Raw genomic sequence first — 288,358 nt, 5'->3', positions numbered from 1 at the left:
CTTAACAGCCTCTGTGTCCTGTATACAGTCCATCCCTCAGTGCAACGTTTCCAAGAAAGTTTCCAGCTGCTCGCTATTGGTGGAGCCACCGTGATGTTCATGTGGTTCCAGGTCACGTCAGTCTGACGGGAAATGAGGCTGCTGACGCTGCTGCCGAGGCTGCAGTCCTACCTCGGTCCGCTAACTCTTCCATCGCTTCTGATGGTAACCTTGTTTCCCTCTGTAGGTAGGTGGTGTCACTTTGGCTTCACCACTGGTCTCTCTTCTCTTCAAGGGAAAAATCTCCGGGGAATCAAACCTCTCCCAGTGGCTTGGTCAACCTCATCTCGGCCCCCTTGCGAGATGAGATGGCTTAGTTAGGTTGTGTGTTGGGCATTGTCGTTTTAGCCATCGCACTTCGTTATGCGGTGATCACCCGCCACCTAGTGCTCCTTGTCGTCAACCTTGCCGGTTCTCCAGTTTCTGATGGAATGCTCTTTTTTAGCCATTTACGTTCTAATTTATGTTTGCCGTCTGAGTTGTCGGTTGTTTTAGCGAAGAACGCGCAGGTTGCCAACTTTTTATCCGTGGCAGGAATGTGGCGAAGGATATTAAATCTTTGCTTAGGGACCTCCGCTTTCTCTACAGCGTATTTTGTGGATCTTTCCCCATGAGAAAGTCCTTGTTTGATTAGGCTTAACGTGAAGTCGTTTTTAAGTTATTTACTTCTTGATGATCTAAGGTTATGACAAGAGTGGTTATGTGCTTAGTTGTTTTTGCGCCCTAAAACAAACCAAAAAATCGTAGAGTTACCAAACTGAAGAGACGTTGTTTGCTACGTTTTTCTACTCTTCCCAATTGTCACGGACATTTCCACTAGAATTAATATTGGGTGACTTAACAAGGAGTGACAGGTTGTTTCAGTGTCCATCTAAGCAGGAAAGTATGTGTACAATCCCCTTAAAACACATTTGCTTGGAAAATGGAAATGTCAACAGCATGGTCATGACGAATATGTAGAAGTAAGACCAACACCGGATAATCGAGAATAGTGAAAAGAACATCCTATTTCTCGTTAGTACGAAAAACACGTCCAGTACTTGACAGAACCACTTTCAGCCCGAACTATACACTCCACGAACTGCCATTAAAAGCTTCATTAGTGGTTGGGGCACTCCACGCTTAGCGTCATTCGAAAAGCGGAAAAACCGCAACTCGTCGGACCACAGTACACGCTTACAGGCAGCTTCTATCGAGTTTCTTGTTGTTCGGCCCATTGGAAGCATGCAGCTCGATGCTCTGCTGTAAACAATGGCCATTTACGAAGTGTCCCACTCCTGACGACGCTAGGAGACTCTTTCAGATGGATTTGCAATCATTGACAGCAACAGTTTCTGACGCGTTAGAAAAGGTTTATATCTGACAAATCATCAAAATTGTCACCGGTTGCTGTCTGGATAGTTTTACGACCAGTGTTCTCACGCCTCGTACAAGGACAACTCGCATTGTTTCACCAACTAATAGGCTACTTCATTACCGGTGAGGTCATTGGCACGACAACTTCTTTCTGGCATTCCTTCAAGCCTTGACGCTGACTCATCCTACGGTGATGGCTACATACAACCGATTGGCACATACACTGGTGGGCCGAAAGTTTTGACGGGTGTGTTGGTCAGCCTCTGGATCTCGATACAGCAGCAATTCTGCGTAACAGTGATTCTGAAAGTCCTTCGTGAACTTCCGGAGGTATCTGGCACCAGATCACGTGACTCTCGTAAATTACGCGCCAGTAATTTGGGGGCGCGGAGCTGGCACCCGAAAGCGTCCCACATGTGTCCCAGCAGGTTCATATGAAGCGAAATGTACGCCAAATCAACAGAATGCGTTCAGTATTACCTTTAAACCACTGTAGTACGATCCTGGTCTTGTGACACTGACACCTCATCACTGTCAGATGTAAAGTAAGTTGGCGACCGACATTCTGCCACATCCACTGGCTGCCGTACATTTACCCTTGTTGGACTAGTGTATACGCAGCTTGACGTATTTCTGTTGGTACAGCGAACTACAGCAAGTGTAAACCACCCACTGCCAGCTGCTCCCGTGGCGACGTCAAGTGAAAAGTTGATTCGACAACCACGAAAGAACATAGGTCCATTCAGAATAACGGACTGTGTGGTCCCATTGGACGTGGCCACGGGAGCAGCTGGCAGTGGGTGGTTTACACTTGCTGTAGTTCGCTGTGAAAATGCTTCCCTTCCTGGACTCGAAGCCTTCGCAGATCGAGATGTCATCATCTACAAGATTTGGCATTGTGGAATAGATCCGAAGAACGCTAGTAGACCTAGTATTATGCCTTTCACTCTGTATACCCGATCCTGTAGAAAAGTTAGTAATGACGAAAAGATACATGTATGGATTAAAGGACTTGGTGTACTTGCTGAAAATGTAACTCTAACTGGAGATGTAACATTGTATTATAATTATTGATAAAGTGTAATCTTTGACTCCTGTAGCCGGGGGCGTCAGCCGACAACCGCTAGATGTACATCTGGTAATCGGGGGCTCAAGGGTGCAACAGTTTGAAAAAATTCGACAGCATAGTTCCGCACTGCCCGCTGAGCGCCTTGCAAGCTCGTTACGCAACCCGCCTGGCTCGGCGCTAGGCAGGGGCACCAGCAGACGCGCGCTGTCAGTGAGACTACAGCGCGCGTACGGGATAACGCTCTCCCGCTGGTGCGCTGGTGCACGTTATCCCGTTCGCCCGCTTATATGATCCCGTGCCGACTGCGATCTGTCGCTAAGTCAAAATGGTTACATGTTGGGTTCGTCTGCTGTAGATTCCCATTTCCAACAATGTGAGCTCAGAATGTGCGAAAAACTTGTGCCTGCACCAGCACTGAATTTATCACATGTGCCACAGACCACCATATGCTTTGCTTTACAGAACCAGGAAGCCTCCGACCCCCACGTTTCGTGATGAGGTGTGGACGTGCAGCATCTTGTTGCCTATTCGTGGCTGCACCGTCCTGTAACAACTTTCCATACCTGCTCACAACAGAAGCATACGAACAAGAGACCACTGTCTCCGAGATTCTCCTTACGACGCGCCAGGCAACACAATCTGCCCTTTTTCAAAGTCGCTTATGTCAGTGTATTTTCCCATTTGTGGCCCATATCGTCCCTAGAATGATTCTCCAGTAGGTTTGGTCCACTTACATACTTTCCTTACCGCTCCATGTACCTCAACGCCGCCACGCGGCAATAAATCCTGCCGTGAGTAGTAGTCATTACGTTTTGGTTCACCAGTGCATGTATGCACCACTCCACAGGATATTGCAAAACGTACCAATGTTTCCGTAACTATTGCAAGTGGACTTATAGGGGGGTGTTGTTTCTTAATACTGTTACTAGGTACTTTGTATTGAATGCGTGCATATACAGAGTGATTAAAAACAGTCTGAAAAATCTGTAAACGTGTTACAGAATACATTGTGTTGGGAAAAATATTTAAGATCAAATTTCGATAGTTGCCCTTCTTCCAATTTAATTATCATTGAAGTTAACCAGCCAGGGCGTTGGGAGCGCACATCAAGAAGCCTGGCAGAGGCGGTCTTGCAAACGTGTTCTTCATTTGATTAGGTGTAACTGAAAAAAAGACACACACACGGTACCATTATACGGCAGCGAGTTCGATCCTACTACCGTTCAGTGTCTAACTTCCGTATCATCGTCTTGTTTGGTTTGACAATACCATATGAAGAACACATTTGGCAACACTGACCAGTCAGCGAACCATTTTCGTACATTTTCATACGAATTCAAGCATTGTTCCGCGAGGGCGTGGCCCAGTGATAGATCATTATCGGACGGAGCTAAGTCTAGAAATAAGCCACATGCCTTAGTATTTCCCAAATAAAGGCCTCGATCGTTTCCCTGACTCGTTTAGCTGTGTGTGATGGGTGTTATCATGGAGAAATATTACTTTATCTTGCCTTTTTCCATGTTCCGGTAGTTTTTCACGTAATGCATGATTTAAATCGATTATTTGATGTTGGTAACGATGAATGTTAACCGTTTCACCAGGTTTTACCAGCTCATAGTAGATGACATTCTTCTGATCCCACCAAACACACAGCATTCTCTTCTTTCCAAAGCGATTTGGTCTCGCAGTGGATGTCGATAGTTTGCCTGGATTCACTCATGATTTACGACGCTTAGGATTCTCAAAATATATCCATTTTTCATCACTTGTCACTATTCGATGGAGAAACGACTTTCTATTTTATCTGGCGAGCAGCATTTAACAAGTGGTCTTTCGATTTACTTTCTGCACTTCATTCAGTTCATGCGGAGCCCATTTTTCCACTTTCTGTACCTTTCCCATAGCTTTCAACCGAAGACAAACCACTTTCTGCGTCTCATTCAATTGTTCGAGTTTGAGTATCACGTTAATCCAATAAGGCCTCCAAATCGCTGTCTTCGAACTTTTACGGTGGTTTCCCGCCCTCATCATTTCTCCCGTCAAAATGGCCACTTTTCAGTTTAACCGCTCGAAACACCGTGTTTTCCCGAGAACATGTTCGCCGAAAGTTTCGACAAGCATTCGATGCGATTCTGCAGCAGTTTTCTTCAAAAGACAGAAGATAACCAATGCTGTCTGCAAATCGTAGTTCGTAGTCACAAAACTCGAATCGTTTACCGATTTGAAAGAGATACCGATGTATTCGTCGTCAGCCATTACAGGAAGCAGATGGCTCTGTAGACGCGGTCTCATGGGCGCTACACAGACGGCTAGCACCATCTACGGAGAAATTCCGGTTTCATACTTCGACACCTAGTACAAGCTATTCAGAACGTTTCTGACCATCGTTTAAGTCAAAACTGTCTGAATTTACTGAAACAAGTGCGTGAGGGAATACGTGTCTTTCTTCAGTATTGAATCAGCTGTGTTGTTTGTACTTAGAGCGCCGTAATAAGCATTGTTATTCAATGGTCTGTGTATTATGTCCTCCCTGCTGTGTGGTAAGTGCTTCAAAAGCGTTTCTCAATAATTTTGGAGAGAATTTATTTCGATTTCCGCTTTCAGTTTGGTAACGCCCGCCGGCCGAGATGGCCGAGCGGTTCTAGGCGCTAGTCTGGAACCACGCGACCGCTACGGTCCTACGATCGAATCCTACCTCTGGCATTGATGTGTGTGATGTCCTTAGGCTAGTTAGGTTTAAGTAGTTCTAAGTTCTAGGGGACTGATGACCTCAGACGTTAAGTCCCATAGTGCTCAGAGCCATTTGGTAACTCCCTCTGCAACAATCAGGAAGACAGTTCTAGCCGTCAGTCCGATTCTAGCTAAATAAGGTTTATAAACTTTCTTAGCGAAGTGATAAATTTGAAGGTGCGTTAACGTGCTGCAGGATAAATTTACTTTGGCATAGAAGAAGTGACCACGACTCCCCGTACGCCATGATTAATGCAGTTTCGTTTCATACCACACGTTCATATTTAACTGGGCAAATGGTCAAACGAATGCCCATATTTGCCATTTCATTATTTCCGCAAGTCGTTAACCGTAAATGCTGAATTTTTCCTTTTGTTTCTTGCTTCTGCTCGCGCACCGACCGAGGCGACGCAATGTTGAGATACTGGAATTCCATTCCGGAGGGCGGCGGTTCATATCCACGTACGATCTGCAAGATTTAGGTTCCCCATTATTTTCCTAAATAGCTTAAGGCGAATGCGCTCGTGGTTTCTTGGAAAAAGGTCACGGCCCGTTTCTTTCTCCTCTATTTACCAATACGGCTTTGAGCTCAGAGTAACTATTTACCGGTTAACGATATGGAAAATTCTTGTTCTGCCTCCCCCCCCACCCCTTGTTCTGCTGGTGTAGGAGATGTGGTGGCGTACAACTCGACAGAGGTTTAATCCCCCGAGTTAAGTCACAAAACCCTACAACGAATCTTATCGGGCATTAAAACAGTCCGTCTCTAATGGCCTCGTTGTCGACGGGACGTTAAACACTAATCTCCTCCTCCATTAAAACAGTATACTGTTTTTGACATAGCCGCGTAGTGGGAAAATTAATCTCGGCGACCCCAGTGGAGTTACCGAATTTCCACCTTTACCGTCACGTTATTTCTCTTTTCGTGATAACCTACAACACAAAACACACGCATGTACTGCTAACCGTCACTGACTGAGTTTATCTTACTTCATCATAGACCCAGTGGTCGTACGGCTAGGTTTGCAACACTTGGAAGCGCCGACGCTTGGTTCTTGTATCTCGGTAGTTGTGATGCGCGGTGGCAGGACGCCGTCTTTTGTGTGGCACGGCGTATATATATATGGTGGTCCATGTGATAGTTGCGGGCCAAATATCTCACGAAATAAGCGTCAAACGAAAATACTACAAAGAACGAAACTCGTCTAGCTTGAAGTGGGAAACCAGATGGCGCTATGGTTGGCCCGCTAGATGGCACTGTCATAGGTCAAACGGATATCAACTGCGTTTTTTTAAAAATAGGACCCCCATTTTATTCGTGTAGTACGTAAACAAATATGAATGTTTTAGTTGGACCACTTTTTCCGCTTTGTGATAGATGGTGCTGTAATAGTCACAAACGTATAAGTACGTGGTATCACGCAACATTCCGCCAGTGCGGACGGCATTTGCTTCGTGATACATTATCCGTGTTAAAATGGACCGTTTATCAATTGCGGGAAAGGTCGATATCGTGTTGATGTAGGGCTATTGCGATCAAAATGCCCAACGGGCGTGTGCTATGCATGCTCCTCGGTATCCTGGACGACATCATTCAAGTGTCCGGACCGTTCGCCGGGTAGTTACGTTATTTACGGAAACAGGAAGTGTTCAGCAACATGTGAAACGTCAACCACAACCTACAGCAAACGATGATGCCCAAGTAGGTGTTTTAGCTGCTGTCGCGGCTAATCCACCATCAGTAGCAGACAAATTGCGCGAGAATTTTGAATCTCAAAAACGTCGGCTTTGAGAATGCTACATCAACATCGATTGCACCCGTACCATATTTCTATGAACTAGGAATTGCATGGCGACGACTTTGAACGTCGTGGACAGTTCTGCCACTGGCCACAAGAGAAATTACGGGACGATTGCACGCGTTCTATTCAGCGATGAAGCGTCATTCACCAGCAGGGGAACGTAAACCGGCATAATATTCACTATTAGGCAACGGAAAATCGACGATGGCTGCGACAAGTGGAACATCGTTGACCTTGGCGGTTTAATGTATGGTGCGGCATTATGGGAGGAAGGATAATTGGTCCCCATTTTATCGATGACAATCTAAATGGTGCAATGCATGCTGATTACCTACGTAATATTCTACCAATGTTACTACAAGATGTTTCAGTGCATGACAGAATGGGGATGTACTTCCAATATGATGGATGTCCGGCACATAGCCCACGTGCGGTTGATTTCTTTCTGTGAGGAAAGTTGAAGGATTGATGGATATTTGCTATCGTGATCCGCCGACAACGCCTGACAACATGCGTCAGCGCATTGTCAATGCATGTGCGAACATTACAAAAGGCGAACTACTCGCTGTTGAGAGGAATGTCGTTACACGTATTGCCAAATGCATGAGGTTGACGGACTTTTTATTTTGAGCATTTATTGCATTAATGTGGTATTTACAGGTAACCACGCTGTAACAGACGTTCTCAGAAATCATAAGTTCACAAAGGTACATGTATCACATTGGAACAACCGAAATAAAATGTTCAAACGTGCCTACGTTCTGTATTTTAATTTAATAAACCTACCTGTTACCTTTAATTTAATAAACATACCTGTTACCAACTGTTCGTCAAAAATTGTGAGCCATATGTTTGTGACTATTACAGTGCCATATATCACAAAGCGAAAAAAGTGGTCCAAGTAAAACAATAATATTTCCTTACTACACGAATATATAATAAAAAAACGGGGGCACCTATTTTAAAGGAAACGCAGTTGATATCAGTTTGACCTATGGCAGCACCATCTAGCGGGCCAACCATAGCGCCATCAGGTTTCCCCCTTCAAGCAAGACGAGTTTCGTTCTTTGTAGTTTTTTCGTTTGATGCTTATTTCGTGAGATATTTGGCCCGGACACGATGAATGGACCACCCTGTATATATTTCTTATGTGTGTGTGTGTGTGTGTGTGTGTGTGTGTGTGTGTGTGTGTGTGTGTGTGTGTATTGGACGAGGGAAGAAGGCGGTGTCCAGAGCCGGAGCAGTAAGAGGAAGGCGGCCGTCGGAATTTACGGTGAGCGGTGGTAACTTCGGGATTCGTAGCGGGGATCCGAAGAGCTGTTATCCGACAAACTGACAGATTGACGGAGATGCCTTGCCTGATACTGTGATTCCTGAGGACTCCGGTGGATGGCGCTGCCCCAGCGTCAAACGGCTTTGCCAGCTGCTGGATGAAAAGCCATCTGGAACTCACAGAGTGGTACTACTGACGGCGCGGAAAATAAGGTGTCTTGCTCATTGAGCAATGCCAGACGTGACGCAGGCTCGCAAAAGATGCAATTACCGTAGCACGTCTCAGTCAAGACTCTAAGACAGGTGTTTACAGGGAACGCATACGTGAATCTTATCAGGCTTACATTGTCTTTGATGCAACATTACACTACGTTTGCCGTTTCCCACGTATCCCGTGGAGAAGGGTCTCCTGGGCGTTGAAACAAAAATCTACATTTTGTTGGAGTGTAAAATCATTAGCGTAACGAAATATTGTGTTATAAAATTATCTAAAACGTTATTTTAAAATTTTATGGCAAGTTGCACTTCAGTGGAGTATAAGAACTTCCGCTGCAGAAAGAAGACCATTTTACCTAGTACACATTTAATACGCTCTGGCAGATTCTTGAGTACATGTGTATACATGTAATTGACTCCTTTTACTTTTAATGTGCATTATTTGGTATTTTACAGGTTTACAATGATGGGGAAATACAGCTGTTGGTAACAACAAATGTCGTTAATGAAATATATATTCAATTCCACAAAAAATGAGTCCTGAAACAATCACTGAATTAATTGCGTAGGCTTCCGCGGCCAGAGTCAGTCGACATTAAAGTTCTGTGGTTATAAAACTACTGCTGGAGAAAACCCAACGTTTCGGCCACGGTTGCAGCAGTCTTCTTCTGGGTCTATGCGCCTTGATTGGTGGTCACCCTCGAATGAGAAGATGGTTCCTGTTTACCAACTGCTGGACGTCGGCCGAGCGGCGGCAGTTGCTCGCTGGTAGTGCTCATGCCTCGTGTTGACAGCGCGGTCTGTTGGGCTCTGATTGCTGGCAGCCAAGATGGGGCGAGCCTGAGTGGCACATAACACAAGAGGCAATAGACAACAGAGGTTACGCCCTCCCTCCACCGCAATAACCTATTAAAATAAAGTTCCCTCTCCTTCTTCCTTAAGTGACGAAGGAAACGAACTATCTTTCTAAAATTATGACGTAATGGCATGCGCAGTGAACAGTAATAACAAAATATAAGGGACTCTGCATAGCTAGATCGCACCTGTACACCGAGAAGAAGGCCGCTGCAATCGTGGCCGAAATGTTGGTTTTTCTCCAGCAGTAGTTTTATACATTATGACGCGGTACCATACCCAGAAAACTTTCATGTCGAATCACTGAATTAGTTTGTCAAATTTTAAATTGCCTACAATGGAATTCATGCTGTGGCGGCTGTTTTATGTAACATTAGGTAATTATTGCCTGGATAATGTCACCTTCAGCAAAACATAGTCCGCACAGATCAACAGATTAAACTGTCTTCCCCTGCTGGTTTTCTTTCCTTTTCTTTTTTTTCCGGAGGCATACGGATGACTTCTGGTATCGTAGGTCAGATATTCCTATTCGGCCCCACTTGAGACAACTTACAAAAAAAGTCGTACTTCGCGCCAGCGTGGCCACGAAGAAAGTTTTAATCACATGGCTCGTTTTCCTTTAATTTCGCCCTGTTTTGGGACATTTTTAATAATGTGCTTGACGACTGTCAAAACTGTTCTAACCTTATCATCCGATGGTCCAATACTTAAACAACGTATCGGTGCGTGCAGAATTCCGAGAAAAATTGATTTTGTAGGTAAAATTTGCGGATGAAGTTTTCCAACTCATTTAATACGCATACAACTGCCGCTTGACGGGGGTCGTTAGATTCGTAATTTACTTTTTGTCTGAAGCTAAGCTGTGACTGGATTTTATATCATCTGAATACAACGGTGGACGAAATAGTCCCTAGAACGTTTCCACATGTGTGGGAAATATCTAGGAAAAATCTCAGTCTTATGACACGTGCTATAGATGTAGCTGATATAAGATGTTAATTCTACGTAGTTTCCGAACTATCATTGTGATTTATCTACAGTCATAAACATTTAAAACATTTTACTTCTTGTGTTTCGCTGTTCGACTATAGTATTTTTCCTTCGGTGTCTTGCGGACTTCTGTAGGATGTATTGAATTTTACGTATCGAGCCTCGTGGAACTTGAATGATAATCATTATGCCCTGAATCATGAGGTGCTGTTTCAAGGTTTTCGATAGTTGCCCTTTTAGTTAGAGGATTGGTACTACTTCTTATTTATTTACTTGTACGTGTATGATTAAAAAAAAAAAAGTTTTCATCTCCTGACAATGCAGATGGAAGATATGTGTATTGCAAAATATAGGTGTGTACTAGCTCCAAGCGAGCGGTTCTGGGCGCTTTAGCCTGGAACCGCGTGACTGCTACGGTCGCAGGTTCGAATGCTGCCTCGGACATTGATGTGTGTGATGTCCTTAGGTTAGTTAGGTTTAAGTAGTTCTAAGTTCTAGGGGACTGATGACCTCAGATGTTAAGTCCCATAGTGCTCAGAGCCATTTGAACCTAGCTCCTAGCGAGATACTTAAAAAAGATATATGAAATACTTTCGAACATTTTGAATTTCGTGTCTCATTGGAAAATATTCATTTTCATGGTGACTCGGAGTTACTGCTCACGATTTGGCATCAGGAAAAGCGCAAATCTTTTAATAAACTGAAAAACGTTTCTAGAAATGTCGTCTGGAGTGTGTGAAATCTATTTAAACATTTGGTAATAATCCATTACCTCTTGAGGTTTATTTTCAGCAATCGTGGTTCACGTTGCGTCCAATGCAATTTTTGCTTCCATATAGGACATCTGAAACGCTAGTTCATCCTAAACCAATACTTTCGGATAAGCAACCATCGGGCAGAAATTAATATTTCTGGTGGTACCAGGTGTTGAATGGATAGTCGTTTTTGTAAACCGTCTGTTTCTGCATTTACCTTGGTGACACTACTTTGGAAAACAATACTTTCGTGTGTGATTTGTTCATGGTGGATATATCTTTCCCATGCGATTGGATTAAGACTTTTGTGTATGAAACCCCGCTGGAAACTGAACGTGAACCCGTTGGTAAGGTCTTAGCTCCCTCTCTCATTGTACAAACGACGACCAAGAGATCCGAGAGAAAGCGTCACAATATTAAATACCCTTGTAATGAATCTACTCAGGTTGATGCTCCTCACTTTGAACAGCTGATAAGAATGTAAGTTGCTTATGATAATAGAAATCTAGATATTGACTCCCGACCAAAAGTTTCTTTATTTTAAAGTGCTCACTTTGGAATATCCTACCATTTTTATGATTTTTAAACTTAATGATTGGGCATGCTGTATATTTAAGACGTAAATACCGTTAATACTAGTTGACAGTATGGTTTATTACAGGCATCACATGCTGTCTCTCATTGTAATGTTATATCCTTGTATACTTAATTAGTTCACAAAGTATTAACTATATTCCATCTTTACGTCAATTTAAGAAAATAAGACAATTCTGTTTCTACAGACCTGAAAATGGTAGATGTCGACTGAAACCTATTATTTTGTAAAATATCTTGTGATTGTGCTGCATGACGCTTTTTTTAATTTCTTTGCGAATCGTGGTTTTTGTCTCCACTGTGATATAACTCTAGTAAATACAGGGTGGGACAAATACAAGTGGCACGGAGAACAAAGTTCCAGGGTACAAAGAAACACAGCACAGGAAAGTAAATACAGTACTAACCTCACTATAGCCGATGTTGAAAGTGACCACCAGTTATCTATTGGCACATTTGGGCCCTGGTCAGCAAACTGCGGAAGGCAGATCGAAGCGGGACCTGCTGCTGTCTCGTATGAAATGATCTGCTGCTATTCTTGAAGACCATGAGGGTTGTTGCAATATACCTTAGACTTGAGGGTTCCCCACGCAAAGTAATGGCACACTGACTCATCAGGTGAGCTGGGTGTCCAACTAGGTCCGCGACGAGACTGACGTTTGCTAACAATTCCGTCAGGCGTGAAGATTGTGCAAATGTGCTCCAAGCTTCTTCCGACTGTATGGGTAGTTGCTCCATGTTGTTGGAAGTAAGTGTAGATCTTTCCCTCCTCCGTTAATGCTGCCAGAAATGGTTGTTGTTGTTGTGGTCTTCAGTCCTGAGACTGGTTTGATGCAGCTCTCCATGCTACTCTATCCTGTGCAAGCCTCTTCATCTCCCACTACGTACTGCAACCTACATCCTTCTGAATCTGCTTAGTGTATTGATCTCTTGGTCTCCCTCTACGATTTTTACCCTCCACGCTGCCCTCCAATACTAAATTGGTGATCCCTTGATGCCTCAGAACATGTCCAACCAACCAACCGACCCCTTCTTCTGGTCAAGTTGTGCCACAAACTTCTCTTCTCCCCAGTCCTGTTCAATACTTCCTCATTAGTTATGTGATCTACCCATTTAATCTTCAGCATTCTTCTGTAGCACCACATTTCGAAAGCTTCTATTCTCTTCTTGTCGAAACTATTTATCGTCCATGTCTCACTTCCATACATGGCTACACTCCATACAAATACATTCAGAAATGACTTCCTGACACTTAAATCTATACTCGATGTTAACAAATTTCTCTTCTTCAGAAACGCTTTCCTTGCCATTGCCAGTCTACATTTTATATCCTCTCTACTTCGACCATCATCAGTTATTTTGCTCCCCAAATAGCAAAACTCCTTTACTACTTTAAGTGTCTCATTTCCTAGTCTAATTCCCTCAGCATCACCCGACTTAATTCGACTACATTCCATTATCCTCGTTTTGCTTTTGTTGATGTTCATCTTATATCCTCCTTTCAAGACACTGTCCATTCCATTCAACTGATTTTCCAAGTCCTTTGCTGTCTCTGACAGAATTACAATGTCATCGGCGAACCTTAAGGTTTTTATTTCTTCTCCATGGATTTTAATACCTACTCCGAACTTGTCTTTTTTTTTCCTTTAATGCTTGCTCAATATACAGATTGAATAACATCGGGGAGAGGCTACAACCCTGTCTTACTCCCTTCCCAACCACTGCTTCTCTTTCATGTCCGCCGGCCCAAGTGGCCGTGCGGTTAAAGGCGCTGCAGTCTGGAACCGCAAGACCGCTACGTTCGCAGGTTCGAATCCTGCCTCGGGCATGGATGTTTGTAATGTCCTTAGGTTCGTTAGGTTTAACTAGTCCTAAGTTCTAGGGGACTAATGTCCTCAGCAGTTGAGTCCCATAGTGCTCAGAGCCATTTTCTTTCATGTCCCTCGACTCTTATAACTGCCTTCTGGTTTCTGTACAAATTGTAAATAGCCTTTCGCTCCCTATATTTTACCCCTGCCACCGTTAGAATTTCAAAGAGAGTATTCCAGTCAACATTGTCAAAAGCTTTCTCTAAGTCTACAAATGCTAGAAACGTAGGTTTGCCTTTCCTTAATCTTTCTTCTAAGAGAAGTCGTAAGGTCAGTATTGCCTCACGTGCTCCAGTGTTTCTACGGAATCCAAACTGATCTTCCCCGAGGTCGGTTTCTACTAGTTTTTCCATTCGTCTGTAAAGAATGGTAATCCAATCGTATGCGCTCGTCCGAACCGCTTTTATTTGTCCCAACCTGTGTACATATCACTTGTACACAACTGTAATCACCACGTAATTCACGCTCCTGAAATAAACCGATTTCAGCTATATATGAAATTTTACAAGAGCACGGCCGGTTTTGTGACCGGAAATCACATCTTCAGATGTACCTCTACAAGATAGGAAACGTGCTTTCGACATTATGATAAAGAAAACGTACCTATTCTAATAACCAGTGACGACAACCAATATGAAACATTCACACATCAGAAAAACATTTACGCCCTGACACTGGAAGGAGGGGGACACAAGCTTCTCAAAATAAAATATTGCTACTCGCAATAACCAGGGCGCCATAGTTAAAAATTGGCCAGTTGAAAAACTGATGAGTTAAAACTCGTTTACCTGCAGTGAAAAGAACGGGAGAAGGAAAGAATAAAAGATAAAAAGCCCCAGCTACCAACATTGAAAACTCGTGGTTGAAAAAACTCGCTTCGTCCCGGGAAGCGGCGGACAGCAGTCCTACAACCGCCTCGCCGTGCAGGGTTCAGTGTGCTCATGAGTGTCAAGGATGACACTAGCGCCAGTACACACACAGTGGAGAAAGTTACATTTTGGCGCATATCCAAACGTCATGGGAATGACTGAGGCCCCTGTTACGCACTATAAATACATAAACTATAAAATACTTCCGGGCAAAAATCGTTAAAACCAATTAGACCTGACGCAAAAGGCATATAACAATAAGGCGAAAATCCATACCGAAGCAGTCAAACAACTACTGCATTATGTCCCTGAAATGCAATCAAAGGTCGGCAGTACTAACGTGTGAATATATCATATTGGTTTTCATAGAGCATAGACTGTTAGGATAGGTACCTGTTTTTTTTCTTTTTTTCACCATAATATCGATTGCATGATTCCTATACTGTAAATGTACACCTGAAGATTTGATCTGATATCACGAAACCGGTCGTGTTCCTGTAAAAGTTCATATACAGTGTAACGGTAACATCGGTCGCCCTAAACGGCGATCGATGCGTTATACCTCTACTAGGAAATTTTGGGAAGTTGTGACCGTGAGATAACCTAATGGAAATAGAACAATTAAACTGGGGTTCGTTTTCGAAACACTCCAGCACAGTATAACTAACAGTAAAGAGATGGGTCAGGAATAGGCTTCCTCCCAGCACAAAAGCAAGTTGTAGCATTACATATCGGTCGCCAGTCTAATTAGGCATTCTTGTGTCAAGAAATCTAATAAAGCAGAAGGGAGTGTTGGGGTTAACCTAACCTTCCTTGACACACACCCTAAACTCTTTCTTTATATCTGTTCACACTACAACACAGTAATGTAACCTAGCAAACAAATGTATTGCTAACTGGGAAGTGAGACAAACAAATGGCCAATGAAATAGTAAACAGCAACATATGCCTCTCAACAATACGTACCTTAAATGAACTAGATGCAGCAGTTTATAGATTCAACACACATGAAACTAGTAGCAATACTAAACAGGGAAGAGCATGAAATGATTCTGATTTAAATCACGGGGTCTGTCAATGATCAAGCTCTACTACAGGGTCTCTGTGCCTGTGCATTAACCACCTGGTATTAGAATAGCAAGCACTGTAAATATTCCCTCTTAAACTCAGTTTGGAGCAATTAAACACAATGCAAGTCTAACTACACTGGCTATGATGGAACCTTTGCTTGCCTCCTTAAGTAAATAGCCTAGTATAGAGGACCCTTAAACTTTCATCGTTTGAAGAACCGTACACATTAACAAACTACACCAGTATGTATGAGAAATGGTAAGTATTCCTACATTTAATTTATTTATTGAGTAAAGCACAATAAACTGTATCTATTTGAATGAAAAATGAGCTCTGATAAGCAATCTTTTAACTTACTCCAAATATAATTGCCTGTGCAAATATCATCACAACATTAAATTCAAGTTCAACCACTTTCTCGTGAAATGAGCACTGATAAACTTTGTAATTCTGATCAAAGTGGATAAATGCAACAATTAATATCTTTTTCATTACAAATTAAATTTACTATTTTCATGCAGCTTTTCAGGCAAGGTACATTGTTTGATAAAATAACAGCAGATTGATTTAAAATTGTACTGGATGTGGAATATTTCCCAAATTATAAAACTGAATTTTAAACACTATAACTCCACTCATTAGAAAGCAATCAAAATTATTTTTATAACTGCCGAATAAGTCTTTCCATAATAAATTAGGATACTCGGAATTAAATTCACTATGGTAGGATTCCTGTCCAGGTTTGTGATTTGGAATAATGACAGGTGTAAGATAGTTTTTAGCAACTCCACGATTATTATTAAAATCAACCGAATTTCAAAAATACCTGGTCCATTTTCAGAGTGCCAAATATAAACAGTTTAGTGGAAGGCTGACCCACAAGCATAACACGGATTACTTCAGCTGTGGTTGCCCTCAACAGGAAACTATTTGTTCCGTGTAATTGTTTTGCTCCATATTCACTGATATGAAAGTTTACCGCGTCGTACCTTGTAGCGAACGTAGAAATACACAATAAATCGAGCTATTTGATTCATTGATATTCCAAAAGAGTACGTGCTGACATGTATTTAACTCTAATGATGGAAAAGGACCTTTACTTAAAGAGTTGAAGTAAAAATGTACGGTTTTTTATAGTTGGAGTATTTCTGTGAACTCCGTGGCTACTGTCCGGATTAACGGTGTGGAAAAAAGTTGCAATAAGCAATAATTCCTTTTCACAAACTTTCTTTGCCTCGTCTAACGGATCTCTAATTAGTATCCATCACGATACCGAAGCGTTGGTATTTGTCTCGCTCTCCTGTGATGTTCTGACTCCAGGAAAGAATGGTTGGTTGGTTGGGTGGGGAAGGAGACCAGACAGCGTGGTCATCGGTCTCATCGAATTAGGGAAGGATGGGGAAGGAAGTCGGCCGTGTCCAGGAAAGACTTAATGCGCTATTTGGTTTGTAAATTCGTTGGAAAGCTATACAAATCGAACAAATGTTGGGACATTGAGTACTGCTGTTGGTATATCAATACCAAAATTCCTTGAAATTGTCAAAATGTCGAGGAAGAGCAATGGAAAAAGAACTGCAGCCATTTGATGGCAGGTATCTCCAGAAAATAATTTTAAAGGGGAGATTAAGGCTTCATCAAAACACTAGGCGCTGGCTGTGGATCGCGTTAATAATCCTTAAAAGTTAACGTAGTGTGTAGAACGCTATACTGATAGATTTTAATGTAAAGGTTTTAAATATGTAATTTTGGGATGAGTATGCGATGACGGATGGAGTCAGTTCTTTGACGACAAGTTTCATCGCCACTAGTGAAACCGTTTCTGCCCTGTGTAGGTTGTAAACCGACGTTGCCGCACTGATATGCTCCTCCGTGTCTGCGTTGTAGCCTGAATAGGTTCTGGTGACAGCGGTGGTGCACAAGTGGCAGGCGATACATGACTCGACCTTCTTCGGATGACTGGGAAGATTTTGTAAAGTTTCTGATCATTACCAGATGAGTTCAGTAGCTTTATCAAGTATCGACTAGTCAGCGCCTCCGTTGGTTGTTAATATCTGGAGTTTGTCCGTCTTGCTTGTCTTCAGTCAGTATGAGCCAGCGAATTAGATAATATCTATTGGGAATATGTCTGAAATTACAAGAGGCGACTGTGCTGAGTCTGCTCTGCTTCAGCAAGCAAATAATTATGTGTGTAAAATCAGGATGCCAATAACGAAAGAAATGCAAAGAAAGAGGGTGTGTTAAGACACTAAAGGTGCATATGGCGTCACCGGATTTCATATCTCAGTTCCGTTATCCAGATTCAATATCGCTTAAATAAAATGACGTAATAGTTCCTTTGAACAGCTAAGGGACGGAAAATCGATCAAACCCCTAGCAATCATAGCTTGTACTCCGTCTCCGTTACCATCGTTATCGACAGAACATTGAAATCTAATTTTCCTTCCTTCCGTCTGAAAGATGGCTGTGTCTCAACACCTCCATTTCCTGAAAGTGTATTTTACTTTTCCTTTTAGAGTCTGTCAGATTTCGTTCGATCCAATTTCAGTATATTGATACAATCTCTTTCACATCCTCTTTGCTCTACCACTCTCATTCGTAGGTCTTTAGCGAGTAGGTCTGCTCTCGACCAACAGCAATTTATTTATTTATTTATTTATTTATTTACGTGTCTGTTTCCATAGGACCAAATTGAGGAGCAAATCTTGAAGGTCAATTAACGTGTCAGGACATAAATGTAATAACAGACAAAATGAAATGTTTATGAACCCAAAACAAGTCAGACTATAAGTTTAACTAAACGCAATCAACAACATAACAAAGGAATCAGCTTAATTTTTCAAGGAAATCCTCGCCAGAATAGAAGGAGTGACCCATAATTAAAGTCTTCAGTTTCGATTTGAAAGCGCGTGGATTACTGCTAAGATTTTTGAATTCTTGTGGTAGCTTATAGAAAATGGATGCAGCAGTATACTGCAAACCTTTCTGCACAAGGAAGTACGAACCAAATACAGACTGGATTTTTGCCTAGTATTAAATGAGTGAAAGCTGATAATTCTTGGGAATAAGCTGATATTGCTAACAAGAAAGGATATATATATTGAGATGCCAATGTTAGAATACGCAGACTGGTGGACAGGGGAAGACAAGAGGTTCGCAAAATTACACCACTTATTGTCCGAACCGCCACTTACTGAGCCAAAAATATCCTTTGAGAATGGGAAGAATTACCCCAAAATATAATACCATATGGGTATAAGTGAATGAAAATAAGCAAAGTAGAGTAATTTTGTGTCGAACAATTACTTACTTCTGATACCGTTCTAATAGTAAAAATGGCAGCATTAAGTCTTTGAACAAGATCCTGAACATGGGCTTTCCACGACAGTTTACAATATATCTGAACACCTAGAAATTTGAACTGTTCAGTTTCACAAATCATATACCCATTCTCTGAAATTAAAACGTCGGGTTTTGTTGAATTGTGTGTCAGAAACAGGAAACACTAAGTCTTACTGTGATTTAGCGTTAGTTTATTTTCTACAAGCCGTGGACTTAAGTCATGAACTTCACTATTAGAAACAGAGCCAATGTTACATACAAAATCCCTTACTACCAAGCTAGTGTCATCAGCAAACAGAAATATTTTAGAATTACCTGTAATACTAGAGGGCATATCATTTATATAAAAAAGAAACGGGAGTGGCCCCAACACTGATTCCTGGGGCACTCCACTTTTGATCGTGCCCCACTGGGACCACACGTCACAGCCATTCTCAACGACCTTTTGCTGTATGTTGTTAAAGTAAGAGGTGCAGCTATTGTGAGGTACTCCCCGTATTCCATAATGATCCAACTTCTGGAGCAAATTTTGTGATCAACACAATCAAACGCCTTAGTTAAATCAAAAAATATATCTAGTATTCGAAACCTTTTGTTAAATCCATCCAGAACCTCACAGAGAAAAGAGAATACAGCATTTTCAGTTGTTGAAGGACTTCTAAAGCCGAACTGTACATCTGATAGCGAATTATTTAATATATAATGATCACTCATCCATACGCACACACTCTTTTCAATAGCTTTGGGAAACACTGATGGCATAGAAGTAGGTCTAAAATTGTCTACATTATCCCTTTGTCCCTTTTTATAAAGTGGCTTTACCGGTGAGTACCTCAATCGTTCAGGAAACTGACCATTCTTCAAGGAAAAATTAGAAAAATGACTAAATACAGGGTTAACATGTGCAGCACAGTACTCTAATATTCTGCTAGGCACTCCGTCATATCCATGAGAGTCCTTAATCGTCAGTGATTTAATTATTGACTCAGTCTCTCTCCTGTCAGTATCACAGAGGAGTATTTCAGACATCAGTGTCGGAAAGGCATTTTCAAGACAGTTATACAATTCCCTGTAGAAACGAAGTTTTTATTTAATTCACCAGCAATGCCCAGAAAAAATTGTTAAATACTGTACATATACCTGACTTATAAATAACAGTAATATTTTTACTACGAACTGACTTTATATCGTCGACCTGGTGCTGCTGATCAGCACTTCCTTCACAGCTGACCACCTGGTTTTAATTTTATCCTTTGAACTAGCTTTTATTTTTGCTTACCTCTTACCCTTTGCCTTCCTAGTAACACATTTAAGCACCTTACAGTACTGTATGTAATGGACTACTGTAGCTTGATTCTGACTACTAACATATTGATATAACTCCCGCTTATTTCTACATAATATCATCATCCCACTAATCAGCCACCCAGGCTGAATTTACTGCAATCGTTCGCTCGCTGTAAGCCACGATACTTCGTTGTTTGAAGAGAATTATCCATTCTGCTAGTGCGATGTGGTTCCGGGTCTGAATTGGAGATTTATATTCGAGGCTACGCAATTTTTGAGGAGGACATCGATTTGTCTCGCGCAGATCTATGCTGCTGAACGGATACTACAGTGTACAGGAAATCTGGTAAGTCTGATTCAGTTTATATAAAGTGACGTTTAGTTTTGCACGTGTGACTGGATGGCAACGCTCTTTCGTGTCATTCCGCGTGTAGGTTTCCGGCCGCGCGTTTCCGCGCAACGCCAGCGGTGTAGATACGCTGCCAATTCAGAATTTCTTGAAATCTGGTTATCACAAACTAATTTGTTCAATTCTTGATGCGATAAATTCAAATACGATACCCCTCATGAAGGGTAAAGGTTAATTTTCTCAAAGATTTGTGATTATTTATTTCGTGAATGATGTTACGTCTGCATGTAGACCGAATACTTGGAATTATAGGTTAAAATGTACTGATGGGGTTGTACAGTTGGTTCCTGTGCGCTGCAGGCAGTGTAGTGTCGGTTAAAGTCCGCTCGCACAATTTTATTTTACCGAGATGCCAGTCATACTTTGTATACAGTCCATTTAGAAATGCCACGCTAGTTGGCAGTCGTCTTGTTTTGTTGTATATAGAGTAACTGCTGGAGTCGTAGTCACTGTGGTAATTAAATCTGCCGCGACTGATCTATGATTGTGACACAATGCTAATAAACAGAAATTTCATTCATCCTAGTTGGATTACAGGAAGCGGGGAAGGTATGGCTATGCACTCTGTACTGTGTGAAGGCATTGCTAATTTTTTTTTTCATGATTTTCTTTGGATTTCTATTCTTTTTCTTTTGTTCATATGGGCATTTCTAAATGTGATTATGTAACATTCTACTGTGGTTTTTAAATGTAAAGATGTAATTGTGATTATTTCGTTTGCCAATGGATAAATATGTTTCTTGTTTTGTACCTGTGGTAAAGTTTCTAAAGTTCTCTTTTGGAATATTATTAATTGTGAAAAATGCAGTCAAGAACATTTATAAAGGTTTATGTAATTTACGATAACGATATAACATCTATAGACAGGGGACAGCGATAGTGATATCGAGAGTTGAAAGGTTGTTGCGTAGTAGAGGGGATGCTGGATGGCGTGTCTGTGAAGCGTGCGCGGGAAAAATAGTACTGTGTTCCATGAAAAGCATACGTAATTGTATGGACAGTGATACCGAACTATCAGATTGTTAATTCTCTTTACTGCTGCGGTAGGTAATGCCATCACCGGTGCACTTTAAGAGCAAATAAACCGGACTGTGAAAGTGCCGCTAACATTACTTTGTTGTGGCCGACACGAACTGTGCCTTTATTCGAATGAACTTTGCTGGTATTGGTTTTGGGTGGTGGAACTGTTGTATATCACATTCTATCAAGCCATGAAAGTGAAGACTAATTAACTGTGCAATATAAATGGCTTTCAGTGATTTTGTCGAAGTTTGAAATGCGAGAACAGAGTGGACATTGTTTACGGAGTGCTTCACATACATGAACAATTCTATGAACTGTGTATTTGTGGCTAAGACTATATGAATGTGACGAACTGTGTAATTACGGACGATAGCGTCACGGACAGTGCATAAAGTGTAAAAACGAGCGATGTCTACGTCATGTACTTTGAAAGAGAGGACATGTCAACAACGTTCGTAAACTGGCGTCTTGTGGTTTGTTAATCACCACGGGGTTAATGATACAGCTGTGCCGGAACTTTATTTACGTTTCCCGGAGAAGATTAACCAGCGGAACTGTCTGTGTCCTGCTCTCATCGTCGTAACCCGCCGACATCGTGCTCCCTAACGCAACGCTTCGTATGCAACAAAATGTTAAGGGATTTCGCTGAACGCTATCCCCTGACCTAGAAACTTTCTTTATCTATTAAAAGTATAAGAATTACAGACTCTGTTTAATTAAGTTCTTTGTTTAGTTTGTTTGCTTTCTGCTAACGAAAATAAAATTACAATCGGTGAATTAAAAGTTGTCTGGTAGTCATTGTTAACACCAGTAAATATAAACTTCTTCCTCTCATTACGACTAATTTTCCTTGCATGTTAAAATTATTGTAGTTATTTTATGTAGTTTTATGTATTGTTATGAGACTAGATATATGACAGTAACTAATAAGAGTATTTTGTCGCGAAATATGGCTTCGCGCGAAAATTACGGCGACTGCCATAATTGCTTGCGTTCTGACCAAAAATGTAAAAGCTGCCATTCCCGTATTGGTGCTTTTAATGACGTGAGTGGGAATTATAAATGTCAGCTGTCAAATCACGTAGTGACTCTTTACCCAGCAATAAAAGTTTTTTTTTTATATTGTATTGCTACGAGTTGAAGTATGAGGAGACACTGGTTATACTCAAAAGTGGGTGGATGTATGGTGAAACCCCCCAGTGTTCATGCGATTGTTAACAGTATTGTGTGTGATTCACGAAATTTTGTCACTTTTTCTAATTCTTTTGAAGTTTCAGAGAATATATACACAATTTTGTCGGTTCAGGTTAATTTCAGAGCAGTTTCTCGTGAATATTAGAGTTTTCAGTTCATAAGTGGGATCGTGACCAATTGAGATGTATAACAAAGAGTGTGGTTTTCCATCCAGAATTTTGGATGACTTCACAGTTCAGATTTTGATAATGCATGCTGTTAAGTGACTCGTGGTGGCACTGCCTCCCTGAGATGTTACAGTAGTATACACGACAGGAATTTAACGCTTGATCATTTTCTTAGCCCATTGTTTTCTGTATTTCGTATTTATATCCACAGAGCTGAGGAGACTGCCTCATTGCACTTCTGGATGCTACAAGCAACACATGTTCAAAGTATTCAATGGTACTTAAGAGCTAATTCAGTCATGTACTGTAGGAAGTATTAAGGTGCGCACTATGGAGCCAGGTGGCGCTCCGGGGCGGAGAGATGAGCGAAGCGAAAGCTCTGTATCCAAGCACTGTAACGGCTTCCTTCTGCATTTGTATTGCAAACGCGGCTGAGAGCTATGTGTAATGTGACATTACTTATGTTTGCATGTAAGCGATTTGTTTTAAATTCATGCATTTACTTGTACTGAAAATTGGCAGAAATATTGGTATATTCTAGTGTTGCCCAAGTGAACTGCTAAGTTTAAATTACGGTTTCTTCACTGGACGGTTGTTTCGAAGGGTGTACATGACCTATTATTTACTAGTGGGTTCACTGCTGTTACTTTGGTAACGTGTATGCTATTTAAGCTTAATTTGCCTGCTTTTTAGTTCTGAAATTTTACGTGTAGCATGCTGCGCAGCATTTCAGGTCATGCTGATGTAAATTTGTGACATTGCTAATATTTCAGTGGAAAATATACAGGGTGAGTCACTAACACTTGCCACCAAAAATAACTCCGAAAGTATGATAGGAGCTGAAAAATTTACGGGACAAAAGTCGTACGGGACATCGGGGTCGCGTCAGAGATATAAAGGTAAACTTTTTTTTTTTTTTTAATGAGATGCTATAGTTTGGTACTTCTTTTCTGATAGTGACTATCGAGACGAATCCAGTGGTGTGTAACAGTAAGGTCTTTGAAATTCAACGATGGTCACAAAGGTGGCATGAGCGTCCATTTACAGAAGGTGTTCGAAGTGATGAGCATTGGTATCAATGCAGTGCTGCAATCTTCTTATCATGGACTGAGTGGTATTCCTTATCACATGGGCACTTATCGAAGCACATGCTGTGACAATTCTCTCTCACACATCTTCAGGTGTATTTGAAACTTCTTTATAAACAATGTCTTTTACGAGTCCCAACAAGAAAGAAATCCAGAGGCGTCAGGTCAGGCGAACGAGCCGGCCACGACACATCTCCTCCGCGTCCAATCCAACGATTTGGGAACTGTCTCTGCAACTCATTTCTAGCCATCAGCGAAAAATGTTCCGGACACCCATCGTATTGATACCACAGTCTGTTCCTTGTTCCTAAAGGTATTTCTTCCAATAACAGACCTAATGTTTCTCGCAGGAATGTGGTGTACTTCCTACCATCAAGATTTACTTCGTCGAAATAGGGGCCTATAATACTGTCCTCCAGAATCCCACACCATACATTCTGGTGTTTTTTTGGTGTCCAACTTGCCGCAGCCAACATGGATTTTCAGCTGCCCAATAATGCACGTTATGCAAATTAACATCTCTGCAGTTAGTGAATGTAGCCTCGTCAATAAATAAAATCAAATTAATAAACGTGTCATCCCTCTGCATCTGAAGTTGAGCCCGTCGGTGGGATTCAGTGCGACGCATACAATCCATACCGGTTAATTCTTGGTGGAGACTGATACGGTGAGGATGATATTTATGGCGATGCAGAACACGAACAACACTACTCTGGCTCGTGCCAGATTCCCTTGCGATTTGACGAGAACTAACACAAGGATCTCGAACCACCGTGGCAAGAGTACCAGTTTCCGTCTCCTTGTTAGTAACTTTCCTTTGCCGGATATGGTTCCGATGCGTTAAGAATCCAGTTGTTCTCAATGTATCTCACACATATTTAAATCTACGACGTATATGGTGAGTAAGTTGAGGATACCTTTCAGCATATAAGTCTCTGACTCTCACTGAATTTCGTTGGCGTTCTCCGTAAATCAGAAGCATATCGACTTGTTCTTCAAAGGAATACATCATTCACATTCTCTTGATTCGTTGATACTAGTCTTACCGTTCCTATTAGCGTTGTATTGCGAAACCGACGCATAGTGTTTACATGTCAATAGCACGTTAGAGGGATAGGACGTATTCGGCGAATATTTACTATTTGCACGATATACGAGATGGAATTGTCAGAGCATGTGCTTCGATAAGTGCTGAAGTGATAAGCATTACCAGTCAATCCATGATAAGAAGATTACAGCACTGCATTGATACCAATGGTCATATCTTCGAACACCTTCTGTAAATGGACGTTCATGCCACATTTTTGACCTTCGTTGACCTACAAAGGCCAGCCGCTATCAGAAAATAAGTACCAAACTATAGCATCCCATTAAAAAAAAAGTTGACCTTCATATGCCTGATACGACCCCACTTAGCAACAAAAAATTTTGTGCTGTACGTGTCCCTTCACGTTTCCACTTCAGTATCACATCGGAAACAGTGGACCTAAGGATGTTCAAGAGTGTGAAAATCTCGCGGGCAGACGTATGGCACAAGTGTCACCCAATCACCTGACCACGTTTGAAGTCCGTGAGTTCCACAGAGCACCTCATTCTGCCTTCTGACGATGCCTAATGACTACTGAGGTCGCTGATTGGAGTACCTGGAAGTAGGTGGTAGCACAATGCACCTAATATGAAAACCGTATGTTTTTGGAGATGTCGGGATACTTTTGATCACATAATGTACTGGAGGAGCTGGTAAACGCCCTAAGGCGTCTCGGCCAGCGATCCCAGACTACTCTGATGTCCGCCACTTTGCCACCAGACGGCTAAGCGTCTTGTCTTAGCTACATGCTACGAAGTTCTAATAATACTCTAAGAATAAGGGAAAAAACATATCCAAAACAATGTCTGAGTGGCAATGATTTGGAAGTACAATTCAAGAATTTCAAATCAACCACATTGGCTTATAACATCCTATTCCATCTGATGCGTTTCGAAAGAGAGAGGTCGCTTCTTCAAAGAAAACAACATAAGGGTCATATTACCTCATAGAATAAAACGAGGTCGGTTCGTAAACTTAAAACTTAAAACGAACAGAACAGTCCGTGGAAGATGTCTTCGCTTATTTCTCTTTGCAGTCTTGACAGACATTTTCAGCGATGGTATCAAAGAGTGTTGAAAGTCGAATGACAACTGACAGCAGTTTCAGACTCCATCAACCGGAAATTGTCGTGTGGTGTAACGTGTAAGTTGCAGATCAGTGCAGCAGCGAACTAGGAAAATACAGGAAACGCAAGAAACGGACCACCGCTCGAAACTTAATAAACTTCTTCGTCAACCTAATTGAAAGTGTTAAAGGGATCAGTCCTGCTCGCGGCGTCGAAGTGGATGTTCCTCAGGAGGCGTTCCGCAGGGCTACGACAAAGCAAAGAGAGCTCGAGTTGTATCTGGAGAGGTGGGGCCAGCGGCGGTGGAGGCGGATCCCGAAAAGAAGCGAGCGCCCGCCTGCCGTCTCCGGCAACAAAGGATTCCTTCTCCTCTCCTCTGGCGGCAGAGGTCAGGCAGTCGATAACAGCGTTAGTGGCGCCGCGGCCGCCGCTATATACGGCTCTCTCCCACTGCTGCTGCTGCTCCGCGGCCAAGATGGATGGCCTCGCAGGGCTTTATTCGAATAATGCCGTTCCCCCTCCTCTCCCTCTTCCTCGTGTCTAGCAGGCTTTCAGAGTTACGCTGCGTCCGTGTTGTTGCTGTAGTCTGTTGACTATGCGTGTTTCCCCAGATCAAGCGGTCGTATGTTTACGTCGAAAAATGGGCGCAATTGTACAATTTGCTTTCATGGAGACTAATAGTCTCTTCGCGCATTAACAACTCTATGTAGGCCACTTTGTCTATTTGCTAGTGTTTCGCAACAAATACTGGAAGCGTTCTATAAAGTAAGATAAACACAGAAATGAGTAATAGCTTGAAGGATCATAAACCAACTTACACAACTGTTCACTACGATTTTTCTCGGGTCGTTCAAAAATGATTGAAACTGCAGTTTGTTTGTGCTCACAGGAACCATTACGGTGTCAACGAAAGCGTACAATATTACGGTACTGCAGACCAATGTCTCTGCCATTTTGTCATCGCTCTATAAGCTTCCGTACTTTCATAGCAAAATATTCTTCGGGGGTATCCTGGCGCCATTGGTGAACAACTATATTAAGTTCGTCATTGGCGGTGAAGTTCTTTCCACGCTTGACATATTTCATTGTTTTGAATAGGGCATAGTCGCTAGGAGCCAGATCTGACGAATACGGAAGACGTGGTGGCACAGTGAACCAGAGTTCATGTATGGTGGCACTGGGCGGGCGACTTGCATGTGGTTGCGCATTGTCGTGTTGAAGCACGACGCTACGGCCCCGTTTTCTGGGCTGCATTGTTGAATATGCCGGCGCAGCTGATGGAGCGAACTGCAGTATCGATCACTGTAGAGCAGGGGCAGCCAAGATTTCGGCTCGTAGGCCGTGACCGTCACGACTGCCAAAGAACTCAGCCTTGCTTCACGTTACTCCTATCGCCACGCTACGCTGTCTGAACGCGAGGAGCGGGAAGAGGGGGAAACTGTGAGCGCGCAACATTTAGATGGCAGTGCAGTCGTTCTGGATACTACTTGGTTTTATATTTCACAATTCTCGACAACACAGACACAAAACAAATTTTCTGCGTTATTTAATTACTCTTGGCGCACTAAAAACATAATGTACAAACTGTCGCTATACTGACAGACGCGGGAAATATATCAGTTTCGTACTCAAGTTGTCACGTAATCGTGACTATGTAATTTCATAATGGGAAAAAGTCTTTCACACAAATATTTCGATCGAAATGTTAAAATAATTCTGCAGTCTCATTATGGAGACTTGGAAACTCTACCTAAGGAAAGCAATGTATACTTCCTGTATAGCTTTAAGGTAAAAATGATTTGTCATTAAACCTGTTTCACAGAGGAGACTGCACTTTGGTCCCCTCTCTAGATTGTCTCGCAGATGACAAAATGGTAGGTATCGAAATAGGTGACAGAGGGCTAGAAAAACAATTCAAATCGCTCAAAAGAGGAAAGGCCGCTGGACCAGGTAGGATACCAGTTCGATTTTACACAGAGTACGCGAAGGATCTTGCCCCCTTCTTGCAGCGGTGTACCACAGGTGTCTAGAAGAGCGTCGCGTTCCAAAGGATTGGAAAAGGGCACAGGTCATCCCCGTTTTCAAGAAGGGACGTCAAACAGATGCGCAGAACTATAGACCTACATCTCTAATGTCGATCAGTTGTAGAATTTTGGAGTATAATGACTTTTCCGGAGACTAGAAATCTACTCTGTAGGAATCAGCGTGGGCTTCGAAAAAGACGATCGTGTGAAACCCAGCTCGTGCTACTCGTCCACGAGGCTCAGAGGGCCATAGACACGGGTTCCCAGGTAGATGCTGTGTTTCTTGACTTCCGCAAGGCGTTTGATACAGTTCCCCACAGTCGTTTAATGAACAAAGTAAGAGCATATGGACTATCAGACCAATTGTGTGATTGCATTGAAGAGTTCCTAGACGACAGAACGCAGCATGTCGTTCTCAATGGAGAGAAGTCTTCCGAAGTAATAGTGATTTCAGGTGTGCCGCGGGGGAGTGTCGTAGGACCGTTGCTATTTACAATATACACTCCTGGAAATGGAAAAAAGAACACATTGACACCGGTGTGTCAGACCCACCATACTTGCTCCGGACACTGCGAGAGGGCTGTACAAGCAATGATCACACGCACGGCACAGCGGACACACCAGGAACCGCGGTGTTGGCCGTCGAATGGCGCTAGCTGCGCAGCATTTGTGCACCGCCGCCGTCAGTGTCAGCCAGTTTGCCGTGGCATACGGAGCTCCATCGCAGTCTTTAACACTGGTAGCATGCCGCGACAGCGTGGATGTGAACCGTATGTGCAGTTGACGGACTTTGAGCGAGGGCGTATAGTGGGCATGTGGGAGGCCGGGTGGACGTACCGCCAAATTGCTCAACACGTGGGGCGTGAGGTCTCCACAGTACATCGATGTTGTCGCCAGTGGTCGGCGGAAGGTGCATGTGCCCGTCGACCTGGGACCGGACCGCAGCGACGCACGGATGCACGCCAAGACCGTAGGATCCTACGCAGTGCCGTAGGGGACCGCACCGCCACTTCCCAGCAAATTAGGGACACTGTTGCTCCTGGGGTATCGGCGAGGACCATTCGCAACCGTCTCCATGAAGCTGGGCTACGGTCCCGCACACCGTTAGGCCGTCTTCCGCTCACGCCCCAACATCGTGCAGCCTGCCTCCAGTGGTGTCGCGACAGGCGTGAATGGAGGGACGAATGGAGACGTGTCGTCTTCAGCGATGAGAGTCGCTTCTGCCTTGGTGCCAATGATGGTCGTACGCGTGTTTGGCGCCGTGCAGGTGAGCGCCACAATCAGGACTGCATACGACCGAGGCACACAGGGCCAACACCCGGCATCATGGTGTGGGGAGCGATCTCCTACACTGGCCGTACACCACTGGTGATCGTCGAGGGGACACTGAATAGTGCACGGTACATCCAAATCGTCATCGAACCCATCGTTCTACCATTCCTAGACCGGCAAGGGAACTTGCTGTCCGAACAGGACAATGCACGTCCGCATGTATCCCGTGCCACCCAACGTGCTCTAGAAGGTGTAAGTCAACTATCCTGACCAGCAAGATCTCCGGATCTGTCCCCCATTGAGCATGTTTGGGACTGGATGAAGCGTCGTCTCACGCGGTCTGCACGTCCAGCACGAACGCTGGTCCAACTGAGGCGCCAGGTGAAAATGGCATGGCAAGCCGTTCCACAGGACTACATCCAGCATCTCTACGATCGTCTCCATGGGAGAATAGCAGCCTGCATTGCTGCGAAAGGTGGATATACACTGTACTAGTGCCGACATTGTGTATGCTCTGTTGCCTGTGTCTATGTGCCTGTGGTTCTGTCAGTGTGATCATGTGATGTATCTGACCCCAGGAATGTGTCAATAAAGTTTCCCCTTACTGGGACAATGAATTCACGGTGTTCTTATTTCAATTTCCAGGAGTGTATATAAATGACCTTGTGGATAACATCGGAAGTTCACTGAGGCTTTCTTCGGATGATGCTGTAGTATATCGTGAGGTTGTAACAATGGAAAATTGAACTGAAATGCAGGAGGATCTACAACGAATTGACGCATGGTGCAGGGAATGGCAATTGAATCTCAATGTAGACCTGTGTAGTGTGCTGCGAATACGTATAAAGAAAGGTCCTTTATCATTTAGCTACAATATAGCAGGTCAGCTACTGGAACCAGTTAATTCCATAAATTATCTGCGAGTACGCATTAGAAGTGATTTAAAATGGAATGACCATATAAAATTAATCGTCGATAAAGCAGATGCCAGACTGAGATTCATTGGAAGACTCATAAGGAAATGCAATCCGAAAGCGAAGGAAGTAGGTTACAGTACACTTGTTCGCCCACTGCTTGAATACTGCTCGCGGATGTGGGATGCGTACCAGATGGGGTTGAGAGAAGAGATACAGAAGATCCAACGGAAAGCAGCGCGCTTCGTTACAGGATCATTTAGTAATCGCGAAAGCGTTACGGAAATGATAGATAACCTCCAGCGGAAGACACTGCAAGAGAGACACTTAGTAGCTCGGTACGGGTTTTTGCTGAAGTTTCGAGAACATACCTTCACCGAGGAGTCAAGCAGTATAATGCTCCCTCCAACGTATATCTCGCGAAGAGACCATGAGGATAAAATCAGAGAGATTAGAGCCCACACAGAGGCATACCGACAATCTTTCTTTCCACGTACAATACGAGACTGGAATAGAAGGGAGAACCGATAGTGGTACTCAAAGTACCCTCCGCCACGCACCGTCAGGTGGCTTGCGGAGTATGGATGTAGATGTAGATGTAGAAATGACGTTGCAGGTCAATGTGTTATATCGGCACATTCACAGTGGCGCTTTCAACAGAAACAGCAAATGATCTGGAAAACAGTACGGAAACAGATTTAAGATTGACAGTGTCCCCCAAATCTATATAAAACTATCCCTGTAATTCTTTCAAGGCCACGATGAATTCTTTAAACCTCGCATTCTCTTTAATGCCAGTGAGCTTACAGAACTGGACCACTTTGTCAGAGAGTGTCCCTTCTACAATGCGGTTTTCTTTGTAAATGCATCCCCATCATATAAGAATGTAGTAAAAATTCGAAGTATGCAGTCCATTCCGGATCTAATTTTCCTTTCTGAACTCCTTTTTCCTATATAAATTCAACAACAGCGAGTTTTAAATCGAAAAACTATTCCGATCATGCCCCTTGACTTAATCAACGTATTTCGCTATATTATAAGAAGCTTCCATACTCTTTGTTCAGTTCCATTGAAAACGGTTGAGCCTGCCAATGGAATAATGAGTGCGGCTTCAGCAATTTTACTATTCATATCACCGATTTATTCATGAGATCTGGGTCTGCAAATTTAGCACAAAGTGTTTTTTAAGTACATTACAATGAATCCCATCTGTTGATCATTGCAATTTTTTGCTCTTTCATTGTCGATCAAATCTTTAAATTCTTTCTGCATGGTATTGCTACGTCGTTTCATAGAAAGCGTGAAGTGTGTGTCGCTTAAGCAAATTGGTAATTCTCATTCCTCTCCCCCGTCATTCCCATTCATTTTAACGTCTTGTTACGACAGATCGCTCGACTGACTCTTTTTGTGCGAACAGCCACTGGACCTGTGGACGTCCTTTACACCACGAACAAACAGCAAAGCTTGAGCAATGCTAACAGCACGAGCCTTCCGAGCTCGGAGAGTTGTGCCGACCGAAAAATGCCGCATCGCAATGTAAAGTCGGACCGTACCAGGTACTTCCGAGAAGGACCGAGCGAACCCGAGAGACAGGCCGTGCGTTGACCCAGCCTCGGGCCGCACACGCTACACGCGTTAAGTATGGCACGCCATGCACGGCCTGCTGTGGAGCGTCGTATTGGGAGGTAGGTAATCCCACCAGCAGTATCTCTTCCTGACCCCAGAGCACAGTCGCCGTATGATGGTTAAAACGCTTCTGGGTATGGTACCACGTCATTGTATAAAATATGTTAATTGCAGACTGTAAAGCCAATGTTTCAAACGTATTACACCGGCCTTCCTCAGAGCAAGACTGGTTTTAGTAGAGGACAGCTGTCTCTATTTATTGGAGACGATCGGTGTCATTACTTCATATATGTGAAATTTTATTGGTCCTAGAGTAAGATGGAGTAGTCATGCTGAAAGGAGGGTAGAGAGGAAACTTTTCTCCAGCTAGTCGATTGCCACTCATTGGCGACAGTCTGCAAATCTTCGTTTCTGGTGGGCATGTTTTCTTCCTGGTATGTGCCGAAATATATAATGGTAGTCACTATACAGCTGCTTTGTTTAGGCTGTCGCGATCGTGTCCGCGAAGTGTACGCGACCCATAGGACAGGGATAGCCGGAAGCGAGGACACCGGAAGTTTGTTCAAAAATGGTTCAAATGGCTCTGAGCACTATGGGACTTAACTTCTGTGGTCATCAGTCCCCTAGAACTGAGAACTACTTAAACCTAACTAACCTAAGGACATCACACACATCCATGCCCGAGGCAGGATTCGAACCTGCGACCGTAGCGGTCACGCGGTTCCAGACTGGAGCGCCTTTAACCGCTTGGCCACACCAGCCGGCCCGGAAGTTTGTAGCAGTCCTCTCTATGAGTGTTCTCAAGCTGCTTAATAATTTCAGAGAAATAGTATCGGCAACAATTGAGTGATTTATATCAAATAAACTAACAAACGACGGAGCTGATCCCCCCTTGGTACAACAAGCGGGTTAGAACACTGTTGCAGAAACAACGAATCAAACATGCCAAATTTAAACAGACGCAAAATCCCCAGATTGGCGATCCTTTACAGAAGCTCGAAATTTAGCGCGGAGTTCAATGCGAGACGCCTATAACAGTTTCCACAACGAAACTTTGTCACGAAACCTGGCAGAAAATCCAAAGAGATTCTGGTTGTATGTGAAGTATGTTAGCGGCAAGAAACAATCAATGCCTTTTCTGCACGATAACAATGGAGATACTACCGAAGACAGTGCTGCCAAAGCAGAGTTACTGAACACAGTCTTCCGAAATGCCTTCACAAAAGAAGACGAAGTAAATATTCCAGAATTCGAATCGAGAACAGCTGACAACATGAGTAACGTAGAAGTAAATATCCTTGGAGTAGTGAAGCAACTCAAACCACGTAATAAAACCCCAAGTCTTCTGGTCCAGACTGTATATCACTTAAGTTCCTTTCCAAGTATGTTGATACATTAGCTCCATATTTAACAATCATATACAACCGTTTGCTCGACGAAAGATCCGTACCCAAAGACTGGAAAGTTTCACAGGTCACACCAATATTCAAGAAAGGTAGTAGGAATAATCCACCAAATTGTAGGCCCATATCGTTAACGTCGACATGCAGCAGGATTTTTGAACATATATTGTGTTCGAACATTATGAATTACCTCGAAGGAAACGGTCTATTGACACACAGTCAACATGGGTTTAGAAAACATCGTTCCTGTGAAACACAACTAGCTCTTTATTCGCATGAAGTGACAAGGGATTTCAGATCGATTCCGTATTCCTGGATTTCCGGAAGGCTTTTGACACTGTACCACACAAGCGGCTCGTAGTGAAATTGCGTGCTTATGGAATTTCGTCTTAGTTATGTGACTGGATTTGTGATTTAGTTTGAGGGAGTTTGTAGTAATTGACGAAAAGTCATCGAGTAAAACGGAAGTGATTTCAGGCGTTCCCCAAGGTAATGTTTTAGGCCCTTTGCTGTTCGTTATTTATATGAACGATTTGGGAGACAATCTGAGCAGCTGTCTTCGGTTGTTTGCAGATGACGCTGTCGTTTATCGACTAATAAAGTCATTAGAAGATCAAAACAAACTGCAAAACGATTTAGAAAAAATATTGGAATGGTGCTAAAAGTGGCAGTTGACCCTAAATAACGAAAAGTGTGAGGTCATCCACATGAGTGCTAAAAGGAACTCGTTAGACTTCGGTTGCACGATAAATCAGTTTAATCTAAAAGCCGTAAATTCAACTAAATACCTAGGTATTACAATTACGAACAACTTAAATTGGAAACAACACATAGAAAATGTTGTGGGGAAGGCTAACCAAAGGCTGCGTTTTATTGGCAGGACACCTAGAAAATGTAACAGACCTACTAAGGAGACTGCCTACACTACGCTTGTCCGTCCTCTTTTAGAATACTGCTGCGCGGTGTGGGATCCTTACCAGATAGGACTGACGGAATGCATCGAAAAAGTTCAAAGAAAGGCAGCACGTTTTGTATTATCGCAAAATATGGGAGAGATTGTCACAGAAATGATACAAGATTTTGGCTGGAAATCATTCCTTGCGACGGAATCTTCTCACGAAATTCCAATCACCAACTTTCTCCTCGGAATGCGAAATATTTTATTGACACCGACCAACATAGGGAGGAAAGATCTCCACGATAAAATAAGGGAAATCAGAGTTCGTAAGGGAAGATATAGGTGTTCAATCATTCCGCGCGCTATACGAGATTGGAATAATAGAGAATTGTGAAGGTGGTACGATGAACCCTTTGCCAGGCACTTGAATGTGATTTGCATAGTATCCATGTAGATGTAGATGTAGAATCGCCTTTCGAATTTTGCGTTGACTCGTCCACTACTCTTTCGCGAGCCCACGGACTTCCTGGAACAAGATACGCTGTCCACAGTCACAGAGGTGCTCCGCTATCGCCGATTTATTTTACTGTGCTGCGCACTTGTTTCTCCACGAATTGTCCCGGTCGTTCCTTCCTGGGACGCGGGTTCCGAGTACGATTTCACTCCATAGACGCCGACTGATGTAGCCGAGCGGTTCTGGGCGCTTCAGTATGGAACCGCGCGACGTCTACGGTCGCGGGTTCGAATCCTGCCTCGGGCATGGATGTGTGTGATGTCCTTAGGTTAGTTAGGTTTAAGTAGTTCTAAGTTCTAGGGGACTGATGACCCCCAGATGTTAAGTCCCATAGTGCTCAGAGCCATTTGAACCATTTGAACTCCATAGACAGGCCTTTCTTTTCAGGAGTGTTCAAATGCCTGTGAGCACTATGGGGCTTAACTACTGAGGTCATCAGTCCCCTAGAACTTAGAACTACTTAAACCTAACCAACCTAAGGACATCACATACATCCATGCCCGAGGAAGGATTCGAACCTGCGACCGTAGTGGTCGCGCGGTTTCAGACTGTAGCGCCTAGAACCGCTCGGCCACCCCGGCCAGCTTTTCAGGAGTTTCGTGGAAGAACCATGACTCGTCGACGGTGACCAGATGCTCAGAGAACTACGCTGGATTTGTACTGTACCGTTGCACCATCTGTTGTCATATCTCCTACTCTTCCGGTTTTGTGCCATCTTTAGCGAATGGGGCATGTGTGCACGCACCTTATTCGTCTTCAGATCTTCTTGGATGATGGTGTGGAGGTTTCCCCGTGATGGACCAGTTGTCCTCTCTAACTCATCAAACATTAGTTGCGAAGTGATTGATATGATGGTCATTGTTTGGTTTACGTGCAGCTGCTGGACGCCGTGTGCTTTTGCGTTTGTCAGCGCGGTCCCTGCAGTCCCCAACTCCGATACCCAACGAAACACGCATCTGCGACTTTGTACTGTATGTTCGTAAACGGCTACTAACCTAACCTCTTGTTGATGACGGGGGGGGGAGGGGGGGGGGAGTCACTGCTTCCCTTCAGAGAAACCACACTGTCCAGTTGCACGTATTTGTCTGCTTGCCGCGTGGGATTAGCCGAGCGGTCTAAGGCGCTGCTGTCATGGATTGTGCGGCCGATCCTGGCGGAGGTTCGAGTCTTCCCTCGGGCATGGGTGTGTGTGTAAGCTTAGGGACTAATGACCTTGACACACACATTTTTTTTTCTTTTTTTTTTTGTCTGGTTACATGTTGCCTTATCTATGTCTACCAGCGCACTCGCAAGTCGAAACTTATGCTGCCGCAATGCACATCCTGCGGGACACAGATAAACCGTGAGGTGGTGCTACAAAGTATTACAGTCCACCTTCACTCAAACGCCGACAGGCATTTTAAAAACAGCTACTCTGAAGTAGCTATAATGTTGACCAAAGAAAATTAACATATTAAGTGAAGCCGTCTTCAACACAAAGGTTGGTCTGAACATATTACTGATTTACATTCCTCCAACTTTAATCTGACTTCATCATAATCATCTTTTCTATCAGTGTATATCTTAGGTCGCTGGGGTAACAAAGAGTGCCTTGTGTTCCAAGTCACCGAACAGATCCACATATTTATAGCCCTCCAACACTTATTTCAATATGTTACCGTATTACGGAACATGTTGTAGGGACAAGCATTACGTTTTACGGAACGAAACCTATATAAAAAAGTCATTTTGCTTTCCGCAGACAGAAATCTTATAAATATCAGCTCTCTCTGTTTGTCTATGAAGTCCAGAGCACGATAGACGACGGCGTCCGTATTGATGCCAATGCTGCCTGACTTACAGAAAGGATACGTTATAGTTCCGCACTGCTGTTTACTCCGTTTATCACGTCGTCCTTAAGGGCAGGAAATCGACAGTGGTAAAAATGATTCCGGAAGCATCACCAGGGAGTGCGATAAGGCCGTTACTATTTACAGTATATACACTGACGGAAAGAATCCCAGCTTCGAGATATAATTGATGTAGAGTAATAAAATTTCGGGAATATGTGTGTTTAGTTGACCTTCATATTCCTGACGTGACCCCACTTAGCAACAAAAAACCAGCGTCATATTATGGCCTCCGTTGTCCCAAGCAACATTTGTCCCACAAACTTTTCAGCTACCATCATACTTACAGAGTTATTCTAGGTGGCGATAGTTAGTAACTCACCCTGTATTTAAGTGATAAGCGTTGCTAGTTCACTGGCTTACACTGTAAGCGAGAGAAAAGCCATTATATATGTGAAATACTAGTACACTGATAACCCGTGTAACCAGCAAATTGTTGAACAAGCATACAAACCTGGTCGATCAAAACAGGGACGTTGGAGTTGTCATCTGATGATGTCACACACATGCTCGATTGGAGACAGATCTGGCGATCGAGTAGACCAAGGCAACATGTCGACACTCTGTGCAGTATGTTGGGTTACAACAGCGGTATGCAGGCGAGCGTTATCCTGATGGAAACTACCCCCTGAAACGCTGTTCATGAGAGCCAGCACAACATGTCGAATCACTAGACTGATGTACAAATTTGCAATCGGGATGCGTGGGATAGCCACCAGAATACTCCTGCTGTCGTACGAAATCGCTGCCCAGACCATAACACCAGGTGTAGATCCAGCGTGTCTAGGCCACACAGAGATTAGTTGCAGGCTTTCTGCTGGCCTCCTTCTAACCAACACACAGCCGTCACTGGCACCGATGAAGAACCAGCGTTCAGCAGAATACACAACAGGTCTCCACAGTGCCCTCCAGTGAGCTCTTGCTTGACAGTACTGAACTCGCAAACGGCGATGGCTTGGGTTCAATGTAATGCACGCTGCAGGGCGTCTGGCTCGGATTTGTCATTCAAGTAATACATTTGTCATTGTAGTGCCACCTGTAGTGCAATGCGCCACAGCCATACGCTGATATGGCAGTCTTCCCTCTCGGTAGTGCTACGTGACGGTTCAGAGTATTGACTAACATCAGCTAACTACGTAGAATATCATTTGTAATTGACGATCATGACCGCTACAGTGCATATTTGAACCATACCTTATTTGCATCATCATAATGGCGCTACTAGTGCCACTCTTATGCGACTGGAGAGAAGTAGGAATAACGTCTTCTTGCAGATGTAGAAACACGCCTACCAACATCCGTTTATCTCGCACAACTCCTTCTTAACATGGGGATTTTTTTCTCCGTCAGTGTAGGAACGATAAAGTCTGAAGCTCCATGAGACTATTTGCAGACGCGCTATTTACAGGAAGGTCGCAAAACCACAAGACTAGCGAAACGCAGGAGGACCTGCGGAGGACTCATACTTTCTTCAGGGGCAGTTGACCTTGAATAAAAATTAGTGTAATATACTGGACATAAGCAGGCGAGTAGACAACATTCCATTAGAACTATTGACAGCTTTGGGAGAGCCAGTCCTGACAAAACTCTACCATCTGGTGAGCAAGATGTATGAGACGGGAGAAATACCCTCAGACTTCAAGAAGAATATAATAATTCCAATCCCAAAGAAAGTAGGTGTTGACAGATCAGTTTAATAAGCCACAGCTGCAAAATACTAACACGAATTTCTTACAGACGAATGGAAAAACTGGTAGAAGCCGACCTCGGGGAAGATCAGTTGGGATTCCGTAGAAATGTTGGAACACGTGAGGCAATACTGACCCTACGACTTATCTTAGAAGATAGATTAAGGAAAGGCAAACCTACGTTTCTAGCATTTGTAGACTTAGAGAAAGCTTTTGACAATGTTGACTGGAATACTCTTTCAAATTCTGAAGGTGGCAGGGGTAAAATACAGGGAGCGAAAGGCTATTTACAATTTGTACAAAACCCAGATGGCAGTTATAAGAGTCGGGGACATGAAAAGGAAGCAGGGGTTGGGAAGGGAGTGAGGCAGCGTTGTAGCCCATCCCCGATGTTATTAAATCTGTATACTGAGTAAGCAGTAAAGGAAACAAAAGGAAAATTTGGAGTAGGAATTAAAATCCATAGAGAAGAAATAAAAACTTTGAGGTTCGCCGATGACATTGTAAGTCTGTCAGAGACAGCAAAGGACCTGGAAGAGCATCTGAACGGAATGGACATGGTCTTGAAAGGAGGATATAAGATGAACATCAACAAGGGCAAAACGAGAATAATGGAATGAAGTCGATTTAAATCGGATGATGCTGCGGGAATTAGATCAGGAAATGAGACCCTTAAAGTAGTAAATGAGTATTGCTATTTGGGGAGCAAAAAACTGATGATGGTCCAAGTAGAGAGGATATAAAATGTAGACTGGCAATGGCAAACAAAGCATTTCTGAAGAAGAGAAATTTGTTAACATTGAGTATAGATTTAAGTGTCAGGAAGTCGTTTCTGAAATTATTTGTATGGAGTGTAGCCATGTATGGAAGTGAAACATGGATGGTAAATAGTTTAGACATGAAGAGGATAGAAGCTTTCGAAATGTGGTGCTACAGAAGAATGCTGAAGATTAGATGGTTAGATCACATAACTAATGATGAAGTATTGACTAGAATTGGAGAGAAGTTAAATTTGTGGCACAACTTGACTAGAAGAGGGGATCGGTTTTTTAGGGCATTTCTGAGGCATCAAGGGATCACCAATTTAGTATTGGAGGGCAGCGTGGAGGGTAAAAATCGCAGAGGGAGACCAAGAGATCAATACACTAAGCAGATTCAGAAGGATGTAGGTTGCAGTAGGTACTGGGAGATGAAGAGGCTTGCACAGGATGCCGTAGCTTGGAGAGCTGCATCAAACCAGTCTCTGGACTGAAGAACACAACAACAACAACAACAACAACAAGCAGGCGAAAGGATACGCTGCTGTTCGATGACACTGAAAACAGTGACTACCCTGCAATATCTAGGAATAACCATCTGGAGCGACCTAAAGTGGAGTGACAACATAAAATAAATTGTATTACAAAAAAGGGGCCATTCGGGGAATCTTAAGGAAATGGAATTTTTCCACAAAAGAAATTGTTTACAAAATATTTTTTGGACCCGTTCTTGGGCACCGCTCGTCAGTTTAGAAACCTGAGAACAATGCATAAGTACAAGATTTAGAGAATATCCAACTAAGAGCGCCACGATTCCTCGCGGCATCGTTTACTCCGTGTGGAAACGCTATGGATATGCTCAAGAACTCCAATAGCTGACGCTACTAAAGAGACATTGTGCTTCAAGGAAAGGTTGACTGTCGAAATTCCGAAGGAGTACGTTCCAAGAAGAGTCAAGCAAGATATTAATTCCACCGGCATAAACGGTCAGGACGAGAACGCGAACTCATAGTCTACGGAAGTAAAATTACAGTCACTCGACCCAAGTACCGCTCACGAATGAAACAGGGAAGGGTGGAAAGATGGTGTGATGAAAGAAGAACTCTCCATTACACGCTGTTGGGCTGCCTGCGGAGTACACAGGGTACCAGAGCTAGAGATATACTCAAACATTTGTTTATATTTCGATACCTATAAAGGTTTATAACTTTATTTGCCCAACACTGCAAGCAGGAGCTCAAACATTTTTATGCGTAATACTACAGTTCAATGTAGGCAGCGTTGTAGCTCGGCAGGTACATGATGTCCCTTGACATACTTTTTTTTCCCTGTCTGCCGTAATAGTCTTAATTGGTACCCTTCTTTAGTGACCAAAAATAACATTCTATCAACATAAATGATAGGAACGTTCCCGTCCATTCATGTCTAACTACTATCAGCAAGAACTATAACATACAATGATTGTAGAATTTCCTCAGGAGCTTGGTTTTGAAAATCCTATTTTATTGCTTTTGCTCCCATACCAGTTGTGTTCAACTACTATAAACACAAAAACCAACCTAACAATACTGTAACTCCATTGTTATTTGGAACAAACTTCCTTTTTAATATGTTAATGCACCTTATTTTAGTCGTATATAATTGATATTCGGGCCTATTTTCAATCTTTTTCTGTTGGTTGTTCCAGTAAACGTGCACTACAAAAATATATCTAAGTACACCCTCGGCAAACCACTGTAGAGTTCGAGCCGGAGTGTACAATGAACAAATGCTAGACGTTCCCTATTCTGTTTCACTTGCATATGGGGCGAAGAAAATCTTATTGCATGCACGCCTTTAACCTTTATTTTATGTTTACTGTCCTTATACGATGCGCGCGATGGAGGCAGTAGAATCGTTTTGAAATCTGTCGTAAATTCTAATTATATTCGTTTCATCAAAAGCGTTTCGCCAAAAATCTTCTTTCCCCCATCTAAGCTCATGGAGCATTTACATAGCAATATCGTAATGATCGAACTGATTGGCAATAAATACGGAAGGACACCTCTTCTTCTGTGTGTTTTAAATCCAGCCTGGTGTGATGATACCTAGCGTTAGCAGTCCTAAAGAACTGGTCGCCTAAGTTCTGTGCACGGCCTCGTTTATAGCTGTGCTAATCATTTCCCAAACCCTCCAAATAACCTGTGTTCGCTCTCCGCCTTCCCAAATATTGATATTGTATATTCGATCCATTCATGTCGATCCGCGACATTAAGCCTAAATATTTAATCAAAGTGGCAGATTCAAGCATCCTACCTTTAACACTTTTTTATGTCCCCCACCATGACTTGGTGCCCGTAACAACCTCTTCACGTTAGTGTAGCGCTTATACATACTTATACATAACGTCCTCAGTTATTTATTGTCTGTTTTTTAATCGATTTGAGCCTCCTATGGACCATTTAAGTAGCTACTCCTGCTTTAACCTCCAATTTATACAATAATTTTTCATTCAATCAGGGTGCTGTTGTTTCCTGACTTTTGACCACTTTGTTCTAGGTTTCCTTTTCTGTTTTCTCCTGCATCTCTCTTCAGAATTTCATGTTCCCAGTATTCATGTGTTTCATAAAACATTTTATTTCTTAGAGCTACTTACACCAATGGGATTTCTTCCAGACGAAATGTTCCAATATCCTCTTGCATATCTCCTTTTCATTCATTCAAATCAGATGGCATTAAAGCGTCAATCCACGTTTTCTCCTCATTACTGGTTTTATTACTGTGACATAGTACCCCAATACTGTTTGAGAGACACAGATCTCTTACTATACACATGTTTAATCAACTGAAGGGCAATTTCCATCATCCTTCCCTTAAACTTTTTAGCTTCGCCATTAGGGTCATTTCTCTACATTTGTTCACCAACATACTTACATTTATAGACCCTTTGAATTTTTCCGTAATCGGCGTTCAAGCATTCTGGAGCATGTTTTATATTTTTGTATGTATTTGAAGATCTCTCTTTTCCTGCTTTTTTTTTTAAGAAAAATATTGATGTCTCTTGTTGCCACTGCTGTGTCTCCGGACAGTATGTAAAATCGTTGGCAAAATCTAAACCCTGAATTCAGATTTTTGATTTTATAATCCAGTTGCGGCTGTTGACTTACACCACCCCCTTCTTTTTTATATCTTCTCCCCATTCTCGAAACATTTTTTCAGGAACGTAACTGAAAAAGCACGTGGTAGACCATCTTGTGTAACACTTGTTTGCACTCGAAAACTTAAGCTATCTCTACTAAAAATTTAACTTAATGTTTTGTGTGTAGTCGTGTTTGTTGAATTATGTTCTTGTTTTATCATCCACACCAAACATTCTAATATTTTAAACAAAAAGGTTCTGTGACCAGAGATGTATACCTGTTTGAAGTCCACAAATGGAGCGTCGTAGGGCACGCGTCTTGCTACTCTGATTCCAATTATTACTTAAGACTCAGAATTTGCTCAATACATAACCTTCTGTTCCGAAATCTACCTTGTTACTCCCCGTTCTTGCCGTCCACCTGTTTCTCTTCGCCATGAAGTAGTGCTTTGGAAAGTATGTTGCACGTAAGTAGTTTCATTGATTGTGCTCTGTAGTTGTTGGGGTCAGTGTTATCCACAGTTATGTGTAAAGAGTGAATGGGTGTTCACTTCCGATTGTATATATTTTCTTCTGATAGTCATACACCCGATTCCTTAAAGCGCCGTTCTCTCATGTACAAAACATATTCAAACTTCTCAATTACTTTACAAATGAGTTAATGTGTTAAATATTTGACGTTAACTATGCAGCCAAGAAAAACTTTAGAAAACGTTTGAAATTATGTTAAAAATTTGTTGGAAGTTGCTAAGTGCTCTCATAAAATAATGAATGAGTATATTCTGAGTAATTTGTGATCTGTTTTAAGGAAAAGCTAGTTTCTCACGCATCTCATTGTGTATCACGTCATATCTCACGAAGTACAGTGCTGTCACATTAATGTGACTACCGCCTATGTTCGATTTCAACGCCCACTAACCACTCACAGACTGCACGTGGCAGCACTAACAGTGGAGGGTACAAAATGGTGTCGGGGTACGCGGATAACAGAGCAGTCGATCTCGTAATACGGAAATAGAGCGATCTATCTGATTTCTAAAAGCGCATGATCATTGGCTTTTGGGCAAAAGATGGAAGCATTTTCGAAACGGCCAAGACTGTAAAGCGTTCGAGCGCCGCGGTAGTTAAAGTGTACCGTGCCTGGAAAAATGATGCTGTCCGAAAGCGATGCCGAGATAATTGTCATAGATGACAGGGTTGACGAAGGCTGTGGAGATATGTATATATGCAACGGTTGGGCAACTGACCGCCGAGATGAATTAGGCGGCTACCAGCAGTGCCTCGACAACGACCGTCAGCGAACGTTCCAGGCACCTCGTTCATGCTCCCATGATCACTGCTGTTCATCGACTACGAATGCTGTACTTTGCACGCCAGGATCTCCATTGGACGTCCACTGAGTGGCGACAGGCCTTTTCAGATGGATCACGTTTTATCCTCCATCAGCGTGAAATGTCTAAAAAGCATACTCCCTGAAACAATCGTCGGGAATGCCCAGGCCAGAGGAGGGAGTCTTATAGTCTGGAAAATGTTAGCGTGCTAGTACTTTGGTGATCAAGTCATTCTGGACGTCATAATGGATCAACCAAATAGACGAGTCCACCCCATCATGCAGTTTGTTTCCCCTCGGCACGAAATTGTCTACCACCAGGACAATGCAACGTGTCACACAGCTTGCAGGGTACGTGAGTGGTTCGAAGAGCACCAGAATGAGTTTACCGTACTCCTCTTGCCACCAAATTCCCAGGATTTACACGCACTCCACAATCTGTGGGACGACCTGTGATCGGACTTTTCTCCGCATGGAGCCTCAACCGCTACTGGCACGCCACTGGAGTCGGCATGGTTCCCCATCCCTGTCTGTGTCTTCCAGAACCTCACTGAGTCACTCCCTGCACGTCTTGCAGCGGTAAGCGCTGCGAATGGTGGTTATTCAGGCTTTTGATAGGTGGTCTCATTAATGTGACTGGACAGTATATTTGTCATACAATAATTATGCAGTTACTTTCAGTAGTATAAAGAGTGTCCCCGAAAAGCTGCGACGTATTTCGAGTGTTTGTAGAGGATGTCTTGAGGAACAAATCGATGATACGAAACCGTGTCCAGAAACGTCATCCAGCGACGCTACAGAGTCTCGAAGTAATAGACGCATTACGCATCACGTATAAATTGTTCCTTGTTTACTAGCCCCATTCGCAAGACAAAAAATGGTTCAAATGGCTCTGAGCACTATGGGACTTAACTGCTGAGGTCATCAGTCCCCTAGAACTACCTAAACCTAACTAACCTAAGGACATCACACACCCATGCCCGAGGCAGGATTCGAACCTGATACCATAGCGGTCGCGCGGTTCCAGACTGAAGCGCCTAGAACCGCTCGACCACTAGGCCGGCATTAGCAAGACATTATGCAGGCGGTATCCTATATAGGCTGTCCAGGAAAAGTTGCAACAAACTTCGAGGCGTTCTAGAGGGTGTCTTGAAGAGCAAATCAAGAACTGGAAACCGTGTCCGGAAACGTTATCCAACGACGCTACAGAGCGTCGAAGTTTGTTGGCGCCACCGCCAGCCACTAGGCAACTCGTCTGGCAGCAAATGTGACTCTCTGCGCTGACGTACCGTAGGCGGAACGTCTCGCAATGATGTGTGTTATTCAGTGATCGCGACTGATGCCTTGATCACCAGTGAGAAAATGGAGGAGCTAGCTACTGTGTAGACAGGCTTTGTCTCTTATGAATTTCGGACATGGGTTTCAATATGCGTTGTATTTTTCTCCCGTATACCAAGAAACACTGGAAATTCTAGAGAGTTCTAGGAGAAACAAAAGCTGCGGATGGAAACTCGTGTCCGTAACCGTCTATTACTGGATGAACAGCGATGATGTACTAGACGAGTAGACGATAATCTTTTTTTCCTTTAATCGTTTTGGGCAGGGGGTGTGGGGGTCGTGTCATCAAGAAGAGGTTTCATAAAAGTTTGAAATTACGCGTTAAGTTGTAGAAATTTATTTTATCAACTTATGTGCTACCAGTTTCGGCATTACACTGATGCCATCTTCAGGCCCCACACGTCATAGTCGTAAAACCGCTATACACGGAAAGAGCCATATAACTGGAACCGTGAATCAAATCGCTATGCAACAGCTCTTCGTGGCCCGGCGACACGGACTGAAGCGGTTTGCTAACATCAATGTGTCTCTTTGACTAACACATGCCAGCAATACATGCCATCCGTTGTCCCACGGTCCATAATGGATCAACGAAGAGAAGTGCTATACCGGCGATCTCCGCAAAAGCAGTCGACAACCCTTCGGACAGCTCTGGCCCGCGTGCAGCCTACATGGCCCCTGCACACCTCAGCGTCGCGGAATCGCTCTATCACAGTAACGGACGGACATAGGCGGCGTTACTACCAGAGGCCGCCACTTCCGAGGGACCTATTCCCGTCTGCCACAAACGTAACCAGAAAACAGTGCCACGAGTATTCCGCCGCCGGCCGCTATGAAGATCGGCGCCGGATCTGCCCAACTCAGTTCTTCCGGCTTTGGGAGCTTCTCTTAGCCTCCGGGGAGGTTATAACACTATCGTCCGCTACTGCTACACCATAACCTCGAAGCTGGAGGCAGTTTGCAAAACAGAATTATTTTGTTAGAGTAATTATGGTATAAAGCAACAGAGCAGTGTTACCCTCTGGGAGGAATTTTGTTATGTTGACCGTGTTGCACCTAACGGAGGTGGCTTATCGGAAAAGAAAGTCAGAATTACGTAAATATTTGAACAGTAACAAACAAAATTTTGCCTATCTGCACTGTTTAACTGATAAAGAAAACGGTCGCCAGCCTAACTAGGCAAGAGAATGATTAACATTCTCGTTCAAGAAAATAGTTCTTAGTAACTTTAACGGATAAACACAACCTATACTTTGTCACACGCGAGTGCAATGAACTCTGACACATACATATGTTTTAGGATTGAAGCTAACAACTGGAGCAGCACAAACTATTTGCAAAATTATAAGAGATACCGAAACACCCTATTACTTTCAGGCTTTAAGGGAATTATGGTTTTTATAATTAGTGGTCTTCCCATTACTTGTTACCCAGCATTAATACAATAGACGAACTGTGGATCCTGTTATATTATTAATATGCACTTCCTATACACAAGAGAGACATACACTTAACAAACATGAATATATAACGTTTCACAACTGCGGTTTTCCACTTTTACTACAGCGAAACACAATGTTGACAAAATTGCAAAAAACTGACTCACCTTTTTGAATTTACTACAGATATCAAGGTGATCATTTGCTAAGCAAAACTTTAGAAGCCTCAGTCTTAAGAACTTTTAATCTTGCAGTTGGCAACAGCACTTTAATAAGCAGTTTTAATAGGAAATTTATTTTCAGCAAACAACATTTACTTTAACTTACTCTCTTGCCACATTAACTTTAACTTACTTTTTACTAAGTTCAAGAGGCATTAATTAGCATAACATTGGTCATAAATGTTCTTTCAGTAGGGACACTCGGTAATTACTTTAGTTCAAACGGAGAGGAACCTGAGAGGTGTTATGATAAGGAGGAAAATCAAGGTAGGTACATAAATTCAGATATAAATTACCTTATATTTGAGTACATTAGCACATCCATTAAGCTGATCATTCACTCTACATCATTATAGTATTACGTTACAGTGATTGCGCAACGTGATGGCAACTGCTTGTTGGTAGGTGGATTCGCAGACAGAATTGCTGGACTCTGTCATTTCTTGGTGGCGACGACAGATACAAATTCCATAATAGTTCCAGCTATTTATCCATCCATCCGAGGCATTGGAAAGCGGCAGGAAAAGCCTCTCTCGGAACCATCAGGATATGCAACATTTACATGACAGTGCACAGTTTGGTAGCTCGTCCCCGACTCGTAGCTCGTCCCCGACTGACTATCAGTTCCACCTTTTCTACATAGGCCAGTCACAATTTGCGCGCGCTACACAGTTCCGTTCCCGAGGGGAACCACAACTACTTTTACATACAGAATAACTAAGAATCCTAAGTGAGAATCAGCAGTTTACATAACAGCAACCAAATACATTAAATAAAACAGAATATTTGCACATATTGACATTTCTACCAAAAATTATTCACACAAAATTACAATCATATACAGTAAGTTTTCTTCCCTCCAAATGGGACAAAGCATTTAAACGACAATATACTACACCACATAGAATCACGCCATGACTCAAAGTTTTTAGAAAGAAAGGAGTATATAGTTTTGTTTTATCTATTCAAACAAACACATTTACAGAAGCACAGCAATGTAACATTAAATGAAATAAAAGCAAAATAAATCAGTACAGCATTAGAGCTATGGTGTTACACATACCCCATGTTTCGTTGAAGTTTCCCGTCAGGGATACTTCAAGGAAACATCCATAACACCTAGGTGGTGTTGGCTGCAAAAAAATTTATTCCATCTATCTTCAGTTGGGACAAAAAGTACACATTACAGATATACAGTATATAATCTAACAACTTCATACATTTCTTCCCAAAAACATCCCCAAAATAAAGCATTTACAGTAATTTTCATTTTCACACTGGTTTAAGGAAACTAATTTTTATCATGACACTAGATATCTTTAAGCATGTTCATTTCATACTCATACAGTTCAAATAACAGACAGACAGTACACAAAATAATCTTCACATCAGTAAAATAGGTATAGCTTTCAAATAAAATAAAAAAAGTAAACACATATACAAGAGCACAACACATTTTAACTTAACATAACAGAAATTTGCCTTTCAATATTTTTAAAGCAATGTAACTATTCAGAGACACACAAGCATAATCATGATCACAGTACATTTTACAAGGTTCGGCAATTAATGAAATATTGTAAAATTCAGTTTGCATCCACATATGCACAAATATTTACACAAACAGCTATAAGAACCTTTTCGAACTGACTCTGTAACTACAAAACTAACTTTTAATTTTTTTTAAACTAATTAACTTTAAAGCTGCTCTTCATTATTAGCAGTCCAAAATGTTTGTTGCACATAAACACATTAACATATTCACATCCTATCTTTAATCATCACTGCAGTGTTTTAAAACAAGGCAGTCCAAAACTTTAAGTAATTTCAAAAAAAACCGTGTCTCGAAAACATCTACATCCATTTGAATAAGAATGCATATATATTTTATAATAACTTTTCACTGACTCCATTAAGAATAGTCAGTTCATAACACATTGACCAATAAACCTAACTAAGTTCACTGCTTGCCTCAGCACTAGCTGTCCATGTTTCACATTTTGCCCATTATTGGTTTGGCAGTCTTTGTATGTAAACATTTAGACACAAAAACACAATTTAGATTAAGAACAAATAAAGAGCCACATTCTTAAATTAATACACTGCCCCATCCTCTAGGTTTGGCAGTTTGTGGCCACTTATCAACTTCTTGCCCCACAATGGAAAATCCTTTGGTTACTGCTCACACAGTTTATTTGGTAGCCCTCAACTTCAGGACTTCAGAATTTTTATTCTTTTGTCTTGTTTTGCTGCCCAACAACATATTTTTGAGCAGTTTATTGCCATCATTTCCAGGTTTTTCATCATTGTCACATATTTGTTACCAATTGCATTAATGGTATAAAACATAAAACCTTCAACTTTGAAACAGTAATTAGACACTGGTAATATTAAATTTTTCTTTACATCATGACAAAATCAGGCAATATACACATCATTAGTCGAGTAAATTTTAAATAAGATTTTTGGTATACTGACAATGTTCAGGAGTTATTTGAGAGTCACAGATTTGTGGTTTTTCGCCCCACTTTTTTATCAGTAATATTCCTTTTAAAGTCAATATTCAGTTTAATTGCACATTTAGGTTATCAAATACGTCAAGATCAGAACGATAACTTTAAATCCTATTGCAAGTGATTTCTGCCTACTTATACTCACTAGTCAGGTATCTCTCCTCAGTTTTCAACACACATACAGTTTCTCAACACCATATTTGCCCCTATTTTCAAAAAAAACATTTACATTCAGTCATATTATAGTATTCATTTACCTTGTTTTCAGTATTCTTACCTTTCCTCATCCATATTTATCTTTCCAATTACTTTTCCAATACATTTTTCCTTTACAATACTCACTACACTTTCATTATTCTTGGTCATTTTCTAGTTTACCAAATTTAATTATTCATTTACTTGTCCTCAAACAACACAGATCTTACACTATTTCTACCTTTTTTGTTTACTCTGATAGAGAAGAAGGAAAGAAGATAGTAAAAGTTCTGAATGATGAAGAGGAAGGTTGGCAGCACGAAAAGAAACGGAAGTACTACTGGCAACGACTCGGGTCCCTGGTGCTCGTCAGGCACCTGACAATGCAAAGAGTGCATGCCCCCTGAGGGTAGTACATTTCGTTCATCACTGGTTTCTGTGGACATACAATTTCAGGTCAACTATATTTCTAACTCCTAAAGGCTTCCTTGACCTAGGGTACATAAGAAAATAAGCATTTGCATGTGGAGTTCCTTGCACTTCAAAAGGCCCATTGTAAATGTATTTGAATTTAGAAATTTCATTATTAATTTCGCTAGATTTTTCATGGGTCTTCACTAAAAGCTTAAATTTAGTTGTTTTGAGGTTATTATCATGCCTTTTAGATCTAGTGGCCGCTTTCTCTTTCATTCTTTTCATAACTAACTCTTTTTTCTCATGCAAGTTAATTCCTACAATAGGTGGGAATTGCAAGATCTCTTCAATAATACTTTTACTTTTACAGTCCAATAGAATTTCTTCAGGGGTAAAACCGGTGGTTTCATGGTATAAGGTGTTCATGGATTTTTCAAAGTCACTTACAAATCTTCCCCAAGCCTTATGGTTATGGTGACAGTAGGTTCTACCTAACCTTCCTAATTCACGCATATATCTTTCGACAGGGTTACTAGCCGGGTGGTAAGCTGAAATATATTTAACTTGAACATCATGTTGCTTCATGCCTTCCTTCCAGATTTTTGAGATAAACTGTGGTCCATTATCAGACAAAACTGCTTTAGGTTTACCAATGGTGTTAAAATACTCAGTCATCTTGCTAAAGACTGCTTTAGCAGTGGCTTCCCTAATTGGATATAATTTAATAAATTTGGAGAACACTTCCAACACTACAACAATGTAAGACCAATTACCTGAGGTTTTAGATAAAGGACCATACAAATCCACTGACAGTAATTCTAATGTGCCCTCTGGTACTGTATTCTGCATAAAACCTTGATTTACTCTATTTGTTACTTTTGCTCTCTGACATACATCACAAGATCTTATTCTCTCAGTAATTTTCTTAGTAGCACCTACATTAATCGCAACCACATCAGTTAACTTTTCAATACACTTCTTGGGACCACAATGCCCTAAGGCAAGATGAAAATAATCAATCACTTCAGTCCAATACACCTTCCATTCTTCAGTGCTGGTATTCTTTCTCCTATATAAAATACCATTAAATATCTTGTAAAATCTACTGATTTGTGGGTAATTAGGGTTACTGAAATTAACTTTCACTGACTTTTATATTTCATCCTCATTCTGGTGGAACCTCATGCTTTTACAAATTTGCTCTATTCTTTTCCTACCTGCAACCTCCTTAATATATCTTATATGAAATTTCCCATCTTCATTACATTCCCTTGGTAAGTTGTTCATACCCTCAGGCAACCGTGATGAAGCGTCACTACCTTTAATATATAATATCTCATAATCAAACTGTTGTAAGTACAGGGCCCATCGACTCAACCTGCCGGTAAACAGTCGACAGTTTTTCAAAAAGGTTAATGCCGTGTGGTCTGTATGAATTATAGTTTTATGTCCCCATAAATAATTCCTAAATTTCTTTAATCCCCAAATGATTGCCAAGGCCTCTTTCTCTGAAATAGTATAGTTTTTCTCATATTTAGTTAAAGTTCTACTAGCAAAAGCAATGGTCTAATGTCCTGTTTCCCCAGATTCTGTGTTTTCCTGAAATATTTCAACACCAATACCATAAGCACTACTGTCTGTAATCATGTGGAATGGCTCACTTAAAACTGGATGATGTAAAATGTTTTCCCTTACTAACGCAGTTTTTAAATTTTCAAAATCTTTCTGACATTTAGATGTCCAAACATTTTGTTGTTGTTGTTGTGGTATTCAGTCCTGAGACTGGTTTGATGCAGCTCTCCATGCTACTCTATCCTGTGCAAGCTTTTTCATCTCCCAGTACCTACTGCAACCTACATCCTTCTGAATCTGCTTAGTGTATTCATCTCTTGGTCTCCCTCTACGATTTTTACCCTCCACGCTGCCCTCCAATAATAAATTGGTGATCCCTTGATGCCTCAGAACATGTCCTACCAACCGATCCCTTCTTCTGGTCAAGTTGTGCCACAAACTTCTCTTCTCCCCAATCCTATTCAATACTTCCTCATTAGTTATGTGATCTACCCATCTAATCTTCAGCATTCTTCTGTAGCACCACATTTCGAAAGCTTCTATTCTCTTCTTGTCCAAACTATTTATCGTCCATGTTTCACTTCCATACATGGCTACACTCCATACGAATACTTTCAGAAATGACTTCCTGACACTTAAATCAATACTGGATGTTAACAAATTTCTCTTCTTCAGAAACGCTTTCCTTTCCATTGCCAGTCTACATTTTATATCCTCTCTACTTCGACCATCATCAGTTATTTTGCTCCCCAAATAGCAAAACTCCTTTAATACTTTAAGTGCCTCATTTCCTAATCTAATTCCCTCAGCATCACCCGACTTAATTAGACTACATTCCATTATCCTTGTTTTGCTTTTGTTGATGTTCATCTTATATCCTCCTTTCAAGACACTGTCCATTCCATTCAACTGCTCTTCCAAGTCCTTTGCTGTCTCTGACAGAATTACAATGTCATCGGCGAACCTCAAAGTTTTTATTTCTTCTCCATGGATTTTAATGCCTACTCCGAACTTTTCTTTTGTTTCCTTTATTGCTTGCTCAATACACAGATTGAATAACATCGGGGATAGGCTACAACCCTGTCTCACTCCCTTCCCAACCACTGCTTCCCTTTCATGTCCCTCGATTATTATGACTGCCATCAGCTTTCTGTACAAATTGTAAATAGCCTTTCGCTCCCTGTATTTTACCCCTGCCACATTTAGAATTTGAAAGAGAGTATTCCAGTCAATATTGTCAAAAGCTTTCTCTAAGTCTACAAATGCTAGAAACGTAGGTTTGCCTTTCCTTAATATTTCTTCTAAGATAAGTCGTAAGGTCAGTATTGCCTCATGTGTTCCAGTGTTTCTACGGAATCCAAACTGATCTTCCCCGAGGTTGGCTTCTACTAGTTTTCCCATTCGTCTGTATGGATTCGTGTTAGTATTTTGCAGCTGTGACTTATTAAGCTGATAGTTCGGTAATTTTCACATCTGTCAACACCTGCTTTCTTTGGGATTGGAATTATGATATTCTTCTTGAAGTCTGAGGATATATCGCCTGTTTCATACATCTTGCTCACCAGATGGTAGAGTTTTGTCAGGACTGGCTCTCCCACGGCCGTCAGTAGTTCCAATGGAATATTGTCTACTCCGGGGGCCTTGTTTCGACTCAGGTCTTTCAGTGCTCTGTCAAACTCTTCACGCAGTATCATATCTCCCATTTCACCTTCATCTACATCCTCTTCCATTTCCATAATATTGTCCTCCAGTACATCGCCCTTGTATAGACCCTCTATATACTCCTTCCACCTTTCTGCTTTCCCTTCTTTGCTTAGAACTGGGTTTCCATCTGAGCTCTTGATATTCATACAAGTCGTTCTCTTATCTCCAAAGGTCTCTTTAATTTTCCTGTAGGCGGTATCTATCTTACCCCTAGTGAGATAGGCATCTACATCCTTACATTTGTCCTCTAGCCATCCCTGCTTAGCCATTTTGCACTTCCTGTCGATCTCATTTTTGAGACGTTTGTATTCCTTTTTGCCTGTTTCACTTACTGCATTTTTATATTTTCTCCTTTCATCAATTAAATTCAATATTTCTTCTGTTACCCAAGGATTTCTACTAGCCCTCGTCTTTTTACCTTCTTGATCCTCTGCTGCCTTCATCCCTCAAAGCTACCCATTCTTCTTCTACTGCATTTATGTCCCCCATTCCTGTCAATTGCTCCCTTATGCTCTCCCTGAATCTCTGTACAATCTCTAGTTCTTTCAGTTTATCCAGGTCCCATCTCCTTAAATTCCCACCTTTTTGCAGTTTCTTCAGTTTTAATCTACAGGTCATAACCAATAGATTGTGGTCAGAGTCCACATCTGCCCCTGGAAATGTCTTACAATTTAAAACCTGGTTCCTAAATCTCTGTCTTACCATTATATAATCTATCTGATACCTTTTAGTATCTCCAGGGTTCTTCCATGTATACAACATTCTTTCATGATTCTTAAACCAAATGTTAGTTATGATTATGTTGTGCTCTGTGCAAAATTCCACCAGGCGGCTTCCTCTTTCATTTCTGTCCCCCAATCCATATTCACCTACTATGTTTCCTTCTCTCCCTTTTCCTACACTCGAATTCCAGTCACCCATGACTATTAAGTTTTCGTCTCCCTTCACAATCTGAATAATTTCTTTTATTTCATCATGCATTTCTTCAATTTCTTCGTCATCTGCAGAGCTAGTTGGCATATAAACTTGTACTACTGTAGTAGGTGTGGGCTTCGTATCTATCTTGGCCACAATAATGCGTTCACTATGCTGTTTGTAGTAGCTTACCCGCATTCCTATTTTCCTATTCATTATTAAACCTACTCCTGCATTACCCCTATTTGATTTTGTGTTTATAACCCTGTAATCACCTGACCAGAAGTCTTGTTCCTCCTGCCACCGAACTTCACTAATTCCCACTATATCTAACTTCAACCTATCCATTTCCCTTTTTAAATTTTCTAACCTACCTGCCCGATTAAGGGATCTGACATTCCACGCTCCGATCCGTAGAATGCCAGTTTTCTTTCTCCTGATAACGACATCCTCTTGAGTAGTCCCCCCCCCCCCCCCCCCCCATGAACCATGGACCTTGCCGTTGGTGGGGAGGCTTGCGTGCCTCAGTAGGCGTGAGTAGTCCCCCCGGAGATCCAAACATATACACTATTTTTCTTCAACAAGCTATTCAAATGTGGGCTGTTGAAAGCTTGCCCCTTCGCAAATTTGCGGTAAAACCCACAAAGACCTAAAAATGCTTTCAACTGTTTCCTGTTCTTTGGAGGAGGGCACTTTTCAATAGCATTAAGCTTTTCTGGGTCTTTGCCAATCCCAGATGTGGTTATTATGTGTCCTAAAAATTTAATTTCTTGTCTCACAAATTCACACTTTTTTTAACTTTAAAGTGATGCTCCCTGCATGAAGAGCAATAAGGGTTTTGTTTAACAGGTCACAATGTTCTTCCCAGTTATCAGTAGCAATCAATAGGTCATCCACATATACAGTCAATCTGGCACAAAGTTCTTTTCCTAACACAGAATCCAAAGCCCTAATGAAAACAGAAACAGAGGTATTTAAACCAAATGGTACAACTTCGTATTGGTAACACTTTCCTGCAAACAAAAAAGCTGTATATTTCCTAGAATATTTGTGCAATGGGATTTGCCAAAATCCATCAGTGAGGTCTAAACTAGTTAGATATTTTACATTATGGAACTTTTGTAATAAATCGTCTAAATTTTCAGGTCTGTCCACTTCTCTCCTGACAATTTTGTTCAGTGTCCGTGCATCAATGACTACTCTTACGCCTTTATCCTTCTTATTGACTATAATAAGTGGACTATTGTATTCACTATTGCTTCTCTCTATTACTCCCCATTCCAACATTTTATCAATTTCAGCTTGTACTGCTTCTTTCTTAGCTACAGGTATAGGATATGGCCTGACAAAGAATGGTTCATGCTCCAGGACATCCATTCGGTATTCAAAGTTATTTACGACACTTGGTTTATCAGAGAACACTTCCTTGTTATGATCTAAGATATTAAATAAATCCTCTTTCTGTTCATATGAGGTTTGTTGGATAACATCAACAATTTCCCTGAAGCTGTCAATTTTTTGATCATACTGCAATAAATCTTTTACATGGTATATTTCATATAGTTGGGACAAACCATCATTTTCAGATTCAATTTTTAACAATGTAGGTTCTACATTAGCATCTTGGACCTGGTTGTCACCTTCAAATTTAATTTCTATTGTGTTGGTTTCTCTATTAATCTTAACAGTTCCACTACCACAATCTAAAATTACCTTTTCCTTGTCTAGCCAGTTAATACCTAGAATCAATTCCGCACTTAATTCAAATCATGTTCAAATTTTCGACTTCCTATTTCAAAATCCATCAATACTTGTTTTTGAATGGGCTTGCTGGACCTACCAGTAGCTCCTATAATTTTTACTCCACTCACAGACATTATTACTAGTCCTGGTTTACATGAAATAAGACCAAAGAAAGATTCTGATATGGCACTGATTTGGGATCCTGTGTCTAAAAGCACTTGCAGCTCAGTGTTATAAACATTTACAGGTATTGTAGTTTGTTTAATAATTCTGTGACCCTTTTCCTCCTGTTCTTCCATAACAGATCCTGCTCAACCATAATGTCTTTCCAGGTGGCTTTTTGGGTTTGTGGACTTCTACATCTTTACAGATTTTCAACAATTCACGTTCTACTTTATTTATATCTGGAGGTTCTTTAGGTTTCTGTAAATCTATTTCTTTCATTACATTAAGTAAAGCCTGCCCTAATATAGTGTCATCTGGCCGCTCTTTCGGTTTTGTTTCAGTTACGCATTCCGGATTTTGTTTCGAACAGATGTCATTAACTTTTTCGTAACCTCTTTCTGTAAAGGTATAATTATGTTTGTCGACCTCCGAAAACTCATCTGTATCTGAATCTGTAGTCTCTCCTTCGTCTGAGCTATCACTAGGTTCTATTTCGTTATCAGATTCGAGCAGGAAAGCAACTTTTAAACAGTGAGGCAGATTATCATTAGATGTTTCAGCCAATTCGTTTTTCGACTCCTCTTCTACACAATGCATATCGTTTGGACACTCAGGCACTTCAGCTGTATCACTTTGAACGATTTCAGCCTTAACTTCATACTTAGTATAATCGTCATATACTTCGATAACCTTCATTTCCTTTTCCCCTTTATCATTCTCAGGTAATCGTGCGAAATTCATACTAGACCCTTCTGCATTAGAATCACAGAGCACCTTTCCATCAACAATAATTTCACCTGCACTGCTTATAATGTCATGATTACTAACGTCCTCCTCTACATCATTTTCACCTATTATTAATTGTGCACACGTCTTTTGCTTGGCATATTCTACCTCCCTTTCCTCTTTATTCATCATAACCTCTCCCACCTCTACGTCTTTTATCTCACAAACATCAGTAACAGTACAAATATTTTCCTTTTCACTCGCCTTTTCTGGCTCCCTTTCTTTCTTTAATAATGTCTCTTCGCACGATTCCGATACTGAGTTATCTTTATCATATAACATACTAACTTTATTTTCGTTTTTACATTCGTCTATTGCTGAAACCGACCAACGGAAGTGTCCGATCCCGCCTCTTCTGTTCCTCTCTACGGCAGCCATCTTGTTCTGACGTCTGCCATTTGTGTGTGCTGCCAAGTGCAATGTACGGTGCCCCAGCAAGCGCTGCCCCGAGCACAAACAGTCTCGTGACTTCGCACTGGGAAAGCCACTATGTATCACTCCGCGCCCGTCTTCTATAGGCGCGTCCTTAACAGTCCTGCCCCGTATTTTACATCTTTCCTTCTCGGATTTATGAATTGACCCCTTTTCTTTGGGCCCAAAACCGGTTTCCGTGTGAATCCGGCCCGTAACAAACGCGGTTTTCAGTTTTCCATTTCGTTTCTATTTTGGAAATTCCGCACAATGTATCCTCTACCGCGGGTAGTATAATTTCCCCTGCCTCTCGCACGACCTCTTTGAATCGTGTTTACACGATATCTATCGTTTTCAGGTCGTTCGTTTTGGTCATTACTTTCCCGCGAATAATTGTTGTTATTATCGGGACGGGACTCGAGATTTCTTCGCCAGTGATCTTCATCCTCTACCCTTTCCAGAAACGCAGAAAAACTTCTATGGGTATTCCCAACATATCGTTTAGAATCCTCAGGCAGTTTCTGCCAAAGAACCCAAACGATCTCGGCTTCAGTTCTTCTTGCTTTTAGGTTTATTAGTTTTCTATACCACGATTCGCAAAACTCTTTCATGGTTTGCCTACCCCTGGTATCGTATAGCCTGGCCACTAGAAACTCACGCCACAACTGGTCTTGTTTTTGTTCTGACCAGTACTCGTCAATAAATTTTTGTTTAAAGTTTTCAAAAGACATCTGGTTAGTATCCAGATTCAACCCCCACCTTTTTGCTTCTCCCGTTAAGGCACTGATTACAACATTAATTTTTTCCTGGTCAGATAAATATTCAGGAAAGTTCCTTTCGCAATTCTCTACAAAATCAAGAGGGTGCCATCCGTTATGCCTCTTTGCAGGGTCGAATTTTTCCTCGCCCTCTAATATTTTGCTGAAAGGGATCCTTTCTGTAAAATGTGTAGGTCCAGTTTGTATTTTTCTTTCCGAGTCATACATTTTGTCTTCGATTTGTGAAGTGTTATGGTCACACTTCTTTTCGCAATTAACAATCTGTTTGGTTAGTTCCCTACTTTTTTCTGTTACAGACTGTTTAATATGTGCAAATTCCGCGTTACATTCTGTTTGTATTTCGGATTTAATACCGAATACCTTTTCGTCTACTTTAGTACTGACTAAGGGTTCTATTTGATCTTGTATTTTAATTACTTCTGTGTCAAATATTTCGTTAATGTCATCAATTTGTCCCTGTATGTTGGCAATATTGCCATTGATGACAGTAATTTCGCTTTTGAGGTTTTTAATTTCATTACTCACACTGTCAACTTTTACATCAACCTTCTCAATCTGTTTACTAAGATTGTTACCTTGCTCTTGCATTTGTTTACTAATATCACTACACTGTGTTGCAATTAGCTGCCTTTGTGCTGCAATTTGCGTCTTGATATTGTCATTTTCTGCTGCATTTTGCTGTCCCTGTGCTGCAATTTGCGCCTTAATATTGTCATTTTGCGCAGACAGTATCCTAAGCAAATCAGTCAGATCTAGTGTCTTTTCACTTTTACATTCTACTGCATTTTCGTGTTCAAATCCTACACCCCTTTCTGTTATTGGTGATTCAAAAATATCCCTCGATTCATTTGCATAGCCACTGTCTTCAACAACATCGCCCATATAGTCTTGCTTAGTACGCGCGACATACATAGCTTCGATCTGTTCATTGATGTACGCGTGGTATTGTACGTAATTTAACTCGCGCGTAATGCCATCTGTTGGTGTGCTGCCTGAACTACTTTCGATTGCATTCTGTTCTCGCTTGTTTAGATTTACTTCTAGTTTCCTGTCCATTTTAGCTATTATTAAGTACTGATACCTTTTATTTTCAATTTAAACTGAACTTTCACTATCCGGTCTGTCAAATGATGCACAGGTTCGCGCCGCTGGACGTTTTATGTTCACTCTATGTTTGTAAAATGATAACTACTTATATTTTTTTCTTGAACTGAACAACCTCCTGTCACGCGGCGCCACGTATAACACTATCGTCCGCTACTGCTATACCATAACCTCGAAGCTGGAGGCAGTTTGCAAAACAGAATTATTTTGCTAGCGTAATTATGGTATAAAGCAACAGAGCAGTGTTACCCTCTGGGAGGAATTTTGCTATGTTGACCGTGTTGCACCTAACGGAGGTGGCTTATCGGAAAAGAAAGTCAGAATTACGTAAATATTTGAACAGTAACAAACAAAATTTTGCCTATCTGCACTGTTTAACTGATAAAGAAAACGGTCGCCAGCCTAACTAGGCAAGAGAATGATTAACATTCTCGTTCAAGAAAATAGTTCTTAGTAACTTTAACGGATAAACACAACCTATACTTTGTCACACGCGAGTGCAATGAACTCTGACACATACATATGTTTTAGAATTGAAGCTAACAACTGGAGCAGCACAAACTATTTGCAAAATTATAAGAGATACCGAAACACCCTATTATTTTCAGGCGACGACAGATACAAATTCCATAATAGTTCCAGCTATTTACCCATCCATCCGAGGCATTGGAAAGCGGCAGGAAAAGCCTCTCTCGGAACCATCACGATATGCAACATTTACATGACAGTGCACAGTTTGGTAGCTCGTCCACGACTTGTAGCTCGTCCCCGACTCACTATCAGTTCCACCTTTTCTACATAGGCCAGCCACAATTTGCGCGCGCTACACAGTTCCGTTCCCGAGGGGAACCACAACAACTTTTACATACAGAATAACTAAGAATCCTAAGTGAGGATCAGCAGTTTACATAACAGCAACCAAATACATTAAATAAAACAGAATATTTGCACATATTGACATTTCTACCAAAAATTATTCACACAAAATTACAATCATATACAGTAAGTTTTGTTCCCTCCAAATGGGACAAAGCATTTAAACGACAATATACTACACCGCATAGAATCACACCATGACTCAAAGTTTTTAGAAAGAAAGGAGTATACAGTTTTGTTTTATCTATTCAAACAAACACATTTACAGAAGCACAGCAATGTAACGTTAAATGAAATAAAAGCAAAATAAATCAGTACAGCATTAGAGCTATGGTGTTACAAGGTGTTATTCAACCCATCGTTTCAGGACAAAGTCCATCGTAGGGGCCGACGTCGCTGTATTCAGCATTCTTCGTTGTTTCCCTTTTTTCAATCGAACCGCATTCAGGATATATACTTTTCTGTTCCTAGGCTGATGTTATTCACGACAGTTTCATGAGACTCAGAATATTTCCCATACAAGTGTATTTCTCTATGAAGATCTTAACTGTGTTACTTTGTCTGACTCTGGAATCACCTTGCTGTCAAGTCTGCATATCTGTGAGACACTGTAATTGTGATTTTGTTATTATTATCGATGCAGACATTTTATTTCCTTAGTTAATAAACTTTTCTAAACCATGATCACTGTCTCCTTGTGTCGATGTGAGCGACACATCACTAAGTGCTATCAGTTTCTCAAATGTTGTATGAATATAGATAGTCTGAGTAATTTGCAAACAGTGAGTTAGACTGCCTCAAGACCTTTACACAGTTCTAACTATAATGCTTGTGATGTTAAACCTCTAACGTAACGTGATTTCTCTTAATAATTAGATTATAATAGCCTTTTAAATTTTTAGTTTCGGTAAATAATGATAAGAAATATTGTTCAAATGTGTGTGAAATCCTATGGGACCTAACTGCTAAGGTCATCAGTCCGTAAGCTTACACACTACTCAACCTAAATTATCCTAAGGACAGACACACACACCCATGCCCAAGGGAGGACTCGAAGATCCTCCGGGACCAGCCGCACAGTCCATGACTGCAGCGCTAAGAAATATTGAAAACAATTTTTTGTTGCCTCTGGAAGTCGTTAGATAAGCAGCCTCTAACTAAGACTGGAAACTCCGGAGGTACGCCACCAGACTCTTGGTTTCTACACACAGAGTTCAATAATCTTTTATTTCCCACTCCCCAACGATTTCAGAAAACCCGAAGGAATTTTATCTTAGCTTACGTGTTGTCTAATAGCAAGACTTCCAAATGTAGTGTGTTTTCTGCATCCTCAATGCAATGGGCCATTGATAGTTCATCCGTCGACAGGGACAGTTTTGCATCGAACAGAGAAGAGGACGCCATGGATGCTATTCCCCGTTGTCTTAGAATACTGCCGGCTGGAGTGGCCGAGCGGTTCTAGGCGCTTCAGTCTGGAACCCTGCGACCGCCACGGTCGCAGGTTCGAATCCTGCCTCAGGCATGGTTTTGTGTGATGTCCTTAGATAAGTTAAGTTTAAGTGGTTCTAAGTTCTTGGGGACTGATGACCTCATATGTTAAGTCTCATAGTCCTCAGAGCCATTTGAACCATATTAGAATACTATCCCTTCTTCTTGTCAATGCTTTCCGTATATTCCTTTGCTCGCCGATTCTGGGGATAATTTCCGCTCTTATTGTTCACTCTTGGTACTTTTACAAATTGTACATCACTCGTCTCTCCCCATAGCTGACCTTTATTTTTATTTCAAATATCGTGTACCATTTTACACTGTCGAACCTTTTTTTCCAGGTCGACAAATCCTACGAACGCGTCTTGATTTTTCTTCAGTCTTGTTTCCACTATCAGCTGCAACGTCAGAATTGCCTCTGTGATGCCTTTATCTTTTCTAAACCCAAACTGATCGTCATCTAACAGAACTTCATTTTATTTCCATTTTGCTGTGTATTATTCTTAGCAGCAACTTAGATGCATCAGCCGTTAAGCTGACTGTGCCATAATTCTCGCTATTGTCGGCTCTAGCAGTCTTCGGAATTTTGTGGATGATATTGCATCCGAAAGTCTGATGCTGTATCGCCAGTCTGACGTATTCCACACATCAATATGATTAATCGTTTTGTTGCCTCTTTCCCCAACGATTTTAGATTTCAATGGAATGTTATCTATCCCTTCTACCTTATTTGATTTCAAGTCTTCCAAAGCTCTTTCTCTCCAACTTCTATGACTGCCCCTTTTTGAGATGTCCATTCCTCTTTAATTGAACTGACTACTGAACTATTCACTATCGCAGTATCTACAGCCTCAGAGAACTTCAAACGTATGTCTTCATCACATTCATGAACTTACGTTTATCTACAATGTATGCAATTGGACGTTCATTGCGTCAACTAGAATAGCACAAATGTATCTTAATTATGGCCTGCTTTAGGGCAACCCTTGGAAGTGGGTTTAATCAGCAAGCGTAACGGGGGTCATGAGGTAGCTTACGTTGCTAGGTGACCAACCAATACCTGCATGTGCCTCTCGCCACATGATGTAGGGTGGAGTGTTTGCACTGTGCACGTTAGCAAGTACACTCCACAGCTGATCAGTGCAGAAGTGTCCTTCCCTCAGATAAGTCTCCAGGCAGAACGTGACAGCGGCTGTGTGTCTCATACGTAGAGACACAAATTTTCACGTGATTCAACGTGGGATTGGCAGTGCGTAGCTGCAAACAGACAAAATAATAATTCTTATGGAAGTCTTCAATTTAGTACAACACCTTTTTTAAATTTAATTTCAGTACTTAACTAACGTGACTTCAGTGTAGATCCACTGAAAATATACCACTTTTTATATAAAATTTTGACTCTTGGCTGATTACTAACGCGACCTGACGTTAATTGATGATACACTAAAAAGTAGGAGGGACGTTCGTAGCGGAACGAGTAATATAAGGGAATGCAAAAATTATCATCAAATACTCAAAGCTCCTAGAACGATCTGAAAACTTATTTCCACTCTGTCTTACAGAGATAATGCATTCTATGGGGTAGTGAACCCCACGTTGTATAGTCTAACACCTATTCGCAAATATTCAGGATTAGCAGGAATTCTTGAAGTCCTCAGCAGTACAGACCTGTGTTACACTTGTTGTATAGTGAATGCAAAGATGTTAAAACCATTCCTGCAGGTGAGAGCATGTCTGAATAAAGATTTCTCTGAAGGCAGAATGCGTTCAGTAAATTGCGCTGGCATCAGCTATTAGTTTCAATAATAATAGGTGATTACGTGGGAAAACCCAAGAAAACCCAAGAAAATCATAATAAAGTATAAATTGTAACACAATGGAAAATGACTAAAGATAATCTGACGTGACTCTAAATTCCTATTACCCAAAGAGACAGCAGAATTAAATTTCGAGATTACATATGTCCTCGGACCACGTGGTTTACAAGATGGCAAAGCATCAAAAACAGAAGAAAGGAATTTCACAGAATTAGTAATTCCCGTAATAGTACTAAATAAGTGGAATAATAACGTGTATTGTGACGTACATTCACGGGTGAATAAATGAAAAACCACTATCAACCCTGCAACATGAAACAAACTCCCACGCTTTGAACTATAACTTCAACCGCAGTCACAAAGAAAGCACGTGAATAATGCTGACAATTCTGTGAAAGAAATATTGCGCCAAACCAGGCTTGCAAGCTAAGTTCTAATTATAACTTCCCGTACGTTGCAACTCAGAAATTGCCACCGAAATGGAACATTAGACAAGTCGTCTAATTAGGGCCATGAAAAGTGCAGGCAGCATCCATACGTTGCATCTAACACCAGAGGTCCCGCACAAACACGAGGTCCTTTTGTCTTGCCGTGCATACCGGCACGCTAGGTCAGATCTTAACAACGCTGACCCAGGATTAGTCATTCAATTAACGTCTGCAAATACAATGTATTCATAAATTTTCAGTATGCAGCCAAGGTTCGTGGCATTCCGAGCAGACAAAACCCTTCCATAGAGTGTCTCCGCAACTCGCCAACGATTTATAACTCGTGTAGAGATAAGTGATGTGAAAGAAGTTTTCCAATGAACTGCTTTCAGCTTCGACCTACTATACGACTACTGCACAGACCTCTTCTATAATAAACTGTTGTGTAAATGGTGATTCCAGCTTCACACTCTGACTTTCAAGCCTTAGTCTGCTTCCAGAACCGCATCACAAAGAGAATGGCACCCTATGACGCCCCCAAAGACAATCATTAGCAACTATTCTGTGCACTAAATTCTTTCTCCGCAACAATGTTAATTGTGAGTGAGCTGCGTAAGACGGAACACCAAGCTTCAAGATAATGAAATATAGATTTCGGTGAATGACGGTTCACAGATAGCCAAAAAATGTTGTTAAACAAGTTTTGACGACATTCGAAAGCTCTTTAGGAGATGAGCACATTGATACGCATGCTGGTGTCGAAACTATTGGCAAAATCGTCTGAAAAACGTGTAAAAATTGAAAACAAATGTGGTCGGAATTCGCTGTTGTGGTTTAAACACCAAAAATCGGTGCTTTCATGCCAGGCACATTAGTTACGTACAGCTAGAAGATTTCGGGTGCCTTGTTTTGATATTTAAGAAAGGTGTTCCAACACCAGTATCTACAGGCTATGGGAAAAATATAGCAGAACAGTGAACTAGTATTTCATTGGGGAGAATGAATTGGGAAAGCTAAAAAGTGTTAGATGAGGCTCTACCATGGAGCTGTAAATTATGTAGCCGAGATTAGAAAAATGGTGGAACAGGGGAAAAAGATTTGCTCCCTCCAGGCAGAATAAGAAATGGCATATTTTGATTTAGGTAGGTTGAACGGGGAAAGAACCAGTGGAAGCTGGAAGAAGGTGAAATGAAACAGGGAAAAGGAGAACACGCCAGAAATCGCATTTAAAATTCCGGTTAGCAACTAATTTGACTTGTTACTTAAAATAGGGGAAGAGCCTCAACCAGTTTTTGAGCGTAATAGGGCGTATCAGACTCGTAGCAACGACCTTAACGCTTAGTCGATAGAAAAGTAACATAGAAAGAAAACTGACTTGCTATTAGGAGGTAGTCGCTGAAGAGGTGTACGCCAGTTGCCACAGGAAAAACTAGGCGTAGAATACCATGTCACAAGCATCGTGAATTCTACCGTCAAGCTTGGCCAGGTGACAGAGAATTTAGGAGCCTTATGTACAGGTTTTGTTATTTTTGTAGAAGGGACAGGAGACAGCCTGGCTAACAACTTAAAATATAGCATTTGAGATGACCTGGAGAAAACAGGAACAGCAATAGCTCACATTCGTGTGGGCTTTGTCGAAGTTTTGCAGTGACATGACCTGCCGTAGGTTAACACGGCTTAGCCGCGCGAACGAAGAATTTTTCGAGTTGCTTTTGATTGAAACAAAGTCTCATATCTGTGCCATGGCTGTTACGCAATTGGGAGATGGGGATACATGAGCCATGGTTTGCACCTAAATAGGAGGGAGAAGGAAAGTATAAGGTGGGGGCCACAAGCGCACAAGACTAAATCCCTGTGATTACTAGAATCAAAGGGGCACATTTTTTAGGTTAGATACAGGTTACAGACAGAATTGAAAGAAATTAGAACAGACCATAATAAGTTCAACAGTTTCCAGGAATATAAAGTAAATTTATTTCATTAAAACATTAGATGGTTGGAAAACAAGATAGATGAGCTTATTCCACACCTAGAAGATGTGGGCAATTCTTTATGGATATACGTTATGTGCCTTTCTCAACACCATGTAAACACAGGGATAGAGAAGTTAAGTATCAAGTTTCATAGACTTGTATCATTTTCGTGTACAATTAATATGGAAAAAGGAGGAGTTGAAACATACCTAAAAGTTGGACACGAAGTCAAAAATATTGAAAAAAATAGTTTTCGTGTTGAACTGAGCCTAGAAGTATGTTCTTGTGAGTTGTTAGTGCAGAATACTTCTGTGATTAATTGTAACAGTCTACAGATCCCCTCTAGGAAACTTTCAGCTGTTTATGAGAAATATGGATGCACTATTGAAGTACCTGTCAGACAAGAAGAAACATTTAGTTCTCTGTGAAGAATTCAGTGTACATTCCTTTAAAGATACGAACAGAGAAAATCGACTAGAATTATTATTTTGGTGTTTCAATCTAATGTCAGCAGTCAACTTTCCAACTCATGAGCAGCAAAATAGTAGGACACAGACTGAGAACATTTTTATAGACAGAGTTCAGACTGGAATAAATTATGTATACACAGCTGGTAATGGTCTATCTGATCATGACACACAATTAATGGAGATGAACAATACAGAATCTTACAGCGCAGAGGTAGCTCATACTAAACAGGGAGGCTTATTAATGAGAACAGGATACAGTGTCTTAAGGTAAGAGGGGTGGTTTTGGATAAGGTATGTGTAGAAAGAGGTGCTAATGTCAGATTCAGTTGATTCCATTGCAAATTTGTGTCAGTATTTGAAAGTTGCTTCCCCAAAATGTGTTCATAAGATCCATTAAAAAATCTAATAAGCCTCGGACAACTAAGTGAATTAAAATCTCATGTAAGAGGAAGAGGGCAATTTATGAAAAGGCCAGAGTAAGTCAAGATCCAATATTACTTGCATACTACAAAAAATACTGTAGTATTTTAAGAAAAGTCATTAACATTTCCAGAAGTATGCAGGTCCTGATAGAAATAAATAACGCAGATAATAAGATTAAAAGTATGAGTATATGAGACATTGTCAAGTGGAAGACACAGTAACTTGCCACTGTACAAGAATCAAAAATCAAACTAAATTTTAGTGTTGTGTACTTTTAAAAATCACTTTCTAAACGTAGCAGCATATATAGGATCAAATGTTTCAGTTAAAGAACCAATTGAATATATTAAAAATGCCATTCCACAAAAATTTAAGCATCAACATCCTTCACTGAAATTAACACAATTATAAAATTATGAAAAACAAAAGCTCTTCCGGAGTGAATGTTATTTCAATTAATAAGTAATGTCCTTAGCGACGTATGCAGCCCATCACTGGCACAGAAAGTTTTCTCCAGACAGGTTAAAATATGCAATTATTGTACCACTTCACAAGAAAGGTGACAATACAGACTTGAACAATTATTTTCCAATTTCCTTCCTTTTTCCAAAATATTCGGAAAAATAATGTACTCAAGAGTAGTAGCACACATAACTGTAAACAATTTATTTTTGTTAAACTGAAAATGCTATTTATACCTTCACTCACTCATAGTGCAAGCCATAAATAATAATATATCGCCTATTCGTATTTCTTGTAATTCCTCCAAGGCTTTCTACTTTGTAGATCACGATATTTTCTCAGAAATCCTCAAGTTTTATGGAACCGATGGCTCTAAACATAGTTGAGGGGAATTACACTCGACAAACAGAGTGCAAAAGGTTGTGCTGGATAATTCAGACAACGTCAAAAATGTAGAAACTTTTGGTGACTGCAGCAAAATTCCAAAGCAAGGCATACAGGGTACAATTTTGGGTCCATGTGTGAATGACTTCCCATGTTATATCGAACACCAAAACTGGTACTTTTTGCAGACTGTACTAATGATGTAATAAATCCTATTAGAGACAAACCAACAGAACAGTTAGTAAAAGATATTTGCCAAGTAATTATTAACTGGTTCTCTGAAAATAGAATCTCCTTAAATGCTGAAGAACAGCACACTACATTCAACTCTGTACAAGGAATAGAGTCGTAACAATAAAGCAGAATGCCCCAAACTTTTGAGTGTACATATTGCTGAAAACTTCAACAAGAAGACGCATATTACTGAGCTTCTCAAACTATAAGTTCAGTTCCTTTTGCTCTTCGTATAATTTCTAGTCTTGGAAACAAACATATCAATATCCTGACATATTTTGCACGTCTCCACTCAATAGTGTCGTACAGAATAATTTTCTGAGGTAACTCATCACTTAGAAAAAAAGTACTAATTGCACAAAATCGAGCACTAAGAATACTTTGTGGTGTTCACCCATTGATGTCAGGTAGCCATCTCTTCAAGGAATTAGGCTTTTAACTGTGCTTTCACAATACATATTTTCGCTAGTGAGTCAAATAAACTCCATCACAGTTTGAGAAGAACAGTGATGTACATAGCTACAAAACTAGAGGAAATGATGGGCTTTGTTACTCATTCTTAGAACTGTCGGTGGTTGAGAGAGGAGTTCAGTAACATGCAGCAATAAAAAATTTTTGATAATTTTCCTAATAGTATAAAATGTCTGACAGGTAGCGGACCAATGTTTACATCTCATTTAAAATCATTTCCTGGACAACTGTTCCATTGGTAAAATTCTACTTAAGTGTAGTTTTTGAAGTGTAGTTGTATGAGTAGGAGTAAAATGCTAATGTATTCATTAGCATTAATCATGTTTACAAGTCCTGTAAACTGACTCGTTCCACATTATTTCGGTAAAAGATTCGTTCAAATGACCTATGGAACATGTAAATAACTAATTAACAGGGATTATCTCATACACTCTACATGTCATTTCAAGATCTATCTGTAGTCTCCTAACGAATATTGTCCCCTTAAAACATGTTTTCTTCGTTATGTCAGTTGAAAATACGGTTACATTTATAATAATCTTTTGGATGGTGTAGCTATTGTTATTTTGTGCTTGAGAAGAAGAACTGTTGAGGAATTCCGTCTTTTGCAAGAAACCATTTCATACTTTTATTTTTCTCCAGACATGTTTCAGCACAATACGTGTTTCTTTCTCACACGAATCTATTAACTGTATGTACTGGTAGCTTTAAATCTACAAGACATTCTACTGCTTATCATGAGTTTTGATGTTGTGGTCGTTTCCCTTGCTGTGTAGCGTGAAAACACTTACTTGTTTTGCTGCTGTCATTCTACACGCATTTCGTATAATTTGTCAGTCAAGCACGAAGTTTCTGCCACCATTTCACGTTTTATTATACACTGAAAAGCCAAAGAAACTGGTACACCTGCCTAATATCATGTAGGGCCCCCGCGAACACGCTGAAGTGCCGCAACACGATGTGGCATAGACTCGACTAACGTCTGAAGTAGTACTGAAAGGAACTGACACCATGAAACCTGCAGGGCTGTCCATAAATTCGAAAGAGTACGAGGCAGTGGAGAGCTCTTATGAAGAGCACGTTGCAAGGCATCTCAGATATGCTCAATAATCTTCATGTCCGGGGAGTCTGGTGGTCAGCGGAGGTGTTTAAACTCAGGAGAGTGTTCATTTAGCAATTATGGACTTGTGGGGTGTCGCATTGTCGTGCTGGAATTGCCCAAGTCCGTCGGAATGAACAATGGACATGAATGGATGCAGGTGATCAGACAGGATGCTTACGTATTTGTCACAAGCCAGTGTCGTATCTAGACGTATCAGGGGTCCCATATCATTCCAACTTCACACGCCCCACACCATTACAGAGCCATCACCAGCTTGAACAGTCCATGGATTGATAAGGTTGTATCCATACCCGTCTACGTCCATCTGCTCGTCCGACCAAGCAACATGTTTCCAGTCATCAACAATCCACTGTCGGTGTTGACGGGCCCAGACGAGGCGTTAAGCTTTGTGTCGTGCAGTCATCAAAGGTACACGAGTGGGCCTTTGGCTCCAAATGCCCATATCGATGATGTTTCGTTGAATGTTTGGCACGCCGACACTTGTTGATGACCCAGCACTGAAATCTGTTGCAATTTGCGGAGGGGTGGCGCTTTTGTCACGCTGAACGATTCTCTTCAGTCGTCGTTGGTGCGGTTCTTATATGATCTCTTTCCGGCAGCATCGATGCGGGATTCCTGATATTCAAGGTACACTAGTGGTCGTAAGGGAAAATCCCCACTTCATCGCTTTTTCGAAGATACTGTGTCCCGTCGCTCGTTTGCCGACTATAACACCACGTTCAAACTGACTTAAATCTTGATAATCTGCCATTGTGGCACCAGTAACTGAATCTAAGATCTGCGACAGAGACTTCTTGTGTTAGCCGCGCGGGATTAGCCGAGCGATATGGGGCGCTACAGTCATTGACTGTGCAGCTGGTCCCGGTGGAGGTTCGAGTCCTCCCTCGGGCATGGGTGTGTGTGTGTGTTTGTCCTTAGGATAATACAGGTTAAGTAGTATGTAAGCATAGGGACTGATGACCTTAGCAGTTAAGTCCCATAAGATTTCACAAACATTTGAACATTTTTGAACTTGTGCTACATAGGCGTTGCCGACCATAGCGCCGTATTCTGCCTGTTTATAGATCTCTGTATCTGAATACGCATGTCTATACCAGGTTTTCTTTCTTTTCTTTTTCGCTTCAGTGTTGCTGTAACTTTTTTCCAATTTAGAACCAGCATGCAAAGATTTTAACCTCATTCTCCCTAGAAATGTGTCCAGAGCATTAGTAACTCCACCACCAAGCTCGGCGAGTTGTGCAACGTTGTACAAACTTTCCATGTTGGTGCATAACATCCGCAAAGCGCATAGTATGGGAGGAAAATGACACTGGTATACGCTGGACGTTAGCTTGCTGAGTACGGATCTAGATGCAGATAGGCACTCTAACGTAGTGTTGGGTGTGATCCGCCGTGTGGTTCACATTCACAGCATCGACCTACATTTGCCTCAAACACACGTGGCGAATTCTGGCAGCCTGCCGGACACCGCAGCACGTCCCACCTGTCTCCAGAGACCGCGGTTGGTTGGTTTCCCCCTGAGCCCGCAACACCGCATGCTGGCAGCCACCCACCTGCTTTAAGGTGGGGGCAGCGGCTGCCCACCTGCTTTAATGCGACAAGTCAGGAGCAGTTCATCTGATTTAATGCGGCAGTCAGCCCCCTGAACAAGTTCGTACCGAGCGAGGTGGCGCAGTAGTTATCACACTGGACCCTCATTACTGTGGACGACAATTCAAATCCTCGCCCAGACATGCAGAATTAGGTTGTAAGTCATTTTCTTACATGCTTTCAGGCAAACGTCGCAACGATTCCTTTGAAAAGGGCACGGCCGATTTCTTTTCCCATCCTTTCGTAATTCGAAGTGTGTTCCGTCAGCAGTGACCTGCCTGTCGAGGGGATGTTAAGATTTTATCTTCATTCCTTCAACAAGTTCGTCTCTGGCGATCGAATTTATCCCTGGTGCAGTTTCAAACTGCACCCTCTCTCTTGTAGCGCATGGCTTTCATCATACTTTCCTGTACAATGATACGGGACTGTGCCCGAGCATAAAGCGTTGGGACCTGCAAACATAGCATTGGAAGTTCCAAGTAGAATTCAGTGCTTCGATACAAATAGCGTTAAACGATTTCCCGATAGAGTATCTTCGGAAATTCAAATTATACATATATTTATTATTAGACATGTAGTAGACCCTTTGTGGATCGCGTCAAGATTCTACAGTTCTTCCTGCGGTTTTTCCATGAGACCTTCATTTTCTCACTCATGGCTTTCTTTCTTTCATCTGTCCACTTTGAATCGTTCTTTTGGCACTTGTCTCTGGCTGGAATTCCCACTTGCCTGTTTTGCTTCTGTATATTTTACGGTCTGCAGTGTCCTAAATGGTGAGTTGAACATCAGTAAGGTCTCTTCGTACTTGTTCGACCCATGTCATACATTTTAGGTTTTCAGTCGCTGTGAGTATCTGGCGTGTTAGTTTATACTGTATGTGTTCATAGAATTTAAGGCGTCTTTTTCTAATGTCAGCAGCAATATTTGAAATTTCCTCTGTAGTTTTGTTGGTTTGTACTTTTTCGTGGTCCAAGGGTTTTCCTAATGATCTTTCATTCTTCTTTTTGTAGAACGTGTAGCAGCATCCTGTTATGAAGCGACACGGTTTCTGCTGCGCATAGCACCTCGGGTTAAATGACAGTGCCGTAAGGCCCCATTTTTGCACGCATGGACACGCACTTTTTGTTGTTAAGTTGGTGCGTTCTACCGTAGGCTCCCTTTAGTTTCTGTGCTCGAGTTTTTCTGTAGTTCAGCGAGTTCGAAAATTTCTCCCAGGTATTTAAAATGTAGAACTCTGTTTATTCATCCATATTTTTGGTGAGATCCTGTATGTTTAAGAGTGCACACATAAATTCCGTTTTCTCAAAGGAAATTTGCAAGCCAACTTTCTCGGCGCATTCCTTGAGTATTTATATGTCATGTATTGCATTTTGTTCATTGTCTGTCAAGATATCAAGCTCATCAGCAAAGGTTAGGCAGGTGACTTCAGTTTCCCTTCCAATCTTCACTGGTTTCCATAGGCCACGATTTCTAAGCTCACTCTCACATTCCATTATGACCTTGTTCATAGTGACATTGAACAGAATTGGAGACAGTCCCTCGCCTTGTCTTCTGATCTCAAAATCTTCCGAGATTTCCCCCATGAATTTTACTTTAGAGGTTGTGTTGAAGAGTGGCTGTTCAATGAGCTTACTTGTTTTCTGGTCAAGTTCGAGTTCTATTAAGGCGCTGACAAAGGATTTACGGTCGACTGAGTCTTGAAGTCGACGAATGTACAGTCTTAGAAATAAAAACTGACCGCCGGCCGGCCGCCACAGAGACTAAGTCCGAGTCGTTCACTTAAGGTGGCCAATAAAACTGACCGCCCCTGACAACTCTAAGTCCGGCCATCTGCACAATCTGGCAACATTGTAAGATGCGGAAGTGTTAGGAGGAAGTGTTGTCTACTCCCTAGATAATATGGAGGAAGTGGGTCCGTGGTCTTGCGGTAATCGTCGTGCATTCTAAACTTAGAGACGCATGTTAGCGTCCAACTAATTTCTTTTTTTTTTTTAACATTTCGGTCTAAAGTTATGAGTCTGATTGAACATCGAAGACAATTCGCTTAACATTCTACCCACCCGCAATAATAAGTATTCCAGAAACAATTCCACAGGACAGCTCGTGGCTGCGTCGCGATCATAACAGCTTACGCTCGGGCGTTTCCTCGCGCTGCAGCGGCTACCGGCCACCGGCCAGACGCCACCCGCCGCCTGAAATACGGCGCCGCCCATGTGAAGGCGGCGCCACGCTATCAGTGTATGTAGCAATGCCATTTTCGAATCTGAAGTTCTAGTTATCATCTTGCAGTTAAGCATTGGATTTTGCATACTTGAAAATCATGAACTACAGTTAAGCATTGTAAAATTCAGTCGCAAGTGGAAAAAGGTGTAACATCTGCCACACAACGTTTACTTTTATTATAACAGAGGGGTGAATGTAGAGGAGGCAACTAGAAAGATTTGAACTGTGTTTGGAGCGAGTGCTTTTGGGAAAAATACGCCAGAAAAAGATGTTCTTGTTTCAACAAAGATCGTTTTGGCATGATTGATTTTCCACATTAAGGAAGTCTCGACTATTGATATATGTGACAGATTACCATTTTTCCATCATGCGACATTTGCATTCAACAGGCAAAGTTCAGAAGTCTGGTGTAGGAGTACTGCATGCTCTAATTCGAAACAACAAAAATCAACGGAGTGACTATTATTGAACGTCATCAGGTCGTTCATTGAGCATTCCTATGCAGTACTGTTACTGGTGACGTGTTATGATGCCTTCATCGTTAACTTCCTAAGAAGAAATGAAAGGCTGAGCCCCACCAAAAGACGTAGACTAGAGCAAAGAGTAGTGTGAACATAATATTTTACATCTGATAGCTCCAAAAGTGTGTTTTGGACTACGAATTCTGCCTCAGGGGGTGTGTGCAACACAGCTGGAATTTGTTGTCAACAACTGAGACACCTTTCGGTCGCAGTGTAAGAACGTCGAGCAACAAAACTACATCACCTGTGCTACTACATGATAACTCACTCTGTTGATTTGAGAAAGAAAACTATCCAGGAGATTGATAGGAAAGTCGTCTCTCAGACACTTGAATTGATGGGGAAGTCCTCTCTAAAGCACTAGTCCCTCTCGTCATATATTCGTAAAATGTTACCTTTCCCGTTCTTGATCGATTAACCGTCAAGGCAATTCATTTCTAGACGAAAATACTCTTAAAACTACCATGGTTTAATGACATCGTTAAAACAAGTAGGTTTCTACGGGCGTAGAATTTGTAAACAACTGTAGCATTGTCAGATTATTTTAGATATCGCGAATGAAAATTCAGCTGCTGATTAATTTCTCTTTGATGATTACTGTTGCGTTTAGTAAACTAATGGAAAATGCAAATAAAATATTCACTGTACTAATACAAATTAAATTCAGCTTACTACAGAAACATCACGACGGCAGTCTATCTTAAGTGTCTGTAAGACGATTGAGCCTATTTTAACACGAATTAGTAGGATATTACCGACTTTTGACTTCGAAAAGATCTGTATTTACTTCATTTCCTGTATCATTCGCAAGTATTATGGAAATGTGGCACTTCATAGATAAAATTATGTATTCACAACAACAACAAAATGTCGGCAGAAAACAAAAGTGGCATTATGAAATTGGCAGTACCGTAAGGTTTTCGCTCTGACACTAAGGGTTACTGTAAGTAGCAAGACGAATCTTGCTCGAGCGTTATCTTACGATTCCCTTATTGAGTTTGTATCTGCCCGCTTGTAGCTCAGCTACAAAAGAATAAAAAATCTGGCTTTCAGCGAGTCTCGAAAGGCGAACGAAAGCAGCTTGTACCTGGTAGCCAAGCATGTTACCTGGGAATTGGTTTTTTCCTAAAGTGGGAAGACATCCTTTTGTGGTTGAATTGTTGGCAAAAGTCAGTCAGACGTGTGCCGTTGGTCTAAGCGTTTCGGTATGTTGAATTTGTACCAATGGTTTTTCTACAGGGTTTTCTGTTCCAAATAGAGTGTTGAAGTCTCCCATTAGTATTTTCACGACATCTTGGTGAATTTTGCTCATAGTATTTTCGAGTGTGTTCCAGAATTTTTCGACATTTTTGGTGTTTTTCTTATTTTCGATGTTGGTGGGAGCATGTGCATTGATGAGTGAATATTTTTTACTGGGGCTCTGAATGAGCGTAGTCATAAGTCGATTGTTGATGGGTGTGATTTCTTTGACAGGGTTAATGATAGTTCGAGAAAAGCAATGCCGAAGATTGGTACGTCTTTCGCTACCTTTTGTTGCATTTTGCTCTTGAAGATGCAATGGTTTCCGTAATGCAAGGTTTCACTGTCAGTTAGTCGTGGTTCGTGAAGAGCAAGGATGATAATTTTTTGTTAGTCGATTTCTTTTGTGAGATTATATAGTTTTCGTGCTTGGATCAATGTGTGGATGTTTAGTTATTAAAAAAAAAGTTCTTATCTGTGTGAAATCTTATGGGATCAGCGAATAAATCTCTCGAGAATTATGGAATTTATGTTTCATTCGTCTTAATTGTATGGAACCAAGACTTCGAAGGAGTGTTTGCCTTTATTTTACCATAATATTTCCCTTTATTGCGTATCGATGATTGATATTTGTCCTCGCATTGGTGCCTCCTTCTTCTACAGGGTGGTCTATTGATAGCGGCCGGGCCAAATAGCTCCCGAAATAAGCATCAAACGAAAAAACTACAAACAACGAAACTCGTCTAGCCGGAAGGGAGAAACCAAATGGCACTATGGTTAGCCTGCTAGATGGCGCTGCCACAGGTCAAACCGATATCAACTGCGTTTTTTTAAATAGGAAACCCCATTTTTTATTACATATTCGTGTAGTACGTAAAGAAATATGAATGTTTTAGTTGGACCACTTTTTTCGCTTTGGGATAGTTGGCGCTGTGATAGTCACAAACGTATAAGTACGTAGTATCACTTAACATTCCGCCAGTGCCGACGGTATTTGCTTCTTGATACATTACCCGTGTTAAAATGGACCGTTTACCAATTGCAGAAAAGGTCGATATCGTGTTGATGTATGCTGCTCGGTATCCTGGACGACATCATCCAAGTGTCCGGACCGTTAGCCGGATAGTTACGTTATTTAAGGAAACAGGAAGTGTTCAGCCACATGTGAAACGTCAACCACGATCTGCAACAAATGATGATGCCAAAGTAGGTGTTTTAGTTGCTGTCCCGGCTAATCAGCACATCAGTAGCAGACAAACTGCGCTAAGATCTGGAATCTCAAAAACGTCGGTGTTGAGAATGCTACATCAATATCGATTGCAACCGTACCATATTTCTATGCACCAGGAATTGCTTGGCGACGACTTTGAACGTCTCGTACAGTTCTGCCACTGGGCACAAGAGAAATTACGGGACGATGACAGATTTTTTGCACGCGTTCTATTTAGCGACGAAGCGTCATTCACCAACAGCGGTAGCGTAAACCGCCATAATATGCATTACTGTACAACGGAAAATCCACGATGGCTGCGACAACATGATGGATGTCCGGCACATTGCTCGCGTGCGGTTGAAGCGCTACTGAACAGCATATTTCATGACAGGTGGATTGGTCGTCGAAGCACTATACCATGGCCCGCACGTTCACCGGATCTGACGTCCCCGGATTTCTCTCTGTGGGAAAAGTTGAAGGATATTTGCTATCGTGATCCACCGACAACGCCTGACAATGTGTGTCAGCGCATTGTCAATGCATGTGAGAACATTAAGGAAGGCGAACTACTCGCTGTTGAGAGGAATGTCGTTACACGTATTGCCAAATGCAATGGGGTTTACGAACATCATTTTGAGCATTTATTTCATTAATGTGGTATTTACAGGTAGTCACGCTGTAACAGCGTGAGTTCTCAGAAATGATAAGTTCACAAAGATACATGTATCACATTGGAAAATCGGAAATAAAATGTTCAAACGTACCTACGTTCTGTATTTTAATTTAAGAAACCTACCTGTTACCAACTGTTCGTGTAAAATTGTGACCCATATGTTTGTGACTATTACAGCGCCATCTATCACAAAGCGAAAAAAGTAGTCCAACTAAAACATTAATATTTCTTTACGTACTACACGATTGTTTATTAAAATATCTGGGTTCCTATTTTTAAAAAAACAAAAAAAAACGCAGTTGATGCCCGTTTGACTTATGGCTGCGCCCTCTAGCGGGCCAACCATAGCGGCATCTGATTTCCCCCTTCTAGTTAGACAAGTTTCGTTCTTTGTAGTTTTTTCGTTTGACGCTTATTTCGTGAGATATTTGGCCTTGTCACGATCAGCGGACCACCCTGTATATAGTGCATTCTTCACGACTGATGACAGTAATAAGATATTTTAAAAAGTGCCGCTTTCGGTTTTCGCTACGTCATCGCCCATTTAATTATATTTAATGTTAGTGAGTCCTTTGATCAGTATATATATATATATATATATATATATATATAGAGAGAGAGAGAGAGAGAGAGAGAGAGAGAGAGAGAGAGAGAGAGAATACTTCAGGAGGACTCGCCGTCCGGTTTAAGGCTTTTTTCTGCCCGGGGACTGGGTGTTTGTGTTTTCCTCATCATTTCATCATCATCATTTGTGAGAGCGACTAGACTGGATTGTGAGAAGAAAATGGACTGTGTAATAATTGGGACTTCGTACGGGCGCTGATGATTGCGCTGTTGAGCGCCCTAAAAACCAATCATCATCATCAGGAGGTCCCTTGCGATATTTATTACCACTTCCAAAATTAAACTACCACATGTCACACTTCCATTAAACTTAATTTGATGGTAATAACGGCATAAATTCATTAACCGTTTAAGGAACCACACTAAATCAAACATAGTACAATAAATTTTAGTACATCAATTAGTTAATGTAACTTATGATCGCCGGGACGGTGGTGCTTCTAAAATTCCAGAGCAGTGTCTCCAGCTGAATGCGCCTCTAGCCTTTCCTAGAAGCCCAGTACTCATAAAATTGCAACGGCCCTTCTATTTCACTTGTAAGACCGAACCAGCATTACTGTCGCCTTTCCTGTCCCAACATTCAAGACCGGGAGCCAGTATTTGTCATATAAGGGGGCTCACCTGCAACAGCGACATACAGCGCACACCAGCTGATAGCGCGTTAGGCCCTTTCTTCCTAAACACTATAAGAGAAGAACCAGTGTTCCGACTGACTATACAATTGTGTTTCAACACTTCCATCAACCAAATTTGTGCAAACACATTATGCTTAAGTAAATCGCCATTATAGCCGCTCTAGAGAAATTTATATTCAATGCGGCAATCTTCTGTTATAGCTTTGATTTGCAACATACACACATTATACATCTGCTCTCCTGTCTTACATAGTGCAGCTTAAGAGCACCGCGTGCATCACACGTAAATACACCACACGAGAGTAACTACCACACACCCGGTGACAACAAGCAGGTACACACTAAATCTTGCTCTGAGTCATGGATCCTTCAGAGAATACGTCTGCTATTCCCAAAGGAATTTTACGAATGCCGATACGAGGCAGCCTTGAGTCCCATCCAGTAAAGGATCTGATAAGCCGGCAAACCCTGTTCAAGCATAACAATAACAGCGAACTAACAACCTCAGAATTATACTTCTAGTGACCACACTTTTGCTACAGCTTCATATTGGTCTAGTAGTAGTAGTTCAGAATACAAGTTAAGAATCCAAGTGCACTTCCACATCATAAATTTTCTTTGAAGGTGCACATACCATTAAATCCATGCTACATTTCCCTCACTTCATCGCAGGAGGATACAAATTTCCTCAGGTACTTCAAACACAGCGGAACTGCAGGCTTCTCACTTGAAAAATTGGTCCCTGGCCATCGTTGCAGCTCAGTCCTCGGCAAACACATCCACTGCTGCCGTCACTCGGTGGTCCCGCATCCAACTGCCAGTGCCGCCTGCTTTCTCAACCCCTCTCGCAATCGACTCTGAAAACAAATCGAGCCATACTCGCTATCCATTAGCAAACTCGTGCCAACCGAGTGTAACAGTTTTACAAAAATACGGTGCAGTATCTTTGTCAACACTTTTTAGGTATCTTGATTGCATTTCACGTTTCACACGTTGCAACAGTGTTACTGTTCTTGATGTTTTATTGTTAATCGTCCGTGAACAAATTCCTCGGGACGTACACAAAAGACGGTACGAAGTGATGCTAGGCAGAGGTGGGTAACACGAAATGTGCCGGCTTGAAACGTTTTGTTCGATGAAAAACTGGAAACAGACTGTGATGACGTAGGCAAACGTCCACAACCTCGTAACACGGTGATATCGAGACTATATTCCTTAATGTGCTGGACAGGTTTCACATCTTGAAATAGCTTGGAACTCTGCGACCCAGTACTTGGAGCCGGCGTGCAAGACGTGTCAACAAGTTTAAGATGAACTGTAATAAAAGAGGTTGTCTTCATAGAAAGTGTTAGTCCTGATCGGAAAGGTACCACCGTCGTCTTTCACAAATTGGAAAATGGAAATTTGTGGTAAGGTCTTATGGGACCAGAGTGCTGAGGTCATCGGTCCCTAAGCTTACCCACTACTTAATCTAACTTAATCTAACTTAAACTAATTTGCGCTCAGGACGACACACAAACACCCATGCCCGAGGGAGGACTCGAACCTCCGACAAGGGGAAGCCGCGCGGACCATGACGAGACGTCTTATATCGCGCGGACCGTCTTCCACACTTGATGGGGTTATTCAGTACTGTAGTAACACTTCTATACAATAAATATTAATCACAAGTAGCCTTTTGGAATGAACAATGTGAAATAAATAGCCGCCGGCAAGTTGTTTACATTTTTCAGATACAGAAATGTTTTTTTTTTTTTTAAACATTTCGATATTAAAAGCACAAAACCGATCAAACCGGCGAGCTATGCCGAATTTAATGTTTGGCATAAATCAACGAAGCGTTATGCAAATTGCGGCACGTTTTACTGCCAAACAAATTTATTCATAAATAACACCAAAAGCGGATTGCCTCTTATCTATTGCTGTAGCACAGCGACCGTTCCGAGGTCTCGTGCTGCAGCGCGTGAATCATTCAGCACGTCCTGCTTCCGACAGTTCCATTTCCTCCACGTGCATTTCTCGTTATCCTTAACGGCTGAGGAGGTAATTAACAGGCATTCTGTTTTTTAAGGCGACAATATCTATTACGGTGGCTCGCGTTTCTTTTGCTTAACTACTGATTCTTCATTCGTAGCAGTGACATACACCACCTCTAAGTCGGTGTTTGTCTGGGATTCACATATAAATACACCATCGTAATACATTAATAATGATACTGATGTTTCAGAGAACGACCTGTACAGTCGAATAAAATTTCTGTTTCTCAAGATGGATATTAAGAAAGATGTTTAAAATTAAAGATTTTTTTATTTCTTATACTCTATTTAATCTTACAAGCCAAGCACATAATGACTTTTGCTGTCACTCCAAGTAATATTCTCAAATCAGAAACAGTGGTCTGAGGAAAAAATGGCTCTGAGCACTATGGGACTCAACTGCTGAGGGCATTAGTCCCCTAGAACATAGAACTAGTTAAACCTAACTAACCTAAGGACATCACACACATCCATGCCCGAGGCAGGATTCGAACCTTCGGCCGTAGCGGTCTCACGATTCCAGACTGTAGCGCCTAGAACCGCTCGGCCACCCCGGCCGGCGGTCTGAGGAAAGCTTGAATGATTTTGATGTATACGAAAGTCTTGCAACGTCTTCACCACAGCTCCCTAAAAATCAGTCATTCCTTGATAAAAACTGCTTCATATTTTGCATGTAATCAAAAACTCCCAAAGTTTTCACTTTTACCGTGATTATGTGTTGATATACTATTTGTGGCCAACAGGAAGTGCAGACCATAAATTTGGAAATATGTATCATAAATGCAGCATGTTCAACTTACCCAAACTAACTTTACCCGCGTTCATAAATTAAAATGATTTGTAAATAGTTACTCATCCTTAAGACTGTCTGTCAGAAGTGGAAACAACGAACAGAAAAATATTTCAGCAACATTTCCCTATAGTCAGAAACTCGTTTGCTGAACAGTCCAGTCTTAACTTCATGGCGTTACCACGTCTCCAGTCACGTCACACAGGTATTGACATCCAGCAGACCTCAGCCACTCCTGTGCCAAAGTTCACCAGAAGGCAATTGCTGTTCGTTCTGGAGATGTAATAATTGGTTGCAGACCCTCACAGTAAGAAACATTTTGATGAATGGAGGGATCCATGTGGTTCCCAAGTCGTGCAGCGACCGTAAACCATAAAATTACCAAATGTGTAGCAACTAGTCGCAAAATCATGTTTTATTTATTCACTTTTGCAAATCGATTTCAACCGATTAACAGCAATCATCGGTGCTTTCAACCCATATTTGCCCTGAGTAGTAATACTGTCTTAAGCAGAGGTCAAACATAAAGCGACTTTACGTTTGATCTCTGCTTAAGACAGTATTTTAAGAGTACGAAGTGGACAGAATTCTTAAGGGATCAGGGGATCAAGCACATATTGAAATCCATCTTTAACCCACAAGCAAGCCCTGTGGAAATAATTTTTCGGGAGTACAATACATTCATGAGGACATACGCTGCAACTAAGCATACGAAGAGGAGTGAGTACCACAACATCTTTTAGCAAATATATAAGAGCTTGCATCGTGGTGCACCAGGTTTTACACCAGCGGAGTTAATGGTTTGACCATGCAGAGAGAAATGAATGGCTTGAACCCATACCTCAGCTAACGAGAACTGAAAGTCACGAGGAAAATATAAAAGAGGCACTGGGGGCCTCGAATCTTGGACCGATGACCGTTGGAGTCTGGTCCCTTTAATCCCACAAGCCTTCAATCAGCAGGCGGCTCTCAGAAAACGACGATATGAATGACAATTAAAAAAGGAGCAACAATATCGCGAAGGAGACCTCGTATTGTGAAAGGCGCACCCAAAAGCATCAGCGATAAAGAAAGTAAACCGAAAATAGCAAATAATCTACACTAGATCGTACAAAATATTAAGAATTCCAAATAAAGGATGCTATATTCTGGGGTATCCCGACTCAGGAAAGATACTCAGGTCATACCCACACCACGACTTAAAATTGTACATACAGACAAAGATAGACACTTGAGGAAGAGAACATTTGTTCTTGACTTGTAATGCACATGGTAAATAGTTTAGTAAGTAAGAAACTTTTTGTTCATGTGGCAATATCATTGATATTTGTGTAGTTTTAGGATAAGATATGGTGGTAATAAGACCTTCAGTCTGATAGATGAACTTGATTTCGAAACAAGAGGAAGAAGCAAGAAATAAATTGCATTGAAGGTATAATTAAAAGACAGTTGTCAGTTTTGTGTGTATACACTAATATAAGAATTTTTTGTGCATTTTTTGTGAGTAACCAATTTTAGTAAATAAAATGTGATTTAATATTATGTGATCAAGAACTTGCCAGATTACATGAGAAATAATAATGTGGAATAGTGACTAATAATTGATTTCTCGGTGTGTGAATATAAACAAGCATATTATGATTACTTAAGACACCATATGATAGCTCAGCCACGTAATTGCATGCGTCCAAGGGGCGCTATTGAGAACTAAAGAGAGCATGTCATGTAGAGAAAGTAACTTCATGGCACCAAGTTTAAGGTTGAGGCCTATCAGGAAATGAAGCGTGCGAAAACATGGACTGTATCCATGACGTTGAGACCTGATCTTAGGGTGTGTATCTGTGATGCATGGCTCATAACACACATGTAACTGCCTGAGGATCGGTAGTCCAGATGGTCCAAGGTCTACTTTCGGCACGAAAGGTTGAGGACAGTTGATGACAAAATCTTATAAATAACATAAAATCCTAATGTGGACAAAATGTTAATGTCATGACTTGTCAAACTAAAATTGTAATGTCAATCTTAACAGGATAAATAATGTTTCAATAGACAGCATATGTGAAACAATGTCAGTTATAGAAGCATCAGTGTGTGCTACGCACGGAAAAAAAATCTAGCAAATGCATCAAGACTGTGTCAATGTGTATTTTGTTTATCAGTTAACAATTTAAGGAGAAAATGACTCTACAATTGAAGTTTGACGACTGACATAGTAAGACATAGCAGATAAGATAAGCGAATGACAAAGGAAAGATAGTTCATGCATCGAGCGCAAGAGTCCATGGAATAACATGTCCATTGTAGTTCTATCTCTTCTTCTTTGGCGTACTTGTCGTTTATTTATAAAATTTATCCTAATATTTAGTTTAAATTTTTTTAAACCCAAGTCCACCCAGGATAAACAATGCAATAGCCCCCTGGTAAGGCTAGCACAAAAGGATGTATTAGGACCAGACATACCACACTACTGTTCAGTTCTTCCACACGATTGTACATGCATGTTTATTCAGCTAGTTTCTAAAATTAGTTTGCGCATATTATCATTTAAAATGCGTGTTTTCTGAAATGGTTAGGGAGAGCAAGTATAATCCCCTTATTTGTGTGACAGAAGTTTCAGTGCGGAAAAATGTTGACTAATCTCACCGGAAAACGACTTATGTTAACCCCCTCCCATTCGGGTTCACGGGCATGGGAAAACCGGGAGTCGTTATCAAGCGTAACTTCGAAACTGCCTCTCTGCGGCATCTAGCTTTCCAAAAGTCAAACTAATCGTCGCCTAACACATCCTCAAGTATTTTTCCCATTATTCTACTTTATATTCTTGTCAGAAACTTGCGTGCTTCAGCTAATTATGAGACAGTTTTGGCTGCCTTAGGGGTTGTGTGAATTATGTTTTTCCAAAAATCTTCACTCTCATACGTGCTATAGACCAACTCGAATGGTCGTTTGGCTCGCACTTCCCCAACTGATTTGAGAAATTCTAAGGGAATTTTATCTGTGTCTTCTGTCTTATTTGAATGTGTGATCCTGGTGAGGCCTTACAATCCTGTATCTGACTTTGGAATCTCTGCGTGACTATGATTTACTCTAGCTGTTATTTTCCCATGTCTTGGGGCCTCATCCAGGTACACATTCCACTAGTGTGATTTTTGAACTGTGTATTCGTTACTACTACCTGAAACTTATTGCATAACTCAATCTTTATTGTCTCTCTTTCCTTCTCAAATTAATCCCATACTCAGGAAATGAGCACAGGACATCAGACGTAGACATCTTGCATCGCAGTTCTAAGTAAAGTTCCAGAAGAGATGTGGTTTGCCGTTGTCTTCCTCCGACCTGTTAGGAAGTATCAAGTGTTTACCATTGTCGTGTGGATGACTGCGATGTGTGCCTGTACAGCGTAATGTTGAGTTTTGTGTTGTTACGGGTTAAGGGAAAAGAGAAGGTGAAACCAGATGCCAGGATATAGCCTACTGCTCTCGAACAGCACCATGCGACAGGAGGATCAACATCAACAGCGTCACATGCCCGCACTTCATGAGACACTGTGGAAAACTTCGGAATTTTCCCCTTGCCGACCAAATGCTGGCAGTGAAAGTTTTCAACCACCAGGACTCGAACCGACTTACCTCCAAGACGAGCGCTTTCGCACAGGCTACGGAGGTGGGGAACATTCGTGCTTTTAAGCCCCCTACTCACCCGTAATTCTTTCTTATACTTCTTTTCCTACAATCGCGTTCTAACTACCCCTTCCCCCCCCCCCCCCACCCATGAATAACACACTGAAGTACCAGTAAAATATGATCCCATATTATATATCTTTATCTTCCACTTGTAACTTTAACACGTATGCCTTCTTGTTGGAGTTGGTTTGCTGTACGTTGTGATGAGGACATCTCTGCAACTGAAATCTTCACATTAACTCTCTCTTACGTACCTTCTACGGCTGAAAGCAAGGGGAAACTACAGCCGTAATTTTTCCCGAGGGCATGCAGCGTCTCAAAAATGAGATCGACAGGAAGTGCAAAATGGCTAAGCAGGGATGGCTAGAGGACAAATGTAAGGATGTAGAGGCCTATCTCACTAGGGGTAAGATAGATACTGCCTACAGGAAAATTAAAGAGACCTTTGGAGATAAGAGAACGACTTGTATGAATATCAAGAGCTCAGATGGAAACCCAGTTCTAAGCAAAGAATGGAAAGCAGAAAGGTGGAAGGAGTATATAGAGGGTCTATACAAGGGCGATGTACTTGAGGACAATATTATGGAAATGGAAGAGGATGTAGCTGAAGATGAAATGGGAGATGTGATACTGCGTGAAGAGTTTGACACACCACTGAAAGACCTGAGTCGAAACAAGGCCCCCGGAGTAGACAACATTTTATTGGAACTACTGCCGGCCTTGGGAGAGCCAGTCCTGACAAAACTCTACCATCTGGTGAGCAAGATGTATGAAACAGGCGAAATACCCTCAGATTTCAAGAAGAATATAATAATTCCAATCCCAAAGAAAGCAGGTGTTGACAGATGTGAAAATTACCGAACTATCAGTTTAATAAGTCACAGCTGCAAAATACTAACACGAATTCTTTACAGACGAATGGAAAAACTAGTAGAAGCCAACCTCGGGGAAGATCAGTTTGGATTCCGTAGAAACACTGGAACACATGAGGCAATACTGACCTTACGGCGTAATCTTAGAAGAAAGAATAAGGAAAGGCAAACCTACGTTTCTAGCATTTGTAGACTTAGAGAAAGCTTTTGACAATGTTGACTGGAATACTCTCTTTCAAATTCTAAAGGTGGCAGGGGTAAAATACAGGGAGCGAAAGGCTATTTACAATTTGTACAGAAACCAGATGGCAGTTATAAGAGTCGAGGGGCAAGAAAGGGAAGCAGTGGTTGGGAAAGGAGTGAGACAGGGTTGCAGCCTCTCCCCGATGTTATTCAATCTGTATATTGAGCAAGCAGTAAAGGAAACAAAAGAAAAATTCGGAGTAGGTATTAAAATTCATGGAGAAGGAATAAAAACTTTGAGGTTCGCCGATGACATCGTAATTCTGTCAGAGACAGCAAAGGACTTGGAAGAGCAATTGAATGGAATGGACAGTGACCTGAAAGGAGGATATAAGATGAACATCAACAAAAGCAAAACAAGGATAATGGAATGTAGTCTAATTAAGTCGGGTGATGCTGAGGGAATTAGATTAGGAAATGAGGCACTTAAAGTAGTAAAGGAGTTTTGCTATTTGGGGAGCAAAATAACTGATGATGGTCGAAGTAGAGAGGATATAAAATGTAGGCTGGCAAAAGCAAGGAAAGCGTTTCTGAAGAAGAGAAATTTGTTAACATCCAGTATTGATTTAAGTGTCAGGAAGTCATTTCTGAAAGTATTCGTATGGAGTGTAGCCATGTATGGAAGTGAAACATGGACGATAAATAGTTTGGACAAGAAGAGAATAGAAGCTTTCGAAATGTGGTGCTACAGAAGAATGCTGAAGATTAGATGGGTAGATCACATAACTAATGAGGAAGTATTGAATAGGATTGGGGAGAAGAGAAGTTTGTGGCACAACTTGACCAGAAGAATGGATCGGTTGGTAGGACATGTTCTGAGGCATCAAGGGATCACCAATTTAGTATTGGAGGGCAGCGTGGAGGTTAAAAATCGTAGAGGGAGACCAAGAGATGAATACACTAAGCAAATTCAGAAGGATGTAGGTTGCAGTAGGTACTGGGCGATGAAAAAGCTTGCGCAGGATAGAGTAGCATGGAGAGCTGCATCAAACCAGTCTCAGGACTGAAGACCACAACAACAACACGTACCTTCTTGTCCGAAACGAATGCTACTCCTGCTGTATCATTTTGTATTGCTGTTGATATTACCTTATATTCGTCTGAACGGAAATCTTGATCCTCTTTCCATTTACGTTCGCTGCCCCCCCCCCCCTCCCCCCCCTTCCCTGCACTGCATCTAGACTGCGCATTTGCTTTTCTCCTTTCACATTTTCTACCTTCCTTGCCACAATCAAACTTCTTATATTCCATGCTCCGACTAGAAGAAAGTTATCATTTCATTAGTTACTTAATCTTTTCATCAATGCCACCTCTTCTGTAGTTCCCACGTGGAGATCCGAATGAGAACCTAATCTGGAATCTTTCACCACTGGAGAGATCATCATGACACTTTTTTGGCCACATTCCACATGTTCTGTGAATTCTTATTATGCATCTTTAATGCAGTGGTTCCCATTGCCTTCTGCATCTGTTGATCGTCGCTGATTCTTCCGCCTTTTAAGAGTAGTTTTCTACGCCAAGGGCTCACTGGACTCGCCTTCGGGAGGATGACGGTTCAAACCCGTCTCCGGCCATCCTGATTTAGGTTTTCCGTGATTTTTCACGAAAATGTCGGGATGGTTCCTTTGAAGGGCACGGCCAGTTTCCTTTCCCATCCTTCCCTAATCCGAGCTTGCGCTCCGTCTCTAATGACCCCGTTGTCGACGAGACGTTAAACACTATTCTCCTCCTCCCCCTCCTCCTCCTCCCCCACGCCAAGGGTAAGAGGTTGCCCTGAAACTCTGTTCGCTACTTCACCCTCTTTTACAAGGGAATTGACAATGCTGGTAGTCTTCGACCGCCGTTGGTAATGATTTTCGTTCAAATTTTAAACAGCGGCTTGGATCGAACCAAATATACAGAGCTTTTAATTAGTAATCGCTTTATACTCCTACAAGCGGACAGCGTATGCAGTTATTGTGAATTGTATTGTATCACAATGATACAGATATTTTTAGAGCTGACCATAGCAGTATATACGTAATCGCATGTCCCTTCAATTCTCACGTAAGAGTTTCCTGTCTCGTGGCGTCGCATCTCGAATTCTCTTTACCCCTTAGTCTGCCGTGCAGGGATGCTTTTGCATTTGCATATGCAGCCTCACCAAACGTAGTTTCTTGTGCCACTCGTAATGTTCTTTATGGTGGCGGCAGCTGTTTATTGAATAGATGGCGCTGCTGCTGCAGTCTATTTTCGCTTCTTCGGAATGTCAGTGCATAAAATTCCCTGGCTTTACACTGCAACAAGAATCAGCGCCTTTACGTGGCACTGTGGATCTTGCAGGAAGGCCCATAAAAGTTAGGACTTTACAGTACAGTGTAACTATGTGTGAATCTGCACTCGTAATCGCGAAAAATTACGATCAAGTCAACCTTTGGCCGTCGTGGCTTTGTTTCTCTCTTGTTCTGCAAAGTGCTCTGGAACCGGTTGTTCCTTCAACAAGTCGATGAACTCGTTAACGTAACGAGCTCATTTCAGACATGAAAATTCTAAGAAGAGGAAATAAGGATAAACTTGTGGTCCTCCGCCAGCCAGAGCCGTATAATATGGTTATCTCCTCTCTTGGGTGATTTTCTTTCTAACGAAATTATGACTTCGCCAACAGTTACAGGTTTCTCGGTGGGTCAACTTTATTGTCACGATGTAAGCTTTGGTGGATACGAAACTTCCTGGCAGATTAAAACTGTGTGCCGGACCGAGACTCGAACTCGGGATAATTTTGTGTTGGCTCTCGGTATGAAGTATCTACCGTACATTTCCCTGAACTGCTGAGTGCGTTGCTCGTATATCTTGTTAATGCTGTCGAGAAGCACTTTCATTCGGCCACCCTCTCCAACGAGAGTCGTAGTAATGTGAAATGCGGGCTAGGTACCCATGACTGCTACAACCAGATATTTTGGTAATTCCATAAAGGAGCGTGTTACATATCATTGATGTATATAGATTCCTGTGTGTTATGTGTTCAGTCCAACGCGGGGAAAAGATTCGTGTAAATGCTACCACGTGGACGCTGTTTTACCTCTATGCACCGATTTTGTCTACAATCACGCCCACCCAGCGAACAGTTATCTCTCTCACTCTCACTCACTCTCTCTCTTTCTCTCTCTCTCTCTCTCTCTCTTTCTCTCTCCCTCCATGTGTGTGTGTGTGTGTGTGTGTGTGTGTGTGTGTGTGTGTGTGTGTGTGTGTGTGTGTATGGGTGGGTGGGTGGGTGTGGATAATCCTGCACCTTCCATTCTGCGTAAAACACTTTGACAGGGTCAGGTGAGTTTGAATTTTGTGGTGAATGTGCCCGTGAGCAGTGCTCGTCTTTCACAGCTATCTCTTTCCTTTGTACAGGAATGAAAAAAATAACTTTGGTCCCAGAACATAGTGAAAAGAGCTGACGTTGATAAAAACTATGAATTTAAGGAATGTTTGTGAATGCGTCTCGAATATACTTAAAATTCTTAGAATGTTTTCCAATGTACTATAAGCGAGAATGTGATGTTACGGGACGAACTATCTCGAATATTTTGAAAATGTGTTGTTCTATAAATTTAGACTGTAAGAGTATGTTAGGACAAGTTCTATTCATTTATATTTACGTTAATAATGAGTGAAAACCCTATAGTAACCGTTGCGGCTACTCTTGGCAAAGCCAAAAATTCCGAGTACTGTGTTTCTTCACCGGTTCTACTTCACCAACGTACATTTCTAAGCACAGCTTCTTCATCATGTCTTCAGTTGGTTATCGAAGGACCTCCCTTGCGGTTTCAACAAGCAAGAACGCGTACCTGTGAATTTCACTCATTTATGTTAAATGTAAAAGCACAATGAAATAACTTCCAGAAGTTGTTTGCACTACTGTATGAACATACACAGCTTTGAAAGCATCATCTTTTCTCATTGACCTTGTTATAAAATGTACAAATATGTCACACTGTTCCTTACATGATTATCAAAAGTATGTGTCTTGTGACTCATTCGCGTAACATACTATCAGAGTCTAATTCGTGTAATGTTAACTAGCCAACTACGTAAATTTCCCAAGAAAGGGGTACGGTGCCTGTTACATCAATATAAGAATAATTTAGTTATTTCGTCTCTACATGTGCCTCAGAATACGCTGCGGGAGCTACATTCGACACCCATTGTGACCATTGCATCTCTCAAGAACATTTACAACTTGCGTTACTGGTCGAACTAAATAGCTGTCAAATAATGATCTATTTTTGGTTTAACATATCAGTTACCAATGAGTTTTTATAGATTTTCAAGTTAAAACTTCAAAATATTTGGTTCACCTTGGGGCAGTGTAGCGCCACTAAAGGACGAGAAACCATCAACTTAGCAAAAGAGTCTCCCAGTATCCACTTGAAAATGGTGGGTTATTATGAATTTTAAATAGTATTTCTGTACGAGTAAAGATGGTGAAATTATTTCTGTAGCACGGCAAGCTCTTACTACGTAACAAGCAAGTACGACACAGTGTAGTGCAGTAAACCGGTTCGGAGCGATGCTAATTGTAATTTTGACAAGTGTGGACTCGGTTACGGAGGAAGGGCCAAGTTAGAAGATAAGTAGAGGAAGTCCTCCTAAGCAACAATACCTAGTCATAATGGAATTTAATCGGAATATGTGGGATAGTATTTAACAGCATATGAACAGGTAAGTTGGTGTGTGGGTGAGAGTGTGTTGGGTGTTGAGGGCGGAAGGGGGAAAGGAGGGGGGGGGGGGGGAAGGTTACGTACATCTCTGATCAGTACTGGTTAACGTATTCCGTTAGCTTGAAACAACTTGTAGTTGAAGACTGTGTAAATGACCATGAGGGACTCCTCAACAATTTCATTAAAACCATGCCACATAGCTCAGAAGCTGAATTTATTGTTAGTGATAAACTTACAGTTTATTGGCAGATGCTGGCTTCTCTGGATCTAAGATCGTTATCGCAGGCGAGATGAATAATGACAATAAACTCAAATACTAAGAGCCTGTAGACGCAAATTTCGTTGGAAAAATTCTTGGGCAATAAGTCTGTACGAAAAAACCTACTGAAACATGCATTTTTGACAAATAAAATTTTGTTATTCTCGGAATATTTGTCAAAACGACTATATACAGGGTGGTGAGTAACAGTCTGAGAAGTATATAAGGTGTTGCATGATGATTTGTGCTGAGAAATAATTATTAACGAAAAAATTGTCTATGTTGCGCAGTTTCCAAGTTAATTAGCATTACAGTTATTCAGGCCGTTGCGCGCGCAAATTCGAGCGGCCAGCCAGATACGATTAGTCAGTTGTTCACTTATCGTAGATGGTAGTGCACGAGACTGCTCAGTCTTTATGTCTGGTTCGATCCTTAATACCGGCCCGTGTCCAGTTTTTATGTCGCTCTCTTGTTCGGTTTCAGGAAACCAAACGAAGAACACGTTTGACGACACCGTCCCTGGCGGGGCGCTTGAATTTATGCTTGCAAGGGCCTGACTGGCTAACTTCAGGGCTAATTAACTTGAAAACGTAGCAAGATTTCTAATTTTTTTCTTGATAATTATTTCTCAGCACAACCTAAATTGCAACACTCTTACAATCTTTTCAGATTATTTCTGACGACCCACTATAATTCCGTTTATCTCACTGTTGCAGGTGATCATTGTCAGTATGTTTAAATGTAAACAACAAAATGATTTCGGATCAGCTGTAGGTCTTCCGTGGATTGAAGTCTGGTTTTTCAGCAAACTGTGGTCTTCGAATATGAGAGACTCACCGGTACCTGCACATGTACTCATAGTTTCTAAAAGTGCGTTGATAGCGAGCATATTTACGACTAAGTGCGGCCACTATAGTGCCACCGTCAATTCTGTTTCTATGTGGCTGCAATAGGCGACAACGTTGCTGATGTAGAACGTTGTTACAGGTAGTTGCCGAGGTATGGTTTTGCTGGTTTTGTCAGCCAACGGTAGAGAATATTTCCTATGGCCATTCGGTGCCCAGTCTCTAGGGGCAACCCTTTCAATCGCAGCCTTGGTTGCATTTTGCACGCCGGTAATGCAGCAGTGCCAAGTCACGTAATCAGAAACACAAAACAGTATATTTTCCTTCGCGCCGGGTAGGAAGGTGGGGCTAGTAAGGACACTCAATTTCTTTACTATACAGGGTGGTCCATTGATAGTGACCGGGCCAAATATCTCACGAAATAAGCATCAAACGAAAAAACTACAAAGAACGAAACTCGTCCAGCTTGAAGGGGGGAGCCAGATGGGCTGTGGTTGGCCTGCTAGATGGCGCTGCCATAGGTCAAACGGATATCAACTGCATTTTTTAAAATATGAACCCCCATTTCTTATTACATATTCGTGTTGTACGTAAAGAAATATGAATGTTTTAGTTGGACCACTTTTTTCGCTTTGTGATAGATGGCATTGTAATAGTCACGAACGTATAAGTACATGGTATCACGTAACATTCCACCAGTGCCGACGGTATTTGCTTCGTGATACATTACCCGCGTTAAAATGGACCGTTTACCAATTGCGGAAAAGGTCGATATCGTGTTGATGTATGGCCATTGTGATCAAAATGCCCAACGAGCTTGTGCCATTTACGCTGCTCGGTATCCTGGACGACATCATCCAAGTGTCCGAACCGTTTGCCGGGTAGTTGCGTTGTTTAAGGAAACAGGATGTGTTCAGCCACATGTGCAATGTCAATCATGACCTGCAACAAATGATGATGCCCAAGTGGGTGTTTTAGCTGCTGTCGCGGCTAATCCGCACATCAGTGGCAGACAAATTGCGCGAGAATCGGGAATCTCAAAAACGTCGCTGTTGAGAAAGCTACAGCAACATCGATTGCACCCGTACCATATTGCTATGCATCAGGAATTGCTTGGCGACGACTTTGAACGTCGTGTACAGTTCTTCCACTGGGCACAAGAGAAATTACGGGACGATGACAGATTTTTTGCACGCGTTCTATTTAGCGACGAAGCGTCATTCACCAACAGCGGCAACGTAAACCGGCATAATATGCACTATTGGGCAACGGAAAATCCACGATGGCTGCGACAAGTGGAACATCAGCGACCTTGGCGGTTTAATGTATTGTGCGGCATTATGGGAATAAGGATAAGTGGCCCCCATTTTGTCGATGGCAATCTAAATGGTGCAATGTATGCTGATTTCCTACGTAATGTTCTACCGATGTTACTGCAAGATGTTTCACTGCATGACAGAATGGCAATGTACATCCAACATGATGGATGTTCGGCACATAGCTCGCATGTGGTTGAAGCGATATTGAATAGCATATTTCATGACAGGTGGATTGGTTGTTCACCGGATCTGACGTCCCCGGATTTCATTCTGCGGCGAACGTTGAAGGATATTTGCTATCGTGATCCACCGACAACGCCTGACAACATGCGTGAGCGCATTGTCAATGCATGTGCGAACATTACGGAAGGCGAACTGCTCGCTGTTAAGAGGAATGTCGTTACACGTATTGCCAAATGCATTGAGGTTGACGGACATTATTTTGAGCATTTATTGCATTAATGTGGTATTTACAGGTAATCGCAGCATGCGTTCTCAGAAATGATAAGTTCACAAAGATACATGTGTCACATTGGAACAACCGAAATAAAATGTTGAAACGTACCTACGTCCTGTATTGTAATTTAGAAAACCTACCTGTTACCAACTGTTCGTCTAAATTTGTGAGCCATATGTTTCTGACTATTACAGCGCCATCTATCAAAAAGCGGAAAAAGTGGTCCAACTAAAATACTCATATTTCTTTATGTACTACACGAATATGTAATAAAAATGGGGCTTCCTTTTTTAAAAAAACTCAGTTGGCATCCGTTTGACCTATGGCAGTGTCATCTAGTGGGCCAACCATAGCGGCATTTGGATTCCACCTTCAAGCTAGACAAGTTTCGTTCTTCGTAGTTTTTTCGTTTGACGCTTATTTCGTGAGATATTTGACCCGGTCACGATCAATGGACCACTCTGTATACAAGACTGTAAGTGGGCGAACGGGAGAAACATGATTAAACGTCATTCGTTGAGCTGCGGCCGGTACTAAGCACCGAAGCCAATATATGCCAAGATCGTGGTCTGTAAATGGGCGTATTGGCTGCTACCATCATAATATAAGATCTGCAACAGTGAACACTTACTGTATTCTACAAAACTCCTTACGACCTTTACACTTCTAATAATTCATCACGTGTGTTTCCTTACTCATGGACAGCAACTTGCCAAGTATGCCTTTTGAGGTACATTACTTTTCACGTCCTATGACTCTCATGATAAAAATGTTTCGCGTTTATTAGGAGTAAATTCAAATTTCTCTCGTTGTGTTGTTGAATGACTGTAAAATATTAACATAAATATTTCTTTTCCATTTTATACTTATTCCTCTTGTTATAGCTAACTTTTCTTCCTGTGGAAAGGAAAATAGAGAGCCACGCTTACTTCCACAAATATAGCTCGCTTTCACCCGTTTCGTGGCGGTACTGTTGTCTGTGAAAACACTTCTCCCTGTAAATGTACTGCAGCGAACAATGCCGGGCAACAGTATCCGGCACTGTTGACCAATATGTGACTCCCATTACATGGCACTTTTAGCCGGCAACATTCCAGGGGGCTCTGTTGTTGCCAACATGATATTTCTGTGGCTCGTATAAAAGTATGTTAATAAGTGGCTATAATGCTCTTTGTGTGAGGGATTGTCACTGGGGCTGATTTTTCGCACTGTGGGCTGTTGCAGGCATGAGCAGTCCGGAGGCGACGGCCGTTCTCGCTGCCTCGCCATGCGGACGTCCGCCTCAGCGCTCATGGTGAGTGCCGGCACCACAGCTCTCTGCACGACTGCCTTTTTAACTGCTACCACTAAGTCTGCTTTAAAACTGCAGCATCATGTAGCGTTCTAAGCGGCTGGCAAAGCAAACAGTTATCGTTTCAACGCAGCCGCTCCAAGAAGGTAAGCTGTAATGCTATTTACTTTACTGGCCATTAAAATTGCTACACCAAGAAGAAAAGCAGGTGATAAATGGGTATTCAATGATCAAATATATTATACTAGAACTGACATGTGATTACATTTTGACGCAATTTGGGTGCATAGATCCTGAGAAATCAGTACCCAGAGCAACCACCTCTGGACGTAACAACGGCCTTGATACGCCTCGGCATTGAGTAAAACAGAGCTTGGATGGCGTGTACAGGTACAGCTGCCCAAGTAGCTTCGACACGATACCACAATTCATCAAGAGTAGTGACTGGCGTATTGTGACGAGCCAGTTGCTCGGCCACCATTGACCAGTCGTTTTAAATTGGTGCGAGATCTGGAGAATGTACTAGCCAGGGCAGCAGTCGAACATTTTCTGTATCCAGAAAGGCACGTACAGGACCTGCAACATGCGGTCGTGCATTATTCTGCTGAAATGTAGGGTTTCGCAGGGACCGAATGAAGGGTGGAGCCACGGGTCGTAACACATCTGAAATATAACTTCCAATGTTCAAAGTGCCGTTAATGCGAACAAGAGGTGACCTAGACGTGTAACCAATGGCACCCCATACCATCACGCCGGGTGATACACCAGTATGGCAATGACGAATACACGCTACCAATGTGCGTTCACCGCGATGTCGCCAAACACGGATGCGACCGTCATGATGTTGTAAACAGAACCTGGACTCATCCGAAAAAATGACGATTTGCCATTTGTGCAGCCAGGTTCGTCGTTGAGTACACCATCGCAGGCGCTCCTGTCTGTGATGCAGCGTCGAAGGTAGCCGCAGCCACGATCTCCGAGCTGAGAGTCCATACTGCTGCAAACGTGGTCGAACTGTTCGTGCAGATGGTTGTTGTCCTGCAAACGTCCCCATCTGTTGACTCAGGGATCGAGACGTGGCTGCACGATCCGTTACAGGCATGCGGATAAGATGCCTGTCATCTCGACTGATAGTGATGCGAGGCCGTTCGGATCCGGCACGGTGTGCCGTATTACACTCCTGAACCCACTGATTCCATATTCTGCTAACAGTCATTGGATCTCGACCAACGTGAGCAGCAATGTCGCGATACGATAAACCCCAATCGCGATAGACTACAATCCGACCTTTATCAAAGTCGGAAACGTGATGGTACGCATTTCTCCTCCTTACATGAGGCATCACAACAACGTTTCACCAGGCAACGCCGGTCAACTGCTGTTTGTGTATGAGAAATCAGTTGTAAACTTTACTCATGTCAGCACGTTGTAGGTGTCGCCACCGGCGCCAACCTTGTGTGAATGCTCTGAAAAGCTAATCACTTGCATATCACAGCATCTTCTTCCCGTTGGTTAAATTTCGCGTCTGTAGCACAGCATCTTCATGGTGTAGCAATTTTAATGGCCAGTGGTGTACATTCAGTCTATCAGGAAACATTACTGAGCGAGTTTCCTATCCAGAAACTGCGTCTGGACGTTAAGTGTGAGAAGCTCGTGTTATGTCTTGTTTAAGAACAAGAAACGTCTAACAATGCTTGTCAGGAAACAGGCAGGTTTTAACCTTCCGCGATATTGCTGCTTGCATTGATTGGTATCCCACGACTTCCGTGGAGGTATGGACTCGATGGGTTCAGGAGGAACATATTGAACCCGATACATTATCTCAAAGGCCCCACGCGACTATCGGTCGAGAGGACAGTCATTGTTTGCTTGGATGTTGAGGATCGTGCAGCCACGTCGTGCACACTAAGTATGGAGAAGGTATTGTCTGCAGCAAGACAAGTATCCTCAATAAATTCGGGAGCAATATGGATTCTTAGCACTGCGAACAGTGTTGCGGCTTTCCTTGACATGGCAGAAGAGTAATGCGCGCCAGCTTTTGTGGGACCAACAACAACACTGCAAACGTTGTTTCCAGACCAGTTCCGGTTCTGAATACCGAATCATGAAGAGATTCCAATGTGGACGAATGTTTGCATCACCACGATGTGCCATCATGGTATGCAGTGCTAATGAGTACACAACACGATCACCTCTCGGTCACAAGTCGGTACTGTGGACAGCAGGCGTCACATTTCTGAAGTGTTATGCCTGGTGCCAGTCCTCTATCTTCGAAGTCTCCTTTTAGCTGACCTACATCGGTACAGAGCGTTTTCGACTATTAACCTTACCACAAAATTCTTCAGGTATTATCTGATCATGGGTCTGCGAGAGATTGGCACGCCACTACTCTCCAGCCTCTTAATTGGGTTTTGGGGCAGTGCCGAAACAGCAGGGTGTGACGTAACCGTATCTCTCATCGAAGCTCAGTTATACTGGATGCCCAATAAGGTTAGACATATTCTTGCTGCCACAGGTAGCAGCTCTGTGAATTACCCAAATCAAATACAACTCCGATCATTTATCGTTCTTATTGTATACTTACACGCACAACAACTAGAGCTTCGTTATTTCGCACTTGCCCTGGTGTTGCAGTTTCAGTGGCCAACAGTGTGTTGACACCAGTTCGGGAAGCACGTCCCAGTTTGAATCTGGAAGACAACATCTTAATATACAGGGTGTTTGAAATACCTTGCATCAAACATCTGCAGGGGAAAGATAACTTCACGGGAACAACTTTTGTCAGTGACAAAATGCTCGATAAACACTTCTCGGAGACGCTAGACGTCTTTTTATTGAATTCGCCGGTCCTAGGACGACGAGAATTCCCTGGGCTCTACTAACCAGAGCCGCCCGGGGTGGCCGAGCGCTTCTAGGCGCTACAGTCTGGAACCGCGCGACCGCTACGGTCGCAGGTTCGAATCCTGCCTCGGGCGTGGATGTGTGTGATGTCTTTAGGTTTGTTAGGTTTAAGTAGTTCTAGGGGACTGATGACCTCAGAAGTTAAGTCCCATAGTGCTCAGAGCCATTAGAACCATTTCTTACTAACCAGATGTGGTGCATCTGCATACTACCCACGCCAATAAATTGATAGATTTCCAACCATTAAACCATAAGAAAGAGTGTCTGTAGATAGAGAAAGGTGAAATGAAGAACTTTTTCATTTTGTTCGACCTTTCCCGTTTCAAGCAGATCAGATGATTGGGTTCTAGGTACCACACACTACACGCTGCAGAGTGCTTTTTTCCTGCCACCTCTAAGGAGCACAGCCATTACTAAAAGACGTGTAGCATCGCCGGGAAGTGTCAGCGAATATTTTGTGGTGAAGAAAAGGTGATCTATCACCACTAGACTTTTGATCCAAAGATTTTCAAACACGCTGTGAAAGTACGTCAAATAATACAGGCTCATAAAATATTTCTTAATCTCACGCACAACAACTGCCCTCACCTCTATAAAAAGAAGATACAGGCATGTGGTCAACGTTGATATCGATGGATAAATGCTTTCTTTGCTTTGAGAATTTAAATTATCTTTAAATAGTTTACTCGATAACTGACTGATTTTCTGTAAGCCACGGGGAGCTGCTACACTGTCCCTACTTCAGTCAGTAGCGGGAAGAATTGAAATTTTGACTGTAACAAATACCGATGCAGCTCTCCTCTTAATGTTATGGATTGTCCCGTCACCGAAGCAAGATCGCAGCAGGTGTCATATCTCCCAGTGTTTAGAACTAACCAGAGGAGCTAGTACAAAGACGGGAAAGTGTGCTGGAACTATATGTACTATATCTATGTTAGTTAGCTATATTGCACCAACATACACACGCAGTTCAGGGCTCTTGGTCCTCTGTCATCATTTACAGAAGGTATGATCGGAGAGACGAGTGACAGCAAAAGCAGTTCCTCACCCCTCAGTAGAGAAGTATGTGGCTGTGATAGGCCTCTCGCTGTTCAATGCGCTCGCCCCAGGTGTAGATGGAAGGCCTGGGATGGCGACTGGCGGCAACGTGGCACAGGAGACTCGTTCCGCCGACTGATTCTTCGTCTTTGTCTTTTGGACAGGTTTATACAACAACCCAGATTTTTTTTCACGTTTACACTCTTTACTAGTGTATTTTGAGACATTTAGTAGAGTGTCCAAACAAGTGGAAGGCGACCTTTTGCGACTTTTTCCATGGCGATGATACCATAATAAGAAGGTATAAAAGATATATTTTCGGGACAGGGTGGCCTTGTCCTTTCGCGGAGGAACTACGCAGTATTTTTCTCTCTAGCCTTTATCCCTACAACTGGCAGCTTCTGAAAAAGTATACAGACAGCTAGACGTGCAATGTTGGCACCTTTTCCCCGTGTGCCTTGCCGTATTGGATAGTGGAAATCTGGTCAGTAGATAAATGAATGAATGTCCCCACTTTGCCAATTTTCCTTTTTTTGAGTCTTTTGACTGGTTTGATGCGGCCCACCACGAATTCCTCTCCTGTACCAACCTATTCATCCCGGAGTAGAGCTTGTAACCAACATCCTCAATTATCTGCTGGATGTATTCCAATCTCTGTCTTCCTCTACAGTTTTTGCCCTCTACAGCTCCCTCTAGTACCATAGAAGTTATTCCCCGATGTCCTAACAGAAATCCTATCTGACCATTCAACTTGTCCACAGCGCCAATTCTTGATAGAGCGTATCGAACCTAACTGATATCAGGCGTCTCTGTCGATTGTGCACTTAATATCGCTATCCAGGCAACATCTTGCTTATTATGATAAGCAAAACTCCGTTTCCTACTGTCACTGGGGACCGTAGGAAACACACACCTGGCTGTCTTCCTGCTGACAGACTTTTATCTAAAAACAGGGGCAAAATTGAATAAAGTCCATCTGGTTCCTTCCAGTTACGATTCTGCTGGTTCAACTGCTGACACACGTCTCTGACGTTAAAACGATATAAACAGTGATGCTGTGCCGGTGAAATTATTTTTGAAAGTGAAGGAAGTACTGTTACAGTTGTACAGTGCGCCTGAAAAGATTAATACGCTACGTCTGGGAAGGTCCTTTCAAGCTGCCTAAAATTGATCTGACTAACATAATCTGAAACTATTCAGCCTAAAGGGAAAATTTAAAGTCTAATTGTTGAAGTAATGTACCTTCCATCGTTTGGTATAACGTGAAATACAGTGTAATATTGCAGCATGTAGCCGAAATAATCAAAGACAATGGACGACGCACTGACGTCAGCAGCTGTTTCCAGGGAAATCGCTCACTATATTGTCGTATGGCTATAAAAGAAGCAGCGCTGGATATTTCACACTAGAGACTCGCAGGCACGGAAGTGGGAGAACAGCCTGTAGTGGTATACAACCAATCCAAGAGTTCATCGTATCGTTAGCTTCTAGTAGTGTGCAACGAAGCCAAGAGGACATTGAATCATTGGCTTCTAGTAGTGTGCAACGAAGCCAAGAGGACATCGCATCGTTGGCTTCTAGTAGTGTGCAACGAAGCCAAGAGGACATTGAATCATTGGCTTCTAGTAGTGTGCAACGAAGCCAAGAGGACATCGCATCATTGGCTTCTAGTAGTGTGCAACGAAGCCAAGAGGACATCGCATCGTTGGCTTCTAGTAGCGTGCAACGAAGCCAAGAGGACATTGAATCATTGGCTTCTAGTAGTGTGCAACGAAGCCAAGAGGACATCGCATCGTTGGTTTCTAGTAGTGTGCAACGAAGCCAAGAGGACATTGAATCATTGGCTTCTAGTAGTGTGCAACGAATCATTAGCTTCTAGTAGTGTGCAACGAAGCCAAGAGGACATCGCATCATTGGCTTCTAGTAGTGTGCAACGAAGCCAAGAGGACATCGCATCGTTGGCTTCTAGTAGTGTGCAACGAAGCCAAGAGGGAATCGCATAGTCACAATGAAGAGAGAAGAGATTTTGCAAAAGTCGAAAGAAGCACTAAAGCTAACGCAGATGGTGATGTCGAAGCGAGGACATTGAATCATTGGCTTCTAGTAGTGTGCAACGAAGCCAAGAGGACATCGCATCATTGGCTTCTAGTAGTGTGCAACGAAGCCAAGAGGACATCGCATCGTTGGCTTCTAGTAGTGTGCAACGAAGCCAAGAGGGAATCGCATAGTCACAATGAAGAGAGAAGAGATTTTGCAAAAGTCGAAAGAAGCACTAAAGCTAACGCCGATGGTGATGTCGAAGCAGTGTGCAGAAGTTCCTCAGGTAAGTAATTACCAATGGCATTTCGCAATATAGGAGCTCCCATGTCCTGCTACAAACTCATTCTAATTCCGTGGCCCGTTTGCAGATAGACGCCACTGCCGTGTATTCGCCGGTTGGAGCGGAGATGTTGGCTGACTTAACTGCTCGGGGAAGACGCTGCAACATCGTCAGTCGTGGACAGCCAGGTTCACTGAGAATACAAGATGCGACGGCATCGAGCGTGTTCGTCGTGGATGGAGCCTCTCGAGTTCCCGTGGATCCTATGCCCAACTTCCTGAAGGTGCTACCGTTGCTGACGGAGTCCTCGCTTCAGCTGTAATAAACCGAATGTTACCATGTTGCTTATCAAATAAATGCAATAAAACCGAACACTGCTTCTTGAGTTCATTAAACGTTCTCAGCACATTCATCTGACGCATTGAGATTATGGTAAAAATGAATACTGGCACTTGCGATGTCTGACTTTCACAACGGATGTATGTCTGGAATTCCACAGCCAGCGAGTTTCACACGATGCAAATGTTATAAAGAAAACTGAGCGTAGACCACCAAAAGTTTCATAAGCATTACGTGAAAAAACTTGTAGCCGAAAGTCGGCGCTTATATTCCATGGTGGCATATGATAATAACCTTTCCTCTTAAAAGTTAAGCTAATTGCTTGCCTATCCAAAAGAATTTGTTGCCTGACTACAGGCAGTGGGTTCGACCCCATTTCTCCAGGATAGGCGAACTGCCTACTTTGTAAAATTGTCTACCAGCAAGATTGCACGATCTGACCGACTGACAAACATCTAAAGCAACTGCCCCAGAAAGCTGGAAGCTACATCGTTGCTCTCTTCAGTGACATATCCTGTAATCGGAACTGTCCAAAGACATGGAAACAAGACGAGACAGTGGTTACTACAAATACAGGCAATTACCTGAGACTGCCAAAGATTTATCGACCAGTCGGCCTACTGTTGGCGGCATCATTTCAGTGTGAGTGCGTGTACCTCTTGAGAGTACTGTGGCACGTGCAAGCAAGCGAGCATAGTGCACGAGGGACGCTCATAACGTATTACTTACCATCTCGAAAATGTAAAGAAACGTAATAAACTTGTTTGGTTGTAGGTGCATTGTCCTGACACCGGTAGAATAGCTAAAATGAAGTGGCTCTGCCCATCTCCACCCTAGAAAATGTTTCGAAGTGACAAAGTTTTATGTCTAGCCATTCGTTATCTTCCAGTACACGGTGATGACCGTACAGAAGCCCTCAAATTTCCAATGTTTTCTTTCATTTAGTTTGTGTACTACACTTGGCTTCTTTTGAAGATTCCTTTAAATCCTTCATTCTTCAGGTTCTAATTATGGAGACAGTGGATTAGCTTGTGCGGTGCTGGTCGCACTATGTGGAAGTGCCCGGGTTTGGTGATTGAGGGACGCGGCGATTCTCACAAATACGCGCATTTTCAAACGGAGTGCCATACCCCCTGTTCCATTTCGGGCTTCGGTTCGGAGATTCCACAATCTATAAACTCTGCGGTTCCTAGAGGACTCAGTGAACGCAACGAAACTCTAAGAAGTCTTCGAGGCATTCTGACAGCACGTCTCACATACTATTCACTGCGCGTGAGGTTCGTGTGTCACACGTCCTTCTCTGGGTAACCCGTATTGAAGAACTTTTCACGATCGTATCCGGAATGGATCTGCATTAGTACTGGTTTATTATAAGAATCTGTGCTTAAGACGACAAACTACGCTTTTATCACCACAGAGTGTATATGTGCAGACGATACGGCGATCTTGAGACGGGTAACAGATTCCTGGTGTCCGCCGATCTCTCAAAATGTAACGCATTTGGTTGCCCTATAATAACATACCTTATTTTGACTGACTGTTATTTGTATAGTGATTCGATGGCATTAAATGGTTTGGCTCCCTATTTGAGTGAAGAATGGAAGAGTGTAGGATTTGTCTTACATATTTGTGGTGTCACAAATTGCTAGGTGGTAGCCTTTAAATCGGCCGCGGTCCGTTAGTATACGTCGGACCCGCGTGTCGCCACTGTCAGTGATTGCAGACCGAGAGCCACCACACGGCAGGTCTAGAGAGACTTCCTAGCACTCGCCCCAGTTGTACAGCCGACTTTGCTAGCGATGCTACACTGACAATTACGCTCTCATTTGCCGAGACGATAGTTAGCATAGCCTTCAGCTACGTCATTTGCTACGACCTAGCAAGGCGCCATTACCAGTTTATATTGATATTGTTATTAATGTACCGTCAAGAGCGATGTACACCAATTATGGATTAAAGTTAACTATTTCACCAAATGCATCCGTTTTTCTAAGTTCTCAAATACTTGTCCTGTTCCAGACCTCACGCCAGCCTGCGTGAGCTTAAACGCGTGCATTTCGGCCTCCTCTAGCAACACGGTGTTGGCTCTTCTGCCAACACTACAATATTCGTAACGGATGAGGAGGCACCCACAAGTCAGTTATGGGAGCAGATTTTACTGACTGAGAGGTTGAGTTCCTTCCGTATCTTCTATTTGTGGTCAGCCACACCCGTGGAAAGCTTTACCGGTTGTATCCAAATGCTCTTCATTTTGTAAATAATATTTTATGTTATGACTGCCAAAATTTAATTTAATTGTGTTGGCATTTGCTCCAGCTCTTGAGACGTCATGCAAACCATCATTCCGACTTTAAATTTCGATCAGAATGAACGCATTGCAAATACGAGGGGCGTTCAGAAAGTAAGCTCCGATCGGTCGCGAAATGGAAACGACTATGAAAATCCGATAAAGCTTTGCACAGATGTGTTGGGTAGTGTCTCTAGTATAACCCCAGTTAGCATCACGTCGCTCTTCTCATTTCTGAGCTCGCAGTGAGTGCGTAAAGATGTCTAGAAAATAGTGTCTGCCGCCAAGTACGAGGGCCTGGTGAGAAATTTCGCCTGAAGCTATGCAGCTAACATTACATAACTGTCGTGCTGTTTCTTCTTCAAGACAATTCTCAGCCGCATTCTGCAGGGGCAATGAAGATGCTCCTGCATCGTTTTCAAATGGAAATGTGAGATTACCCACAATACAGTCCGCAATTGTCTCCCCCTGAGTTTCATCTCTGGTCACATGAACCGCTGTCTTTGAAGACAACATTTTGACACAGACAACGAGGTGTAGACCAGCGTGGAGAATTGGCGGAAAGCACTGGCGGCTGCCTTCTATGATGAGGCTATTGAAAAGTTGGTACAACGCTATGACAAAAGTCTAAGTCAGAACGGCGACTACGTAGAGAAGTAGCTGAAAGGTGTAGCTAATTGTTACAAGTAAAACATTTCTGATGTTCACTGTGGTTTCAGTTTGGCAATCAATCGGAGATTACTTTCTGAACAGGCCTCGTAATTTTGTAGATTCCTGGAAGGTTACAACTCTGTACCTGATCTGGACTCCAGCCAAGGACCTCTGCCTGTCCCGTGCTAGTGCCCTGTCTACTGACCTCTCCAAGCACGGCTCACTACCCGCCCTCACAGCCTTGCTTCCACCAGTATCTCTTCTCCTGCGTCACTGTAGGCTCTCTTAGTTGGCAGTATTGTCAAACCTTATTCAGGACAAATTATTTAGCTATTTGAAAAACGAAACGTTTTTTGTGTTTTAGGCTCAGTTGTTCAATATGAAACGTCCCCTTTTGAAAAATTATACATGACTGTGTTTAAACTGACACACAATATTTTTAGCGCAACGCAATCTGACTTTCAAAAATCCCTAAAAAAGAATGGCCCTGACTAACATTAAACTATACCTTTCACAAATCACTTACCTCACAAAAATCTTCGTTACTCAAGCTACAGCAATACAGCGAGCGCCACTACTGCCAGCTAAATAAAAGATTCAAACTACCGAAGGCACTAACTACTGATATGCATAGTTAGCAAATGAAAGATTTTGATAGAGAACAAACAATGTATTTACCTTACTAGTGTTCAAAAGTCATAATATATATAGCAATTCATGACAACCAGTCTTACAAATTTCAAAACTCCCCCATCTCTCTCCCCACATCCACCACTGTTGGCGGCTCACCTCCACCTGCCGAACGCTATGCGCTGTTGACATCCAGCTGCCCAACACTACAATAGCAGACAACAATGCAAACTAGCCACAGATTGCACACAGCACAGCCAGTGATTTTCATACAGAGCGCTACGTGGCGTGACCAATAAGAAAACCTAAACAGCCTACTTACAAATATAGTTTTTAACCGAAAACAGTATTAACTGAGTCAGTTTCGGTAATGGTGAGCGTCTGCTCTATCATTATCACTCTTCCAAAAGTGATATTACCACAAAAAGTCACAAAAAGTCCTAACTTATTTCCATATTACTGGACCACTGTAACGTTATCTTTGACGAAAGTCCCCTTCGGTAAGTACATAATCAAATCGATGAGCCCGTAAACAGTCGTCGTCATCGTCACCATCATCATCACCAGTACGCAAGGTATTACTGCTCGCCCAATTTCATGAGTCCTGAAGTGGCGCCAGGGTTTCAATGCAGACAAAAACCCCACTATCAGCCAGCGGTAGATATCGGCAAACCTACAGCCAGTCCCCATTTGTGGAAGTACATTGCCAAGGAATACACTGCGCATTACCTTAGAGGCTTATCGCCGTAGACCGATCCTGCCTTGGAGGCGGTTAAGTGGGAGATGTGTCTCAGAGCTGGATAGTGACACATAGTGACGCGAGACTGGACGCGCACGTAGTTTATGTATCAGCCGATAAAGGACAATATGGGATAGGGGACTGATTTAGTTTCGATTGTGCCTACTAGAGTGCACTAAAGTAACAGAATGTTTCTCATAAACTGTTCTAATATTTTCATTAAGTGTTATTATGTCTTTTTGTGTAGGTAAAATGTTATAAATGTGTTTTAGCAGTATGAATGATGCGTGAGTGTGGTTTAAGGTTAATATGAATATAATTGTTTAACGAGTTATGTAGTGGGATTTAGTGTGGGAACATTTCGAAGAAGTGTGGATGTGGACAAAAGGGATTTTTGTAGAATAGATTTGTAAAGTAAGTTTATGGTAAAGGGAAAGTTAATTCAGGTATAAATAACAATAGTAAATAACTTTATGAATAAATAAAACTTCAGCATATTAGATAATTAAGTCGGTAAAAAGTGCAGTCGTTAGGTTTACTACTTTGCGATTAGTTATTGGTGAAAAGCGCGGACTGACGCGGGAGAATGTTGTTTTGCCATTGGCTGTTGAGTAAACTGACCAATGATAGAGCGATATTCTTCGCGCGCCTTTCTCTGCCGGTAGAGAAGACTTAGAGTATTCTAGGGAGCCTAGCCATGAAACAGTTCGGACGTGTGTAGTAGTAGTTCCGATGGAAATGGTAAGTTTCCGGATCTAGCAGTGTTTCATACATCAAAAGTGTGGTAAAGTGACGGCATAATTATTCCGATGAGTGTGTAGAAATTTCGGAATTTTTAAGTGAATTTTGTGACGAGGAAAGACATAAATTCCGCGTGGCGTATTGAGCGGGTCGGTGGCTAAAAACTGTGACTGCATTACGTACCGACAGACTTAATATTTGGCGAGCATTCTCATTCAAAAACAATCCGTATTTTTGTAGCTATTACGTTTTCGGCAAATGCAACACCATAAACTTGCTAACGTGAGTGTAAAGTATTGTGAGTCACTGTGTTAAGACTAGCACGGGCTTGGCAGTGATACTTGTTCACCTAAGTTTCTTAATATATTAAAGAAGGAAAAAATTTCCAACCTTTCATTTCGTGTGAAAACTTTCTCACAAAACGTAGATTTAGTGACTTTAATTGCAGCCTGGTTCACGTCGAGGTACAGTAGGTTTCGCTCGGCTTCCCTACTGATGACCTGCTGAGACAATGTTCACAGGTAGGTGAAGGTTCGTCGTAAAGGGACGGAAAGAACCGCGCCGCCGCACCTTGACGTCTAGTCAGACACTCAAGTATGTGGCTCCATTACGTTCAGGAACTGTGGGGGACGGCACAAGATCGTGTCAACCGACTCTGCTGTCTAACGTTGTATCAAGCTTAGGAGAACCCCTCGGCTTTGCCCTGGGGGCACAGCCTGCCGAACTTGTAAATCCTCCAGGTGAGTCGAAAGAGAGAACACGGAGCGTCAACCAAGAACTGGCCTTACGTCGTTATGGTATCGTCAAAGCTTAAGCTTAAGCGCTTAATTACCTTCCATGACTATTACGTCGAGTACCTCGCAGCTTCTCTAAATCAGTTCACGAAAACAGGAGCTGATTTGTTTCAGAATATTATTCCGATTAAATAGGGTGATCATTGGTATAAATCAGAAGCTCTTCTTTGGGAAACAGTGTACGTGTTAATGTAATAATAACCTTATAAGAATTTAACGTGCTACATGTTCTGCAGTCGACAGCGGGATACCATTGTTATGCAAATGCTTATATGAATATATATTTCAAATTGTAAACGGGAATTTTATTAAAGCCGGCCGCGGTGGTCTAGCGGTTCAGGCGCTCAGTCCGGAACCGCGCGACTACTGCGGTCGCAGGTTCGAATCCTGCCTCGGGCATGGATGTGTGTGATGTCCTTAGGTTAATTAGGTTTAAGTAGTTCTAAGTTCTAGGGGACTGATGACCACAGATGTTAAGTCCCATAGTGCTCAGAGCCATTTGAACCAATTTTATTAAAACGTCACACATGCTATCCCGTAGCTACAGGAGCGAAAAAGAAAATGGCACAACCCATTGATTTAGTGGAGTCTCGTGTGGTAAATTCGTCTTATGCAGTTGAACTGTGTAAATTCTGCAACAGTCTGTACTGAGTAGGTGGAAGTATACAGCACCAGTTTACGGTCGTTATGACACAGTGGTGAGGTAGACAGAGCCTTTCAGCGGGATCAGTCAGGCCCGAATGAAGAAGGGCGAAGTAGCACAGTATCTCTCTGCGAAGAACTGGGGATCGCCACGGAAGGGGAGGCCCATGTCCTCAAACACAGCAGCATCGCAATACAAACGATAATGGAAAAAGTGTAAAATTAGTCAGAGATCAGTTTTGAACGTCTTCATTGACAACAACATTCGCCTCCCACTGAGTTCCACTACCGCCACACACTTATTCATTTTGCACTAGAGACTGTGACAGATGCTGTTTCCTTCGGCTATCAAATTTTGTCTCACTCACTGTATTCTCCTGTTATGTCACCTATGACATTGTATCACTAGTAGCTGTTGCTTTTCCTGTTCCACTCGCAAGTAGAGCGAGAGAAAAACATCTATATACTTGCCTCCGCCTCCTTGCGAGTCTTAGTCTCTCCTACCTCATCTCAGACGTCCTGCCGTAAAATGGATAAGATGCAGTCAAATGAAATCAAGCAGATGGAAGAAAGTATGCAACTGTTCATCATTTCGAAAGTAATCGCCCGTTCTGCTAAAATATCTTTCCCACAGTGAGACAAGACGGTCAGTGACGGAATATTCACTTTTTCCATTAACGGTTCGATTGCGATACGCCGGCCTTCAAATAAAAAGCTCCTCCATATCTCTGGTAATTCTCAGTTCTTCACAGAGAGTTAGTATGCCACTTCGCCCTTCGTCGGTCAGACTTGTCTGATAACACTAAAGGTGTCCGTGCCACCTGACCACTGTAGCATAGCGATGGTGAACTGTTGCCGTGTACTTCTATTAACTCAGTATGGACAGTTGCGGCGTGCTTTCCATTCAGCTGCTGGAAACGAATTACTACGCAGTTCTCAACTTTACCACTAGGTTGCGCCATTTGCTTTTTGGCTGCTGCAGCTATGGGGTTGTGATGCGGAGATTTCAGTGTGTAGTGGCACTACAGATGTTTAACAGCAAACAAACAAATAAAATACTTTTTTTGAGAAATAATTAAATCGTCGTGACTACCCCACGTAGGTAAATTGTACGGCGTTTTAATAGAATAACTTTAATGTTGGTGCCCTAATATCATCCTTTTCATTTTTTCCTGATGGGTGAGTTTCAGTACTATTAAAAGTTACGCTAAGTGTGTGTATGTGTGTGAGTGAGTAACTTGACTCTAAAAAACACTTCAAAACTCGCAGGACGGTCGCGAATTATTTCGAGTGCTACTACGATCTATCCAGCAGTTACTTTCACAGTCACTCGATTTCTATACGGGAGGACTGTTAATGCCCCCTGATGTCTTTGTGTTTGGCAGAAAAATAACCTCTTGATCCTTTCTTTATTAAAACCAAAAGTTACACCGTAACCATAACAACAGAACAAAAGAAACAAAGATATAATCTTATAATGTCACGGAACACGGCCGCACATAGAATGAACATAAATATCTGGTGCATTGACACCACAAAAACAGAATGAAGCCACAAAAAAAAAGAAAGAAAAGAAAATACAACAAGCTCTCTGCTGTCAACACTCCCACTCTTTCTTTACTGAGCTTCTTTTGAGATCATTGATAGAGCTCTCCTGTTTGATATGAATTTGTCTCTAGTTAAAGATTTTGTGAATAAGGCTGCCAACTGTTCATCAGAATAAACATAACAGACTTCAGTCTCACTATTTTCAACATGTTCACGTATATAATGGTATTTAATGTCAATGTGCTTGGTGTGTTTGTGATGTTCTGTGTTTTTAATCAGGCGAATAGCACTTTGATTGTCAACATGGAGTGTTGTTGGTTTGTCTAACTGAAAACCAAGTTCGCTGAGAAAACCATGGAACCAAACAACTTCAGTAGCAGCATCCGAAGCTTCTATGTATTCGGTCTCCATAGTTGATCTGCTTACACATTTCTGCCGACGTGAACATCATGTCACAGGCCCGCCTGCTAACAAGCTCAAATAGCCTGTTGTTGACCGACGAGTGTCACAGTCGTCAGCAAAGTCAGCATCTGAGTAGACCACCCGTCCAGTAGACTCAGCTTTGTACCTTATGGGCAAGTCCCTGGTACCCTGTAGATACTTCATAATCTTTTTAACACCATTCCAATGATCGAGACCCGGAATATGTAAAATCTTACGTACCATTCTCACAGCGAGCGTGATATCTGGCCATGAGACAGCTACTGCAAACATTAAGCTGGCGACTGCCTGCTAGTAGGGCTTGATTTCCATCTTCTTTACCTCATGTTGGTTTGCAGAGGACTGCCCACTGTGCAACATGGTTCCAACATCAAAAGGAGTGGAGTTCGGCTTTGAATCATCCGTGTTGAACTTCTGAAGTGAACAATTGATGTATCTTTGCTGGCCTATATAGATTTCTGTTGTAGAAGGGCTGTGTACAATTTCCAATCCACAAAAGTATTTTCAATTGCCCATAGTAATTTCAAACATTGATCCCAGTGCTGTCCAAATATTTTCCAGTATTTTGGGAGACTTATAAATAAGCAAGCCATCAGCCAGAGAAAGTACCAGATAAACATCAGTGCCATCTGTTAAAATGTGGAAAACACATTTGTCTGCATTCAGTTGCACAAAGCCGAACAGTGTCAGAAACTGTACAAATGTTTGATTCCAACAACATGGTGACTGTTTGGGTCCATATAGACTCTTCTTCAGTTTGCAAACATTATTTGGGCCTTCTGCAACAAAACCTTTTAGTTGCTCCGTGTAAACTTCTTCTTTCAAATCCCCATTCAGCAATGCAGTCTTAACATCAAACTGCCTAATTTCTATATCTCGTGAAGCTACTATGGCTAATAAAACTCTGATACATATCGGACCCCAGGAGAGAAAGTCACTTCATAATCAATTCCTTCTCGGTGTGAATAACCTTTTGCACATAATCTAACTTTAAAGCGTTCAATTTTTCCCTCAGAATACTGCTTCACACTATAGACCCAGATACTTCCAACGGCCTTGCGGTTGCGTGGTAATGGTACTAAATCCCAAGTTTTGCTGTTCTTCAGGGATGTCATTTCCTCTTCCATTGCTTGTTTCCACTTTTGGTGACTCTTTCGGAGCCATTGCTTCTTGAGAAGTTTGAAGTTCAAAGATAATAGCAGAACAAGCTATATGGTTCAAATGGCTCTGAGCACTATGGGACTTAACATCTGAGCTCATCAGTCCCCTAGAACTTAGAACTACTTAAACCTAACTAACCTAAAGTCGTCACACACACCCATGCCCAAGGCAGGATTCGAACCTGCCACCGTAGCAGTCGCGCGGTTCCGGACTGAAGCGCCTAGAACCGCTCGGCCAAACAAGCTATATCTTGGTCCCGAAAACGAGCAGGTCCTCGCAGATTAGACCGATCTCTCAGATTCATTCTTTGAATTTCTTTCATTTGTTCATCAGAATCATCCTCTTCAGATTCCTCTATATCATCTTTTTAATTTTCTTTCCTTTTTTCACCTGCATCATCCTCTTCAGATTACTCTTGAACATCTTCTGCAGCATGGTCTAAATAAATAGCTCTGAGCACTATGGGACTTAACATCTATGGTCATCAGTCCCCTAGAACTTAGAACTACTTAAACCTAACTAACCTAAGGACATCACACAACACCCAGTCATCACGAGGCAGAGAAAATCCCTGACCCCGCCGGGAATCGAACCCGGGAACCCGGGCGCGGGAAACGAGAACGCTACCGCACGACCACGAGCTGCGAACAAGCATGGTCTCCCGGGTAAAATTCTTTGTTCTGTTTTTAAGCTATGGGTTTCTTCTTCTTTGAAAGAGACATTGGAGGAGACTGTAATTTTCTTTGACTGAGGATTGTAGAGGCGATAATTGGTACTATACCCATCATAGCCAGCCATGATCAATTTCTTTGATTCACTATCCAATTTTGAACTAAATTTTTCAGGAACTTGTACGTATGCTGCTGATCCAAACTTCCTCATATGTACAAAATTGTTAAAGCTTTCGTGGCCACTTGTTGACAAACAGCCTATTGGCTTCTGTCTCGGGTTCTTCGTCCGACGTTCATCTAATGATTTTACTGACGTTTCGCCAGCACGAGTGGCTGGCATTGTCAAAGCTTCACCCTCCATTGCCGGTGACCTAAAGGAGGAGGTTTTCCAAACCATTTTTCATATGGCGTAACATTGTCATTTGCTTTACATGCTCGGCGATTTAAGATATACGCAGCACAGCTTACTGCATCTGCCCACAATTCGTGAGACAAGTCAGTACTTAATAACATACTGGGTGCACACTCAGCAATGGACCTGTTTTCTCGTTCAATCCGGCCTTTCTGTTGTGGTGTATAGGGACTTGTTTTCTCATGTATTATACCATTTTGTTGAAATCTTCAAATTCCATATTTATGAATGCAGTTCCATTGTCACTTGTCAGAACTTTGATTCTGTTTCCAGTTTGTCTTTCAATCAGTCTCTGAAATTCCAAAAACACAGGGAAAGTATCATGCTTACTTTTAAGAAAATACACGAATCTCTATGAATTGCAGTCATCGTTGAAAACTATGTACAGTTGTGCACTTCCAAGAGATGGTTTTCTTATCCATCCACTCAAATCTACATGAATAAATTCACCAGGAGCGTTCGATCTTGATTCCAAATTTGAATTAAAAGATTTTCTTTTCATCTTGCTACACTGACACGGTCCACAAGGAAGATTCTCAACTTTCTTCATATTGAAACCAGGTATTAAATTTAGATTAGTCATATTCTTGGGACCACTGAAATTAAGGTGCCCATGTCTCTCATGCCAGATCATGGTGAAATTCAGGGATGCAGGATTTGCCTGTAGTACATCTGGACGTTCAAACAACATTTGATAACACTGAGTGTCCATCTTAATTCCTGCTGCAATTAGACCTGAATTGCGAACTTCCATTCTCTTGTCGTCAAAAATAACTTTCATTGCTTTTTTTGTGACTGCTCCTACTGAAAATAAATTTTTCTTTAGTTTAAGAATATATAACGTGTTTTCCAAAGTACGAGGTTGCGATTTACCCTCAACTAATGACAATACTTCAATTGATCCAATGCCTTCTGCTTTGACGATTGAGCTGTCTCCAATTTGAACAAATGAGTCACCCGACTGAATTGGCTTAAATATGTTGAACCACTTTTGTGTGACGTCATATGTTTTGACGCAGCACTGTTAGCTAACAAAATGTTTACGCAACCTGGAGCATAAACATACGCATTTTCTGCACTCAAAGCTTGGTGCTCAGACGTAGCAGTTTTCGTATTAAGTTTTGCTAAAAGTTTTCTGCACTCAGATTTGAAATGTCCCTTTTTGTGACAGTAATAACATTCAACGTCTTTTCTACTGACCATGTTAGACGCACTGCTGTTACCGGTATTTGAACTGAACTTGCGTGTTCTGTCCACATTAACTGCTGCGAAGGCTGTTGAGCTTTCATCACATTGTTAAAGTTTTTGTTCTTCTTTGAATAACCTTAAAGTCAAATTATCGAACGTTTGTTGATCTTTATCACACGAGTCCTAGGCAGTTGAAAAAGCTGCGAACTTTGCTGGCGGACTTCCCAAAATTTTAGCCATTTTGTCAGCTTCTGTAACAGGTTCCCCAACATCAGCTAATGCTTGTTCCAAGGACTCAGCCTGACCGATGTATTGTGGGATTGTGTCTGTTAGTGACAATCTGTATTAAAGAAATTTCTGCCTCAAGGCCATTTTATTAACTGCGGATCGCTGTTCATGAATAGTCTTTAGTATGGCCCACATTTCCGCTGCATTTGTACACTTCATAACCTATTGTAATTGGTCAAATTCCATCGCAGTAGATAGTAGGAGCATCGCCTTCGCATTTAAGTTGTCGCAAACGGTTTGACTCTCACCAGCTTCATTTGGCCTCGGTTTCCCCTCGACGATATCGAGCACTTTTTCAGCACGAAATTAATTTGCAACTGATGTTTCTACAGCTGGAAATTTTTACCGTCAAGTTTCTGGATATTGTACGATTTCAATTTATCCACCTTGTTGTAGGCTGAATGAAAGCCACACTTACAATACTCAATTCAAAACGAAAACGAGCATTTCCCCCCAATAGACCAGGGCCATACGGCGGTTTCAGAACTTGAGCATCACGGTTCACGCGAATAAAACTCTGATAAAAGCAATGAATTCACTGAAAAGAAACAAATACCGTATGTATTCGTTTGCCAGGGACCATAACCTGAAGTCTTTAATTGTGTTTGACAGAAAAACACAGAGCGAAATATGGCATATTGGAGTAAAAATAACTTATTGCACCTTTTTTTATTGCAACCAAAAGTTACACCATAACCGTAACAACAGAACAAAAAAAAACAAAGATATAATTTTATAATGTCACGGAACACGACCGAACACAGAATGAACATAAATATCTGTTGCACTCACACCACGAAAACAGAAAATGAAACCACAAAAAAACCTCAATGCACCAAGTTCACTGCTGTTAAGACCTCCATCGATAGAAATCCAGTCGTCTGGCGATCGTGCCGAACAGGGAACTGATCAGCCAATATCTATCCACTTGTCCTGGAAAATGTCACTGCAGTTCTGATATTGCAGCTCAGAGAACAGTCTTGCTTAGACATTGTGACTCGGACGTCTATCTTGCTTAGCGATATGGTTTCTCCTGTGTTTAGAGGCACATTTTCCAGAAGAGCATGAGAGATGTATACTGGTCGTATCTAAAATACACCAGGGGCAACACGCAGTCAATACCTTCACTGCGTGATAGCGAGGGTACCCTTACTGATGACAGTGCCGTCAAAACGGGATACTAAACACGGTTTTCCGAAATCGCTTGACCAAAAAAACGAATTAAATATTTCGGAATTAGAATGAAGGACAACTGCCCACATGAATCACTTAGAAATAGATGTCCTCGGTGTAGTGAAGCAGGTTAAATCGCGTAATAAAGGGAAGTACTCTGCTCCAGACTGCACACCACTCAGATTCCTTTCAGAATATGCACTTACTATAGTTCCATACGTAGTAGTCATATATAGAGCTAGGATTTTTGCATATTTGCATGAGAGTGCATATAAATGCATATTTAAGGGGTAATTGCATATGTAAATAACTTTTGCATATTTAAGCATATATTTTACTTTTACAGCAATGATTCTTGAAATACAAGTATTTCATCACAATAGTTTAAGAAGAAGAGTAAGATCTGAGCAAATTTCTCTTTTATTGCTCTGTTTGTGTAGAATTACTTCTCTTTACAAATCCATAAAAGGGCGCCTAAAAATGAAGCGTACATAGCAATCAGCAATGAGCGGTTCCCGTACTATAAAAATATGTCTCTCGACAGCGCAACAAGCTAGGGTTGTTCGTGTGGCATTACGCGTTTTGTAGCCCGCTAAAGAAAACGAAGAAAAGCTCCTGGTGATAGTTACAGATGCAGGAACATATATGATAAAGGCTGCTAAAGATTTGCAGGTATTTTACGTAACTTGTTTAGCACATGCTCTTCACCGACTGGCTGAAGAAATTCCAGCGTATTTTCCAGAAGTAAATGCCTTAATTTCCTCTGTGATAAAAGTATTTGTGAAGGCGCCATCAAGAGTAAAATTATTTACTGAAATGATGCCAGGTATTCGTTTACCCCCACAGCCGATCATCACGACGTGGGGGATCATGGATAGAAGCAGCTCTTTATTACAGTGAGCATTTAGAAGACGTGAAAATGGTGCTGGACGTGATGGACAGAAACGAAGCAGGAAGTATCCCAGCTGCAATTAGTGCTTGCAGGGAGGAGAGTCTCCAGAGTAAATTAGTGTTTATTAGGACCTATTTCAGTAAGTTCCTAGCCACAATCACACGTTTGGAAGAAAAAGCAATGCCTCTATTTTCTGCCCTTGAGGTCTACGAAACAGCTGTCGTCGGAGACATACCAAGAGAAATATGAAAGTGTCTACGCAACATAATTGAGAAAACTGAAGCAAGGAATCCAGGTTTAATGTTTCTTCGGGATGTGAATAAGGTGTTAAAAGGAGAATCTGAAAAACAGCTTAATGGTTATTCTGTAAGTGACATAGCCTCTTTTCGGTACTGTCCTGTGACTTCGTGTGATGAAGAGGGATCTTTCTCTTTGCATAAAAACATTTTAAGTGACAGAAGGAAATCATTTCTTCCAGAAAACTGTGAAAAATATTTGATTGTTTATTGCAATAAAAGCAACTGATGCTAAAATAGACTAATAGAAAGAGACAAACATACAGTAATAAACACTAACTTTGTTAATTAATGTTTTAAGAATAATTGTATAATCAGATTACTTTAGGAGGATTAAAAGATGTGAGAAAGTTGCAATAATGAATTTTATTTATTATGTATATTTAAAAGTTGTTAGAGCATATTTATCAGATTTTTAATGCATAGATGAATGCATGTATTCAAACTTTTCAGTGCAGATAAACCCAAGCACTAGTCATATACAACTGCTCGTTCGCCAAAAGATACATAAAGTGTGCTGGCGTTAACTATCATCAGTACGCCGTTCGGCAAAGACGTAGCAAGAAGATCGATAGCAGGCGCTGGATCTAGCCCGCCCGTCAGGAGAGAGGCCAAAGACAGACTCGCAAGCAACACGCCGCCAACGTCCTCTCGACCGCAAGTATTTAGATGGCCGCCTCTGACCGTAGATCTCAGTCGTAGTCACTAGCTCACTGTGAGCCTCAGTCTGAGTCACTCGTGCAGCCACTCACTCACTAGCTCAGTCACTGGCGCACTAACTCGCACTCCAGTTTGGCGTCTGTCATTCATCGAATAGCTGTACTTATAGTTTATCAGCAGTGATGCTGACGTGGGTTATCACATATGGACCCTCTTAAAGATAAGCAGCTTCATATTTATGTAAATAAAGGGCCCTATTAATACATGTATGCAGTTATGTTGAAGATAGAGGACACTGGCCACCTAAGAACATCCTCTCCCTTGATCCCTACAGTACAAAACTCTACAGTGACGACGAAGAAACAAAATAAAGAACGGAAAATTGCACACATCACGCCAAAACCTAAGAAAAGAAATACGATTAATCTCCTGAACTACATATTTTTTCCAAAATATATCGATGCTTATCAGCAATACCTTTTTCACAGATGTATCGATGTATTGACATCGAAATGGCACTATCAGGTGCCGATATATATATTTAATTTAATTTTATATTTTTTTTTAAATTTATGATAAAGATTTGAAGTTGTGCTTTTGAAATTGCAGTAGAACGTAATTTTACTTTCACTGCTTGAAGTAATCTTACTACTTTTGGGTTTTCATCGCGTCCAGTCTTTCTTTGTGACTGTTATAAGCAACTATAGATGGCATAAAGAAGAAGTCCAATTGCACTGGGGGCTGGCGGAGTGAATGGAATAACAAGATACCCGACGTGAAGAAACAGCACACCTGTATGTTATTTCTTCACATCGGCATTCTTCAGAAACAGTTGCTGAAACTGATTAACAAAAATCTAAATGACAGGATTGGTCTTTGCGGTGGGTGGAGACTTGTGAGGGAAATGCTGACGTAATCGGCGCTTGATGCTACCCACAGGAACAGCAAGCAGTTTGAACACTACAACTGCAAGGTCACTGGCATTTCAGAAATGAAAAAACAGGGAAGTCGACATGAAGTTTCGAGACAAATCCGATATGTGACGAAAGCGAACGATCTTTTATTGTGCCACTTACCTGCAGTTACCATTTTAACAAACCGGTTATTGCCAAGCGTGAACGTGCATCCATTTCCTTTCAATTGCTGCTCTAAAGGACATAAGCAGGCTGCTAGCTTTTTGATGCACAGAATATCTAATAATAAATAAATACTTAAATCTGCAGCTGTAACACTGGCAGTTTAATATCTACAATGTGCAGCCGATATTTTATTAAGGTACGTCGATATTGTTTCCGACGATATATCGATAATTATTTTGGATTTATTGAGGCCGGTAACGACACTTTTTTAAAATATCGATACACTGGATGACCCATATTTTTAAATATAGCAACAGTCCTAGTTGGAGTATAATGAATCATCTTAAAGAAAACGATTTACTGAGAAACAGTCAACGCGGATTGAGAAAATATCAGTCTCGTGAAACTCTTCTATCTCTTTAGTCTCAGGAACTAATGAGGGCTAGCGATAGTGGATACCAAATTGGTTCCACATATTTGGATTTCCAGAAGGTTTTTCGCACCGTTCCTCACAAGCGACTTTCCGTCAAATTACGTGCCTACGAAGTACCGTCTCTGTTTTGCGACTGGAATCGTGGTTTCCTGTCACGAGGGTCACAGTTCGTAGTAACTGAGCGAACGTCATGGCGTAAAACAAAAGCAATATCTGTGGCTCCAGAAGCAAGTATCTCTGTAAACGACTTACAAGTCAATCAGAGCACCCATCTTAGATTGTTTGCAGATGGTGCCGTCACGTATCGTCCAGTAAAGACATCAGATGGTCAAAATTAATTGCAAAATGATTTACACAATATATCTGTTTGGTGTTAAAAATTGCAACTGAATGAAATATTGAATACTGTGAAGTCATCCTCGTGAACACTGAAAGGAATCCGCTACATTTCGGTTAAACGATAAATCAAGCAGCTCTAAATGTGGTAAATTCAACTGAACATTTAGAGTTTACAATTACGAACAAGTAAAATTGGAATGATCACATAAATAATTTTGTAAGGTAAGTGAATCCAAGGCTACGATTTATAGGCAGAACACATTGAAGATTCAAGAGATCCTACTCAATGGATTCCTATACTACGCTCTTCCGACCTAGTCTGGAGTACTGCTGCATGGTATGGGATCCGCATCAGATAGGATCGACGGAGGACATCGGAAATGTTCAAACGAAAGCAGCTCACTTTGTATCATTGCGACGATATGCAAAATAGAGTGAAAGATTAAAACAAAGGTGTTTTTCGCTTTGGCAGAAATTTCTCAATAAATTTCAACAATTAACTTTATCCTCAGAGTGTGCAAATACTTTGTTTGTACCCAACTGCATTGAGTTTTTTTTTTTTCTTTATTGTGTTTCAATTCCCCATCTGGGCGGGCTGGCAGCAGCATATGCGCTGCTCTTCAGCCGAAAGGCATAGAACAAACAATAGCAGACATTTAAAAATAACAAAGGAGAGAATATGGTGAACATAGATATAAAAGAGGGGGAACATCATGGAAGGCAATAGACAAAAAAACAGGGTGACCGTAAAATGGAGATAAAAAACTGTGAAAACTGTTTAAAAGTAGCACACACAAAAAGCCACACACTGCGACAATTAAAAGAACAAAAGGCACAGTATGACTGGAGCATAAAAGGTATCGACGGATGGCGTAGCACATAACAAACTCAGACGGCGAACCTCAAGGCAGTACACAATTAAAATCACACCTCTTGATGCACAGGAGAAACAGCACTAAACACAACACTGATGTAACACACTGACGATGATCAAAACAGAGGATCTGCCAGGCGCAAGGAGATGAGGGAGACTGGAAGAAGGGAGGGAGGGGAAGAGATGGGGGAGAGGAGCGGGGGGCGCGCTGAAGAGGGCCAGGTAGGTAGGGATGTGGGAAGGAAAGAGGCAAGTATGGGGTGCAGGGTCCCAGGCCAGGGGAGGGGAGGGAGGAGGAAAATCCGCTCTGAGAGAAGGAGGGAAGAGGAAAAAGGGGGCCCTGGGGAGGGGGGGGGGAACAAGGCCACGTTATAGTTGGATGGAAGGGTAGATGTCACGGCGAAGTTCGTCATCTGGGAGGGGGAGGCGTTGGAAAGTGCCCTGATGAAGGAGATGGAGGGTGTGGAGGTGGAGAGAGGGAGGGATACAGCGATAGAGGTGCGGCAACGGCAGGGGGTGGAGAGGAAGCAGGAAACCAGAGGGTGGGGGAGATCAAGCCTGCGGACAATGTAAAGGATGCAGAGATGTTGGAGGAACAGGAGGAGGTGGGGGAAGGGGATCAGTTCATACAGGAGCCGTGTGGGGGAAGGAAGGCGGATATGGAAGGCAAGGCAGAGCGCATGGCGTTCAAGGATTTGGAGGGCCTTGTAAAAGCGGGTGGGGGCGGAGATCCAGGCAACGCTGGCATAACAGAGGATAGGACAGATGAGGGATTTGTAGGTGTGGGGGATGGTAGAAGGATGCAATCCCCATGTCCGGCCAGATAGGAGTTTCAGAAGGTGGAGGCGGGAATGGGCTTTCTGCTGGACGGTCTAAGGTCTGCATAGAGCTCATATGAGAAGATTTAAGTGTTCATACTTCCTGCGGGTTCTTCGAGAGTGGAGCGGTAAAGAAATAACATGAACACGCTTACAAACTTTCATTTATGTCACACAGCTCTTTCTCGGTGTTGCGATTTTTTTTCTCGTCAGGGTATAGGGCAGCCCATTGATAGTGAACGGGTCAAATATCTCACGAAATAAGCATCAAACGAAAAAACTAAAAACAACGAAACTCGTCTAGCTTGAAGGGCGAAACCAAATGGCGCTATGGTTGGCCTGCTAGATGGCGCTGCCACAGGCCAAACGGATATCAACTGCGTTTTTTAAAAAGGAACCCCAATTTTTATTACATATTCGTGTAGTACGTAAAGAAATATGAATGTTTTAGTTGGACCACTATTTTCGCTTTGTGATAGATGGCGCTGTAATAGTCACAAACGTATAAGTACGTGGTATCACGTAACATTCCGCCAGTGCGGCCGGTATTTGCTTCGTGATACGTTACCCGTTTTAAAATGGACCGTTTACCAATTGCGGAAAAGGTCGATATCGTGTTGATGTGTAGCTATTGTAATCAAAATGCCCAATGGGCGTGTGCTATGAAAGCTGCTCGGTATCCTGGACAACATCATCCAAGTGTCTGGACCGTTCGCCGGACAGTTACGTTATTTAAGGAAACAGGAAGTGTTCAGCCACATGCGAAACGTCAACCATGACCTTCAGCAAATGATGATGCCCAAGTAGGTGTTTTAGCTGCTGTCGCGGCTAATCCACACATCAGTAGCAGACAAATTGCGCCAGAATCGGGAATCTCAAAAACGTCGGTGTTGAGAATGCTACATCAACATCGGTTGCACCCGTACCATATTTCTCTTCACCAGGAATTGCATGGCGACGACTTTGAACGTCGTGTACAGTTCTGCCACTGGGCACAAGAGAAATTACGGGACGATGACAGATTTTTTGCACGCCTTCTATTTAGCGAAGAAGCGTCATTCAGCAACAGCGGTAACGTAAACTGGCATACTATGCACTATTGGGCAACGGAAAACCCATCATGGCTGCGACAAGTGGAACATAAGCGACCTTGGCGGGTTAATGTATGGTGCGGCACTATGGGAAGAAGGATAATTGGCCCCCATGTTATCGATGGCAATCTAAATGGTGCAATGTATGCTGATTTACTTCGTAATGTTCTACCGATGTTACTACAAGATGTTTCACTGCATGACAGAATGCGATGTACTTCCAACATGATGGATGTCCGGCACATAGCTCGCGTGCCGTTGAAGCGTTATTGAATAGCATATTGCATGACAGGTGGATTGGTCGTCGAAGCACCATACCATGGCCCGCACGTTCACCGTTTCTGACGTCCCCGGATTTCTTTCTATGGGGAAAGTTAAAGGATATTTGCTATCGTGATCCACTGACAACGCCTGACAACATGCATCAGCGCATTGTCAATGCATGTAAGAACATTAAGGAAGGCGAACTACTGGCTGTTGAGAGGAATGTCGTTACATGTATTGCCAAATGCATTGAGGTTGACAGACTTCATTTTGTGCATTTGTTACATTAATGTGGTATTTGCAGGTAATCACGCTGTAACAGCATGCGTTCTCAGAAATGATAAGTCCACAAAGGTATATGTATCACATTGGAACAACCGAAATAAAATGTTCACACGTACCTACGTTCTGCATTTTAATTTAAAAAACCTACCTGTTATCAACTGTTCGTGTAAAATTGTGAGCCATATGTTTGTGACTATTACAGCGCCATGTATCACAAAGCGAAAAAAGTGGTCCAACTAAAACATTCATATTTCTTTACGTACTACACGAATATGTAATAAAAATGGTGGTTCCTATTTTTAAAAAAACTGAGTTGATATCCGTTTGACCTATGGCAGCGCCAACTAGCGGACCAACCGTAGCGCCATCTGGTTTCCCCCTTCAAGCGAGACAAGTTTCGTTGTTTGTAGTTTTTTCGTTTGACGCTTATTTCGTGAGATATTTGACCCGGTCACGATCATTGGACCACCCTATATATATATATATAAATATATATATATATATCGCTCTCAGTGCACCAAGGGTATAGAGCGCAGACACCTGTAGGTTGCTAGGACGGTGTTGTGGATCTGTAGCGTCTTTTACGCTGGTCCATAGCCTAAAATGTTCCAAAACGTTTCGCATGAAAACGAGATTTTTCCGAGGCTCATACCTCTGGTTCTGGTGGTGACAGAATAGTAAGATAAAGTGTTTTCGAGAGACCTTAGGCTAGGGACAATTTTTATACCCAACAGAAGGATCACCTTAGTGTCACTCTCGTACACTACCGTGCAATGTCGTAATTTGAACATTATACACTTCATCTTCGGCAAATGGAGCAAATCGGTTGGTAACTTTTGCATTACATTTGACCTGTAGCGTGTGTTTTGCACCCATGGTCTAGGGGTAGCATCTTTGACAAATAATCAAAATGTCCTAGTTTTCGGTTCGAATACAGCCACTCCTTAAATTTCGAATAAAAGTCATCAGCAGTGGCGGACGACGACTTCCGACATAAGTAGTCGCACATATTCTACCAACGGCCTTGTCAAATAAGGTGGAGGAGCGGACAAATGCCAAGGGCTCTCTCTTGCCCTAGGGGTTGGAAACTGCCCTTGAAAGGCGGAACTACCAGTAGTGATCAACGGCCTGAGGATGCAGAAGGCAATGATACCAATGTATTAAAGAACATAACGTGTTTCCACAAGATATGTGGCTGCAAATGAAAGAAAAGGTGTCACGGCGCTCTCTCCACTGGAAAAAGATTTCGGACTGGTCCCCCATCCGGATCTCCTTCCTGGATTGCACGACTCGACGGGGGAGTCATTCAGGTAGTCGTCAAATCTTCCACATAGGCCGGGGTCGTGAAATAATTGTACGACAGAAACAGTGTTGTTTTTGCACAACTCAAGACTCTTAAGCTAAAATAAACATTTTAAACTACAAAGGGTACAACATTTCCACTTCTAAAACAACATGAAAATACGTATGTGCACATATTTATATACATTTTGATAATTCGTTGATGATTTTCAGAGATTCTGCAATATCCTAGGAGATTTGCTCTGTTTTATTGAGGGACGGGAGTTCCTTGTAATCACACAACACATGAAGTGCTTGGACAACGTCACGTGCTACGGAGATTTACATTGCGCACAGACTGTGTCTGTATTAAGTTTGCATTTTGTGTTCATTTCATTTACATCATTTGAAATTTCATAATGTCGCCGCGTAGGCAACAGCCTGTCTCGACAATCAAGCCTGCATTGAATAACTGGGATTGTTGTAAGGTTCGCGCAGCTCAGACGCAACGAACAGTTTGTTGGTACTAGCGTAAAGTGGATAACGTGCTCGCGCGATCGCGTTTTTATGGTATGCTTTGCAGGACCTAGGAAGAACCACCCACTCGTACTAAACCTTCAGAAATGTCTTAGTTTAGCCGGTGGGTCTATAGATGATGGTATAAGGGGTGTACACTATGACTAGCCACGCTTTCCCACCCGAGTTTCGCGATAATTCAGCTAGTCCGTCCCTGAACTGACTTAGTGAGCGGCCGCGTAGGAATTCTTACAACCTGTTACGTGGTGATGCTCTCTAGTTTTATGTCCCCTTGCAGAGCCGTAGCATTGACGTCGGATTCTGAAAGTGGAATACTACTGTCTGTGTTTTACGTAATGAAGCGAGAAGAAGTTTCTTTGTGCAAATAACTTTTACACATTATGCCACTATGGTGCGTTTATTTAAGAAACACCGTAAAATGAACTTGTTCACGCTGATTATAAACTAACTATTAACTGTACGAGAGCAGTCAGTGTGCTCCCTGCCGCCGTTGGATAAGCAGCTGCAGCAGCAAGTCGTATACTCCTAGCTCACTCATTTGTTACATAGTTTAATTCTTAATTTCTTTGCGTGTTTTTGGTACTTGCATTGTTTAATTCATAAATTTTGGGCGTATTATAGTATTTGAGAGTTGTAGCATCGCGTTTTAGTACCTGAATAGTGTAAAATCGCGTAGTCTCCTTCCGCCGCCGAGCAGTGTGTCAGCAGTGCGCAAGTAGCAGATTTACTGCATTTACTAGGCAGTCTTGTATTTTAATAACCGTTTAAATTTTGTGTCGATTTGTTTGCGCTCTCTGTAGATTAGTTCAGACGTTCTTTGCACAAAAGTTTTTAGCATGGATAGGGACTGCAACTGCTGTGTTCGGATGCAGGCTGAGTTGGCATCCCTTCGCTCCCAGCTTCAGGCAGTGTTGGCTTCGGTCACACAGCTTGAGGCTGTTGCCAATGGGCATCACTGTGGGGGTCCGGATGGGGGTTTGTCGGGGACGGCCAGCTCGTCCCACGCATCCCCCGATCGGACTAAGACTGTGGTTGCCCGGGATACTGCCCGCATTGAGGCTGATCCCTCACCTGTGGTAGAGTGGGAGGTCGTCTCAAGGTGTGGCAGGGGGCGAAAGTCATTCCGGAGGGCTGAACGGAAGGCCTCTCCAGTTTGTCTGACGAACCGGTTTTCTGGCTCTGTCTCAGGCTGATACTGATCTTCGGCCTGACATGGCTGCTTGTCCTGTTCCAGAGGTTGCCCCTCAGTCTGTAAGATCCGGGCGGTCGCAGAGGGTGGGCTTACTGTTAGTTGGGAGCTCCAACGTCAGGCGCGTAATGGGGCTCCTTAGGGAAATGGCAGCAAGAGAGGGGAAGAAAACCAGTGTGCACTCCATGTGCATACCGGGGGGAGTCATTCCAGATGTGGAAAGGGTCCTTCCGGATGCCATGAAGGGTACGGGGTGCACACATCTGCAGGTGGTCGCTCATGTCGGCACTAATGATGTGTGTCGCTATGGATCGGAGGAAATCCTCTCTGGCTTTCGGCGGCTATCTGATTTGGTGAAGACTGCCAGTCTCGCTAGCGGGATGAAAGCAGAGCTCACCATCTGCAGCATCGTCGACAGGACTGACTGCGGACCTTTGGTACAGAGCCGAGTGGAGGGTCTGAATCAGAGGCTGAGACGGTTCTGCGACCGTGTGGGCTGCAGATTCCTCGACTTGGGCCACAGGGTGGTGGGGTTTCGGGTTCCGCTGGATAGGTCAGGACTCCACTACACGCAGCAAGCGGCTACACTGGTAGCAGGGGTTGTGTGGCGTGGACTGGGCGGTTTTTTAGGTTAGATGGTATTGGGCAAGTACAGAAAGGGCAACAGCCTCAACGGGTGTGGGGCAAAGTCAGGACATGCGGGGACCAAGCAGCAATCGGTATTGTAATTGTAAACGGTCGAAGCTGCGTTGGTAAAGTACCAGAACTTCAAGCACTGATAGAAAGCACCGAAGCTGAAACCGTTAGAGGTACAGAAAGCTGGCTGAAGCCAGAGATAAATTCTGCCGAAATTTTTACAAAGGTACAGACGGTGTTTAGAAAGGATAGATTGCATGCAACCGGTGGTGGAGTGTTCGTCGCTGTTAGTAGTAGTTTATCCTGTAGTGAAGCAGAAGTGAATAGTTCCTGTGAATTATTATGGGTGGAGGTTACACTCAACAACCGAGCTAGATTAATAATTGGCTCCTTTTACCGACCTCCCGACTCAGCAGCATTAGTGGCAGAACAACTGAGAGAAAATTTGGAATACATTTCACATAAATTTTCTCAGCATGTTATAGTCTTAGGTGGAGATTTCAATTTACCAGATATAGACTGGGACACTCAGATGTTTAGGACGGGTGGTAGGGACAGAGCATCGAGTGACATTATACTGAGTGCACTATCCGAAAATTACCTCGAGCAATTAAACAGAGAACCGACTCTTGGAGATAACATCTTGGACCTACTGATAACAAACAGACCCGAACTTTTCGACTCTGTATGTGCAGAACAGGGAATCGGTGATCATAAGGCCGTTGCAGCATCCCTGAATATGGAAGTTAATAGGAATATAAAAAAGGGGAGGAAGGTTTATCTATTTAGCAAGAGTAATAGAAGGCAGATTTCAGACTACTTAACAGATCAAAACGAAAATTTCTGTTCCGACACTGACAATGTTGAGTGTTTGTGGAAAAAGTTCAAGGCAATCGTGAAATGCGTTTTAGACAGGTACGTGCCGAGTAAAACTGTGAGGGACGGGAAAAACCCATCGTGGTACAAAACAAAGTTAGGAAACTACTGCGAAAGCAAAGAGAGCTTAACTCCACGTTTAAACGCAGCCAAAACCTCTCAGACAAACAGAAGCTAAACGATGTCAAAGTTAGCGTAAGGAGGGCTATGCGTGAAGCGATCAGTGAATTCGAAAGTAAAATTCTATGTACCGACTTGACAGAAAATCCTAGGAAGTTATGGTCTTACGTTAAATCAGTAAGTGGCTCGAAACAGCATATCCACACGCTCCGGGATGATGATGGCATTGAAACAGAGGATGACACGCGTAAAGCTGAAATACTAAACACCTTTTTCCAAAGCTGTTTCACAGAGAAAGACTTCTCTAAATCCTCGCACAAACGAAAAAATGGCTGACATCGAAATAAGTGTCCAAGGAATAGAAAAGCAACTGGAATCACTCAACAGAGGAAAGTCCACTGGACCTGACGGGATACCAGTTCGATTCTACACAGAATACGCGAAAGAACTTGCCCCCCTTCTAACAGCCGTGTACCGCAAGTCTCTAGAGGAACGGAAGATTCCAAATGATTGGAAAAGAGCGCAGGTAGTCCCAGTCTTCAAGAAGGGTCGTCGAGCAGATGCGCAAAACTATAGACCTATATCTCTGACGTCAATCTGTTGTAGAATTTTAGAACTTGTTTTTTGCTCAAGTATCATGTCGTTTTAGGAAACCCAGAATCTACTCTGTAGGAATCAACATGGATTCCGGAAACAGCAATCGTGTGAGACCCAACTCGCTTTATTTGTTCATGAGACCCAGAAAATATTAGATACAGGCTCCCAGGTAGATGCTATTTTTCTTGACTTCCGGAAGGCGTTCGATACAGTTCCGCACTGTCGCCTGATAAACAAAGTAAGAGCCTACGGAATATCAGACCAGCTGTGTGGCTGGATTGAAGAGTTTTTAGCAAACAGGACACCGCATGTTGTTATCAATGGAGAGACGTCTACAGACGTTAAAGTAACTTATTGCGTGCCACAGGGGAGTGTTATGGGACCATTGCTTTTCACAATATATATAAATGACCTAGTAGATAGTGTCGCAAGTTCCGTGCGGCTTTTCGCGGATGATGCTGTAGTATACAGAGAAGTTGCAGCATTAGAAAATTGTAGCGAAATGCAGGAAGATATGCAGCGGATAGGCACTTGGTGCAGGGAGTGGCAACTGACCCTTAACATAGACAAATGTAATGTATTGCGAATACATAGAAAGAAGAATCCTTTATTGTATGATTATATGATAGCGGAACAAACACTGGTAGCAGTTACTTCTGTAAAATATCTCGGAGTATGCGTGCGGAACGATTTGAAGTGGAATGATCATATAAAATTAATTGTTGGTAAGGCGGGTACCAGGTTGAGATTCATTGCGAGACTCCTAAGAAAATGTAGTCCATCAACAAAGGAGGTGGCTTACAAAACACTCGTTCGACCTATACTTGAGTATTGATCATCAGTGTGGGATCCGTACCAGATCGGTTTGACGGAGGAGATAGAGAAGATCCAAAGAAGAGCGGCGCGTTTTGTCACAGGGTTATTTGGTAACCGTGATAGCGTTACGGAGATGTTTAACAAACTCAAGTGGCAGACTCTGCAAGAGAGGCGCTCTGCATCGCGGTGTAGCATGCTCGCCAGGTTTCGAATGGGTGCGTTTCTGGATGAGGTATCGAATATGTTGCTTCCCCCTACTTATACCTCCCGAGGAGATCACGAATGTAAAATTAGAGAGATTAGAGCGCGCACGGAGGCTTTCAGACAGTCGTTCTTCCCTCGAACCATACGCGACTGGAACAGGAAAGGGAGGTAATGACAGTGGCACGTAAAGTGCCCTCCGCCACACACCGTTGGGTGGCTTGCGGAGTATAAATGTAGATGTAGATGTAGATGATCTACGGCAAGACTAGATCGAAAGGCATCCTGTCAACAACTGCGCATAGTCTGTAACTTGAGCGTACAATCAGTATAGTCCGTATAAGACCGTACCTCTTCGGTATTGCCAAAGTGTCCACTTATTAATATCAACGTTTCCTGACATAGTAAAATTACTGAAAGATAGTATTTATGACCCGTGGACTTCTCCTAGTGTCTGACTGTCAACAGCCAACTTTTGTTAGCAAATATTTATTAATAACAATAACATGATGTGCGCCAGAATAAGTGTACTTTCCGTATGTATCTCTTTTCTGACGTCACGAGCCATTTCTGCATCAGCACCTCATCTCATTGGCTCTGAAAGCGCCAGACGGACAACCACCTGAGCTAGCTAGTGTGGAAACATACCACTCGCTGCTTACTCCGTACGTACTGCAGCACTGATATATTCATTTCACGTATTTGAAACAGCAGAACTGGAAATAAAGTAAAATGCATTCTTACCTGCAAATAAGGAGTATCTTACACACCCACTTCGGTAATTTGGAAAAGCTGTCTCTCTATTCTTAGGAGCAACCTTTGCACCAAAGGTCAATTTATTTTGAGCCAGTTGTTTTACATAGCCTTTTTCTTTTCAAATATAATTCTGTAAGTCTGACAGAAATCTTTAAATTGCAAAATCTACTGGTTTATGAAATCTTGCTTGCACCTACTCAAACATTTTTTATACCTTCCAATTGCCGGCCGCTGTGGCCGAGCCGTTCTAAGCGCTTCAGTCAGGAACCGGGCTGCTGCTGCGGTCGCACGTTCGAATCCTGCCTCAGGCATGGATGTGTGTGATGTTCTTAGGTTAGTTAGGTTTAAGTAGTTCTAAGTCTAGGGGACTGATGACCTCAGATGTGAAGTCCCATAGTGCTTAGAGCTATACCTTCCAATTATTTGCATTTAGATAATCTTTGAGTTTTGACTACCATACTCTCCTAAATTTTAACCACCAGAGTTCTTTCAAAATATCACATTACTATACATCAACAAAACATATTATAGAAAATATTTCAAGTAGCCTCACAAAGACAAATAAACATTATCTTATGAATCATTTATCAAGCACATAAAATTTGTTTAGGAAATATCACATAGTTCAATTTGTTTAACAGAAATCTAGAAAAATTATTCCAAACGTTTAGTTCACGTTTTCAGGCAGCTAGTTGGCTGTCGTACAAGAGTCTATTGCACCATAATTTTCCACAATCTTCCTAGATATACAAGATATACAAAACACACAACGCGTTTCATAAAACCACACGGGAATTTTTTTCTTTCTACACTGCTATGGCGTTTTGCTGGGCACCATTGAAAGGACTCTGAACCAACATAGCAATAATAAATTACATTTCCCAAACACTGAAATGTTTCTTGTAACTAACTCTACGGGCTCTGTCAAAAGTGGCCAAAATTCAAAACTTCCTGTTAACTACTGTCTTCATGACTAGTGAATTCTTTTCAAATATTAAGTTTAATTTTAATAATTAACAGCCTCAGTTGCACCGTTTACGTAGAATTTCCCTTTGTTTCAGTCGGGATAACCAAACCTTGTTCAGAATAACAGTGACTACCGTTTGTCCATAGTGGACGTCGTCAAGCTAAAACTACAAATCCATAAATTATCGTCGACAGTACAGCACTCGTGGCTGCCGCATCGCGGTCGCGAAGTGGGGCATGGCAATTCCATATAAGTTTCAAGCTAATAATTCATGAAAAATTATTTTCCTTTAATTACTTTATTCTTTACTGAATTGGTTCTTTAATAAAACTATTAACTCTTGGTATTAAACTATTTAGGTTTACATTGTTGTCTTACCTACACTTCCTAGAGGGTCGCTATGTTTACCAATGTCGTGGTCGTGACGTGTCTCAGCTTACTTACGTCAGCCACGTCACATAGTCACCTGGGTCGGCTACTCCAGCCTCCACCTGTGTGACCGCCTTAATGACCTTACAGACGTCACGATACGCCACCCACCTCGTCCTCTCTAGGTTCTTTCAGCACCTACCTTTTGTTTAAAAATAAGTAAGCTGGACATACGTTATTTCAAAATACTTCGAACTACTTTCTCCCTCAGCATTTTAATAGAACTACTATTTACACTGCATTTCATGGCCATGTCTGTGCCTTTCACAATGTATATTCTTTCTTACTAGAGAGATATTCAATCTCGTAACTGATTCCTAACTCTTTCATACCCATCTTCATGGGATTCAAAGACTGATGAAACCTGCACATACATACAAGGTGTCCCACTCAAACCTCCCTGATTTCAAATACCCAGGAAAATAAAACCATAGTAGATACGATAATGAAAAATGCACCACATTGTAGAGAATCTCAAAGAATTTATTTATTTATCATCAATACACCACTATATGTGAACCATTTGTAGCATGAAGAATATCTAGTCTATATTCAGTTTCTTCTAAAGTTCTTTGTAACATTTCCTCTGTAATTGTTGCAATCGCATTAGTGATACGATGTCGCAACGTAGGAATACCGTCCACTTTGGTCGCATACACGCGGTCCTTCACGAATACCCACGTGAAGGAGTCAAGCGGCGTAATGTCGGGTAATCGTGTTGGCCAGGTAATGGGTCCGCCGCGTTCGATCCAACGATTGGGAAATTTCCTATCCAGGAACTTTTGAACAGCCGTTGACCAATAAGGCGGAGCTCCATCTTGTTCAGAAATGATCTTGGGTTGCAAGTCTTGTACCTGAGGGTACACAAACTGCTCCAACATGTCCAGATACACTGACACATTCACTGTTTGTTCCGCAAAGAAGAACGGTCCAACAATCCTGTCGTGCATTAGCCCGCACCGGACATATAGTTTAGGGCTATCACGAACATGTTCAATGACAACGTGCGGATTTTTCGAACCCCAAATCCGAACATTATGCCTATTAACCCTTCTTGATAGAAAGGTTGCCTCATCTGAGAATAAACATCTTTCCAGGAAGCTGGCATCCATATCAATATGCTGCAGCATATACGCAGCAAATTATTGTTGGCGTGGATGGTCGTTCGGCATCAGATGCTGCAGAACTTGCACTTTGTAAGCACACATCCGAATACTCTGGTGTTTCGGAACACTTCCTGTTGCCAGAAACTTCCTATATCATTCCTTAAATGTTTTCACATCAGTTGGGTCACATTCATACACACTGCATGGGGGCTTAATTAAAAAGAAAAGACTAACATTAATGAATAAATGCAATAATTTTAGTAGCTGTGTGACCGGTTACGAAGTCTCGTAACCGGTTAGCCCTGACTAGTATTAGCACACAATCTGACTGCATAAAATAAAAATAATGAATGACAAGGAATTTCCATTAGCACAATTGATTAATTATGTCCCCTGCAACTATAAAAGCTACGAAACAACGAAGCGCAAGTGTAACTGTTCTGTGTGTGGTAGTGTGACTCAACACGCATGTATCTGGCTCGGTTCTTTCTCAATACGACAAAATATTTTAAACACCATTTACAATGAACTAATTGAAAAACCTGAAATACTATAATTGCACATAGAAACCAGAATTACAAGTCTACTAAATGAACACGAGCCAGATGCCTTGTTGACTGTACCTGTGAGCAAGAGGCATCGTCATTAAAGAAAACTGTAATACCTTTTTACCTCATTATATATTTACGAAAATTTTCCATTACGCCAGCATCATAAATCAAATGCCCATCTCCTCAAATACACTCTGACAATTGCAACTTCTTCCATCTATACATTACACCATCCGAACAGCATCTACTCTCTCACCCAACAGAACAACAACTGCCCTCGACATCCTCTTAACTACAACTGCCAGTGGAGGCGGCGGAATAATAATCTTCGGCGTAATTTCTGGCGCTGTGACTCAGTGAAGCCACCTTTCAACATGACGATAATTTCTTTGCACAGTAACCGGCGATTTTGTTTCTACACACTACTGGTTGCGCGCGCTGCTGTGGAGTCGCCTTTTTCACTTCATACGGCCATGCTGCACTCTGGCGACGATACTTGGCACTTCTGAAGTGGGAATATAAATTTTTTGAGATGTTCTACAATGTGATGCATTTTTCACTGTCGTATCTACTGTGGTTTTTCTCTCCTGGGTCCTTAAAATTAGGGAGGATTGAGTGGGACATCCTGTATAGCTTTTATATCCAAATTTTCAAGGAATTCTTCTAAGGTTTTGATAAAAACAGGAACCCATTATCACTCACTATTTGTTCAGGTCTGCATACTGTATGCACATAACCTTACCCTAATTTGTTATTACATTTCTGGTACATTTTATCATAGAGTACAATCTTAAAATTTTAGAAAACACATCCATTATTATCAACAAATATTTAAAACCTTTTGTGGTGGTTGGGAGAGGCTCAAACAAACTGGCTGCAGCTAGCTCACCTACCTCTTTACTGCTGGTTGTAGGTGTTTTCGTTTTCTGACACTTTTCAAGTCTTTCTAGTATTTTCCTGTCCCACTTTACCATGTTTTTAAAAATGCAAGTTTCTTTCAATTTTCCCATACACGTTTTTGGTCCAAAATGACCATTGGTCATGTGTATATACTACATGAACTCCTCAATGGTATGTTCAGGTGAACATAACTTAGAATCTTGCCGCACTAAATACGCCTTTTTCCAACTAATAATTTTCGTTTATTTTGGGATCGTGATTTTCTTCCCCTCTTTTGCTTTACCGTAGGCAAACTCGGATCTGTTTCTTGCTCCGTTTTGATATTTCTCAAGATCTTTCGAGCCTCACGTTGGTGCTCTACCCCTTTCATGTAAAATAAACGTATTTCGCTTGGCCCTCATTCACTCTGTTCCCATGGTCCCATTCCTAGTGCCAGTCACGACAATACATCTGCCGCCACGTTGCCCTTTATTTCTTGTTCCTTGGTGGTGGGGACCCCATGATAGGTTCTAGTTCAGCAGGATTCGGTCTAATACCTTCTGCCGATACAACATGCCCCAAGGACTGTATTCTGAATTTGGATTTGAGTATGTTAATTGTAATGTTACCGCTTTCAAAGGCCTTCAGTGCTTCCTCCGATATTAGAATGTGTTCCTGCTATTTGTTGGCTGCATTTAAAATGTCGTCAATGTACGGAGTGCTTGTAGATAAGAGCTCCTCTCCAAGTGTGGAATCTAAGGCCCTTATAAGTGCGGCTACTGAAATATTTAGTCCCAATGGCAGTACCTTGAACCGGTAACGTCTGAACTTATACAGGGTGATTTTTTCCGCCATGTACAAACTCCAACGACTGATCGATGAGAGGATACGGAACAAAAGAGGTGTCATGAACTTACGACTGGAAACGCATGGTTTCCCTGCTAGAGACCATTTATTCAATCATACGTTGTTACAGAGACTGCAGTCTAATATGTGCTGTATCATGGGCCCACAGTTACAGTATGTAATCAGAATGAGATTTTCACTCTGCAGCGGAGTGTGCGCTGATATGAAACTTCCTGGCAGATTAAAACTGTGTGCCCGACCGAGACTCGAACTCGGGACCTTTGCCTTTCGCGGGCAAGTGCTCTACCAACTGAGCTACCGAAGCACGACTCACGCCCGGAACTCTTCTGTAAAGTTTGGAAGGTAGGAGACGAGGTACTGGCAGAAGTAAAGCTGTGAGTTCCGGGCGTGAGTCGTGCTTGGGTAGCTCAGTTGGTAGAGCACTTGCCCGCGAAAGGCAAAGGTCCCGAGTTCGAGTCTCGGTCGGGCACACAGTTTTAATCTGCCAGGAAGTTTCAGTTACAGTATGTGTTGAAAATGGTTTCCATGTGCCTCAACGCAACCGTGTACGCGCCGTAGCATGTTGTCTCACACTTTCACATCAGCCAGGCTGCACCGGAACAGTGTCAAAGGCAGCATGAATACGCTGCCCTAATATCTCCACACCTGGAATGGGCTCTGCATACACGATACTCCTGAGATCGCCCCATAACCAGAAATCGCAAGAGTTGATATCCGGTAGAGTAACAGGGCAGACAACTGGACACCCTCGTCTGATTCATAGACCAGGAAAGACGCGATTGAAATGCGTCCGGATGTTAACGGCGAATTGAGCTGAAGCACCATCTTGTAGCAACCGCATAACGCTTCGAATCATCAATGCACTTCTTCCAGCAGGGGAAGCAAAGTCACCCACTAGAAACGCCGATAGTTCTGGCCTGTTAGGCGACGTGGATGGAAGATTGGTCACAAAATACGGTCGCCAATCATCCCGGCTCACACATTCCGGCTGTACCGATGCTGACGTTTCGCTGTCACCATATCATGGGGATTCTGATTACTGTCCCACAGATGACTGTTATGAAAGTTGAAGATACCACTCTGCGTAAAGGCGGCCTCATCTGTGAATAGCAAGGATGACACAAATCCCAAAATCATGGTTGCCTGGTGAAGAAACAAGTGAAAAACTGTTCTCGATGTGGGAAATCTGTCTCTAGTAAGCCCTGTACACACTGTAAGTGACAATTGTCATGGAGAATGTTCCACACGGTCGTCTGGCTTAGCCTGCAATGGCGGACCAACTGCCTGGTATTGACATGGCGGTCGCCTTCCACAGTCTTAATCACATTTTCCTCCAAGTCTGGTCTCCGAACACTTCGGGTACTTCCTTCATGATTTCCTGCTTTCTGAAACGACCCTGTCTCAGACAAACGCGGCGAAACACTGTTACAAACATTGACTGCTGTGGCTGTTGTCAGCGGGGATAGGTCTCCCAATACAACCTTGCTGTCCGCTGTCCGTTGCCATTTGCCTTTCCGTAAGTAAACACCACGTCGACAAGCTCTAGATTCGTATATAGGACCATTGCGTACAACGCTGTATCACAGCCACTACAAGGTGAGTCAGCAAGAGAAGTGAATCAGACGCAACATTACCAAATACTAAGACAGGAGAGGGTGGTAGGGCACAACGTATGAGGAACAGCACCACCCTCTAGGAAGACACCACGCAGACTGTAACTGTGGCTGCTTGGTACAGCGCGTATTATATCGCAGTCTCTGTAACAAATTGTGGTTGAATAAATGGTCTCTAGCATGGAAACCATGCATTCCCGGACATAAGTTCATTAAATCTTTTTTGTTCCATATACTCTCGTAGATAAATCGCAAGAGTTTGTACACGTTGAAAAAAATCTCCCTGTACCTGAAAGATGTGAATTTCCTACAATTTCTAGCCAACTTTATATGCCGATAGCAATCAGTCAGATCCAGAACAGCTAACTTACTAGCGCCCTAAAATTTCTGCAGTAATCCCTCTAAAGTTTCTGGTCTATCGTTCTCAGTGTCTATTTCTCCGGCGTCCAACGTAAATCGTACTGAACCCTGCTTTTTGGTAATGTAAACTAGTGGGTTACTGTACTGTCTGGGTAATCTTTCTATAACCTAAAGAGACAACATCCTGGATATTTCTCTACGTATGGCCCCCCTTCTTTTTATACTAGTATTAAATGTAGTCTCAACTTTAAAGGCTGATGTGCCTTGACTTTAAACTCTTCAGGTTCTCCCTTCATTAATCCTGGTTTGTCAGAAAACACCTCTTCATATTTTAACAACACTTCTTCTAGCGCTCTTTTTCCCGTCTGTATCAATAACACTAGCATTCTCTACATTTTTCCTTTCTTATTGCAAATAGGCCATCTGAGGACCACGTTCCAATTTCATTTCTTCGTTCTTTGTTCTTTTCCCCTCTTTTCTTCCACTATGCTTTCTTCTGTTCACAACGTTTATTCTTTCTGTCTTCAAACCATTTTGAACCAGTCTTTTTAGCTACCCTGTCTTTGGATCCTTCCATTTTGAATACATTTCCCGAAAGATTTCTCTGTTGTTTAAACCTTCATTTACTGTCTCTGAACCAACCTCACTCCGATTGTGATTCATTTTCCTTTGTAGAATGTCTTCCTCTGTACCTACTTCCCACTGAAAACACTTACGCATTGATTTTAGGTAGTACTTATCCTGCAATTTCCCTTTGTCTAACCATGTTACTGAATTTAATTTCTCTCTGAATACCGTTTACCGCTAGGGCCATACCATCGTTTCCTAAATTCATAACTGCTGCATGGTCCACCAACAAATGTGTCCCTACTATCAATCGAATACAAAGATTTGGGCGGCCATACCACTAACCTCCAATAAAATTCCTTGAACATCTACCTCAAATAACAGTTGATTCTTCATTTTCTAATTTTTTCCTCCTACGGCACCTGTAACTGTAGCTCCTTGTAACGACAATACTGGTCCTTCACTTCTACCTCTTGTTTGGTCATAGGACCCCTCTGCTAAGCACATAAATCTCTAACCGTATGAGTAACAGCAACTGCTTTAATTCCATTAATTTCCTCATCTACAGCCAGTTTATATTCCTATGTGCTATCTATTTCATCTTCTTCAAAAATAACTTCTCTAATAGCTCCAGGAGTTTCCCTTATCAACCTCTTCATAGTCAATGGTCCGTCACTTACCTGAGCTTGCATTCGGGCGTCACATAAACTGCTTTCTGTTTCCCCTTTCATGGTCTCCCCCTCCTCAGTTTCTTTCTGTCCTGTCATCATTACGTCTCTCATTTTGCTCTTTAAATCACCAGTTTCTACGATTGTTATTACCTCCTCGGTTCCAAACTCCTCTGTCGCACCCACTGTCATGCCTCTCGCCATGTCTCCCATTCTGATTTCTCTTATGTTCCCTCTGCTCATTATGGTTTCTGTTTTGTTCTCTGAAATTACCACTTTCTCTCTGACTTGAATTTACTCGTCTCCAGCCATTACTGGATGTTTCCTCTCCTGAAATTGCATCCAACTGGTCGAAAGCTTGTAAAATATCTTCTGTTTCCTTTTGCGACATCCATATTAATTTTTCCTGGACACCCGCTGATTGTTTGGCAAATATTACAGCAATAAGGTCTTCCTCATTACATGGGTTATCTGAATACAAGTTGTTCTTGCAGAAACTCTGAAAATAATCTTTACAGCTTTCAGACCCACTGCCTAAGAAATTTCTCCTCTGAAAAATGCTGTTTTTAATATTGCATTGAGTACTGTCAAATCAGAACTTGTCTAAGAACTTTTTAATAAATTCCTCATACGTTTTACTTGATTCAACATCTCACATTCACCATGAGCGAGCATCTCCTTCCATTTTACTTGTAACACATCCTATTTTCCTCCTATCATCCCATTTTTCTATTAATATACGTTGGAACTGTTTCACTTTTGCCAAAAAATTACGTAAAGTACAAACTTTCAAATAGTAGTCTTCATTTGTATTGTTCCCAGTATTATTGACAACAAAAATATCTTTTACTTTTGAATGTAATTTCTTTTCAACCTTTTCAGCAACCTTTGTTAGTAAAATCATTGACCTCTTTCTGAATACTAGCTACATTTATTAATATCTCTTTAGCATTTGTGTCTTCAGAAGATATTCTGTTAGATAAAGCTATCTCAGTTTCCTTTACTTTTTTTATTTACATTGGAGATCGACACATTGCATTTTTTAGTCTCCTTACCAAACTTGTGATGTAAAATTTTAACATTCTGCTGTAATTCTTCAACAATTTACTGTGATTTACTACGGCTACCTCCCGAGTAGTGATATTTTCAAAATTTTAAGGCAATGCCTGCTACTCATTGATTATATTCTCAATTTTTTCATTTACCAGTTTGAAAGTTTGGTTGGTATCCCTAATACATTTATCAAACCTATCAGCTGTTTTCTTGTTTATTTGTTTCATAATTTTTTTTCAACTGTTCTTTAGTGTCTCTAGCACTTTCCTCTGTTCTATTATTACTAGCTTCAAGTTTTTAGTTATTTGCTTTTAGTTTCTTGTTAGTTTCCAGAGCAGTTTCTTATATTTTCTTGTTAGTCTTTTCCCTTTTCTGGTTTATTTGTTTAATTTCCCTAGCACTTTCCTCTGATTTACTCATCATAGTTGAAAACATAGCTTACATATTAAATTCTGAAACATTAATTTTGTGAGGTTCATTTTCTGTCCTTTTATTTTCCTTATCCACTGTGTGTGTGTGTGTGGTATCTAAGGTATTTATTGGGACTTTCTGCCATCGTTACGTTAGGTTAGGTATTGTAGTATATTCTTAGAGTCATCCTTTAAAGCCGGTTCTTGAAACTCTATAACATACTTTCTCAAGATAATTTACGTCTATGTTCAAGAGTCTTCCAGTTCGGTTCTTTCACTGTCTCTGTAACGCTCTCCTACGTGCCAAACAGACCTGTGGCCATTCGTACCGCTCTTCTCTGTGTACGTTCCATATCTCCTGTCAGTCGTATTTGGTATAAATCCCACACATTTGAGCAATATTCTAGAACTGGCCGCACAAGTGACTTGTAAGCAATCTCCTTTGTAGACTGACAGAACTTCCCCAGTATTCTATCAATAAACCGAAGTCTGCCACCTGCTTTACCCGTGAATGAACCTATGTGATCATTCCACTTCATTTCCCTACGAATTTCTGAGTTGACTGATTCCAACAGTGACTCATTGATGTTAAAGCCAATAGATACTACTGTTTTCCATTTTGTGGAGTGCACAATTTTACATTTCTGAACATTTAAAGCAAGTTGCCAATCTTTGCACCACTTCTAAATCTTATCAAGATCAAGGTTAATAAAAATCTCAGAGTGTGTTGGTCACAAAATACCTTAATCTGTTTTCCGTGAACGTAACAACTGAACTTCTTAGACGGTGGTATTAGGACCAGTGTTTCTGACGCGGTAACAGGATATCCACGCTACCACACTGAAACGGATCTGCTAGCAAAATCAATAATTTTTAATCTTACTGTCCCTTTCAGGCATTTGAAATAGACATGCACCGATTCCAGAAAAGAATGCGTCATTGGCAATGCAAAAACTGAAACTTCTGTTAGGGTTACACAGCATTTCTACTAAAGCATTCTTTATCCCATGTAAATCTGCTTGAGATTTTTCTGACCAGCGCCATGCGGCATTCCTCTTTGATAGACCCGACGATGCTGGACTGTTAAGTGACTGTCCAGGAACAAAACCACGAAAAAACTAACAAATCCCAAGAAAACCTTTCACCTTCCATTTTATACTCGGAGCGGTACACTTTTCACTGCACTAATCAGGATCAGGTGGAGTTCGTGCAAAATGTATGAAATGACCCAAAAAGATTTGTTTTCCAACGACCAAACTTTAATCTCTACAAGTTATCTCTGACTCCAGCCGGTGAAAATTTAAGTAATGTTCGATCCAGTAATTCAAGGTGTTCTTCCCGTGCAGTAGTTGCAACCAAGATGTCATCAACATATGGTGTTACCTTGTCCAGGATATCTGGTCCGAGAACTGTGTCTAGTGCAGTAATAAATACAGCCGAACTCACGTAACGTCCAAACAGTAAAACACTAAACTGATAACTTCTGTCAGTGTGGACAAAAGTTATATACTTCCAAGGCTCATTTGACAATAAGACCTGCCAGTAAGAACAGTAGAGACGTAGGCCAGTCAAATAGCGTACTGCATGAAATTTTTGTAATTGTTCTTCCAGAACTTCTGGTTCCGTGGGGACTGGTGGAATTATTTTAGTAATAGCAGACACATCCAAAACGAGGCGTTCTTGGCCATTATGTTTATTTACCGTGAGTAACGGACTACAGTACCGTGAGTGTCATGGTTCAGTTACTCAGTTACTTTCCATTGAAGCATTTGCCTTACTTCTTGATCAAGAGCCTCTCGCTTCGTCCATGGAATGGAGTAAGATTTATGGCAAAATATGTCATGTGGCATCACGCCCACCTGGTATACATACATATTTATCACGCCAGTTTTCTCCTCAATTTGGAAAGGGCTTAAAATAAATATACAGTATATAATGGAATAGTCGAACCAGTTATGTGGAGATATGCGATTTCCTTTACAGCATGCTACTATCTATTCATTCTTATTTGCCGATGTCAGATACTGAAAGCATAAGGTGGAGAGGATGTGAAATTTATGATAAGGATGTTAACGGAAGCATTTGAACGAGGCGAGCTTAGAATAAATATGAGCAAAACCGAATGTCTAGTAGTGGGAGGCGTTGGAAGGGATGTAGTACTGCCGCAGGGAACTATTACAGTTGTAAAGCGGTTTAAATATTTGGGATCCATTATCCATTTCTTGGGAAGCTGTGAAGCAGACGTGGAACGCTGGATCCATCAGGCAAGAGAAGCAATTAAAATGCTAAATGTAGTTCCGTGGAGCCGGGAAATATCAAAAGAAACAAGGAGGAGGATTCTGCAAACAGTTGTGGAAAGTATACTAACGTACAGTGTAGAAGGATGTCTCTGGTGGAGCTGCAGAGAAGCAGAGTACAGGCAGTAAAGATGGATGGACAGTCTGGATATGCAGAACAGAGTGGAGAAGGAATGAGGACGTTAGGGAGATTGTGGGTATGGAACAACCAGTTGTGCAACGAATTGAGAATAGAGCTCTATAATAGAAAGCAAGCACAGTGGCAAAAAGCAGGAGGAAGATTGGACGGCCAAGATTAACCTTGAGATCGGGAGTGATTGGAATGATGAGGAAGAGAAACCTGAAAGAGGAAGAATGCCATTGTGAAAACTATTGGAGGGAAACGCAGGGCCGGCCAGAATGGCCGTGTGGTTGTAGGCGCTACAGTCTGGAACCGAGCGACCGCTGCGGTCACAGGTTCGAATCGTGCCTCGGACATGGATGTGTGTGATGTCCTTAGGTTAGTTAGGTTTAATTAGTTCTAAGTTCTAGGCGACTGATGACCTCAGAAGTTAAGTCGCATAGTGCTCAGAGCCATTTGAACCATTTTGAAACGCTGGGCAGCAGCTGAAGAGTGGAGAAACCCTTAAAAGTAAGTAGCTTTTCCTCAAACACACGTAAGTACTTTTAAGTATCATACTTTCGATTCTTAAATCTAATAAAGGTTATGTAGCCATATAAGATGATTCAGTTATCTTTTCCGGTTTACGTGCATTGTTATTGTCATTTTCACCATCGTGAGAAAGATACTGAGTTATTGCCACGGGATTTAGTTGAACCCTTTAGAAAACAGAAATGTAAGAAATGGAGCGCTGGCTAGATAGCATCCACTTACGCAGTTCAGGGCCCTTGGCCCTCTGCGATCAAGATGTGGAAGATATGAGAGGAACAGCAAAAGAGTGCAAATGCGGTTTCTCACCCTCTAGTAGAGAAGTGTGTGGTTGTCACAGATGTCCGGCTGCTTGCTGCGCTGTCCCGACCTTGAGGTAGGCCTGAGACGGCTACAGGCGGAAACGCGACGTGGGCGGCCCCTTCCGTCGACACTCAGGTTCGCATTCTGTCTGACTGGGAGTGGTTTATATAAGAACCCAGACCCTATGCCATGTTAACATTCCTTTCTGTTTTATATTTTGAAACGTTTAATAATGTGTCCGTTCTCTTCTAAAGTGGAGGCCACCTTTCGTTGCCCAAGTAACATTACTCTTTTTTGTGATCATGCCGTAGTAATAAGATACACATATTACTGTTTCTAGACGCAGGATGGCCTCGTCCTTCCGAGGAGGTACCCTGGTGGAGAAACCAAGGAGTATTTTTCTCTCTAACCCTTATCCTTCCCACTGGAAGCTAAAGAAAGAGGATATATGCAGCTATATTTGCCTTGTAGGCCCTGTGTTCCCCGGCTGTTCTGCCTTCACTAGGACACCAATTTGATGCTTTAATGCGGAATAGATTTACGTTGGAAAGAAAATTAACTCCAGTTTTGGCCACTAGGTGAAAATGTGGAGCTATGAATGCAAAAAAGGCGTACAGACATGTTTTCCTGTGTAGTGGTTCAGGAACAGGACATGGATAGAAAAGGTCAAATGGAAAGGCGTAATGTTGATTTTATTATTGACCGCTGCTTACACAGTTTGTTCATGTGAGCACCGGAAAAGTCGGCAGCACTCTACATCTTTAAAACGACGAGTTAAACTATTGCTCGCAGCAGTTCCGATGGAGCCTCAGTAACGTGTTTCTTTATACTGGCCTTCAGATCACGTATAGACCGAACGTGTCCCTGGTAAACGCGTCCTTATAGATATACCAGAGCCACAAGCCACGTGGATTCAGATCACGTGGTCTTGCAGGCCAGGCATCTGATAAACAGATTAGATTAGATAAGATTAAATTAGATTAGTTTTTCGTTCCATAGATCCATGCTGAGGAGATCCTCGTGGATGTGGAACATGTGAACTTTTTTTTTTTTTTAGCTGAAATAACAATACTAATAGTATGAATATATACAATACATCATTTGTTTCTATTAAAAAATTCGTCAATGGAGTAGAAGGAGTTGGCCGCTAGTAAGTCTTTCAGGCTCCTTTTAAATTGATCTTTATTTGTAACTAAATTTTTTATTTTTGCTGGCAAATTATTGAAGATGAGTGTTCCTGAGTAGTGGACCCATTTTTGAACTAAAGTAAGTGCTTTTAAGTCTTTGTGCAGATCATTTTTGTTCCTGGTATTGTATGTATGAACTGAGCTGTTTGTTGGAAAAAGAGATATATTATTTAGGACAAATTTCATTAAGGAGTAAATATAATGAGAGGCAGTGGTTAGTATACCCAGTTCTTTGAAGAGGTTTCTACATGACGTCCGTGAATTCACTCAACAAATAATACGTATTACACGCTTTTGGACTCTGAAAACTTTTGTTTGACTTGAAGAGTTGCCCCAAAATATTATACCGTATGACATTATGGAATGAAAGTAGGCAAAGTATGCAAGCTTTTTCATTTTTATGTCGCCTATGTCTGCTAACACTCAAATTGCAAATACAGATTTGTTAAGCCGTTTCTGCAGTTCTGTGGTGTGCTCCTCCCAACTGAATTTATTATCAAGTTGTAATCCCAGGAATTTAAGACTGTCAACCTCTTCTATCTGCTCTTCTTCATACTTTATGCATATGCTGGGTGGAAACCTCTTACAGGTTCTGAATTGCATGTAGTGAGTCTTTTCAAAGTTTAATGTGAATGAGTTGGCTCGACATACTATTTATTGCAATACTTGTGTCATCTGCAAACAAAACGAACTATGCTTCTGGCAGTGTAACTGATGAGAGATCATTAATGTACATAAGAAAAAGCAATGACCCTAAGATGGATCCTTGTGGGACACCACATGTAATTTCTTCCCATTCTGATGATGACTGATGACTTAATTCACTAGTCCCTTGTCCTGACACCCTTTGTTTCCTGTTAGCTAGGTATGACTTGAACCATTTTGCAGCACTGCCCGTGACACCATAGAATTCTAATTTATTTAAAATGATGATGTGGTTCACACAATCAAATGCCTTTGACAAATCACAGAAAATACCTGCTGCTTGTAATTTGTTATTTAATGAATTAAGTACATTTTCACTGTAGGTGTAAATAGCCTTCTCGATATCAGAACCCTTCAGAAATCCAAACTGTGTTCTTGATAATATGTTGTTTGTGGTCAGATGATTTAGAACCTGCCTGTACATTATTTTTTCTAAAATTTTTGAGAATGCTGGCAAAAGTGAAATCGGTCTGTAGTTTGATGGTATCTCTTTCCACACAGATGCGCTCTTCCAAAGTAGGAACCACTTTCTGCACAAGGAGGGTTCACCTGCAGGCATCACAGTGCACATGACAGGCCCTCTGGGTGTGTTTCCTTCACAGAGGAATGGACCGAGAATGAAGGTTCTTGTGAATCAACACTACACAGTCACATATGGCAAGTTAAGCGGCTCTCCATGCACAACACGTGATTCAACAGTACCCAAAATTCGGCAGTTGTAGTGTAAAATGTGCCTAGTCACTCCACTCAGTAGTGCCGGCCACATGTTGTCAACTCGATACGTGTCAAAAAACCGAAGAGCAAATTCAGAACGTTGCTGCGGACCGTGAGGTTGCACTTGCCCACCGTCTGGATCTTGTAATGGTCACAGATTAAAATAGAGCGCAAAACTTTCTGTAGTGTTGATCATGGCATCCACATTTCTCGTGACACTGCCCGAGCACTAGCACGACCCGGGACAAGTGTTGCAAGGTCAGTTACATCAACAGCAACCTCGTCAATATTTTTCATCGATATAGGACGCCTTCCTCTTACGGGTGCTACGAGGTTAATCCAAAAAGTAAGGTCTCTTATTTTTTTATAAGTACATAGATCGGTTTATTTCTACAATGGTTTAATCAGTTCACAACTTTAACATTTAGCTATTATTCGACATAATCACCATTTCTGTCGATTCATTTTTGTAGACGCTGTGGCAGTTTTTGTATGCCTATGTCATACCAGCTCACCGTTATGCTGTTCAGAAAGTTATGAACCTTTATCTTTAACCTCGTCGTCGAAGCTGAATCGCTTTCCGGCCAAATGTTCTTTTAACCTAGGGAACAGGTGATAGTCACTGGGCGCCAAGTTGTGACTATAGGGTGGGTGGGTGATTATGTTCCACTGGAACTGTTGCAGGAGAACAACGGTTTGCCGAGCGATGTGTGGGCGAGCGTTGTCATGGAGAATGTGTAAGCCCTTGCTCAACATTCCTCTTCTCCAGTTTTGAATTGCATGTTTGAGTTTTTTCAGAGTCTTAGAGTACCTGTCAGTGTTAATTGTGGTCCCAGCGATTCAACTCTGACGACGAGGTGAAAGAAGAGGTTCGTAAGTTTCTGAACAGCAGTGAACTGGTTCACCCTTGTTGCCGAGTTTTATCATCATCATCTTTAAACCATTTAATGACATCGGGCCTCTCCTCAGACCTTATAGTCAGCGAAACTCTCTCAGTTCAACACTGTAATTGATGCCGTTGACGTAAAACTGTTACACTAATAGTGAACAGTCTCTCTTCTCGAGAGACACCCTGTCCACTCACGTTACGGCATGTCAAATGACAGCATGCATCTCATAACTTCATACAAACAATGTACAGCGTCAGGTTTGCACCTGACTGCCCCAAGTGAACTATTTTTTTTTTCCAGCGCAAATCGCTTTCCCATTAGCGCTTTATCATATCTACCAATTTTTGGTGCCATACAATAATTACAGCCTACACTGGATCCCCGTGAGTAGCTGCACTTTAATTACAAATACCCGGTATGTAGGTTTGGCACAGGCTGTTGCTTATTCCAATTACACCAAGGTCCCGATAATAACATAACGTAGATTGTATCAGTCTCAGTCAAACGAAGAAACAATTCACCAAACCAAAATATGGTATGATACTGTATTTTATGTCTTTTGGTACGATGTTTGTGCATCTACATACAGACTGTGAGCATACATACTACCTTTTCGTTGCAGTAGAGATTACATGTTGACGTCTCCATACTGTTCCTTACACGCGAAAGAATAGAACGGAATTTTTGTGAGATATATAACTAGGACATATGATGCTATTTCTTTCCCATCTGAATCCATCCACAATTTATGTCATTCTTATTACTAGGGGATTGAAAATGTTCTAGGTGGAGAAATTAACAAACTAGAAATAAAATAAAGTGTTTATTTCGAACAAACATCCTAAGGCTGAAAACTCATTTATCGTTCCTCAAATGAAATGTAATGCGGTCGTGCAGTAAAGCATAAAGGATGCGGAGGAAGAGAGTTCCGCTCAAAATCTAGCGTCCATTCCGAACAACGGTACATATCCCCTACACCGTGATGCGCGAAGATGGTTGGCGAAGATGTACTTGGAATGAACATGGAATGGGGCCGGCTTCTATCCAGGGACGAATGAAGGATACATCTGATGATAGTCGTAGAGGTTTATAGAGGCAGGAAAGTACCAGTGAATGTGTCTCACATGTAGTAGGTCCAGCAGAAAGACTGGTAGGCGATTTTTGGAGCTACTGTCAAGTACGGTTGTTTGTCGCCTCTCATCGCTGCCGGCGTGAATGTCAGGGCTGTACATCAACGGGACATGGCCGTCCAATGTAATATCTCAACCAACAGTCGATGTTTCGGCAACAGGTTTGTCTTTGGTATGGCTCTGAGCACTATGGGACTTAACATCTGTGGTCGTCAGTCCCCTAGAACTTAGAACTACTTAAACCTAACTAACCTAAGGACATCACACACATCCATGCCCGATGCACGATTCGAACCTGCGACCGTAGCAGTCACACGGTTCCAGACTGAAACGCCTAGAACCGCACGGCCACACCGGCCGGCCACGTTTGTCTTCCAATATGATAATATACGAGCACAATGCGCTCACTTTGGGAAGAGCTTCCTCCAGAAGGCATGAGTCAGCCGAAGGGAATAACGGCACCTGGTATTTATTGAGGTACATCCGGTAAAGAATGGTTGGGACTTGTTCACACTTTTAGTGCGTCGCCGCAAGAACTCCCCTCATACACTAGATGACAGGTAAAAGGGAAACGAAGTTCTGATTCACATCATAAACAAAGAGTGGAACAAACTTTAGCGCCGACGTCTCCACCACAACGTCCACAGCAAACCAAGAAGAATTAAAGTACGTTACAATGCAGGTGTAGGGTATTTAATGTTACTTGTCATTCTGCAGCTGATTTTGATTCCTTAAATGTGCAGAGATGTACGCTATCGAGAAGACTGGCTATTTTTGGATATTGTTTTGTTTTTATTTCACGGTAAAGGTATTTTTGTTATAGTTACGTAAATCTTATTCTGTTATTCCTCTTTCCACTTCAACACAATACTCGTTCGTGGGTATTCAAATGGTAGACGACTTCTCTTAGTGGTTTATAGTGTCAACTACAACTTTAAGCGACTTACACATGAAGGGAAACCGATGTTCTGTTTCTCATTATAAACGAAATGCGTAATTATAATGCTAACCTAAAAATATACACAGCGATCAGAGATTTTTGCGATGAGATAATCTTTCCAATTGCTAAACACAACTAACAGTATTTCCAGAAGCGCAGGCCTCACAGACTATACCTGTTAGCGCGTATCGTACCACCCGGGTTTGAGGTTGCTCTATCGATTGTTTCCATAAAATCACTATTCAGGCAACATTTTGTGTATAATGAGAACCAAAATGACGTCGCGAGAGACTCCTCCGGCTCTCTTCCTGCTGACTGACTCCATCCACACAAAACGGGGGCAAAGTTCAATACACCTTCAGAAATTTCAAGAAATGTTATTTAACAAATAATCAAAAAGGTTATGTGCTGCCCGGAAAAATGTTGCTTAATGAAAGTAAACAGCGAGTAAAAATCGAGATTGTGTTGAAATTTCAGAAATCAGCGACACAGACTTTTCATATGGGATGAGAACCGTATGGAGATGAGAGTGTAATGCGTACTATTCCTGTCTTCGAACTGCATAAAAGTCTTTCAGCAGGCAGGAGCTCTGTAGATCATCATGATCAACAAAACTGGAGGCACTTGTCAATAATCGACAAGTACATTATGAAAATTCCAGAAGCAACATGTGAAGTACTGAGTTTGAATGCAAGTGGTATTGCGTACATTTTGCGTGTGTGTAGAGAAGATGGTCGACACACATCTGCATCTAACAGAGCAGTTTACGAATATCGCGACGAAAAATGCTGATAAACAGGAAAAAAGGGGTGTATTCTGGTCTTTCTGAATGAACTAAGTAAGGGACAAGCTTTTAAAGCAGTATCTCTTATTATAGATGATAACACGTAGATTTTTGTGTGTGGCCCAGAAACCAAGAGGCTTCAGAACTCTTTATATTTTCTATAAGCGAATAAATATAGATATATCCGTCCACATTTCGTGTAGGATCGTCTTTCACAAGATGTAGTTCACTGAGTCACGAGAGGACAGACGCTGAAAAACAAGGGAACTGTTATATTCATCAGCTGAAACCAAAGCAGTTTGGCATACTTACAGATTACTGATTCGTTCGTACTTTAGGAAGTGCTTAGAGAGTAGTACAGAGAGGAAAAGATGGTCAGTTGTTTCCTTCATGAAGCTTCTGAATGATGCGACCAAGGCTGACCAATAATAGGGCTTGAACCCATACCAGGACAGGCAGCCTGAGTAAAGAAGACAGGTTAGCTCCGCTAAGCAGGGTAAAAATCAAGGGAAAATCAGCGTAAATCTCAACGTCTGGCCCACAAGTTACTCATCAGTGCAAAGCCTAAAACGGAAAACTACAGCGACCGTGTCCTTAATGGAGCAGTTCCGACATTCACCTCATATGGCTACGGGAAGCCATGAAACAACAAAATACGTATATCCATCTTGTTCCTTCCGGTTTCGATTATCCTGGTTCAGCTGCTGACACACGTCTTAGGTTAAAAATATATGTACAGTGGGGTTGTGCAAGTGGAATTCTTTCTGAAAGGGACGGAAGTACTCGTACAGCTTTGAAGAGTGCCTGAAAAGAATAACACGCGACGTCTGGTAAGGCGTTTTCGGGCTGCCTAAAATTGATCTGACGAACATAATCTCAAAGTATTCAGTGTTAGTGAAAAATTTAGAACCTAATGGTTGAAGTAATGTACCTTTCATCGTTTGGTAGGCCGTGAAACACAGTGTATTATTGTAGCATGTAGCCGAAACATTCATCAACAATAGACAAAGCAATGACGTCAGAAGTCGTTTCCAGGGAAATCACTCAATGTATTGTCGTACAGCTATAAAAGAGAAAGCGCTGGACGTTTTACACTAGAGACTCGCAGGCATAGAGATGGGAGGACAGCCTGTGGTAGTGTACAACCAAGCGAAGAGGGCATCGCATCGTTAGCTTTTAGTAGTGTACAAGGAAGCGAAGAGGGCATCGCGTCGTTGGATTCTAGTAGTGTACAACCAAGCCAAGAGAACATCGCGTCGTTGGATTCTAGTAGTGTACAACCAAGCCAAGAGAACATCGCGTCGTTGGATTCTAGTAGTGTACAACCAAGCCAAGAGGGCATCGCGTCGTTGGATTCTAGTAGTGTACAACCAAGCCAAGAGAACATCGCGTCGTTGGATTCTAGTAGTGTACAAGGAAGCGAAGAGGGCATCGCGTCGTTGGATTCTAGTAGTGTACAACCAAGCCAAGAGGGCATCGCGTCGTTGGATTCTAGTAGTGTACAACCAAGCCAAGAGGACATCGCGTCGTTGGATTCTAGTAGTGTACGAGGAAGCCAAGAGAACATCGCGTCGTTGGATTCTAGTAGTGTTCAACCAAGCCAAGAGAACATCGCGTCGTTGGATTCTAGTAGTGTACAACCAAGCCAAGAGAACATCGCGTCTTTGGATTTTAGTAGTGTACAAGGAAGCGAAGAGGACATCGCGTCGTTGAATTCTAGTAGTGTACAACGAAGCCAAGAGGGCAACGCGTCGTTGGATTCTAGTAGTGCACAAGGAAGCCAAGAGAACACCGCATCGTTGCCAAAGAGGGGAACGCTAACCCAGAGGGCAATGTCGATGCAGTGTGCAGAAGATCCTCAGGTATGTACCGATGTTATTTGGCCACATAGGAGCTCCCATCTGCTGTTACAAACTCATTCCATGACACGTTTGCCAATCGACAACAGTGCTTTGCAATCGCAGGTTGGAGCGGAGATGCTGGCCTCAAGTCGCGCTAACTTTGCTGGGGGAAGACGCTGCACCTTCGTCGGTCGTGGACAGCCAGGTTCGTTGAGTACACAAGCTGCGACGGCACCTTGCTGGGGGAAGACGCTGCACCTTCGTCAGTCGTAGACAGCCAGGTTCGTTGAGTACACAAGCTGCGACGGCACCGGGCGTGTTCGTCGTGGACGGGGCCTCTGGAGCTCCTGGCTATCCTCTGCCCAACTTCCTGATGGCGCTACCGTTGCTGACGGAGTCTTAGATTCAGCTGCAATAAATCGAATGTTACCATGTTGCTTATCAAATAAATGCAATAAAACTGAATACTGAATCTTGAGTTTAAGTTTCTCAGTACACATTTATCTGACATACTAAAGATTCTCAGTACAGATTTAGCTGACGCACTGAGAGTGTGATAAAAGTGGATACTGATTCTTGAGGTTTTTGTAAACGCAGTACAGATTTAGCTGACACATTGAGAGAGTGATAAAGGTGAATACTGATTATAACGTACTGAATACAGATTTATCTGAAGTAATAAAAACTGTCACCAAGGATGTACGTCAGGGACTGCACAGCAGGCGAGTTTCACACGATAACGAATGTTATAAGGAAAGCATCACGCTGTATTTGCCTGTCGAACTGAGCCTAAGCCAACAAAACTTTCATAGGAATTACCTGAAAAAAAAAATTGGCGCTTATGTTCTATGTTGGCATGCGATAGTACTCTTTCCTCTTATATGTTAAGCTAACTGCGAGTTTCACACGATAACGAATGTTATAAGGAAAGCGTCACGCTGTATTTGCCTGTCGAACTGAGCCTAAGCCAACAAAACTTTCATAGGAATTACCTGAAAAAAAAATTGGCGCTTATGTTCTATGTTGGCATGCGATAGTACTCTTTCCTCTTATATGTTAAGCTTACTGCATGGAGAACCAAACGCACGTATTGCCTAAACAGGCGAAGGGGTCGGCTCCATTACACGAGAATAGATGGAATACCAGCTTTGTAACACTGTTTACCAGGACCCGACCGACTTACAAACTAGCATCTAAAGCAGCTGCATCAGATAGGTGGATGCCACATCGTAGCTCTCTTCAGTGACATACCACGAACTGGAATCTGTCCAAATCATGAAAACATGATGAGGTAACGGTTATTCTAAAGACAGACAAATATCCGAGACTCCTGAAGATTTATCGACTGATCAGACTACTGCCCGCGGCCGCAATTCAGATTGAGAGGGTAGTACTTAGAGAGATTTCAATGCCATGTGTAAAGCAGCTAGCAGGCAGTGCACGAGAGAAATTCGTAATGTACTGATTACCACCTCGAGGGCGTAAAAGATATATCATTAACCTTTTGTTCGTTTGTAGGTAGGCCTACTTGGTAGTGACTGACATGGGAATCCCCGAGCAACACTACCGTAGCCGGTAGAAAAGCCAAAATAAAATGGCGCTGCCCGTCTCCAGTTTAACAGATGTTTCGAAGTAATGAAATTTTATGTCTACGCAGTCGAAATCATTGTAGAGAATTCATTAGTATACCTTGGTTGTGTAAAAAGTCTGCAAGCTTCTGAATTATTTTCCATTTAGTTTAATTAGTGATTTATGCTCTACATTTGGTTTAGTTCTCACGATTCCTTTAACTTCTTCATTCTTCAGACTCTGATTATCGTGTCAGCGGATTTGTTTATTCGGTATTGGCGCTATGGTGTCCAAGTGCCTGGATGTGGTGATTCGTGGTCGCCGCGAGTCTCATAAAACTATCATATACAAACGGAACGTCATTCCCTGAGTATTATTTTGTGTTTTGGCACGGACAATCCAAGATGAACAATCTCTGCGGTTCATGGAAGATACTATGGCGTCTTCTGCCAGCACTTCTCCCGCACTTTTTACTCCCGGTAAGGGTCGTATCCCACATCTCCTTTCTTGCAGCGTTCTTATATGATGCTATAAAAGTAGGTCACTCTTAAGGTGCACGTACATTTACTGTTATTTGCTATACTTTGCCGTTATTGTGTTGCTGCAATACATTTCTTAAAAGAAGCGTAGAAAGGGACGAAGACTGTCTAAAAACGGAAAGAAATTAACTGCGATGTTTTCCACTGTATGATTTTAACGCCTCAGAAACCACGCTTCAAATACCGTCTAAAACGAACTAATTACTAGGAATATGATTCTAGAAAAAAAAGGTTCAAATGGCTCTGAGCACAATGGGACTTAACATCGGAGGTCATCAGTCTCCTAGAACTTAGAACTACTTAAACCTAACTGACCCAAGAACATCACAGACACCCATGCCCTACATTTCATATTATGCAAAACGCCATCCAGAGGGCAGACATTTATTTCGTTGTAATATTCTCACGGAACGTCCGCAAGAGTGACTTCAAACGGGTGAGTTCCTCCACGTGTCCACATATGGGGTCCGAACCTCTGCACCGTTTAGATAACCTCGCAGCGACTGTAAATCGCTTCAAATTTACTTTCCTTATACAACTGTTGGTGTCAAAGTATGAAGGGTAGAATTGTCGGTTTTAGAGTGTATTAATTTTGTACGTATTAATTTTAGTGAAAGCTTGTATGAAAAAGTAAATAACATTTTTTTTTAAATCGGCGCACATGCTGTGGCTGAAAATGAGCATAATGGTCTATTACAAAAATACACTGTCTGACAAAACATTGATTCGCTCAGAAGACACGGCCAAATTCATAAAAGGTGGTGGTGTAAGTGACAATGCACAGATATTGAATTTTGACAGTACTGTTCTGCTGAAAATCCTAAAATGATAAATAGCTGTCCGGAATTATTTTCCTATGGAGTTCTGAAAAATGCTTTAAGCTGTCGAAAAATTTCTATATCTAGAGACTGACTTGCAGTATTAGTTCCGCTTAGAATCCTCATTTTATCAGCCTTTTCATCATCCTCCTAAGGACAGAGGTGTTATAACGTACAGGTCAAATTACATTCTACACCTTATAAGAAGCCCTTTCTGATGTGTTCTTGAAACTTATTGTTTCCTAGTTGATTACAAAATATTTGCAACTAAACAGACTTTTTTTTATAATTTTATCGTTGAGGTTCCTGAAGAAAGATACAAATCTGCGGAAATGGTAATCCATTGATAATTATCATTGGAATTGTTGTATACGAATGTGCCATAGCGTTCACCGACCGCTTATTTTCACTCAAAATTATAAAAGCACGGCTTTCACGCAGTTCCTACACGAAATCTGACTGCTTGGCTTTGTACACAGCATTTTAGGGGTTACAAGAAGCTTCGTCTTACTTCAGATACGAAATAATCACATGTAATTTTTCTTTCAACCTTTCGCGAGTTACAATTTGGTGCGTATTTCGTAGTTCGTGTAAATGTTTCTTCCATTTATACAATTCGTGTTCAGATTTTACTGACCTAAACGGGCTTTGCACACTGCTTGGAAGGTATGCCATTTTTTTTCTGGACTGTAATGAGAACAATAATCATCGTCCGAACCGCAATTCACAGAAGTGTCAGAGTTATTTCCTCTTACTACCAACCATTCCTCTATTTCTAACGATATGTCGACATCATTCGAATGAGTGTTCAAGAAATTAACTAGTAAATTATACACATGTAACTCTTCAGTAGACATAGGTAATTTCGAGTGTATCCCATGTTCTTTATATTTTATCTTTGCAAATTTGAAAACATTAACTGAATCCACATTACTGCGAAACTCTGGAATCTGCACAAAGACAAATGCTATTAGCAAGCATATATACAAAGACAACCGAAAGAAAATTAATTCAGCATTATCTCCATTAGTAACACTTAGCGATACTGCAAAGACAACTGCTAATTATTACTGATATTAAATGAGTTGCAAATTCGAATGAAAAGTAGCTGAACAAAAGAGTCAGAACAGCTATTAACGAGAACTAAAATTCGCTTTACAGATTACGATGAAATTTGCGATGCGAATGTAAAGTAACTCGCTCCATATTATTGTAATCTATCGTGCAATATGATCCATGGAACATGTAACGAACTAACTAACTAACCAACTGGCTAAAGATCGCGTTGTATCATGTTCTCTGTTTACCGACGCATCGCCAACCAAGGTTATGCATATGCCATGTTTCGTACGGACTGTCTACTACAGCTACGGCAGGGGTGTACATTTTTTCACCCACCTGGTGAGCTGCGAACTTGGCAATTTTCAACTTTTTTTTTAACTGCTTGCAGTGTGTCTTAACATCTGTAATTTTGACATAATGTTTCTTTCAGTGTTTTATTCCCTTATAAAAAATTTCGTGGCAAGTTTCAACATGTCGAATTGAACCGCTCCCTTGCTAATTTCAAATAATTAGGAATTACACCAATCCTGTTTGATAAATCATAAAATTAGGGAAACAAAACCAATTTTTTAGAGTCTCAGAAAAAAACTAGCGACACAAAGTCTAATAAAATTCAGATTGGTTTATAAAGCTGTTGCTGACACGTGTGTTAAATATTAAGAAGGTCACGCGCAACTGTAAGAGATTGTATCCAAGAGTTCCCAGGTACAGTAAAACTAGCATGTCGTACCATGACAGTAGAATCTGCTTTTTAAGTCCGACTTGTGAGTTATATTTAGACTTATAGTTTACGTTGTTCGAAGTACAATAAAGGCAGTTTTGTGATTTTTACCAACGTAAAATTTATGGGAAATGCCTTTCTCTGATTTTGACAGCGACGAATTGATAGCTACATAAAGGATGCGGTTAACGTAGGTCGTGTTTTCGTATCCGCTTGGAAGGACCTGCGGTAATCAACGGAACTTTATTGGATGTGCAGCTGATCAGTCACTTCTAAAATCGTTTGAAACTATTAATTCGAAAGACGTAGGATGTTACAGGATTAGAAAAAATTATTGGTGCAGACTTTGTAGACCACCGAACTGCAACGTGGTGTTGGAGACTTTGTAAATCTCTGCGTGCAGTGTAGTGCGTTGGCCGCTCGGGGTAGCCAAGCAGTCTGAGGCGTCTTGTCACGGTCCGCACGGCTTCCCCCGCGAGAGGTTCGAGTCCTCTCTCGGGCATGGGTGTGTCTGTCGTCCTTAGCGGAAGTTAATTTAAGTTATATTAAGTGATGTGTAAGCTTATGGACTGATGACCTCAGCAGTTTGGTCCCTTAAGACCTTACCACAAATTTCGAATGTTGTAGTGCGTTTAATGAATTTATGAGTGTTTCTTGAAATATGACGAGTAATCGCATCATTAGATCAATTTTTCAAAGTATCAGAACCTCTAATCGGGTGTTGCAACGTGTGTGTGACCATCTCTTATGACTAGACACGCTCTTCGTTAGCCCGTTCTCTACGCAAATTACAGAGTCGCACCCTCCGTTTAATTTATGATCTACAGAACCTAACAGTTTACTGACTAAAATTGCACCCAATTAACGATCCCTTATAATGAGACAGATTTGAAAAACATGTAAGAAAACTAAGAACAATTTTTGGTTTCTAAAATTTAGCAGATTTGCTAATGCCCACTACCTACCAGTTTTCACGGTAAGGGTTTTCTAAACACTTCGTTTGTTACAGATTCTTAATTGCCTTTTCTGTTCGGAGGAGCCGGAGACTGTGACGTTCAAGACACGAGTAGTGGGCAGTCGGTATGCGCAGGTCATAGTTAGCAGAAGTTCGTAGAGCGTGGACGTTATTAGTATATAGTAGTGTTTGTGGCTAGTGATAGTAGTTTCCAGAGGCTCCTGCTGGAGCCAAAAATGTGTAGAAATCTTAACGACGCGAGTAGAAAGGAAGGCGATGCAATGTTTACCGTGGTTAAATGTAATCCTTTATTGTGGAAGTATGGACAATAATCGTGGCGTACAGTAGACTGTTGCGTGTCATGAGCATAGCATTATGTGTCAGAATAATCATTATCTTTATGGTGCCAAATTCTGTCCAATGGGCACATCAGATCCCCAAAATGATTCAAATGGCTCTGAGCACTATGGGACTTAACTGCTGAGGTCATCAGTTCCCTAGAACTTAGAACTACTTAAACCTAACTAAAGTAAGCACATCACACACATCCATTCCCGAGGCAGGATTCGAACCTGTGACCGTAGCGGTCGCGCGGTTACGGACTGTAGCGCCTAGAGCCGCTCGGCTACCCCAGCCAGCTCAGATCGTCAAAAAACCGAACTGGTTGGAGGGGTCGGCCCATAATGCCTCAAACGTTCTCAGTTGGTGAGAGATCCGCATACCTTGCTGAACAAGGTAGGGTTTGGTAAGTACGAAGACAAGCAATAGAAACTGTCGCTTTGTGCGATCGGGCATTACCTTGCTGAAATTTAAGCGCAAAGTGGTTTGATATGAATGGCATGAAGACGGGGCGTAGAATGTCGTCAGGTTGGTATCCAACCACTGTCCAGAGCGTCTGCAGACACGTCTTCGGCATGGAATTCCATTGACTGGAGTAGAAGTGTCGTCAGTGATGAGTCGGGCTTCGAAGTGAGCCCAAATGTCCTGTGAAGACGTGTCAGGAGACTTGCTTTCCAACCCGTGCCTTTCCCAACACGGTCGCCGGTGTCTCCCCAATTAAGCACGTTTTGAGCATTACGGGCAGGATCCTCCAACCGGCTCGGGATTTTGACGATCAAAAGCGCCAGTCGGACAGAATTTGGCGTGATATCCCTCATGGGACAGCCAAGAATTCTGTCAATCAATACCAATGTAACTGCATGCAGAAGGACCAAAGGTTGACCAACGTGATATTGACTAGCTCAGTTTGTGAAGCTCTCGTATCAACTGATTTTCGTCCCATTCGGATAACTCCTTCGTGGTGCGTCATTTTATTTCTTATTTTATTTTATTTTTTTGTCTTATACTGTATGTTAGTGCTTTATCTGCCCACATAATTTTTTGATACTGCTGTCGTTCTAATTTTCGGTTGACCAGTGGTCCACTTCTTAGTTTTCTACTAGGCTGTGTTCATCATTGTAGTTCAATTTGACAAAAAAAGTGGCTTATACTGACATAACCGCAATCAGTGTTCCCATGACAAGCTTTTTAGGCCTTGCTAAGTGTTTTTTATTTCAGTTATTGTGGATGAACACAAATTTACGGCATCTTAAGCTGGCCAGACGATATTTGAGGTTTACGAATAACACGACTCTCCAGTATACAACTTTTGATGTAAGATATTGTTTTCAAAACATGATTTGTAGCTCAGAGGGATTTTAAAAAGTTTCTTAAATTTCCAACAGGTGGCCGTTTCTCCATAAATCCAGTCTAGCGTCTGCAACACGCCACGCTGTAATTAGTGTGCGCTTTCATAATCTTTAAAAAAATTGGAAAGGTAAAACTATTAGTCTGGTATGATAAGGAAGCTACTTGAGGCTCCCTGAACTGGGAATCACTGATTACGTCGCAGCGCGCCAGGCGCTCTGCAACCCTTTCACACTGGTACACACGGTAGGAGGTTTGGAAGCGAGGTGTTTGCTGAAAGACGAGCGACCCCGGTAAGCGGAAATGGCGGTGTTTGCATGGAACATTGGCGCGCCCCCGGCTCTTGGAGGCAATCGGGCCGTCCGCCCGTCCAATCAGGCGCCGGCCCACAATTTCCGCCGTATTGACGCACCGGGGGGCCCGTGACCGCGCCGTTTGTGGCCAGCCGGTCGGTCACCAGCTGTTTCCCCATAGGGTCGCCCCGGCGGAGAGGACTTCTCCGCCAGCGGCGTACGTCACGCTTTCACCGAAACCCTTTGCAACTCCCCAACACACCGACACGTGAAATCACAGTAAGAAAGTGATCGTAATCCTAACTCAGGAATGAGGAAATCGATCCCGAAGTACGATCAAAACGAGATATGTACCTCTAATGCCGAAAAGCTTACAATCGTTTCTCCCAGACAATTAAACTTATGTAGTGCAAATCACGGGGTATCAGTCTGTTAGAAGTGCTAACAATTGTTGTCATTACTTGTTCTGCCGAACGTAAGCCTTGACACGATTGCTTCCCCTGTCCTTCTGCCTTCTCCTACTCTCGTCATTTCCATGTAGCATACACTTCCTTTAATGTCACCCCGTATCTTCTCTTTCCTTTCATTTATTTCCAACTCACTAACCCATCAAATGCATTAACCGTCAAACATCCCCGTCGCAACATGTGACCAAGCAAATTCTTCTTTCCAGAATGAAATTTTCACTCTGCAGTGGAGTGTGCGTTGGTGCCAAACTTCCTGGCAGATTAAAACTGTACCGGACCGAGACTCGAACTCGAGGCCTTTGTCTTTCGCTGGCAAGTGCTCTACCATCTGAGCTACCCAGGCACGACTTACAACCCGTCCTTACAGCTTTCATTCCGCCAGTACGCCGTCTCCTACTTTGCAAACTTCACAGAATATTTCCTGCAGACCATGCAAGCTGTGAGGACGGGTCGTGACTCTTGCTTGGGTAGCTTAGATGATAGGCAGAGGTCCAGAGATCGAGTCTGGGTCCGACGCAGAGTTTTAATCTGCCAGCAAGTTTCAAATTCTTCTTTCTTTCTCTCCAAACAGTCTTTTTCATTCCCCTATTCATTCCGCACCTCTCGATTAGCCACTCTCTGTAGACAACTAACCCTTTCTGTCCTCCTCGATACCACACCCTACAGTCTTCCACCCTCCTTTCGTCCTCTCTTCTCAATGTACGTGTCTCAGTTGTGGATTATAGTACTACATAGCAGACAAACTACATTTCCATCAGCATTTTATCTAGCTTTCCACATAATAGTTTTCCTTTCCATTGAAAGCTTCCTCAGCTACCGCAATTCGAGCTTTGACTTCCTGGTAGCTCCTCAGTTCTTCCGTTATTACCTTCCTAGATACTTGAAAGCTGTTACTTTGCTAATTATAATTTTTCCTAACTTAATGTTACCTGTTTTACATTCTTAGCCAGTGACCTATCATTAGTGCTCTCTAATCGGCAAATAAATAAAACAGAACGAAATAATTGTTAGAAATCAATATGGCCGCTAGCCTGCAACGGACAATTAGAATGTGTACCTAATTATTTGTCCCAGGAACGTTCCTCGTAATTTAGACATACACATACGTTTGCTATTACGTAAATCGGTCGCAAAACCAAAACGAAAATTTCTCTGATAACAGTTAAGTTACTCTGATTCAAAGAAGCACACTACCTGCGAGATATAGAAAATAAGCAACTACCAAAGTTTTAACTGTAATTACTATGAATATACGACAGCACAAAACGCGCCGCGACGCAACCACTTACGGATAATTGACAGGAAGTCACCGAGTGAAACCAAAGTGATATCAGGGGTTTCCCAAAAGAGTGTTGTAATCCCGATTCTGTTCCTAACCCTTATAAACGATATAGAAGACAGTCTGAGCAGCCTCTTAGATTGTTTGAAGATGATACTGTCGCATGTACTTAAACATCAAATATTCAAGACGGACTGCCAAAAGAATTAGGTAAGATATCTGCATGGTACGGAAACTACCAACTGGCGCTAACACTAAAAACGGTGAAGTGATCCACGTGAGTACTAAAAAGAATTCCGTTACATATATTTACGCTATAAACAACTCAAATTTAAAGGTTATAGCTTGAACTCGATACCTAGTGATTACAATTACAAGCACCCTAAACTGGAACCATCGCACACAAAATAATGTGGGGAAAGCGATCAAAGACTGCGTTTTACTTGCAGAAAACTTAGAATATCCAACAGGTCTGCGAAAGAAACAGCCTACAGTACGGTTGTACGTCGTCATTTGGAATACCGCTGCGTGGCATGGGATCGATACCAGATAGAAGGACACTGAAAAAGTTCAAGGAATCAGAGTACATTTTGTAGTATCGCGAAACAGGGAAGAGGGCGACATGGTAATCCGAAACATTATAATCGCTGCCCACCGCGAAGTTGGATGCCGCGTGATGACGATGCAAGCACGTGACGCGCTAGTATGCAGCCGCAGCAGAGATATATGGGGACAACCATAGCTGAAAAAGTGGAAAGCCACTGAGGTAAGCGACTTTGTCAAAGGACAGCCTATTTTTACGCAAAGCCTTTGAACGGGTATCTCGAAAACGGTGAACCTGGTCGAATGTTCACATGCTACCGCCGTGAGCATCTACGGAAAGAGGTAGGAGGACAGTGAAACTACCACTAGGAGCTAAATTATTAGACGTCCGCGACTCTTCACAGAACGTGCTCGGGCGATCTGTGGCATCTCTGCCAAAAGAGCACAATGCTGGCGTTTCGGAGCACACTGTTCATTGTACACTGTTGAACTTGGAGCTCCGCAGCAGACCACCCTTACGTGTTCACATGCGGACCCAACCACATCATCAATTACGATTGCAGTGGGCACGGGACCGTCGAAGTTCGATCGTGGATCAATGGATACGTGTCGGCTTTTCGGGATAATCGCATTTTTGCTACGCTAGGTCGATGGTCGTCTCCACAAACGCCGTCATCGATGTGCACGGTGGCTTGAAACGTACCAGAGCGCCCCGGACCGAGGCTGGTATTATGCTACGGCAGACATTCTCCAGCCCTTGCGTGTAATCTGTGATAGTAACCGCAGACACGCTGACAGCTGCGAACCATCTGCATCCCTTCATGCTTGATGTCGTCCTCGACGGTGATGTCATCTTTCAGCAGCACTATTGTCCGCGTCTCGGAGCCAGAACCAAGCTACTATGATTTGAGGAGCATTGTAGCGAACTGAAGTTCATGTATCGGGGACCAAATTTACCTGATGCAAATCCTGTGGCACCCTTCTGGGTTACTATCGGGCACCATCAGCACGTACGCAAATCATTGGCTCATTATTTAGGCGAATTACGTCACCTGTGCGTAGACATCTAATGCCACATACTTCCACAAACTTACTAACAAACTGTCGAATCTGTGATACGCAGAATCAATGCTGTATTTCGTTCCAAAGACGGACAGGAAAGCTTCTATGCAAATGGTCATACTGTTTTGTCTCATCAGTGTATGTTTTTCATTTCAACGAGATCTTTTCACGAAATTTCAATCGCCAGTATTCTCCTGATATGAAAAAATATTTCGTTGACTCTCACGTACATATGGAGAAAAGACCGTCGAAATAAAACGAGAGCAATCAGATATCGTGCGGAAAATACGAGAATGGAACGATCAAGAACAGTCTGAAAGTGGTTTCATGTACTTCTTCGACACTTAACTGTGAATTGCAGAATAATAATGTAAATGTAGACGTAGACCGGTACAGGTCACCACAACCTACTCTGATCAAATTATTAAAATAATTGTCTGAATAAGGCATGAAACAATAGGGCATACTAAATGGTAAATTGACGCCAAAAACATGCGTTGAAACCCACACCGAGATAAAAATCAATAAAACAATAGATGAAGTAAATAAGCCAGGAATTATAAAAGAAATTGTGCCAGAATAAATGTAAGAAAACTAATTAAAGTTGTTTTACTAACCATGTTCCAGATATAAGACTGTAAGTCTTTAGCAAGCAATTTAATCATAGAGCCAGCTCAGTGAGCAAGAAAATTACGGTCAAATTACCGTGCAAACCAATTTAGGGCGCAATATAATAGATTTTCATGCTATTCCATTAACTCAGTGACACTCGGTTGTAATTTGATATAGATACAGGATTTTTTACGAGGTGATCATGTGTACAATATCAGACACTAACTGCGAAATTATAGTTATAATAATCCCACTGTGTTATTATCACGTTGTCAATACATGCCCCCACGCCGAGTACGGTAATATTCTGCCTGCAACTTTCCCAGGCAACACCTGGCTCCTTGCGGCCCACGGAGATGTTTTTTAACGCGAATACTGCTCGATTCGTGATTATTCCAAAGCGCTCTTCACTCAGCGGTGAGTGCTGCGTGTCTCTAGCCCAATTTCTAATAACAATGGAAAAGCATCGACACCGGCCTCGTGCATCCCTTTTATTCTCTAAGGAGGGATCTTTGGAAAACCACCTACTTGTAACAGGCTTTTTTTTATACAATTCTAAGCCCTGACAGGTTACAGTAAACATATATTTATAAAAATGTTACAAATGTAAAACACAGCATGAAGTACTTGCGTAATCACTTAATCAGTTTTACGACGTTGGTTTATAAGCAGTATTTACATCCAGCATACACTTGCGAAAATTGGAAAAAATGTATTACTTGTATTGTCAACTGCATTGGTTCTTAACACTGTGTCTTTTATTGCATCGAAGGTACAGTGTTATCGACAGCATCCTACAAATGCTCGACTGGATTAAGATTGGCTAAGCTCGAGAGCCGATGAATTCAATGTAGTATTTATCAGGTCACCTGCGTACAACTAATAGCGGTGTCATGTCGCATTGTCCTGCTGGAATAAGACATGCACAATTAAACCAGAAATAGCTGCCTATGGTCCGCAAGCATATCAGCACAATGTTCATTTGTCAATGTCTCAAGCAACTGGACAACAGGACGTAACTGCGACCATCTCTGCACAGCCCGGACAACCACTGAGCACCTCCCATCTGTTCACAACCTAGTTGACACCCAAGATCTATAGCTTCATGGGGCATACCTTACTCTCTCAGGTACCCAGCAACTCGATACAACTGAAACCGTGGTTCATCGGACCATGCTACAGACCAGCAGTGTTCCATCGTCCAGTGACGATATTCAAGTGGCCATGTCAGACGCTCTCTTATGTCCACATGCCAGCAAACGGACTCTAGGCAGTCGTCGGCTGCTGAAACTACATGCACCGCATTGTCTCCATACAATCCTGTTATAAATGGCTTTCTTAAGCCCCATATTCCTACTACGGCGATCTCAAACCACAGTAGATCGTTGAGGGCCCTATACGGTTTTGCTGAGTCAATGTGAGGTCTGTACATCAGGGGCTTTTCTTTTCCTTCTTTTTTTCATTTTTTCCGTGACGCTGGCTGGTTTGACAGGTCCCTTTCTTCGTCACTTCGTCATATCACTAAAATATTCTGGAGTATTTGAAAAATAAATTCCAATATCTTTCTTCCTCTGTATTTTTATGTCATGTGGCATCCTCTAGTACCTTGGCAAATGAAAATTAATCCCTAATGTCCTACGATATGACTATCATACTTTTCCTCCTTCTAGTCAGTGTTTTCCATATATTCCTTTCACTTCTGACGCTGTGACTTCTGAAGACCATTTAATTTTTCACATATTTCTGTAACACCACATCTCAAATGTTTCGTCTCTTCTTTGCAGTTTCCAATCAGTTCCTGAATGAGTATCGTATAATGCTATGCTCCAGACTCACATTCACATAAATTCCGTCGTTAAATTCATACATTGGATGTTAGTAGACTTCTTTTAGGGAATAATGCTCTCTTTGACTGAGCAACACTGCTTTACATATCCTGCTTTCTTTGTCCTTTTGCCGGATAGTAGAATCCCTTCACTTCGTCAACGACGTAGTTCCTAATTTCAGTGTTAAGTTTATCTCTAATCTCATTTATGCTACTGGTCAACACTTACCTGTTTCTTTCGTTTACTTCCAATTCACAATCTGTGGCCAATAAAGCTTTCATTCGCTTTAACAGGTCATGAAATTCTTATTCATTGTCATGGGAGATACCTGTGTCTTAATCTAACCTTATTGTTTATATCCTGTCACCCAGATTTGTAATACTACTTGTGAGCGTTGATTTAATTTTTTTCTTGCATCTTCGATATGCGCTCTTTTTAATCCTATTACGTCGCTGTTGACATTCGAACCTTATTGCTTCCTCGTGATTCCTAAACATCTATCTTACTCGGCGACTTTCCCTGAAGCAGGTACCAGTCGCAGATTTCCCGTCCAACAGCTTCCAAAGGCAACAAAACTTTGATTTTCAATATTTCGCGCAATTATTGACTGAATTTAAAAATTTAAGACTCTGTCCTGCATCTTATGTTAAAGGTTTGGCGCAATAAGATGAGTACAACAGTTAGAAACTATCTGTCTGTCTTGGGGAAGCGCGTAAATTTGCGTACTTTATTCATCCAGTATCTGAGAATGAGAGCTCTTAGCGAATTCCAACAAACTTTACACATAATTTCGAAACTTTAGGAAAGATTTCCCGCTGAGAACGTTGCTCCGCCCTAGAAAACGATGAAACGAAAACAGTTTATTACCTACTACTTTTTTGCTGTTTATGCAGAACAACTTTAGCTCAGAAATGGCATTTTTATTCATTACTTCTTTAATACCGACTGTATTCGCAACACAGTTTGTAGGCAGTACACACGTCTACCACCAACTGTACCTGCAAAATTATATCATTGTAGGTCACATACTTCAAGAGCTATGACGTCATAAACATTGAGGTGAGTGAGAAACTTTATTTTGCTTGAAATGGAGCCAAATTAAAATTATCTACATTATATTCATTCAGTGTTTCATTATGAATGCACTTAGCGACTTTCAATAAACTTTAAGCATAATTTCAAACATTTTATAAGCTTTTTCTCGCTTACATGAATAACGCAAAATATTTAACACATTACCTCGTGTGTAAAGTAATCAGATGTTTGAATCTGTTTTATACATAGAAGTTCCATTCTTTAAAGAATAGGCCTTTTAATGGTATTGTTCATTAAAATGGTCAAATGTGTGTGAAGTCTTATGAGACTTAGCTGCTAAGATCATCAGTCCCTAAGCTTACACACTACTTAACCTAAATTATCCTAATGACAAACACACACACCCATGCCCGCGGGAGGACTCGAACCTCCGCTTGGAGCAGCCGCACAGTCCATGACTGCAGCGCCTCTGACTTCTCGGCTAATCCCGCGCGGCTATTGTGCATTACTCGTCTTTGTCTATAGCTCACAAGTTTCTGTGAGAGTTTAAAAAAAACCTTGCACAATTTTACGTTATCGAATGCTTATTTTAATTCGACAAATTCTATTAACGTCTGTTATTTTCTGTGTTAACCATCAAGCACCTCATCTGACATACCTGTGCTCACACCATAAATCACATCATCAGACATGCCTGAGTTTACGGATGTAGAATCATTCTCCCTGCAGTATGAAAGATCCATGCTAGAAACTGTCCAGGAACCCGAATACCTGTGTACTCTTTGATATTTTATGAACCCCCGCGTCTTGACCGATAATCACCCAACACTCAAAGTTGATTATCCCACAAGAGAGAAAACGACCGTCAAGGTTTCAGAGTAACTTAATTGTCTTTTAACGTACGATAAATTCAGCCCAACTCATGAAACAGTGGCTATCGTCCCTCCTCCCCCCCCCCCCTCCCCACCCCCACCCCCCATCAGATCACTTTCACGTCCCGTGATCGAAACCACTTTACTGCTTATAATTACTTTATTTTTTCATTTATCTATCCACGGCCATGGAAGGTTACTACATGAAAGTTTCTTATCAACTTTGGCGATACGTGGACGCTATATTAACTGTAAAATTACAACTTGGCTGAGCAATTAGTGTCTTACATTTATAATATAATATAGGTGTTATGGTATTTTCAGGCGTTACAGTTTTTTTTAAATTCTAATGTTCTCATATTTCATTCTTATACCAGTTCTTCATTCTTACATTTTATTCTTACGTCTATTTCTCGGGAAGATTTCGCCCATTCTCTTGGATGATACCGATCGGAGAAACATTCGAAACATGGAAATTCCGAACAATAAGATTATCGCGCGAGTGCAGGTTTGCCACAGGGACATTTCTTCGTATGAATCTCGTCGTTAACATTACTGAAAATTTTGTGAGTTGGCAATAATATCACGGCAACCACGTATAGGGGATCACTTTTCCAAAAACTAGCATTTGCAATTGATTATGAATCAAAATACATCACAGGATTTCACCGAAAACAATTGAAGTAATTTTGCTATTAATTTACCTTTTCTTTCCTTTTTTTTCATTCGCCATACAGTAAGTAAACGTATAAGGACAACGTGATTTCAGAATGCATCGTAAAACATTCGTGTATTAATCTTCTGTGAAAATGGATGGGTAAATGTAAAAAAAAAATAAGAAAGTAATAATGGGTTTCAAACACGGGGTACAAAAGTGTAAAGCCGCGAGGATAGTCATTGTGCCAATGCTTAAGTTGAACTGCGTACTAGCCAAAATGCACATAAAGTACCTCGCTTATTTTGACTCCGCTTCCATCGAGCGAGGTTTCTGGGAAATCGGATTATGGCACTTCCCGTGTTCTCCTCGTAACTTTTTTTTTTTTTTAGAAGATACTAGTGACGAAAAGCTATGCAACATTTTTATTTGTCCCTAGATCACGTAACTTCATTTCCCGCCTGTGGAACTTTTAGCCAAGCCTCCAGGTTACGCTGTTGTATTTGCAATGTCCTCAATACGCTACAAGCATCAGTCGTGGTCAGACCAGTGTTCTCCGTAGCTGTGAGTGTATTATGTCGGATCCAAGTGAATTCGAGCATGAGGACATTGTTGGTACCCGTACAGTGGGTGCTTCAGTAATGAAGGTAGCTGATGTTTTCGTGTTTCAAGAGGCACCGTACTGAAGATTTGTATCGAATAAGTGTAAGCGGGAAAACAGCAACTCCTAATTCAGAACGCGGACCAAAGCGTGTGTTGAGTGATCGTGACAGACGGTCGTGGAAGAAGATTGTGACGAAAAATAAGACAACAGCTGCAAAAGTCACTGCAGTTCTGAATGTTACAATCGCAAATGCCGCCAGGACCAAAATGATCCAAAGGGGGCGCCACAAGCTGGGAAATGTAGTGTGAGCTGGAATTTCAAAACCGCACATCGATAATGCAAACGCGCGTAACAGGAAAACGTGGTGTCGAAGCCACGAAACATGGTGGGTGAAGTCAAGGAAGATGGTCATTTGCCCTGATGACTCTTGGTCCATACTATTTCCAACATCTTGTCGACTATATGCTACAAAAGTGAAGCATGGCGGGGGTTCGGTGATGATTTGGCAGCCATAACGTCGTATTCCATGAACCTCATAGGTGCTACGTAAAGTCGCATTACTGCCAAATATTATGTGACCAGTTTAGCTGATCAGGCCCACCCTAGGATCCATCCTCCGGTAACTAGTCACCAGATACCAATGTTATTGAGCCTTTGTGGACTACTTTGGAGAGAAAGGAGCATGATCGCTATTTAGCTTCATTATCTTTTCCTGAAATTGCCGCTACTTTGCAGGAAGAGTGGTGTAAGACTCCACTGAGATCTGTACCTTTATGTATCCTTTCGAGACGACTGGAAGCTGTTCGGAGTGCCAACGGGCCTCCTAGGTCGTATTAAGCATCGTAATGTGTTGTGTTTGTGGTCTTGCCGTATTTTTCTCCACCCCTGTATTTTCGCTGCTGAAGCTAGTTATGCGTAAAACAGGGTGGAACACGGCTTACGCCGGCTACAGCTGGCGATCTGTAGTCATGAAAAGCCATAGGTGATTAGTTCAGACATTGACAACGAGCGCCTACTTACTTCCCTCTAACGTTGATAATATCGCACAACCATACGAAAAGTAGATGGAACCAGCGAATAAACAGTTAGACGTTCTCAAAAGTCGCTGTTGTGCATATTACGGCAGGTGGGACACCATGCAGAGAAAGGTGAGAATCAAGTATCTACCCAAAAGGCGAAGTAGCAACATTCAGACAATAAATATCACATTCATCATATGAGCATATGTGTTAAGAGGCAGCATTATGAACAATAGAAAGATCTACTTCGCGAAATCTTCACAGCTTTTGTCACGCAGTCGTGGAATGCTAGTCTAGCAAGGAAACATTGAGAAAATTGTTCCGCCTGTAGGATCTGAATTTAAAATGTGCGAGAATAAGCCAAATGTGTGAACGAGATGAAAGTTTCAAAAGAAGGCATACTACGTTAGATTTTTACTAAACAAAATGAAGCGTCAGAATTAAAGTGACTGTTCATATATTTAGACAAAACATGATAAGTGTCTTGACAGTGATGTAGTGGGAGGATTATTGTCTGCAGCTACATATACAGCTACATGATTACGCTGCCATTCACACTTTAAGTGTTTGGCGGTTCCTGAAACCGCCTTCAGATTGTTTTTCTGCCGTTCCACTCTCCAATCGCGACTGGGAAAAATGAATACTTCAGTCCTTCTGTTAAAGCTCTGATTTCTCTTATTTTATCACGATGAACAATTCTCCCCAACTAGGTTCTCATTCAGAGGAGAAAGTTGATAAGTTTTATTTCGAGGAAAAAAAGAATGTCGCCGCAACGAGAAACACCTTTGTTTTAACGATACACACAGCCACTCGCTTATCATATCCGTGACACTACCTCCCCTATTTAGCGATGACACAAAACGAGCTATTCTTCCTTGGACTTTTTCGAAGTCCTCCATCAGTCCAATATCGTAAGGATACGATTCGCCGTAGCAGTACTCTAGCAGAGGACGGATAAGCTTACTGCAAGCACTCTGTTTAGTGAATTTGCCGCATCTTCTATGTATTCTGCCAATAAAACGCAGCCTTTGGTTCGCCTTACCCACAACCTTATCTATTTTATCGTTCCAGTTTACATTTCGTCACTGTAATTACTAGGTATTTAGTTGAATTGACAGCCTTTAGATTTGTGTGATTTGTTGTGTAACCAAAATTTAACGGATAGTTATGTGGATGACGTCATATGTTTCATTATTTAGGGGCAGTTGTCATTTTTCGTATCATAGAAAAATATGATAGAAAAAAATGGTCCAAACCATTTTATAATTTGTTTTAATCTTCTGATGACATTGCTAAATGGTAAATAACTTTATGATCTGCAAATATTATAAAACGGCTGCTGAGATTGTCTCGTAAACCGTTTTTATAGATTAGGAATAGTAGATGGCCTACAACACTTCCTTGGAGAACACCATATCACTTCGATTTTACTCGAAGCCTCTCCGCCAGTTTCTACGAACTTTTACGTTTCACAGTTGCAGAACTGATACAGTACTCTGTGGGCAGACAATCTGATCGGAAGCCGCTTGTCAGGAAAGGTACCAAAGGCCTTCTGCAAATGTAGAAGCTTCCTCTATCGATAGCACGCGTCACTTCTTGCGATTAAAGAGTTAGTTGTGTTGCACACCAGCGATATATTCTGTATCAGTGTTGACAATGTGCCAATGCACCATTTTCTTCGAGGAAATTCATAATGTTCGAACACACGATATGTTTCAAAATCATGCTGCATATCGACGTCAGTGATATGCACCCATAATACAGCGGATTAGCCTTATTTCCTTTCTTGTGTATCGTCGTGATCCGTTCAACTTCATAGCTTTTACGTACGGATTTTTCGTTGAGCGAGCGGTTGTACATGATTGCCCATATGGATATATTATATCAGTATACGTGAAAGGAATCTAATTTTTATATGATATCCACGGGAAGACTTGCCTTTATTAAGTGATTTAAGTGTTTTCACTATGTCAAAGATATCTACATGTAAGTTAATGTTGTTGGTAGCTGTTCATGCCAAGGAAAATTGCCAATCAATGTTGAATTGTTGTTGCGCGCAGGGAGTTGGAGATATGTTTCGTGTGACAGCACTTCAATTCAGAGAACACACTCCTCTCCATCCGAAAAGGCCTGGGAAGGCCCAACGGTACCGACCGGCTGCCGTGTCATCCTCAGCCTACTGGCATCACTGGATGCGGATGTGGGGGGACAGGGGGTGGGGGGGGGGGGGGCATGTGGTCAGCACACCGCTTTCACGGAGCCGCTACTTTTCAGTCCAGTAGCTCCTCGGTTTGCCACACAAGGGCTGAGTGCATCCCACTTGCCAACAGCACTCGCCAGAACGGATGGTCACCCATCCAAGTACTAGCCCAGCCCGACAGCGCTTAACTTCGGCGATCTGACGGGAACCGTTATTATCACTGAGGCAAGGACGTTGGCTCTGAGAACAGTGGATTGTACAAAATTGCTCCCTCCTCTCGACGGCTCTCGAGCGTAAACATGAAGTTGCCGCCACCATGGCAAAATTCTTTATCTGTGAACTTAAAAAAAGGGCAGGAGATTAGAATTAAACGTACCATAGGCGAGGGGGCCTCTCGATGAGTTCGGAAGGGGGAGAAGGACGCAAAAGATAATTGATTATTTCGATTTCGAAGGCGCCATCCCGACATTTGCCTTAAGTAGGACACGAAAACCCTAGGTCTGGATTCGTGAACGGGGTTTTGCACTGTTTCCCTACCGAAATGCTGGTACAGACTCTTACCTCACTACTGCCCAACCCCGATCTACACACAAAACGCAGTATCAAAGGGGATTCCATCAGAAGGAGAAGTGGCATCCGGCGTGCCTTAGGAAAGTGTGAAACACGATTCATTTACTTTAGTTCCGTACAAATGGGTGATATATGACACTTCCCATAATACCTTGTATTAGGTTTTGGGCAAGTTGCATTCGTGTATGGAGCGTGGGAAGAATGATACATTATCTGCATACTTAGTGACCCTACGCGGCTTCGCTACGTACTGACGAGTTTATAAATTATGTACAAAAGTCTTTTTCATGAATCGGTCTATGTGTTAGTGAAAACAGTATAAAATGCCTACAGTAGTTCTTGAAGTTAGGCTTCACATACAGACAGACAAACGCGGCATGGGACTTTAATTTATAATGTGTTGCGAAGTCCGCGCTGTTCACTAGTCTAATCTTGTCTTCGCAATCTCTATGGAAGAGATACGTTCGAAATTTTAGCATTCTTCTGGATTACTCACTTAATACAGGTTCTCAAGATTTGATAAGTAGGATTCACGGGTCACGTGGCGTCGCCAGTTCAGATTTTTCAATACGTCAGTGACGCTCTACCGTGAATTGGCGGACGCCTGTAGATAGGCACCAATCATACAGCGAACAAGGAAGAAACGGTATCAAGAACTTATGAATATACTTAAAAAGGAAAATGGAATAAGTATGATAACTGTAGATACATAAGTTTTATAGTGACACCCTATAACAAATATGCTAGAACTGATTGGTAATAGACTCCTTTGAGAAGAACAGAATGGTGTAAGACAAGGGTACAATTGATCATCGGTTTTATTTAACATATAAGATGATTTCGTGATGATGTTACCAACTTTCAGAGATGATGGAATAGAGTAGATGTATCTATTTCAGGTAAGGGGCACTGCTCTGGAAACTACCAAGTAGAAAGTCATAAGCGAAAATTGTTGTGGTACCTCTTCCAGTGAAATAAATGTACGAGTACTGTTGTTGCTACGATTTTAGGGGGGGAAATTTTCAGAGGTCGTAGCATGGCCCAAAAAAGGAATAAAAGTCTAGTCAACATGGCCTCTAAAATACATTACTGAAAAGCTATGAGCGCTTGTTCACCTTTGATACTGTAAAACACATTTCTTCTACTACAAGCTCCTTGGATTCCAAATTGGTGGAGGAGGTAGTATGGACCACACAAAGAAAAAAAGTCCGGTAAATATGGGCTCTACAATTCATACCTTTACAGCTGTAAGCACATATTCATCTTCGCTACTGTGAAACTCATTGCTTCTGGTGAACAAGTGGTAATGGGTCTTAAAATATGCGCTTTAAAGCCTATGGCTCTGAGCACTATGGGACTTAACATCTGAGGTCATCAGTCTCCTAGAACTTGGAACTAGTTAAACCTAACCAACCTAAGGAAATCACACACATCCATGCCCAAGGCAGGATTCGAACCTGCGACCGTAGCGGTCGCGCGGTTCCAGACTGAAGCGCCTAGAACCGCTCGGCCACGCCGGCCGGTTTGAAAGCCTATTTGCAGTGGACTCTTTTCTTGTTTAATCCGTACTAACACCTCTGAAAGCAGAGTATCCTTTGCAACAACAGTAATGATATGCGTATTCCACTGTCAGAGGTATCAGAACGATTTTCGTTTATAACTTACAAGTCGGTCGTTTCCAGAGCAGGCTCCTCTATTTGAAAGTAGTACATTTACCCAGTTCCCTCAGCCCTGAAAGTTTGTAACATTATTACGGAATAAATTTGTGTACATAAACGGCATTTTCAGAAGTTAGAAACAAGAAGTACATCGTGGGTTACAGATATAACGGTATGAAACCATAGATACCTGTCTTTTTGCAGATGATCAGTTAATTGCATTTGGCGATGAACGGAAATTACTATGTGCTATACGTACGTTGCACCTACTTGACAAAGAATACAACATGGAAACTTCATTTAATAAAACTAAGGGAATGGCATTTAATGGAGCTGTGCCAATGAAGTCAGAAACTATTATAACAGAAAAACAGAACAAGTTAACAGCTTTCATTACTACGAAACCATATAAGTTATCATAATAGCAGAAATATAGACGACAAGCTTCATTTGTTTCAGTATATATGTGGTACTACTAACAGAAAGTCGAAAAACGTAATCAGAAAAGAAAAAGAATAAAGTCGTATAAAACTATGACTGAGGCGTCTCACTATTGAAGGGGAACTTGGTTTCTCACAAAGAAGGGAAAGTGGAAAATAGAGGCAGCTGAAATGAGATATCTAAGAACAGTAAAAGCTGCACATACCACGACCGGATTAAGAACGAACAATTTAGGGAAAAACTGTTGTTGCAGAAATAATGACTACACCTCCATAGAAAACAGAAGACTAATTGCAGCAGTGAAATTTCCTGTGACGCATACACGAATAGAACGGGAAGAAAATGTAACATGTGGTATCATGGTATATACCTTCTGAGCCGTGTGCGGCTCGCGTTCATGCCGTTTGTTCTTTGGCATTTTGTCACATCTAGTGGCGGCTTGTTTCTTCCTTACTTACTGGCGTCAGGAAATTGCTGGCTTGCCTCCTTGAGTGGCAGCAGCAGCGCTTATCGATACTAGTACTGTCGTACTATCTTTGGTGTGACCGCTAGTATTTCCGGTTGGTGGTGGTGTGTGTGGTAGTCAGTCAGTTGGGACGGAGCAGCGAGGAAGTCTCCAAGGCGCGAGGCCAGCCCGAGACCGCTGGCAGCGTGCACGCACTGTTGTATCGTGAGCCGCTAGCTGCGAGAGCTACAGGCTTCGTTGTTCACCGAACCTGGACGCTGGAGATGAGTGATCAGTTAACCAGTTATTAAACCTCAACTATTGTGACATCTCTTCGTTCATTTACGGGTTGTTACTTCCTGGGCCATTCGGGCTAGCAGCAACATATGATGTTGGAGTCAGCGATATCTTGCAGCCGTGTTCCTATATTGTGATCAATTATTAAACTGACTGTTACTTGCCAGTGAAGTGCACCAGCGATATTTTCTGCCCTGTGGCCGTTAACACTCCAGTTACCTGCCCTCTTCGTTAGAGTAGTTTTCCGGCAGTGTGCATTTTCTCATCGTGCTGATGTTGTCTGGCACGGCGTATAGTTCGACAGACTTTTAAGTTGTTTGGTTCATATTTTGCTTAGATTGGTTATTGTTCCCTAGGCTGTTTTTAAACGCCAATTTCTGAAGACGTAATGCTGTTCGTATCCTCGTCATCGGCCGATATTTTCCATCATTGTACCGTTGGTCGGACGGAAGGGAACTGGTTAAATTGTTGGTCGGTCCTTGGCTTGTCCCTAGCTTGGGTTGCCAACCGATTATTTAACTTCAACTCTTGGGTGCCTGTCTCACCATACCTACGTTTGAGCTACCTTCTGAGGCCGACCCTTAGAACACTTTTGAGCACCACTTGTTCTGTTTGTTTTAGATTGTGATTTTTATTTTAGTTTGAAGTATCAAGCGAGGCCTTTGGCCGTGTATTAATTCAGTTCTTTTTAAATTTTACATAAAGGCCTTCAGTCATGTTAAATTAAAATTTTGAAGATTGATATTATTTTAAAAAAACATTTTTCCTTAAAATTTGTTCTATCTGAAATTGTTTGTAATCCGAGCCCTAAGCCGTTGGTTTACCGATTTGTTATTTGTGGCCTTCAGCTGAGAATTTACGTGAACCCCTTTTAATAAGGCTTTCAGCCGTGTGTATTCTTCAAAGGAAAGTTTTTTTACAAGAAGGAAGGGGTTTATTTTGAATTGTTAGTCTAACTTGTTGTTCAGGCCTTCAGCCATTGTTTCAAATTTGTTTGTGGCCGTGCAATAAGTTAATATTTCCTTAATTAGGCTTTCGGCCGTTCTGTTGTAAGTTTAAAAAAGAAATTTCTTAGTTATAAAAAATCATTTATTTGTGTTTTAATTATAGTTGTCCTTCGGACACTAATTGTTTTAATTGCATTTTTTTAATTTTTTCCTTCTGTTTTTAGTTGCTTTTCATTTCTAAGCCAGGCCTTCAGCCGTTCTTGTTTTTCGTGCGGTTTCGGGCCTTCAGCCCAGAAAGACTCTCAAGTTTTCTTTAACTAGGCCTTCAGCCGTATTGCCTCATTGTGATATTTTAAAGTAATGTGTAAATAAGTGGTTATTAGAAAAATAAAGTTGTGTGTTTGAATGTGCATCTCACAGTAACTGTTTACGGCCCCATCCACAATCGTAACCTTACCCTGTGCGCTCTCTGAGTGCCTACCAGCCAGGTTTCACCTTCTGCCATGCATTTCACAGTGATATGAAGAGTACATATGTAGATGTACGAGGGGTGTTCAATAAGTAATGCAACTCTATTTTTCTGAAAACAGGTTGGTTTTATCCATTATACCAACGTACCATATTGTTCCGCAGATCCGAAACCCTGTTTCGTTACACAGTCTCCATTCAATACTACGGCCTTTTGCCAGCTTACTGGGAGAGCATGTATGCCCGCACGATACCACGCCACTGGCCGACGTCGGACCTACGCACTGTTGTATAAATAAGTCTCTCCTCCCAACCCCCCGAACATCAAGATACTGCTTCCCACCGAGTGCATCCTTCATTGAGTCAAACAGATAGAAGGTGCGCATCATTGCTATAGGGATGACGAGGAAGAGCAGTCCAATGCCTTTTTTGGAGCTCCCCGCGGGTTTGCAGGTTGTGTGAGGTCTTCCGTTATGGTGAGGGAGAAGTTCGTATGTACTTTTTGAGTTGACGAACACGCTGAAGTCGTTTCCTGAGGATAGCACACTACACGACGGAGTTGGTCGTTGCAAAATGGCGGAGGATATCAAACAGAATATCCCCTTTAGAATCACAGAAGATAGTCGCCATGGCTTTACCGGCTCAAAGTGCGGCTTTGAATATTTTCTTCGCAGAAGAAGTGGTGTGGCACCACACAGTGGATTGCCGTTTTTTTTCCTGTTCGAAGTGATGAATCCATGTTTTATCGCCTATCGCGATTTTCAACAAAAAATTGTCACGATCAGCCTCAAGCAGTTTCGCACAGACGGTCCTTCACTGCTCTTTATGGTCGTCTATTAGGTGGCCAGGAATCTAGCGGGAGCACACCTTTTAGGACTCCAACTGGTCAACAAGGGCGTTAGTGCTAACTAGCTCCATTTGACCTCTGAGGTGGTTGGTTGTGATCCACCAATCACTTCCAATGGGTGTGTCCTCACGCTCCAACATAGCATGAGTCAAAGCTGCGCGGGAAATCAGAATGGTTTGCACGACCTTGTTTCGGTGATAACAGATGCCCCGCCCAACGAATCACTGTGCTTTTGCCCGAGGCAGGATTCGAACCTGCGACGGTAGCAGCCGCGCTGTTCCGGACTGAAGCGCCTAGAACCGCTCGACCACAGCGGTCGGCTGCGCTGATACGAAACTTCCTGTTACATTAAAACGCCGGCCGGAGTGGCCGAGCGGTTCTGGGCGCTACAGTCTGGAACTGCGCGACCGCTACGGTTGCAGGTTCGAATCCTGACTCGGGCATGGATGTGTGTGATGTCCTTACGTTAGTTGGGTTTAAGTACTTCTAAGTTCTAGGGGACTGATGTCCTCAGAATTTAAGTTCCATACTGCTCAGAGACATTTAGACTGTGTACTGGACCGAGACATGAACTCGGGAGTTTTGCCTTTTGCGGGCAGGTACTCGAGGTACTGGAGGAAGTAAAGCTGTGAGGACGGGCCGCGAGTCGTGTTTGGGATAGCTAACTCGGTTGAGCAATTACCCGCGAGAAGCAAAGGTCACGAGTTCGAGTCTCAGTCCGGCACAGTTTTTATCTGCCAGGTAGGTTCATATCAGCGCACTCTCCACTGCAAACTGAAAATTTCAGTCTGGTATCGTGCTTTTTGTCATTGCCCAATCTCCATAGACATTCTGCAAGCGCCCCTGAATATCTGCGTTGCTCTCGGTTTCCACCAAAAGAAATTCAACGACAGCTCTCTGCTTCGCATTCACTTCCGTTAGAGACGCCATTTTGAAAACTGTTTACGGCGGCACCACCAGTCAGAACTTCATTAAACTATAGGGGCTGAAGAGTCAATATTCCATAATGCCCCGCAGATTAGTCGGTATATTTTAACCGAAACTGAACCAGTAAACAATGCATTGCATTACTTACTGGAAGCCATTCGTAGAAGTAGGACAAATCTATAACATTTGTTTTTTGTAGCTTGTTTGACTTTTTCCAGTCAAGTGACTGTATTGCCTTGATCGCTTTCACTACGCGAAGCGTTGATTTCAACAAGGCAGCTGTTCATGAGATACGCGGTGAGACGTCGCCAGTGAGCTGCTAGGGCTTCTCGCATCTGCCGCTGCTGGGCTCTGTTCTTTCTGGCGCCGGGGGCAGCCCACAGAAGACCCGACCACGCCAGAGCAGGCCGGGGCAGGCCAGGCCAGGTGATTTACGGTCGGGCTGCGCTCCCACGCCGCGGCACAGTGTAATTGTTATCGACCGACCCCGCCGCCGCCGTCGCCGCCGCAAAGCCGGCAGAGCACTCCGGCTCGTGCATACGAGAAGAGCAAGGGCTGACCCTGCCGTTAGCTTCCCATGTCAGCACCCAGGCTGCAGTTCCCGTACCGCTACCATGCCAATACTGCTATCATCGAGATCGTCACTCATCTCTCTCTCTCCCTCTGGGAACAAATTCACAACAAATAAGTCCGTCCGATTTCTTACCTTTTCTCTGGATCCATTTTTATAAAGGCCAATTCGCACTGCCCGTCACGTCACGTCACGTAAAAACATTCTGCAATGCATTTCAAATGTTGGCATCCACATTGGTTGTCACGTCACGTCACGTCATATCATAATATCGCCAAGTTTTCCCGCGAAGGAAGTTTTGACAGCTGTCATTATCATCTGTCTTTCATCACGTGATCACCAAGCTTATTTCTTCACGATACACAGCCATTTACATCTACGTATACGTGATTACTCTGCTATTCACAATAAAGTGCCTGGCAGAGGGTTCAATGAACCACCTTCCAGCTGTCTCTCTACCGTTCCACTCCCGAACGGCGCACGGGAGAAACGAACACTTAATTTTTCTGTGCGAGCCCTGATTTCTTTTAAATTATCGTGATGATCATTTCTCCCTATGTAGGTGGATGCCAACAGAGTGTTTCCGCAATCGGATGAGATAACTGGTGATTGAAATTTCATGAGAAATTCCAGTCGCAACGATGAACGCCTTTGTTTTAATGATTACCACTCCAATTTACGTATCATGTCTGTGGCACTATCTCCCCTATTTCGCGGTAATACCAAACGAGCTGCCCTTCTTTGTACTTTTTCGATGTCATCCGTCAGTCCCGCCTGATGTGGATCCCACACCGCACAGCAATACTCCAAATAGGGCGGACAAGCGAGTCGTGTTTGGGATAGCTAACTTAGCAATCTTTTTACTAGACCTGTTGCACCTACTAAGTGTTCTGCCAATGAATCGCAGTCTTTGGTTTGCTCTACCCGCAACATTATCCATGTGATCGTTCCAGTTTAGGTTATTTGTAATTGTAAACCATAAGTACTTAGTTGAATTTACAGCCTTCAGATTTGTGTGACTTATCGCGTAATCGAAATTTAGCGGATTTCTTTTAGTACTCATGTGAGTAACTTCACACTTTTCTCTATTCAGGGACTGTTGCCACTTTCCGCACCATACAGATATCTTATCTAAATCATCTGCAAATAATCTAAGACGGCTATTCAGATTGTCTCCTATGTCGTTAATATAGATCAGGAACAACAGAGGGCCTATAACAATTCCTTGGGGAATACCGGATATTACTTTTATTTTACTCGATGACCTTCCGTCTATTGCTACGAACTGTGACCTTTCTGACAGGATATCACGAATCTAGTCGCACAACAGAGGCTATATTCCATAGGCACGCAGTTTGATTAGAAGACGCTTGTGAGGAACAGTGTCGAAAGCGTTCTGGAAATCTAAAAATATGGAACCAATTTGACATCTTCTGTCGATGGCACTCATTACTTCATGAGTATAAAGAGCTAGTTGTGTTTCCCAGCAAGAACGATATTTTCTGAATCCGTGCTGACTATGTGTCAATCTGTCGTTCTCTTCGAGGTACTTCATAATGTTCGAATACAGTATATGTTCCAAAACCCTACTGCAAATCGATGTTACTGATGTGGGTCTGTAATTCAGCGGATTACTCCTACTCCCCTTTTTGGGTATTGGTGTGACCTGAGCAAGTTTCCAGTCTTTAGGTACGGATCTTTCTGTGAGCTAGCGATTGTATATAATTGCTAAATATGGAGGTATTGTATCAGCATACTCTGAGAGGAACCTGACTCGTATACAATCTGGACCGGAGATCTTGGCTATAGTAAGTGATTTAAGCTGCTTTGTTACACCGAGGATATCTATCTCTATGTTTCTCATCTTGGCAGTTGTTCTTGATTGGAATTCAGGAATATTTATTTCGTCTTCTTTGATGAAGGCGTTTCGGAAAACCGTGTTTAATAACTCTGCTTTATTGCCACTGTCATCAGTGATTTCACCGTTGTTATTGGGAGGAGATGGTATTGATTGTGTCTTGCTACTGGTGTGCTTTATGTATAACCAGAATCTCTTCTGGTCTTCTGCCAGAATTTATGTGTGGAAATTATTAAAAGCGCTCGCATTGATGTACGCTCTATGTTTCGAATATCTGCCAAACTTTGCCACTGTTTGGTATTTTGCGTTACTTTAAATTTGACATGCTTTTTTCGCTGCTTCTGCAACAGCGATCTGACCCTTTCGTGTGCCATGGGGGATCATCACCATCACTTACTAATTAATAAATTAATCAATTGCTGGCGATACAATCTCTTTGAAATCATTCCACAACTTTTGTACGCTTACATGATCAATCGGAAGGAGTGTACCATGCAGTCATCCCCCCATTTCGTTTTGCAGTGGTTTCCGTGATTGATATCAGTTGTTATTATAAGTCTTTGTTGTTCATTACTTTTCTTATTTGTTATAAATTGTGTCGTATAATTACACTCCTGGAAATTGAAATACGAACACCGTGAATTCATTGTCCCAGGAAGGGGAAACTTTATTGACACATTCCTGGGGTCAGATACATCACATGATCACACTGACAGAACCACAGGCACATAGACACAGGCAACAGAGCATGCACAATGTCGGCACTAGTACAGTGTATATCCACCTTTCGCAGCAATGCAGGCTGCTATTCTCCCATGGAGACGATCGTAGAGATGCTGGATGTAATCCTGTGGAACGGCTTGCCATGCCATTTCCACCTGGCGCCTCAGTTTGTAACCTCCCCCCTCACTTATCGACCTTAATGACAGTGAAAAATTAAACCGCGTGTACCTAATGGAAATTTGGGAAAAGCAATCGTCACCGAAGTTAATCTATCGGTAAAGAGGGAGGAAAGGGTTACATCTAAATGAAAGGAAAAATGCAAATGAAACTGGTGGAAATTAATTTTGAAAAGGGGTAAAGTTAATAAAGAAGGTAAATGTGCGGCCGTTACGTTAACAATTAACTAGCGGTAATTAGATATTTGAGATTTGGGGGAAATCACGGTCGCCAGTCCTAAGGACAATTACTATAGTAACTGAAAAAGAAAGGTTATTACACATATAATTAACACTAGAAGCGTGGCAACTGAAGGTTGACACGTGTAGTGTGAAAACTGAAAGTTTGTCAGAAGTAATAAATTTCGCTACACTCTGACTTAATTTAGCAAAAGAATTAATAAAACCGGAAAATCGAAAGTTAATTTAGTGACTGAAGTTAATAGTGAGCTTTCTTTCTGAAGCACATCGAAATCCAGTAAAATACGGTTAGTCTTGGACTACCTCAACAATCATTTCAAAAGCAACTTGACTCTACGCAATTTAGAAACAAGAGATTTTACTTTGAACTTGAATTAAATGATTCTGAACTATTAACAATAGTAAAATTTAGTACGTACCAAGCTGAGCTGCAGTCACAGGTAAGCTAAAATATGCTAACAAAACTCGCACTTTAAATTTGTGCTCGTGTAACCTAAATATTGTAGCCAGCTACTGAACTTTGAAATTAAAGCAGTGAAATCTAATTATATTATTTTAATGCTGGCGTTTGAATTTCAACGACACTCGGGTTCATTTCGGAAAAGGAAGGGACCCTGCTTGGCAATGCAATTGGGACAATGAGCAACAAAGGTTCATGCTAAGTTGCTGTAATTTTGCGAGGCAAATGGCACAATTTGAAAAGCTGAGGTCTGCCATACAGTTCTGAAACTTTACGTGCTTTTAGTCTTCCTTGTTGGTTGATTGAAGGTTTGAAGCCGTCGATCGAGGAGGTGGCGACAGACACTCATAGTCGGCCGTCGCTGTTGCAGAAGCTGGATGTTGGCGCGCCTTCTTCTCGACACGGTCACCAGGCAAAACGGGCTCTTGATGTGCGCCAGCTAATGCTTCCCGTCCGCGACACCATGTCAGAAACTATCATCGCGAGTCGAGCGCAATTACATGCTGCCAAACCCCGAAAGCGCGGCAACTCGCTACTCCCGCCAGACTCTCACTGCCCGCGCCCCACGCGGCAGAGTTAACACTCCCAAAGATCCTACACACTTTGATTCTTCACACGACCCATCGATGTAATCGTTCGATAGCAGTTTTCCCTAGGCAAGACCCAGCGTAAAAATACAAATAATATTTACGAAGCAAACCAATTATACATCGACATAAGTGCATAAATATATACATACAAACAGTAAAACAATTACAATATATAAAGAGACAGAAATGTCATATCTTGAGGTAACAAAACAAGGAAAAAAAATAATAGTACAATAGATGAAAATAGGAGGATATGCATTTCCGGCGTTACAAGTTGGACCAGCGTTCGTGCTGGACGTGCAGACCGCGTGAGACGACGCTTCATCCAGTCCCAAACATGCTCAATGGGGGACAGATCCGGAGATCTTGCTGGCCAGGGTAGTTGACTTACACCTTCTAGAGCACGTTGGGTGGCACGGGATACATGCGGACGTGCATTGTCCTGTTGGAACAGCAAGTTCCCTTGCCGGTCTAGGAATGGTAGAACGATGGGTTCGATGACGGTTTGGATGTACCGTGCACTATTCAGTGTCCCCTCGACGATCACCAGTGGTGTACGGCCAGTGTAGGAGATCGCTCCCCACACCATGATGCAGGGTGTTGGCCCTGTGTGCCTCGGTCGTATGCAGTCCTGATTGTGGCGCTCACCTGCACGGCGCCAAACACGCATACGACCATCATTGGCACCAAGGCAGAAGCGACTCTCATCGCTGAAGACGACACGTCTCCATTCGTCCCTCCATTCACGCCTGTCGCGACACCACTGGAGGCGGGCTGCACGATGTTGGGGCGTGAGCGGAAGACGGCCTAACGGTGTGCGGGACCGTAGCCCAGCTTCCCTAATTTGCTGGGAAGTGGCGGTGCGGTCCCCTACGGCACTGCGTAGGATCCTACGGTCTTGGCGTGCATCCGTGCGTCGCTGCGGTCCGGTCCCAGGTCGACGGGCACGTGCACCTTCCGCCGACCACTGGCGACAACATCGATGTACTGTGGAGACCTCACGCTGCACGTGTTGAGCAATTCGGCGGTACGTCCACCCGGCCTCCCGCATGCCCACTATACGCCCTCGCTCAAAGTCCGTCAACTGCACATACGGTTCACGTCCATGCTGTCGCGGGATGCTACCAGTAAGACTGCGATGGAGCTCCGTATGCCACGGCAAACTGGCTGACACTGACGGCTGCGGTGCACAAATGCTGCGCAGCTAGCGCCATTCGACGGCCAACACCGCGGTTCCTGGTGTGTCCGCTGTGCCGTGCGTGTAATCATTGCTTGTACAGCCCTCTCGCAGTGTCCGGAGCAAGTATGGTGGGTCTGGCACACCGGTGTCAATGTGTTCTTTTTTCCATTTCCAGGAGTGTATTTCTTTTCATAAAATTTATAATTTTATATTGAGGCTAATTAAAGCAGTGAGGTAACAATCTGAATCGTAGGACATGGGCGTACTAAATTAGTTGCCCTCTACTATATTTATAAAATGGATTTTTATACATACTGGTACAGTATTTAATATTTTACAATGAAATGGACTGCATAATGACTGCAGATTGAAGTAAAAGAAGTAGTGTAGGGAGAATCAGATTGATTAGTACACGGCATTTATTTTTATGTAGTCAGGCATTTGTAATGTTTCATAAAGAAATGGATTGACGGTGCAACAATGGCGAAATGCCTTTTTTTTGCTAACTATACATCAAGTAATGTAACACATTAGTTTCCTTAAATGTGTGTTTGTGGCAGGCTTATTTATTATTCAGTATCTCTCTGAATTCTCTGTGAAACAGTTTTGCCAGCATCAGTGTTCAACAATTACGTGATTTCATCATCTATCCCAAGTATAAAAAGGCACATGAACTATTAAAAGCCAAACATGAAATGAAAGGAAACCTATAAATCTTGAAAGGAATATTATTGAAGGAGATATGACTATTGGACAAAAAACTGCACTTGACTGGCTACTAAACTTAAACAAACTAACTGTTCATGGGATGTGATGGCAACTCATATCTTTCTGTACAACGTAATGATCTTTTCCGGACCGACACTTTTTTGCGTTGTTTTGCACTTCTGTCTTCCCTCTTTATTAAACAAGCTATCCATGCAAGTTACAAATCATCTGAGTACAGTAAGTGTCATTCTCCTACAAACGTGGACTACAGCATCTAGATATACCCGCATAAGCTACCGCATTGTGTATGTGCACTTTGCCCGTAAAAAAAGTTGAAAACCAACTTGTGAAGATCACATTTCTCTCTCAAAAGAAAAAAAAAGAATTGAGGGCAGCCATATCAGTTGAGATCACTTGACTTTGTCTTGATGTGCCATGACGCAACAAATACTGAGAATGCACTTTTACGTGATGGTGCCCTGACGAACGGTGTGAATTGGCTTTAAACTTGGTAACTTGGTATTTTACAAATTTGACTTACTCTTCTACATACACTTTTTTCCTTGACTTCTCAATATTCTGTCATTTTCTATATATGTATTTTATTTCTTTGTTCCTGTACTCTAAGATGCGACATAAAGTCACACACAAAGCCTACATCATTATTTGAATACTGAGTATGACTTTTTCACCACTTTTTTGGTATAAGTTCAGCTGTTATTAAAACTTTATTTTCAAGTTAGGATAAATGGAATTTATACACATACGATTTCAGAATTTACATTGAACAGTGTAGTATCTGGTCAATCGCCTTACCAATACCACCACGGATCACATCCATGGCCAACGGGTTGCCGTACCCGTAGGCGTCCTCTACCGAAGCACCGTAGGCGGCCTCTACCGAAGCGAGACACACGCGAAATCCCAAATTTAGTTCTAGTAGCGTTGCGTTCGGTACTTTTGGTGCACGACATAAATGACGTAGTAAATGAGAGAATCACCTATCATACTAGTAGAATTGATAGGGAAAGAAACGGAAATGAACATGTAAGAGAGAGCGTACGACTTCTCTTTGTGTTGTGTTTGTTGGTTGTTTGTTTTGCGCATAACTGGAACCACACATCGTTCAGTGTTAGTCCATTAAATTAATACGCTGCACAACCACTAGCCGAGCACTCGAACTGGGTGCTCAGCGCTGGCTGTTCACTGCAGCTTTTCTGGTAGCGCCACCGGCAGCAGTCTTCAGTACCGCACAGAAAACAGAACACCGACCATACATGGACCATGCGTGGCCCAGGACTACAACCAACACACTGACCAGTCTACACCCAACCGAAGCCGACACCAACCTCTACACTGGCCACACCACCGTCCCGTAGTACACAAAACTGGCCAGATTATTTCTGTAGAAGGAACGAAAAAAGTGTGGCAAATTTAAAAGGAAGCAAATCCTCAAGATTGTAAAAGTTTTACGTAAGCTCGAAACTTAGCGCGAACTTCAATGAGAGATGCTTTTAAAAGTTTCCACAACGAAACTCTGTTTCGAAACCTGGCAGGAAACCTAAAGACATTCTGGTCGCATGTAAAGTACACCAGCGGCAAAACGCAATCAATGGCTTCACTGCGCAATAATGATGGTAATGTTATTGATGACAGTGCCACTAAAACAAAGATACTAAACATGGTTTTCCGAAATTCCTTCGCAAAAGAAGACGAAGTAAATATTCCAGAATTCTAATCAAGAACAACTGCCAATATGAGTATCTCAGAATTAGATATCATCAACGTAGCGAAGCAGCTTTAAAACAGACAGGAAAGGCAAGGCCTCTGATCCAGATTATACACCAGTCAGTTTCCTTACAGAGTATGCTGATGCAGTGGCTCCACACTTAGCAATCAAATACTACCACTCGCTCGTAGAAAAATCCATACCCAAAGATTGTAAAGTTGTACATGTCACACCAATACCGAAGAAAGGAAACAGGAGTAATTCGCTGAATCACAGATCCTTATCACTGACGTTGACCTGCAGTAAGATTTTTGAACATATACTGTCCTCGAACAATATGAATCATCTCGAAGAAAACGAGTTGTTGACAAATAGCCAACACAGATTCAGAAACTATCGTTATTATGAAACATAACTAGCTCTTTTTTCACACAGAAATGAGCACTATGGTCAGGAGATGTCAAATTGATTCCATATTTATAGATTTTGAGAAGGCTTCTGACACCGTTCCTCACAAACGACTTATAATTAAATTGCGTGCCTGTGGAGTATCGTCCCAGTTTGTAACTGGGTTCGTGATTTCCTTTCAGAAAAACCACAGTTAGTAATAATTGACGGAAAGTCGTTGTGTAAATGGAAGTAATATCTAGCGTTCCCCTAGGAAGGTTTATAGGACCTCTGTTGTTCCTAATCTACGCAAACGATTTAGAAGACAATCCGAGCAGCCCTCAGAGAGTGTTTGCAGGTGATGTTGTCATTTACCGTCTGGTAAAGTCATCAAATGATCAAAACGAATTGCAAAACTTTCTAAACAAGATATATATATGGTGCAAAATTTGGCAGTTGATTGTAAAGTGTGATGGAAAGTGTGATGGCATCCACGTGAGCACTAAAAAGAATCCGCTAAATTTCAGTTACACGATAAACCACACAAATCTAAAGGCTGTAAATTCAACTTAATACTTAGGGATTACAATTACGAATAACTTAAACTGGAACGAGGACATAGATAATGTTCTGCGGAAAACCAAAGACAGCGATTTATTGGTGAGAACACGTAGAAAATGTAACAGGTCTCCTAAAGAGACAGTTTACTACTTGCACTTTACACTGTACTTGTCGCCCTTTTCTGTAGTGCTGTTGTACAGTGTGCGATCCGCATCAGGTAGCATTCGTGGAAGACATCGAAAAAGTTCAATGAAGGGCAGTTCGTCCTGTATTATCGAGAAATAGAGGGGCGAGTGCCATGGATATGACACGTGAAGTGAGGTGGCACTCATGAAAACAAAGGCATTTTTCACTACAGCAGTAACTTATTGTGAAATTTAAATCACTAGCTTTTTCCTCAGATTGTAAAAATGTTTTGTTGGCGCCCACTTACGTAGGGATAAATGATCTTAATAATAAAATAAGAGAAATCAGAGCTCGCACGAAAAGATTTAAATGTTCGTTTTTCCCGCCCGCTGTTCGAGAGAAGGACGGTAAAGAAATAGCTTAAAGGTGATTGGATGAACCCTTTGCCACGCACTTAATTGTGAACTGCAGAGTAATAAAGTAGATGTATAACATCGACCAGACGGTGTAAAAGGACACGGAGCTGGACAAGAGTGAGAGACTTTATCCAATCTACATTTTCAGTATATCAGAAGTTCAAAAATGGCTCTGAGCACTATGGGACTTAACTTCTGAGGTCATCAGTCCCCTAGAACTTAGAACTACTTACTAATCTAAGGACATCACACACATCCATGCCCGAGGCAGGATTCGAACGTCCGACCGTAGCGATAGCGCGGTTCCAGACTTCAGAGCCTAGAACCGCTCGACCACACCGGCCGGCCTATCAGAAGTGGCTATTATTTCTTGTTTCATGTCAGCACCGTGAACTGTTCAATTGTGAATTACTAATTGAATGTTTCGTTCTTTACAACCTGTGGACCAACATTATTACGAACTTTCCTTGCCACCTCATAAGGATCAATACATAAGAACCACCTATTTTAAGACTGAAACCATGTGACATGATACTATATAGTCAGTCCGTTTATCTGATGTTCTGATGGTAGGCTATGCCCGAAACGTGTAAACAAAGTTTAACAACTGAACAGTTACTATGAGCGGCCAAAACAGCAGTGAAAAGGGCATGCTTAGTTGTATGATCTTGATTTATTAGTGCTGGTTCAGTAACATACTACGTCGTGTTATTCGTAAGAAGTTTTTGTTATTCTCATGACTTAAATCCCATTTACTTTTAGGACATATTTAAATTCATGTAATCCGACCGGTAATTAAAAAACAGGAAAAATCATTATCTTACTCAGTTGTCTCTCATTACGCAAAACGTATAAATAATATAAACCTTTTCTTTATCATTTTCTTTGCTTCTGAGATATTTTTGATAGATAAGCATCCTCCAAAACTACTTTCTTTCACTTGTTACGTGTAATGGAGTTATTATTTTTTGTATCACTCTTTTGTCTCTTCGACATTCTGTCCACTGTCGAGTAATCACAGCCTAACGTAGCAGTACGTTATATCATTATTTGTAGAGGATCAGTTCTTCCCATAGCGAAACTCAATACTCTATCCAGCAACTGACTTGGTGTAACTCCTACGTGATGCTTCTTTCTTACTTTGTTTATCTACTCAAACGGGAATTCAAAAGGGGAGGAAGGAGAGGGTTCGTGTAATGATTTACTTGTATGCGTTTCACTTTTCCATGCCATTCTCAACTAGCTTTCGAAGAATGAAGCAACTTCGAAACTAATAGTCTCGAAAATGCCTATCTAAATCATATATTTCTCTGAAATGCAGTTTCTTGACAGCTATGATAAAGAAATATATGAAGCACAGTTGTGAACAAACTGTTGTTATCACATTATGACCTATTATTTATTCTGTTATTATTAGCATCTCTGGCACAATAACAGTGGGAGTGACAGGCAATTACAATTAGCGGCTGGTAGGAGGGAAGGGGGAATTTGGTAATGAGGCCACACACCCAGAAATAAGCACAGCATCTCATCTGTACATTCCTCTACGAGGGCTATTCATAAAGTAGGGAACGTTTCCATCTCACGCTGCTAGGCGCCCGCCGATGGCGTATATTTTGGTGTGTGCGTGCTCGGCAGCTCAGTCGGCATCCATCCGTGACAGCGGGAACGTCTCTACTCGTCTGGTTTTTTCGATATTTGAAATTTAAATGTGCACCGCAATCGAAAATCCCGCCAGTTGTGAGGTACAGTCTGTGATACGGTTTTTGTTGGCAAAAAACCTAAAACCTTTAGAAATTTATCGTGAACTGTGCGAAGTGTACGGAAACAACGTAATGAGTGAATGTTCCATGCGGAAATGGTGCATTTGGTTTAAAAACGGCCGAACCAACGTTCATTATAAAGAGAAGAGTGGACGTCCGAGCATTGTGACTGACGATCTTGTTGCTGAAGATGATGAAACGATTCGTGAAAACCGTCGCTTCACAATAACAGAGCTTTCGCTTTCTTTTCCACAAGTTTCGTGGACTTTGTTGTTTGAAATTGTCACTCAAAAGCTAGGCTACCACAAATTTTCTCCACGATGGGTGCCCAAAATGTTTACAGAGCACCATGAAGAACAGCGAATGAGGGCTATATTGACATTTCTGGAGGCCTACCACAAACATGGATCGAATCGTAACCGGTGACGAGACCTGGGTGAAATACGTCAATTGAGAGACCAAATTAGAGTCCGTGGAGTGGGGGAACACAAGATCCCCCCAAAACCAAGAAAATGTTTGCAAACCTTGTCACCAAGGAAGTTTATGCGACAGTGTTTTGCGATAGGCAATGTGTGCTTCTTATTGATTTTCTCGAATGTGGACAAAACCATAAATTGTGCCAGGTACTGTCAAACTTTGCATAGCCTTAAAAGAGCAGTTCAAAACAAACGCCGAGGAAAGCCGATGTACAAAATTTTGTTTTTGGACGACAATGCTCGACCTCACACGCCAAACCGCTCTAAAGAACACCTTAATTCATTCAAATGGGAAATTTTCCCTCATCTGCAATACAGCCCCGATCTTGCACCAAGCAACTTCGACTTGTTTCCCAAGATGAAGAACTGGCTTGAAATGCAGCCATTTGATGAAGACGCGTAACTCCAGGCGCGCTGACTCACTGACTGATGTCTCAGGAGGCAGAATTTTACGACGAAGTTATTTCAAATCTTGTTCACCGCAATGGTAAGTGCCTCAATGTGTTTGGTGACCATGTGGAAAAGTAGTACATCAGTCGCTCTTTCAGATGTATATAACAAAATGCATTTCTTGTATTTAGTTTTTTTAATTCCAAAACGTTCGCTGAGGCACGCAAGCCTCCCCACCAACAGCAAGGTCCATAGTTCACGGGGTTGGGGGGGCGCCAATAATACCAGCTAAATAAAAGATTCTAACTACTGAAGGCACTAACTGCTGATAGGAATAGTTAACAAATGAAAGATTTTGATAGAGAACAAACAATGTGTTACCTTAATAGTGTTCAAAAGTCATTATACGAGGCCTGTTCAGAAAGTAAGCACCGATTGATTGCCAAATTGAAACCACAGTGAACATCAGAAATGTTTTACTTGTAACAATTAGCTACACCTTTCAGCTACTTCTCTACGTAGTCGCCGTTCTGACTTAGACTTTTGTCATAGCGTTGTACCAACTTTTCAATAGCCTCATCATAGAAGGCAGCCGCCAGTGCTTTCCGCCAATTCTCCACGCTGGCCTACACCTCGTTGTCTGTGTCAAAATGTTGTGTTCAAAGACAGCGGTTCATGTGACCAGAGATGAAACTCAGGGGGAGACAATTGCGGACTGTATTGTGGGTAATCTCACATTTCCATTTGAAAACGATGCACGAGCATCTTCATTGCCCCTGCAGAATGCGGCTGAGAATTGTCTTGAAGAAGAAACAGCACGACAGTTATGTAATGTTAGCTGCATAGCTTCAGGCGAAATTTCTCACCAGGCCCTCGTACTTGGCGGCAGACACTATTTTCTAGACATCTTTACGCACTCACTGCGAGCTCAGAAATGAGAAGAGCGACGTGATGCTAACTGGGGTTATACTAGAGAGACTACCCAACACATCTGTGCAAAGCTTTATCGGATTTTCATAGTCGTTTCCATTTCGCGACCGATCGGAGCTTACTTTCTGAACGCCCCTCGTATATATATCAGTTCGTGGCATCCAGTTTTACAAATTTTCGTTTTCTGAAGGATACACGCCCAGATCGTCCGCTCAAAATAACCTCTCAAGACTCTGGCATCTCTCTCCCCACATCCACCACTGCTGGCTGCTCACCTCCAACTGCCCAACGCTACGCGCTGTTCACGTCCAACTGCCCAACGCAATACTATAAAATATTCGAACAAAGAGTCCAACCAGCCACAGACTACACACAGCGCAGTCAGCGATTTTCATACAGAGCTGTACGTGGCGTTACTAACATAAAAACCTCAACAGCCGACTTACAACATATGAAATCATGTGGAGGAGTTTAATTTTTCTCTCTATCTTTTCTATTTCCCTTATCAACCTTTTGAGGTACTCATATTTTCGTATACCCATCCTTATGACTGATGGTCTGTGGGACTTCAGCCGTTCGCTAATATAATAAAATGAAGCACCTACAGCCATCTTTTGATGTTATTTTATTAAACTGCAACCAGTTTCGGTGACTCAATACACTATCTTCAGGCCTAAATTGATGCTGAGTGGTGTACTCAGGCGTATACATGATCCCATCAGTGGCCAACATCTTCGAACTGGCTTCCGTACAATACTGTAAAAGCGATGTTGTTTCTGCAACCATCAACTACCAAGTTGATAGTTGCAGAAGCAACATTTACAGTATTGTACGGAAATTAGTTCGTAGATATTGGCCCCTGATGAGGTAGTGTATACGACTGGAGTTCACCCCTCAGCGACAGTTAAGGCCTGAAAATGGTGTATTGAGTCACCGAAATTGGTTGCGACGTAATAAAATAACATCAGAATTACCGCTGTAGATGTTAATAGTATTACGTTTTGTGGTACTGGTTCCAGACTGACAAGCAGTATTCGAGAATAGATCGAACGAGCGTTCGTAATGTTGCTACATTTGTGGGTGAACTACACTTCCTGACAATCGTCATACACTTTTCAAACTGTGGTTAAATTTATGGAATTATTTTAAGAAATTATTTTCTTTATTAACTATTTTTATAATCTGTAAATAACTTCTGGTCATTTCGTCTAAAATTCTACACTGCTGGTGCAAATCCGTGTACTAGCGTTTGTTTTAGTAGTTATTCTATCGTTTGTCATTCCTCATCTATTTTCCGATGAGATGGTGAACAGTATGAATTCTGATTGTACTGAGATTGTTTGGGAAAAAATTGAATTTTTTAGCCACGGCTTGAACTTTCAATTCACTTACACTGATGTAAAACACAACGCTAAGTCATGAAATCAAATGGACCTGCTGAATTAGAGGTGAGATTGTGACAATACTATCGTTCTGCAATGGTGAGACATGTGGATTTATTTTTTAAAAATGACAAGCGGAAACTAAATTAAAAATTTAAATATGTAAGGGGATACTACAGGACTCTTTGAATGAATCTCCGTCTAACATCTGCACTACCTCCGATTAGTTTTATGCAGTCGTCCCACTTTAAATAACTCTATACACATACTTCCAGATATTTAATGGATGTTGGAGCTTCCCACTGACTGTTCGACAATCGTTCACTCATTCAATAACGGGTCTTTCTGCCTATTTGCAGGCAATAACTTTAATTTATTTATGATGAGAATCGATTGCCAATCCCTTTAAGTCTTCCTTAGAGATGTGAACTAGCGTAGACTACCGTAGAGTTTTCCTAGCAGTCTTGGTCAGTTAAGATCGTATCAGCCTCAGCCGTACGTTAGCTGTGTTTCATACCTATCGGGTATTTGCGTATACGATCTGTGTCCCACTAGATTTTCCTAGAGATCCGAAACAGTGAACCATTTAAAAACTGAGTAAGGATACATAAAGATCCGTGTAAATTACATTTTTATTCTACAAAGCTATCCTTTTGTTGCTTAAAAATAATAAAGTATTTATAGCAAAACTGTAAGTTTCAATGTTTAATTCAGGTTTTATTCGAAAATTGTTGATTTGTAACGTGGGACAGGTTGGTGTTGTAGTAAAAAATTAAAAATATCGGTGCAGATTTGTCATGTGGCCCGAGAAACCTGAAGTTCCTAAAAACAATACAAAAACAAAACGGAACAAAAACACATCACATATCATTTCAACACTTCGTCAAGTTTATTCGAAACACACTTCTGTTATCCATAGGCCGGCCGCGGTGGTCTCGCGGTTCTAGGCGCGCAGTCCGGAACCGCGCGACTGCTACGGTCGCAGGTTCGAATCCTGCCTCGGGCATGGATGTGTGTGATGTCCTTAGGTTAGTTAGGTTTAAGTAGTTCTAAGTTCTAGGGGACTGATGACCACAGCTGTTAAGTCCCATAGTGCTCAGAGCCATTTGAACCATTTTGTTATCCATAAATAACTTTCGCTCTTCCCAACAACAACAATAAACTGTTTATCAATCACGATAAAGAAAGTTCTATTGGATACAAAGTAACAAAAATAATTATACATATTTTTTCATGTTTGTGCGCATGAACTGTACTTTCATTAGAAGAATTTACCTTGGTTACATAAAAGCGCAGATATTCCCCAATCAACTAATTTTATTTGTTCACAAATTGAAATTGAAATTTTGTAACGGTGAAAAATACCCACTGAACTAACACTGTGAATGGACTGCGTTTGTAAGTAAATGCAAAACAGATAAAAACATGGAGATGCCATCGGCTCCCCGTTTCTCTCACACACATCTATGCCACCAATACTACCGGTAATCCTGCCATTTAGTACATCATTTACGTACAGTGCCAAAAGTACGAAACTGTAGTTTTGGTAGAGCGCAAATCACGTCTTCCTGCATTTTCTAGCGTTGCGACTTCTCTGTTTATATCGTCAGCGAACAACCTCATAGAGCTTCTGGAAGTATCCATTCAGGGTTCATATGTACTATAAGTAATACATATCCTGGAAAACTCTCGTGGGTTACATCCTAAATTATATTTCCGCTTAAAGATGTCTCTCTGTTAAGAATGGTATTCTGTGATCTATTTGCTAGGAACTTTGCAATTCATTCAGAAACCTGGTGTGATACTGCGTGCGCTCGAATTACTCTGACCACGTGACAGTCTAGAACTGTGTCAAACACCTTCCAGAAATCTCTGCTCCTTGGTGAAAGAAAATACAGAAGAAAACGAGGAGGAGGTGGAGGAGGAGTGGAAGAAGAGGAAGAAGAAGAATGACTAATGACAAATTTTTGTTATTTTCAACAAGTGTACGCTATAAATTATACTATTTAGTGTTTTCAGTTGCTTCTGCGCAGTTTTATTTGAAATCTACATTTTTCGTTTCGCATGTCATTATAGCGCAGCGTGCCATATACCCAACGTCCTCAAATTAAGCGTTATTAATGCATTCTAATGAAGTTGTACGCAATATGCAGGACCATTGTAAGCCATTGTTCGTTAACTGTATGACACTTCCTACGTGTCTGACTAGATTGGCTTTGATATGACCTCAGCGTGAAATTCCCGCGAAAGCGACCCATCTGTTATTGGTGTTCCTACATGTACCTAACGACGCCACTGCAGCTAACACGCAGGGGCTGCGCGAAAATGCCTGTAGTGCAGACGGGGTTTGAGTGGGCAGAAAGCGGCTGACTCAGCATGAGTAATGCGTCATGCAGCACTCCCCCCCACTCTCCACCCCCCCCCTCAACACACACACACACATACACAGAAACACGTACACCCCTTCCCTACCCCAGTGCACCGGTGCATTATTCTGCGCCGACTCCCCTCTCTGAAAAGGACTGTTGAATGGGGTCGCCATGCTTGTTTAATGAAACGAAAGTGGGCAGCAGAAGCACAAAGAGATAGCGAGGGGAAAGCAGCAAATGCAAAACTATACTGCTGGAACTGTTGGGCGGAAATGCACGCAAACCACTTAGCCACGTCAAAAGAGGAAAGGCAGGCACTGCTTGGAGTAACGTGTCATTGTGGGCATTTGTAGTACACTATGACGTTTGCTGTCTACTGCTGTTAACGATTCGGCCAGTCACGTTTCCAGTAATCGATGCAGTCCACATACTATCAACTAACATTACTTTCAACAATTCCTGGACGTAGCCATATGATAAGCCACATGGTGCATGAAAGTGAGGACTGAGTGACGGACAGGCTGCGTGGATGAGCTAAGCTAGCTGTGCAGAATAAAAGAAATGATTTATTTCAAAATGTTCAAATGTGTGTGAAAACTTATGGGACTTAACTGCTAAGGTCATCAGTCCCTAATCTTACACACTACATAACCTAAATTATCCTAAGGACAAACACACACACCCATGCCCGAGGGAGGACCCGAACCTCCGCCGGGACCAGCCGCACAGTCCATGACTGCAGTGCCTTGGACCGCTCGGCTAATCTCGCGCGGAAATATCGAGAGGTTGTAACAATGGAAAATTGTACTGAAATGCAAGAGGATCTGCAGCGAATTGATGCATGGCGCAGGGAATGGTAATTGAATCTCCATGTAGACAAGTGTAATGTGCTGCGAATACGTAGAAAGAAAGATCCTTTATCATTTAGCTACAAAATAGCAGGTCAGCAACTGGAAGCAGTTAACTCCGTAAATTATCTGGGAGTAGGCATTAGGAGTGATTTAAAATGGAATGATCATATAAAGTTGGTCGTCGGTAAAGCAGATGCCAGACTGAGATTCATTGGAAAAATCCTAAGGAAATGCAATCCGAAAACAAAGGAAGTAGGTTACAGTACGCTTGTTCGCCCACTGCTTGAATACTGCTGAGCAGTGTGGGAATCGTACCAGATAGGGTTGATACAAGAGATAGAGAAGATCCAATGGAGAGCAGCGCGCTTCGTTACAGGATCATTTAGTGATCGCGAAAGCGCTACGGAGATGATAGATAAATTCCAGTGGAAGACTCTGCAGGAGAGACGCTCAGTAGCTCCGTACGGGCATTTGTTGAAGTTTCGAGAACATACCTTCACCGAGGAGTCAAGCAGTATATTGCTCCCTCCTACGTATATCTCGCGAAGAGACCATGAGGATAAAATCAGAGAGATTCGAGTCCACACGGAGGCATACCGACAATCCTTCTTCCCACGAACAATAGGAGACTGGAATAGAAGGGAGAACCGATAGAGGTACTCAAGGTACCCTTCGCCACACACCGTCAGGTGGCTTGCGGAGTATGGATGTAGATGTAGATGTAGAAATGATTTATTTGAATCCCAAATAATAGATCGTGAAAAGCTTTCAAACCAAGATGGAAACATTTGTAAAAATGGCGAATTAAATGTGAACGAACCACTGTTTATATTTAATCGTATGGCTATGGCCCCCCATCGGGCAGACCGTTCGCCGGGTGCCGGTCTTTTAATTTGACGCCACTTTAGCGACCTGCAGTCGATGACGATGTTAGGATGATGATGAGGACAGATCAACACCGTCCCTGGGCGGAGAAAATTCCCCGACCCAGCCGGGAATCGAACTCGCCGCCAGAGGATTAACAATCCGTCACACTGACCATTCAGCTACCAGGGGCGGACGACGAGCCACTGTGAGGAAGGTCTATTGTTTGCAGTTACGCGTAATGGCACCTTTCTGAATAGCTGCCAGGGGGACGTTGGGGTGAAAAACAACGCTCACACTTAAACAAGCAAGGGGGTTAAAGGTCCAACGTAACAGTTCGGCGAAGCCTACCACATGACGATGACGATGCATATCAGAAAATCCTGAAACAGTGTCACGATAAGGAAATAGGACCTCCATTGACCGATGATTGGTATCTTTCTCTGACGAGCTCCATCTATACGGAGTTTTAGGCTTGCTGAAAGTGGACTTTACGACCTGTGACGCTCTCGTTCTGCTTCAGATCACTAATATTCTAGCCGTGGGGGTTTTAACCGTCAGTAGGGGACGACCGTCTTGTAATTAGGAATTCCCTTTACATTTAGTCCAGAGCTTTTTTGTTTCCATCACATTACTGCAGCAAATGATTAAACTTCTTGTGCGCAAATGTTGATGGACAAAAGTTAGTGGAGACTCGTCTGCCCGTAAGAAGATGAATGCGCGAAGCATGCAAATCCCACCGTCATCCCTTAGGAAAAGATCTTGCCGAGAATATTCTGGGCACACGTAAAACACAAATGACGTCGAAGGCTTGCCTCCAGTCACTAGTCGATAAGACTGGCGTGGCAATAGCAGTCAGCAAAAGGAGGGCTGAACATTTAACATGCAAACAGGAGGATCATGCATACTTCCGGACATTTCACTGTTGTACGGACTGCCGCATGTAGGACGTAGAAACTGGCGTTCGTGGCTTAGAGAAGCAACTGAAAGAGTTAAAAATAAATAAGCCGTCAGGAACAGATGGAATCCCAATTCGGTTTTACACTGCGGCATCGACTCGTTACTTAGCCTGCGTTTACCGCGTATCTCTCGCCCAGGGAAAGGCTCCAAGCGAAGGGAGGAAAGAGCAGATGACGCCTGTAGATAATAAAGATAAAGTAACTGACCCGCGTAACTACAGACCAATATTTATAACACCGGTTTGCTGCAGAATTTTTGAACACATCCTAAGTTAGAAACTAATCAATTCCCTTGTGAAAGAAAAGATTTTGTCCACAAATCAGCACGAATTTCGAAAACATCGCTCACGCGAAATTCAGCTTGACTTTTCTCACATGATATCCTACAAACCATGGATGGAGGTCGACAGAAAGATACGATATTCCTAGATTCCCGGAAAGCATTTCACACGGTGCTGGTTTCGATTCCCACGTATGTGTGTGTCTTGAAGACTTTTGAATTAAAGAACCCATTACATGATCTTCGATGGCGAATGTTCGTCAGAGGCAAGAAGTTCCCAAGGGGAGTGTGACAGGACCGCTTTCACTTTCTACATATGACCTGAGAGACGGTTGTTTGCCAAGACGCCGTGGGGTACGGGAAAGCCTTGTATTTGAGTGACTGTAGAAATATACAATATTACAATATAACTTCGACAAAATTCTGGTTAGTGCTGTGAATGGCAGCTTTCTCTAAAAGTAGAAAAAAGTTCCTTACTGCAGATGAATGAGAAAAAAGAATACTGTAGCGTTCGAATATAGCGTTAGTAGGGTGCTGCTTGACACAGTAACATCGATAAAATGTCGAGGGGTAACGTTGCAAAGCGATGTGAAATGGAATGAACACGTCAGGTTGGCAGCAGCGAAGGGAATACTCGACTTGGTTTTATTGGGACAATTTTTGGCTTTCTGTGCTGGGCCTGCGACTGCCTGAAAGCGAGGGGAAACTATAGCCATTATATTCCAGAAGACTTGCAGCTCTACTGCATGGCTTAATAACGCTGGTATCATCTTGGGTACGATACTCCGAAAGTTAAAGGGTACTCCCTTCGGACATCCAGGTGAGGTTATTCGAGAGGTTGTCATCATCAGAAAAATCAAAATTGTTAATCTGCAGGTCGGAACGTGAAGTGTTAGATCTCGTAGAAGATAGGTCAGAGAGTCTAAAAACGGGGCCGTCCGCCGTGGCCGTGCGGTTCTAGGCGCTGCAGTCCGGAACCGTGGGACTGCTACGGTCGCAGATTCGAATCCTGCCTCGCGCATGGATGTGTGTGATGTCCTTAGGTTAGTTAGGTTTAACTAGTTCTAAGTTCTAGGGGACTAATGACCTCAGCAGTTGAGTCCCATAGTGCTCAAAGCCATTTGAACCATTTTTGAACAGAGATTTTGAAACTAGATTTTAAACTGTAAGCTGCACATATCAAAAAAGTTTTGCATCACCTTAGTTCAGAGAGTTCCGGAACCAGTACATAAAACAGTAATAAAGATCAAAATAAACATCATTCCGCCCTTTTTACGGCTCAAGAAAACTACACATTGCATGTCTTACCACCATACAGCGAGACCTTCCGAGATAGTGGTCCAGATTGCTGTACACACCGGTACCTCTAATAACTAATAACACAACCTCTTGCATTGATGCGTGCCTGTATTCGTCGTGGCATACTATCCACAAGTTCGTCAAGGCACTGTTGGTCCAGATTGTGCCACTCCTCAATGGCGATTCGGCGTAGATCCCTCAGAGTGGTTGATATGTCACGTCGTCCATAAACAGCCATTTTCAATCCATCCCAGGCATGTTCTATGGGGTTCATGTCTGGAGAACTTGCTGGCCACTCTAGTCGAGCGATGTCGTTATTCGGAAGGAAGTGATTCACAAGATGTGCACGATGGTAGCGCAAATTGTCGACCATGGAGACGAAAGCCTCGCCAATATGCTGCCGATGGTTGGAGGATGGCATTCACGTATCGTACAGACGTTACGACGAGTTCCATGACCACCAACAGCGTATGTCGGCCCCACTTTATGTCACCCCAAAACAGCATGGACTCCACGTTGCGCTGGCCGCGGTTACCGAGCGGTTCTAAGCGCCTCAGTCCGGAACCGCGCGACTGCTACGGTCGCAGGTTCGAATCCTGACTCGGGCATGGATGCATGTGATGTCCTTAGGTTAGTTAGGTTTAAGTAGTTCTACGTTCTAGGGGACTGATGACCTTATATGTTAAGCCCCATAGTACTCATTTGAACCATTTGAACTTCACCTTGCAGCACTCACTGGATAGTCTTTCTAAGGCGTTCAGCCTGACCGGGTTGCCTCCAAACATGTTTCCGACGATTATCTGGTTGAAGGCATATGCGACACTCATTGGTGAAGAGAACATGATGCCAATCCTGAGCGGTCCATGTGGGATATTGTTGGGCCCATTTGTAACGCGCTGCATGGTGTCGTGGTTGCAAAGATGTACCTCGACATGGACGTCGTGAGTGAAGTTGCGCATCATGCAGCCTATTTCGCACAGTTTGAGTCGTAACACGACGTCCTGTGGCTGCACGAAAAGCATCATTCAACATGATGGCGCTGCTGTCAGTGTTCCTCTGAGCCATAATCAGTAGGTAGTGGTCACCCACTACAGTAGTAGTACTTGGGGGGCCTGAGCGAGGCATACTATCGACAGTTCCTGTCTCTCTGTATCTCCTCCATGTCCGAACAGCATTGCTTTGGTTCATTGCGAGACACTTGGATACTTCCCTTGTTGAGAGCCTTCCCTGGCACAACGTAATAATGCGGACGCGATCGAACCGCGGTATTGACCGTCTAGGCACGGTTGAACTACAGACATGAGCCGTGGACCTCGTTGCTGGTGGAATGACTGAAACTGATCGGCTGTCGGACCCCTTCCTTCTGATAGGTGATGCTCATGCATGACTGATTACATCTTTGGGCGGGTTTAGTGACTTATCTGAACAGACAAACGGACTATGTCTGTGATACAATAACCACAGTCAAAGTCGATGATCAGGAGTTGTGGGAACTGGGGCGGCGCAAAACTATTTTTGATGTGGGTAAGAGTATTTCAGAACTGGTAACGGTATACGTACGCTGTATTTGGTGTATAGTTGTGGAATTTTATCATTTTTTTCATATAAGAACGTTTTATCTTTTATTATCATTATTGTTATTATTTTTATTGTTATTAATTATAATTATTTTATTTTAAACTAAATACTATATAGACTTATATAATAGAATTGTAACAGTTCTTTATAAGATCTGTTACATGCAAGCAGGAGACAGATAACGTAAATTGATGATCACAAAAAATGAAATGAAAAATATCGAATCATGCAGAAAGTTGCTGATGTCTTCAGTTTTTTGTAGATAAAATGATTACAGCAGGACACTTGCCTTCTTCAGGTCGTACCACGTGCCGGGAATGTGTTGATCTTATTCTCTCTCGTTACCGAGATTGTTGATGTTAGTAGCTCAGGCGACTCGCCATGTAACATTTTTACGTCCTATAAGAGAAGTTTGCCCGTCTTTTACACGAGGTACGTCGTTCAGTCGCTTGAGGCAATGGGAGAGACACCAGAGACGTGGAATCGAGTTCACCTTATCGCCCCTCGCATGCCTACCTCTGATCGAAGCCGGAACCATTCCGACGGCGCCCGGTCCGAAATAGCGGCGATCGCCCTCTCTGAGGATTTGCTGGTCGGTTCGCACAATCTGGACCCGAGTGCTGCGTCGGCGCCCCGTTTAACAGGATGGCCTTCCGTAGCCGCCACTTCCTTCCTTCCGCCTGCAGCTGGCGGCCATCGGCAGACCCAAAGCTACCGACCTGTGATCGTCTGATCGTCCCGCAAGATCGCTGTCATGAGTGTTCTCGATAACCAACGCCTGTAGCTTTTCTGGAACTTACCGCACGCTATGGCTACAGCTCCAGCAAAATAGCACAACCCGAGCTACCTGCTTTTGTATTTTGGTGGATCTGACCTCCTTCTGCTCGACGTACATCAACATCTACATCTACATTTATACTCTGTAAGCCACCCAACAGTGTGTGGCGGAGGGCACATTACGTGCCACCGTCATTACCTCCCCTTCCTCTTCCAGTCACGTATGGTTCGTGGGAAGAACGACTGCCGGAAAGCCTCCGTGCGCGCTTGAATCTCTCTAATTTTACAATCGTGATCTCCTCGGAAGGTATAAGTAGGGGGAAGCAATATATTCGATACCTCATCCAGAAACGCACCCTCTTAAACCTGGACAGCAATCTACACCGCGATGCAGAGCGCCTCTCTTGCAGAGTCTGCCACTTGAGTTTGCTAAACATCTCCGTAACGCTATCACGCTTACCAAATAACCCTGTGACGAAACGCGCCGCTCTTCTTTGGATCTTCTCTATCTCCTCTGTCAACCCGACCTGGAACGGATCCCACACTGATGAGCAATACTCAGGTATAGGTCGACCGAGTGTTTTGTAAGCCACCTCCTTTGTTAATGGACTACTTTTGCTAAGGACTCTCCCAATGAATCTCGACCTGGCACCCGCTTTACCAACAATTAATTTTATACGATCATTCCACTTCAAATCGTTCCGTACGCATACTCCCAGATATTTTACAGAAGTAACTGCTACCAGTGTTTGTTCCGCTATCATATAATCATACAATAAACGATCCTTCTTTCTATGTATTCGCAATACATTACGTTTGTCTATATTAAGGGTCAGTTGCCACTCCCTGCACCAAGTGCCTATCCGCTGCAGATCTTCCTGCATTTCGCTGCAGTTTTCTAATGCTGCAACTTCTCTGTATACTACAGCATCATCCGCGAAAAGCCGCATGGAACTTGCGACACTATCTACTAGGTCATTTTTATGTATTGTGAAAAGCAATGGTCCCGTAACACTCCCCTGTGGCACGCCAGAGATTACTTTAACGTCTGTAGACGTCTCTCCATTGAGAACAACATCCTGTGTTCTGTTCGCTAAAAACGTTTCAATCCAGCTACGGAGCTGGTCTGATATTCCGTAGGCTCTTACTTTGTTTATCAGGCGACAATGCGGAACTGTATCGAACGCCTTCCGGAAGTCACGGAAAATGGCATCTACCTGGGAGCCTGTATCTAATATTTTTTGGGCCTCATGAACAAATAAAGCGAGTTGGGTCTCACACGATCGCTGTTTCCGGAATCCATGTTGGTTCCTACAGAGTAGATTCTGGGTTTCCAGAAACGACATGATACGCGAGCAAAAAACATGTTCTAAAATTCTACAACAGATCGACCTCAGAGATATAGGCCTATAGGTTTGCGCACCTGCTCGACGACCTTTCTTGAAAACTGCAACTACCTGTGCTCTTTTCCAATCATTTGGAACCTTCCGTTCCTCTACAGATTTGTGTACACGGCTGTTAGAAGGGGGGCAAGTTCTTTCGCGTACTCTGTGTAGAATCGAATTGGTATCCCGTCAGGTCCAGTGGACTTTCCTCTGTTGAGTGATTCCAGTTACTTTTCTATTCCTCGGACACTTATTTCGATGTCAGCCATTTTTCCGTTCGTGCGAGGATTTAGAGAAAAAAGTGGTTCAAATGGCTCTGAGCACTATGCGACTTAACTTCTGAGGTCATCAGTCGCCTAGAACTCAGAACTAATTAAACCTAACTAACCTAAGGACATCACACACATCCATGCCCGAGGCAGGATTCGAACCTGCGACCGTAGTGGTCGCTCGGTTCCAGACTGTAGCGCCCAGAACCGCACGGCCACTCCGGCCGGCGATTTAGAGAAGGAACTGCAGTGTGGTCTTCCTCAGTGAAACAGCTTCGGAAAAAGGTTTTTAGTATTCCAACTTTTACGCGTGTCATCCTCTGTTTCACTGCCATTATCATCCCAGAGTGTCTGGATATGCTGCATAGTGACCTGACATGGATTCAACAAGTCGTTGGACGTTCCCTGAATAAATATTGAGTCATTCTGCCTCTATAGCAGTCCATAATTGCGAAAGCGTTGCCGGTACAGGATTTTGTGTTCGAACTGACCTCTCGATTTACGGGAAATGTTCGATGGCGTTCATGTTGGACGATCTGGGTGGCGAAGTAATTCGCTCGAACTGTCCAGATTGTTCTTCAAATCAATCGCGAACAATTATCGCCTGGTATCAGGGGGCATTGTTATCCATAAAAACTCGATCGTTGTCTGCGAACATGCAGCGGACTATAACCATCTCCAGTCAGTGCTCGGTTCAGTTGCAGCAGTCCATTCCATGAGAACACAGACCGCACCATTGTGGAGCCACCACCAGCTTGCTGTGCAGCACGCAGTTGACAGTTTGGTCCCATGGCTGCGATGGTCCTGTGCCGCACTCCAACTCCACCGTCATTCGCACTTACCAAAGTTGATCCATTGCCCAGAAAGGTTTATCAATTATCTGAATTCCCGCGAAACGCAAAGGTCCTGAGTTCGAGTCTCCGTCCGGCACATAATTTTAATCTGCCAGGAAGTTTCATATCAGCGCACACTCCGCTGCAGAGTGAAAATCTCATTCTGGAAACATCCCCCAGGCTGTGGCTAAGCCATGTCTCCGCAATATGCTTTCTTTCAGGAGTGCTAGTTCTGCAAGGTTCGCCCGCATCTCGTGGTCGTGCGGTAGCGTTCTCGCTTCCCACGCCCGGGTTCCCGGGTTCGATTCCCGGCGGGGTCAGGGATTTTCTCTGCCTCGTGATGGCTGGGTGTTGTGTGCTGTCCTTAGGTTAGTTAGGCTTAAGTAGTTCTAAGTTCTAGGGGACTGATGACCATAGATGTTAAGTCCCATAGTGCTCAGAGCCATTTGAACCATTTTTTCTGCAAGGTTCGTAGGAGAGCCTCTGTAAAGTTTGGAAGGTAGGAGACGGGGTAGTGGCAGAAGGAAAGCTGTGAGGACGGGACGTGAGTCGTGCTTGGGTAGCTCAGTTGGTAGAGCACTTGCCCGCGAAAGGCAAAGGTCCTGAGTTCGAGTCTCGGTCCGGCACACAGTTTTAATCTGCCAGGAATTTTCATATCAGCGCACAATCCGCTGCAGAGTGAAAATCTCTTTCTGAATGCGTGGTGTTTGTTCTTTCGAAAGAACAGGCACCACACATTCAGATAACTGATTAGACTGGCTGGGCAATGGGTCAACTTTGGTCAGTGCGAATGCACAAATACGTCCAACCTCCTGTGGGAATTGGAGTAGCGAATGGGAGTGCGAAGGACAGGGACTACGGATAGGTGGCACTTGGTGGTAGTGTGGATCGGCCGTGACAGTGGTTTCCGCACCTGCATCGTAAGCAGGAGATCCCGGGTTCGAATCCCGGTCCGCTACACACTTTCGCTCGTCGCCGCTGATTATGATTAATATCCCTCTTCAGCTGGCAGCAGTGATCCCTCTTCAATTTACCGAGTGAGGTGGCGCAGTGGTTAGCACACTGGACTCTCATTCGGGAGGACGACGGTTCAATCCCGCGTCCGGCTATCGTGATGTAGGTTTTCCGTGATTTCCCTAAATCGCTCTAGGCAAATGCCGGGATGGTTCCTTTGAAAGGGCACGGCCGACTTCCTTCCCTAATCCGATGAGATCGATGACCTCACTGCCTGGTCTCCTTCCCCAAAACAACCCAACCCAACCCCTCTTCAAGTTACATACACTATTGAGAAACGTTGGTGAACTGTCAGAATGATCCCACTGCCACCAACACACATTTCGCGTAAGGACCGCGAGGACAAGATAAAGAGAAATCAGGGCTCACACGAAAGGCAAAGGTCCCGAGTTCGAGTCTCGGTCCGGCACACAATTTTAATCTGCCAGGAAGTTTCATATCAGCCCACACTCCGCTGCAGAGTGAAAAATCTCAATCTGGACACTGTTACAAATTCAGCACCAATGAAGAGCCAGACAATTATGGCACACAACTAGATAAATCAAGATTTATTGTCTGTATATTTGCATGTATATTCTAGGAATAATTACGAAGTGAGAAGAGAGGGTACTTTTTGTTGGACTACAGATTAACGTTTCTTCTCATTTCATTCATGAGCGGACCGTAAGAAGCTTGACGTCTTGTTCACATCTTAAGGGGGGGTCTTTTGGCCCCATTTTATCTGAGGGATATTCGTATTTTACGTCCTGAAAATCTGTTCTTGCCGATTATCACAGGATGTGCGGCGTCTTTCTTCGACTGTCTCCCAGTTGTGGGTTTTCATCACACTCTCTCGTCAGTCGTAAACGTTTGCAACCATTCTTTTTGCCCCACTTTGTACACGCTTGTCAGTCCAACATAGTCCTTTAGCACTAATTTTTTCAGACAACCTGAATTTTTTCAGCACTCTATCAATGACTCTCTGCTTTTCATTTTCTTTACATACAATTGCGCTTATGCGGCCATTCTTTACACAGATATTCCCAGTTATTTGTATGAAATGGCTGTCGCTAACTGCGTCACATTAAATTATGCAGTCTAATGATAAGTACACTTTTGCGTTTTGTGAAGTGCACAACTTTCTGTTTCTCAATATTAACAGCATGTAATGTTATCGACTAAGTTATAAATATACATCCTGAACATAAATTATTTTCTTACACTTCTCTGGGCAGCGCCACATATTCCTTCGTATGTGTTGCTGGCACTCTGTCGAAAATAAAATTCTGCATTCTACATGCCAAGATATTTTCGATCAAATCGTAAATATGGTTGAACTACCAAAAAAATAAAAAATGTCTAGTAAACATGGGCTCCAAAATGCATTCCCTAAGCGCTGTGAGCACTTGTTTAACAAAGGAGATGTGTTTCACGCTAGCGAAGATGAACAAGTGCTCCAAGTTCCTCATCTGTGGATTTTAGAGGACACCCTACATTCTTAGCAATATCAGTACCCGTACACGTATTCTACTGAACGATTTTCGCTTATAACTTTCGACTCGTCCGTTTCCGAACGCGGGACCCTTACTTCAGATACATAAATTTGTCTTTCTCCATCATCTGTGAAAGTTTGTAACATCATCACGGAATCGGTCATTTACAGGCGTCGGCTCTTATAACTTTGACGCTCTGTAGCCGAATACCCTGTATGAAATAGCAAACTCTAGCAACGAAAGGTTTGAATTACTATGACAGCACATCAGCGACCTTGTAATCTAAAGATCGCGATGCTGCTAATCGATATCAGAAGCGAGATGTAAGGAAGACCAAATTTGCAGGGAAACTGGAAGCAGTATAGTTAAATCACTGAACTATGAGTGCTTCTTCGAAGGTTCTATGGACCAATTAGAGTGGTATCGAGTATTCGTTCTAGTGATCTATGGCTTACGGTTGGCACAAGGGACATCGAAGCCAAACCCTAGGGCCTTGTGATGACATTGTCTGGCGATGATTTGTAGAATGCATTTTATAATTCTATGGTCCTTATCACCTAATTTCTTAGACCTATTAAACTTCAGTATTAGGTTTAGAGCTACTCGCCTCAATAGTACAGCAGAAGACCTGAGAAAACGCAGCTCCTGTGAAATCTCTTTAACAGAACGGCGTAACTGTGCTGGTTGTCGGAATCACGCCGAATTTCAGTTAATCAGTTCTGTCCATTGCCTGGTCCTGGAGGCATCAACACCACGTAACTGATGGTGTTGACGATTTGTGCTCGTGTACCTATAAATTCATATGTTTTGCAGGCAATCTACTAATACCAAATCAGAGTAATAAAAGTGAAAATTCAAGAAACAAAGGTCTGAATAATGGTGTAAAGCAGCAGTGTTTCAGATTATTATCTCTGTTGTTCGACGTGTAGGTTGGAGAAACAATGAAGTAAGCGAAATAAAATAAAAGTACAAGACCTGTGTTAAAACTCGTAGATGCCACGGCACTTCTGGTCGTATGCGAGGAAGACAGATTAGTGGAAAAAACAGGCTGCATAATTGGCCCAAAATATAGATTAAGCAGATTCAGAGCAAGAAACAGAGTGGCGAAGGGTAGTAGAAAGCTTAAAATTAGAAATGGAAACGACACAGCGGGTTAGGAATAGAACAATAGGAAGAATTCTCGTATGTAGGAAGCTGTTACGATTAACGTCACAGTACGGCATATTGCACGCAAAATAAATGTCAGCTACGCAATTCCAACTGGCAGTAGTAGGAAAAGTCATGATGTTTATGCAAGCCACAGTGCATACTGCTTTACTCACGTAGACATGTTCAGAATTGATCAATCGGACGCAAAGTTGAAGTAAGTTACACGTCCCAGAAGTGAAGTCCGACTTAAAAGCGCTGGCTTGTAGGACGTCTTCTGGCTAGTAAATACTTTTACATTACAATAGATAACTTGATGCCCGATCGAAGGTAGCTCGATGAACACTGCTTGGTAACGCGTTGATAATTCGGGGATTTCTGCTGAAGTTCTAGAGTTCATTGACTAGACCGAACTGCTTAACGCGATTCCACGGTCGTCATTTAACGCGGGGCCGTGCAGGCTCTTAAATACCAGCCGAGCAGAAGGATACGTCCCGCTCCATTTCCGTAAACGTGACCGGTGTAAGGAAGTAGTGCGGCAGTGCAGGCGCCGCCTGGCTAAGTTGGCACCTTCCACGAGCCAGACCATAATCCTCTTGAGGTGGCAGAACTTCTGTCCGTGTTTGCTTGCAAATAGACTGGATTTGGAGAGCGTCCGCCATGAGCAAATCAATTCCTATTCTTATTTCCCGGACATGTTCCACTGGTTTGAGCTTCATCAGTTGTCTCTTATTATCTCTAACATGAAAAATACTCATTAGTACACGGACAAATATAAATCTGAGCTTTTAAGGCAATATTTACAAACTTGTAAAACAAAGATTTGTATACACATACCATATTGCTACGTGCTGTGGTTTTACTGGGTTGTTAGGTTTTTAACTGCAATTGTTTTCTCTCACAGTTTGTCATTTGCAACCGTATAGAATTTAATATTGAACAGTTAATTACTTCGCAGTTTCACAAATGGGAATGTTATGGTTAGGCCAAGCATAAACTAGTTCTATGTGGAAGTGTGTGTGTATGTGCATGTGTATTTCTTAGCAAAATGTTTCAGTTACTTTTTCTGGTGTTCCCATTATCTTCACAGTGAAGACCTGCATTAAGTAACTTTCACTGCCGCTGGCTACAAACTACAGAAACAAGATGGCGGACAGATGAACAATTGCATATTTTCTGGGCGGGACTTTCGAATTGATGTCATGTGTATCAGCCATTGTGTGTACGTCTGTGTGTGTGTGTGTGTGTGTGTGTGTGTGTGTGTGTGAGTGAGTGAGTGAGTGAGTGAAGAGGGAGAGGGGTTTGGGGTGTTTATGTGTTGGTGTTGTCTATAGTTCTTTGAGGACAGAGAAGAGAGTTCATTTACAGAGAACTGTGCATTTATTTATTAATTGTTTTCCCTCAACTGTACCTTTTTGTATTTGATAGTTTTCTTCAATTATTAGCTTTTGTGGGAGCTATTACTGCATTTGAGAGTTTCAGATCAGCTTTGTTGCTTGTCGGGTTGTGATTCATGTCTATGAGGTATTCAGCAAATGTAGAATAGCATCTATTACTTTTTAATGTTCTTCGGTGCTATGTGTATTTCGTATTAAATCTTCTGCTTGTCTCTCCTATATATATATTGATTTGCAGACCTGGCGAGTCAGTTAGTAAATAACAAATGTGTTGTTCATCTGTGCTTGTATCACTAGCCCTTTGTTTAGTCTGTACCGAGTTGTCTGTGGTGTAGGCTATTTTCTGTCCTTGTTTTATGAGAATTTTGCCTGTTCTGTGGGCTGCTTTGCTGTAAGTGCGCGTGTTCCATTTGCTTGTTGTTATGGGTGTTTCTCGTTCCTGTGTGCTTGTGTGTTTGTTCTGTGTCTTTGCGTTCGGTGCGTTTATGTTCTTTCACAAGGAATTACCTTATGTAACGAGTAACCAAATCACTCCCAGCCGTAAAATTTCGAAGTAAATAACAGTTCTATACTAAGTTCGATATGGCTGCAGATGACAAACTGTGAAAGAACACAACTTCAATAAAAAAAACTAAAACGCCTGGAAAACTGCAACATGTGGTAACATGGGATATACACCATGTGATCAAAAGTATCCGGACACCCCCAAAAACTTAGGTTTTCCGTATTATGTGCATTTTGCTCCAACATACTGCCAGGTGCTCCACATCAGCGACCTCAGTAGTAATTAGACGTCGTGAGAAAGCAGAATGGGGCGCTCCGCGGTACTCTCGGACTTACGACTTGGTCAGGTGATTGGGTGTCACTTGTGTCATACGTCTGTATGCGAGATTTCCACCCTCATAAACATCCCTAGGTTCACTGTTCCGATGTGATAATGAAGTGGAAACGTGAAGGGACACGTACATCACAAAAGCATAAACGCCGACCTCGTCTGTTGACTGACAGAGACAGCCGATAGTTGAAGAGGGTCGTAATGTGTAATAGGCAGACATCTATCCACACCATCACACAGGAATTCCAAACTGGATAATGATCCACTGCAAGTACTATGACAGTTAGGCAAGAGGTGAGAAAACTTGGATTTCATTGTAGAGCGGCTGCTCATAAGCCACACATCACGCTGGTAAATGCCAAACGACACTTCGCTTGGTGTAAGGAGAGTAAAAATTGTACGATTTAACAGTGGAAAAACGTTGTGTGGAGTGACGAATCATGGTACACAACGTGGCGGTCTGATGGCGGGGTGTGGGTATGGCGAATGCCAGATGAGCGTCATCTGCCAGCGTGTGTAGTGACAACAGTAAAATTCGGAGGCGGTGGTGTTACGGTGTGGTTGTGTTTTTCATGGATGTGGATTGCACCCCTGGTTGTTTCGCGTGGCACTATCACAGCACAGGCCTACACTGATTTTTAAGCACCTTCTTGCTTCCCACTGTTGAAGAACAATTCGGGGATGGTGATTGGATCTTTCAATACGATCAACCACCTGTTCATAATGCTCGGCCTATGGTGGAGTGGTTACACGACAATAACATCCCTGCAATGGACTGGCCTGCACAGAGCCCTGACCTGAATCCTACAGAATACCTTTGGAATGTTCTGGAACGCCGACTTTGTGCCAGGCCTCACCTATCGACATCGATACCTCTCCTAAGTGGAACATTCCGGGAAGAATGGGCTGCCACTTCTCAAGAAACCTTCCAGCTCCTGACTGAACGTATGCCCACGAGAGTGGAAACTGTCATCAAGGCTAAGGGTGGGCCAACACGTTATTGAATTCCAGAGTTACCGATGGAGGGCACCACGAACTTGTAGGTCATTTTCAGCCATATGTCAGGATAATTTTAATCACATAGAGCAGGGCTTCCCAACGTGTGGTCCGCGTACCCCTTAGGGGTCCGCCGGCTCTTTCTAGGGGGTCCGCGGCAACCTTTCACCAAATCGTGTAAAATAATGAATAAAATTATTGAATAAAAATGTGAGAATCTAATTAATCACAATTTTTTTTCGTGTGGGAAACATGTGTTGTATTCTCAAGCAGTCTTCGCGGTTCCTAAGTGAGAACGCATACACAGTTTAGTGCCGGAGAATGCTGCTTCTTTGATCAACTGTTTTGCAACAATACGGGGGTCGTTTGTGCGCCTGCTCACGCCGCAAGATGCGCTGCAACCTTTTAGGCATGCGCGGAGCGAGCTTTGTCGACCAATCATAGGGCTAGCTGGCACGTATGCGGCCCCAGGCTTCATTAAATGTTAAACTTGCTTTGTCAGTGCACTACCTATTTCATAAGTCGATTCTTGACCAGTTTATTACTTGTAACATGGATCGGTGGCTGAAGTCAGGATCATTGAAGAAGGGTGCCGTTTCTCCATCGCCTTCACAACAAGGGATGTCTCCAGTTGAAATGAATGAGGAGGGAAATGAATGAGGAGGGAGGATGACCAAAGGAAGAACAATCACAAGAAGCTCCACAGCCGTATTTATTATGTGAAAACGCTGCAAGTACTCCATTGGTTGCAATATCCTGTGAAAGTGGAATAACCAAGAAGCGTAAGTACATCGAAAGCTATTTAGAAATGGGCTTTATGGAGAAAAAGAAGATAAAGCTCAGTCTGAAATTTGTGCGCGAGTCCTTCCAAACAGTTCAATGGTTATTTCGAAGGTACTCACCCGGATTTCCAGGCTATAGACATCGATTTTTTCAAAAGGAAGAGTGCTGAACTAGCTGCTTCTCAGCGTTGCATGAAAACTCATGCAAAAAACAATTAATGAAAATTCATTAAAAGCTTCTTTCTTAGTTAGTTATCGAGTGTAAAAAACAGGCCAAGCTCATACCACTGCAGAAAATCTCATAAAGCCGTGTGTTATTGTTTCTTGCATGCTAGACGAAAAGGCAGTAAAGCTTGTATCTTCTGTGCCATTATCAAACAATACTGTCAAGAGACGCACTGTTGACATGTCAAATGATGTGAAAGACACTCTTGTTTCTCGCATCCAACACAATTCATTTTATCTGCAGACAGATGAATCCACTGATGTTGCAGGATTAGCGATTTTATTGTCCTTTGTCCGTTAAGAATATTCTGGATGTTTTGAGGAGAACCTTTCATTGTGCAGACCACTGCCTGCCAACACAACAGGTGCTCAAACATTCCGTCTATTGGATGATTTTTTAAGGACTAACGAAGTTTCATCGTCTAATTGCACAGATGTGTACAGATGGTGGCAAAAGCTATGACGCGTCCTACAGTCGGAGCAATAACGAAAATAAAAGAAAACGCCAAGAATTGCAGCAGTAGTCACTGTGCTCCCCACAGATACGCTTTAGCTACGTTCAAGAAAGTTTTAGACGAATCCATTCAAATAATTAACTACATAAAATCAAGGCCGTTGAAGTCAAGACTTTTCACAATACTGTGTGAAGATATGGGAAACTTTCATCGTTCCTTGCTTCTCCACACAGAAGTGATGCGGGTCTCACGTGGGAATGCACTCTCTCGGTTGTACGAATTAAGATTGGAAGTCTTAACTTTCCTTTTGGAGCATAATTCCAAATTAGCATACCTTATTAATGACGAAAATTGGCAGTGTATACTTACCTATTTTTCAGATATTTTCTCCAAAATGATCGAAATGAATATTTCACTCCAAGGGCAAAGTGAAACAAAGGTCACTGCTATCGACAAAGTTCGAGGAAGAGGAAAATCAATTTTTGAGCAGAGAGTGTCGAGGAGGGGGTGGTCGAGTGCTTTCCTCTTCTCAACGAGTTTTTGAAAAACAAAACATTGGCGCTAGGGGAAGAATAAGTTTCATTAAATCCTGGAACATCTCCGAAGCTTGATGTAATGGTTGGAGCATTCTTTCCCAACAGCTGAAGATGAGAAGCTGCAGAAATACGAATGGCTGGTCAACCCAATCACTGTATACAAAATGCCGAACATTCTATCATCAAATGAATATGAGTTGTTGATAGAAATTGCCACAGACCATACCTTGAAATCAAAGTTTTGACATTGACGGTTACTCACACTTTTGGATCCATTTGTATAACAAGAAATACTATCCCCTTGTTGAAAAGGCAAAACGTGTACTTCTTCCGGTTGCCACAACATACATGTGTGAATCTGGTTTCTCGATCTATGCTGCTCACAAAACTAAGTTCCGAAGCTGTCTAGATGCGGAACCAGACATCCGTCTCCAGTTGTCAAGAACTGAACCCAAATTTTCAAAATTGTATCAGCAGAATCACCCTCAACCATAACATTAGGATTCCATTATTATTCCTACAGACTCATCTATAGTAAAGAAGAAAGCATTTTTCTTCGTAGATAGTGAACTTGCCTGAACTATAAATCTGTAGGAATTTTGTTTCTGTCTTCTATCATTTATTAATTGATTTGTGTTGGCATTGATAGTTTTGTTACGAAAATTAAAATGATCCCTAAAGTTAATTTATTTTCTTTATAATATATTCCGTCGTCTCAGTTAAAAATATGGCCTGCCTATACTTCAGTTACAATTACTTGCTATTACTCTGACACTATATTGTGGCAACTGGCTGCGAGGGTAAACAAATGAGGACTTTTCACGTGTCGACTTGTAAAAGGTGAACCCGCTCTGACAGAAAAAAAGTCTTCTGTTCTGTGAAATGCTTTGCCTTCTTATATAGAAATAAAAGAATCTATTTGTTTGTTTCCTAATTTGTTTACAGTATAGGCTGACTGCCACGAAATAGTATCCAAGTAGTAGTTGAGGTTGTCGGCTGTGGGTAAACTGTTGCCACGCCACCTGCCAGTTGACAGCTACCAACTGACAGAACACTGTTGCAACGCCGCTTGCTAGCTGCCAGCTATGGACTAACAGCTGCCGTTCAGTAGATACGCAAAGACGTAAAAATAACTAGACTTTCCGAGCTGTTTACATGGGCCCGAAAATCGATTGTGGAACTGGAAAACGCCTTTATAAAAGCAGATTTCCAGAATCGATTTTGAAGTGTTTACCTGACCAACCAAAAGCGGAACTGGGACATCGGCTTACGAAATCCGGTTTTGGAAACGCATGTAAACTAGGTGAATGTATTCGCACACATTGCACAACAAATGTCACAATAGTTCTTTAAAGGCAATTCCTTGGCCTCTTTTCTTTCGTGAAGTGTTACTATCCCCAATCATGGGTCTGCCTTTTTTCTTCACAGCCGCGAGGAATGGCCGCGCAGTCTTGGGCGCCATGTCGTCGTGGATTGCGCGGCCGCTCCCGCCGGAGGTTCGAGTCATCCCTCGGGCATGTGTGTGTGAGTTTGTGTGTATGTGTGTGTGTGTGTGTGTGTGTGTGTGTGTGTGTTTTGTTCTTAGCGGAAGTTAAACTTAGGTTAATAGTGTGTGAGACTAGGGACTGATGACCTCAGCAGTTAAGTCCCATAGACTTTACATACATTTGAACATTTTTCTTCGGATTTCACGAAAACACACACACACACACACACACACACACACACACACACACACACACACACACACGACTGTTACGAAATATGCATGCTCCTTACACAACAGTAGCCAAACAGTGGAAGTGAACAGACCACAAGCGGCAGCTTGTCAATAGCGAACAGTTTAGACGTGACGTTGATTGCTCTTGGAGGAAGGCAGCTCCACGTGTGAAATGTCAATTACCAAGTAATTTTAAGCAGGCTATAGTATGTTGAACAAAGGGAGTAAATCCGCTAGTAAGTGTCTGGATACAGTGGGAATTCAAATTGGAGCGTTAATTTCAAGTTGTTTTCATTCATCTCGCTCGATCATCATCATCATCTCTAAACCAAAGACTATTGATACTTCGCGCGGGGGTGAGGGCGGGGTCATTGAGAACATGGCACTTGCATTAAGGAGCTTTCAGTCCCCATGGGTTTCGCTCTGAAATTTAAAGTTACTGTACTCTTGACTGACTAGGGGTCCGCCACGGATATTCGACTGAAGAAGGGGTTCGCCAGCTGAAAAGGTTGGGAAGCCCTGACATAGAGTATACAAACTTTGTTTTTCAAATTTGTAAATATTTAGTACCGTTGGGCCTTCCAATGCCTATTCGGACAGAGAGTTTTAAATAATCTCTTTAACTTTATTTGTGTACGAGTAGTAAAGAGCATTTTCCGTGTTATATATTGATAATAAAATCCCTCTGATGATGCTGCAACTTCAGCGAAACATGTCTGAAAAACAAAAATAAAATTGGGTGCTAATTTTGAATTTGATTTTAAAAAAATATTGCTCTTTCTACTTTAAGACAACTTGGTTTAAAAATTGTGTTTTGCCGAAAACAGATGCTCTCCTAAAACAAACTATAAACTTATGGTCATGCTGTTAACCGCTGTCGTGTAGGCAACCATGCAGTCATGGGTGTAACACGGAAAAGCATAAGCCGTAGGAAACAGCAATAGCAAGGTTACAGTGGCTGGCCAGTATCAGAAGCAGGATGATACCAAAGGTGAAAGCATTCTTCAATAAAATACCTATACTGGTGTCGGATGTTGGTATGGGAATGAAGAAGAAAGTCCTGGAAGTATAAGTGTAGGGCATAGCATTTTAATAGAAGTGAAAGGTGAGCTGTTGCAAATCTGGAGAAGAAGAAACTGGAATCATTTGAAATGTAGCGCTCTTATGAATGGTAGAAAGTACACGGACAAGTGAAGTGAAGAAATACTACGAAGTCGATGGAAGATCGGTACCAAAACATGGGATAGATTCGTGGGACATATTTTACGACGTTTAAGAATAGCTGACGTGTTGCTAGATTGAATAACGAAGTGCAAAATAGTCAGAATGGCCACAGACCATAAAATGCTAAACTGACTGTAGGGAACGTTGGGTGAAGTAGTTACTTAGAGATGAAAAGAGTAAATCGAGCTACGAGAAGATGGAGAACTTGGAAGGAATGCGTGGCATATCATCACACACAGCACATACTGTAGAATATATAGTGTTGTTCTAGTAATTTATTTGGCAGTCTTACGTCGTCACAAAGCGTCGGTGGTCTTTGTGAAGGACGCCGCGCTGAGTCCACAGGGCGGACAGTGAGTGTTTTCTCGCTCCAGCCCCTCTCTGGCCCGTGGAGTGGAGGTCGTAAATCAAACGGCGTTAGGCCGTCATCTCCTGGCCCCTCCACAGCTCCCGCCCAAGGCCCTAGGGCGCTTCTGCAGACTTGGGGAACAGTTGCTTTGTCTCAATACGGCGCCCGTACTTGAGGGCGCCCTCCAGCGGCAAATTCAGGTTCACAGTTTCTGTAGCCGCGAGGAAAGCTGAAAGCTTCTCACAGTGGCCTAATATATTTTGACTCAAAGAGGTCCATGGAAAGAACGTGCTGATTTATGTTAGGAGTCTAGCAGTGACAGTAAATATTTATGATAGTGTTGTGTACCATGCAAACAATAATTTATTGTATCTCCCATACGGAAGACTAAGCGTACAGTCGACACCTATCGCAAGACAGTATTAACAAAGAAATAAATGATATGGTATCAAACTGAAAAAGAAAAAGTGTAAATAACCACAGGCTGGAAATGCACCATTGCAGAACGACCACCAATCATCGAAAAATGTGCCAAATTGTGTGCAGTTAAACTGCAATGCTCTAGGTAGTAACTGTTATGCCAAAGAACGCAGTTAGTAATGAAATTGTTAGAAGATAGTGGTTTGAGATGAGCGGTCATAATTGGGAAAATTTTAAATTTCAATTCAAGGCTGCTTACGTTAGACGAGAAACGTTTAATGGGTAAAGCTTGAGTTGTAACTCAACTACGTTAAACGTATCGAAATACCATGAATTTGTTAATATAAGAGTCTATAATCCAGAATCAAAGCTCCGTTAAGATAATCAATATGTGGTCTCTATTTATTTACACTGACGAAACAAAATCTCAACACAAAGAAGCTGTAGGTGTGTTCCTACAACTGAGAAACGATGTGTAGTAAGTTTCACGTCAGTTACATCAGAGCGGCGCTAGTGGCTCCATTACGTGAATACAAATCACGTTTGCTTTAAATGCACGCTGTAACGGTCGTGAGCCCTAGCTGCCTTTGAGATTGGATGTGGTGAGTTGATGTTAGTCAGCAATGTCTTTAAGGCGACAAAAACGCCATTATTAGCCATTAATAGCACCTCACTGAGTTTGGACAAGGTGGTGTAACAGGGATACGAGAAGCTGGGTGTTCTTTCTGAGGTATTGCACAAAGATTTGGCAGGAATGTAATCACTGCACATGATTGCTGGCAGCGAGAACGTACGGTCGCAAGAAGACCGGTCATCGGACGTAGTACTAACGGGAGGGAAGACCATCGTATTCGAGCCGGCCGGTGTGGCATTGCGGTTTTAGGCGCTACAGTCTGGAACCGCGTGAGCGCTACGGTCTCAGGTTCGAATGCTGCCTCGGGCATGGATGTGTGTGATGTCCTTAGGTTAGTTAGGTTTAAGTAGTTCTAAGTTCTAGGGGACTGATGACCTTAGAAGTTAAGTCCCATAGTGCTCAGAACCATTTGAACCATCGTATTCGGCATATGAGTCTGGCGCATCGTAACAGCAACCGCAGTAGGAATTCGAGCAGGAATTGGCCCCATAGTGACACATCAAAGTGTTACAAACAGGTTACTTCAAATGTAGCTCCTACCCAGCCACCGTGTAGCGTGCGTTCCATTAACCCAAACTACCACCGTTTGCGACATCAGTAGCGTCAAACGAGAGCTCATTGGGGGGCAGGATGGAGGTCCGTTGTGTTCCCTGAACAAATCTGGTTCTGCCTCGATGCCAGTGATCGCCGTGTGTTGGTTAGGAGGAGCCAGCTTGAGGGGCTGCTACCAACCTGTCTGCATGCTAGACTCACTTGATCTACAACAGGTGCAATGGTCCGGCTACGATTTCCTATGAAAAAATGAGCACTTTCGTAGTTTCCCCACACAACCTGACTGCAAATTTGTACATCAGTGTAGTAATTCAACCTGTTGTGCTGCTATTCGTGAACAGCATTACAAGGGGTATTTTCCAACAGAATAACACTCTTCCACATACAGCTGTTGTATCCCAACATGCTCTAAGGAGTGTCGACATGTTGCCTTGCCCTGCTCGACCACCGGGTCTGTCTCCAATCGAGCACATGTGGGACATAATCGGACGACAACTCGAGCGTCATCCACAAACAACATTAACCGTCCCTATATTGAGCGACAAAGTGCAACAGGCACTAACTTCATCCGACGAACTGACATTTGGCACCTATACAACACAGTGCATGCACTTTCGCAAGCTTGCATTCCACATTCTCGTGGTTACGCCGGTTTTTAGTGTAACTGCATTTCACATTTGCAATGGATTATCTCGCGCTTATGTTAACCTAGTCCAGCAACATTAATCACTTAAATATGTCACTTAGACGAATGTATCCCCGAATTTTCATTATTCTGCATTAATTATTTGTTAGTGTTTCGATTTTTTCCATCAATGTATTTATCGTAGGGAGACAATAGCAAATACTAAGAAACCCATACAACTTCCAGTTACATATTTAAGGATTTAGGCACAAATCTAACATATTTAAATTCTGAAAATTAATAATTCAATAATACTACAAGGGGAACTATTACTACAAAATTGGGACTGTTAATTAAAACTGATACATTTAATCAGAGTTCAACATCTAGTGCATGAAGGCAATTGATAGCCAAGGGAGCAACATTAGTGATAAGACTGAAGAGCCCTGGGTACTTTCTCAGAGGCAGTCTCTTACAGTATGCTGAACGGTTTGTTCTTGGGCAACATAGCCGCAAGCTGACGAGTTTCGAAGAATACCAACTGATGTGATCGTTCTTATCTTGTTCAGTCTTGTCCACTCACATCTCTTCATATCAAATCCTGGTAGCTTGGCATACGGATCTTGAGTAGCTTGGTGTTTCACTGTTGCATCGCTTCATCTCTTTCACCACTCTGCTTGAAGTCGAACTTCTTACTGTTTGTCCCGTTAGGCCACAATGGAGTGCGTGTTATCAAGCAGTCTGGAGGAGGGTAATTTAAGACTGTATGAACTGGAAGGTCTTGGTGCTAAATGGAGTTGCTTCTTGGCATAGCAATTCAGGTAGTGGAATATTTCTGATGGTGTGCAGCCAAGGGATAAAGGTGAATTTTAGTGTACCCGTAGTAATTCTCACTTAATCATTCATATGGATGTCTGGTTTCCTTGTACGAGCCCTGAGTTGCCATACTGAGCACAATAATCACCTATGGGACTTATTAGCTTCAAAGCTGCAGTCCGTATAATGGATGCTTCAGTACCCAAGGATGTGCCAGCCAGTTTCCTTATGATGTTGTTTCGGGTCTTTTGCTTTTGGCTAGTGTTTTCCATGTGTCGTTTATATGTTAAAGATCGATCGAGTTAGACACCAGGCTATTTAGGCTGGAAATATCTTCTAATCATTTGTTGACAAAAGTTCACATTGAGCTGTTGGTTTGTAGTTCTGTTAGTGAAGTAGAATGCGCACACTTCTGTCTTAGCTGTGGTTGGTATGAATGTCCGTGTTTCTAATATGTGTTGAGACTTCCTAAGTAAGGTTGAGAGCTACTAATAATGAAATCTATGAACACATTTTCTGATTTTTGTTAATATGTAGAGAGCATTGGAACTTTAAGCTAACAAGTACGATCATTGTGAACTAAGAAAGCAGCGCGAAACAAAAATAAAATAGAAATTTAATTTCAAATATAATTTTTTCTCTAACCACGTTCTTTACAGCAAATGCACGAAATTTCAGCCTCCAACATTGATACAAAGTTTATATCGTCGTAGAAATGTTTGGTGCACCGGCCCAGAAATTCCTGGCATGTTGCGAATAACTCTTACGGACTAACTTCCGGTTTCTCGTCGCTAATTAGCTGCCTCTTTAATGGTCGAAGCTTGACAACGGTCGGTTTCCGATCTGTGTTTATTCGGAAAGTTTTTCTCCATGCCACGGCCCTTACGCTACTCAAACTTTACCGACAGCTTGTTTTCCTCCAGTCTGTACATATTTCTGAAAGGATCAGTACGTTTCATGCATAATGTTCTTTGTAAATAATATTAGCTATCTTCTGTACTCTTCCATTCCCGTATTGTTCTTCAAACTGCAGGAGAACGTAGTAAATCGAGTCAGGAGGCACTAATGACTGACTTACATAAACTCTAGCTTCTACATCATTACACTATAGCTTATTCTTCTCGAGACACTAACTGGCCGAATGGTCGGAGTAAGTTGCCGTGTTATTATGACCAATGACTCAATTGCCAGACGGGTGCCGCTTTTCACAGAAAAGCACATGACCGTGTTCTTACTCTGGGATAATCGTTGAGTGCTGATGTTGTACTTAAGAAACGACCTCGAATATTGTGAGCATCCGGTAAGCAGAAGTCGTGATACCAATGTGTTACCTGTATCCGTGGTCTTACTCTTTGTGGAGTCTCTGTACTTTATTCATCCAACGCCTTTTTCCTTCAGATACCTTTCCTGCCATTTTAAGCAAATGTTCGTCAAAAAGGAATTCGTTAAGGAGTATAGTTCTTGAATGGCAAGAATTCTGAAACAGGGCCGAGTCCCAGCTACAGTCGGATGCAAAAATCAGTCATACGTTTATTCTTCTTTAAATTACAGTGAAACGTTGGTGCAAATATCTATTCAACCAATAGTTATGGCTTCTCTCTTCAATGTCAGTTTTTGTGTTGCTTTTAAACACTATGAAAGAGAGAGAGAGGGGGAGAGGTGAGGGGAGAGGAGAGGAGACTGTAAGACGTTTCCTCCACTCTAGAGATAAACTTATGATCGTTACAAACCGATCTCGCACCCTGCCCTGTTACCCAGAGTTTGTTACTCATTATAGGTTGATAAAATCCGAAATACGTAGTGGACATAGACTATTAGCAAGTGCCAAGTGGGCGGAAGAATCTACATACATATATATTCAGCAAGCCAGCACGCAATACGTGGCGAAGTGTTCCGTGTATCACTACTGGTCATTCCTTTTCTTGTTCCAGTCGCAAATGGAGCGAGGGAAAAACGACTGTCCATATGCTTCCGTACGACGCCTAATTTCTATCGTTTTCGTGGTCCTTGCACGAAATGTACGTACGTTCACTCTGAATTCAGCCCAAAGTGCCTCTTCTCTAAATTTTCTCTGTATTTCGCGAAAAGAACATCGGCTACTCTTTAGTGATTCCCACTAGAGTTCTAGGTATTTTTCTGTAACATTTGAGTATTGCTCGAACCTACTGGTAAGAAATCTAGAAGCACGCCCCTGAAGTGCATCGACGCGTTCTTTCAGTCCGAGATGGAGGGGATCCCAGACTCTCGAGCAGTTCTCAAGAAAGAGTTGCACTAGTGTTTTATAGCGGTCTCCTCTATATACGAGTAACACTTTCCTAGAATTCTCTCAATAAACCGGAGAAGACCATTCGCCTTCCCTACTACCGATCTTAAGTACTCGTTCCATTTCCCATCGCTTTGCACTTTTACGGCTACTAGAGTTCACATATTGTCATTTTGTCATTTAGGGATAGGTAATGGAGCAGTTGACGACAGAGAATGAAGTGCGAAGTGGAGAAACTTGAACTCAGAACGAAGAATATTTCGAAAAAGTTCCAATTTCTCCACTTGGCACTTCTTTTTCTGACACCAGCGGAGGCAGCCAGAAACTTTTGCTCCTTGTTCGTGAGTAATGCCATTGGACAGAGTACGAAAAGAAAATAGTTTTATCGTTTTAAGGGGGACAGTTTAGACATTAAAGACTCAGTACGTTCAGGAACACCTTCAGGGTTTCGTGAAGATCGTTTGAACCCATTAATCCACAGTAATCCACGTCAGTGCACTCGAGAACTGGCAAATGTGATGATGTGAGATCATTACATTATAGTGCGACATTTGTGAGCCATGGGGAAGGTTCAAAATAGGGTATACGGATACCGAATCCTCTAACCGGAAAACACAAAAGTATTCAGATATACTGCTGGAGACACACTAAAGCAGATGAGAAGGTAAAAATCCTAATTATATTCCTGGGAAAAAAAGCTGATCTGCGAAACGCGTTGGACTCCCTGAACTAATTCAACTTAAGAAATATAGAGCAACTCGTGCATTACTCATGAAAGGTGATTTCATCAGAAACACCAGCACTAATTCGCACAAAATCGGTCACGTGGAACAAATTTAACATTCAGAACGCAAGCTTCAACCACATTTGCGACATAAGGCTCTGCACTTAGGCATTTGCTGAAAGCATCCGATACGAAATGTCATTGTCAACTCATAACAGTTAACAGGAACAAAAACACGTCATATGATACATCGTTCCACATAACCTTAACGTGAACTCAAACGTTTCTTGTCAGTTAAAACGCAATATGTTATCCCGAAAGGCGAAGCTGCACGAGGTGACTTTCATCACAAATGTAAACCACAGTGCGTCTCTACCTGCTCATCATCCATCTCTATCCTATATCGTTACCGGTGACGAGAAATGCTGTCTCTCTGCTAACATAAGAAAAAGAAAAGAATAGTTAAGCCCAAGAAAAGCAGCAAGTCTCCGTACAAACACTTGCGCACATACTCAAAAGATAATGTCATGCATAAGGTGGAACAGTGACAGTGTGATGTGCTACGAACTGCCTCCCCGAGGTGTAGCCATCACTGCTGACATTTATTGTCAATAACTAAGACATCTTGCAGAAGCAGTGCTAGAACAACAGCCGGGAAGCCCGCGTTTCATCTTTTCCGCTCCCTATCGAACAACACTGAAGGAACTTTCTTTCCCGAAGAAAATGCCCTCCGAACATGGTTCGACGAGTTCTTCGCTTCGCCGGCCGCGGTGGCCGAGCGGTTCTAGGCGCGCAGTCCGGAACCGCGAGACTGCTACGGTCGCAGGTTCGAATCCTGCCTCGGGCATGGATGTGTGTGATGTCCATAGGTTAGTTAGGTTTAAGTAGTTCTGAGTTCTAGGGGACTGATGACCACAGCTGTTAAGTCCCATAGTGCTCAGAGCCATTTGAACCATTTTTAGTTCTTCGCCTCAAAACCAAGTGATTTCTACAGTCGTGGAATCGAGAAATTGGTCCAGCGTTGGCAAACTGTTGTACAATAAACAGTGAAGGAGAATATATTATTGATGACTTAAGTCTCTTTTGCATGTACCTGTTGTGTTATTAAACGCAAGGAAAAATGCTACGAACTCATGTACCAACTCAATATTTGATCTATGTGACTGTGTGAAGAAGCACATCACTAACACCGGATATTAACTTCCGTTTGTTTACATTCATACCTACCTGCTATTTATCGCAGCAAACAGATAGTCTGTCGTGCTGTATCATCCTACAGTCACTGAACAACGACACTCTCGCGCACCCTACAGCATCATTAACAGACTGTCGTAGATTTCTGCTGCTTGTCGCTATTCTCTTTGCACCCAAACAACCAAATGGCTCTCGTTTCTAAAAGCCTCCCCTAGGGACGTAATAGCAAGTGATAATAAATTAGATAAGAGAATCTGCGTTTATTTCTGAACGTCGAATCCATTTACGTACATGAAGTCATTGTCTTCTCCTTCAGTACTCGAGCTGATACTTGGTGGTGTGGTCCCAGAATGTTATGTAAGTTATTAACTATTTTACTACGAACAATGCCATAACTCCAGTAACCAGGAACATCAGTTGAATCTTCCCCCTCATCCACGTGTAAGTTATTAACTATTTTACTACCAACGATGCCATAACTCCAGTAACCAGGAACATCAGTTGAATCTTCCCCCTCATCCACGTGTTCTCGATACAGAGGGGTCGATGCACCGACGTAAATTACGGGCGTTCGGGGCTGCAGGGGGGGGGGGGCGGCTGAATGGGCGGACATCAAAGGGCGACCCCAGCGTCGAGCTGCACCCTCCACAAACATAGGGGCAGAGGGACCCGCGAGATCTGTCCACAGGTGGACGCCGCCAGCTGCTGTGAAGCGCTCGGCCCACATTTACCGCTTACGTAGGATACAGTTCACGACTCACACGCTTCAATTGTCAATGATACAAGCGAAAAGTCGAGCTTGTCAATGGTCTTCCGCAAGAGCTTGTGCAAGATGTAAGGTTTCTACCTCATTTTTAGTTTTCGGGGAAAGTGATGTAAACTCCATTTTCTTTCGATGTGTCGTACTTCATATTTGTATTCTGGATTTCTTTCAGACACAGGGTTTCAACAGTCGGTATGTTACGCCACGTAGTTTCTGAATACACGCAATGTGATCTTTCGATGCTATCAGTACTGTCGTTACTGTAGCATCCTATGAGAAGCCAGTGAGTGAGTAGTTTTTGTCATGCTACTGAGCGGTCTGGAAATATAATTTGTTACAAATTCATTTGAGAGGTGAAGATTTCCAGGTACTGTTGTTGTTGCACTGCTTGCTTAAGTGTGTAGTTGACGATGTGTTTGGGAAACGGAAAGCTTTAGTAAGATTTTTCTTTATTCGTTTGGGTTAGTTAGATTCATTCTCAGACTGATTCTAACAACAACAACGCATTTTCCATAACGCGCGCTACCAAGGGGGCTGCGGGGGGTAGTTTGTTCCCATCCAAAAAGTTATACAAAACATAATCCGTTAATTGTTCTTGACTTACGTTAACAACATGCTTTTTAAAGAGGTGCTGATGTGTAAGTACAGTCCAGAACCTGAAAATATCTTTTAGCACACTATTAGTAATATGAACACGTTTTCAATACAGTGTACCGCCAAGCGGGGATACATAATGACCACAACAAAAAATTTCAAAGATGCAAATTTTATTAATTGTTGGCTTTTGCTCACATCATGGTTTTTAAAGGATATTGATATGTACCGAAGGTCCTGAACCAGAAAATATTCAAGATTTCATTTATTGTGTAAAGTGACATTAATTACGAAAACTTAAGTTTTTGAGATAAGTTTACTGAAAAATTTATAACAGTCGTGGAACATGTAGAAGAATGAATTTAAAAATTTAAAAAAAAAATTTCCAAAATTTTGAAATATTAAGTAACCGTCTAGGATACAATATTTTTAAAAGGTGGGCTATTTCGAGGGTAAACGAAAGTTTTCTGTTCACATGGCTTGCGCTCATAAGTTAGAGTTTTACAATTCCTTTACCACTTAAAATATAATTTCATGACAGAGTTACATGTTTAACAAGAAGTAATTTTTGTAATGGTGATTGTTATAGTCAGACAATGTGTTTCACTTTTCACAACATAGTTCTTTATTTAAAAAAAAAGGGGATATATATATATATATATATATATATATATATATATATATATATATATATATATATATATATATATATATATAACATCAATTCTGTAAATCTAGATCGGTTCAGCCGACCATAATAACAGGCCTAACATATAAATACCCAATTATAGCAACGTATCTAGTACATCAGATTTTCAATCTGACTGCATTTACCTTCCACCCCCACAATAATAAAAGAACCGCAGCTTCGGGTCCGGGTGTATAGTAATGTAAAAGAGTACTCAGCCTTTAAATAAGATTCAGTCAACATTAAATATTATGTCTATTATCTTGATCTGGCGCTTGTAAACTAGTTACGTCAGTTAGCAATCGATCAACATTTTTTAAGGAGCCTTCTTTTAGTTCGGTGTGAGCTTTGTATACTGCGAGCTGTCTGGGCCATTGTTATCTTTCCATTATGGCTTATACGTCACCCGTTCAGGTATTGCATTCCCTTGGGTTTAAATAATGCATGGAGGCACGTATGCTCACATGCAACTGACTCAAGAGCTATTAATAGCATGGTTATCTATCACTTCCATTACTTATTCCATGGTCTAGGCCTAGCGTTACTACTTAAAGGGGAAGTGGGAAAAAAACGCACGCATGGCGAACGTAGTCAAACCTTACTGTTCATGAAATATTTCACCTCAAACACCATCTCGTTGTATATATACAGGGTGCGTCACCTAACATTACCGCTGGATATATTTCGTAAACCACATCAAATACTGACGAATCGATTCCACAGACCGAACGTGAGGAGAGGGGCTAGTGTAATTGGTTAATACAAACCATAAAAAAATGCACGGAAGTATGTTTTTAACACAAACCTAGGTTTTTTTTAATGGAACCCCGTTAGTTTTGTTAGCATATCTGAACATATAAACAAATACGTAATCAGTGCCGTCTGTTGCATTGTAAAATGTTAATTACATCCGGAGATATTGTAACCTAAAGTTTACGCTTGAGTACCACTCCTGCGCTGTTCGATCGTGTGCATCGGAGAGCACCGTATTACGTAGGGATCCAAAGGGAACGGTGATGGACCTTAGGTACAGAAGAGACTGGAACAGCACATTACGTCCACATGCTAACACCTTTTTATAGGTCTTTTTCACTGACGCACATGTACATTACCATGAGGGGTGAGGTACACGTACACACGTGGTTTCCGTTTTCAATTACGGAGTGGAATAGAGTTTCTCCCGACTTGTCAGGCCAATAGATGTTCAATGTGGTGGCCATCATTTGCTGCACACAATTGCAAACTCTGGCGTAATGAATGTCGTACACGCCACAGTACATCTGGTGTAATGTCGCCGCAGGCTGCCACAATACGTTGTTTCATATCCTCTGGGGTTGTAGGCACATCACGGTACACATTCTCCTTCAACGTACCCCCAGAAAGAAGTCCAGAGGTGTAAGATCAGGAGAGCGGGCTGGCCAATTTATGCGTCCTCCACGTCCTATGAAACGCCCGTCGAACATCCTGTCAAGGGTCAGTCTAGTGTTAATTGCGGAATGTGCAGGTGCACCATCATGCTGATACCACATACGTCGACGCGTTTCCAGTGGGACATTTTCGAGCAACGTTGGCAGATCATTCTGTAGAAACGCGATGTATGTTGCAGCTGTTTGGGCCCCTGCAATGAAGTGAGGACCAATGAGGTGGTCGCCAATGATTCCGCACCATACATTTACAGTCCACGGTCGCTGTCGCTCTACCTGTCTGAGCCAGCGAGGATTGTCCACGGACCAGTAATGCATGTTCCGTAGATTCACTGCCCCGTGGTTTGCGAAACCCGCTTCATCGGTAAACAGGTAGAACTGCAACGCATTCTCTGTTAATGCTCATTGACAGAATTGCACTCGATGATTAAAGTCATCACCATGTAATTGCTGATGTAGCGACACATGAAACGGGTGAAAGCGGTGACGATGCAGTAAGCGCATGACACTACTTTGACTCAGTCCACCGGCTCTCGCAATGTCCCGTGTACTCATGTGTGGGTTCATGGCAATAGCAGCCAACACACCAACTGCACCCGCTTCTCCTGTGACGGGCCTGTTACGGACCCGTTTGCGTGCTACGACCATACCTGTTGCTTACAGTTGGTGGTAGATGTTTTGCAATGTGCGGCACGTTGGATGCTCTCTGTACGGGTACAGTTCTGCATACACCCTGCAGGCTTCAGCTGCATTTCGTCGACACTCGCCATAGATGAGTATCATCTCCGCCTTTTCAGAGTTCGAATACACTATGGTCACAGTTCCTACAACACTACACTATCACAGACGTCTGGTAACACGGTGTACTACAGTTGGTCTGCGTGCGGAGACGAATGCAGAATCACAATAGCAGCAAGCGCTACATGCGTACACTGCGACAGCTAGACCAAACCACAACAGTGCACTACAGCCACACTCGTAAACACGGTCGTCATCGTAAACATGTCCCTGCAGATGCTGCTCGCCGACCGTGGCCCATGTTTGTTACAACACGCAACTGAACGTCGGAGGTTTCAAACGTCAACTTTAGGTTACAATATCTCCGGATGTAATTAACATTTTACAATGCAACAAACGGCACTGATTACGTATTTGTTTATATGTTCAGATGTGCTACCAAAACTAACGTAGTTCCATTAAAAAAAACGTAGGTTTGTTTTAAAAAACATACTTCCGTGCATTTTTGTATGGTTGGTATTAAACAATTACACTAGCCCCACTCCTCACGTTCGGTCTGTGGAATCGGTTCGTCAGTATTTGATGTGTTTTACGAAATATATCCAGCGGTAACGTTAGGTGAGAAATGCAGATGATAAACGAGTATTCATTGGACAAATATATTATACTAGAACTGACATGTGATTACATTTTCGCGCAATTTAAGTGCATAGATCCTGAGAAATCAGTACCCAGAACAACCACCTCTGGCCGTAATAACGGCCTTAATACGCCTGGGCATTGAGTCAAACAGAGTGCAGTTGCCCATGCAGCTTCAACACGATACCACAGTTTGTCAAGTGTAGTGACTGGCGTATTGTGACGCGCCAGTTGCTCGGCCACCATTGACCAGACGTTTTCAATTGGTGAGAGATCTGGAGAATGTGCTGGCCAGGGCAGCAGTCGAACATTTTCTGTATCCAGAAAGGTCCATACAGGACCTGCAACATGCGGTCGTGCATTATCCTGCTGAAATGTAGGGTTTCGCAGGGATCGAATTAAGGGTGGAGCCACGGGTCGTAACACATCCGAAATGTAACGTCCACTGTTCAAAGTGCCGTCAGTGGGAACAAGAGGTGACCGAGACGTGTAACCAATGGCACCTCATACCATCACGCCGGGTGATACGCCAGTATGGCGATGACGAATACACGTCTCCAATGTGCGTTCACCGCGATGTCGCCAAACACGGATGCGACTATCATGATGCTGTAAACCGAACCTGGTTTCATCCGAGAAAATGACGTTTTGCCATTCGTGCACCCAGGTTCGTCGTTGAGTACAGCATCGCAGGCGCTCCTGCCTGTGATGCAGCGTCAAGGGTAAGCGCAGCCATGCTCTCCGAGCTGATAGTCCATGCTGCTGCAAACGACGTCGAACTGTTCGTGCAGGTGGTTATTGTCTTGCAAACGTCCCCATCTGTTGACTCAGGTATCGTGACGTGGCTGCACGATCCGTTACAGCCATGCGGATAAGATGCTTGTCATCTCGACTGCTAGTGATACGAGGCCGTTGGGATCCAGCACGGCGTTCCGCATTACCCTCCTGATCCCACCGATTCCATATTCTGCTAACAGTCATTGGATCTCGAGCAACGCGAGCAGCAATATCGCGATACTATAAACCGCAATCGCGATAGGCTACAATCCGACCTTTATGAAAGTCGGAAACGTGATGGTCCGCATTTCTCCTCCTTACACGAGGCATCACAACAACGTTTCACCAGGCAACGCCGGTCAACTGCTGTTTGTGTATGATAAATCGGTTGGAAACTTTTCTCATGTCAGCACGTTGTAGATGTCGCCACCGGCGCCAGCCTTTTGTGAATGCTCTGAAAATCTTTTGCATATCACAGCACCTTCTTCCTGTCGATTAAATTAATTTCGCGTCTGTAGCACGTCATCTTCGTGGTGTAGCAATTTTAATATATATATATATATATATATATATATATATATATATATATATATAAGGTGAAGGGGGAGGAGGAAGGGAATGAATTAATGATGTCAGCTGCACTGAGACATTGCCGGGAAACAGTGGCGACGAGTGAAAAAGTGTAACAGACCAGCACTTGAACGTGGGACCTCCTGCTTATTAGGCAGATGCTTCAGCCACTGCACCACCCGGGGCACAGTGCTACCGCAACTGCGGGATCTCAGCACGCCTCACGGCCGACTCACATTCATATCGAGCGCCACCTGTCGGCAGACCTTGTCCATTTCCTCCATGCTCGCTACTCTGAGATTCCCGCAATAGGTCGGACGTATTTGTGCATTGCACTGAAGAAAATGATACACTGCCTATCTATGCGAGTCAGTTATATGAATGCGTGGTGTCCGTTCTTTTGGACATGTCCGAAATAACGAGACACCATGTATTCATATAAATGCGTGGCTCTATCTTGTGCAGAATGAACTAGGGCGTTGTTGAGCGTTGTCGAGGAAAAACATCCTCTTGGACGACTGCAAACGATGTTTTCGTCTTAACATCCTCCCTTGTTAAGAAATTTCACCGGTATGCTCCAGTGACGGTTTGTACATTGCGAGTATGATCTGTTAGCACCACATGATGGCCAATAAACACACTGCCTCACCTTGACCGATGATAATTACGATTTCGCAGTTTTCGTCGGTGGTGTATCCACATGTTGCTTTGTTTCGGGCTTATAATGATACAGCTAGTACTCTTTCAACGTGACTATACGGCTGAAGATAACCATTTCGACTGTCCTCACACAGCTGCAAGATTTCCGCTGTTGCCTCGTCTGTGGGAGGGGGGGTTTAATTGTTGTGAGCAGCGGAGGAACCCAATAGACGAAGATTTTTTTTTTTTTTGTTCAAGATATTGTGCAAGATGTTGAAAACTGATCCATAACTCCTCCACAATGGAGCAGCATTGCCTCCCCATGCGACTCCCGATTCTTGAGGAGATATTGTGTAAATTTGCTTGCTGGAATCGCTTCCGTCAACTTATCCGCTACGTCATACAATTGTCCGTTATTGCCGAATCTTTCCAGCCAACCATCATGTGCTGTTGCAGCGTTGTTCCCATTCAAGTGACGCAGGAAACGAACTACTTGACACTGATACATCTTATCAGTGGTCTTTGCGATTTTGTTTCGGTTCCTTTAGCAGTGTGCCGCTATGCTGTCCTGTGACGATTGTAAGCGGCGATCAAAAAGGTTCCGTTCGAAGGCTGTACTCTGTATGCCATCCAGGAAAAAGCTCCCCGAGTACTGAGGCAATTATCGCAGGGATGGACAAGGTTGAAGATACCCGTTTGGTAAAACTCGGTGTCCTGTTGCGTGAAGAAGGTCGTAACAGCCTGCTGCACATCCTCGTCCGAAAGGAGCTGTCGATCCTCAAAGGTCTGTTGAATGCTGGAAGAAGCGATAATCCCATGGGGAGAGAACAGGACCGCAGGATGGGAGCTCGAATTTTCCCACTAGAGCTGGCGTAGCTTCTGCTTTACGAGATTTGCTATATGGGTACTTGCGATATCATGAAGCAGCAGCATCCCTTGTCGCGTTATTTCACGGGGTGGTTTCGACACACGTGCTCCTCCATACACATTCTTAACTCTCCAAACGATGTCTACCGGTATTGGTCCTCCGGCGTCGAAGGAAGAAATAACAGTACATTGGTCTAGTTTGGACCCATTCTCGACCCAACATTTACCTCATGCACGTCGGAAAGACACAACGGCCAGATGTCTGTGCCTATTCGGGGTGCCAATCCTGAGAGTCCTCACACACATTTTCTCTGATGTTTCGGCTAATATTTGGAAATTTCTTCTTTGTCAACGTGTATTTGAATTCATTAATGACAAATAGTACTCCTCGCTTATTAGTGGTGGAGGGCGGGGAGTGGGTAAAAGGGGGAGCGGTTGACTCCCATTGTCGATGGAAAACGTCAGTTTGTTTTCCGTTCTAATGCGCTCCCATCGTTTATTGCGTATGTGTGCCACAATCGTTATTTTCGCAAGTACTTTTCTACTTCTCAACTGTAGAGTTTCGAGAATGCGGGGGAATCTATCGGTGTTAATGTGCGAATCAGAAACATTAAATTAACGCGATCTTGAAATCTGACCCAGTCACTCACAAATACCCCCTCTGGCTAATGTCAGAGCACAAATTAAAACAGCAGTCACTCAGTAAAAGAAGGATAAACTGTAATGCTACTGCACGGAAAAATGCTAGTGTACACTATACAATTTATTTTAAATGAAAGTCTAGATATTTAACGACACAAATAAGAAACAAAACATATTGGGAATCTTCTGCTGTTTCTGCCCAAAGCGGATAACGCGATCTGAGGAATATTGCACAAAAGACTTCGCCTGTCGTACCAAAAACTAGAAAAAGCTGCCGTAATCGATTGAGTAGGATGTAGCATCAGTGGAGTAACCTCTATACGTGATCCCAACAATTTAATTTCTACCTTCCCTACGAAGACGGTGCCGTTGGCCATATTACCGTAGCAAAAGCGTGCTGGTGACGAAGCTGCAGACCCGCAAATGTGGTGAGAGCTGAAACCTAAGATCTTAAACAACAAGCTGCTATCTATAACTGCTAAAGCAAAGTCCAATCTTGTCACTTTACTGCCAGCAACAAAAGTAAGACGAGAACTGTCAGCACAAGGCATAATTCAGCGACGTCTTAAGCGCAAGCAAACAACAGCAAAACGCTCCCAAGAACTGTATGCCAGACGAAAGACGAGGACTTCTAACGCAAGACCGATTACAGTACCGTCTTTAAACGTACAGCAAAATACAGTGCAGTAACTGATCTCTACGGCAGATGCTAAAACAGAATCCTTCTGTGCGGTTGGGAGCAAAGACAAGAAGATGTTCCTTTTATTTCGAGTGCTGAGACAGGGTCTCCCGCTCCTCCCAGAGTTCAAACAAGAATCCCGTAGCTGAAACTGCCGGCTCACCTGCTCGCCTCTCTTTACCTGCCCCCTAGGTACGGGCGATCGATTCACAGCTTAGAAACCATACTGCATACTCCCTCTCCCCTCATACTAAATGCCCCGGCCAATCATGTTTTTGTCGAATTTTCCAGAAGGCACCCTTTCTACCAACGTTTTAAGAAAATGTGCCAATCCGGTACGTCCAACTTCAAATTTTGCGGGAACGAGTCTGGGGTACGTGTCAAAACAGCTAACGGCTCGAGTTCCCAGCCTGTCACCTGGCCGCTGGCCGCTTCCAATTCGCCACAATATTGTTTGAAAGAATTTGCGTCCGCGACAACATGGCGCCGGTCATTGTGGAACAGCTCTCGCCATTCATACAACGCATCACGCCTCACGTAAAACTTTGCGCCTCGCCCTCAACAGGGTCGGTGACTGCATGCCTCCAAGAGGCAGTTAATGCCACATGAGACACGCCGCTGGGCCCCGTGGCTGCTCCCGGCTGGGGAGTGTGGTCTCGGGCCCACGGTTACACTGCCGGCCGGAGTGGCCGTGCGGTTCTAGGCGCTACAGTCTGGAGCCGAGCGATCGCTGCGGTCGCAGGTTCGAATCCTGCCTCGGACATGGATGTGTGTGATGTCCTTAGGTTAGTTAGGTTTAATTAGTTCTAAGTTCTAGGCGACTGATGACCTCAGAAGTTAAGTCGCATAGTGCTCAGAGCCATTTGAACCATTTGAACCACGGCTACACTAAGCTTATGCAGCCTTTCTAAATAAAATATCATCACCCGACAAACAAGTGACCTACAAGTATTATTATATAGGTGAACCTGATGTTAGTAATACTTCCACAATGAGATACTCACTCTGCAGCAGAGTTTGCGCTGATAAGAAACTTCGTGGCAGATTAAAACTGTGTGCCGCACCGAGACTCGAACACGGGACCTTTGCCTTTTGCGCCCAAGTGCTCTACCAACTGAGGTACCATAGCGTAACTCACGACCCCTCCTCACAGCTTCAATTCTGCCAGTACCTCGTCTCCTACCTTCCAAAATTCACAGAAGCTCTTCTGCGAACCTTGCAGGAAGAAAGGATACTGCGGAGACAAGGCGTAGACACTGCCTAGGGGATACTTCAAGACGTAGACACTGTCTGGGAGATACTTCCAGAGGGAGATTTTCACTCTGCAGTGGAGTGTGCGCTGTTATCAAACTTCCTGGCAGATTAAAACTGTGTGCTGGACCGAGACTAGAATTCGGGACCTTTGCCTTTCGCGAGCAAATGCTTGGGTAGCTCAGTTTTGCAGAGCACTTGCCGCAAAAGGCAAAGGTCCCGCATTCGAGTCTCGGGCCGGCACATAGTTCTTATCTGCCAGGAAGTTTCATTAGTAATGCTGTTTATCTTCAATATACGGTTCAAAAATGGTTCAAATGGCTCTGAGCACTACGGGACTTAACATCTATGGTCATCAGTCCCTTATAACTTAGAACTACTTAAACCTAACTAACCTAAGGATATCACACAACACCCAGTCATCTCGAGGTCAATATACGGTTCCAGGCCTATCAATAGATGTCTAATCACCTACAATCACATGTATAGGAGCGTGACAGAATCTTTGTATGGTGCCGAAATACCACCACTTTACCCCGTCACAAGCGAAATGATTATTAAAGTGAAATTTTACGATACCATTTCACAGAGCGGTCCCAAATTAGTTTAGTGCAATATTCCTTCTACCGATGTGTGTTAATAGGGACAGTATAAATGGAAATGTCGTGTGGCTAGGGCCTCCCGTCGGGTAGACCGTTCGCCTGGTGCAGGTCTTTCGATTTGACGCCACTTCGGCGACCTGCGCGTCGATGGAGATGAAATGATGATGATTAGGACAACACAACACCCAGTCCCTGAGCGGAGGAAATCTTCGACCCAGCCGGGAATCGAACCCGGGCCCTTAGGATTGACAGTCTGTCACGCTGACCACTCAGCTACCGGGGCGGACATAGGGACAGTAAAACAGATAAGTAACCAGTTCTCCAACAGCGACAGCACCGCGCTGGCAGCTAAGGCCATGCGGAAGCGCTGCTCAGGCACTGCTGCAGTAGTGATTATTCTCCGTGTGGTACAGTTACTGTTAATAAATATCAATAAAACGAGTAATGCATTATTTTCTGGAACTACTCTACCGAAACGGCACGTGAACTTCGAGTTTAAAAATCATTGTTTGTAGTGGGAAACAAACTGTTGCTTTTCGTCGAACCTGGACGTCGTGTGAAAGACGTGCTGAGCAGGATTTGTTTGGGCTCACCCATGCTACACATTTCAGGAACCAAATTTCCAATATCTGCCGAAACAACAAAGAGAATTCGCCTGATGATCCACAGGTGAACACCCAGTATATCGCCATGGGAGTCGCGCTAAGTTGGTTATGGTTCGAAAGGTTCTAAGCATCATGGGACTTAACATTTCAGGTCATCAGTCCCCTAGACTTAGAACTACTTAAACCTAACTAACCTAAGGACATCACACACATCCATGCCGGAGGCAGGTTTCGAACCTGCGACCGTAGCAGCAGCGTGGTTCCAGACGGAATAAGTTGATTATACGCTGCACCATCTCCCTGAAACCGATCCTTTATGATCGTCCATTATGCATACATGTACCTGTCTAAGTATTATAAATTAATTACGTTGTCTTTTTAGCTCATAATTAAAACTTTGACTCGTATAGTCATTCTTTGTTAGTTTTCATTAGAGCCAAGCACGTATGTTTCCAGGATTGTTAGTCACTTTTCAAAAAATTAGGGGAACATGTGTATCGTCGTCCGCTATGTTAAATCTATTGTGATGTAGGGGGTACCTGTGAATTACTGCCGGCCGCGGTGGTCTAGCGGTTCTAGGCGCTCAGTCCGGAACCGCGCGACTGCTACGGTCGCAAAAAATGGTTCAAATGGCTCTGAGCACTATGGGACTCAACTGCTGTGGTCATCAGTCCCCTAGAACTTAGAACTAATTAAACCTAACTAACCTAAGGACATCACACACATCCATGCCCGAGGCAGGATTCGAACCTGCGACCGTAGCAGCAGCGCGTCTCCGGACTGGAGCGCCTAGAACCGCACGGCCACCGCGGCCGGCGCTACGGTCGCAGGTTCGAATCCTGCGTCGGGCATGGATGTGTGTGATGTCCTTAGGTTAGTTAGGTTTAAGTAGTTCTAAGTTCTAGGGGACTGATGACCACAGATGTTAAGTCCCATAGTGCTCAGAGCCATTTTTGTGATGTTACTTCATGGTTTGAGAGTTTCGCTTTCACTGTAGGCAACAATTAGAATCAATCGCCATCTGTTGGCTGCGTTGTGCAGTACATTGTCAGGTGACCCCTTAGAAGGAAGTGAGTACCAGTGCCACAGTGTTTTCCAGTGAGGTACAGAGACGGCAGTTGTCATTTGCGGACGTTGTATTCCATCAAGCACATGCAGTGCGACACCGTAATGCAGTACAAGTTGCAAGGGCGTTCTGTTTGGTCCAAAAAGGATGTTGAAGATACCAGTGTCCCTCCATGTGTCATACAAAGGTTGTGGACACGCTACAGGGAGATCGATCACTAGACAGGGCGAATTGGACAAGGTCGCCGACGCATTACAACCCAACATGTAGACCAATATCTGACAATCTCTGCGTTGTGGCATCGTGTGGATAGCGCCAGAGCACTGCAAGACGATCTCAGAATGGTCGCTGAAGCCGCTGCCTCTGATCAGATTTTAATGAGGAGGTTACGAGAAAGGACCCCACAACGCAGATGTCCTGCTTGAGTACCTCGCTTGAATCCACAGAATCGTGCAGCTCACCTTCAGCTGTGCCATTCCCTTGTCAACTGGCAACTTCGTCGCTGTCGAAACGTGTTATTCACCGACAGATCCCCAGACACAATGTGATGGCCGCGTTCGTGTGCGGGTACCGGTGGTGAGTGGTACCTTCCTAATGTTGTCCAGGACATCTACAGATTTACAAGGTTCTTTGATGTTGTGAGGAGGCTTCAGTGTTGGCAGCTACACGGATTTCGTCGTTGTCCGTGGTTGCCTTACCGCCAGACAGTGCATCGAACACATGCTATAGAACCAAGGGGGCAGCGCGGGATTAGCCGAGCGGTCCAAGGCGCTGCAGTCATGGACTGTGTGGCTGGTCCGGCGTAGGTTCGAGTCCTCCCTCGGGCATGGGTGTGTGTGTGTTTGTCCTTAGGATAATTGAGGTTAAGTAGTGTGTAAGCTTAGGGACTGATGACCTTAGCAGTTAAGTCTCATAAGGTTTCACACACATTTGAACATTTTTTGAACCAAGCGGTGGCTGCTACACCATGCCAGGGCGTCAGCAGGGATGTCTCGCGAAGCCTGGACATTGAAGTAATGGCTGATTGCAAGACGCGACCTAAACCCCATCGTGCGTATGTGAAACATACTTGACAGACGTGTTGGTAGTCATCCTGTTCCAAGAACTCACTGAAGAATGAGAGCGGATACCACAGGGTGGCCTCCATAGACTTATAGGGAGCATGTCACGTTGAAGTCCGGGCGTGAGAAACACTCACGGACGGCATACACATACTGGAGCTCTCGCGCTAATGAATAGCAACCAGGATGACTAGATGAATGAAGGTTTCCACTTTGTTTTAGACACCTGTTGTACACTTCAGTTCTTTTTATACCAACGATCGGAGATGTAATGATGTTTCGTTCTGTACTTAATCTCCAGAAGGTAAAAGTAAAATCTGGTGAAATAACAGTCCACAATTATTGCGCAGTGAAGTATGGCAGACGCTCAAAGTCATGTTCCACCAACTCTTTTGAGCTGTATTGAGCCGTGTGCGGCACGCATTGATGCCGTTCATAGCTTGGCATCTTGTAACAGAGATAGTGGCGTCTCGTTTTCTTAGTGTGTTCACTGACGCCACTACGTTTGATCGCCTTGTTTGTCCGTGAGTGGCAGCAGCAACACTTATCGATAGCGCGTACTGTGGTACCATCTTTGGAGCGGCCTCTAGTATTTTCGGGTGGTGGTGTGTCGAGCTAGTTGACTTGGGACGGAGCAGCAGCGAGGCCCGGAGGCCCGGACAGGCAGTACTCGCCCGACCGCTGGCGAAACACATGCACTGTCCGACGAAAGGATATTGTCGCGAGAATTCACGACCTCATCAAGGGCCAGGTTCAAAGAGTTTTCGTTGAATAGAGCGTGATATTCAAGTAGTGCAACTTTCACTTGTGTGTGTGTGTGTGTGTGTGTGTGTGTGTGTGTGTGTGTGTCCACCCGTCGAAGTGACCTCATGGCAATAAGATGTCAGTCGATGATTTATACTGGGATCTTTCACGTACCTGACTTGAGTGGGGACGACCGTTGGTTGGTCGTTCGGTCGGTCGTCGCAGCGGACGACGTGCATTTGGTCTTCCGACCGCTTCTGGCTTCTCTGTGTTTGTACCGACTCATAATTCGTCATTGTTGTTTCACAGTGGCTAGTTTTAGTATTTTGAGTTGTTGGTGGAATTATTTTCCTCGATCCGTGTGTATCTTGTGGTTTTGAATGAGCAGTTATTTTAATGCTGTCTGCGTACTGGATTTGGAGGAATGGCGAACGGACATCAGTCGGTTGGGGCGCACCAGCAAGAGGTCCGTGCAGTGCGGGGGCAAGCCAGGGCCGCTGGCGGCGTGCTCCCACTGCCGGATCGAGGAGGGGTAATTGCGAGAGCGATGACTTCGTTGCACACCGTACCCTAGTCGTTTAAGTTGAATGAAGAATTAACTACTGACGCAACCTCGACTACTCTGAGATGTCGCCTTTGGTCGGCGGGTTGTTGCTCCCTGGGCCGCTGAGCCTTGTAGCACAAGTGAAGTGTTTTGACGCAGTGAAATATTGCAGTCGTCTTTCTCTATTTGTTATTGATCATTGAATTTAGTATTATTCGTGAAGTGCAACCAGCGGTATTTTTTGCCTTGTGGCCGCTAACGCCTCAATTACCTGCCCTGTAGGTTAGTGTACTTTTCTGACAGTGTACCTTTCCTCGTCGTGTTGATGCTGTCCGACACGGCGTGTAGTTCTACAGCCTATTGTATGGTTGTTGTTGTTGTGGTCTTCAGTCCTGAGACTGGTTTGATGCAGCTCTCCATGCTACTCTATCCTGTGCAAGCTTCTTCATCTCCCAGTACCTACTGCAACCTACATCCTTCTGAATCTGCTTAGTGTATTCATCTCTTGGTCTCCCTCTACGATTTTTACCCTCCACGCTGCCCTCCAATACTAAATTGGTGATCCCTTGATGCCTCAGAACATGTCCTACCAACCGATCCCTTCTTCTGGTCAAGTTGTGCCACAAATTTCTCTTCTCCCCAATCCTATTCAATACTTCCTCATTAGTTATGTGATCTACCCATCTAATCTTCAGCATTCTTCTGTAGCACCACATTTCGAAAGCTTCTATTCTCTTCTTGTCCAAACTATTTATCGTCCATGTTTCACTTCCATACATGGCTACACTCCATACGAATACTTTCAGAAATGACTTCCTGACACTTAAATCAATACTGGATGTTAACAAATTTCTCTTCTTCAGAAACGCTTTCCTTGCCATTGCCAGCCTACATTTTATATCCTCTTTACTTCGACCATCATCAGTTATTTTGCTCCCCAAATAGCAAAACTCCTTTACTACTTTAAGTGCCTCATTTCCTAATCTAATTCCCTCAGCATCACCCGACTTAATTAGACTACATTCCATTATCCTTGTTTTGCTTTTGTTGATGTTCATCTTATATCCTCCTTTCAAGACACTGTCCATTCCATTCAACTGCTCTTCCAAGTCCTTTGCTGTCTCTGACAGAATTACAATGTCATCGGCGAACCTCAAAGTTTTTATTTCTTCTCCATGAATTTTAATACCTACTCCGAATTTTTCTTTTGTTTCCTTTACTGCTTGCTCAATATACAGATTGAACAACATCGGGGAGAGGCTACAACCCTGTCTTACTCCCTTCCCAACCACTGCTTCCCTTTCATGTCCCTCGACTCTTATAACTGCCATCTGGTTTCTGTACAAATTGTAAATTGCCTTTCGCTCCCTGTAATTTACCCCTGCCACCTTTAGAATTTGAAAGAGAGTATTCCAGTCAACATTGTCAAAAGCTTTCTCTAAGTCTACAAATGCTAGAAACGTAGGTTTGCCTTTCCTTAATCTTTCTTCTAAGATAAGTCGTAAGGTCAGTATTGCCTCACGTGTTCCAGTGTTTCTACGGAATCCAAACTGATCTTCCCCGAGGTTGGCTTCTACTAGTTTTTCCATTCGTCTGTAAAGAATTCGTGTTAGTATTTTGCAGCTGTGACTTATTAAGCTGATAGTTCGGTAATTTTCACATCTGTCAACACCTGCTTTCTTTGGGATTGGAATTATTATATTCTTCTTGAAGTCTGAGGGTATTTCGCCTGTTTCATACATCTTGCTCACCAGATGGTAGAGTTTTGTCAGGACTGGCTCTCCCACGGCCGTCAGTAGTTCCAATGGAATATTGTCAACTCCGGGGGCCTTCTTTCGACTCAGGTCTTTCAGTGCTCTGTCAAACAGTACCATTGTATGGTACTGTGCATAATTTTTGGGTTGTCTACCTTGGTTCTAGTGTTTCCTTCGGCCTTGGGTGTTGTCTGAAGACGTAGTGCTGTCTGTCTCTTCACCCTTGCCTAAAAATACTCCATCATTGTACCGGTGATCGGACGTTAGGCGGATTGGTTAGTCGGTCAGTCGGCGCTTAAGCTGCCCCTAGTTTGAGTTGCTATCCTGTTGCGTGAGTACAACTCTTGGCTGCCTGTCTCACCTCACCTTATGTTTGAGCTACCGTCCCAGGCCGACCCTTGGGTCACTTGCTGAGAACCGCTTGTTTTGATTCCTTAGATTGTGATGTTTGTTATAAGGATATTTGTAATTTTCTAATTATTGTTGGTGTGGCCGAGCAATAATTTTTTGTACGTGATATGGCCTTCAGCCGTCATACAGTCAATTATCCTGCCACATCCTGAGATACCAGCTCTCATGTGTATCAATAAATAGTAGTAAAACGTATTGGATAAAGATTCGATGACAATAAGATACAAAGTGCGAGCTGTTGTGAAAGTAGAGAGGTACAGCGCATATGAAAGTATACCATTTGTTGGAGGACTTAGGAGTGTCCGTTTGCTAGACTATTGTTCTGAAAAGTGGACGCTCCAGCCGCGAGGTACCGCCCCTCAGGACTGCTGGGCTTAATTACGCGTCCAGGGGCAGGCATGTGGTCACCTGCCGCCGACTCCTCTTCCTGTAATTGCTTAGCCTCTTCTCTGGGCGCCGCTAACGAAGCCGCGGACCAACACCTCATCCCAACAGCAGCTCTTCTCGCGCTAACAATGCGGACACTCCGAGCTGACTCAAGACTCACTCCTACGACCTATTGTGGCCTCGTTCGCGTGAACGTCAGCTATTCAAACGGAAAGACACTACGCATTACTACTCTCTTCTTAAGAACAAAATACCTGATGGACGAAGCAGAGAGTGGGATATACCTGACTCATTCACTGGCCTGTAAGCACAAAGAAAATGTACTGGACACAAATCTGTTGATGAGTTGACTACGTGCAATTTTTCTTAGACAAATGCACGCACACACGCACACATACACACACGAAAGCACACGCACGCAACGCACGCATGGACACACACACTTCAAGTGGTGGACGGGGGGCGAATTGATAGAGCGAGAGACAAAGTGGGAGAGAGAGAGAGAGAGAGAGAGAGAGAGAGAGAGAGAGAGAGAGAGAGAGAAAGGGGGGGGGATTTGGGATTTGGGGCAGGGTGGGGACGTTTCGTGGCAACGAAGGAGCCTTGGCATAATTTGCAGGACAAAAGTCCTCAATTTTTAGTTTATTATATTGTCTAGTCGGCAATTAACATCAAACTTTCTTGTTTGTAAGAAAGACACACTGTACGTACATAGCCCTCCTGGAAAAGCCAGTCGCTCGTGGGTATCAGAAGAGGCGCCACAGAGGCTCACGTATAAACAAGAGACTGGCCATGCCGGCCAAGACCACAGGAGGCACTGTCGCTGTTACCAAGTCGCTACCCTCGTTTACTCGGTTCACGCTTCCTTATTTCCCTACTTTGCGATCAACATACTTCATTTAGAAAAACTGGTTTTATGAAATCTGTGTAATGTCATCATTTTACATATGAACTAGATGGTTTATGTTCGTCCGACGTGTCATTCATTTGTTACCCACAAAACAGTAGCGATATCTCCGTAAATACTTGTTTTAATGAAAAATGGAATGTATCTTCTCAATTACCTTCAGCATTATCTGCATATCGTGTGACTTTCCCTACACATCTCAAATTCACCCTGTATAATAAATCTTCCACAAACATAATCTGGAATGTAGACCGCGTTACATCCTAACGTGACGCACTCGTACCTACGTTTCGGCCACTGTTCAAAGTTGTCTTCATCAACCGAACCCAGCTCGTCATCTTCAAGCAGTAGGCGTTTGGCCTGTTTCGCCTTAGAAATGTACACAGCATCTCTTTAACGGGCGCCCAACTGTTCTGAAAATGTTCCAATGTTTGTGAAATCTTATGGACTTAACTGCTAAGGTCATCAGTCCCTAAGCTTACACACTACTTAACCTAAATTATCCTCAGGACAAACACACACACCCATGCACGTGGGAGGACTAGAACCTCCGCCGGGATCAGCCGCACAGTCCATGACTACAGCGCCTAAGACCGCTCGGCTAATCCCGCGTGGCCGAACGGTTCTCTTTCCCATTGTGTTATACAGTGCTTCAGCTTTAGTTATCCTGTTGTTATACATGCGTTGGACATGGTATTTCCATTTCAGTCTCTATTTTTAAGTTATAGCGGTAATGGGTTTAATATTTACTTCTTGTGTATTATCGGTGTTTCATTTATGCTCCAGTAATGAATATCTAACTACGAAGTGGAAAAACATCATCTCTGATGATTCGATTACTCATAATTTATCTGATGTTAGGGTCCAACATTTTCTACTATACGGAAGCAGAGGCAAGGCTGTTTCTTATAAAGTTCAGTTCATGTTTCTTTCCGCAGGGGAGAGCGTTGTAAGTACACGATATTATGCCTAGGAATACACGTTTTCGTTTGCTCTGTCCTTCACTCTGGTGACTGAATTTGGAACTATACAAAGGAACTCAATTTTTGTCTGTTTTTGTAGTTGTTGCGTAACAGGTAATGTTTTGTGACTCTTCGAGCTTTACCGGCGGATATGTTGTAAATAGTCTTCGCGGGTTTGCCGCCGGATGACGTTGTGCAAATTCCACAATATTTCCTCGAAGCACTCTGTGTGCAAGTGTTTTACAGGGTGTTCCAAAAATGACCGGTATATTTGAAACGGTAATAAAAACTAAACGAGCAGCGATAGAAATACACCGTTTGTTGCTTGGGACAACAGTACATTTTCAGGCAGACAAACTTTCGAAATTACATTAGTTACAATTGTCAACAACAGATGGCGCTGCGGTCTGGGAAACTCTATAGTACGATATTTTCCACATATCCACCATGCGTAGCAATAATATGGCGTAGTCTCTGAATGAAATTACCCGAAACCTTTGACAACGTGTCTGGCGGAATGGCTTCACATGCAGATGAGATGTACTGCTTCAGCTGTTCAATTGTTTCTGGATTTTGGCGGTACACCTGGTCTTTCAAGTGTCCCCACAGAAAGAAGTCACAGGGGTTCATGTCTGGCGAATAGGGAGGCCAATCCACGCCGCCTCCCGTATGTTTCGGATAGCCCAAAGCAATCTCACTATCATCGAAATATTCATTCAGGAAATTAAAGACGTCGGCCGTGCGATGTGGCCGGGCACCATCTTGCATAAACCACGAGGTGTTCGCAGTGTCGCCTAAGGCAGTTTGTACCGCCACAAATTCACGAGGAATGTCCAGATAGCATGATGCAGTAATCGTTTCGTTCGGATCTGAAAAATGGGCCAATGATTCCTTTGGAAGAAATGGCGGCCCAGACCAGTACTTTTTGAGGATGCAGGGACGATGGGACTGCAACATGGGGCTTTTCGGTTCCCCATATGCGCCAGTTCTGTTTATTGACGAAGCCGTCCAGGTAAAAATAAGCTTCGTCAGTAAACCAAATGCTGCCCACATGCATATCGCCGTCATCAATCCTGTGCACTATATCGTTAGCGAATGTCTCTCGTGCAGCAATGGTAGCGGCGCTGAGGGGTTACCGCGTTTGAATTTTGTGTGGATAGAGGTGTAAACTCTGGCGCATGAGACGATACGTGGACGTTGGCGTCATTTGGACCGCAGCTGCAACACGGCGAATGGAAACCCGAGGCCGCTGTTGGATCACCTGCTGCACTAGCTGCGCGTTGCCCTCTGTGGTTGCCGTACGTGGTCGCCCTACCTTTCCAGCACATTCATCCGCCACGTTCCCAGTCCGTTGAAATTTTTCAAACAGATCCTTTATTGTATCGCTTTTCGGTCCTTTGGTTACATTAAACCTCCGTTGAAAACTTCGTCTTGTTGAAACAACACTGTGTTCTAGGCGGTGGAATTCCAACACCAGAAAAATCCTCTGTTCTAAGGAATAAACCATGTTGTCCACAGCACACTTGCACGTTGTGAACAGCACACGCTTACAGCAGAAAGACGACGGACAGAATGGCGCACCCACAGACTGCGTTGTCTTCTATATCTTTCACATCACTTGCAGCGCCATCTGTTGTTGAAAATTGTAACTACTGTAATTTCGAAAGTTTGTCCGCCTGAAAATGTACTGTTGTCCCAAGCATATTGCAACAAACGCTGTATTTCTATCGCTGCTAGTTTAGTTTTTATTGCCGTTTCAAATATACCGGTCATTTTTGAAACACCCTGTATATACAGGGACCTCGACGTGCGGATACCGTCAGTCGTACCTAGGCACCAGCAAGGTTCAACCACCTGAAGATGTCAGACAGATGTTCCGAGGAAATAAGGTGAAATTTGCACAACGTCATACTGCGGCAAACCCGTGAAGACTATTTACAGGTTATGTTTTGCGCAGAATTTGTAAATATTTCGCGCTGTACATATTTATGTGCTATATAATGTATTTAAGTTACTTGGAATATATTGCTAATTCTTTAGGCACAGAATTTCATGGTGAGTAAAATGCTATATATTTTATAACTATTTTTGTCATATGTGGACAGTTCACGCATACTTCGTCGATCGCACACCATTTGTACCATGAAATACGGTAGATCTTTTACCATGGAACACGTGATAATACAAATGAATCGAATTTCTTTAACGTACCAATAATCTTACCTGTCTCAAAAATGAAAATTTGCTATAATTTCCAATAGTTTCTACTCAAAATGTATTGAACATTTAACTGATCTTTTATCGTACTTGACTTCACTTGGGTTATTGGTGTGTATTGTAGTAATAATGTAACAGACACACTGTTAAATATATTATTGATAAGACTTTGTCTATTGCAATGCTTTTAAACTTCTAGAGACTATTTCTTCGTATGTACATGACCATGTTGTAGCTTGTAACATGTTTTCACATTTGGAAAAATCTTAATTTTTTACGGAGTAACTCTTGTAATCTTGAAAAACGACTGCAGTACATAAAAATTGAAAACCAGCTTTTAAAATTGGAATAAGATATGTTAAACTTATATTTTAGGTTTGGCTAGAGGCAAAAGTATACCAAGATACAAAATCCTCCCGAAAGTTTTTTAATGTACATTTTATGGTTCCACAGAATCTTAGTCTGGTCAATTTTAAGGGCCCTACACTCCCACCAACTGACCGACCGACGGGCCAACAAATTGAACGTGTGTAGGCGTTTTGAAAGACCGACGGACGAACTAGTCTTATCGGGATGCTGAGCGAGGTAGGACCACCTGAAAGTCAACCCCCCCCCCCTCCCCCAACTCCACCCAACAAATTGTGTCGTGTGTAGCTCTGTCGTGCCAGCCGCCCGCCAAAAGTTCGTCTTTTGTCACTGCGCGCGAGATTAAACGCTGTTCTGATATACATAACAAGGTGCAAGGTGGACAAAACTGTAAGGACAGAGTGTCTGGATAAATTTAAAGACTGCAGATGTTCGTCGGACACGTCGTGCGGGGAGTATAGCAATATACATGCAAGATACGAAGCACTTTTTTTCGTTTTTTAACGAATATAATGGTTTCATGTGGCATATAGAGAGAATACAACTCCGTCGACCTTCTGTATTTCTATTCCGCTGCTTGTCGGGAAAAAGCCGAAATACTGACATTGATGATGAGGTCCCACACTCTGACGAGCGTAGGGGACGATGCGGGAGACCATCACCGCCGTACTAGGCAAGGTCCTAGCGGAGGTGGTTTGCCATTGTCTTCCTCCGACCGTAATGAGGATGAATGGTGATGATGATGATGATGATGATGATGGAGACGACACAACAACACCCAGTCATCTCGAGGCAGGGAAAATCCCTGACCCCGCCGCGAACTGAACCCGGGACCCACGCTTACGTGAACATCTTTTGTTTTATTTATTTTTCTTTATCTTTATCTAGTTTCTCAGTCAACTATAAACCACGTTACACGTTTCAGCAATCATTTTAATTAATAACTGTAGGGATGCCACAGTACTGAATTTGGGGTCCTCTCAATTTGTGCCACTGGTTAGAAATCGTAAATGTAGCTAACAAACCCTACTTGCAACTTACAGCGTCTCTCATAATTCAGTTCTTTTTCGTTAAGAATCGTTTGATGACATTCAACAGCTTCAAAATACATGTTTCATCCATTCTTAGATAGTTAGAAAAATCATCGTCTCCAACCGCTTATGCGACAAACTGTCGTTAAATTTCTTTCCTTGCGTTAGCAACTTTTTTGCCCAGAGTATTCTCCCAGTATTTCTGTTTTTTCGGTTGGGACATTTTTAGGCTGCCACAAAATTGGTAGGTGGGTCGGTGGTCGGCTGATAAGTTGGTGCGTGTCTAGGGGCCTCTAGCTCTGCGTCATCAAACTTCGGAACCTTAAAACCGCACCCTAGCTATTTCAAAAAGAATCACCCGATTTTCCAAGTCTATATTTCTGAAACTAATAAATATATACAATGACTTTTGTTTTTCAATGAAAGGAAAACTGAAAAAGTTTTTTTTTCATACCTTTCAAAGGAGTTCAATATGCACCCCTTGAGACGCACGGCATATGTCAATGCGGACTGTTCCCACACTGCAGAGAGCATGTCTTGAGTTACAGCTACCACAGCTGCTGTTATGCGATGTCTAAGTTCATTAATTTTTCAGTAGGCACATGAACAGAGTCTTTTAAAAAACCCCACAAGAAATAATCACATACAGTTAGGTCCGATGACCTTGGATGCCTGTAATGTAAGACTGAAACACTTTGATTCAGTGCGACCGATCCATCGCTCCGTAAACCTCTGATGTAGAAATTCTTGCACCTCCAGATGCCAATGTGGCGGTGCCCCATACTGTTGGTAAATGAAGTCTCCAACTGTGGGAAAAGAAAGTTCTCAAGCATCTCAAGATATGTGCTTCCTGTAACAGTGTTCTCGGCAAAGAAAAATGGACCATGTACCTTTTTCTGTGAAACTGCACAAAACACATTAAATTTTGGAGAGTCCCTTTCATGCTGTACAACTTAATGTGGTGGTTGTTCCGTACCCCCATATTCTCACACTATGACCGCTCACCTTTCCATTTAAATGGAATGTTGCCTCGCCACTGTACACTGAGCCTGGATGGAAACTGTCATGCCGCGCGGAATGGCCGCGAGCTATGAGGAGCCATGTCACGGATTGCGCGGCCCCTCGCGCCGGAGGTTCGAGTCCTCCCTCGGGCATGGGTGTGTGTGTGTTTCTCTTAGCATAAGTCAGTTTAAGTTAGTTTAAATAATGTGTGAGTCTAGGGACCGATGACCACAGCAGTTTGGTCCCTTAGGAATTTACAAACATTTGAACATTTCAAAACTGTCATCTCCCAATTTGCCAAGCACGAAATTACAGAACTCGTTGTTGTTTGTCACCCTCACGAAAAGCTTGCAATAACTGAATTTTGTGTGGTTTCATGTGTAAACGTCGGCGCAACACAGACGGACATCGGGCGCAAATTGAGCTGTTACGCTACACGGCGAGCGGATTTCTGCGGACTCTTTGTGAAACTATGGCGGATGCGTTCGACGTCTGTGTCAGACACTGGGGGACGCCGCAGTCAGTTGCCTTTGCAAACACAACCTGTTTCCCGGAATTGTTCATGCCATCGTGTAATGCTCTGTGCGTAGGAGGGTCCACACCATACTTTGTACGAAAGTCACACTGAACGGTTATTACTGACCCACACTGCGCAAACCGTAGAACAAAAAACTTTTTCTGCTGCCCCGACACTATTTTTAGTAGAACTGAAGTGGACGCACACTGTTGCTACATTGAGGGAACCATGTAAAAGTCGAGAGTTTGCTCTTTCCAACAGTACATTTTTCAAACACATATGTCAAATAACACAATAGTTATGATTTTTTTTTTAAATTGGGTGAAATTTTTGATACAACCTGTAATTCACTTGTTGAATTACTTGTCCATTTACAAGAGTTTTAGCTGTTATAGGTCACAGTACAAGAAATACCATCACTTTTGTTTTATCTGCCGATATTCTCATTGTGTATTTATCGGAAACTAAATTCTAAATAAATCATTGAAACCTGGTAGTAGGCAAGGGAAGGCAGGATTGGATTAAGATTGTGGACGGGGCCGTAATAAGTTACTATTGGTTGCCTTTTACAATTATACACAATTTATTTTAAACCAGTAATTCCAGACTCAACAATAAATAAAAAAATACCACACATTATTAATGAAGGAATAAACAACACTGTAAATAATAGTGTTTTCGGTGAGTTACAATTTAGCAAATGACTGTTAAATACAGATACAACAGATAATGTTTTAAAATCAAGTAACCGTGATCTGAGCAGAAGACCTTACATGCCAGGAATAGCAAAAAATTAAGAATTGTTTAAAACTCGCTGCAACTTACAAATTACAGGTATTGAAATATTAAGGTAAGTCGCCACAAATACAGCAGAAGGCATCAGACGCCAAGAACGGCAGTAAATAAGGTTTTAAGGCTTACTGCTAAAATACAAATACCAAATTTGAATTTGAAGGCAAATGACCACAATCACGGCTGAAGGTCTTACACGCCAGGAACGGCAATAGTAGAGAAATTTTTGAAACCTGCTGTAAAACAGCAAATACAATAGCAAAGGTTAATTAAAAAAACAAGTAACTGATTCAGATGGTGCTCCAGGAATCGACCTCTGAGAAGGTCCGTCAACAAACACTTTCGCGAGAGATCAGATAGGCAGCCAAGAGTTGCATTCACTTCACAAGGTGGTAACTCAGACTAGTGGCAGTCTAAGGAATGACTAATGATAATCTCATAATATTACTGAAGCTACCTGACGTCCGAAAAGCAAATGCAACGATGGAACAATACGCCAAAGCCGGAACCGGCGGTCTGCACTATGTCCAGAAAACTGTGTTTAGAGACCCCGGAACGAGAAAGGAATCACTACCACCAAAGTAGAGGAATCAACCGACCTACAATCAAGAAAGCTATAAAAACTACACGCTTTACCGGACAGCAGAGGCAGGGCGAAGAAACGTACTCTGCTATTACATACACTTACCCCCAGGGCAGGTAACTGGTGAGTTTGCGGCCACCAGGCAAGAAAAATGACGCTGGCTGAACTTAACAAGTTGTAACAAGTTGAAGGCAGTAAATAGTAATACGAAGTCGAGGAAAGCTAATCAGATCCGCCTTCCCCAAGCACTCCACTCGCTGCTCTTCGCTTCGGCGACACTACGAGCAGAAAGACGAACGCAAGTCGCTGGAGAATCGCGAGATATCACAACGGTGGAGGTTTCTCTACTTGGTTTGAAATGCACTCATCTTAAAGCTTGCTGGATCCGGTTTAGGACGAGGCCTTACGCCCTCGTGACTACAGCCCTTCCATCCGGCAGTCCATACATACCGCCAGCATTCCCAGCGTGTTCTGGCACTGCACCGACCTGGCTCTCCTTAGTCCCCAACCAAACTGCCCACTAACACGACCTGGAAAAACAACGACGTCGCCCCAAAGATAGGGCAACAGTTACTACATATCGATAACCACCGCTGCTCCCACTAGCGGACAGGCAACACTTGCCAAACCGAGCGGCGCCAGTCAACACGAGAAGAAGACACACAACTGCAACCACGCCTACTAAACGATACCGTCTGGCCTCCAACAGCCGGCCGCGGTGGTCTCGCGGTTCTAGGCGCGCAGTCCGGAACCGTGCGACTGCTACGGTCGCAGGTTCGAATCCTGCCTCGGGCATGGATGTGTGAGATGTCCTTAGGTTAGTTAGGTTTAAGTAGTTCTAAGTTCTAGGGGACTGATGACCACAGCAGTTGAGTCCCATAGTGCTCAGAGCCATTTGAACCATTGGCCTCCAACAGAGGGCGGAAACCTACAAACAGCACCAACGCGAGCCGCAGCACAGCTCAAATGGTTCAAATGGCTCTGAGCACTATGGGGCTTAACTTGGGAGATCATCAGTCCCATAGAACTTAGAACTACTTAAACACCGAGCGAAGTGGCGCAGTGGTTAGACACTGGACTCGCATTCGGGAGGACGACGGTTCAATCCCGCGTCCGGCCATCCTGATTTAGGTTTTCCGTGATTTCCCTAAATCGCTCCAGGCAAATGCCGGGATGGTTCCTTACAAAGGGCACGGCCGACTTCCTTCCCCGTCCTTCCCTAATCCGATGAGATCGATGACCTCGCTGTCTGGTCTCCTTCCCCGAAACAACCAACCAACCAACTACTTAAACCTAACTAACTTCACACACGTCCATGCGCGAGGCAGGATTCGAACCTGCGACCGTAGCGGTCTCGCGGATCCAGACTGTTGCGCCTAGAACCGCTCGGCCACCCCGGTCAGCGCACGGCTAAACCATCTTCAATTCTACACCCATTACTTCCTTCAAAGAGAGTAAACGTCATATGAATCGTACCACGGTATTGGACAGAATTAGGAACAATTGTTGTTTCTCGATTATTATTTAAAATGGAACTTTATTGTCGCACATTGGCGAAACAAGAGGGAGTTACTTTTGGGACGAGGTGATTCTCCCGCTGTGGATAGGACTTTTTGCGCGTTCCGTGGAAGTGTAGGCGGCTGTGCGTGACGGGACAGCCAAGTGAACGTGCTCATCGTTTTCTGTGGCAGTCAAGCCGATGGAAGCCTTTGACCATCATCGCAGTTCACGCTGGTTTTCTGCTGACTACGTAGACCTCCTAGCGTATCGTTCTTTTGAAAATAAGTAGTTAGGACGTGAGTCTTTTCAAACAATGTCTTAACCACATGTATTTCGGCGTTCTCCCGCAGGCCGATTTAAGAGATTTTTAACAGTGTCCTGTTAAGTTCCCTCGCCTCTCCGATGTGAGCTATTCCGTGCGCGAACGCTCGTACACACACATTCTCTCTCTCTCTCTCTCTCTCTCTCTCTCTCTCTCTTCCCTCGTCATTGTTGTTCTTGTTTTTTGTGGGCACGGTGTTATTGATGTTCCTCTTTCGCAGAATTCATTAGCTCTGAATTTCGTAATCAGCTTCTGCACTTCTGTGCCTCTCAAATTCGGTGAACATTCTGAGTCTAGGCATGTAACAGTGAATAGTTCTGCCGTGGTTGGAGGTGGGAAACAGCATTACTTATCTGTCGGCTTTCTATAGTGTTATCTGCACACTTCCAAGTCGAGAACTGAAGCGTACCACTGCTTCTTATTTCCACCGTCCACTGGGTGCTTCGTTGGTGGAATGTACAGAGTTCTATATCCCCATGTGCTCAGAGAACAAAAGTATCGCCAACATAGCGAAGCATCATTTCCGTTTCGGCAATGCGGATGAAGTGACTTTTCGTCAAATGGTACCATGGATGTCCGCCTCATCCAGACAGCCAAATACCAGGCATTTCGTTTTTTTTTTTTCTCCCATCTATACCCTCTGTTAGGTAATAAAATTCCTTCCTCTCTTCACCTTCCTTGAACGTGACTGTAAGTCGTGATGGCCTTTAACCTTGAAGACCGTCAGGTACCGTTATCTTCTCAATCATTTCCAAATTTGTGCTGCTGCTGCTGGGCTGCATTATCCCTTCCACGAAAAATCTTCATTCAGCTCCAGTAGGCTAAGTATCGTACCTCTGGTAATTTGACAGATTATAACTCACTGGCCGAACTTCGTGACCACATCTACCCGTCTTACAAAACATATTTTCTTCTGAAGCTAGCAGTATAATTTGAAATATATTTTGAGCTTCTATACTTTTAATTAATTTCGTCTGACTGCTTATTTATTCGTATCGAACCTGAGTCTCGGAAAAGAGTATTTATCAACCATGCTGTTACAATATTAATGAGCAGAAAACATCCAATTTTCTTTCTTTTCAAATATGAGGCATTTTCATGTTACCAAGTTTAGACTTGAGTGAATATTGATAGCAACTTGAAACATTGCGCCGGACCTGGACTCCAGTTCATAAACCTTAATTTTGTGCGAAGTCCATTCCAACTGAGACTCAATTTTGGTCTTTTCATCTTATCTTCGTCTCGCTAATGTGAGAAGGCTCATCATGTGTTTACTTGTGGTCTGTTTCTAGCAAATTTAAGGGTTATTTCAAAAAGATTCACCCGATTTCACACAATTTTACCTGGTAAATTAATGAAAATAGGAACATCTACACTTTGGGATAGAACACTGAAGTTTTTATTTTCAGAGAAACCATGCAATTAGACAACGATTTATCTTTTACATACATGAAGTACACAATGCTGCACTTTTCAAAAGTACGTTTATCATCAAGGTTTCCGTTTACAGATGTACAATGAACACTGCACCGAACGCACTCATCATCATCATCAGTTATCTGCTATATCAGCAGGTCCTTTGCCTCTCCATTTTCTGCGATCCATTGCTTCCTTCTTAAGACTGCACTGCAAACATCCAAATAATACTCAAACTCCTCTTGTACTTTTGAGCTTGTCTCGAATTACCGAAACCTCTACTGTTGCTACCAGACGTAGCAGAACACCAAAAGTTTATGAAGACGTCTCTCGCAACACCCAGAGTAAAAATCACTTACCGTGAGAGTAGGCGACCTGGAAGAGCAATGGTGCAGGGAGAGATCCGTGCGCTCCTTACAGCCGATATATCACTCTCTAGAAAAATCTTGCCACACAGTTGTAATGTGAATTGCACCTACTAAATTGGGGAATGCGAAACGCCATCTCGACCCATACTGGCTACAGAACGTTTTAGGGAGTGAGCTAGCTACGGCAGACATACCATTATCGGCAACCACTTGACGCGATAAATCACAACTGGCAACAAGAAGAACTTTTAGTTTCATGTATGTAGAATATTAGCCTCGTGAAATGGGATGGATCTTTTGGTAATTTCTCCCATCGAAAAACGTGCCGTGAAGCTGTTGACACTGGGTTCGCATTCAGCAGGAGCGTGATGCAAATCCGTACCTTGCCTTACTTATTCAGATTTTCTGTATTTGCCTTAACCATTGTAAGCGCAACCTGCGATCCTCTTTCATCAAAGCCTCCGCGATTTCCTTCCCTGTCCATGTTAAGCGCAAGTTATGTTCGGTCTTTAATGACCTCAACTTCGACAAATCGTGTAGGTTTATCCCTCACTTCTTGAGACCCCACTCTGACAGTTTTCTGAGTTACCGTAAACTTATTTGGGTGTCGTTGTCACTTCTTTGCCCATATAACCTTATACTGCGAGATTGTGACGCTCGCCTGCTTTGATCGAGTAACAGTAACATATTCATATTTCATTTGGAGTCATTGTTGCCTCTACAACTGATTGAGCTTCATACATGATTTCTACTAAGCACAGTTATCACGAATGCCACCAGAGTCTGCCCTTCCTTGTCGCGATTCGTAGTATTTTACTTACTGTCCTGCAACTAATACTACAAAATTTTTCATCTTCCTTTTTTAAAACAAATTGTTTGAAGAACAAGGATCTAAAACAAAGCATGATATTCTTCTTGATGTGTTTGATGAAAAACATACAACATACATGCCAAAATAAAATGGACTGTGCTTCAGGTAGAGAAAAATTTAAATTTTACTTATATACTATTCTCTGAAATTCACAGTTCGATGAAGTAGAACTTTATAACTGCAAACTGTAGGTCGCTCGTTTGCAAGCAGCAACTGCCAAGACGACATTATTGCCATTCGAGTCCCTGGCCAGACTTACCGCAAAGGTTTGTTTCTTCGCTCTCGGATAATATAACTGAAGCATAAATTCACAGTGTTTGATGTAGATTGGTCGTATTGGATTAACTACGGCAGACATACCATTATCAGCAACCACATGACACGATAAATCACAGCTGGCGCCAAGAAGCTGAAATTTTCCGACTTATGTATGAACATTATTGCAGATTTTCTTAATAATGTCGATGGTATATTTAGGTCATAACACAATCAAACTCTATTCTAAACAATCTAGAAATACATTGTTGTCCTTAAGAATTCAAACTCACATTTTGTTCGTTATATTTGTGTCAGTTGTCATGATGATTACGAAAACACTTAAAAATATTTGTGTGAACTGGGTTTGGTTATGATCGCATTTTCAAGATCTGCATTCTTCATATTGATCTGTTTCCCATCTGAATGATGATGTCTCTAGTAACTAGGTGGTAATTATTTCTGTCAGTATCGTCGGTAATCCATGGGAACTCCTCGAGAATTCAACGAGAGTAATCTTTCTACAGGCAACTAACGCTCTTGGCGAAGACGTTATTCATTCGCCTCATTTTTCCCTGACTTGGTGCGATCCTGTAAGTAGGGTGTTTAGGTTTTTATGTTGGTAACGCCACGTAGCGCTCTGTATGAAAATCACTGACTGTGCTGTGTGCAGTCTGTGGCTGGTTGGACTCATTGTTGGAATATTCGCTTGTGTAGTGTTGGGCAGTTGGTTATGAACAGCGCGTGGCGGTGGGCAGTTGGAGGTGAGCCGCCCGCAGAGGTGGATTTGGAGAGAGAGATGCCAGAGTTTTGAGAGGTTACTATAAGCGGACGATCTGGACTTGTGTCCTCCAGAAAAAGAAAATTTGTAAAGATGGATGTCATGAATTGATGATGACTTTTGAACATTATTAAGGTAAATTTAATGTTTGTTCTTTATCAAAATCTTTCATTTGCTATTTTTATAAGTAGTTAGTGCCTTCAGTAGTTAGAATCTTTTATTTAGCTGGCAGTATTGGCACTCGCTGTATTGCAGTAGCTCGAGTAACGAAGAGTTTTGTGAGGTAAGTGATTCATGAAAGGTATAGGTTATTGTTAGTCAGGGCCATTATTTTGTAGGGATTATTGAAAGTCAGATTGCGTTGCGCTAAAAATATTCTGTGTCAGTTTAGTGATGATCAGAATAAGTAAAGAAAGAAATGTCTGTGTACATTCAGTTTTGCTCAGCTGTTCGAAAATCAAGTAACGTAAGAGGTTTTCCAGCACTGTGATTTTTAATTTTTTCTAACGGGATGTTTCAATCCTTAACATAGCTATAAACCTTAGGTATCCCTGTCCTAGCTTTTCATTTATTTTTCTTTCGAGTATTCAGTATTCCCGAAAGCAGAACGCGGGTTGGAAATTTGATCGGGCAGACAAAGTAGTAAACCGTCGGAGTGGCAGCTCCAACACGGAAGTGATTTCATAACGCGCTATTAAACTACCAATACACCACTTAAATTACCAACGGGTTTCATATAAACCGCTTCTACAAGTGAAATGAAGCAATTTATATGTTCTGCGATACTGCAATGCCTGTGTTGTTCCGAATTACGTTGCAAAGTTCCTTCGGATATGCATGCATGTCCGAAGGAACAGGCATTGCCGCGGCTACGGCCACTATGACGTCATAAAATACATGAAATTTATTCGCATTTGCTAATATGGAACACCTTCAGCTCTATAATGGAATGATGACAGTGAAAATTTGAACCGGGCCGGGACTCGAACTCGGATTTCCCGCTTATCGAGAGCGGTCGCCTTACCATTTTTTTTTTTTTTTCGATATAGTTCGTTACGTTTGGTCTGGGTAGACGTCACAAGACATCTTTTCAAGTTGATCGTTGATTCCTTGACTCAGTTTCTTTTATTACAGACAGCATGCAGCCTTCCGACCGAACACGCTGAACTACCGTGCCGGCGACCATTAGGCAGTCCAAGTACGACGCACGGTCATACCCAACTATCAAATGTTGTCAACCCTACGACTACAACCTGCACTCGTACACGCATTATGTATGTACCCGTACAATGAGTAGAGGTTGTATACACGTGGCTGAAGACATATAGAAGTTTGGGTGTGGTCCTGAGTCGTACTCAGATAGCCTAATGATAAGGCGACTACTTCCGATAAGCGGGAAATTCGGTCTCGAGCCCCGATCCGGCAGAAATTTTCTCTGACGTCATTCCATTACACAGCTGATGGTCGTCGATATTCGCAAATGCGAATACATTTCGTGTATTTGCATATTGTGTCACACGCTTTTATAAAAAGATGTACCGGAGAACGAAGGCATGTTAATATCCAAGATCCAGTCACTGCTGAACTCTTCAGTGACGAGACATTAGCCCCATTGAATAAATGACTGAATCCCTGTTCCTCATATTTGTGCTGATTTTCAATAGTCTACATCGCTATCAGATCTCCCTTGCTTCGGACATTACATGTTGTATTACATATATTTCTACGGCAAAGCAATAGAAAAAGTGAATCCCGATTATTCGTAAAGTATTTCAAACAGAGACCTGTGGTTATCACATAAATTTGTAACGAAATGAATTATTCCTGTAACGGCTATATTTTTTTGACAGTGGCGCTCTGTTGATCCCTGAATTGCAGTTCTCCGAAGTAATTTGAACAAATTTGCTGTCTGGTGCAGAAAATAACAGGAACAAGCTGTCAGAATCTCTGAAGTCAAGACACTCCGTACTGCAATAGGAAAGGGAAGACGTACGACTGGGAGATGTTCTACGACACAACGCACTAACCGACTGAGGTAGAGCTGCATGTATGGACGAAAAATGTAACCCTACTGGCAAAACTTTATCTCATTATTAAACATGCCTACATCTTTCTCAGAATTTCAGCGAAAACCGCATCACTATACTAGTTATAGTGTAGAGTTAATTTTTTTTCCATTTCTGTTGGCTTACCTCCTATAGCCAACCCCGCCCTCCACCCCCATCCTCAATGATGCAGAATGCAGAATCATCCAAAACAGTCTTTAATCTGAAACTTCCTGGCAGATTAAAACTATATGCAGGACCGAGAATCGAACTCGAATTCGCATCAGCGCACAGTCCGCTGCAGAGCGGGAACCTCATACTGGAATCTTAATCTTTCAGGTGCCCTATTACCAGCGTCAACCGCAGTGAAATTAGGCCGCACTTGTACATGGTATAACGACAGTGAGATTGAGATTTCTTCATACATCGCAAATTTTTTGATACGACTACATCGTAAATTTCTTCATACATCGTAAATATTAGTCTCATACATGATTAATTCATTCATAGTATTTTCGAATATAACGTTTAATCTATTAGAGACACTTTATTCTACCGTACCTGTTACAAGCAGAAACAAAGAATACCTTTAAAATAAGTATTGGAATTTTTTTTCTTTTTTCTTACTGAACTGTTCTATGCGGTGGCTGGTAGTTTCGCTACTTCTTTGGTTTTGTTGCTCATAACTTTGAAATTTGATTGTCTATTTGATATAACTGGCATGTTTTATGCATTGCTTTTTCGTGTCATGAGTTCAGATATTTCGTAACTTCATTGTATGATGATCACTGTAAGAGATAATATTATCAAGCACACTATGTTTCATTCAATTTGAAAAAGATAATTTTAGATATCTATATAACATCCAGTTTGTTGCAGCGAAAAGTTTTGCTGAAGTTTTCCGATGTCCCACAAATGTCTTTCTTCAGATGAAAGCACTTCGTTGCTATTATTTGTAGCCTACAAACTTAATTTGTCTTTTATGAGTTTAACAATGGCTACCGGGTAAAACTTCAGTATCGGAAAATTAAAATCTTTATCTTTTGTCTTGCAGTCTCTTCGATTGCTTCCTCTCATCCCTTATCCGCCGCCCCCTCCCCTCTCCTGTCCCTCCATTTCCTTTCAACATCCTGCTCTTATGCTTAAACTATGCCCACTCGAAATTTACATAAAGCATCCGTATAGTTGACGAAATGTTTTCGTCCGTGACTAGATGGGGAAATGGTTATCGTAAAGTAATTTCCGTTTCTCTCAATAGTTGGGCACACAATGAATACATATGACATCTGAATAGTAGGAGGCACTTGCAGTAGTGCAAAATGTGTTAAAGCATTTTGTTCTTCTTTGTTTGCCATCCTAAACGAGTAGCTGCATTTCTGCTCGAAGGAATTAATAACAAAGCGAAAACACAGGTTTAGAATCGTGGATTAGCTTTAAGAATGGAGTGCTGTGTGTGACTATGTCAGACTAACAAAACAAAGATGTGAGACTTACAATAAGTGTCTCTAAAGGATAGTTAGACGACTTCACAGCTTACAGAGATTCTTATCCCAGTGATCCAACTAATAACTTGTCGGATGCCACTGATTATCGGGAAAGATTTTCAATTACGTCATGATACGCTGTAGACTGACCTTACATACGCTCTAGCTAAAAGATGATAAATTTCTTGCAGAGCTCTTTCATGAACTCACATGGCTTGCAACCAGAGCGTTGGTTTAATCGAAACATGTTCAGTGATGTTCAGATCGAAAGTTTGACTAGGCGAGTCAAGCAAATCCGTTTCAATGAATCGCGGGTCAATGGTCCTTGCTCTTTAGGCAAACATAATATCACATTAACACATAAAATTAAAAAAAATTATTCTTACTATTCTGTTGAGAAGGCTATTACACTACTGGCCACTCATACTATTCTGTTGAGAAGGCTATTACACTACTGGTTACACTACTGGCCATTAAAATTCCTACACCACGAAGATGACGTGCTACAGACGCTGGAAGAAGATGCTGTAATATGCAAATGATTAGCTTTTCAGAGCATTTACACAAGGTTGGCGCCGGTGGCGAATTCTACAACGTGCTGACATGAGGAAAGTTGCCAACCGATTTCTCATACACAAACAGCAGTTGACCAGCGTTGCCTGGTGAAACGTTGTCGTGATGCCTCGTCTAAGGAGGAGAAATGCTTACCATCACGTTTCCAACTTTAATAAAGGTCGGATTGTAGCCTATCGCGATTGCGGTTTATTGTATTGCGACATTGCTGCTCGCGTTGGTCGAGATCCAATGAATGTTAGCAGAATATGGAATCGGTGGTTTCAGGAGGGTAATACGGAACGCCGTGCTGGATCCCAACGGCCTCGTATCACTAGCAGTCGAGATGACAGGCATCTTATCCGCATGGCTCCAACGGATCGCGCAGCCACCTCTCGATCCCTGAGTCAGCAGATGGGAACGTTTGCAAGACAACAACCATCTGCACGAACAATCCGACGACGTTTGCAGCAGCATGGACTATCCGCTCGGAGACCATGGCTGCGGTTACCCTTGACGCTGCATCACAGACAGGAGCACCTGCGATGGTGTACTCAATGAGGAACCTGGGTGCACGAATGGCAAAAACGTCACTTTTTCGGATGAATCCAGGTTCTGCTTACAACATCATGGTGGTCGCATCCGTGTTTGGCGACATCAAGGTGAACGCACATTGGATGCGTGTATTCGTCATTGCCATACTGGACTATCACCCGGAGTGATGGTATGGGGTGCCATTGGTTACACGTCTGGGTCACCTCTTGTTCGCATTGATGGCACTTTGAACAGTGGACGTATCATTTCAGATGTGTTACGATCCGTGGCTCTACCCTTCATTCGATCCCTGCGAAACCCTACATTTCAGCAGGATAATGCACGACCGCATGTTGCAGGATACAGAAAATGTTCGACTGCTGCCCTGGCCAGCACATTCTCCAGACCTCTCACCAATTGAAAACGTCTGGTCAATGGTGGCCGAGCAACTGGTTCGTCACAATACGCCAGTCACTACTCTTGATGAACTGTGGTATAGTGTTGAAGCTGCATGGGCAGCTGTACCCTTACACGCCATCCAAGCTCTGTTTGACTCAATGCCCAGGCGTATCAAGGTCGTTATTACAGCCAGAGGTGGTTGTTCTGGCTACTGATTTCTCAGGATCTATGCACCCAAACTGCGTGAAAATGTAATCAAATGTCAACTGTCCAATGAATACACGTTTATCATCTGCATTTCTTCTTGGTACAGCAATTTTAATGGCCAGTAGTGTATGATCACTACTTGTTTCAATAAAGAATGTTATTCAACAGGATATCAACTAACCATTTTTACGGTTACAATATTACTGACGACACCGAAGACTTCCAGATCTTACACAGGGCTTGTAGAGGACGACATGCTGATACAGAGAACAGATCCCGACGAAATCCTGTTCGAAAAAAATTAATTCTCTCGGGAAGCTTACTTTAATTTTTTTGAGTTGCGTGCTGTAGCACTAATCTGTATTTTCGGTGCTTTTATTGTTTTTTGCTTAACGTCGTCTGCACGATGGTTGCCTCTTTGATGCGAGAATTATGAGACTGTCTTAGATCGCAGCTACCCATCTTGGTTGTCAGAAAGCTGCTGTCGCAAAAAGTAAACCATCTTACGTCACAGGAAGCAGCGTGTCATGGCCGTCATCGTCAGTCATTACCTCCAGGGCTCATTCAATTTTCTTTAAATCTTTATATAAATTTTAACTATAATCGAGTCTTATTTGTCACTTGCACTTTTAATTGGAACCCATAGAAGTAAAACCTAATAACAGTGCAATGAAATAGCTGAATAGGTTCTCAAGAAGTGGTCCAAATAGAATAAAGACATGCAGGTTCGAAAGTACTGTGTGCTCAGAACCAGTCTGAGGACTAAACTTAATGCACATTCTTATGATTTTAGATGACAATGGAGAGCTACTATGAAAACGTTTTACATTTTTGACACCCTGTCAGTCATCATTCGATATAGCAGATAATCTCCTAGCCAGATTATTGATTATCTTCCTTGAGAAAATGAGGTGTACTTTTTCAAAATGTAATATTGTATTTTTTTCTTCGCCGTCAGAACCACAGAAACTTGTGGGTCCTCTGGCCGGAGAAAGAATCCTTGCGTCACTGTGCCCAACAGCTGGGTTGTTGCTGACACACTTTAAATCGCCTCTGTGGCTAGAAGGAGCTTCGCCATTGTCGGGGAGTTCGTTTGATCTTCTATCCATGCAGTCTCCCCTTGACACTAGATAACTCATCGTCCAATGTGTCGTTGCGCCTTCTGAGATCTGCTAAAGATTTTCAAATCGTAGTAGGTTCTGGATCTTGATCAGCTGAAGAATTATTCCTGGTTTCTCTAATTATCAAAAAATGTTCAAATGTGTGTGAAATGTTATGGGACTTAACTGTTAACATCATCAGACACACACACCCATGCCCGAGGGAGGACTTGAACCTCCGTCAGGCCAATAAAAAAAAAAAAAAAAAATAAATAAAAAAAAAAGAGATTCAAATGGCTCTGAGCACTATGGGACTTAACATCTGAGGTCATCAGTCCCCTAGAACTTAGAGCTACTTAAACCTAACTAACCTAAGGACATCACACACATCCATGCCCGAGTTAGGATTCGATCCTGCGGCCGTGGCGGTCGCGCGGTTCCATACTGAAGCGCCTAGAACATCTCGGCCACAACGGCCGGCGCTCGGCTAATCCCGTGCGTCTTTAATTATCAGCAAGGCCTATATATAAATTCTATGGATATGCTACTAAACAGTGTATCGAGGATTCAAAAAAATTCATAAATATAAGGAGAAAGAGCGTAGCTGGAACAAGGGTTCCGGCAGAGATGGTAAAATGACTAGCATTCGGGAGGACGACGGCTCAAATCCACCTCAGGGCATCCACATTTAGGCTTTTCATGAAGTCCCTAAATCGATGTAGACAAATTTGGGATGGTTCCCTGGAAAAGAGCCAGACGATTCCCTTCCCCCTTCTTTCAATCATTCCGAGCTTGCACGCCGTCTCAAATGACCTCCATATCCACGGGACATTTAACCCTACTCTTCCGTCTTTCCCTTTGGAGCAGGGGAAACTTAAGCCTAATATTCGTAGGAGTATCAAGACGATTTCCTTGTAACAGCTTAACGTTGTTGCATGAGGCCACTGAATTTGTGAAGAAACATGGAACGTACAGAATTAGCATGAGATTGCAGTCTTTTCCGGAGGACATCTTGAAGATTTCTCGGGAACCCTCCAGAATGCAACGATATGCCGGAGTCAGGTCGATAGGCCACGCATTGAGTGATGCACAATTGCTAGTACTCTCAATTTGTGAGTGAATCAACGCTTCTATAGTTTAATGAAGCATCTAAATTATCTATAGTTCACATCTATGGTCACAAATTTTGTGTCATGAGACTACCAGTTTCGGTCTATAATGACCATCTTCAGATCAGTTTTATAAAAAACATGTCCTAAAATTCTGGAGCCATAGTGGCATTGTCAAATGCTAAACAAAAATCAGCGCCAGCATCGACCTATATACACACATCAAAAATAGTTTTGCATCACCGAGGGTTCCGGAACGTGTACAGAAAGTTGAAATAGAGATAGATATAATCATCATTTCCGCCCTTTTTATTGATCACGAAAACCACACATTGAATGTTGTACCACTATACAGCGATACCTTCAGAGGTGATGGTCCAGACTGCTGTATACACCGGAACCTCTAATACCCGGTAGCACGTCCTCTTGCATTGATGCATGCCTGTGTTCGTCGTGGCATACTATCCGCAAGCTCATCAAGGCACTGTTGGTCCAGATTGTCCCACTCCTCAACGGCGATTCGGCATAGATCCCTTAGAGTGGTTGATGGATCACGTCGTCCATAAACAGCCTTTTTCAGTCTATCCCAGGCACGTTCGATAGGGTTCACGTCTGGAGAACATGCTAGCCACTGTAGTCGAGCGATGTCGATATCCTGAAGGAAGTCATTCACAAGATGTGCACGATGGTGGCGCGAATTGTCGTTCATGAAGACGAATGCCTCGCCAATATGCTGCCGATATAGTTGCACTATCATTCGGAGGATGGCATTCACATATAGTACAGTATTTACGGCACCTTCCATGACCACCAGCGGCGTATGTCTGTTCTACATAATGCCACTCCAAAACAGCAGGGAACGTCGACCTTGCTGCACTCATTGGACAGCGTGTCTAAGGCGTCAGCCTGACCGGGTTGCCTCCAGACACGTCCCCGACGAGTGTCTGGTTGAAGGCATATGCGACACTCATCGGTGAAAGGAACTTAATGTCAATCCTGAGCGGTCCATTCGGCATGTTGTTGGGCCCATCTGTAGCGCGCTGCATGGTGTCCTGGTTACAAAGATGGACCTCGCCATGGATGTCGGGAGTGAGGTTGCGCATCATGCAGCCTATTGTGCACAGTTTGAGTCGTAACACGACGCCCTGTGGCTGCACGGGGAACATTATTCAACATGGTGGCGTTGCTGTCAAAGTTCCTCCGAGCCATAGTCCTTAGGTAGCGGTCATCCACTGCAGTAGTAGCCGTTGGGCGGCCTGAGCGAGGCATGTCATCGATAGTTCCTGTCTATCTCCTCCATGTCCGAACAACATTGCTCTGGTTCACTCCGAGACGCCTGCACACTTCCTCTGTTGAGAGCCCTTGCTGGCGCCTAGTAACAACGCAGACGTGATCGAACCGCGGTATTGACCGTTTAGGCATGGTTAAACAACAGTCAACAAGAGTTGTGTACCTCCTTGCTTGTGGAATGACTGGAACTGATCGGCTGTAGGAGGCCGTCCGTCTAATAGGCACTGCTCATGCATGATTGTTTACATCTTTGGGTGGATTTAGTGACTTCTCTGTATAGCCAAAGGGACTGTGTCTGTGATACAATATCCACAGTCGACGTCTGTTTTCAGGAGTTCTGGGAACTGGGGTGATGCAAAACTTTTTTTGACGTGTGTATATATACTGTATATATGTTTATCATTTGACGACGTAACTAGGGCTCCAGTATATTAGGACATGTTTTTATAAAACAAATCTGAAGATGGTCATTATAGACCGAAACCGGTAGTCTGATGACACAAAATTTGTGACCATACACGTGGAGCAAAGGAAATTTATTCTATATTCGGGTCACTGTTCAATTCGCGACCATGTTGCAGCTTGTGAAAATGAATCATCTATTGCAGAATACACCCTCACTTGAACCGACGCAGAGGAAATTCGCCGTAACATGAATAGTACCTCAAGTTTCCTTCTAGAATAGCGTGATTTATGAATTTTAAATGAATTGGGGCAGCAGGTACTGCAAAATTTTGCATCCCGTACTGAAATTATTGCATACATTTCAGCGACATGAATCTAAGTGCGGTCCCTGCAAGGCGTAAACAACGCATGGAATTCCGACGTGAAAGTGGCGGCGCACTGGATTCGAACCTCTCTACTTCAGAGCCGCAGAACTAAACAGGCGTGTCAGAAGCAGATAACATGAGAAAATCCCTTTTAATTAGTATGTCTCATGACAGCAACCTCCTTATCTGACACCTAAATACACTGCCACTTGATGCACTTAATTTATTTCGTTCAGCAACAATGTACCTAGTTGAATTATTTGTAAGCATGTACCAACTTGAGCTCATGACAGCAACCTCCTTATCTGACACCTAAATACACTGCCATTGATGCACTTAATTTATTTCGTTCAGCAACAATGTACCTAGTTGAATTATTTGTAAGCATGTAGCAACTTGAGCTAGAAGGAAAAGATTATTTTTTGAGCCTCTACTGGGAAAAACTTGAGGCAGATTTTGCGAAAGAGCAAAGAAAGGAAGAAGTTGTAACTTGACGGTATTTACGATAAACTCTGATGTCTTAGTACAGTTTCGTTCATTGAAAAACAACAGAATCTTTCGTACGCAAAGTATGGCATAAAAAATCTGAACTCTTACCCCAGAAGAGGTAGAAGTAGATCTATGATGATGCACAGATCCGAAAAGACAATTTTTAGGGTTAAAGTACTGAGTTCATCGTTGGATCACATGAAATGTATTGTGCAAGCCGTGGAAAGGGACGTGGATAGCGTCAGAATGCTGTCAGCAGCGTCAAACTAGATATATGTATGGCCTAATCCCAAGAGTGAAGCCGAGCAGAACAGATACGAGCAGGCAGAGAGGGAAGGCGAGAGGCGGATACGACCGGTCAGCAGTCTGCGGCCGATTCGGAGTGGTTAAATCGAGTTTGGCGACGAGGTAATGCGTTAATTAGCAGTGGGAAGACAGTATAATGAGCCTATAATATATATTAATATAATTATAATTATAAAATTAATATTATAATTATAATAATAGTTATAATATATAATATTATAATTATAAATATATTATTATTATTATTATTATTATTATATTTATGTAATTAAAATTACTTATAATTATAAAAGGGTGAACAAGTTAATTTGGACACAATGAATAATCATGGTGCAGTCGGGAAAAAAGTGTGTGGTAGTGACTGAAAAGTGTCCATTGATAGTTGAAGTCACAGCTACAGTGAAATTCGAATGAAAACACAAACAAAGAAGTGACTATAGATCTCGCTTCATTTCAGTCTAGGCCATTAGCAATACATATGCGTAGAAGTAGAAACGAAGCAACCCATTACAGTGTCAAGTCATCACAATGTAACAACAGAACAGTTTAATTACTTTACATGAGTTTTCACAGAATTCTTCAGACGAAAAGTACGACTCTTCAAGATATTTTATTATATCAACTTTGTTTGCACGTCGCAGTGACTACACGTGTTGTGATAAAAAATTCGCTGAATAATTTTAATAGAAACAAAGTAATAAGCTTACATGAATTTTTATTGATTTAAACTCCTTCTACTGTCCTTGCATAGCAATGCACTTATTCCAAAGTTCAGTCCAAGAATGGAAGCATTTTTGGAAGGCTTTTTCTGGAAGGGCGTTCAGCTGCTCTGTCGTGGGCCTCTCGTGTAAGGCATGGTATCAAAAATTTTTCCCTTTAAATACGGTTTAAGTTTTTGGGAAGAGCCAGAAGTTGCATGGTGCTGAATCTGGTGATTAAGCCAGATCTGGACACACAGGCACAACGAAGTAACTGGACCATTTTTACGGTCTCTCTTTCTGCGTACGTCGTTTCGCAAACGTTGAAGTACGCCTTTTTAAAATTTGGCATTTACAGTTGCTCCCCTTGGAACGAACGTTGATCGCACTATGCCCTCAGTATAGGAAAAAACGTAAAAAAGCATGACTTTGATATTCATTTTTGACGGACGTGCATTTTTAAGGCGACAAGATTCACTCGTTTACCATTCGGAACTATGAATTTTCGTCTCTTTTGAGACAGGTGCCATAAACAGATTATATTTGAGGATCTTTGGTGTGACGTCATAAGCGAGTGACTGCGTGTGAGATCGCTCTCCAAGTTTTTATATATTTTTAGGTTTCTGATACATATTTTAACTGTTTTTGTGATAATATTTACTATATAAGTGACTTATTAGTGGTTTCTTCATTCACCTCTGCCTTTCTTGTGTTGTGACCTGATATTTGTGAGTGTTTCGTATCGAGCAACGTAACCTCTTACCTGTGTTTACATTCCGCGCTGACCAGTTGCAGCTGTAGCGGCGCATCGAAAGCTAAGTACTAATTAATTGTTTGTGTATAGTGGTTTATTTAGGAACTTTAGTAGTCTTCAACCGGAGTTTTCTGTGTTTTCTGGTGAAATAATTTCAGAAGAATCTTTTGGGAAATGTTTTCAGCTTCGTTACTGTGTCATTAGACGTTGATTCTCTTTCTGTATTAGTCTTTTGTTGTATTCACATTTGTTGTTTATTAATACTGTTAATAATAGTAGTTACTTCCCTTGTAGAGTAGGTTTGTGTTTATTGTAGTCAGGTTTTTAACATCTTCTTATTGTTGTAGCGGAACTTGGAAAAAGTAAAATTTTACCATGAGTGAGAATTGTGGGCTTTGCCGTAGGTTCGTGAGTAGTGGATTGCGGTGTGAGACTTGTTCGAAGTATTTTCACTGGGACGCGTGCAGTGGGGAAGCCAGTGGGCTTTCTGGTGAGATCCTCTCCTGGAACTGCAGGTTATGTAGCAAGAGTAAGTTGATAGAGGAGCAGGAGCGTAAGATCTATGCCCTTCAGCTGCAGTTGTAAAACGCACAGGAGGGGCTAGATAGGATGAGGAGGGAGAATGGGGTTGGGGAATGGGAGCTGGCTGTTGCCAAGAGATCTGCTAGGAGAAGAAGATTTTCAGATAGTTTTACTATTGGTGTTTACAATAGATATGACCAACTGTCATAGTGGAGAGGAATCTCTAGTAGCTGTAGATGTAGAAAGTATACAGCAGACCTCAGTAGTTACGGTGGCTAGAACAGTTGCAAAGTCGAAGAGGAAGAAGAAGGTTCTGCTGTTAGGTAGTTCGCATGGTAGAGGTGTAGGCCAGCAGTTGGAGGAAGTGCTGGGGAGTGAGTACCAGGTCACCAGCATTGTGAAGCCTAATGCAGGATTGGCTCAGGTGACTGTTAACATAGGGGGGTTATGTAGGGATTTTACTAAAGAGGATCAGGTAGTGATTGTGGGTGATGCTGGTAACAGTATTGATTGGGATGGGGAGTATGACATAGATGGTGACCTGGAAAAGACAGCCACTCAGACTGGCAACACGAATGTGCATTTCGTGGAACTGTTTCAGCGTCACGATCGGCCTCATCTTAATACAGCCGTCAGGCGTAATAACATGAGACTTGGGGGTGCGCTGATGACAGAAAGCATGGGTCACATTTCAGTGGTGTCGGTGGAGTCTATCAGCAGGACGGGTTTCACTAGACATGGCCTGCACCTCAACAGGTATGGGAAGGGGAGGTTGGCAAAGCTTATAGGTGACAGCATAGGTGGGGTTGGTGGGATCACTCATGGGAAAATTCCTGCAGTTGTGGGTGTTAGAGCTGCACCTTTTCTAGATTGAAGTCAGCTGATAGGTATTCGTGCTTAAGGGAAGTCTGTCTAACAAAGGAACCACTTTTGACAAAGCTTAGGTATCCGAGTAATGAGGGAATTAGTACATTTCATCAAAATATACAAGGTATTAGAGATAAAGTTAGTGAACTGCTTATAGATGTTGACCCTGAAATTATTGGTATGTCTGAACACTTCTTAAATAAGGAGATAATTCAGAGGCTTCCTTTACCAGGATACAGGTTGGCTGGCAGCTTTTCGAAGAGCTCTTTGCGGTGTGGGGGAGTAGCCATGTATGTGAAAAACGGCATCCCATTTGAGTCAACTGATGTTTCAAAGTACTGCACTGAAAAGGTGTTTGAATGTTTTGCAGGTGTGGTTAAATTTAACGGAGCTAAACTTCTAACTGTTGTTATTTATAGATCCCCAGACTCCAATTTCACAACATTTTTGCTAAAGCTAGAGGAGGTTCTTGGTTCACTTTATAGGAAATACAAATAGTTAGTTATATGTGGTGACTTCAGTATTAATTATATAGGTGATTGTGCAAGGAAGAGGATGCTGGTAGACCTCCTTTATTCATATAATCTTATGCAAACCGTATTCTTTCCAACGAGAGTGCAAGGTAACAGTAGAACAACCATAGGCAACATTTTTGTTCATTCCTCATTACTAGAAGGGCATTCTGTTAGCAGAAAGGTGAATGGTCTTTCAGATCATGATGCACAAATTTTAACTCTAAAAGATTTTTGTGCTGCAACACATGTTAAATACAGTCAACAGCTGTTTAGGAAAGCCGATCCAGTTGCTGTAGAGACTTTTGTAAACCTTATCAAGGAACAAGAGTGGCAAGATGTTTATAGCGCTGATACAGTAGACGATAAATATAATGCTTTTCTCAAGACTTTTCTCATGCTCTTTGAAAGTTGCTTTCCGTTAGAACGTTCAAAACAAGGTACTAGCACAAACAGGCAGCCTGGGTGGCTGACTAGAGGGATAAGAATATCTTGTAGAACAAAGTGGCAATTATATCAAAACGTTAAAAACAGTCAAAATCTAAATGCAGCAGCCCATTACAAACAGTATTGTAAGGTGCTTAAAAATGTTATTAGGAAGGCAAAAAGTATGTGGTATGCAGATAGAATAGCTAAGTCCCAGGATAAAATTAAAACCACATGGTCAGTCGTAAAGGAAGTGGTGGTGGTGGTAGTGGGTTGGGGCTTACGGGCGCTCAACATCGAGGTCATCAGCGCCCTGACACACATTAAAAGGAACGAATGTGGACAGACCTAAGAAAACTATAGCACACAGTCAAAGAAAGCATGAAAAGAAGGAAAATGCTACATAAGAAAGTAAAACCTAAGGAAAGGGGAAACATGGCAACAAGAATGTCACAGGATATTGTTATTCGCTGGCCACTTACATAAAATATGGGCGAGCTTGTCACACAGTGAGCAAATTAAAATCCTCTCCTTAAAATTTTGTAAAAACATTTGACAGGGCACAGAACTTTAAAACTTTAACCACATTCGTCCGAGTGTTGCCTAAAAGAGACGGCAGGTCCGCTGGCAAGTCAGCCGCGACCCGCTGGTCAGAAAATAAAACGCAATCCAATAAAACGTGGCGCACAGTGAGTGACCTGGACGCCGCAAGCACCACACATTCGAGGGTCCTCTCGCTGGAGCAGGAAGCCGTGCGTCATAGGGCTGTGGCCTATTCGAAGCCGAGTGAAGGAAGTGGCTGGTCTGCAAAGACAGGTCGAGGATATAGAAGCAGTGCGTAGTGGGAATGTCCGTGTTACTGGTAAGTCGCATATATGTACAGTATTTAATAATCACTTTCTGAATATAGCAGGTGAACTAAATAGAAACCTAGTCCCAACAGGGAATCATATAGCGCTCTTAGAAAAAAGTGTTCCGAGACTGTTACCTGAAATGCTCCACCATGACACTGACAAGAGGGAGATTGAGTTAATAATTAAACCACTAAAGACCAAGAACTCTCATGGATATGACGGGGTATCTAGCAGAATACTGAAGTATTGTTCTATGTATGTTAGCCCAGTACTTAGCCATATCTGTAACTTTTCCTTTAGGAGTGGTCGTTTTCCTGACCGGTTAAAGTACTCGGTAGTGAAGCCACTTTATAAAAAGGGAGACAGGGATAATGTTGACGATTATAGACCTATTTCTATGCCATCGGTGTTTGCTAAAGTTATCGAGAAGGTTGTATATACAAGGTTACTGGAGCATTTAAATTCATATAATTTGCTGTCAAATGTTCAGTTTGGTTTTAGAAATGGTTTAACAACTGAAAATGCTATATTCTCTTTCCTCTGTGAAGTTTTGGACGGATTAAATAAAAGGTTGCGAACGCTAGGTGTTTTCTTTGATTTAACGAAGGCTTTTGACTGTGTTGACCACAAAATATTACTGCAGAAGTTGGACCATTATGGAGTAAGGGGAGTAGCTTGACATTGGTTCGCCTCTTACTTTAAGAACAGAAAGCAGAAGGTAATTCTCCGCAATATTGAGAGTGGTAGTGATGTTCAGTCCCAATGGGGCACTGTTAAGTGGGGCGTTCCCCAAGGGTCGGTGCTGAGGCCATTGCTTTTTCTTATTTATATAAATGATTTGCCTTCTAGTATTACAGGTGATTCAAAAATATTTCTGTTTGCTGATGACACCAGCTTGATAGCGAAGGATCTTGTGTGTAATATTGAAACAGTATCAAATAATGTAGTTCATGAAATAAGTTTGTGGCTTGTGGAAAATAATTTGATGCTAAATCACAGTAAGACTCAGATTTTACAGTTTATAGCTCACAATTCAACAAGAACCGATATTTTGATCAGACAGAATGGGCATATTATAAGCGAGACGGAACAGTTCAAGTTCCTAGGCATTCGGATAGATAGTAAGCTGTTGTGGAAAGCCCATGTTCAGGACCTTGTTCAGAAACTAAATGCTGCTTTATTTACCATTAGAACAGTATCTGAAATAAGTTACACTTCAACACGAAAAGTAGTCTACTTCGCATATTTTCATACGCTTATGTCGTATGGTATTATTTTTTGGGGTAATTGTTCTGATTCAAAAAGGGTATTTTTGGCTCAAAAACGGGCTGTTCGAGCTATATGTGGTGTAAGTTCGAGGACCTCTTGTCGACCCCTATTCAATAGTCTGGGAATTCTGACATTGCCCTCACAGTATATATTTTCTTTAATGTCGTTTGTTGTTAGCAATATTAGCCTATTCCCAAGAGTTAGCAGCTTTCACTCAGTTAATACTAGGCAGAAATCCAATCTGCATGTGGAATGCACTTCCTTGACTCTTGTGCAGAAAGGAGTGCAGTATTCTGCTGCATCCGTTTTCAATAAGCTACCACAAGAACTCAAAAATCTTAGCAGTAGCCCAAACTCTTTTAAGTCTAAACTGAAGAGTTTCCTCATGGCTCACTCCTTCTATTCTGTCGAGGAGCTCCTGGAAGAGCTAAAAAATTAAGCAAATTCCAGTGTTACATTGTTGATTTTCTTTATTTAAATTTAAGACTTGTCACCTGAATATGTTTCTTTTATATTTCATTTTATCTGTTTCTGCTATCGTGTTATAATTTCATGTATTGACTCGTTCCATGACCATGGAGACGTCTCCTTAATTTGGTCCCACGGAACAATAAATAAATAAATAAATAAATAAATATAAGGTGCCAGAATTATTTAAATGCCGGCCGGTGTGGCCAAGCGGTTCTAGGCACTTCAGTCTTGAACCGCGCGACCACTACGGTAGCAGGTTCGAATCGTGCCTCGGGCATGGATGTGTGTGATGTCCTTAGGTTAGTTAGGTTTAAATAGTTCTAAGTTCTAGGGGACAGATGACCTCATATGTTAAGTCCCATAGTGCTCAGAGCCATTTGAATCATTCTTTAAATAGAAATGTAGGGTTACGTTACACGTGGCACCTGGACCCAAAATTTTTAAGATACAACTGCGTAGCTGATTTATACTTAACTCGACGTTGCAACGACTCCGTGCTTGTTATATTTACCAAAGACAGACAGACAGAAGCTTTGTTTAGAGTGCATTCTGTAATTTTTTTAAGACTCCACCGTACAGGTTTATGCAAAAAAGAAAAAAATGCACGCTCGACGGCAGTTTCTAGCACATTTTGAAAGAATGGCTCATGATTTGGAGGAAGGAAGCAGAACGAGCTTACTAATACAGCATTCCATGGCAGTTCTCCAGTCTCCAGGATATCCGGGAGATGATGAAAAGTACTCTGTCCACTGCACACATCTCATGATTTTATCCATAGGGACAACCTGGATGTTTAAAAGAGGAAATTAATAACTTTCGGATGTTGCGTAATAAAACATTTTTAACTAACGATGTTTTCAACATTATAATCACAATTTTAAATGAGTGCTTTCCGCATTAATGGCGTGATCAGTTTTAAACGACAGAAATTTTAATGACTAGAACAATTAATTTCCTCTCGGTAATTAAAAACTAATAATTTACATACGAAAACAAACGAATAATTTGAATACCTATTAGGGTGTTTTAATTGGGCGAATGGCAAGAAACATGGCTTGACTGAGAGAGGAAGTCAGATGAGATCAAAATGTACGAACAGCTCCATCTATAATAACACCTGCATGCCGAGCCGAGATATAACACTGACTTACATATGCAAAGCAGAGCTTGAGCCACAGGAATCAGAGAATCTCGAGCAAAGGACTAACAGATATTAATTAGGACGTAACAAAAGAGTGTCAGTGCGTGAAATTGTGGACTGTAAATTCGTGCTATACTTAAGCAGGAAAGAAAAGGAACAAAAATGTTTCAGTTAACTGACAAAAAAGATAAGAGACTGCTCACAGTACCAAGAAATCATTTATAGCGGTGTACTGGTGTGAACCAGTTCTTTCATCGTGAACTGCCTCCATTGATACTTCGCGTTTTAACAAAAGCAATCAGTTCAATGACAGTAGATGAGCAGTTTCGTAAAGAAGTGTTCTAATATTCTGTTGGGCAACGTTGCGAACGAGGTTCTACAAAAATGAAGGAGACTCGTGCTGCAAATTTCCCTATTTATTCCTTTATGTGACTGAGCGAGGTGGCGCTGTGCTAAACACACTACACTCGCATTCGGTTGGACGACGGTTCCTACTCGTGTCTGGCATTCCAGATTTAGGTCTTCCGTGATTTCCTTAAATCGCTCCACGAAAATACCATGATGATTCCTTCGACAGGGCACTGCCGATTTCCTTCTGCGTCCTTTACACAGTCCCAGCATCTGCTCCGTCTTTAATGACCTCCATGTCGAAGGGACGTTAAACACAATATTCCTTTCATTTGTTTGACATAACAGGCTTACTATCTTCAAGTTTTCTATTGCATTTAGCAATACATCCTTAATGATTCTCTTTACATTTGATTTTGAAATGTGTTCAAAATGGTTCAAATGGCTCTGAGCACTATGGCACTTCTGAGGTCATCGGTCCCCTAAAACTTAGAACTGCTTAAACCTAACCAACCTAAGGACATCACACACATCCATACCTGAGGCAGGATTCGAACCTGCGACCGTAGCCGTCGCGCGGTTCCAGACTGTAGCGCCTAGTACCGCTCGGCTATCCCGGCCGGCTTGTAATGTGTATCATACATGAGTTACACGTAATAATAATATTTATAAAAGACATCATATTTACGCCAGTGACTGTAACAATTTCTTTATTTCACGACTTCAATTTTGGCCTTAGGCCATTATCAAGTGCAGCTGAAAAATACAGAAGGTTTATAAAATTATTTAACACAATTGTTGTGTATCTTGATATTCGGCCGATTACAAAGAATGAAAAATACAATTGCGCACGCATGTTACTTACATTTTTGTGGATTTAAGCCATGTCAACTTAAAATGGGCTGACGCATATATATTTCGTTGTCCTAGTACAGTGGCTGGACGGCAATGGCGCTCCACACAGAGCAAAACAATATCTGTAATCCGTTTACGCGCCAAAACGGCTACCAGTAGCATGTAAACAGTAATCTGCCGCCCAGTTTACTGCCTAAGTGACTAGTGTTGGGCTAACGAGCATGAATGTCTACAGACTATGTTGTTTTATGACATATGGATATGTGTGTTCGCAGTATGTAACAGCGTCACGAATGTATTTAATAGTAATGACAACGACATATAAATGTGTGAGCTCATTTTAAGTTGACATGGCTTAAAGCCACAAAAAATGTAAGTACCATTCTTACGCAATTGCATTTTCCACGCTGCGTAATCGGCCGAATATCAAGATACACAACGATTTTGTTAAATAATTTAAAACATTCTGTATTTTTCAGTTGCACTTGATAATGGCCTAAGCCCGAAATTCCAGTCTTGAAATGAAAGTGTTACAGTCACTGGGGTAAATATGATGCCTTTTATAAAGTTCTACATGACTGTGAATCCCAGGTATAAAAAGTTAAATAATAATATTGTTTGTTACAGAAATTCCTGTCTTATTGGCAAGCTCTGAAGTAAGTTTCTCATGATATAATGTTCCTGTCAAACAGGAGCAATTGTGTAGCAACAGGAAGAAATGGAATTGTTCTCGAAAGAATCTATCCTGATAGTAGTTACCTGGTCCGGAGAAAGCAGAGAAATAACAGAAAAATTATGAGAAAAGGTAATGAAACAAAAAAGTAATGAAGACAGAAGTAATCAGGAACAAACATACAGGGATGAGAAAATCGACTGCGGAAGAGATACGGGCTGTGTCGATCGGGGTGGCACCAAAATGATAAAAGGAGAAATTATAGTCCCATTTCGGGGCAGCACTGTTTCATATCAGATGCATATTACTGAGTGGTTTGGTTCAAAGAAGTATGATTGAAATGGAAGAAGAGAAGAAGAGGGATTTAAAATAACGCTTAAGTACAAAGGAAACAGTGCATGTCTGAGATGATGTTGCGGAATAATCATATGCCTCTGATAGGCAAGTATACTGTAGTGTACAAATTAACTGGGAGAAGCACATATCTTACAAGGAATTTAATTTAGTTAGCTGTATTCAATTTTATTCAGACTCTTGGCGGACTGTTTTTGCCCTGACTACGAAAAACCATTTTAGGACGCCTCCAGTTCATTTGGGTGCTTGTATGCGTAGCGGAAACGTGTATTATTTCCGTGTTCTCGAAATGAATACTTTGTGTTAAAATGGACATTTCACCAAATAAGCAGGCGACAATAGTTGCACTTCATGAAAACGTATCCATGACTATAAGAGATATTGCATCTGTTGTCTGTGTGGGAAATCCAGTGTTTCAACACTTATTATAGAATACAATGATACTGACTAAATGTCTCTGAAGAGAAAAGGCAGATCTGTGTGGAAACGAAATACCACTCCTAGGACAAGAAAAAACCCTTCTTAGAAACAGCATTATCCATCCTCTCAAGACAGGCAAGGACCTAAAGAGAGAATTATTGGCTAATAGAGTTTGCAGGCGGAAGGCACGAAACCCAATAAAGAAGCTGTTGTTAACACCTATAAAAAACGGACGTGAGCCACAACATATAAATCTTGGACTTCCAGTGACTGGAAACGTATTATTTTAAGTGATGAGTAACAATTTATTGTTCAAAGATACAGACCAAGGACTGTCAGGCGAAGCACCAATCAGTGAGCGATAATCTTCTGGAACAGACGACACGACGCCCTCCCAAACAAAAATTTTGAGCAATAGTTCCAGTTATTAACATGATGTCTCCAGCCAAATACGAGGAAATCCTTAGGCGTAGGATTGTGCCATTACTACAGACATTTGCAGATGGTGGAGGAACATTTCAACATTATTTGGGCCCGTGTCACACTTATAAAGCCGTCAAGACGTTCACGGAAGAAAACAACATTGATGTGCTTCAGTCGCATGGTAATTTACCAGACTTACATACAACCGAAAATTTGTGGAGTGTTGTTAAAAGACGTCTTTATAAAATGGACTGTTTAACAAAAGAATGCATGTTAGTAGATGGCAACGAACTACGAAATATTTGCTCTGACCAAGTCAAATATATGCCACAACGTCTTCACAAGCTCATTAAACCAAAGAGGGACACATTTGTTATTAGTATAAGGAAGCTACTAACTGTATTATACATATCGTAATAAATGTGAGCAGTCAGAGTTTAATCATCTTGTCCCACTTAATTTGCGCTCTACTATAGGTATTGAGGACACGAGTGACTAAGGAACCTAATTAAGAAAACTAGGAAAGTGAAAATCAAATCAATATTGTTGCATCCACCTTGAGCATAAGCAAGAATGACAATCAAATATTTTACATCAGGAAAAATTCACGGCTAGCTCAAAATATCTATTTTTTTCAGATTTTGGCCGTGTTGAATTACATTACAATATAACAGAAGCGTGAGGAACAATAATTTGATTACTTATTGTTTTACTGCAGGTTGAGATGTATGTTTACAATTTATTTTTAATTTCATTTAGGAAAGAGATGGTTGCATGTGAGCGGAATGACTTGACGAAAACGTTAACTGGTCAGTTTTTGGTGCAATGTAACAATCACCTGGTACTTGTTCGGGTTTCATTTGTGACTCAGGTTTTCTTTCCGTTGCCAATCTTGAAGGTGTTATCAATATGTACTACGGTGGTCTCCTAAGTTCTTCGCCTCCTTTATGGGTCGTTCACTGGATGCCCGATTTTTATCCCTGATCTTGGTAGACCTAAATCTGGATGTGAACAAGACACAGTGTATGAATTCTCAGAAATTAGGATAACCGAGTGTCATTCAGTGTTCAAGTTTCTTTTGAAAAATATAGTTTTTCGCCAACTGAAATTCATTGGCGGTCTATCAATGTCTGTTGTGACTCTTCTATTTTGACCGTGAAGAAGTGAACTGTCGATTTTAAACGTGACCCGTGAATGGCGTCCGAAAAGTGCATCCACACCGGAAATAATCGAAGAAAGCGCACGTTTTGATCTTGGGAGATCGACGTGGTAAGGCGTGTAAAATTTCCAATATTGTAGGTATTTCAAAAGAATGTGTGCAGTGCATGTTGTATGAAGAACGACGCCTGAGAAAGCATTATGCGAGATAGGTTCCGTGACTGTTCACCCCAAACCAGTACGGAATTGGCATGACAATTTCCGAAAACCTTTGAGGCGTTTTCGTAAACAAATTGTAATTTTCTTCGTCGAAATACAACAGTCGATGAAACATGGATTCACCACTACACACAAATCAAAGTAATAATTGAATCGAGGGACACTTCTGAAGGAGGCGAAGACGCTGTCATCAGTGCAAAGCTATGGCACCCGTGCTTTAAAAAGGTAAATTAATGAGGAATATTATTGTAAACTTCGAAACGGGTCTGGATGTAAAACTTCTAAGACAGTGATCCGGTCTTCAAGTAAAAACAAGTCATCTTTCTTCAAGAAATTTCATTTGCCCGGAAGTTTCTTGGCAATGGAAAACCGAATCTGCAAAATGAAGTGTCGGAACATCCAGCCTACTGCTCAGAATATTTTCCCGCCTCAGACATCCATCTCTTTCTGAACCTCTTTGTACTTGCTCAGTGTGTTTCACCGATCCAAGAAGCGATTGCAGCTGCGTATGACTATTTTGCAGCACTTGCTTAGAGAACACTACAGGGATAGAATGATGACTCTGACACCGATGAATAAAGTGTTTTTACCGGAATGCAGTAACATTTCTGTAGTAAACGATCTTCCAATGTCACTGTACTGATCGATTTTGATTAAACTTGTCTCTTCGTAAGGATTCCGTTCAAGGTCGAGAAACTAACATAAAATTATGATGTATTTGTTTTGTTTTGAGTAGTAGTTGCTTTTATTGTGAATATTAAGTTATGTAGGCTCCCAACCAAATGAAAAGTGTATATTTCTTTGCGGTCCTCTCGATCTCTTAGTAAAGCTATGGAAGTATCCAGTCTTCATTTGCAAATGTAGTCGTGACTGTTTTAGCTCTGGTTCGGCTCACTGTGATGGATTACCACCTGTGCTTCGTGGAGTACAGGTAGTGAGTTCGAGAATACCTTCGGGCATGGATCTAGGTATGAAACGTGCCGTTACCTTGTGTATGTTCCATGATTACAGAATATGAACATACGCAAGACCACTGTAGATGAAACGAAAAAAAAAATGAATTGAAACGACTAAAAAAGTATGACAGTCTTTGTTGAGTAAATAAAATCATAGTCGTATCATCAGAAAAATGAGCTGTCCTTGTGGTTCAGCAACACAAAGACAATTTTAAAAGAAAAAATTCTAGGTACTTGTAATTTTCATGGACACGAAGATGTTATTAATGTATGTTCTGTTCTTATTTCTGTTTCAGGTATGTCACTCACCTGTCTCTTCGTCAAAAACATTTCCTCTGAAGCTCAAAAGGGTCATCTGCTGCTTTTAGCTCTTCAAGTGAGTGTGCAGCTGCACGTAGTTTCCATCAATAGATATGCCCTATGACATTACATTTCTGCATAAATGAAGTTTTTGTTTCATCTGTTTTCTAAACAATTTTCAAGTCCGGGAAACGGCAAAGAAAATAAAGCAATACATCTGAGATAAAAGCGCTTCTACGGATATACAAGAGATTGATAAAATACGTTTCAAACTTGTAGCCCGCGTAAAAACTTCCATATCCTTACAAAACCATTTCCTGTACAGCTCGTATCGATATATAGTAGCCATGTTCCTTACAGACAACTAATAACATTACCTGTTCATTCAAAATTAAATTCTGCACAGAAACTTTAATAATCTATATGCTTTAAATAAAAATTTCATTCTCGATGAAAAGACGATAATCCTTGAGATTTCTTCTTTTATTATTCCAGGGAAGCACAAAGTTTTATCAGTTCACTTCCTCAGGTTTTGACATTCCTAGCCATCCACGTTACGGCACATAACTTCAATGATACACGCACGTTTTCACTACGAGGTATTGTGGCGTGGGCATCACTTATGACCACACCACAACTACATTCGTAGCCATGATAACGTCTGTCAAGGTCCGGAAGGTGACTATTAATCTGGCAACTTATTTAGATTATTTCGAAGATCGTTCTCCTATTGCACATAGAAAGCGCAGGCTGCCGAATCTTGAACCTTTGCATGAATGAACCCCAGAATGTGATAGTGCTTCAGTGCTGCTGCATAGAAAAAGTTCGTTACTCGGCGATACCATGTGCTGTTATAAATTGAAAAGCACCAAAAATTGTTCACAACAGGCTTTAACAACTCAAATTAGTTGCACTATGTAAGATTCTAAATATAATCTGGAACAACCACAGATTCTATGAAAATATTGTATCAGAGGCGCGTACAAATGCTCAGATGACCCACTTTTAAATCCATTCGGACCGAGATTAGTCATGTACAGCAAGCACCGTGCTGCTTCGTATCTCGTGGTAATTATCTGGGATCAGTCTAGCTAAGCTTTTTTTGTACTGTGTAAATAATTCTAGAAACCGCAAGCTAGTCTTGCAGAGTAGATACATCCCCCAGTATTAGCGCATCAAGCATTTTAATACACTTTGTATGTTATCTATTGTTATTGCGGTGGCTGCTAGACTCACCTCGGAGATGATTTTTACATATCACGGCAATGTAATTTAAACAGTATTCCATCTGTTGATCACCTTCGGAGAGATGAAGGACTCTTTTTTCAGCATGATGATAAAACGACGCACATTGTATTTATACATTTAGTACGAGACCATGAGGTGTTCGTTGAGAAGAGAACAGGCAGTGGAGGCGTAGTTTCAAGGGACACCTGACTTAATTCTTCCTTTGATTTTTACGTATGGCGTAAGTTTAAAGCTCACTTGTACTCATATAATCCCTAAAGCAGAATACTGAAAGTGCCATGGCTGGCATAACTTAGTTTGATAAATCGAGTTCAATCCATATCAATCACGGCCATTTGCATCGTGCGCTTTTCGCTTACTGCGGGAGCTAATTGGGAAGGGAGTAAGACAGGGTTGTAGCCTCTCCCCGATGTTATTCAATCTGTATATTGAGCAAGCAGTAAAGGAAACAAAAGAAAAATTCGGAGTAGGTATTAAAATCCATGGAGAAGAAATAAAAACTTTGAGGTTCGCCGATGACATTGTAATTCTGTCAGAGACACCAAAGGACTTGGAAGAGCAGTTGAATGGAATGGATAGTGTCTTGAAAGGAGGATATAAGATGAACATCAACAAAAGCAAAACGAGGATAATGGAATGTAGTCGAATTAAGTCGGGTTTAGATTAGGAAATGAAACACCTAAAGTAGTAAAGGAGTTTTGCTATTTGGGGAGCAAAATAACTGATGATTGTCGAAGTAGAGAGGATATAAAATGTAGACTGGCAATTGCAAGGAAAGCGTTTCTGAAGAAGAGAAATTTGTTAACATCGAGTATACATTTAAGTGTCAGGAAGTCGTTTCTGAAAGTATTTGTATGAAGTGTAGCCATGTATGGAAGTGAAACATGGACGATAAATAGTTGGGACGAGAAGAGAATAGAAACTTTCGAAATGTGGTGCTACAGAAGAATGCTGAAGATAAGGTGGGTAGATCACATAACTAATGAGAAAGTATTGAATAGGATTGGGGAGAAGAGAAGTTTGTGGCACAACTTGAGCAGAAGAAGGGATCGGTTGGTAGGACATGTTCTGAGGCATCAAGGGATCACCAATTTAGTATTGGAGGGCAGCGTGGAGGGTAAAAATCGTAGAGGGAGACCGTGAGATGAATACACTAAGCAGATTCAGAAGGATGTAGGTTGCAGTAGGTACTGGGAGATGAAGAAGCTTGCACAGGATAGAGTAGCATGGAGAGCTGCATCAAACCAGTCTCAGGACTGAAGACCACAACAACAACAACAATGGCAATCAAATGGAAGACGAAGCATACTTGGAATTGACGCTAGTGCAAAGAAGTAAATACAAGATCACATATTGCAACTGTGGCAAAGTGAATTGGACTCTTCAAACATCGGAAGGAGGACATACGAATTTCTCCCGAACATCACGGTGAGATTAGAAATGAGATTTATTCAATCGTCGAGTGGACCGATACATTACCTGACAAGTCATGGCCCGTATGCTAAGTAACTATACAAAATCAAAAGACAGATTAATGACATTTACTGAAAGAAATTTCCGCTATTTGACTTAATTTTTCATTTATTTCACACAATCATAATTTTGGCTTTGGAGCCATTCTCAAGTACATGTTGTAATGTTAAAATACGTCTCACCTGTCTGTGACATTTCTGGTCTTATAGAACAATTGTATTACATGATACGAGTACATACCGAAGATATATAATATCGCTAGCATTGTGCGCAATGAGAAACCATTAATATACAGTATGGCGTGTTTAACAGCAAATATATTCCTCTGACCTGCATTCATCACATCTGTCCTGTTGATGAAGTGCACAAAGTCAGCCATATTATGTATCTTCGATATCTACTCGTATGCTGTAATACGACAAGTGGTCTACAAGGCTAGAAATATTGTTTTTCGACGATGGTATGTCACAGACATGAACAGTTAATAGCCACATGGCAGAACTTTGTTTCAAAAAGATTCTGTATGACTGTGATCACGCATGAAGGAACGATTACTGATAGTTCCTCCTGCGGAAATGTGGGCTCTCCAGAGCTGATATTGCGGAACTGTGCGCTCTAAGAAGCTGTAGCGGATAATGATCGTCAGGCATTAAGGACGCAGGATGCAAGAGCAGCACTGAGGAACAAATGAACTTGGCGCTTCTTGGACGATAATACAATCGCAAAGGCCAAGGAAGACTTCACAGTGCACTCAGCCGCACGGCAGTACGCTGCCATTTCGGCTAGACAAGAGATTCTACCGGTCAAGAGAAGACAGCTGAGGCCGGCGACCACTGAATTAAATAGGTGTTAAAGAATCTACATTGCCGGTGGTGCAGCTGATCACAAAAGTGTGGAGTCTAAGGCACTACAGTGAAACGTTAAATCGTTTGTTAAGTGGAAACGTTGCTGCCGTAATCCCAAGGTAGCAGCAGACAATGGCTGTCGACATAGAAGTGAACAGTTTAGACACACCCTAATATACGAACATAAACAAAACAGAATCTGTACCACTAAAGTAGTATAAATACTTGGGTAACTGGTTAAGTTTTTTTTTTAATTGTGGTAGAGTGCAATTGTAGTAGTAACATTTTTGTAGAATTAACAAAATTTTTAATAGAAAATTATCAACATATATTTATTACTATTCAAAATATTGTGATTGTACGGCCTATGTTAGCTTTCTATAGAATAGACTATAATGTGAAGAACAAATAAATAAAAACTGTTCTCTATCACAAGGCAGATTATTAGGACAGAGTACAAAGCTAAATAATGTTAAGAATCAGTAGTCTTCTGTGGGTATGGTTACCTCTGTTCCTTTTAACTTGTAGTTTACGTTCAAGTAAAACGTTGCAAATACATTTATTTGATAAAAAAGAAGAAACGAATTCATAGCTTCGAGTAACTCAACACTCAACAGTAAATCGAGTAGCTCACCACAGCTTATTGACAACTGTAAACAGAAAGCAAATAACTCTTTACCGCAGCTTCAAACTGTAATAGATTAAAGCAAAATAAAAGTGTTATTTCCTTTCCTGTTCTATTTATTTATTTATTTATTTATTCCCGCATCAGAATCATACATAAGCGCACAGTTAACACATCACATAGTCTTTGACCAAAATTTGGCCTCTTCATTTTCTATCGATTGATGGACGTCTTCTACAAAACAGGAGGCTGGACACTGTCGCCACTGTAACAGGTGCTGGACAATCTGAACTTCTCCACAATCACACTTGGTTTTGTTTTATGTACTGTAGCCCCATCTTGCCAGATTAAACCTTGATCTACCAACTTCTGATCTCAGCCTATTCAAAATTTGCAGGTCATTCATTCCTCGTCACACCCTGGAGGCAGAATTTCAGAAACTCTTTTCCAGCCAGACGGAAGGGAAGTCTTATCCCGCCAAAGCTACACCCTTGAATTTCCAGCAGCGGTAGTAAGTACCCTTGATTTTCTAAGAAAACTTTTCCTCAACTTCAATCGCTGCGAATGCGGTTTATGACCACACAGGGGAAGGGTTTGTTCTTGTTCCAGTTTCTTTCATTGCTTATTCGCCGCAATTTCTCTTCGAATGGAAGGCGGTGCTTTTTCTGCACGGTGGTAAATCCATTCCACAGAAGTATATTTTAAATAATCTGTAATAATTCTGCAGGTATCGTTGAGAGCTACTGTGATCTTGCCAATTTTCTTAACAGACTGTTCCTGGTGGAAACTGTCAACTTGTGATTAATGCAGTGTCCTTTGAAATTGAGAGGTCTGTCCACCGTCACTCCAAGGTATTTCGGAATGTAGCAATGCTGTAACTCAACTGATGACTATACCATCATCAAATTAAGACTACCTTCGCTATTTTTCAATCGAAAATCCCGCACTTGAGTCTTTGAGGAGCTTGGTTTAAGCTGATTTGTGCTAGAGTATCTTGATAGATCTTCAATGGCATTCGTGAGGGTTTTTTACGCTGGTTCGAAGTCTGAGTGGCAAGAGCAAGGTCATCAGCTTACAAGAAACACCTGGTGTTGCGAGCTATTGGTTTCCTTTCATATAATTCTGCTCTATTACTTACTCACTAGTCACTGCTGAGTATTTGAGGGGCGAGACCATTTGATTCTGTGTATCTTATGTGTAACATCAGCAACGCTGTTCAAAATGTATAATATTCTTGTAACTCTGAGAGTTCACTAAGTGATTGTTTACTAAAGCTATCACGTCTCCATCTGTGTAATTATGTTTGTGGGATGGGCAGCATAGGCACTTAAGGTATTTGAGTCACGCATTACGTTATCTGTCGACTCATTGCTGCTCGTTTAAAATTGATAATCGTAGCTCCAACACATGAACTAGTGATATACATAAAACATTCAGTTTCTCTAGTGCCTGGCGGGATACAGTGTTATTTCCAAGAGCCGAAGGCCGTCGGAGGTTGTGCACTGCTTTACAGCTGAGAAGCACATTAATACTTTTATAATTACAATAAGTATTATTTTTATTCTAATTGTAAACCAGAAAATGAATTCACCATACTGGATTTTGTACTTAGTCGCCAGTCAGACACTTCCCAAGCATTTAGGATTTGTGCTGTGTAGGCGGATAATTAACGCAGATCCCAGTGAAGTGGTTTCTTGCAGCTGGCATATGGATATTTGTTATTATTATGTGAAGTTTACATTACACATTTGTATTGTAACATAATGTAATGATAAAGCAAAGTATGGTACGTAAATTTTTAATACAATTTTGCTGTCTGTTGCTTACAGTTTAGACACGAACAGGTAACGTGGGCTATACTGCAAAAGATTTTTCTGTTATTTCACACTCCAAAACTGCAATAGCATTTTGAATCGTCACTGATTTGTCTGATCTTTGAAGGTGCGTTGTTCATTCAATGCATCGCTTTGTGAGTGCTTTTTCAAGTTCTTCTAAGAATACACTCCTCCTTATACATCTCACTGCATAATCTTTAATGCGACATAATCTACACCTGCGATGAGTTTTTTAAATGCTTTCGTAATGTTTTCAGCTAACATTCTCTTTATTTGAGGTACAGTTGAACAATTTCGAATTCACGCTATTTTGAAGTATCTGAAACGTAAGTTTTATACATTAGGTGCGTTAGTATCAGTTATGAATGTAACATGGAAACAAGTCACATCCCAAAATATGCTAGGAGAACTAACTTACATTATGGAGGATTGTTTAATGGCATATTATGCCATGTATGTCTTTGATTCTACAACTAAGTGTAATTGCTGTAAATTAAATTAGGAATAGTTATGACGGTATATAATTTCCTTAAAATAACTTGCACATATTTGTTCTATTGTTGTGGGATCACGTCATTTTTGAAAAGTTGTTACAAAGACCTTATACATAAGCTCAAACACAGTAGTCTAATGAACAATACTGAAAAACATGAAAACAAAGTAAAACGTTTTATAATCTGCTTTATATGTGCGTGATCTTTCGCATTACAGACATATTTGTTAATGAGTACAGCGATAATTGTACATTCTATGGTATTAATCATGCTCCCATTCATTTACTCCATTGCGCGACAATTTTCATTACCGCATCTGAGACTATAGGGAGCTATCTGTTTTTCGAGCGGTCCAGGCGGTCCAGCCGAAACAGATCACCAGGAGAGCCCAAAGGTATGTCGAGCTCAATTTATTTCTCTCACTATGCCTGATCTTCTTCGAGCCACGGGTAGTAACATTCTATTACATATTGCTATTTCTCAAATGCGTTCCGCTTTGCCGTTTTCTTATGAGGCTGGTTTATGTTCTCCATTAACCTGAGCAATAATATTTGTTGTTCTTGTACGACGTGTTCGTTGTAGCAGATGAATTTATCCAAGGTTCTTGACTGGCCTGTTATGTATTTTAAATAGCCTATTTTCCTTTCTTTACGATGCTTTCTTGCCTTTTTATCCTTACATCTACAGCAGCTCCTTGTACGTCTTCTGCATACCATTTATTCTGCTGTTAGGATCTCTTAGTTGACGATCTGTTTGGCTTTAGGAAAGCTAAAGGCGGCAGAGGGGCAATGCTGAGGTTGCGCTTGCAGGCTTTCAACTGATAAAATGAGGTGGTGGTGGTGTGGTGGCTCTCTACCACGTACCCTGCGACTCAGGGTTGCAATATTAAAAGTTTCGGCTAGTTTCATTGTCTAGGGGCTGGGATACGTAGTTGCCGCATTACAAGCCAAATACTGCTGAGTCCACAGTGTAAAATATTAATATACACATGGATCGAACGATCAAAGGTTCCCATCGCTCGACAATTGCGAATGTAACGCAGAAATTTTATACCACTCGGCAATTGTGAATGTAACGTAGAAATTTATAAATGAAAGATTGCAATTAAATAAAATCTGCAGCTACTATTTTAACGACTTTAAATGACGAGTATGGTAGTAGAAGTACTTTTGAGAATGGGGTATATTTCTGCAAAACACCTATCGGTGTCGATGGTCCAGCAATTAAATAAAATATAAGTTGAATAACAGGGGAACAGTAGATTCCTATTGCACATAATTAGTTACCAACAACCACATAGCTCACGAGATGTTCACTTCTAAACGCACACTACGTCTTCACTGTAGAAACGACGGAAATCTCACAAGTGCACAAGTCAGCACTACGAAATATTTCTATCTGCCGCGACCACGCGCAAACCGCTCCACACTCTCCAAGTCGCTCTCCCGCGACTGTCCAGCACTCTCTCGTGACCTCTGCGATCGTCCCTCGCGCCGCACTCTTCTGAACTGCTTCGTGTCCTCTCCGGAAACGATGCTCCTCCCCAACGTCGATACGTCTCTCTTAGTAACGAGTGCTGTGATTGGCTAGAGCGCTCTCTCCATGTCTCCAAGCCAACCTACACTCACAAACATATTGAAACACATACGAAATGCTGGATTTACATTTAAATAACTTGAGATGCCCAGCCACGTGCTCGCTGAACCACTCGCTGGGGCTGCCCCCACTGCTCAGCTAACTTTCGGCACCACGTGGCCACTGCTGGGTCCCGGCTTGCCGTGCGGCCCATGTGGCCACGCCAACTCCGAAATTAGATTATTTCTAGGGCACCACAACTAGCACGTTACCTCACACCTTCACTTATTAACACTCTGCCTTGCCAGAATATTCAGAAGTAGCACCCTTCAGTTCATACAAGTACATATAAAACAAGTTTCAAAGAACAGAATTAAATGATTAAACGCCAGGCCAATAGTGTTTACAAGATCTTTGTAGTGGCGAGGGAACAGCATGAATTTTGGAATAACTTAAACCAACACAAATTGTGAACGAAACGGCATATTAATTAAATGCCTGCATTTCAGTTATGCATAAACAAAGATGAATTTTGAAATAAACTAACACAAATTATGAACGAAACGGCATTTTACATAAATGCCTGCATTTCAGCTATACATAATCAATTTTTTGGACAAGAAATAAAAATTTTAAATGCACTTTCACTTACGTGCGATTTTGTAAGCATTTCTTGTGCCACTCAGCGCTAAGGCTCCATCATGCACTAATTTTTACGTCGCACTACACACCCTCACACGGAATTTAGCACGAAGTATTGATCAACTCAAATCAGTTTTTTGACCAAGTGCCTCGTAGTAGTCGTGTCTACATCTACATCTATACTCCGCGAGCCACCTTACGGTGTGTGGCGGAGGGTACTTATTGTACCACTATCTGATCCCCCCTTCCCTGTTCCATTCACGAATTGTGCGTGGAAAGAACGACTGCTTGTAAGTCTCCGTATTTGCTCTAATTTCTCGGATCTTTTCGTTGTGATCATTACGCGAGATATATGTGGGCGGTAGTAATATGTTGCCCATCTCTTCCCGGAATGTGCTCTCTCGTAATTTCGATAATAAACCTCTCCGTATGGCGTAACGCCTTTCTTGAAGTGTCCGCCACTGGAGCTTGTTCAGCATCTCCGTAACGCTCTCGCGCTGACTAAATGTCCCCATGACGAATCGCGCTGCTTTTCGCTGGATCATGTCTATCTCTTCTATTAATCCAACCTGGTAAGGGTCCCATACTGATGAGCAATACTCAAGAATCGGACGAACAAGCGTTTTGTAAGCTACTTCTTTCGTCGATGAGTCACATTTTCTTAGAATTCTTCCTATGAATCTCAACCTGGCGCCTGCCTTTCCCACTATTTGTTTTATGTGATCATTCCACTTCAGATCGCTCCGGATAGTAACTCCTAAGTATTTTACGGTCGTTACCGCTTCCAATGATTTACCACCTATGGCATAATCGTACTGGAATGGATTTCTGCCCCTATGTATGCGCATTATATTACATTTATCTACGTTTAGGGAAAGCTGCCAGCTGTCGCACCATGCATTAATCCTCTGCAGGTCCTCCTGGAGTACGTACGAGTCTTCTGATGTTGCTACTTTCTTGTAGACAACCGTGTCATCTGCAAATAGCCTCACGGAGCTACCGATGTTGTCAACTAAGTCATTTATGTATATTGTAAACAATAAAGGTCCTATCACGCTTCCCTGCGGTACTCCCGAAATTACCTCTACATCTGCAGATTTTGAACCGTTAAGAATGACATGTTGTGTTCTTTCTTCTAGGAAATCCTGAATCCAATCACAAACCTGGTCCGATATTCCGTAAGCTCGTATTTTTTTCACTAAACGTAAGTGCGGAACCGTATCAAATGCCTTCCTGAAGTCCAGGAATACGGCATCAATCTGCTCGCCAGTGTCTACGGCACTGTGAATTTCTTGGGCAAATAGGGCGAGCTGAGTTTCACATGATCTCTGTTTGCGGAATCCATGTTGGTTATGATGAAGGAGATTTGTATTATCTAAGAACGTCATAATACGAGAACACAAAACATGTTCCATTATTCTACAACAGATTGACGTAAGCGAAATAGGCCTATAATTATTCGCATCTGATTTATGACCCTTCTTGAAAATGGGAACGACCTGCGCTTTCTTCCAGTCGCTAGGTACTTTACGTTCTTCCAGCGATCTACGATAAATTGCTGATAGAAAGGGGGCAAGTTCTTTAGCATAATCACTGTAGAATCTTAAGGGTATCTCGTCTGGTCCGGATGCTTTTCCGCTACTAAGTGATAGCAGTTGTTTTTCAATTCCGATATCGTTTATTTCAATATTTTCCATTTTGGCGTCCGTGCGACGGCTGAAGTCAGGGACCGTGTTACGATTTTCCGCAGTGAAACAGTTTCGGAACACTGAATTCAGTATTTCTGCCTTTCTTCGGTCGTCCTCTGTTTCGGTGCCATCGTGGTCAACGAGTGACTGAATAGGGGATTTAGATCCGCTTACCGATTTTACATATGACCAAAACTTTTTAGGGTTCTTGTTTAGATTGTTTGCCAATGTTTTATGTTCGAATTCGTTGAATGCTTCTCTCATTGCTCTCTTTACGCTCTTTTTCGCTTCGTTCAGCTTTTCCTTATCAGCTATGATTCGACTACTCTTAAACCTATGATGAAGCTTTCTTTGTTTCCGTAGTACCTTTCGTACATGATTGTTATACCACGGTGGATCTTTCCCCTCGCTTTGGACCTGAATTCCGAACTTCACCGTGTATCGTGACAAATCTATCTACAACGGAAACTAAAAGTAGAAACCCATCAACAAACCATTTCCCAAACCAACCTGCATCCTCGCTAAAGATTACCACCAGCAGAAAACGGTACTTTAAGAACAAAGTCATCAGGTTAACGAGTGAAACACAGTAAGCTCAAATTCCCATAAGTTCTACTTAATTGACTTTAATCAATCCTTCCTACCTCGACACACCAAAAATTGCGTGTACGTACAATTACAATTTTAATATCCTTCAAATTGACCACTAAATTCTTTGCCACGCTCTTATTCAAAGCATAAATCAATACATATTTTACTTAAATCCATGAAGTCACTGACCCTCTCACATCCTCAGTGCCTAAACTTTCCACTCTTGCACAGGTACAGTGCCACAATAACTAACAAATTACTAATGAATCCCCAAATAAATATATAAATTATCCCTCCAAAATTACTACCACTAATTACAAATTAGAACAGCTTTTCATTTCTCCCCTTTCTCTACATTCTCATGACTGCATCAATCACTTCCTTAATTCTGCATATCGACTTCCTCACTCCAAGCCTCAGTAACTATGGTATGAGTAATCTGATTTTCACCTGTTTTCACCTGTTAAAATTTACTTGCCTTTTTTCATTCTGAAATTAGAATTCTAGGCATTTCCCTTCACAATTAAGCGAAGTATTGTATTAGCACAGGAAGTCAGTACCTACAATTACTCCCGTTGCTATACCACTCACTACAAAACATTCTATCTCGAATTTATTTTCTCCACATTTAAATTCTAAAAGCCTTTGTTTTATTGGCTTATTCTTACCACCAACTGCTGTTTTAACCTGAACGCCAGTGACTAGGAAGATTACTAGTTTCCTGTTTTTGATCATATTCACAAAACTTTCTGACACCACTGACGCATTACTACCTGAATCTAGAAGTGCATCTACCATTTATTTGCCAACTTTTATTTCAATAATTGGCAGTATATTTACCGTTTCTTTCGTTCTAAATATTTCTCCCTCAATAAATCATTTTCTACCTCTCGTCCCTTCTTTTCCAATTCTAACGTACAAACATCCTGTTCTATCCATCCCTCAATCTCAGGTTCATCCCAAAATAATTCATTAAATATTTCTTTCACCTCAAATTCGTTCCTTCCCTTTTCTAAACCTCTAGCAATTTTAAACTTCTCTCGTTTCCACATATGCGGCAGTAATGACCGTAACGTTCTACCGTACCAACGCCAACCAGTCATACTAAAATCACACTCCTCCTTCATACACTACTTTGTACTAACTTCATTACACAAACTATCCCCATCCACACTATTTACTTCAGCCCTCTGTAAATTTTATGTTAATTCTTCCACGGATTTCACCGATTCGTTACCCACACCATGCACAACTTTACTGTATTTCCGCTCCAAAATATCGACACTTGCAGCTTTAACAACATTGCACATCAAATCACTGTTAAACACTTTATCTTCCTGAAATAATATATCGATGCCTAAGCTATCATCACCATAAATATTCATCTCAGCAACCTTATCTGCTGATACACCATTTAAATCACTACAGAA

Source organism: Schistocerca serialis, chromosome 5 (assembly GCF_023864345.2).
Source record: "Schistocerca serialis cubense isolate TAMUIC-IGC-003099 chromosome 5, iqSchSeri2.2, whole genome shotgun sequence".
Lineage (NCBI taxonomy): Eukaryota > Metazoa > Arthropoda > Insecta > Orthoptera > Acrididae > Schistocerca > Schistocerca serialis.
Note: the sequence above shows the minus strand (reverse complement) of the source record.